This window comes from Dendrobates tinctorius, unplaced genomic scaffold (assembly GCF_039654945.1).
Source record: "Dendrobates tinctorius isolate UK_male_01 unplaced genomic scaffold, ASM3965494v1 ptg000093l, whole genome shotgun sequence".
NCBI lineage: Eukaryota > Metazoa > Chordata > Amphibia > Anura > Dendrobatidae > Dendrobates > Dendrobates tinctorius.
In genome coordinates, this window is record NW_027361761.1 from 21,869,212 (window position 1) to 22,157,569 (window position 288,358).

The following is a 288,358-nucleotide window of genomic DNA, read 5'->3' on the forward strand; positions in this document are numbered from 1 at the left end:
CAAAGAACTGTCTGAGGACTTGAGAAACCAAATTGTGAGGCAGCATGAGCAATCTCAAGGCTTCAAGTCCATCTCCAAAGACCTGAATGTTCCTGTGTCTACCGTGCGCAGTGTCATCAAGAAGTTTAAAGCCCATGGCACTGTGGCTAACCTCCCTAGATGTGGACGGAAAAGAAAAATTGACAAGAGATTTCAACGCAAGATTGTGCGGATGTTGGATAAAGAACCTCGACTAACATCCAAACAAGTTCAAGCTGCCCTGCAGTCCGAGGGTACAACAGTGTCAACCCGTACTATCCGTCGGCGACTGAATGAAAAGGGACTGTATGGTAGGAGACCCAGGAAGACCCCACTTCTTACCCCGAGACATAAAAAAGCCAGGCTGGAGTTTGCCAAAACTTACCTGAAAAAGCCTAAAACGTTTTGGAAGAATGTTCTCTGGTCAGATGAGACAAAAGTAGAGCTTTTTGGGCAAAGGCATCAACATAGAGTTTACAGGAGAAAAAAAGAGGCAAAGAAAAGAGCACGGTCCCTACAGCCAAACATGGCGGAGGTTCCCTGATGTTTTGGGGTTGCTTTGCTGCCTCTGGCACTGGACTGCTTGACCGTGTGCATGGCATTATGAAGTCTGAAGACTACCAACAAATTTTGCAGCATAATGTAGGGCCCAGTGTGAGAAGGCTGGGTCTCCCTCAGAGGTCATGGGTCTTCCAGCAGGACAATGACACAAAACACACTTCAAAAAGCACTAGAAAATGGTTTGAGAGAAAGCACTGGAGACTTCTAAGGTGGCCAGCAATGAGTCCAGACCTGAATCCCATAGAACACCTGTGGAGAGATCTAAAAATGGCAGTTTGGAGAAGGCACCCTTCAAATATCAGGGACCTGCAGCAGTTTGCCAAAGAAGAATGGTCTAAATTTCCAGCAGAGCATTGTAAGAAACTCATTGATGGTTACCGGAAGCGGTTGGTCGCAGTTATTTTGGCTAAAGGTTGTGCATCCAAGTATTAGGCTGAGGGTGCCAATACTTTTGTCTGGCCCATTTTTTGAGTTTTGTGTGAAATGATCAATGTTTTGCTTTTTGCTTCATTCTCTTTTGTGTTTTTTTCATTTAAGACAAATTAAATGAAGATAATAATACCAAAGAATTTGTGTTTGCAATAATTTTCAGGAAGAAACTGAGTACTATCTGACATAATTGCAGGGGTGTTAATACTTTTGGCCACAACTGTATGTGTATATATATATTCATCTTTTACATTTTAAAAATTGCAAAAAGAAAAATGGGCCAATGCAAAAGTTTGGGCACCCTGCATGGTTCATACCTATAAATTACGGTAATGCACTGAGTCATAAATATGTACAAAACACCTCCAAGGTACTAATGAAAGAGCACGACCAGAGATACAGAGTCCCTGTACATGAATGCACAAAAACTAAAATTATTAAAATATGGTTACCAAAATTTCAACATAGGGGCAGATGAAGGATAATGAAATTCTGTAGATAAGTAAAGTGCATAGTGCTATAATAACTGCTATTTTAACTTAGCAATGTCAGTGTTGTAATAACCGCTGAATAGTGATAGAACACTATAAATAAGGTGCAAAGTGTTATAAATGTCGCAGAGAATAAAGCCTATTTTGTATGTTGACACATAGAATGTAAAAGTTGGAAGAGACCTCCAGAGCCATCATCTCCAACACCCTGCTCAATGCAGGATTCACTAAACATCTCATGTCTGTCCAGCCTCTGTTTGAAGACTTCCATTGAAGGAGAACTCACCACCCCTCATGGCAGCCTGTTTCACTCATTGATTACCCTATGCTATGTCACAGTAGAGTCATGATAGGGCTTTGTGCATCAGTGTATAAGGTGCTTGTTTTTTATTTTTTTTATATACCGTATATACTCGAGTATAAGACGACCCGTGTATAAGCCGACCCCCCCTAATTTTGCCACAAAAAACTGGGAAAACTTATTGACTGAAGTATAAGCCTAGGGTGGAAAATGCAGCAGCTACTGGTAAATTTAAAAAATAAAAATAGATACCAATAAAAGTAAAATTAATTGAGACATCAGTAGGTTAAATGTTTTTGAATATCCATATTGAATCAGGAGCCCCACATAATGCTCGATACAGTTCATGATAGCCCCATAAGATGATCCATAGAATAGTATTCCCCATATGCTGCTCCATAAAGGTTATGGCCCCATAAGATATTCCATAGATTATGCCCCATAAGATGCTCCATAGAATAGGCCCCATATGCTGCCCCCATAAGATGCTCCATAGATTATGCCCCCATATGCTGCCCCCATAAGATGCTCCATAGATTATGCCCCCATATCCTGCCCCCATAAGATGCTCCATACATTATGCCCCTATATGCTGCCCCTATAAGATGCTCCATAGATTATGCCCCAATATGCTGCCCCCATAAGATGCTCCATAGATTATGCCCCCATAAGATGCTCCATAGATTATGCCCCTATATGATGCTCCATTGATAATGCCCCCATATGTTGCCCCTATAAGATGCTCCATAGATTATGCCCCCATATGCTGCCCCCCATAAGATGCTCCATAGATTATGCCCCCATATGCTGCCCCCATAAGATGCTTCATAGATTATTCCCCATATGCTGCCCCTATAAGATGCTCCATAGATTACACCACTATATGCTGCCCCTATAAGATGCTCCATAGATTATGCCCCTATATGCTGCCCCCATAAGATGCTCCATAGATTATGCCCCTATATGATGCTCCATTGATAATGCCCCCATATGTTGCCCCTATAAGATGCTCCATAGATTATGCCCCCATATGCTGCCCCCATAAGATGCTCCATAGATTATGCCCCCAAATGCTGCCCCCATAAGATTCTCCATAGATTATTCCCCATATGCTGCCCCTATAAGATGCTCCATAGATTACACCCCTATATGCTGCCCCCATATGATGCTCCATAGATTATGCCCCCATGTGCTGCCGCTGCTGCATTTAAAAATAAAAAAATGACACTCACCTCTCCGTTGCTGGGGCCAGGTGCCGGTGTCCCTGCTGGCACCTGAGATACTCACCTGTCCGGGGTCCATCGCTGCTTGCTGCTGTCTGGCACATCATCTTTCAGTGATGTTCAGATTGCAGGGGGCGCGGTGCGCACTAATCACGTCACGGTGCCCTCTGCTGTCTGAACGTCACTGACAGATGACGTGCCAGACAGCAGCAAGCAGCAATGGACCCCGGACAGGTGAGTATCGCTATACTTTGCCGTCCTGGCACTGTCTCTGCAGCCCCCAGCTTCTCCGCGATCTCCCTTCCTGCCTTCAGCGGTCACGTGGTACCGCTCATTACACTCATGAATATGCGCATATTCATGAGTGTAATGAGCGGTACCATTTGACAGCTGAAGGAAGGAAGGGAGATCGCGGAGAAGCTGGGGGTTGCAGAGACCGTGCCAGGACGGGTCAGTATGACCTGACACCCCCCCCCCCTCCGACCCCCTGGTGTATATGACTCGAATATAAAAAAGTGGGCTGAAAATCTTGGATTATATTCGAGTATATACGGTATATTGGAAACATTAATAAAGGTTGAATTATTTTAAGAATTTTAGTTTTTGTACCTCCATGTACAGGGACTAAGTATTTCTGGTATTGTTCTTTCATGGTTAGTACCTAGTAGCACCCCCTTTTGCAAGTATCACAGCTTGTAAACGCTTTTTGTAGCCAGTCAAGAGCCTTAATTCTTGTTTGAGGGATTTTCATCCATTCTTCCTTGGAGAATTCCTCCAGTTCTGTGAGATGCCTGGGTCGTTTTGCATCCTCTGCTATTTTGAGGTCTAGCCACAGATTTTCAATGATCTTGGGACTGTGAGGGCCGTTGTAAAACCTTCAGCTTGAGCCTTCTGAGGTCATCCACTGTGGATTTTGTCGTGTGTGTAGGAGCATTATCCATTTGTAGAGGCCATCCTCTTTTCAATTTCAGCTTTTGTACAATGGTGCATCAAGAGTTTGGTGAAATTTTGACAGTCCCCTGATCTGAACATCATTGAAAACCTGTGGCTATACCTCAAAATATATATATTTATACATATACACATCTACTTTATTTTTTTATTTGTATAAATGACATTAGGTTGCAAAACTATGGTAAGTAATATATCGTATATTTTTATATTCCTGTACGATTCCTGTATGCTTGTTCATTAGATCGATTAATTGGAACCGGCTTCTGCCACTCTTGTGGACAAGGAATGAAGAGATACTTAGGGGGGTGCATTTCCATCCTATATGGAACTCCTATTTCTGTCACTGGGGGTCTTAGCCATTGGACGGCTAGCAATCATACATTTGTCCTACATCTTGAGGAGGGATAAACAAAACTACGATGAAAACCTAGAATTTCACTGTATTGTATAGAGGCTAAGTAGAGAGGAGCGAATTGATTCCCTAGGACCTTGGTCCTGCAGGTAGGTCAGTATTTCATGACCAATGGATGGGAACCCTGAGAACCGCCTGCTACCTGATGCCATATGTGGCTCCTTTTTTGATCCTGGCACAGCATCATTGATGTGGTGTGATGCACACATCAGGCCAGCTAATCAAAAGAGGATGCGCGGATGCCATCAAGTAGGAGGCGGTTCCCAAGGCTCCCGTCAAGCAGTCACGGATTACTGACCTGATCCCTGATCCAGGGTCTTGTGAGCCATCAGTCGTCAACCACCAGCCCACCAAAATTAAACATATGAAAAAAACCATAGACTAAAATGAGTACATGTTGTATCCACACAAAAATATGGATAGAACACGTACATGAAAGTCTTACGTGTGAATCAGGCCTAATACAGAGGCAGGATTTGGAATGACTGACGTGACAGACGGACCACTGGACCCCCCAAAACCGTCAGGGTCTGGTTACAACAATTTTCTCTGCACCTCTTATAGCTACACCACTGAGGGGCCAGGTTGTAAAGAAGTTTCCAATATTTAGGTTAGATCCTCTTTCCGATCATAAAAAAATGTTAAAAAAAAAAATCAAAAAAAAACATTTTGAAATTAAATTTATTAGTATCAATATACTGCAATTTAACCAAGAAGGCACAAACCTTAAAACAATATATATATATATATATATATATATAAACATATTCCTACAAACAGATTCCACAAGCCTTATTATCTATGCCAGAAGGTCTTTAGTTTCTCACAAAGTCTTGAAAAAAAAAATTCCAAAAAGAAGCAATAAAACAAAATATAGACCACTCTGATGGAATCGCAGATTATGCTAGAATCCCTACTCTAGCTATAGATGTAGACAGTAGCACTAAATCACATATATATATAAATTATACAACTATCTATGATATAATACAATTTATAAATCACCTTGAAAGGAGTGCGCTTACATTACAAAAATACTTTATATAGGACAGCAGATATTGCCTTCAGTCTAGGATGGAAATTAACGGTTTGGGAATCATTGTCTTTCAAATTTATACGATTGATGCAATTTGCTCGAGGATTTTCCTTGATGACGGTCATGCTTGTAGATAGGCGTCACGGCGGTGTACCAGGAAGCTGAGATAAAGATATGATGGTCACACAGGAAGAGGTCCATCCTAAGGCAATAGTAGTCTTTGTAGAAGAGAATACTATACTTGGTGGCATTTTCTTGGTTGTTAGGACTTGGAGAGCCTCTTTGCTACATCGGCATAGGCCAGTTCTGTCTCTTTGTCAGCCGCGCACGTATTGGTAAATTCGTCTCTGGCATAGGCGTTCTTCAGGTATCTCCACACTCCTGTCATCTCTGCTGGGATTTCATAGTTGCGATACTTCTTGGCCACAATCTAGAAAAATACAGTATGAGCATGATGCATATATAATCTACCAGCAATCCTCATAACACTACAATATCCCCTTAAAGGGAATCTGTCACCCCATTTTTGGTCTATGAGCTGCAGCCAGTCATCAGGTGCTTATCTACAGCATTCTGTAATGCTGTAGATAAGCCCCCCAATGTAACCTGAAAGAGAAGAAAAACAAGTTAGATTATACTCACCGTGGGGCAGGGGTGGGTGTCGCGGTCCGGCGCCTCCCATCTTCTATCGATGACGTCCTCCTTCTTACTTCCACAGTGGCTCCTGCGCAGGCGTACTATATCTGACCTGTTGAGGGCAGAGTAAAGTACTGCAGTGCGCAGGAGCTGGACCTCTCTGACCTTTCCCGGCGCCTGCGCACTGCAGTACTCTGCTCTGCCCTCAACAGGACAGATAAAAGTGCGCCTGTGCAGGAGCCGCGGCAGAAGTAAGAAGGAGGACGTCATCGCTAGAAGATGGGAGGTGCCGGACCGCACTGCGACACCCATTGGACCAGACCGGACCAGACCCCTGGGTGAGTATAATATAACTCGTTTTTCTTATCTTTCAGGTTACATCGGGGGGCTTATCTACAGCATTACAGAATGCTGTAGATAAGCCCCTGATGGCGGTGACCGCATCTTATAGGCCAAAAATGAGGTGACAGATTCCCTTTAAGGATGTAGCCATTTTTCTCTCTTGTACTTTTGTTCTTTCTCATCTCCCTTCTTGCAAGAGCCTTGTTTTTTTAATTTTTCAATCATTATTGTCATATAAAAAATTGTTTGTTTTGTTTTGCAGGATAACATTCATTTAAAAAAAAAAAAATCCCATTGCGATGAAATGGTTAAAAAAAAAAAAAAAAAAAAAGAATTCCATGGTGGTCATTTGAGTTATAGCATTCCTTTTTCAGCAAATATGACTGACCAACATGATTTTCCAGGTCAGTACGATTACTTGCATTGTTTTATTTTAGATTTTAGTGGTTAAAAAACTTCATAGCTCCTTAACCCCTTCATGACCCAGCCTATTTTGACCTTAACGACCTGGCCATTTTTTGCAATTCTGACCAATGTCCCTTTATGAGGTAATAACTCAGGAACGCTTCAACGCATCCTAGCGATTCCGAGATTGTTTTTTCGTGACATTTTGGGCTTCGTGTTAGTGGTAAATTTAGGTCGATAATTTTTGCGTTTATTTGTGAAAAAAATGGAAATTTGGTGAAAATTTTGAAAATTTTGCAACTTTCAAATTTTGAATTTTTATTCTGTTAAACCAGAGAGTTATGTGACACAAAATAGTTAATAAATAACATTTCCCACATGTCTACTTTACATCAGCACAATTTTGGAAACAACATTTTTTTTCGTTAGGAAGTTAAAAGTTGACCAGCAATTTTTCATTTTTACAACAAAATTTACAAAACCATTTTTTTAGGGACCACCTCACATTTAAAGTCACTTTGAGGGGTCTATATAGCAGAAAATAGCCAAAAGTGACACCATTCTAAAAACTGCACCCCTCAAGCTACTCAAAACTACATTCAAGAAGATTATTAACCCTTCAGGTGCTTCACAGGAACTAAAGCAACATGGAATGAAAAAATGGACATTTTAATTTTTCCAACCAAAATTTTCTTTTAGCATCAGTTTTTTCATTTCCACATGGGTAACAGGATAAAATGTATCCTAAAATTTGTTGGGCAATTTCTCGTGAGTCCCCCGATACCTCATATGTGGTCATAAACCACTGTTTGGGCGCACGGCAGGGCTCAGAAGGCAAGGAGCGCCATTTTACTTTTTGAATGGAAAATATGCTTGAATATTTAGCGGTTGCCATGTCGCGTTTGGAGAGCCCCTGTGTGCCTAAACATTGGAGCTCCCCCACAAGTGACCCCATTTTGGAAACTAGACCCTCCAAGGAACTTATCAAGATGCATAGTGAGCACTTTGAACCCCCAGGTGCTTCACAAATTGATCCGTAAAAAAAAAGTACTTTTTTTTTCACAAAAATTTTATTTAGCCTCAGTTTTTTCATTTTCACATGGGCAACAGGATAAAATGGATCCTAAAATTTGTTGGGCAATTTCTCCTGAGTACATTGATACCTCATATGTGGTCATAAACCACTGTTTGGGCGCACGGCAGGGCCCGGAAGGGAAGGAGCGCCATGTGACTTTTTGATTGGAAAATTAGCTCCAATCGTTAGCAGACACCATGTCGCATTTGGAGAGCCCCTGTGTGCCTAAACATTGGAGCTCCCCCATAAGTGACCCCATTTTGGAAACTAGACCCTCGAAGGAACTTATCTAGATGTGTGGTGAGCACTTTGAACCCCCAAGTGCTTCATAGAAGTTTATAACGCAGAGCAGTGAAAATAAAAAATCATTTTTTTTTGCTCAAAAATGATTTTTTAGCCCGCTATTTTTTATTTTCACAAGGCTAACAGGAGAAATTGAACCACAAAAGTTGTTGTGCAATTTGTCCTGAGTACACCGATACCCCATATGTGGGGGGAACCACTGTTTGGGAGCACGGGAGAGCTCAGAAGGGAAGGAGCGCCATTTTGGAATGCAGACTTTGATGGAATGTTCTTTTGCGGGCATCATGTTGCGTTTGCAGAGCCCCTGATGTGCCTAAACAGTAGAAACCCCCACAAGTGACCCCATTTTGGAAACTAGAACCCCCAAGGAGCTTATCTAGATGTGTAGTGAGCACTCTGAATCCCCAAGTGCTTCTAAGAAGTTTATAAATGCAGAGCCATGAAAATAAAAAAATATTTTTTTTCCTCAAAAATGATTTTTTAGCCCGCTATTTTTTATTTTCCCAAGGGTAACAGGATAAATTGGACCCCAAAAGTTGTTGTCCAGTTTGTCCTGAGTACACTGGTACCCCATATGTGGGGGGAAACCACTGTTTGAGCGCACGGCATGGCTCAGAAGGGAAGGAGCGTCATTTGACTTTTTGAATGGAAAATTAGCTCCAATCATTAGCGGACACCATGTCGTGTTTGCAGAGTCCCTGTGTGCGTAAACTTTGGAGCTCCCCCACAAATGACCCCATTTTGGAAACTAGACCCCCTAAGGAACTTATCTAGATGCATAGTGAGCATTTTGAACCCCCAGGTGCTACACAGAAGTTTATAACGCAGAGCCGTTAAAATAAAAATATTTTTTTTTCCTCAAAAAATACATTTTTAGCCTGCTATTTTTTATTTTCACAAGGGTAACAGGATAAATTGGACACCAAAAGTTGTTGTCCAGTGTGTCCTGAGTACGCTGGTACCCCATAAGTGGGGGGGGGACCACTGTTTGGGCACACGTTGGGGCTCGGAAGGGAAGTAGTGACGCTTTGAAATGAAGACTTGATGGAATGGTCTGTGGGCGTCATGTTACGTTTGCAGAGCCCCTGATGTACATAAACAGTGCAAACCCCCCCACAAATGACCCCATTTTGGAAACTAGATCACCCAAGGAACTAATCTAGATGTGAGGTGTGCACTTTGAACCCCCAAGTGCTTCACAGAAGTTTATAACGCAGAGCTGTGAAAATAAAAAATTATTTTTTTTTCCTCAAAAAATTATTTTTAGCCCACTATTTTTTATTTTCACAAGGGTAACAGGATAAATTGGACCCCAGAACTTGTTGGCCAGTTTGTCCTGAGTACACTGGTACCCCATATGTGGGGGGGGCACTGTTCAGGGACACGCTGGGGCTCGGAATGGAAGTAGTGACATTCTGAAATGCCGACTTGATGGAATGGTCTGTGGGCGTCATGTTACATTTGCAGAGCCCCTGATGTACGTAAACAGTGGAAACCCCCCACAAGTGACCCCATTTTGGAAACTAGACCCCCAAAGGAACTTATCTAGATGTGTGGTGAGCACGTTGAACCCCCAAGTGCTTCACAGAAGTTTATAGCGCAGAACCGTGAAAATAAAAAATCATTTTTTTTCCACAAAAATTATTATTTTAGCCCCCATGTTTTTATTTTCCCAAGGGTAACAGGAGAAATTAGACCCCCAAAGTTGTTGTGCAATTTTTCCTGAGTACCCTGATACCCCATAAGTGGGGGTACACCACTGTTTGGGCACATGTCAGGGCTCGAAATGGAGGGAGCACCGTTTGACTTTTTGAACGCAAAATTGGCTGGAATAAATGGTGGCTCCATGTCGCGTTTGGAGACCCCGTGATGTGCCTAAACAGTGGAAACCCCTCAATTCTATCTCCAACCCTAACCCCAACACACCCCTAACCCTAATCCCAACCCTAATCATAACCCTAACCACAACACTAATCCCAACACACCCCTAACGAAATCCCAACTCTAACCCTAACCACAAGCCTAACCGTAATCCCAACCCCAACCCATCCCTAATCCCAATTACAACCCTAACCCTAATTCCAACCCTTAGTCCAACCCTAACCCTTAGTCCAACCCTAACCCTATTTCTATCCCTAACCCTAGCCCTAACCCTAGCCCTAATGGAAAAATAAAAAAAAAATATTTTGTTTTTTTTATTATTTGTCCCTACCTATGGGGGTGATAAGGGGGGCGGTGATTTACTTTTTTTTATTTTGATCACTATGAAAGTTTGTTATAGTGATCAAAATAAATGAATGAATCTGCAGCGTTGCAGATTCGATTCGGTGCACTGCGCATGCGCCCGCCATCTTCCAAGATGGCGGCGCCCATGACGCTGGACGGCGGGACACCGGGACGGATAGCGGGAGATCTGAGGCACAAAGGAGGGTGAGAGGGGGTGATCGGAGGGTGAGGGGATGATCGGAGGGCTGGGGGGGCGGAGGGAAGGCGGGGGGGCAGATTATGACGGCGGCTGCCGATTGGTGCCGTCAGACGGTGGCGGCAGCCGATCGGTGCCGTCAGTCGGTGTGAAGGGGGGGGTCGGGTCTCGGTGTCCAGCCATGTCCGATGCTATTTCAGCATCGGCCATGGCTGGATTGTAATATTTCACCAATTTTCATTGGTGAAATATTACAATCGCTCTGATTGGCAGTTTCACTTTTAACAGCCAATCAGAGCGATCGTAGGCACGTGGGGGCTAAGCCACACCCCCAGGTGTTAACTCTGAAGGGTCCTTTGTGTGCGGGTCGGGTGACCTTTCAGTGACCCCGGTCACCCGACCCGCAGGGGGGGCAATCAATTCATGACACCACATAGGCGTCATGGGTCGTATTGTCACGACTTTTCATGTCACCTACGTGGCGTCAAAGGGGTTAAATAAAGAAAAAAAAATTGGTTTATGTCGCATTTTCTGAAACCTTAGCTTTTCATTAATTTAGCTATACAAAGACTTGTTTTTTTTGCGTTTTGAGCGGTCGTTTTTATTTATACCAATTTGGGGTATATAGAACATTTTGATCGACTTTTATTGCATTTTTTGGGAAATTGTGGAAACCGAAAAACAGCAATTCTGGAATTTCGATTTATTTTCTCTTTACTATGTTTATCGTATAGGACAAACAATTTTATATGGTTATAGATCGGACTTTTCCGAACACGACATTATGAAATATGAGGTTTTAAATATTTTTGCCTTTTTTTATTTTCAGAGAGGAAAAAAACGGCCTTGATTTTAACTACTTTGTTTTTTTTATTCTGTAATGTTTTTTAAAATATTTTGCATTACTTTTCACTTATTTTTTTACCCCTTTTTGAGGAATTGAACCTGAGATTGCTTGTATTTTTGATTGCAGTATTTCAGTATGTAGTCAAAATCATGGTCTCCTATGGATCCCTCTCGCTGAGCTTAATAGGTGTGTGATACAGCAGCAACAGGGGCTAGCTCCAGTCACTGCAGTTATAGGTCAGTGACAACTTGGCACCTGCTGTGAAGGACTGGGCTCCTGAGCCCCCACTATATATATACACATGAACCCGACCTGTGATGACATTCTCTTATTGGACTACAAAGCGCTCTACTATGCTAATCCATCATTGCCTTTGGGACTTCTCTCATGCTGCACCTACTGGAGCAAACTATCTAACACCAGTAAACTCAGTCCTAATGTGGCTAGATTTAGACCTCATTCCTGAAAGGAGCCCTAGCACATAACTTGTGTTGATTATGTAGATAGCCTATCTTCTTCTCCCATTAGTTTACTTTTTGACCTGAAGAGTTTGGTTGGACAAGAAACAATTTCAAGATGTAAAAGGGTGTTCCAGTTTGGAGTCCGCTCAAAACTAGATTAGTTAAGACTTTGTCGCTTAGAACAAAGGTTCAGTTTGCTAGCCCCTTTATCTCAATAAGGCAAAGTTTGCTGCTCCACACATTGACACCCATCAACTGGGGTCCACCCTTAGCTACACTCCAGATATAAAAAAAGTCATTTGGCAAATGTATAACACTATTATTTAGGACATAATACTGTATGGTGCTGATAGAGATTTTCTCCTCTGTTCCACAGGTGCAGGGGAAAAAAAAACCTGAGCATTACTTACGCTCTCCAAGTCCAAAATTGAGTCTCCACTGCTGCTCCCGATGTCTATTGTGTGCAGCGCTTAGGTCCCACTGACAGCGCAGCTGCCAGTAAATGAGATCAGTGGTTCTGCCTGAGTAGAAGGCACGAGCCGCTCAGCTAAGAGATTGGCTGCAGCGTCCTCAGTACTGTAGACAAAAACAGACAGCAGGGGCAGAGACTAAGCGCTGGACTTGAAAGGTTTACCACAACAGAGAAGAGCCAGAAGACCGCGTCGTCTGATTTCTCCTACTCCTGCACTGATTAGAAGCACTTCACCTTCATATTAAATGGTGTAAGTTTCTTTTGGCAGTGCAGGGGTTAATCTGCTCTGTTGAGAGCTCACGGAAGCTTTCCTGCATTAAGGCTCTCAGCTGTTCACTGTTACCCACTCCCATCTCCTATATAATCTGGGTCCTGGCTAGCACTCGTTGTCAGAGGATAGCTTATGCTGCATGACTAGAGGTTGTTGGTGGTTGTTGATGGAGACGGCATTTGGTGGATTTATCTGTCACTGTTGCTAGGTTTTGAGTGCGTAATAATTCCCTTTCTTATACTTTGATTTAAACCATCTTCCCCTCCCCAGTGTTTACCTCTGTTGTTTATGTGTGCATATATGTATGACTGATATTTTCTTTTATCCCTGTTCGTATTACCTTGTTAGTCTGGTTTGTGTATTATGGTACACTGCTACTCCCCTCTTCCCTGGGTGGGTAAAGGGTACAGACTGAGACAGATTCAGGAGCTAAGGCAAGGTAAGTGGCCCCAGCGTCTTCACCATCAGAAGTAATCTGGGGAACAGGGCGAGCTAGGGAAAACCTACCGTTGGGGACAGGGAATTATCCCCTGGTCGCGGGACACCCAACAACAGAGTTGTGACAGGTGGTTTCCAAGACTGGAAAACCCTTTCAAGTTTAGGAACTGGTGATATTATACACATCACCATGTGGTGAGCCGACAAGAAAAGGGTACTCTTATCTCAAAGTTTCTAGGATACACCATCACTTTATGAATGGTGGGTGTTCTGTCTCCGACATTCAATTTATAATCTCTGATTATTTGCTTGCTGTAATTTACATAGACTGTATAGTTTTCAGTGCTTTTGGCTCCCTCTAGTGTCCAGAGTCGTAACCGCAGTCTTATTGTGTTGTTTTACTTTCACTTTGATGCCTGAATCTTTCCCTCCCTTTGCAGTGCATTATGGTAAGCTTTGCAGTGCATTCTGGTAGCTTTTGCAAAGGATTATGGTAGTTTCCCTCCAGTTTCTCCATTTTCCTTCAGCCTGCATTCAGGAAGCATCTCATATCTCTTCTCCCCTTGTGATTGCATCGCTGGTATGTACTCATGCTTTCTACAGCTAATTTCTATCTTATTTAGCCTGGTTTAATCAGTCCTGCACGCTGGTCAGCATTAGTGTGCAAATGTTTATTCATAATGTATGATATGTAATGATATGTATTCTACCACCCCTGTACTGATTGTATATATACATATATATATATATATATGTTTGTATTATAGTTTCACCGCTCCAATATATCACGTTCAATAAAAGCACAGATTCTACCTACAGTCTCCTTATTGGACCCTGGTATAGAGGTTTAGCTAAACTGTATAACTGCAATAAAGTCTGCCTTATTCTGCACAGAACAGTGGGAGTCCAACCCTTGGGACCCTCAATGATCCTAATGATGCTCCTTCACAGTCATTTCGACAGAGCTCCCGGCCTTCAGTTGTGCTGGGGATCGATAGAAGAGCTCCAGTTTTTTGCATGCCCGAGTGGCCAAGAGGGAAAAATATGTGAACCAGGGCTGTGGGATCTTTTTTCTCAAGGTAGGCGTGTTTCAGTGATTGGACCCTCATAGATCATATTGCAGAAATACGCCATCACTTTATGTGGCAAGAATTCCCCCTTTTAACTTTACAAAGTGGCAGACCACCCAAGTGTGACGGTAGGAGGCATGGAATGTGTTCTCCTGGGGAAAGGGAATCGCACAGAGAAATTTACCAATGTCTTTTTGACAGTTTTTATGCACAGTTTTCTTTTCATTCCATGTCCCTCAAAGGACAAGTTAACATATTGGGGAGAATCACACTGCAATCCTGAGATTTGGTGACATCAATAGGAAGCCACTGACTTGAATGAATAGCGATAGTGGTCCCTGGCTAAGTATCGGACCAGACATAGAGTTTCTCTCACACTATATGTGCACTTGTTTTTTTCTATTTCTACACACATTGTGGAAACCTCCAGGGAATTGCATTTCCCAAATATATCCAGGTCAAATATATATATATATATATATATATATATATATAATCGGGGGTTATGAACATAGGGCAGGCGTGGGTGGTCCAGAATAAACACTTAAACATGCTGCAAATCATATTTATTATTTGGCTAAGAAAATAGAAATGCTGGAGTAAATGAAGTGTTTAATAATCCTCCCCGTACTGCGGGAGAAAGCAAACATAGTTAACGCTTTAAGGTGAAGAGCCTGGAACCTGAGTATATTTTCAACCCTCGTTAATTTGTCTAAAGTCTCTCCAATCTCCACTCTCTCAACCAGAGGCTGTACTATTATAACCCTGAACTTGACAAATCTACATCTCTATGTTCCCCACTCACGGCAATGTGACTCCCCCAGAATCTCTCTAAAGTAAAAACTAAGGCCAACAGCTCCTTAGGACACCAAATAGTATGGTCAACTCTAGTCCTAATACACTTCAACACCCTACCTACCATGATACTCTATGGCCTGCGAGGGTATTGTTTCTCTTTTTGGTGACTTAAATCCAGGTAATGCTCTCTGAGAAAAAGATACTGTATGTAAACTAGAGTTGATCAAGAAGGCCGAAAACTACTTTCTAGTGCCACCTATCGAAGGTAGCTCAACTATAAGTCAACATGTAAGGCTTTGATATGCCTTGCAACATGACTCAAAGTTTCTCCTAAAAGTAAAAGACAACATCTACATGCGGCAATTTCAGGATTCTCATCAGTGCACAGCAGGATACTGGTTGGCTGGATGTAAGGTCATAGAGGTAGGTCTAGGAGGGTATTGTTTCTTCAGTGAAGACCACCAACCGGTGTAGGAAGAATTAAAGATCCATTCAGTTCCTCTCTGTACGTTTGAGGGGCAAAAAAACTGAAACAGCTGTCTGCAAATGGGTGTCTTTGTCTTTTGAAAGAGACTGGTTTGGCTGAAAATCCTTAGACTTATTTTTTAATCCTTACAAAATCTTTAAAAGGCTTGTTAAAGGATCGGACATTGACTTGTAGGGTAGTAAATGTCAGTAGGAGGCACTAAAGACCTTGCTTTCTGTAAATATGAGGCTGATCACCCAAAACGCTTGTTTGACCACTGAAATAATCTTTTGTCTTGCTTAAAAGATCATTGTTCTCGGCAGCACATCAACCTGTGTAAACCGGACATATTCTGCCGAGAATAATGACAGTCTATGTGCATAGAACAATCAATTTTTGATCATTCTGTGCGCATCAGAAGCATGGTCTACCTGTTTAAACAGTCAACTAAGGGAACACCACTCTGCAAACATGTTGCCGATCCTCATTCATTGAACACCGCCATTTGGCTGCTGTAAATCCTGGCCTTATTCCTGGAGGACAGCTAAATTGCACAATTCTCTTTAATTACAAATGTGACCTCGGAGGCCCCAGATGCTACAATTTGTTGTGAGATGCCTTCTTGCGTAGGTCTGGGTGTTGTATTTTTCAATACGCTCTCCAAGGTTTTCCAACTATACTAAGACTAGCTTCCATCTCACCCCAGCGATGAGACCAATCTTGGCATAATACTACCTTGACCACATGAAGCTTGGGTAGAAGATTGCAGTCAGCCAGTGTCAATTCATCTCCATCCAAAAATTTCCTTCTAGAAACTTTCTCTTCCTCTCGGCTGTTTGCGTCAATCTCCTCGGTGAGTGGCGTGTTGAGATAAACATCCAGTTTCTTCAAGGCTTTCGACAAACCTTTTTCGAGAACTGTTAGAACACAAGTAAAACCAAAATGTCACTACATGGAAAGAAAATATAGAAATAAATATGTAATTTACATAATGTACATTTACGGTACTTAAAAGGGGACCTGTCATATTAAAAACGCAAAAAATAATCATACTGCACAGCATGAAGCGCCAAACAGATTGATCTACAGCTTTGTAGGATTCGGCATAACTTTTCACATACTGACATTCATCCCACTGGGCTCCTAAACCCCAAATGAGCAGAGATTTATAGCAATAAATGATAAGTTATACTGAATCTTTTCACACAATTCTGTATATCAATCTGAAAAGCTCACCCTGCTGAACATATTCAACATGATATGTTTATGGTGGAGTAATATGGCATTTAGATAACAAGGCACCCACGGTTTTCTCCCCCAAATCTTAATATTAGTTGTATTTATTACAGTATTATTTAGAAACTACATAGCACTATTTTTACACTTGTCACTTGTGAGACCACCAGTAACGTAGTAACCATAAACCACGTTTTGCGTAACTGCTTTCTCAAAAGGCACATCCCCTTGATAAAGTAGCTACACAAAACGCTCGTTAGGGTGGCCAGGAGAACACATTTTCCTTTGTTACTATGAATAAGCATATTTACTAGTATTTATATGTACATTGATCTATGCAACATGGATTTACAAGGGGGTCCTGACATACACTATAGGATTTCCATAGACTTTTGGCACTTGCTTTCTATATTCGTATAACTTCTTTTTGTGTATGTAGGGACCTTTGGAGAATACTCCCCACTTAATTCATAGAGGTTCACTTAATCCGACTGAAGGACATTTCAGAATGGCTCTATGTCAAATTTTTACCATTTTTGGACTGTATTGTATTTGGATTAAATGCCATATACAGATTCAGATTTTCATGTCAATTTCCTGCTTTTACCTTGGTGGGACCCATACTTTTTGCTAAGGGACCATGATTTTTGTTCAGCTTCAAGCACACTAAGCTAAGTTTTCATGAAGTATTGCAGCTTAATTGTAAACCTGATGTGATGACAAGTGTTATGAATGGGTCACCGAGGACAACAAAAAGCCAAGTCCCAGAAAACCAGAGAGGTTGGTAACTATGCAGACTGCAGATCCCTGATCCTATCCACACAACTAGCAGTAGCAGTGGAGCGTTCCTACGATGATCTAGACGCCTCGTCACCGCCGGAGGACTACATAAGCCTAAAGCAAGAAAAGGGGAAAACTAACTGCCCCAGAGCAGATCCCAAAGGAACAGACAGCCCCCACACATGTATTGACGGTGAAACAAGATGAAAACACAAACACAGGCAGGAAAATAGGCTGAGCAAACGATGGGGCCCAAACTAACTATATAGGATAGGAAAGGAAAGACACTGTCTGCAATCTGCCAAAAACCCTACAAAAATAATGTCCAACACTCCTGATAACAAAATTAACCCTGAAGTCACTAGACTTCTCCCACTATATCAGCACTCTGAAATATTCTGAGACAGAGCAAAAAAGAGGCCAATCTAATAAGGGACTAAAAAGCAAATTGGCAAATACAGATAAATAAGAGTGGAAATTCAGCACAGCCCCAGCCGGGGCTGGCTGAACACACAAAAAACTGAATAGACCAACAAAATCAAGTGTGAACATTAGCAAAAACACTTAGCTTTGAGAGGGCTGGAACAGAGCTGAAAACCAAGACCTGAGAAGCCAGAAGCAATCACCAGCACTGACTTAGGGCATCGGCTGTCTTAAATCCAGTCTAAGATTCCTGAGGTCCAATCGTCATCCTCATTATCAGGTCTACTGATTAAATCAGCCTCACTACCTCCTGTTAGCACCAGAGGGAGTCTGGAAGGAGAACTCACTACTGGTGGACCAGAGAATGAACTCACAACAGACAAGCATTTAATCTTAATTATTCAGTCATCTATTTTCAATAGGTCAAGAGACATAGGATATTATCTTTATATTGACTTTTGAATTTATGTGTTTTTGTTTGGTTGGTCAAGAAACACAGACTATTGTTCGCATGAGCTTTGATGTTGACTTTTGAGTTGATGTTTGCTGTAGCTTATTGTCTGCTATCTTACAGGGACAGGGACATAGGGTAATTGAACAATTGATGTTTGCTAATATCTTGATTACACATTGTGCCAGGCCAGCTAGTTTTTTGACCTACAAAACAGAGAAGTATGAACTATGGAGATTGATTAAATACTTAAGCATTGATAGTTAAACTCATCCTACCTCCCCCTTGACCTGTGGCTGATGACCCGAACCACAGATGTGGGTGTAAAGAGGGATTGTCTATCCTTCTGGGAAGACAGAAACTTTACAAAACCCCAGTCCGTAAACTATGGTTCTATAAAGAGAGAGACTTTACAAAAACCACAGCCAGGACAACATGGGGATACCGATTTGACTTTCTACGGTGTGCCAGCTTAAAGGACCAAGGCCCTGACTATGAATACAGATGTGCTCCACTGACTATCACTGAACCCCTAAAAATGTTTGGAGAATCTAGGTTGGGATAGTCAGGTTACCTGGCCACGTGCCTCAATGGACTATCAGATTCCTAAGCTTGTTGTTACCACCTCTTTGTGGTTAGCCACCAAAAGTGGGGTGTCACTGGTTGGGGTATTTGGCCCTGGAAGCCCTGAAGTCGCAGCTGCTCTAATCTTGGCAAGTCAGCGGAAGGGCGAGATTCTGCAATTTGTACCATCTTGTGTATTTGCTGGGATTGCTTTATATGTTATTATCTGCTTTGTGGTTGAATAAAGTATTGCCACACTGTTATCTTCAACCAAAAACACACTCAAAAATGCAAAAAAAATATGTAAGTTGCCTAATTTATCTAATAGGTGTAGAAAATCTACAATTTCATAAACACCCAATATACCGACATTCGCATACTATAAAACAGGTCAGAAAACCAGGAGCCCATACAAGAGTTCATTTAAGGGAGTGATTGCAATGCACAGTGTAAACCGGGGTCGTGGGCGATATTGAATATTGTTTACCCGCAGGAAAATGATCTCCAGGAAGCTCAGTTTATACCTAGAATTAAACAAATTTGCATACATTATGTGTGAAGTGCGGTTTGTTCTGTCTGTATTCGATAATAAGAACGTCATCCCGCTACACTAACCAGATCCCTTCTATTATACGGCTCCGGTACTTCTCCGCTCCACATAATCATACACTACATTACAGCTGCGCTAATAAAGTTTCATACTAACTCAAAGTAAAGTAAATGTACTCTACGTGAAATGTGACCACTAAAGTAAAGATTTCCAAAGAAGAGAGACCCCGGACCACATCGACCATGGACCACATGCAACCAACAGATTTGTTCGGCTTGGGGTAATTATAGAGACTTTGCAATTCTTACTGGGCAGCAGCTAAATTAAGTCCTTCCCAACTGGCTGCCATTGTGCGTAGGATGGTGGCTTTTCCCCATGGTTAGTTGGATCTCCATTTAAAGGGAGCATGTCAGTACATTATTACATATAGAAGCAGAGATCTGGCTGTGTAGGTGCTTTTCCCCTTATAACAATGATACCTTTTTTGTAGAGATCCGATGTGCCAATCATGAGAAATCTAGAGTAGAAACCATATGCAAATCAGGATAGGGGAGTGTCAAGAATTTTTCTAAAAGTTATGACACGCCCACAGAGCACTTCCTGTTCGATTTGCACATGACTTCTACACTAGATTTCTCATGACGGGCACATCGGATCTCTTTAAAAAATGTATCATTATTATTTGGTGGGAAAATCACTATACAGTCATACCACTACATCCATATGTAAACACCTTTAAAAGGTAACCTTTAAGAGAATATTCCCAAAGCCAAAAGTTATTAACCATCCACACTCATAACTTTCTGATCACAGGGACCCCTGCTAATCCCAAGAACAGGGTTCTGAAATGGTGGCAGAGCACAGCAGTGATGTCTCACATGCAACATGTCACCACTGCCGCCGATCACTGGGATCATCTGTGATGCAGAGGACGACGGCAAGAGATCTTTAAAGCCAATGTCTGATTGAAGCGGTTACATGTTGCCAATAGTTATGTCACAGATGCATCCCTATAAATGTCAGAGAGCAGCAAAGAGTTGACGCTGGAGTTGCGGTGGCCTCAATAATGTCTATATAACCTGCATTTGCCCTGATTTTACCCAACATCTGACATCTTTCTATGGAGTCTGGCATTAATAGTAAGATAGTTAGAAATTAAAGGCAACTCTAGCACCTAGGTTCTCAAGCTGGAGAGTTCTTACTATGTGATTGCTTCTAATAGATCCAGAAGTATACTACTGTAATTTATTAGGGGCCAGTTGGCTTAGAAACATTGATAAACAGTGGCCTAGAACACGTGGTAATTTGGGGAGTAAAGACAAGCTGACCATGCCATTCAGTTGTCCAACAACTACTCTTATCAGCACCGCCCGCCTCCTAAAAATAATCTAATGTTTATGGCTATCAAAGGTGACCGCTCATTTTTTACTACGTTAATGGATATATTAGGATTACGTTTCTTGATTGGTGAGATATTTGTAGACGCTTTTCATGGATAGCACCCATGCCTTTGATAGCCTATGAATTTTCATGGATGGAGTGGTCTACAGAAAATAGTGGAAACATGACTGATTTGGATCAGAGAGTCGTCAATGCAAGTCAATGGGTCCATCAGAAAAAAATATGACCGCATTCAGATGACAGGCAAGTGCAATCCAATTTTCACGGACTGTCAGAAAGGACAAGATGTAGAAACTTTTTTTTATCTTTCTCTTCGTACTAGAAAAATGGATGACACTTGGATCACACTATTATCAAACTCTGATCAATAATCGGTCATATGTGGAAAAATCATCGGTTGTGTGAATGAGCCCTGAGATACTGGGGGCCATGGACACTCAATTATGCCTGGCAATCTATAAGCAAGGAGCTGGTGCCAATTGTTGTTGGAGGAATCTGCACATTGTTCGATATGGTGTCATTATTGAGGATTTTGACAAAGCATCTAAGAATTTTGCAAATAAAAATTACCAACGTTTCTAGCATTTGGTTGGACTTTGAAGGACATCCGAAAAGCAGTCATGGATAAAATCCACTAGTTCATACCTTGTTTTTGACACCAGTTGTCCACAACTATCTACTCCTTACTGCGTAAGCAAGGAGCTGGTACCAAATAGCGTTGGAGGGATCTGCATACAGTTTGGAATAGTGTGCTTGTTGAGGTCTTGAAACTAAAAATTTTCAAAAAATAAAAAATTACCAGTGTTTCTAGTATTTTATTTGGTTGGACTGTGAAGGACATTCGAAAATGAGTCATGGATGACATCCACTAGGTCATACCATGGTTTTGGCACCAGTTGTCCACAACCATCATATTTCTTTGTGGTGTCTCTGGCTTTAGCTGCAGTATCAGCCCCCATAATAGTCCCGTCGACCTCCCCCACAGAGTATTATCTGGAGACCGTCCGCCATGAAATGTGCAAACATAACATGAAAACCCCATTTATCTTAACCTTATCCATGAACCGTTTCAGATAGACCGGGGATAAGGGGGGTTCAAGCGACGCGTCATTGCTCACCAGACGTTTATCTAGTAATATTAATACATTCAGATGAACAAGAGGGCGGCTTGTATACAATTGTTTAATTTACAGCCTCCCAAAACATGTTGATTAAAGAGACAGTTATTGATGCCAATAATTGCACGGCGCGAACAATGTGTGCACTGTGATTTCACACGTGCGCTCACAGGGGTTACCTGTAATTATCTATAATTAGGTGGAGCGCAGAATTTTTAGAGTTGCACACACATTTTTTTTTCGTCTCTTGGCACAGGCTTGCAATCATCTATATGCTAAGGGATAGATACGCTTACCAATAAAAGCAGACAGGCCGTAAAGCAAACAAAACAGCGCGGGCCACCTCCCAGGCGCACACGACTAAAACAACATGTAATTCACGTTAGGAAGGGGATACATTTCCTCCCCCTTTAAAAGGCTGTAAGATCTCTGGTTATTTGTATGAAAATTTTAAGGAACACTTGCAAAATATTTTTACAGTGGTTTTTTTTTTTACTATTATTTTTCCCTCTTCGCTTCAATAATAATTGATGATTATTAATAAAATTAAGATAAAAATGAGAACTGAAAAAAAGTTTTTGTTTCAGACTCGTACCAATTTTTTTGCAATAGTGGACAATTTTTTGAACTTTTACTCAAAGTTGCTATATCGTATAGTGAGCATTTTTAGGAGCTAATTCAATCATATATAATTCAGAGGCATCTAGATAGAGGCAGCAACTAACAGAATGGTTTTTAACAGGGAAAAATGCAAAGTGCTACATTTGGGCAATAAAAATGAAAAAAGTATATACAGAATGGGAGGAATAGGGCTAAGCAACAGCACATGTGAAAAAGACTTGGGTATACTAATAGATCACAGACTGAACATGAGTCAACAGTGTGATGCAGCAGCAAAAAAGGCAAATGTAATTCTAGGATGTATTAACAGAAGCATACAGTCTAGATCACGTGAAGTCATTATTTCCCTCTACTCCTCTTTGGTCAGACCTCATCTGGAACACTGTGTCCAGTTTTGGGCACCACATTTTAAAAAGACATCAACAAACTGGAGCAAGTTCAGAAAAGAGCGACCAGAATGGCGACCGTTCTGCAAACCATGTCCTATGAGGAACGGTTACAGGATTTGGGAATGTTTAGCTTGCAAAAAAAAGACTGAGAGGAGACTTAATAGCTGTCTACAAATATCTCAAGGGCTGTCACATTGTAGAAGGATCATCTTTATTCTCATTTCCACAAGAAAAGACTAGAAGCAATGGGATGAAACTGAATGGGAGGAGACACAGATTAGATATTAGAAAAAACTTTTTGATGGTGAGGGTGATCAATGAGTGGAACAGTCTGCCACGAGAGGTGGTGAGTTCTCCTTCAAAGGAAGTCTTCAAACAGAGGCCGGACAGACAACTGTCTAGGATGATTTAGTGAATCCTGCATTGAGCAGGGGGTTGGACCAGATGACCCAGGAGGTCCCTTCCAACTCTACCATTCTATGATTCTGAGATATCTACAATCAGAGGCATATGATGTTGTCAGACAAGCCTGATGAACCTCTATGTAATATACTAATTAAACCTCTAGACACTGGGTATATCAAATTTTACCAGCTACAATTGTGGGAAAAAGTGTTTGCCCCCTTCCTGATTTCCTATTCTTTTTCATGTTTGTTTCAAATCACCAAGCAAATGTTAATATTACACAAAGATAACACAAGTAAACTCAAAATGCAGTTTATAAATGAAGATCTTTATTATTAAGGCAAAAAGAAATCCAAACCTACAGGGCCCTGTGTGAAAAAGTGATTGCCCCCTAAACCTAATAACTGGTTGTGCAGCAACAACTGCGATCAAGCGTTTGTGATAACTGGCAATGAGTCTTTTACAACGGTCTGGAGGAATTTTGGTCACTCATCTTTGCAGAATTGTTGTAATTCAGCCACATTGGAGGGTTTCTGAGCATTAAACACCTTTTTAAGGTCTTGCCACTGCATCTCAGTCAGATTATGGTCAGGACTTTGACTAGGCCACTCCAAAGTCTTAATTTTGCTTTTCTTAAGCCAATCAGAGGTGAACTTGCTGGTGTGTTTTGGATCACTGTCATGCTGCATAACCCAAGTGCGCATTAGCTTGACGTCATGAACAGATGGCTGGACATTCTTCTTCAGGATTTTTTTGGTAGACAGCAGAATTCATGGTTCCATTTACCACAGCAAGTATTCCAAGTCCTGAAGCAGCAAAACAGCCCCAGACCATCACACTACTACCACCATATTTTACTGTTGGTATGATATGAGGGACATGCACATTCCAAAAAGTTTAACTTTTGTCTCGTCAGGCCACAGAGCATTCTCCCAAAAGTCTTGGGAAATATCATGATGTTTTATAGCAAAACGGAGACAAGCCTTTATGTTCTTATTGCTCAGCAGTGGTTTTCGTCTTGGAACTCTGCCACGCAGACCATTATTGCCCAGTCTCTTTCCTATGGTGAAGTCATGAACACTGACCTTAACTGAGACAAGTGAGGCCTGCAGTTCTTTGAATGTTGTTGTGAGGACTAGACACCAGGAACACCTGAACTGAATGACTAGACACCAGGGATATCTGTACTGAATGACTAGACACCAGGGATATCTGTACTGGATCACTAGACACCAGGGACATCTGTACTGAATGACTATACACCAGGGATATCTGTACTGTACAACTAGACACCAGGGATATCTATACTGAATCACTACAGACCAAGGATATCTGTACTGAATCACTAGATACCAAGGATATTTATACTGAATCACTAGACACCAGGGATATCTGTATTGGATCACTAGACACCAGGGACATCTGTACTGAATGACTATACACCAGGGATATCTGTACTGTACAACTAGACACCAGGGATATCTATACTGAATCACTAGACACCAGGGATATCTGTACTGAATGAATAGACACCAGGGATATCTGTACTGAATGAATAGACACCAGGGATATCTGTACTGAATGACTAGACACCAAGGATATCTGTACTGAATCACTAGACACCAGGGATATCTGTAGTGAACCACTAAACACCCGGGATATCTGTACTGAATTACTAGACACCAGGGATATCTGTCGTGAACCACTAGACACCAGGGATATCTGTACTGAATCACTAGACACCAGGGATATCTGTACGGAACCACTAAACACCAGGGATATCTGTACTGAATCACTATAGACATCAGGAATATCTTTACTGAATCACTAGACACCAGGGATATCTGTATTGAATCACTTGACACCAGCGATATCTGTGCTGAATCATTAGACACCAGGGATATCTGTACTGAATCACTAGACACCAGGGGTATCTGTACTAAATCACTAGACACCAGGGATATCTGTACTGAATCACTAGACACCAGGGATATTTGTACTGAATCACTAGACACCAGGGATATCTGTAGTGAGCCACTAGACACCAGGGATATCTGTACTAAATCACTAGACAACAGAGATATCTGTACTGACTCACTAGACACCAGGGATATCTGTACTGAACCACTATACACCAGGGATATCTGTACTGAACCACTATACACCAGGGATATCTGTACTGAACCACTATACACCAGGGATATCTGTACTGAATGAATAGACACCCGAGACACTTGTACTGAATGACTAAACACAAGGGATATCTGTACTGAATCACTAGACACCAGAGATATCTGTAGTGAACCACTAGACACCAGGGATATCTGTATGGAACCACTACACACCAGGGATATCAGTACTGAATCACTAGACACCAGGGATATCTGTATGGAACCACTAAACACCAGGGATATCTGTACTGAATCACTATAGACATCAGGAATATCTTTACTGAATCACTAGACACCAGGGATATCTGTATTGAATCATTAGACACCAGGGATATCTGTACTGAATCATTAGACACCAGGAATATCTGTACTGAATCACTAGACACAGTGTGGGGTGCAGCACGCAAGCATCCCATGAGCAAAGCATCACAGAAGCTAAGCATCAAGAAAACGGCAGTTATACATGGCATGGAATTAACATTCATCTTCTCTCTTCACACAGGTAATCAACTGAGCACCCTGTATGTATTTACTCCATTCACTGCTAGCAAGCAGCCTGAATGGTACAACTTCCCACCTCTGCTGCCTCTATTTTCTGCTGCAATATATCCAAATGGTACAACTCCATACTTCTGCTTGTTGTCTGTCTTCTGCTGTTTTACCATTTTGCTGCATATTTCAATGTGCTTGCTAAAGCTTTGGTATAATTCATTTGTTGCACTGTATGTAATACTTACTGCATTAGATCCGTGACTGGGGCCTCTCTAGATCTTATCAGGTGGAAGGTGCTATAGCATATCCACACAACCTGGTCTAGTGCCTTTGATCATCTAACCACCCACTGGTGTGCTGGCCCCAGCTGCCAAATTATACCCAACCAGCTCACATAATCCCTCTCTCCTGACCCTGTAGTGTGGCCTATATATGTAGTAGTTCCTAAGGGGAAGCACGCAGTGTGGGGTGCAGCACGCAAGCATCCCATAAGCAAAGCATCACAGAAGCTAAGCATCAAGAAAACGGCAGTTATACATGGCAATTAATCAGGGCAGGAGTCAGGTAACCCACACTTTGCTCTCTCTTTTATCCATGTGCTTTATTTCCTCCTGTGTTCCCTTGCCATCCACATTCACCACCCCATCCCCCCTCCATCACGACTAATACACATCAGCCCCTTTATACTTCCCTCTCCCATGTACAGCTCCCATGCACTCCTCACCTTCCTGAGAAACCTCAGCCCATCTTGCCCAAACACATCACAGAAAAAAACTACCTACAATTCCAACAACTATTTGCTCTTTATCTTCCTACTCCTACTGATTTCAGAGGACATCTCCCCCAACCCTGGTCCACAATCCCCCAACCTCAACCCCTACCCTACCTCTTATCGAAACCATAATAATCTAATTAATATTACTTGCACTCCCTCATCTCCATCTTTTAATTGTGCCCTCTGGAATCCACGGTCTGTTTGTAACAAGCTTCCTTATCTACACAACTACTTTCTGAACAACTGTCAATCTGTTGGCCCTCACTGAAACTTGGATTCAGGATTCTGACACTGTCTCTCCTGCTGCCATTTCCTATGGTGGCTTACAATTCTCTCATTCCCAGAGACCCACAAACAGACATGGTGGTGGAGTTGGCATACTCCTGTCCCCACAATGCACTTTCCAGGTCATCCCCCCAGTTCCATCACTCATATTTCCTTCTTTTGAGGTCCACACCATCAGGCTCTTCTGTCCTCTCTCCCTCAGAGTAGCGGTCATATACCGGCCCCCAGGCTCACCCACCCACTTCCTTGACCACTTTTCAGCCTGGCTGCCGCACTTCATGTCCTCAGAACTACCAACTCTTATCCTGGGAGACTTCAACATCCCCATTAACAGCTTTACTTCCACATCTGCATCCCAGCTTCTATCACTAACCACCTCTATAGGCCTCTCGCAGCTTTCAACCTCTGAGACACACAAGGACGGTAACATCCTTGATCTGGTCTTCGTCCGGCTCTGTTCAATCTCCCACCTAAATAACTCACCGCTTCCACTCTCTGACCATAACATTCTCTCCTTCACGCTCACAAATCCTCGCCCACCCCAGCTCACTCCTACCTACCAAACATTAAGAAATCTACAAGCCATTAACGCTCAGACACTTTCAGATTCCCTACACTCATCACTGTCCCCAATCTCCTCTTTTTCCTGTCCTAATCTGGCTGTTCATCACTACAACGACACGCTTAGAAGCACCCTTGACCAGGTAGCTCCCCTCACCCTCAGATCCTCTAAGCACAGAGTAAAACAGCCCTGGCTCACATCGCAAACTCAACTTCTCCAGCAATGCTCTAGGAGTGCTGAACGCCTATGGAGAAAAACCTGCACACCAGAAGACTTCATCCACTTCAAATTTATGTTAAGAACCTATAACGCTGCCCTTCACCTCGCCAAACAGACCTACTTCACCACCCTGATGTCCTCACTAGCCAACAACCCCAAGAAACTTTTTGACACTTTTCACTCCCTCCTCAGGCCAAAAGCACAAGCCCCTATCACAGACATTTGTGCTGATGACCTGGCCTCCCACTTTACAGACAAAATAGACAATATCCGTCAGGAAATCTGCTCTCAACCACCAAGTGCTGTGACTCCCATCGCTTACTGCATCTCCCCTGGCTCACTTTCCACATTTGATCCCATCACAGAAGAAGTCTCCAGACTCCTCTCTTCTTCTCATCCGACTACATGCACTACCGACCCCATTCCCTCACATCTCCTCCAGTCTCTCTCTCCAGTCGTCACAACCCACCTAACTACAATGTTTAATCTCTCCCTCTCCTCGGGCATTTTCCCATCCTCCTTCAAACACGCCATCGTTACTCCATTACTAAAGAAACCCACTCTCGACCCTGCCTGCACAAACAACTACAGACCAGTCTCCAATCTCCCCTTCATCTCTAAACTTTTGGAGCACCTAGTTTACTCCCGCCTTACCCGTTACCTCTCCACTCACTCCCTTCTAGACCCTTCACAGTCCGGCTTCCGCCCCCTACATTCGACTGAAACTGCACTCAAAGTGACCAATGACCTTCTGACAGCAAAATGTAATGGTGACCACTCTCTGCTCATTCTTCTTCATCTATCTACAGCTTTCGATACTGTTGACCACCATATCCTACTCTCTATGCTCCAGTCAATAGGCATTAAGGACACTGCTCTATCCTGGTTCTCGTCCTATCTTTCTGACTGCTCCTTCAGTGTTTTGTTCGCTGGCTCCACGTCATCTCCTCTTCCTCTTGCAGCCGGGGTACCTTAGGGTTCAGTCCTTGGCCCCCATCTTTTCTCTCTCTACATGGCCCCAATTGGACAGACCATCAGCAGATTTGGCTTTCAGTACCATCTTTATGCTGATGACACACAACTATATACGTCTTCCCCCAACCTTACCCCCGCTGTACTACAGAACGCCAGTGACTGTCTGTCCGCAGTCTCAAACATCATGTCCGCTCTCTATCTGAAACTCAACCTCTCCAAAACTGAACTTCTTCTGCTCCCGCTACCTACTAACCTCCCTAAATCTGACATCTCCCTCTCCGTGGGTGGTACCACAATAACACCCCGGCAGTAGGCGCGCTGTCTGGGTGTTATGCTTGACACCAATCTCTCCTTCACATCCCATATACAATCTCTTGCCCGCTCTTGCCGCTTACACCTAAAGAACATCTCTAGAATCCGCCCTTTTCTCACCATGGAAACAACAAAAACTCTCACTGTAGCATTGATCCACTCCCGCCTGGATTACTGCAATGCTCTATTAATTGGCCTCCCCGTCACTCGACTATCCCCTCTCCAGTCCATACTTAATGCAGCAGCCAGGGTCATCTATCTGACTAATCGGTACTCGGACGCATCCGCTCTTCGCCAATCCTTACATTGGCTGCCCATTCATTATAGGATCCAATTCAAAGTACTTGTTCTCACCCACAAAGCTCTCCACAGTGCAGCAACCCCCTACATCTTCTCCCTCCTTTCTGTCCATCGGCCTAACCGACCGCTGCGCCCTGCAAACGACTTTCGACTAACCTCTGCACTAATCCGTACCTCCCACTCCCGACTCCAAGACTTCTCCCGTGCTGCTCCTATCCCCTGGAATGCTCTACCCCAAGACATCAGGACTATCCACAATTTGCATAGTTTCAGGCGCTCCCTCAAAACACATTTGTTCAGAGCGGCCTATCACGTTCACTAATCAAAGTCATTCTATGTGTAAGTGTGCCTGTGTAGCCCATTCACTATCTCCATCCATCCCTCACTCCCTCAAGATGGCTGGACCATCATTGTAAGTACACCATTGTAAATACACACCTGTACTCTGTATCTCCCCCACCTCATTGTAGATTGTAAGCTCTCACGAGCAGGGTCGTCTTATTTTGCTTTAATTATTGTATTGTTAACGTTGTTACTTATGACTTGTGTTTTGAAACTGTTAAACTGTAAAGCGCTGCGGAATATGTTGGCGCTATATAAATAAAGATTATTATTATTATTATTAGACACCAGGGATATCTGTATTGACTCACTTGACACCAGGGATATCTGTAGTGAACCACTAGACACCAGGGATATCTGTACTGAATCACTAGACCCCAGTGATATCTGTACTGAATCACTAAACACCAGGGATATCAGTACTGAATCACTAAACACCAGGAATATCTGTGCTGAATCACTAGACACCAGGGACATCTGTACTGGATCACTAGACACCAGGGATAACTCTATTGGGCCAGTAGACACGTGTAAGGGAACACTGTTAGTGGAAGGCTGTCAACACTTAAAATGCTTTACACAGACAGGCACTAACTACTCCCTCTCATAGATCCCAGGAGAACCTTGGCCTTCACCCTTACGCAGGGGATCCTAGGTTAAGCCCACAGAGTAGCTTCTGGCCAGTGGAGCGGGCTGGAACAATGGTTAGAAAGCCGGTTAGTACCAAATGGTCAGGATAAGGAACAAAACCGCTAGGCAGTAGAATTGTAAAAACACGAGCTGAGGTCAGAAAAAAGAATCAAACTAGCTAAGTAGGAGCAAATAAACATGAGTGAACCAGTTTAAGTAAAACTTATAACTGGCAACTGCAAACATGGAGCTAGGGGTTTATATAGTGCAATTTTGTTTCCTTTTAATATTCTAATATGGAAATTATCAGGGTGAATCTTGGATGCACTGAAATAGCACAGAAAGAGGACTTAAAAATCCTCCAATAATAGAAAACCGCAAAAAAGCAGAAAGGTTTACCCGTCCAGGCCTCCAGACAAATGCAGGATGCAGTGGACCCATATAATTAAGATGGCCACACAGGTGCAAGAATACCGATGAAACAACCGCTCACAGCCTACCAATACATGGAGGGGGCGGCTGCCTGGTATGTTAATGCACAATAAAAAACTTGTATGCGGCGCTGTTCACACTATGGCCATGCACAGCATCCAGGCCAGCCTAGTAGTGACACCCTGACACAGAAAGAGGACTTAAAAATCCTCCAATAATAGAAAACAGCGGAAAAAAAGCAGAAAGGTTTACCCATCCAGGCCTCCAGACAAATGCACTATCAGGATGCAGTGGACCCATCTTTCTGTGCAATTTCAGTGTTAGGGTTTAGTGTTAGGTACCCGTAAACGTGGAGACCTTTGGCGCAGGTTACGGGCTCACGTATTTTGGCCAAAATATCAGCTAATACTCCACATTTTTTTAATGTGTTTTTTGCACTTTTTATTCAGGGTGCAGTTGGGCCCATTTGGTCTTGTAAACTGCGGTGTCTGTTCACATGGCATGCATTTTGATAGCGCTGGGCCAGCCCGCCTGAGCTAATAGAAGGGTGTCATTACTAGGCTGGCCTGGATGCTGTGCATTGCCATAGTGTGAGCAGCGCCGCATACAAGTTTTAATTGTGCATTAACATACCAGGTAACCGCCCCCTCCATGTATTGGCAGGCTGCGAGCAGTTGTTTCATCGGTATTCTTGCACCTGTTTTTAGAGCAGAAAACGCGCAAAAAACGAGCGGAAATAAAACGCACGTTTTCTGGGAAGGAGTCCGTTTCTGAAGCAGAAATTTTCGGCATACGTGGGCACATAGCCTAAGAGCAGAAACGCGTCGATCCTCTACATTTTCACTACGGTAATTATATGTCATTGTGTTTCTGGACCACTTGTGTAACACATATGCTTTCTTGCTCTGATTTTTATCATTCACAAGCCCTTTATATATTTATTAATCATATATAAATGTATAAATATAATTATATTTTTTGTAATGCATATCTCATAAACTTATATTTTCTAAGCTTTTTATTGTCTAGTGGCCTCGTAGAATTATTTTTTTTTTGGTGTTTTTAACTGCAGGAGCAAATCTACAAACATCATAAAGTTTGTATACGGCTGAGAACCCATATTTTCGTCCCCTTGCACTGTAAGAACATGATGTGTAAGTTACATACACGGTATATTTGTAAGACAAGTCCTCACATTTGCTATTCATTCATTGTTACACTTTCCAAAAGTGGGAAAAAAAAAAAAACCTGACATCCCCCGACTTAGAGAAACAGAACAGAAACTACATTTGTATATAAACTTGTGCAAGTAATTATATTCCTATTGATATATGTATATACAGAGAATTATAGGTGGCATGTACAATAAATCTATGGAACATGGCAGACGTGTATGACACGGGGGTGATTAATCCCATATGTCCTCTCTTCCTCGGTTATGGGACTGACGAGATGCAAGGGTTTAGGCTGCAGCTTACACGGGATTGTGTCTGTTCACACCGTTCCGTCTCTCCGCGCAGGTGTCACACACGGTAATGTTACGGGTTCACATCTGGACAGCAGACGGTATTCTGAGAATCATTTGGGAGTGTATCTAGATATATCTAGGGAGGGGAGGGAGTCTGAGGGTCTTTGGCAGGGGCTCGGCAGCCTGTGGCTATTTTGCACCAGGGTGCCGCACTGCCGACACGATTCTGAGAATTTTGCATTTGCACGGATTCGACAGGTTGATGTGTCTACAGTCTGAGCGCGGAAATAAATCTACTATTATTAAAAGTTCGGCAACTTTTTAAACGTACTTTTATTTTTTCAATATCTCTGTTTGCTTTCAGTAAGTGGAAACAATTTTGCTAAAAAAAAAAAAATTAGTTGAAACTTTTACGTGACGCGTTTTTGGGTCGTGATTTCCCCCAATGTTTCCATTAACTGACGGCAGAGATCTTTAAACTGAAGAAGAATGAAAAGCATATCGTAAAGTTGCAGAACGTTTCATCATGTGATGAAATCCCAGCCGGTAACAAGTCCGTTCATGACACTTTTTCCCTTGCTAAATCTTCCCCCATCGCCTGTGAGTGTTATTATTGAGAAGCGGAAGGAACCGCAGCAACGCAGCCATGGAGACCCCGTAACGTTACAGAGCGGGGCCAGCGAGTGCTGAGAAGCAGAGGGCAGGAAAGTCACCACCGATCTGATGACTCCATAACTGCAGAGTCCAGACCTCCATTGGTACAACATCAGCACAAACACTGCGCCCCCGCCAGGAGATCCATGGCCGAGCAGCTGCAGGCAGCCGTATATCACCAAGCACAATGCTGAACATCGGATGGAGTGGTGTAAAGACGCCACCACTGGACTCTGGAGGAGACGTGTTGTCCTCCAATCTCGATATATGTTTGCAGTTTTTTTTTGTTAGTGCAGACTGGAGTTGTCTGGTAATGGATAACCCCTTTATTGCCTTTGGATCGAATAGAGAGATCATCAGAGGTGTAATACTTTTGCCTATATGTCTCTCCAGGGTGACAGACTTTAAAAATAACCTGTGTAGTCTGATTCCGTAGTCACGCTTCCCTTTGAGGAATCTTTATGGTTACAACGGTCCTTTGATGTTAAAGGGGTGGTCCGACACACAAAGTAATTTTCACCCTAAATCGCGTCGCCGTCTATATTGTGCTATGATGTAAACTATTTTCTAATCTACTTGAATTAAAAATCCCATATCGCTCACTACAGTAATTGTTTTGTTTTTTTAAAAAACTTATTTTTTGATGACGCTTTGTTTGAGTATCCCAGTGCATGAATAGTCAGTGACGCATCATCAGAGGCCAGAGGCTGTGGTCACTGTGCATAACCTCCCCAAAACAAATAGTCATCAGTGACAATTATATCAGGGTCTGGGATAGTGAACTGTGCACAATGACAGTTCACTCTCTAGCTTATCAGCAATAACCAGCTGGAACCAGTGCGCACTGTTGGAGTGTTGTAAGACGAATCCCCGACTTCTAGAGACCAGTGATGGGTCACTTAAGGGGGCAGCACTGGCAACTGCAAGCCGGATATTCGTCTTACAGTATGCACTAACAGTGCGCTCTCATGCCGGCTTGTTACTACTGATCCGAACCAGAGACAGAGTGCACTGTCATTGTGCACATTGCTTTGTTTCATGGAGGTGCCAGATGCTGAGGCAGTGACCTGGGTTTCTCATACGAAGTGTCATCAAAAAAGAAGGCGATGGGGAAAAAAAGAAAAGTAGTTGGTAAAGGATAGGGAATTTTCAATTCAAGTATATTTGAAAATCTTTTAGATTATGGCACTAAATAGATAGGGATTTAGAATTAAAATTAAGCTTTGTTTCAGACCACCCCTTCTAGCAGATCACAAAGCTTTTCCCTGCTGGGATTCATCCCCCCCAGGATCAGGTGTAATCTGTTGTTACGAAACTTGACAGGAGCTGTTCAGTTTCCCTGCAGCGCCTCCGCAGGTAAAGTGAGGTATTTCACAGTTACCAATTAATTTAATGCAATGTAGGTCCTCCACTGTTAGATAAAAATAGATAAACCCTTTAAGCTTTATTTTACTGCATCCAAAAATATATATACACATCTTTCTCCACCATTTCAATGATGATAAAGTACGTAGTGTTATCCAATAACTCATACTATAAAAGTGCTCTAAGCATCCTGCAGATGACGGCGTGGTGCAGACAGAAGCACAGCGAGGGTCCGGGCAGAGCGGTGTTTTTCGCCCTTCCCCGAGGTCCCCCGAGGTCAGTGGTATTTCTATGTACTATTTTCCACATGTTCTTCTGGGCAGATTAGGGTACCAGACCCAGCGTCAGGAACGTGAATTTCTTGCTGGGGAATAGGATTAACTGTCTGAGCTCTATAAACATTGACAAAACGCCTATCAGAATGTAACGCTGCCGCCAGAAAAATGTCAGTTTGCGCGATGCTTTCTTTCCAGAGCCAGAAGAGACACATTCAATCCAAGGCAAGAAATCAAGTCAAAGCCACTGACCGGCGGCCAAGTGAGTGCTAGTGTCCATCCATACAGAACTACTGGGATAGCATGTGACAGCTGCCCCCCAATATAGCAGGGCCTGCAAGGGGACGACCATAGAACTGCGACCCCACCGAGCCTCAGATCTACAGTCACATAGTCACATCGCTCCCCTGCTCTGACAACTTCTCACTGACAGCCTCTCGTCAAATAAATCTACATCTGACAACGTCTTATCACTTGTCTCTAAATCCCCTTGTATCGTCAGATGTAAGTCTGGTAACCTCGAATCTGACAACTTCTATTTTAACGTCATCCTTTCTTTTAATGCCCGTGTATCTGACAACCCCTCTTTTGATGAACTTGCATCTGACAACCTTTCTACTAATGGTTTGGAATCTCTTAGGATATCTTTGTGTCTGACAATCATTTGCAGTTGGCACACTCTATACAGTTCTGACAACTTCTCAATGAATACTGTTGTTACTGACAACTCTTTTCAGAAGCCCTTGTTTCTGACAACCTGATTTCATATAAACTTACATCCGACAACCCCCTTTCAGATGCCACTGCATACGACAGGCTTTCATCAAAGAATTTGTGTCTGACAACCACTTCCAGCGGCTGTAGAATCTGACAACCTATCATACTATGACCCTACTCATAAAATTCGGATCCGACGGGTCACTGTACAGACAGAGATTAAACACCCAGGCCACAAGGTAACTAGCCTAATAAGGGAGAGAATAGAATTTTATAAGTACAGACTGACACCCATGAGACGGTGGACTGCAAATATAATCAAAAAGGAAAACCATCTATGGAGATCAAAGCCAGTGAATCCTCATATGACTCAATACATTTCACAGTGAGATGAGATCTCTACTAAAAAAGTCTAGCGCAAGAGGGAATAGAATTCTAGCAGTACATACTGACACCCAATACACGGTAGAAGGAAAACTGAGGGCAGACCAGGCTGAAAGTATTAATCAAAAACCACCCACCACATGACCTAGGTAAATATTTCAGTATTGGTCTTAATACAGTCAACATCATTGGACAATCATATATAGCAAAGATCGCAAAACAGACAAAATTACTGTCCTGAGCGGCCTACTAGAAGTAACATACTGCTATTTAATAATAAATGTCCAGTAAATACTTGTGTATAAGGAAATATAAAGATGCACAGCAGCGTCCCCATACCCCGACGCACGTTTCACCTCAAGCTTCAAGGAGTGGGTCACTGTACAGACAGGTAAGATAAGAAGCTGACGGGTCACTGTACAGACAGGTAAGATACGGAGCTGATGGGTCACTGTACAGACAGGTATGATACGGAGTTAATGGGTCACTGTACAGACAGGTATGATACGGAGTTAATGGGTCACTGTAGAAAGGTAAGGTACAGAGCTGACGGGTCACTGTACAGACAGGTAAGGTACAGAGCTGATGGGTCACTGTACAGACAGGTAAGGTACAGAGCTGACGGGTCACTGTACAGACAGGTAAGGTACAGAGCTGACGGGTCACTGTACAGACAGGTAAGGTACGGAGCTGACGGGTCACTGTACAGACAGGTAAGGTACGGAGCTGACGGGTCACTGTACAGACAGGTAAGGTACGGAGCTGACGGGTCACTGTACAGACAGGTAAGGTACAGAGCTGACGGGTCACTGTACAGACAGGTAAGGTACGGAGCTGACGGGTCGCTGTACAGACAGGTAAGGTACGGAGCTGACGGGTCACTGTACAGACAGGTAAGGTATGGAGCTGACCGGTCACTGTACAGACAGGTAAGGTACGGAGCTGACCGGTCACTGTACAGACAGGTAAGGTACGGAGCTGACCGGTCACTGTACAGACAGGTAAGGTACGGAGCTGACGGGTCACTGTACAGACAGGTAAGGTACGGAGCTGACGGGTCACTGTACAGACAGGTAAGGTACGGAGCTGACGGGTCACTGTACAGACAGGTAAGGTACGGAGCTGACCGGTCACTGTACAGACAGGTAAGGTACGGAGCTGACGGGTCACTGTACAGACAGGTAAGGTACGGAGCTGACGGGTCACTGTACAGACAGGTAAGGTACGGAGCTGACGGGTCACTGTACAGACAGGTAAGGTACGGAGCTGACGGGTCACTGTACAGACAGGTAAGGTACGGAGCTGACGGGTCACTGTACAGACAGGTAAGGTACAGAGCTGACGGGTCACTGTACAGACAGGTAAGGTACGGAGCTGACGGGTCACTGTACAGACAGGTAAGGTACAGAGCTGACGGGTCACTGTACAGACAGGTAAGGTACGGAGCTGACGGGTCACTGTACAGACAGGTAAGGTACGGAGCTGACGGGTCACTGTACAGACAGGTAAGGTACAGAGCTGACGGGTCACTGTACAGACAGGTAAGGTACGGAGCTGACGGGTCACTGTACAGACAGGTAAGGTACGGAGCTGACGGGTCACTGTACAGACAGGTAAGGTACGGAGCTGACGGGTCACTGTACAGACAGGTAAGGTACGGAGCTGACCGGTCACTGTACAGACAGGTAAGGTACGGAGCTGACCGGTCACTGTACAGACAGGTAAGGTACGGAGCTGACGGGTCACTGTACAGACAGGTAAGGTACGGAGCTGACGGGTCACTGTACAGACAGGTAAGGTACGGAGCTGACGAGTCATTGTGCAGTCAAGTCCACTGTTTTGCAGAACATCTCTGGGTATAAGCTGCTGTCACTGGTGGAACTCTCCTGCCCTCCAGTGTTCACAGTCAAGTATGCAGCTACACGCCAGTGTTGGATTTTGAGAAAAAAAAAAAAAAAACAGAACTCTAGTCAGCTCACCCTTCTGTAAAGTCTTCATTAAGCAGCTGGCACTCAGCACGGTTCCATAGAGAAAACGTACTTAGGAAGGAAAAAAAAGGGGAAAAAAACAGCGCGTAGATCGCAGACTAAAATATAACCTTTCATCCATTAGGTTAAAACATGAATGGCACGGGATTGCCGGGCATATGAAAAAACACTTCAGAAACAGATGACGCGTTTCGACATAACAGTCTTCATCAGGATCTATTCTAACAGCATTCTGGATGTAGTGGCTCCCAGAAATAATGGTTGGGGCCTCATTCTGCATTTTACAAACAGACATGAGGGGTAGAGTCATAAAGTGACGTTGCAGGCCCCAATATGAAGTCTGTATCAACAGCCTGGTGTATTCATAAGTGGTAGGGGGACGGACTACCACTATATTCACATAGTACAGTTTTGACAGCTCCAGCTTTCTAGTAAGTGTTTTATCTTATTCCACTGCTGGATTCACAGGTAACAGCTGGTACTGCTGTGTAGAGGCCTCCATTGTGCAGCTTCTTAGTAATTGTTTTATTTCACCTCTGTGCTGGATTTAAAGCTACACAGTTAAATGCTGCTGCATAATGGCCTCCATGAGGAAGCTTTTTAGTAATTGGTTTATATCACCTAAGTGCTGGATTCACAGCTACACCGTTCAGTACTGCTGTGTAATGCCCTCCTTGCTGCACTTTTCTAGTAATTGTTTATCCTACCCCAGTGCTTGCTTCACAGTTACAGAGCTCATTACTGTCATATAATGTCCTCAGTGCTGTGGCTTAAGAGCATGGGCATCAAAGAGATGGGGACGGGAATCCCTCATGGCTGTGTGTGCTGTGTAATAGACACATAATAGTAGCTAGTCTACACTCACAGTGATACTATATTGATTTCACATGCAACACAGGTATACATAAACTTTGCATAAATCAATATAGTACAATGGAATATAAGAAACTTTGTAATATATCACATCAAAGCGATAATAATAATTTCTTTATTTTTATATAGCGCCAACATATTCTGCAGTGCTTTACAGTTTGCACACATTATCATTGCTGTCCCCGATGATGCTCGCAATCTAAATTCCCTATCAGTATGTCTTTGGAATGTGGGAGGAAGCTGGAGAATCCGGAGGAGAACATACAAACTCCTTGCAGATGTTTTCCTTGGTGGGATTTGAACCCAGGACTCCAGCGCTGCAAGGCTGCAGTGCTATCCACTGCTGCCCTGCTTCTTTCTTCACTTATGAGCCACTTCTTCAACTCCTCTACCTGTCTCCTCAATTCATTACTCACTCTAAAAAATAGCTAAAATCCATTTTGGCCAAAACAAGCTTCACTACAAGCTCCCTTAAGGATCAGATTGCATCTGCATTCTGAAGTTTATGGAGAGGAGGAAAGAAAAAGGCAAAATGACGGATGCTGGTGCTACTTTCTAGTAAGTGTTTATGAAACTCCAGTGCTGTATAAACATTTACACTGCTCAGTACTGCAGTATAATGTGATCTATACTGCAGTTTTCTAGTAAGTTTCATATCTTACCCCAGAGCTGGATTCACAGCTACACTACCTAGTACTACTGTACTGCTGCTGCTAATTCTGGATATGTGCTACATAGAGACAGGACATATAATGACCAGAAATAGTGTTATTCTTCATGTACATGCATGTCATGTCATCTTATTCCCAGAATTCTGAGAAGCCCCATCTCTAGCTCTATATAGATAGGTGAATAATAGACCAAGGGAGACACGTCACTCCGAAATTAACGTTAGATGGGTGCACAGAAAGGGGTACCAATCCCGATAATATATATAATGGAATAGAATGGGAGTCCGGATTTTTCTTCTATAGATAGGTGATTAAGGCTCCAGTCAGACGTCTATTTTTGTCGTACGCGTTTTATCCATGTTTTATATGGGTAGAACGCATACCCATTCAATTCTAGGGGCCTTTTTACCTAAGTTTCTTTTTTCCTTACCATTGGTCTGCAAATAAAAACGGTGACAAGTGCAACTGTGATCTGATTTGTGAGTCAAAATCCCCATTGAAGTCAATGGACCCTTGTTAAAAAAAAGAGACAGCCCACAGATCCCATCCATGTTGAACTTCTAGTACTGTCCATTTTTCACTGTCTTAAAATTCATGCAGACGTCCGATCGTTGCGTACAAGTGGTACGCGTAATAATCAGTGAGGGCGCTCATACCTGTGATATAAGTGGTACGCGTAATAATCAGTGAGGGCGCTCATACCTGTGATATTCTATTCCACATGTCCGATTTTCACTTTGGACTCGTACGTTGAAAAATGGGACATCTGAATTTTTTTTAATTTTTACACCCTTTGTGGTGCCACATTCGCTGGTCTCATCCTTTATTTGGGGGCTGAGACATGGCCACTGAATTCCAGCTATTACAAAGATTACATATAAAATAAATTGGACCTTTTGGGATTTTTTTTATAATAATGTAAAAAGACATGTTACACAGGAATACAAAAAAACCTGATGAATGAAAACAAAAAAAAAAACTTGTTCGCCCACTTTGGGCAAAAAAAACTACCGTAATGATTTTCCAGGCGCTTGTGTGAACGCAGTCTAAATGGGTTTTAGTAGAAGCTTGGGATTTTTTTTTGCTTTTCTGCATAGTAAAAAATGGATTACATACAGATGCTAAAAATGAGATGACAATCGGATCCAGCGCCAGGAGAACAATCACTGATGTGTGATCGAGGCCCAAGAAGTGATTGTATCTAATGGATAAGCTCATTTGGTCAAAACGATGCTTGGTAGTCAGGAGCGTCGACTTGATGTGAATCCAATTTGTGAGAACTGTTTAGGACTGCGCTGAACCCGGTGAGTTTGAAAAATTTGCGATTCGATTTGCCCAAAATGTTTTACACCTAGCAGAAAGTTACATTAGCCAAAGTAGGATCACATGAACCTGGGCATGGCCAGGCTGGCTTTTCTATAGTGACTTGCAGTTATCACATGGTTTAACACAGCCAATTAGGACGATCTATCACAGCCTGTATAAAAGCAGAGGCAGGGAATGCAGCAGCCACTTTGTGGTGAATCTTGATAGTGAGAGGAGGATACGGAGAGAAAGGCCTAAAACCCTGTGAAAACTGTACAGCTAGTGTGTGACAATAAAGCAGTGAAGTACAGCTACCATCCGTTTACACATAGCCATATATGTTAAGGTCACTTAGATATTACTAAGGACGAGCGGACGTGCTGGGATAAGGTGTTTTCCAAGCATGCTCGGGTGCTAACCGAGTGTCTTCCGCATGCTTGAAAAATGTTAGAGTTCCCGCGACTGCATGTCTCGCGGCTAACAAACAAGTAATCCCTGCATGCGTTGCTGCTGTTGAACAACCGCAAGACATGCAGCTACGGGGAAGGCATTCGGTTAGCACACGAGCATGCTCAGATAACGCCTTATTCAAGCAAGTTCGCTCATCACAATTTGCTAGGAAATTGTAAGCGACCTCCACACTTCTTTACTCTCCCAGATAGTCCAGAGATCAGGAAAAGTTTTCTGCAAACACTGCCGGTAGCTGCCACTAGGGGGAGGCAGCTGCAAATAGATTTATATTTCTGCCATTGAGTTATGACTTTCGGCATATAAAGGGGGGATATATAATAAGGGGGGATATATAAGTCTTTTATTTTTTTTTGTCTCAGAGCTTGAAACACAAAGGCACAATCGCTGTATTTTGGTCAGGTCGCCTCCACTATAAAAAAACGAAAAGATCAGAAAATGGTTCCTTCCATAGGACCTTCTGACCCCCTTTCATTGCTTTTTTTGGGGGGAAGGGGGTAAACAAAGTGACTAATATACAGTGATTATGGACAGATGGGACAGTTATACATGTGGAGATACCAAATATGGTAATATGGTAATAATATTGGGGTTTTTTAGACATTAAGTTTTGGGAATATTGGGCGATAAATACCGTGCCAGTAATTGCTATATATATGTGTGTGTGTATGTAAGGTTATACGTATATGTATGATCTTATCAGAGTGGGGTTGGCAGAGCTGACCAGATCCTCTTGGATGGGGGTAATACACTGCTGTGATCCTGGCTGTATATGACATGTATGGGGCCGGCTCAGTGTTTGACCCCACTACATGATGCAGAGCAAACATGTGGCCGATGTAAATCTAGGCCGAATGTCTGTCCCCCAAGCACAGTGGGCCCCAGCATTGACCCAGGGTCACGGGTGCAGATGCCAGCCCTGCACCATTGTACTGGCTTGTGTCTCCCATAGGCACTCATTGTAAAATCTATCTATAAAGTAGAAAAAAATGACATGTCGATGCCTACCGGCCCAGCCAAGGCCTAAAGGGCAAACACCGAGCTTCTGTCACCAAAACGCCACCCTATGCGCAACGCTTAGTATAATGAAATGTGAACATAGCCTAATATATCATTTTTGTGTGTGAAATTAAGTTATTTTATGCCTTTTATATTATATTATTATAGCGATAGGTTGCCAATAGCAACCTATCACTGTTCAGCTTTCAGTCCTCAGTCATGCAGTGGAAAATTGAAACTCACGCTTTGATTGGTTGCTATGAGAATTGAGACATCTCCAATTGGGTGAATGGAAGAGAAAGTGAAACAGTTGTCCGTAGCAACCAATCGGATCACTGCTTTCATTTTCCATTGGAAAAACTGATATCTAGACTCCTGTTGCCGCTCTCATATGTGGCGCCCCCAGGAGTACGGCCGCCACAGTGGCTTTGCCTTCCTCCAGGGAGGGTAATGCCAGGCTTGGAAGCAGTGAAGGGTCTCTCTCGCAGTTAACCTATACATGCAACACAGTTCCACTCCAGGCCAGCAGGGGGGACTCTGAACCGGAATTGAAGGGAGGAGTGCTCTCTGAGGGCCAAGAGGAAGGAGTGGTCAGTTAGTGTGAGGAGGTCCACGAGTGCAGACGTGTGGAGAGAAACCGGAGGTTGAGCTGAGGAAAGAGAGCTCCCTCACAGTGAGAGCGTATGAACTGGAGCCTGGTCTCCACGGTTGTATGGATACTAATGGTCCTGCAACAGACACCAGAGGAGTAGGAGGCTGTAAATGCCCTACTCCCATCTAAGACTCGGAGACACAACAGCACGGAGTGAGCCAAGAGAGGAATAGCGGCTACAGCTGTCTGCCATACGAGCAGTGCTAGTAGAAGAGAATTAGGAGGAACTTCAGTGTAACTCAGTACTAGGAGTACTTCACTCAAATAAGCGCTAAGAAGGAGACTGCACAGCCCATCTGCTGAGAGAGAATCCCTGAGCTGCTTCCAGGCTAGCCTGCTCCAGTACCATCTGTAATCAGGACCCTGGATGGCATTTATCAAGTAAAGGTACAGAAATTGCACCCCGCTGTGTCTTTGTCTGCTTCTTACCCTTCCGGCACTGCTACATCCCTGTGCCAACCACATCTACACTGCCCTGGGACTACAGCTTCGCCTGTGGGGAGCTTTTACATCTTTGCTGCACCATACCATCAGTCCCAGTGGATCTGCATGCAGCCTCGGCTTAACATCTCACTTGCCGAACATCACAGGTGGCGTCACGAACTATTCCATTAACTACATTCCACCATTTCAATTCCCCCGTTACTTGGGCGCCCAGGGCCACGGATCGGGTCACCGCTGCTGTGACGCATCCCGCAGACACCGGCCCGGTACCGAGTACCCCACAGCCCTGGGAGGGCGACCCACATATATTGAATTCTATATATTATACATTATATAATATTCACGTGCGTTATAAACTCTGACCTTCCTTTCAACAGTATTTCCTAAAAGGCTCGTCCTAAATAATCGAGGCCATCGTGTCGGCTGCCAATGCGACTGGAAAGAAAGAGACTGTTCCTGAGGAAAGGGTGGGACATGACACTGGGAAAATCAGATTCCCCTGAAGGTTTATTTTCCAGTGTGATAAGTTCCTTCCACAAAAAATAAAGCGTCCCTTATAAAAAAAAAAAAAAAAAAGAGCCATGTGCACCTCCACCTTCAGCACGCCCTCGTCCGGATTCACTTTTGCCTTTGACATGAAAATCTGACGGAAAAAAGAAATACAGTAGCCCCCGGGTTGTTATTTTTGTCTTTTTTTTCTGTCCCTGTAGCTTTTTTTTTTCTTGCGAGACAAGTTGTACTTTTGAATATCACCATTCATTTTACCATAAAATGTACTGAAAAAAAAAACAAGAAAAAAAATTCCCCATTCAATGAAATAGTATAAAGAATAACCACAATTCCGCCATTGTTTTTGTTTTTCTGCCATTTATTGTGCAGTGCGATTCTCCGGGTCTGTCCAATTCCGGCGATAGCAAACTTATCATTTTTTATATATATTTTACTGGTTATCGAAAAAATTGGGAACTTTGTAAATAAAAGTTGGGTTGTGTCGTCATTTTCTGAGACCTGTAACTTTTTTAAAACTTTTCCACTGGTGGACCTGTGTGGGGACTCTTTTCTGCACGCTGCAAAAGTGTTTGATGCTAATATTTGGGGTACAAACAATGTTTTCATCGCTTTGTATTATATTTTATTACAAAATTGACGATACCAAATATTTTCTAAATTATCTTTTTTTTTTTTTTAAGTGTTTAAGAGGGAAAGGAGGGGTGATTTAAAGTTTTTTTAATTTTATTATTTTACTTATTTTTTCTCTTAGCCCCCCATAGGGGACTTGAACCTACAATTTCATGGTCTGTACTATATGCTATATTGCAGTATATAGTATATCAGACAAGGTGGGTTTTATGAGAGCACCAAGATGTTCGATTAGCCCCTCTGCCACTTGACTGTTCACAAATTCATCACTGGGTGTGGAGAAGCGACGGCGGCCAGAAAGATTGCGCCACGCACCTTTTAGGGTGTGTGCACACTCTGCGGAATTCTCTGCGGATTTTTCCGTGCGGATTTATTAAGGAAGACCTGCAGTTTATCTGCGGGTTTGCCCTGCAGTTTATCATCTCTACAATGGAGCTCTTCACATCCTCCTCAAATACTAAAAACTACATTTGGATTTAATTAAAAATGTTGCACCCTTTGGCTTTTCCAGGGTCTTTATTTACCTGCACATTCAACATTGATGTGATCTGATCAGTGGTCATAAATCAGCTGAGAGGAGCTAATAGAAGCGAGTTATAAACTCTCTGTAAGTACAACATAGCGGACTGACTGACAGATTCTCAGTCAACTCCTTCTGCAGCCAGCAATAGCCGGTGTAACACAGAGGTTACAGAAGGAAATGGTGCAAAATTAATTAATGATGCCCATTTGAAAAAATGTAGTTTTTTTTTTAACCCCAATTAACTGCATTTGAGTAGGAAAATAAGGCCCCAAAAGTAGACAACCCCTTTAATATTTTGCAAAAAACAATATATAGCAACATAGGAGTACTCCTTAGGGCTTGTTCAAATCTGCATAAAAAAATAATTACTCGGATGTTGATCAGGAAAAGTAAGACAAGAGTCATGCGAGTGTCATGCGAGTACAATGCAATTTTTTTCAACTAGCCTCCGTATGACATCGGTATGCAATTTGTTTTTAACATCAGAGTTAGTAATGGAGGTGTCTGATAGGCATCTCTCTATTACTAACCCCTGGATTTAGTGTCAGCGGACATTACACAATTGACATTAATGACAAAACCATTACCCCGATTGCCACCGTACCAGGGCAACCGGGAAAAGCCTAGGCAAAGCGCCAGAATTGATTTTGACATATAGAATGTGTACCTGGTATAATCTTTGGAGCTGTAAAAATCAAAGAGAAATGTCTGCTTTTTACCGGCATCATGGCTGAAAAGTTTCAATACCAGTATATGGGTCTGTGAAAATCAATGGCAGCACACAGATGGTATCCATGTGCGGTCCGTGTGTTGTTCTTTTGCTGTCGATGTGCTATTTGTGTGCTGTCCTTTTGCTGTCCGTGTGCTATCTGTGTGCTGTCCTTTTGCTGTTGATGTGTGCTGTCCTTTTGCTGTCGATGTGTGCTGTGTGCTGTCCTTTTGCTGTCAATGTGTGCTATCTGTGTGCTGTCCTTTTGCTGTCGATGTGTGCTGTGTGCTGTCCTTTTGCTGTCGATATGTGCTGTCCTTGTGCTGTCCATGTTCTGTCCATGACTAAGTTAATAGGAAAAGCTTTTTAATGTCTTTCTTTATCCATACATGAAAATCACTGAAGAAACACTGACACATGGAACAAACACTGATGAAACTCGGATCCAAAACACTGATGACACTGATATCCACCCATAGTATATTTTTATTGAAACCATAAAACCAAAGAAACTAAAGCTACGGTATTTTAGAAACTCTTTCTTGTAATGTAGGTTAAAATAATACCGCCATATAGAGTCAAAATAATACAGCTGCACTTAGTTCATAAAATACGACCACACAATGCTAAAATAATATTCAACCTCCAAATGAAGTCTGTCTCACAAATCCGACGTTCGTGGTCCTATTTTGGACTACAATGTGTGGACTGGTCGTGGGTCCACTGATCTAGACGCCTTCTCTATACCTAAGAGATTGTAGAGTTCAGGTCTGGAGATCCAAGGCTGGTTCCTAGATTGCAGTCTGCACTCGGACTGTGACTTTTAAACCTGCCTCTGTGACTTCCCTATCTCATGGATGAATAAACTGCGATAACTGTCGCACCATAGACTCATCTAGCCTCTGCTTCATAGTGAGGTTGCTGCAGTTTGACCCCCATTGATCAGTGATTTAAGGCACATTATAGCGATATGTCATCATGATCATCAATGACAGTGGAGAGCACAATAAAATTCATGTCCCACAATGGAAAATGTGCAAAGATTTTACATTTTAGGAACATAAAACTGCCACCCTTAAAATCCGAGCTTTACAAAATTTATAACGCCCTATATTACACAGAAATAAATGTTATACTCACCTGCATTATCTTGCTGCTTGGTATTTTTGATAAATGCTGAGAATTTTGAGAAGATGTCGATACCAGCTGTATTTGACTCGCGATGCCTTGCAGCAAGTTTGGGGTACCTGGAGGGATCAAAAGAGTTCACTGTCACAGCAAAGAACGCTAATGAAAATGGTGCTGACTGTTAGGAACGGCGGAAAGCACTAAATAAATAAATAAATAATAAAGTGCTTTCGCCGCTCGGGGTCCACAGTGCAGTAGGTGTTAAAACCTCTGCTAGACAATGGCAGACGCACTATATGGCGGTATAATGCACACGGGATCAACGTCACCCGATGTGCACAGAGCGGACTCTTAACTCATAGAGGCGCTGTAACATAAACATAAACACCGAGCCTGTTAGACTCACAGGTCTCAGTGAAATTGCACGCATGCAATCAGGTCACAGGACAGGGTCCAAGACAGAGGACGGTGTCCGTCTAGACCTATCATGCGTGCGGCGTCGCGACTGCGGACGCCGGTAAATGCTGCTGAATGCAGCGCGGCGGCAGACACAGCCGCTATGCGATAGTGCCGTGAGAGACGTGACACCACCGGACGCTAGTGTAGAGGTGCGGTGTGCACAGTGGTCTATGGCTTGCCACTGACTGGCGCTGACTCTTTCTATAGTTCCCTATCCACATGCGTAATATCAGAGGGAGGGGAATCTTAATAAGTCAGCCACCAGAGTCATACATCCATCACCATTCACACATCTAGCAAGAAGAGTCTATACTAGCGCATGGCCAAGCGGCCATGCGGGCCTTTTATAGCCGTGTGCTGCCGGGACCTTCCAGATCTCTGAGATGGACCAATCAGATCTGGAGAAGGACCTGAGCACGTGACTCCCGACCTCCAATGGGAGATCGTCTCGTGAGCATGCTCAGTGGAGCGGCAGAGGAACTTAGCCTCAGGAATGACTTGCTGCAGAGCAGCATGTGAGGCTCTGGATTCCTGTTGTGTAGCTGCAGGAATCCGACGCCTAACATTACCCCCCCTAGGGCCCCCTCCCTCCTGAGCCTTCCAACCCACCAAGCAAAGTTTTTTGCCACGTACCACCTTGTGTCCCGCAGAGGTGTAGGCCTCAGGCTCGTCCGAAGACCATCCTGATGTCCCGGCAGATGACTTGAAAAACCGGGACATGTGAATCGGTTTGAGAAGGGACACGTGGAAGGCGTCAGGGATGGCTAAGTTGCCAGGAGCCGAAGTTGGAGCGGGGCGCCGAAGTGTGTCGGCGGGCGTCTTCATTCTCATTTTAGAGATTTGAGTGACATGCGGGGTGCGACCCAGACTGTCGCGAACTCTTATTGCCCGGTCTGCCGCCGGTAAGGAAAACAGTAACCCAGCCGGCCTCTGTTTAGAGGAGCTACTCCGAGCACAAGAGGCGCATGCCTGAATATATTTTTTAGTGTCCCGAGCCCTGTGCGGCCACCAATAAGAGCTAGCCAGGAGTTTTGTGGTCTGCTTGTAACCAAAGTGACCACCCACCCTGGACGCGTGCGCCCACGTGAGAACCTTGGACCACAGGTGAGGAGGGACAAAGGTCTTGCTCAGCGGCACTGGCTCAGGGACGACTGGAACCATGGACTCCAGATTCCCAGTGAGGGGCGTGGAATGATCCACGGGCACCTCTGCAGAGGCTACTTGGACACTGCCCCCCATGCACCTTCCCACACAGTCCTTGCTCCAGCCCAGTATATTCCCCGAGGACCACTCTATATGAGGGGAATGGCAACGGAGCCAGTGGAGTCCGAGAAGCACCTGGTCGATGCCCTTAGGCATAATGAGCAGGGACAACGTCTCGCGATGAGACGGGGAGATTGAGAACCCCAGGGGTGCTGTCTGGTGGGTAACCCGAGATGGTAAGGTAGATCCGTTGACCACTCTAACGGTCACGGGGTGAGGAAGTGGCACCAGTGGAATGGCGTGTTTTTGGGTGAAGGCTGAAGACATAAAGTTTCCTTCTGCCCCAGAGTCCACTGTGACCTCTACTTCCCAGGTGGAAGCACCGCTATCTAACGTCCCTCAGAATACCAGTTTGGAGGAGAAAGTTTTCATATTAGGTAGATCTCCACCAACTGCCACTGGAGGTGATCGTTTTTTCGACCGCTGCGGACACCTGTTAGCCGGGTGGCCCGACTGTCCACACAGGTAGCAGCAAGTGATGCCCTGTGTCGGACGCGGTTTCGGACCGGTACGAGACACATCCATGGGCTCAGGAGGTAAAATTTCCAGATCAGGAGGTTCCAGAAATTCAGAGAAGTCGGGAGCCGACCTAAGCTTCTGTCTGGATTGAGTACGCTCCAGCCCTCACTCCGTAAAACGGAAGTCAATACGGATGGAGATCGCGATCAACTCTTCCAGGCTTGTAGGGACCTCCCTGGTAGATAAAGCATCTTTGACATGCTCAGCCAACCCTCTCCAGAACACAGGGATGAGTGCTTTATCAGGCCACTCGAGCTCGGAAGCCAGTGTCTGGAAACGGACGGCGTACTGACTGACCGACAGGGATCCCTGCGTTAACACAAGTAACTGGAGAGAGGTATCGTGACTGACCCGGGCAGGGCCGGCGTCAGCACCCGGCAGCCGGGGCCCTGGCGAGATGGGAGGGCCCACTCACGCTGTCTGGGATACTCGCTGGCCGCCGCCACGCCCCCCATGTACTGACCTCATCCTGCGCCCTCCACGAGGGACCCACGCAGTAACGCAGCCCCTTACAGCCAGCAATGATCATCGCTTCCTTCGGCTGTAATCTTGTGTGCGGCGCCGACACAGGACCTGTGATGAGGTCACAGGAGGGGAGGAGTCAGGGGTCACATGATCAGGGTGGCAGCAGGACTCTGCTGTGCTGGTCGCTCCTCATTATGGTGCTGGTCTGGATGAGGTAAAGTTTATGTGTGTGGGACAGTGGGGTCAGGAGGGGTTTTACAAGGTGGATGTAGCAGAGCCGTGTGTGTACTTGTGTGGGGTCAGGAGGGGTTTTACAAGGTGGATGTAGCAGAGCCGTGTGTGTACTTGTGTGGGGTCAGGAGGGGTTTTACAAGGTGGATGTAGCAGAGCCGTGTGTGTACTTGTGTGGGGTCAGGAGGGGTTTTACAAGGTGGATGTAGCAGAGCCGTGTGTGTACTTGTGTGGGGTGAGGAGGGGTTTTACAAGGTGGATGTAGCAGAGCCGTGTGTGTACTTGTGTGGGGTCAGGAGGGGTTTTACAAGGTGGATGTAGCAGAGCCGTGTGTGTACTTGTGTGGGGTCAGGAGGGGTTTACAAGGTGTATGTAGCAGAGCCGTGTGTGTACTTGTGTGGGGTCAGGAGGGGTTTTACAAGGTGTATGTAGCAGAGCCGTGTGTGTACTTGTGTGGGGTCAGGAGGAGGGGTTTTACAAGGTGGAAGTAGCAGTGCCGTGTGTGTACTTGTTTGGGGTCAGGAGGGGTTTTACAAGGTAGATGTAGCAGGGACGTGTGTGTACCTGTGTGGGGTTAGGAGGGGTTTACAAGGTGGATGTAGCAGAGCCATGTGTGTACTTGTGTGGGGTCAGGAGGGGTTTTACAAGGTGGATGTAGCAGAGCCATGTGTGTACTTGTGTGGGGTCAGGAGGGGTTTACAAGGCGGATGTAGCAGAGCCGTGTGTGTACTTTTGTGGAGTCAGGAGGGGTTTATAAGGTGGATGTAGCAGAGCCGTGTGTGTACTTTTGTGGGGTCAGGAGGGGTTTTACAAGGTGGATGTAGCAGAGCCGCATGTGTACTTTTTGTGGCGTCAGGAGGAGGGGTTTTACAAGGTGGATGTAGCAGAGCCGTGTGTGTACTTGTGTGGGGTCAGGAGGGGTTTACAAGGTGGATGTAGCAGAGCCGTGTGTGTACTTGTGTGGGGTCAGGAGGGTTTTACAAGGTGGATGTAGCAGAGCTGTGTGTGTACTTATGCGTGGGGTCTGGAGGGGCTTACAAGGTGGATGTAGCAGAGCAGTGTGTGTACTTATGTGTGGGGTCAGGAGCGGTTTACAAGGTGTATGGAGCAGAGCCGTGTGTGTACAAGGTGTATGGAGCAGAGCCGTGTGTGTACGAGGTGTACGGAGCGAAGCCGTGTGTGTACGAGGTGTATGGAGACGAGCCGTGTGTGTATGAGGTGTACAGAACGGAGCCCTGTGTGTACGGAGCTGAGCCTTGAGTATGGAGCGGAGCAGAGCCGGGGGTGAACGGAGTGAAGCCGCGTGTACAAGGTATACGGAGTGGAGCCATGTGTGTATGAGGCATACAAAGCGGAGCCGTGCGTGTACGAGGTGTATGCTGGGGAGCATTTAAACCTCCCGAGTCCCAACCATCCCGGATCCAGTGAGACAGTCCCGATTTTGAGAGAGAGACTGCCCCAGCCGGGAGCTTACTTTCCCCGCGGGACACAGGAGTACACAGCGGAGCCCCAAGGAGCAATTTAAAACTCGCACGTAACATTCTACCGGAAGTGACGTGCTGGAAGCTGACCAGAAATGAGGTAATTTCAGGAGGAGATTGCGACGGAACCATGGAGGCACTTCAGGGAATGCTTCAGATCCATCACCGTGTCCTCCTCTGACAGAGCGGACAGCGGGATCGCCTTGGAATCGGGGATGTCGGCCATGTGAGCGGATCATGATATGTCCTGCACCAGGATGCTCAGGTGGGCACTACAATGGGAGCTGGGCTGCTATGGTATCTTTATAGAATTTTTCTTTCACTGTTTCTTTCGCTCTCTGTTCTTTCTCTCTAATCTTTTTTTCTCTCTCTCTGTTCTTTCTCTCTCTCTGTTCTCTTTCTTTCTGTCTCTGTTCTCTCTCTCTCCGTCGGTTCTCTTTCCTCTCTTTCTGTTCTTTCTTTCTCTCTGTTCTTTCCCCTCTTTCTTTTTCTCTCTACCGCTCTGTTCTTTCTTTCTTTCCCCGCCTTCTTTTTCTCTCTCACTGTTCTTTTTTTCTGTCCACTCTTTTTCTCTCTCTGTTATTTCTTTCTCTGTTCTTTCTTTCCCCTCTTTTTTCCCCTCTTTCTTTCTCTGTTCTTTTTTTTCTGTCCACTCTTTCTTTCTATCTGTTCTTTTTTCTTTCTCTCTGTTCTTTCTTTCATCTGTTTTCTTTCTTTCCCCTCTATTTCTCTTTCTCTGTTATTTTCTCTTTCTCTCTCTCTTCTTCCTTTCTCTCTTTTCTTTCTTTCTCTCTCTGTTCTTTTTTTTCTCTCTCTCCTTTCTTTTTCTGTTCTTTATTTCCCCTCTTTCTTTCTTTCTCTCTGTTCTTTCTCTCTCTCTCTCTCTCTCTCTTCTTTCTTTCATGCGTACACTACTAATCAGCAGCCTCCTTCACATGAACATGTTTTGCCACCTTCTTTGCCTTTATGTGACTATTGTTCTTAAAGATTAAACAAACAATGGACGGGAACCATTGTCTCCATGTCTTTGTTATTGTCGTCTCTCTGATGACACCATCCAGGTACACTATCACCGATTCTATTCACACAGTTGAGCAGGCATACAGCACTGCAGAATATGGATACATTAATATTAATTACAATGTTTTTAATTTCTTCTCTCATTTTTTGAACAAGGTACATACACATGCCTGTATTGATTCAATGTGACACTTTGTCAAAAATTCGGAAGCAAACTATTACAAACGGAACAGAAAAATGGGAAATTAAATGTTGTATATATTTGATATACACTGTGTATATGCAGATTTGTTGGGTTTACTGTCTGTATTCTTAGTGTAGGGGCCTCACAGGGTTATCCGTCCGTACTGCTAATTGTAGTCAGAAGGGAAGAACAATCGTGTCTGGGTCTGTCGGCTGCAGGTGCGAGCGAGTAGGCGGGTGTGAGGGCTCTGCTCAATGGTAGTGAAAAGAAGAAAGATACAGAGCAAACACATAATAATACAATGTGATCAGGAGGAAAAGACAAGTGACAAGCTGGGAAAGCACACAAAGAGGAGGTGACAGAGAGATAGATATATAGAGAGATACATAGATAGATAATAGATGGATAGATAATAGATACGGTAGACAGATACTGTAGATGATAGATAGATAGATAGATAGATAGATAGATAGATAATAGATACGGTAGATGGATAGATGACATTTACCTTGGTGGTGCCAGCGACTCCTCCAGGAATTCCTCTATCTTGTTGACGTCCGTCTTCACCTCCCCATTATAGGTCAGGAAGGGCGGGTGTGTGCCCGGGGCGAGGTTGTGTAGGTCCGCTGGCTTTCTACAATATGGAAGAGATATGACATAATGGTCTGTTGATGACTTTCAGCTCATTCTATATTTACCCAGAGGCGGGGAGGCCATAAAGAAGACATCCCATAACTTTTCATACTATGGGCCAAACCCTCCCGCTCAGCCGTAGTTGCGGCCACATCCATTGCTCAGTTCCTACCTCTTCAGGTCGACTGTGGTGACATTGAAAACGACTCCTTTAAGCCAAAGGATCATGAAGAGGCGCTGAGAGAAAGGACAATTCCCGATACTTTCTCCATCACTTCCAGCCTGGAAAACACCGTGCAGGAATCATCAATACAAGTCTCATAGTATGCATCATGGGTCATTGAGGATATACCGCTATTATAATATTAGTTATAGAGGATGCAGTGTGACCATAATATATAGGATGTTCTGTTATTCTAATATATGGTATATAGGATGTATGTTATATAGTAGGGGTGCCCATAGTGTAGGTCGCTGGTGTCGGCTGGTACTTTGCTCCCTCTGACCCGTGGACCATTAGCTCTCCGTGTCCCTACAATTAGTCCAGCATTTAGCATTAAATCCTTATCCTCCAAGCAAATTTATTGCAATTCTAATTGTCATTTGCCCTTTGACCCTCGAGATAATTTCTTTTTTTGCTGAAATCTTATACAAAATTTAAAAAAAAAAGTTTCACATGTTTATATTACCTTTTTTTGGAATTTTTGTGGGTATTTTAGTTAGTGATTTTATTAATCTAGCACTAAACCTAACCCTAGCACTATCCCTAACCTTGCTAGGGTTATAAAAAGAATCTAAATTCTTAAAGTTTATTCTAACTTTAGTGGAGTTTTTTTTTTTTGTTTTTTTTTTTACATGGGACACCTTTTTTTTTCACCTTTTTTTTTTATTTGGGCCAGCTTCCCCAGCAGGTCTCTGCCTTTCCTCTAACACAATCACAAGTGAGAGATACATGAAAGTTGTGGAAAAGCACGGCACAGACTTTGCCATCTCAGTTTCTGCCTATGCAGAGCATGGCAGCCGCGATACTATACTCTGCATGGGCAAGTGACAGGATGTCGAAGCTTGTGTCACAGGGATACTGCGATAGAGAGAGGCCAGACAACCGCGGTGTCTGGTTTCACGCACTCCTGCACTGGTTAGAAGTATTTCACTATGCGTATTAAACAGTGCAGGCTTTTTCTTGCTGGCAGTGCAAGGGATAATCTGTTCAGTTGAAGCTCCTGGAGCTTTCATGCTTGGATTGTCTCATCTGTTCAGTGTTGGCCACTCCCCTCTTACTGCGTGGTTCTGGAGTTGGAGGTGCAGTTTTTGGTTGGAGTTTGAAGATTTGTTCAGGAGATTATTGCTTGGAGTTTTGTTTGTGTCCTCATCCTCTCCGATTTGGTCTCTCCTTTATTTTAATCTCCTGTGTCCCACTCTGTTGTTTGGTGAGATTATTTTTTAAGGTTGGCATTTTCTTTTATCCCTGTTTGTCTTCCCTTGTTTGTCTGGCTAGTGTGTTCCAATATATTTCAGCTTCCACTACCATAGGTAGGACACATCAGGGTAGACATAGGAGCATAGCGAGGCACGAGAACCCTGACGTCTCCACCTTCAGTAGTAATCCAGAGAACAGGGATAGACCAGGACGCCCCTAGTCGTAGGGACCTGGTTAGTGCCCAAAATCCCAACACCTTCATGACAACTTGCTTCATCATGGTGAGCTTTGTCATGTTGGTTGCTGCCTTTGCAAAGCACAGGACCAATGACAATAGTGAAAATGACACAGGATAGCTGCCGTTCACTTGGGACTTCCTAGCAGCTCATACAACAATTAGTGTGCCAATTTGCCTATTTGTATTTTCTTGAGTGGAAAATTGACAATTCTGAGCACATTTCTCAAGGCACCACTTTCTCGCACTACAGTTATCGCTACTTTACCATCTCACAGCCACAACTGAAAATAATTCTATGTAAGTTAATGCATATCTACATCTAGGGAAGAATAATAACTTCATGTTATATATCTGTCCTCAGGTCTCAGTCCATTTCCATTCAAAACATTCCTGAAATTCGAATGATAAGACTGTCTCCGGTGAGAGGTCTACAAGGTGTAGTCCCTAAAGGTGGAGAAGAGCCAATGTGACACTTGTTTTTCATGATTATCGAAGGCTAGCCAACACACATTTTCATTCCCACCTTTTCCTTCATGAAAAAGTAGCAATGAAGGAAGGGAGTGAGTACAACGTGACCAGATGGACTGTTGAGGGACTGTCATCCTCTAAGGCCAAGTTGTCCGCCAATAGATTTTTACACCCACTAAACTTACAGTGCACAATGATAATCATTTGTAAGGTTATAATTGTGGATAGAATTAGATTTTTCCACTAGTACAGTATGTCCATGGGTGACCCTACCTGCTCCTCAGGGTTTGGGTGGGTGGGAACGAACAGATTAAGAGGAATGTTTAGAAGAATGTGGATGAAGACTAAAGGGTCGAGTGGAGGTGGTGTACTGGATGTATTGGCATTGACACTGGTGTGAAAATCACACCGTCTCCTCCTTTCAGCTGGACTCACATTTCACATCCAAGTAGTCAACTTTAGGCCAGATTGCTAAGCTTTCACTCTAGACCCCTCTAGTGCTGAACTACTTCATGCACTCTCTCGGGTGGAAACTCTTTATCTTATTGTTGGACGCAAACATAGGTCTTCATGCTCCTCTTACAAGTGACACCTCATAATCTCCCACAGCCTCAATGCTTGCCTCCCCAATTGTAGGATTGGTATTTCAGAATCCTTACTACCCATCTGTGACCCTCTCTACACCTGGGATGGTGAACCTCTTGGATAATAATACCCACCCCTCATCATTCTGCTTTCTGGCTGACTACGATGCAGCTTCTCTGTCCCATGCATCTAACCTCTACTGGGGGGAGACAGAAAAATACAGCAAGGTTGGACTTCTTATGCCTTGCTTGACACCGTTTCAGTATCCTCGAAGTTGTGATCCTATCCACTGTGACGTAGCAACATCTAGCGAACTTTGGGCCTATGCGTCTAAACTCTACTGGTGGGGAGACACAAATATCTGGCAAGGTTGGACTTCCTGTGCTTGCTTGTCACAGTTTCACTACCCTCGAGGTTGCGATCCTATTTGCGACATCTAGCGAACATTGGTCGCGTAACAGGTGCCAAGGCATGTGGTCAACGTAGAAGGGTTTCAGCAGCTCAGAGTGGAGAGATGCTGCAAACAAGCCCCTTCTGATCAGGCAATAGGGTAATAGGGTAAATGAGCCAATATAAACCTCCAATTGACAAGCAACTGATCACCAAGATCACGTTATTTTAAGAAGGAGTAGTCCATGTGAGAGACATGCATCATACTAGAAAATGTCTCATTCTACTGTACACAGCCACTTCCCATCAGATTAGTGAAACACTGCCGCCTTGTTTTTCAAAGACAGCGCCACCACTATCCACAGGCTGTGGCTAGAATTGCAGCTAGGTTCCATTTAAATTAACGGGAATGAACTGTAATACTTCACAGTACCTGTTGAGAGGTGTGGTGCTGTTTAGACCTTTGGTGACACATGCTGTTATGCCGATTTCTGCTCCAACAGGCAGTTGGGAACCCTGCTCCCATAAAAAGCAGCTCTCTATACTGGGAGAGCTGGTAATAATCCTTGTGTTAGCCGTATACTGCAGCAATATGGCGGTGGTATAAAACAGATGTAGGAAACAGTATTTTTACAACCTGATCGCACTGTACGCCTCCATGCAGAGGACACCTATGTGACCAGCGAGATGCAGCCGCACAGAAAAGGATGGTAGTCAGGGGTTGAAAGTTAACCTCGCAGTGAAACACAAACCTCAGCTAAATTATTCATTGAAATTCCAATACTCAGACTTATAAGAAGAAAAGCTGCCGCGCGTGCAGTGTGTTACGGCGCAGCCTCCGTGCCGGCACCGCACGGCCCACATACATTTCATGTCGGGCCTAATTCATCTGCGTTGGAGGCGTTAAAGCCATTCGATTTTGCTCCTTCATCATTTTTAAGATCTCTGTTTCAGCAAGTCAGACTATTGCTTAAGGTTAAGTCTACATGGCAACATGAGTTGTGCGGCACTGAAATCAGGGCTACGCATCAGATGTAATCATTTCCTAAGGTGTCACGTTCCAACCTGCGATATAGCGGCCCAAATGTTGCCCAAATTATGGGATTTTCTGTTGCTGCTTGCAAGTCGCTCGACAGCAGGGTCTCCTACCGTCAGCTGATCTAGTCTGCACATCCAGATTCATTCTGAACCTTTTTTTCAATCCTTTATTCCATTCTCAAATGCGTTTTCAATTTTTAGCCCCAAGTGCAGGGGGCGTGGTCGTGCACTTGCAGCTCGTCCTTCTTTCTCACTTTTAGCACTGAATGACCGGTCAATCTTATCTGAGTAACCTGCTTCCTCCACCGGACATTTTGCCCAGGCGCCATCATTCTTCACACCAAAGAGTGCAGCAGACACTGTGCGCACTAACACAAAGGAAACACTGAATATATGTCATGTAAACTGCATTACTGCCAAACAGACTATACTTGTAAAAATCAGACACTCAGCGCACAAATGGCCAAATTCTTGTGCGGCCACCAGACACTATTTTCTTTTGATGGGACCTGAACCATTTCGCAAGGGCCAAACGCCTATAACTTTAATGATCTGGCACTAATTAAAGAAAACGGCCCTAGGGCTTGTTGAGACGAGAACGCATCATACAGAACTGTCCGTGTAATTCAATAGAGCTGCTAAAATTATGGCTTTTTCACATGCACCAAAGGTGTGCATGACAAAAATGGCAGCATGAACTTTCTCTAAAGGTTTTCAAAAAAATGTACGGGTTTGCAAAAAAAAAAAAAAAAAGAAGTCCCAAACAGGTCATCTGTGTAGCACCCAATTTTTACAGATACATTACCATTATTAACACAAGAAACTGTATTTGATCATCTTCATTTTAAAGTGTTGATGTATAAAAATGGACGTCACGTGGACATAAAATACGGACGTGCTGATGATAACATGGATGAAAATTGTCTCAATTTTTCATACGCTCGTCTGAACCTCGATTTTAGACTGATGGAAGATGCGCGGCTTTGGAGCCTTCTTCTTTGGCTGAACGCTCCTCCCATCAGTTTAGGGCTGCGTTCACATGGCCATAATAAACCTAGGGTCAGTCACGTCAGCAAATTGTCATGTGCAGGAGCTGCCTGCTATTTTCATGCACCCGTCTTTGTCCATAAATCAGAAAAGACTGTAGCACGTTGTGACTTTTATTGCAGGCTCCGAGGTCTATGTAAAAAATAGTGGATGTGAACTAGCAAATAGGCTGTGCATGTGTCCAAGTCCATTTTCCACCCGGATCAAAAATACATTTATTTGAATGTACCGTAGTGCTGATTGTAATGAGTCCTGGATCCTGACTGGCCATTAAGGGCTCATGCCCACTTGCGAGAGACTCGTACGGCTTGAAAACCTGGCATTGCCACCGACACTCAGACCGGAGCGTGCAGCTAAATAGAAATACATGTAGCTGCACGCTCCAGGGTCCGAGTGCCGGCGGCAGTAAAAGCCTCTCGCAAGTGAGTATGAGCCCTAATATTGTAGGTGATGGCCCAGGAGAGTAATTTCTGATAAATATAAATAAATAAAATGTCCTTGTCTTGAGGCATTGCCACTGAAGTTGGATCAGCCTGTAATTTGATTTTCCACTTCGATCTTGAGTATCATTCCAGATCCAGACCTCTATGGGATATTAATTTTGATTTACATTGATCATTTTTGTTTTAAAACAGTCCAAGAATTGGCCAGAATACCTCAATTCTGATTTTCCATCAGCCTAAGGGTAGGGTCACATGACCGATGTCGCCATACACATGAAAAACGGACCAAATATTCTGGTCAAACCCTGATCAGAGCGAGATCAGTTTTTCCTCATACATGGAGAGAAAAAAAAAAAGTTTCTCCACCTTCTCCTTTATGTCAGTCTGTGAAAATCAGACCACACTTACATCCAAGTGCTGTCTGGATTTTTTCATGCGCCATTGAATTGCATTACTGGTTTTGAATCAACCCCTCAAATCAAAATTGGACATGTCTCCAATTTTTCCATGGACCGATTGGTCCAAAGAAAAAAAATCAGATGTGCGCAGCCTCATGGAATATCATAGGCATGAGTGCTAGCCGTGAAAACCGCAGATAGCACTTGTACAAGAAAATCGGTCGTGTGCACGAGGCTGTTTTCAATTAGTGCTGGATCCTACCTACCTTTTATATGTGTTACTTTTAGCCCAGGAGAGGCATTTCTGATAAATATTAGGTTTATGGTCCCATCACAAAAAAAAAGGTCACCTTGTCGTGGCTGGTGGGCTCTCCAGAATTGGTCAATTTGTGAGCTATGTACCTTCATTTTATCATCTATACAGCAGTAATGCATCCAAATGTCACATATTCAATGGTGACACATTTTAGAGTGTACAGAGGCTGCTGTATTGCTTTTTTTTACAAATAGATAGAAATCTAGTGCATTTGTTAATCAGAGAAGCTTCATAATTACTTTGTTTCTGGATTTATAAGATTCCAGATAAGTTTGGCATTCTTTGATACAAAGTGCTGGATGAACAGACTCTCTGGATTATTCTATGCTGGATTAAAGGAATTTTAATATTTTAAAAGTAAGTTCTGCAAAGGCAGGATATGAAGTGCGGCAAGTCACCCCCCCCCCACTACGATCCTCCACTAGACGCAGCGCACACTGTAATTTCCTTCCCTGATATTCAATCTCATGTGTCTGAATTAAGCTTCCCCATTCAGCCAGAAAAAGCAAAATGAAAGGAGTAACACAATACGCAACTGGGTAAACAAAGAGGATTACGCATCCAGAATATACACAGGCACAATGGAAATCATGTGGCTGCGGCTTTGCTACGCCCGGACTTTTATCTGCTCCATTGTGTGCAGACAATATACAGGTACAGTCACAAGTGGCCGCGGTATTATCAGACACAACGTTACTCGAACACCGGCCACGAGTGTGATTCGCAGACAGATGGCTCACAACGTGATCACTACCACCGATACATTATCACCAGGCACTACATCTAGAAGACAACCTCCGGGGCGCCCATGCTAAATCTGTTGCCCTATTATGTGGTTGAGGAGCTTTTGGACTAAGCCAAGGATTGGACATGTTGAAATTGAACATGTCCGATCCTTCTTTCCCCAACATTTAGCTGTCAGAATTAAGGCAAGACAAGTGCATTCAACCTCCATAGAGCCAAGCAGAAAACCCACATCTGAAAGCACCATTACAGTAGATTACTTTTTGTTGACGTTCACCTGATTTGTCAGATGAGCATCTAATATTTAGTGATGTCATAATGCTGACATCATAAACCTCATTTTTATTCTCTACGAGGTCCTCTGTCTCCTGGCTTCCTACTTAAGAGTGACAGTGCTCTCCTGATGATTGACAGCTAGGACCAAGGGCATCATCAACACTTGCTCAAACTCTGTGCTCCTTGACAATACAAACAAACTTAAGGGCAATGAAGCTGGGTAGATTCAGTAATTCATAGCAGTGCCTACAAGCTCTATTGAAAAGAGTTTGTAAACACTGGTCTACATGCCCAGGAGGTCAGACACTATTGAGAACATTTCTTGAGGATGAAGATTTTTAATAACAAGTAATTTGCAAAAGTTGCTTGTTTTCACAAACTTTATGCAATTTTAACCATTTATCATGTTGAGAATAACCCTTTATTGGTCAGGAAATTAGACATATCCTCCTATGCCATATGGAGTCAATGACGCAACCGTGGACCCAAGGTCAAGGTTTTGTTGGAATGGATTACTCTTGATGCTCTTGTTACTCTGCTCATCATCTTTGACGGTTAACTGTCTATCATCCATATCCTCCTCATTAAACTTCCTAAAACTCAATGTGGACAAAACTGAACTCACCATCTTTTCTCCAATTCATCTAACCCCCCCCCTCCCACACACACACACACACCAGATCTAGCTATCACAATTCCATCACACTTTCCCCTGTACCAGAAGTCCGCCGCCTTGGTGTAAGCTTCGACTCAGTCCTGTCCTTCAAACCGCACCTTCTGCGTCTTTCCTTAATCCTGAATCTAGTAAAATGCTAGTGCATACCCTCATCATCTCCCACCTTGACTATTGCAACATCCTTCTGAGTGGTCTTCCTGCTAACACCGCTCTCCTCACTACTCCTCCGCTTCTCACCTCCACAAATCCCTTCATTGGCTTCCAATTCCTCAATGAATCCAGTTCAAGCTACTACATTGAGCTACAATGCTGTCCATACTCTGTCTCCTCCAAATATCTTCGAACTAATCTTCCGACATCTTCTCACGCGTAATCTCTGATCCTCCCAAGGCCTTCTTCTCTTCTCCACACCTTTTATATTTCTCACCCAATCGCCTCCAAAATGTCTCCCAAGTATCCCCCCATCATCTGGAATTCTGTGCTCCATCCACGACATTCAGAAGTTTCAGACGGAACTTGAAAACGCGTCTTATCTAGAAAGCTTACAGCCTACAATAACCCACCTCACCACCACAACCCCCTAACCTACTATCGCCTTTCCCATTGCCCTGTAGACAGTAAGCCCGCAAGGGCAGGGAGAGCCCTTTCCCCTCTGTGTCTGTCTGTTATTCAATGTAATTTATATTTGTATTTTGCATATTACCATTTCTCATGTACAGCACCATGGAATCAATGGTGTCTTAAAAAATAAATAATATTTAGCTGAGCATCTAGTCTTATGGGATGTCACCATGTTGGATGCAGTGACATCACATATCCTGGCCCAAGTGTCCAGTGTACTCCAACATTGGAAGACAGAGCAACAGGCCTATAGAAAGCCCATGAAATCATACTAATTTCGTTGCAATCTCCAATAAAAACCAAGTAGAGTCGACCATATGGCAATGTTAAGGGGTTCTTTTTGGGAATATTATTTGGACACCATGTGGCAAATTAAAACAAGTAGTGAAAAGAAGGCGTTGCGCAGAGCACCTTCCATCCATTTCCCTTTCTATTCTGACAGCATGGCGTGGAGATCATCTGTGAAGAATCATAACACCCTGAAGATAATACTGAAATTCCCTAATATAAGGTTCTAACTGGCTCCCAAGTCCTCAATGTTTTCCATCCTGGAAAGGGATGACTCGGGTTGTTTTACTCACCAGCTTGAAATACATCACTGTTTAATCTGACCTTCTGCCTGACACATTAATGAAGGAGCCATCACAAGACTTCCCAGCTCTGTGATACAATTTCATATGGGGCTGTGGGAGGTATTATCTTTTGTACGCAAAATTCTCTGGTCTTCGGCAGTTGACGTTAGCATTTTATCAGATCATTTCTCCTAGTCCTTACCTTTACTTTTACCTCATATTGATAAAACATGACATAAAGGTCTGATAGATGGTGATCCACCACTGGGACCCTTGCCTATCAGGGGAACCAAGTAGACCCAGGGGGAACAACAGTGGCAGCATTCAAAAACAAACTCATTAAATGGAATCAATCAATAAGATCAAACCCTTCCAAAACAGTCTATATGGGCTGCAGAGCTGACCACCACTTTTTATTTATAAGGGCTCATACAGACGTCCATAGATTTTGGTTCGATTTCGAACCACAATGCACGGACCGGCCACAGGTCTCCAGACCCAAGCATGACAACCACATAAAACTTCATGAATCTGTCTCGCTTAGATCAGGATCACCATAATCAATCCATGCTTTAGTGGTCCATGCTCTGACCGATTGGTACGGATGTCTGAGTAAACCTGACATCAGCACTTTAGTAATGAGCAGCAAGGTCACCAATTGCTGCCTCCATCACCAGAACAGGGGTCCCCTATTGCTCTTCACCACCACGTTTGGTAGGTTGATGGTCAAGTCTTATTGAGACATCTGTGTTGCATGTACTGTTGGCGGCTCTCCTCACCCAAATTTTACCTTATATAGTTCTACGAGGCTGTGACGTTCAGGTCAGTAGACCCACAGCCACTCATTGGATCATGATCCGTACACGGGTCTTGTTATGTGGACGTCTAAGTGAGACTAAATGAGCTCTCATTAATGATGTCAGGGAGTTCTGATGTCACCACTTTCTGAAATTACCGATTCATTTTGTCATCACGTTTAGTTCGTGAGCTCTGATGTCATCATTTTCTCTTATGACCAGTGACTAATGATGTCATCACTTTTAATTGGTGATCTCCGATGTCACCACTTTCTCCTATCCGCACTTAATGTTGTCTTCACGTCTAGGTAACGAGCTCCAACATCAACATTTTCTCTTATGACTATTGATTAATGATGTCATCAGTTTTAATCAGTGAGCTCTGATGTCACCACTTTCCTTTTTGATTAGTAAATAATGATGTCATCTCTCACACAATATGGCACTTCTGCATCCACACAGTGGCTCTCTACACGAGGACACATTTCATCTCTGATGTCACCACTTTTTATTACTAGTGATTAATGATGTCATGGCTTTTAAGCTCTGACGTCACTCACTCTTGGGATTAGTAATTAATGATGTCACGACTTTTAAGCTCTGATGTCACCATTTACTCTTGGGATTAGTAATTAATGATGTCATGGGTATTAATCAGTGAGCTCTTATGTCTCCATTTTCACTTCTCATTACTTTTCTGATGATGTCATCGCTTAGAGCTTGTGAGCTATGACATCATCAATCCCCTATAACCGGCTTAGCAAACTTCTTATTGACTTGTGTAGTGCAGCGCTTACCGCATGTGTTGGGGGACACTCACTTGGCACGGGATTAATGTAGACAGGCACGGTTTTGCTCAAATAAACTGTCTATGAGGTTTATTTTACACAGCATAAATCACACGGTAGGCCCTGTTGCACGTCACAGGCCTACCACCATCCATAATATTTCAACATATAGCTTTACCTTGCAGTCCCTAAACACACTGGGCCTCTCTGTACAGTGACCGTGGGCAACTGCACGCCAAACAGTTCCTTAACGTTCATAGAACAATACAAGCACCAACAGTCTGTGGAGGTACCCTACAGGAGCTCCTGCTCCAGACGCCGACTCCTTGTCAGTTCTCTCTCTCTCGGGGAAGCGGCCTTGCTGGGATCACCGTCCTTGTGACCAGGTCACTCCTGACAGTCCAGACCCTCAGAAGGACGATAGCTCCCCCAACGCAGAGCAGTCACAGACTCTGCTCACACATGGCCTCCCAGGGTCCAACACACCAGCCTCACTGGGTGCTATTCATGGATCCGATCCTAAGGCCAGGACCTTCCAACACACCGGCCTTAAGGTACAAGGCCTCACCATGTGCACTTTAGGAAGTTAGCAACTCCCAACACACAGGCCTTCCAGGACCTTGCACTCTGACCACTCAGGTTCAAAACACACGACCATGTGACCAGACCTCAGTCACGTTATATATCTCAAACCATCCCCATATGTGGGCGGTGTATGTGTGGCAAGCCGATCCCGCCCAGCTCTCCGACTAGCCCTGTAAGCACCCCTTATGGGGAAATAAACTCATGGAACTACAAGTCCCAGCACAACATCATTTTTGGGCTTACAGCGCAGAGGACCTCTGCGACACATACCAGCCATTTACAATCTTGCCAGTCACTGTTTCACCATCACAATCCAGGAAACGCCCACATGCATATCCTGAGGAGCACATACAGTGCCCCCTAGCTGTAACAGGGGTCACTGCATCACACTTGTAATGGGACTATCATTTATAGTCGAGGCGTACATTGAACTTTTTTTCAAAAAAATAGATTGAATACAGTAAATGGAGACGACTTTTTGGGATATAATTTGAGCGTTGGGCATAATATGGCGGGTCACACAGGGCAAGGTAGGAATATTCTCCCCGTGTGGCCGCGGCAGCTGTCCCTACCTGTCCTTCTATCCTCTATTTGCGGAGCAGTATCTGGTATCAGAGATATGTGATGACACATTGTAACGGCATGGCCTATTCCTCAGGGAACATTTAAGGTGCTTAAAGACTTGTCCCTTCAGACATTGTGACACCAAAATAGCTCATGTATCATCTAACAGGGAAGCTTAAAATAGGCCCTCGGTGCAGCGTCAGCACTGTGCACCGGCAGCCAGGGATATATGGCACCAGGTCACGGCTGCACCGGTGCGTTATTTCTGCTGCTCCCATGACACTCCTGTGTAATAGTGCTATAAAGTCCTGGCAGCCATACGTCAAACTTCACACCATGTAGTCACCAGCCATAAACCGAGGTCAATAATACATTTATGTTCTGTAATAAACTCTGCACAGTTCCACAAACATCTAGAAATGTATTTTCGTCATTTCGTCAACTAAACAATGGTTAATTGCTTTTCGGGCCGCTTTTAACTAGATTTAAAGGGGCCGTCCAGTAGTTTCAACCCAGCAACAAACTAATTTTTAATGTATATGGTAATCATAAGGTGGAATACCCCACTCAAATGACAGCCGCTGCTAACACTGTCTCCTCCTCTGGGGGACTCAGTGTGACCATACATTACACAGCAGCTAGGACACAATGTAATGCCACGTTTTACCAGCAGTGGACGCTGCAGGAGAAACAGGGTGTCCTTCAGCAATAACATTTGATCCTGAGAATGACCCCAGGACAAACTGCTAATGACCCCTATATTCTGATCTTTTGTAGATGTCCTGGAGTCCGGCCTGAGGATAAATAGTTAATGTTTGAGGGCTGAAAAAGCCCTTTAAAAAGAACCTGTCACTTTCTCAAAAAAATTAATTAAATACCTTGTAAAAATCCCTGAGCTCCTCTGATTCAGCCGCTGTTTTCCGTTTTACGCTGCGTCGCTCCATTGCAGAGATATTTATTTTTGTTGCTTTTGGAGCACAGTATGTGAAATCTCTGCTCTGCATTCCAACTGGGTGTTTCTTCACAGTCTTCTCTGGCAGCGTGCACTTCCATCCCTCCCTCTCAGGCAATACCAATCACAGGTCTGGAGGCAGCATGTGAAACGGACGTCAAACTGAGCTGTCAAGCTGTGACTGACAGTGTCTGGGAGTGAAATGAAAGTGAATGCCTCAGAGAATACTCTGAAGAAATGCCCAGATGGACTGCAGAGCAGAGATTTCACATACAGCGCTCCAAAAGCAAAAAAGTGACTCTACAAAAGGAGCGACTCAGCACAAAACAGAAGGAAGAACCAGATTGAGAGGAACTCCTGGATTTTTGTAAAGCATCTAGTTCAGGTTTTTTGCAAGTGACAGCTCCTCTTTAACATTATTTTTTGGGGAAAGAATAATCAGTGTATTTGGTAAAAAAAACAAAAAAAAAAAAAAACACTATATATGTTTCTACAGTTCTTGATAGATGAACTATCATGCCAAAGTTGAAAAAAAGAACACCAAATAAAAGAGAATGTGAGAGCCATTCTGACTGTAGTATGTCTTTTTTCTACTCCTAGCTGTTATCTGCAGGGATGTTAACACCAAAATCTGTGCCAAAATCCGAGTAATTGGATTTGCCGCTGCTGTTTTCTCCAAAGAGTCTTACATACAGTATTTACTTGAGAAACTTTCTGCTACAACTTTGAACATAACTGAGGGTATTTAGCATATTGGGGGGCCTACAGCCACCACTAGGGGGACATAACTTCACTTCTATTTATACAGTTCCCCCATGTAGCAGCTGCTAATAGATGGGGAAAAATTCAAAGGGGTTGTCCAGGACACAGATATTGATGACCTAGCTATAAGATGGGCGGAGGCTCCTCCATCTATCAGCTAGTTGCAGTTTCCGCTGTTGCCGGATGCACAGTGTGCAAAACTGGAACCGCAGACCGCCATGTACTGGTGGTTCACAGGTACTGCAGCTTAGACCACATTCACTTCAATAGGAGCTGAGCAGCAGCACCGATCATTCGATTTGCAATCCTACATGACGGTGTCAGCCGTGGGTGAGCTTCCTCTGTTCCCGGGCTCATACGCCTCTCCTCACTTCCTCCGATAATCCTTACTCTGTTCTGCAGATGATTCTTGCTTTACTCATTTCCTTTTAATCTCAACCGAAAATAAAAACAAATCCTATTGTCGCTGACTCTGGTTATTGCAGAACTCGTAGAACGTTTCATCACTATGTTAGGTGAAGAAGGACGTGGCCCTGATTAGGTGCGTTGCCAGGAGCTGGGCATCAGACCATCAATTATCTATGTATATGTTCTACATAGTTTCTTATACATTGCTTGTATTAGAATGTTCTGCCCAGCTGCATTCATAATTCTGCTAGCTTCTAAGACCCCTGCTTATTCAGGGTCTGTACATGCCATGAACTCATGTTTATTGATAACTGCCTATTTGGAGTGCCCCCTTTTACTCCGTCGCCTTGTGGCCCACCTTCTGAATGCGCCATAGGACCCTGGAGCTCTATCTTCACTGCTTTCCAGGAGGCTTATGTGTCCCAGAGAACATGCGGCCATCAAATAGTGGGTATGTTGCTTGGGAGCCATCATAAATGGTAAGAGCAGCAGCTGTTTTAGTGGACACTGTGAAAAAACATTCTGAGGTGCAGCTTCTGTTACCAACTCATGACAAGAGCGGCAGACATCACCACTGACTGCCCCTTACAGTTAAAACTAAATAACTTTATACTACCTCCTGATTCTCTAGGAGAGATAGGACAAACTTATAATTTTCAACTGATCCAGCAAAACATTCCTGGATTTGGCACCGTATCCCGCTGTCCCAGGAGGTCGGAAGCATGTCCTGGTGTCAGCTGTATCTGTGCCATCAATGGTTGAGGAGGGAGATGTCGGCCTCCTGCTCCACCATCCATCCTGTGCGTCTGAGTCTCAGAGCAGCAGGAACATGTAAGGGGGTGAAGAAGAAGAAGAGCCCAAAGGAGGTTACCTTCCCTGCTCCTTACCCGAAACCACTTAGCCAGACAGCAGGGGGGGGGGGGGCGGGGGAGACTTTCTGCCCTGCACCAACTGGACCATGTGACTGCAAGGGACAGAGAGGAAGGGAAAGGGGCAGAGGACGCGAAAGGAGAGCGCACCAGACACAGAGGAGAGCATGCCAGAGACAGGAGGGAGCGCGCCAGAGAGAAAGCAGGCTGCAGCACCGCGCTCCCAGAGAGAGAGGACTCCCCGTCAGAGCACTGAGACTGAGATGCGAGCCATAGTGAGAGCTGCGAGTACGTGGACTTGGGAGCCTCCATGACCAGAGGAGACTTCCCTCCAGACAGTGCAGAGACAGTGACCCAAGCGCGCAGCCCCAGTGACCGCAGTGACAAGCCGAGGCCCCTGAGTGTGGCAAGTAGACTGCCCAGTGTGTGCAGCATCATTCCTGCGGAGGGACTGTCTGTTTAACATACAGAGACAGAGCAGGGGAGACTCAGGTTCACAGCGTCTCCCCGCTTCCTGCTTTAACCCCTGAGGTCCCTGCCTCACCCTGAGAAGAGACTACAGAGACTTAACCCTTGAGGTTCCAGCTACATCCAGAGGAGACTACAGAGACTGAGAGGGCTGCTGTTGACGGCACCAAAGTGGGAGAAAGAGGTCCTGCGATCAAGCTTTCCCCAGACTGATAAGTCATATTAATTCCAGTCGACCCGTCTCAACTCTGCATAACTGTTTAGTAGTTTTCTTAGTCTTTTTGCCGTTTATATTGTTGCACTTACTCATTTAACCATTTGTTGCTCCTCCCTGCGTGGAGAATCTATCCCCTGCAAATAAACCCTTTAACTCTTGGCCTGTCTCTGTTCTGTGGCAACATCCTTAGTACCTGCAGGTTTATTACACACAATCACAGATGTTTGGGGGCACTGCAGGGGAGTCATACTGTGTGGGGGCACTGAGGGGGCATCATAATTTATACAGTACACTGTGTGGGGCACTATAATGTTGTGGGGGGGATCGAACTGTGGGGGAGTCATACTATGTGGGGCGCTAAACTGTTGTGGGGGGCATCATACTGTGTGGCGGACACTGTGGGGGAATCACAATTTATAAAGGACACTGTGTGGGGCGTTATAATGTTGTGATGGCATCTTGCTGTGTGTGGGACACTGTGACTGGAATTTTAATTATAATGTGTGGTCGGCACTATGGGGGGCATTATAATGTGTGGGAGCACTGTGGTGGCACGGTGGGGGCATCATAATGTCTCAAGGCATCACAATGTGGGAGAATTATAATGTAGGGGGGCATTGCAACGTGTGGAGGGCACTGTAGGAGCATTATAATGTGTAGGGGGCACTTTTGGTATATTTTACTGTTTGGGGTCACTATGGGGACATCATAATGTATAGAGGACACTGTGTGAAGCATTTTAATTTAGTGGGGGCATCTTACTGTGTGGGGGACCTGGACACTAAGGGGGCTTTATAATGTGTGGGAGCACTGTGGTGCCATAATGTGTAAGGGCATCACACTGTGTGGGGGGCCTCATAATGTGTGTGGGGGGTATCTTTTCAACATCACACTGTGTGCGGGGTCGTTATACTATGTGGGGAGCCATCATGCATTGGGGGCCATGAAAGGGGTATTGCAGTGAATGGTAACACTAAGGCTGGTTTCACATTAGCGCTTTTGTGCGCAGCGCATCGTGCGCACCCGTGCGCATGCGCACTGCGCAACTATGCTTAACATGACGTGCGCATGGTCTTGCGCACACGTGCGTTTTCGTGCGCATGCGTTTTTTTGTCTTTTGCGCCAGGCGCGCCAGACGCAACATGTTGCATTTTTTGGTGCGCCCTGTCTCGGCAAAAAAATGCATGCGCACGCTTGCACACGGAATGCGCAAAAACAACACATTGAAGTCTATGGGAACGCATGCGTGCGCATGGTCTTGCGCACGCTTGCGTTTTTTTGCACATGCGTTTTTGAGTTAAACAAGTCTAGAATGTTCTCTAGACAATGGAAAAAATGTCACACCTAAAAACGCATGTGCATAAAAAATGCAAACGCATGCAAAAACGCATGTTAAACGCAAGCAACGCTGCGTTTTTTTGACACATCAGCGTGCGCATGACGTTAAAAAAACGCGCGTTTGTTTTGCATTTTTCTTTGCGTTTTTTATGCGCCCGATGCGCTGCGCAAAAAAACGCCAATGTGAAACTAGCCTTAGGGGCTTCACAAGAGGCGCTATTTATGTGTGGGCGCACAAAAAGGACCGGGCGGGGGTTAGGGATGGGTTCTTCTTTACAAGGCAATGAAAAGCTCACTGCATCCGCCATTTACACTCTAAGGAAACACAAGGTGCAAAAAGACAAATCCTGAGAATTAGGAGCCACAACCTGAAGCAGAATGACTGAAGGCCGGCGGCAGAGCATGTCGCCCTTAACCCCCGAGAGCCCAGACTGCTGCATTCTCTTCCCTTTCATCATGTCAGCCTTTTCTATGTTGTTGTTGTCGTCAGGGATGGGGTTACTAGGGAGGAAGCCAGATAAGACACCACAGAAGGTATTGGCTGATAAGAAGGCCCGGCCTGTGTCACTATGTAGATTTATGAGCCGTGTTCCATGTTATTACACATGGCTGACCCTGTATACTTGTCTGCTTCTCCCAGATTACAGCCCTGCCTGCAGATCCGCCATTATCTCTTCCAGTATATACAGTATGTACCCCCCTCCGCAGTCACCTGTAGGTGTGTATACGGGTCCGGGCACAAATCTCAGCAATGGTCGGGCAACTTTCCCTAATATTAAAGATTGTTATAAAACATGCACGAGCTCCCGGGCCGACCAATCGTACACCATGACCGCACACGTGTATGGCAACAGGTTGGCCATATTACAAATTATAGGCCACATGTAGGGTTGTCGTCGCAGCTTCTGAAATGTGTTACAGTGCAGAGTTCTCGTAAAAACAAGCAACGGTGCAATTTATCTTGTGTTAGAAATCCTTTCAGTTCTCAAGAACAGAGGAATTCTTAATTCTATAGTTTACAGCTCGTTGCATAGGTTACCGGCCACCTCTGTAGTCTATTTAAGGTGGCCGGGTTCCTAGGCAATGCGTGCCGCTGCATTGAAGCTAGTCAGATCTCTGGACCCGGCCAGCTTCATTGATCCTGTGCTCCTTCACTACTAACAGCATGGGAGAGTGGTCAGTTCCGACCATGCCATGACCACTGTCAATCTTCAAGAGCACGGTGCCCCCGTGCAAATAGTGAAGTACATCGGATGACAAAACCCCTTTAAAGTCTCATTTCCCTCACCCTTGAGCTGCCCAAGAACCCCCACTTTTGGGTGGGATAATGTAAGAAATCGGGTGTTCATATAATGCTGCATAAACCAGTTACCAACCAGAATATGTAACAGTACAGACACAGAGGGCTATTACATGCATAAAGTGTGTGAGAACATGATGCGAGGATCCGGGTTATGGTGAAAATTTTGAATGGGCAACACCAGGATCGTTAAATCAATGTGTTGAGGCGGTAGGCCAGTCTGAAGAAATGCGTTTTTAGGGCATGCTTAAAACAGTGGGTATTGGGGATTAATCGAATTGTCTTGGGTAGTGCATTCCAGAGAATTGGCGCAACACGTGAAAAGTCTTGGAGACGGGGAGTGGGAGGTTCTGATTATTGAGGATGTTAACCTCAGGTCATTATCAGAAAGGAGGGCACACATAGGGTGGTAGACAGACGAGGGAGGAGATTGTAGGGTGGTGCTGAACCGTGGAGTGCTTTGTGGGTGAGGGTAACAAGTTTATACTGAATTCTGGAGTGGATGGGTAACCAGTGTAATGACTGGCACAAGGTAGAGGCATCGGTGTAACCATTGATGAGGAATACGATACTAGCTGCAGCATTCAAGACAGATTGGAGAGGGGAGAGGTTAGTAAGAGGGAGACAGATTAGTAGAGAGTTACAATAGTCCAGATGAGAATGAATAAGAGAAACAGTAAGAGTTTTTGCAGAGTCACAAGTAAGAAAAGGTCGAATTCTATAAATGTTTTTGAGGTGCAGATAACAAGAGCGAGCCAGTGATCGGAATAGAGGGGGGGCATGATGTTAGAGACAGCGGTAAGACAATCACTGGTGTAAATAAACCCTGCACCCTTTGAATTCAAGTTTACCTTAAATTTGACACAACTGTATTTGAAAAATCAGGACGGTTGGCAGCGATGTGTGCGACAAGCAGAAGACCATAATCTCCTGCAGGACTGAGAACATGAATATAACATAAGGGCCCAGAATGGGATTGGTAAAACTAGTGTTCATAACCCATCTTTTTCCAAGGCAAGTGTAATTAATATGATGGATGTATCTCTAAATTCTGTCTGCCTCACCTTAGATATTGATGGCATATCCACGACATATGCTACAGAGGAGGAGGAGCTGTGCAGGTTAATATGTAGATTTGTGTAGAAAGATTCAACAGAACTTGTAATTTATATAGCTAAACCTCTGCTCTTACTATGCTGCGGACTCCAGTGGGCGATCCTAAACAGTGACTGACAGACAAGGAGTCTAGTGGGTGGTCCTAACCAGTGACTGACAGACAAGGAGTCTAGTGGGTGGTCCTAACCAGTGACTGACAGAAAAGGAGGCCAGTGGGTGGTTCTAACCAGTGACTGACAGACAAGGAGTCTAGTGGATGGTCCTAACCAGTGACTGACAGACAAGGAGGCCAGTGGATGGTCCTAACCAGAGACTGACAGACAAGGAGGCCAGTGGGTGGTTCTAACCAGTGACTGACAGACAAGGAGTCTAGTGGATGGTCCTAACCAGTGACTGACAGACAAGGAGTCTAGTGGATGGTCCTAACCAGTGACTGACAGACAAGGAGTCTAGTGGATGGTCCTAACCAGTAACTGACAGACAAGGATTCTAGTGGATGGTTCTAACCAGTGACTGACAGACAAGGAGGCCAGTGGATGGTCCTAACCAGAGACTGACAGACAAGGAGGCCAGTGGATGGTCCTAACCAATGACTGACAGACAAGGAGTCTAGTGGGTGGTTCTAACCAGAAACTGACAGACAAGGAGTCTAGTGGGTGGTTCTAACCAGTAACTAACAGACAAGGAGTCTAGTGGGTGGTTCTAACCAGTGACAGACAGACAAGAGTCTAGTGGGTGGTTCTAACCAGTAACTGACAGACAAGGAGTCTAGTGGGTGGTTCTAACCAGTAACTGACAGACAAGGAGTCTAGTGGGTGGTTCTAACCAGTGACTGACAGACAAGGAGTCCAGTGGGCGATCCTAACCAATAACTGATAGACCAGTGGATGACACTAATCAGTGATTGACAATAATCTCTATATTCACTTATACATTGAAGGCTGTCAATCACTAAACAGGACATCCCCCTGAACTACTAAGCTGAATATTGCTGAGAAGGCCTGCCCACTGGACTCCTAAGCAATCAATGATTATGGATGACCACCCACTTGACTCCTAAGCAATCACAAAAAAAGCACCACCCACTGGACTCTTAAGCAATCTGTCAGAGACACCGCACTCACTACACTTGCTCATAGAGCCAGTGCGCGTGTCCTGAGTACAGAAGCAGTGCTAAGAGTTACCTGGGGAGCAGGGCAGCAGAGGTGACCAGGCGTGCTTCAAGCTAATAGTGTCAGGGTCCAGTCAGCGCTGGAAAGTAAAGAGGCACAAGACCTGCGGACACCGAAAATGAGCAAGCTTGCACAGGACCTATGGTCATGTGACTGCAAAGGGGCGTGGCTTAGCGTCCTGCTTTCAGATATGACAGGACACCATACAACAACTCAGAGTCAGGCAAAACGGAGGTCACAACAGTACGGGCAAATGAGGTACAGGAGGGACAAACAGACGGGTAGTCAGACAAAGCCAAAGGTCATACACAAGAGGGCGACGTGGTACCAAGGGGACGAGCAGAGAGAAGTCGGGTCACAAGCAGAGAGTCATACACGAGAGGTAGCACAGTACAAGAGGGGCAGGCAGAACTCGTAACAGGGACAGAACCAGATCACAACCGAACAAGCAAGCAAGATATCAGGCACAAGGCACACGTATACAAGAGGTCACTTAACTCAGCCGAGGGCAGGAGTATAACTGACACCGGACCCAGGTCCAGTGAGCACTAAATAGCCTCCTTCTGACAGAGAGAGGCAGCACAATTAACCCATAGTCTAACCAGGACGGGTCAAAGCGAAATCCCGTCCTGGATCATGACAGTACCCGCCTCTCAATGGGGGCCACCGGACCCCCAGGCCTCTCAGGGTACTTGAAAGGCTCGGATCAACCGATCCGCATGAACTGATCGAGCAGGAACCCACGAGCGTTCCTCAGGACCGTAGCCCTTCCAATGTATCAGATACTGAAGGGCACGACGGACCAACCTGGAGTCGACAATTCGTTCCGCCTCGTACTCAGCCTGCCCGTCTACCAAAACCGGTGGCGGGGAAGATGATGATCGCTCCCCACCAGACCTCACAGGTTTCAAAAGGGCCTTATGGAAAACATTAGGGATCCGTAAAGATGGCGGGAGACTCAACCGAAAAGCCACCGGGTTAACTGCTTCAGTAATTTCATAGGGACCAATAAACTTGGGTCCAAGCTTCGCAGAGGGGACCTTGAGCCTTATATTTTTGGTGGATAACCATACCTTATCCCCGACATGAAACACTGGACCCACAGATCGTTTTTTGTTCCCAAAAAATTTAACTTTGTCCTGGGCCTTCGTAATGTTATTCTGGACCTCCCGCCATACCTCCCCCAACCGCTGGATCGTCTCATCCGCCCCAGGACACCCAGAATTCAAACGGGAAAATTCTCCAAAATGAGGATGAAACCCATAATTGCAAAAAATGGAGATGTACCCGTAGACTGGTTAATACGGTTGTTAAATGCAAACTCAGCCAATGGTAACACAGAACACCAATCATCCTGTCGGGCTGAGATCAAACAACGCAGAATTTGCTCCAGAGACTGATTGGTCCGCTCAGTCTGCCCATTAGTCTCTGGATGGTAGGCGGATGAAAAGGACAGACCAATACCCAACCTCCTACAAAAAGCTCTCCAAAATCTGGACACAAATTGCACTCCCCTATCAGACACCACATTCAGGGGTACCCCATGCAACCGCACCACATGCTCCACAAACAATCTGGACAATGTTTCCGCATTAGGTAGAGCTGTCAAAGGTACAAAATGTGCCTGCTTACTAAACCTGTCCACTACAACCCAGACCATGGTATTACCCTTGGAGGGGGGAAGGTTGCTGATGAAATCCATGGACAGATGAGTCCATGGCCTCTCAGGAATTGGCAGTGGTACCAATTCCCCGGCCGGCTGGTTATGGGGAGTTTTCGCACGGGCACAAACCTCACACGCAGACACATACTCCCCAACATCAGAGGCTAAAGAAGACCACCAGAATATTCTAGCAATGGCCTTCCGGGTGGCTGAGATCCCTGGATGTCCACCCAGAAGTGAGTCATGGAACTCCTGGAGGACCTTTAGACGAAACTGAGCTGGCACAAAAAGTTTATCCCCCAGCTTAGCTGGAGGTGCAAGAGACTGGGCTTCTCGAATCTCCCGCTCCAACACATTAGAAACATCTGCCACCACCACCCCAGGCTGAAGAATGGAGGATGGAGGTTCCGGGGGGGGGACACCGGATCTAGACTGCGTGACAACGCATCCGCTCTGATATTCTTGGATCCTGGCCGAAAAGTGATCGAGAAGTTGAATCGGGAAAAAAAAAGTGGCCATCCAGCCTGTCTGGGAGTCAACCTTTTAGCTGACTCAATGTAAGCTAGGTTTTTGTGGTCCGTGATTACCGTTATAGGATGGACAGCCCCCTCCAAAAAAAAAACCTCCATTCTTCAAAGGCCAATTTTACGGCCAGAAGTTCCCGATTCCCCACATCATAGTTTCTCTCCGCAGGGGAGAACTTCTTTGAGAAAAAGGCGCAAGGTCTTAAATTGGTCAAAGTGGCGAGTCCCTGGGACAATACCGCCCCCACCCCCATCTCTGAGGCGTCTACCTCAACAATAAATGGTTCAGACGGGTCCGGTTGAATAAGAACCGGGGCAGACATGAAACATTTTTTCAAAAACTGAAATGCCGCTACCGCTGCGGTTGACCAAATCTTGATATCGGCCCCCTTTTGAGTCATGTCTGTGAGGGGTTTAACCACCTGTGAGAACCCCCTTATAAATTTACGATAATAATTAGCAAACCCTAGGAAACGCTGCAGAGCCTTCAAATCACAAGGTTGAACCCACTCGACAATGGCCTGCACCTTATTAGGATCCATGCGATACCTTTCAGCAGACACGATGAACCCCAGAAAGGACAGTTCCTGAACAAAAAATAAACATTTTTCAAGTTTAGCAAAAAGACAGTTCTCCCTGAGCCTTTGGAGAACTGCCCGAACATGACCAATGTGAGCCTGTTTATCAGGAGAGTAGATTAAAATGTCATCCAAATACATCACCATAAAACGTCCAATCAGATCAGAGAACACATGATTTATGAAATTTTGGAAGACCGCTGGAGCATTGGTCAGGCTGAAAGGCATGACCAAATTTTCACACAACCCTTCAGTAGTGAGAAAAGCGGTTTTCCACTCATTACCGTCCCGGACTCGGATAAGGTTATACGCTCCCCGTAGATCTAATTTCGAAAACCACTTAGCTCCGGACAACTGATTGTATAAATCAGGAATAAGTGGAAGGGGATACGTATTCCTCACAGTTATTTTATTTAACTCACGGAAATCGAGGCATGGGCGCAAACCACCGTCTTTTTTCTTTACAAAAAAGAACCCCGCCGCCACAGGAGAAACAGAAGGACGAATATGTCCCTTACGGAGACTCTCGGAAATATATTCCTTCATCGCAGCCCGTTCCGGACCCGAGAGGTTATACAAGCGGGCTTTGGGCAATTTAGCACCTGGAACCAGGTCAATGGCACAATCAAATGGGCAGTGTGGTGGTAAAACCTCAGCCTCTTTTTCGGAGAAAACGTCCGTATAATCTATCAGGCACTCCGGAATTCCTTCTAGACCCACGGACGACACAGACACAGAAACAAGACATTTCTCAGAGCAATAGGGACCCCATTTAACAATGTCCCGAGATTCCCAATTAATCACAGGATTATGCAGATGTAACCAGGGGAACCCCAACACCAGTCCCGCAGGCAGGTTGTTCATTACAAAACATGAAATACGTTCCTGGTGCAAGGAACTCACTTTAAGGAGAAACTCTTCAGTACGAAACATAATGTCATTCTTAGCCAGTGGTGTTTTGTCAATAGCAAAAATGTGAATCGGAGTCTCCAACCTAACTGTCCCTAACTTACACCTGGCCACCAAGTCAGAGTCAATTAAGTTCAATGATGAACCGCAATCCACGAAGGCAGAAGTGGATGTGGAGACACTCCCACAACAAAGTTCCACTTGAAACAACATTTTAGAGAAGGCAGAAAAGGGTACCTGAGAGCCTGGGTGACCTCCACGATAATCACCCGGGCTCAGTCGCTTGTTGGTTAGTGGCCGGGAGGGTCAATCCTTTTTCCAATGTCCAGACTCGCCATTGTGAAAACAGCATTTTCTCACGCGCCGTTGTCTCCTTTCTTCCTCCTTAAGGTCGATGGTTCCCATCTCTGTGATTTTCAATGTAGAACTGGCTCCCCTTCCTTGGGAGAATAATGATGTCTCGGTTTGTATCACTCCCCTTGCCCGTAACCTGCGATCCATTCGGACGGCCTGTGTCATAGCTTCCTCCAGGGCATCAGGTGGGGGGTGGAGAGCCAAGGCGTCTTTCAGATGCTCAGACAGGCCTCTGCGGAACAAGCCCTGGAGTGCGGCATCATTCCAGCAGACCTCAGCAGCCCAGCGTCTGATCTCTGAGCAAAACCACTCGGCTGAGTGCTTCCCCTGGCACACACTCATCACCATGTCCTCAGCCATACGCATCCGATCAGGCTCATCATAAATATGCCCCAGGGCCTCAAAAATTGCATCCACAGTCATACGCTCTGGGGCCGTGGTAGGAAGGGAGAAAGCCCAGGCTTGGGGGGCTCCCCTTAACAGAGACATAATGACCCCCACTCTCTGACTTTCATCCCCAGAAGAGTGTGGTCGTAAGGAAAAAAAAAAGCTTACAGCCCTCCTTGAAATCTCTGAATTTCCTTTCATCTCCAGAAAAGGTATCCGGTAACTTAACCGGAGATTCCGGGGAAATTAATGTAACATCCCGAGCCCCCAATGATAAAACCCCCTGCACAGTGTCAGCGATCAGCTGCTGAGACCGAGCCAGGGCGAGTTGTTCCCCCAGGAGTCTCTGAGACATCTGAGTCAGGTGCTTTACCTGTTCAGAAAGAGTGTGCATAGGATCCATCACACACACAGGTGAATGGGAGCAGAGAAAAAAAATGGTATGGGTCAGCTATAATGTCAGAGACACCGCACTACACTCGCTAATAGAGCCAGTGCGCGTGTCCTGAGTACAGAAGCAGTGCTAAGAGTTACCTGGGGAGCAGGGCAGCAGAGGTGACCAGGCGTGCTTCAAGCTAATAGCGTCAGGGTCCAGTCAGTGCTGGAAAGTAAAGAGGCACGGGACCTGCGGACACAGAAAAAGAACAAGCTTGCACAGGACCTATGGTCATGTGACTGCAAGGGGGCGTGGCTTAGCGTCCTGCTTTCAGATATGACAGGACACCATACAACAACTCAGAGTCAGGCAAAACGGAGGTCACAACAGTACGGGCAAAAGAGGCACAGGAGGGACAAACAGACGGGTAGTCAGACAAAGCCAAAGGTCATACACAAGAGGGCGACGTGGTACCAAGGGGACGAGCAGAGAGAAGTCGGGTCACAAGCAGAGAGTCATACACGAGAGGTAGCGCAGTACAAGAGGGACAGGCAGAACTCGTAACAGGGACAGAACCGGATCACAACCAAACAAGCAAGCAAGATATCAGGCACAAGGCACACGTATACAAGAGGTCACTTAACTCAGCCGAGGGCAGGAGTATAACTGACACCGGACCCAGGTCCAGTGAGCACTAAATAGCCGCCCTCTGCCAGAGAGAGGCAGAAACAATTAACCCATAGTCTAACCAGGACGGGTCAAAGCGAAATCCCGTCCTGGATCATGACACAATCACTGGGAAGGACAGCCCATTGGACTCCTAAGGCTGTGTGCACACGCTGCGGATTAGGTGCGGATTCATCCGCGCGGATTTTGTAAAATCCGCAGGTGAAACCGCAGGTCAAAATACCTGAGGTTTTACCTGCGGATTGCTCTGCGGTTTGGCCCTGCGGTTTTTCATCTCCTCAATGGAGGAGATGGCAAACTGCAGGGGAATCCGCAGAAAGAATTGACATGTCAATTCTTTCTGCGGATTGAAAACCGCAGATAATCCGCGCGGAAAATTCTGCACCGTCTGCACTGCAGAACCGCAGCAAAATCCGCAGCGTGTGCACACAGCCTAAGCATTCAATGATTAAGGATGACCACCCACTGGACTCTTAAGCAGCCTCAATCACTGAATAGGACCACCCAGTGGACTCCTAAGGAGTCGATCACTAAGAAGAACCTTCCACTGGACTCCTAAGCCCAGTATGAGCATGGATATAAATTAATATAATATAAGTTATACTGACTCTTTTGTTGCAATCCTACATATCATTCAGCTCAGCTCCTCCTGCTCTGGACCATGCGTCCCACAGAACAGACACAAATTTTAACCTGAGACTGAGCTTAAGTTCCCTTTAAGCTCAGTCTCACATCTCGCTACCTTTTTCTCATACCCATCACCTCTCTGACTTCCTTATGGTCACGGCATTATCTCATCCTGAAACCCTAATTGAGAAGTTTCTTTTCATTATGTAACCAGGGGGGATTTTTTTTTATATTTTAGCACTTTTTGGACACTGTTTATACCCAACTCAACAGTATATGCCATCACTCCTGGTACATGCAGATGTGTGGCCAATCCCTCTTTTCATACTAACCCTGGCATGCCAGGTGGTGCCGCTATTACCTAGGACCCCTAGGCTCGCACTACCCATTTCTGCCACCTATATGGTCAATTTATCATCCGATTGGAATCATAAACCCCCTAAGACGCCCATGGGGTAGATTGGCTGGCCTGGTAGACCACAGTCAGTCATCACCGCATTTCCCTATCTCCTTGGTCACAGACTGCCCGCACCAGTCAGATGGGTGTAACCAAAACCTGACATGTCTGACATGGAATAGAAAGTTACAGGAAGGATTCCAGCACATTGTTCACTTCTCCATTGTAACATCAGCTCAGTAATGATTAATGACTGTTTGTGCAGGAGGTGGAGCAGGGCTGTGAATGCTGCACCCAGCTCCTACTGAAAGTCAGGACAGAGCTGCAACGGTGCTGCTGCTTAAAGGGGTATTCCAACAATATAAGATCACATCTCCCAGCACCAGCTGACCCAGCGCTTCTTCTGCTCCGACAAAACTGTGACTGATACATTCGTTTGGCTGCAGCGTTCACTTAATATTGTTTATGTATCAAACAGATACAGTATAGTAAGCACTTTTTTTTGCTTCATCAAATACCTCAGGCCATTTATAAGGGATATTCCCCTTTAATAATATAGTTCATGGCCAGATTTCTATTAATCTCACACACATATATATAATGCCTTGCGAAAGTATTCGGCCCCCTGGAACTTTTCAACCTTTGCCCACATATCATGCTTCAAAGATACTAAATGTAAATTTTTGGTGAAGAATCAACAACAAGTGGAACAAAATTGTGAAATTGAACAAAATTTATTGGTTATTTTAAATTGTTGTGGAATTTCAAAAACTGAAAAGAGGGCGTGCAATATTATTCGGCCCCTTTAACTTTCTTTGCTACGCCACCTTTTGCTGCGATTACAGCTGCAAGTCGCTTGGGGTATGTCTCTACCTGTTTTGTACATCAAGAGACTGAAATTCTTGCCCATTCTTCCTTGGTAAACAGCTCGAGCTCAGTGAGGTTTGATGGAGATCGTTTGTGAACAGCAGTTTTCAGCTCTTTTCACAGATTCTCGATTGGATTCAGGTCTGGACTTTGACTTGGCCATTCTAACACCAGGATACGTTTATTTGTGAACCATTCCATTGTAGATTTTGCTTTATGTTTGTGATCAATGTCTTGTTGGAAGACAAATCTCCGTCACAGTCTCAGGTCTTTTGCAGACTCCAACAGGTTTTCTTCAAGAATGGTCCTGCATTTGGCTCCATCCATCTTCCCATCAATTTTAACCATTTTCCCTGTCCCTGCTGAAGAAAAGCAGGCCCAAACCATGATGCTGCCACCACCATGTTTGACAGTGGGGATGGTGTGTTCAGGGTGATGAGCTGTGTTGTCTTTAGGCCAAACATATCATTTGGCATTGTTGCCAAAAAGTTTGATTTTGGTTTCATCAGAACAGAGCACCTTCTTCCACATGTTTGGTGTGTCTCCCAGGTGGCTTGTTGCAAACTTTAAATGAAACATTTATGTATATGGGTCGCCCTCCCAAGGCTGTGGGGTACTCGGTACCGGGTCGGTGTCGGCGGGATGTGTCACAGCAGCGGTGACCCGGTCCGTGGCCCTGGGCGCCCAATTAATGGGGGAAATTGAATGGTAGAATGTAGTGAATGGAATAGTTCGTGACGGAACCTGTGGTGTTCGGCAAGTGAGATGTTAGGCCGACGCTGCATGCAGATCCTCTGGGGCTGGTGGTGTGTTGCAGCCAAGATGGTAAAGCTCCCCACAGGTGGAGCTGTAGCCCCAGGGCAGTGTAGATGTAGGGGAAGAGGAGAGGCACAAGCAGTGTAGAAGCTGGTACCCAGATGTAGCGGTGCTGGGTGCGTTCGCGCAAGAATGAATGGAGGACACCAGAGCTTGTAGTTCCAAAGCTTTACTCACAGTCTGTAGTGCACACAGGTGCCTGCCTCCGTGCCGTGTCCTCCGGGTCAGGGACTCAGTTAATCTCCAGGCAAGACGGAATGCTCCCTTCCAACGCTCCGCCAACATGTACCTTTCTGAACGTCTCCTCTTATAGCGCCTTTAAGTGTGAAGATCTCCTGGTACTGAGTTACACTGGAGTTCCTCCTGACAGATGTTCCCAAGAACTCTACTTGTACGGCAGACAGCTGTAGCCTGCTTCGGGGACTCCTCACTCCTGAGTCCCGGCTCACTATCCAAGTTGCTGTTGTGCCCCAAGTCTCTAGATGGAAGTAGTGCATTTATAGCCCACTACTCCACCGGTGTCTGCTGCAGGCCCATTAGCATCCATACAACCTCGGGGACCGGGCCCCGGCCTTGCGCTTAGAACTTCTACGCAGGGTTCTCTCCTAACCCACGTCCTCTGTTCCCTTTTACTCCTTCGTTCCATACTAATCTCTCTCTCTTATGGAAGATCAGGTTTCAGTTCAATGTCTTTCTCCTTCTTTCCTTTCCGTGCCAGCAGACCCAGGTCACTGAGGTCTGCTGCAGCACCTCCTTCCTCCATCCCTCTCTCAGGGATCTTCTTTCCTCACTCCTCTGAGTGGCTTCCCCTCCCAGACTGACCTACTGACTGACTGACCGAAATTCTAAACCTTCCCGCTCTTTTATGTATTCTCAACTCCACCCGCCTCCCAGCACATTTAGTGTTCCAAGCAGGGAACCACCAAAGGTGCACTGCTACTCTCCAAGCAAGGAGACACAATGTGGCTTTGCTGAACTACTCTGTTGTGTGGAGTGCGAGTGTTGGAGCGTGGTCAGGAGCCTCCAACTTACCTGGATGGTGGGGCACCACACCTCAGGAGGAGGTGCAGTACCTCTGTGGTGACAGAGCCTCAGGGGCGCCACATATATCTTTAAGAAATGGCTTTCTTCTTGCAACTCTTCCATAAAGGCCAGATTTGTGCAGTGTACGACTGATTGTTGTCCTATGGACAGACTGTCCCACCTCAGCTGTAGATCTCTGCAGTTCATCCACAGTGATCATGGGCCCCTTGGCTGCATTTCTGATCAGTCTTCTCCTTGTTTGAGATGAAAGTTTAGAGGGACGGCTGGGTCTTGGTAGATTTGCAGTGGTATGATACTCCTTCCATTTTAATATGATCGCTTGCACATTGCTCCTTGGGATGTTCAAAGTTTTGGAAATCATTTTGAATCCAAATCCAGCTTTAAACTTCTCCACAACAGTATCACGGTCCTGCCTGTTGTGTTCCTTGGTCTTCAGGATGCTCTCTGTGCTTCAAACAGAACCCTGAAACTATCACAGAGCAGGTGCATTTATACGGAGACTTGATCACACACAGGTGGATTATATTTATCATCATTAGTCATTTAGGACACCATTGGATCATTCAGAGATCCACAATGAACTTCTGGAGTGAGTTTGCTGCACTGAAAGTAAAGGGGCCGAATAATATTGCACGCCCCACTTTTCAGTTTTTGAATTTCCACAAAAATTTAAAATAACCAGTAAATTTCGTTCAACTTCACAATTGTACTCCACTTGTTGTTGATTCTTCACCAAAAATTTACATTTGGTATCTTTATGGTTGAAGCATGATATGAGGCAAAAGGTGGAAAAGTTCCAGGAGGCCGAATACTTTCGCAAGGCACTGTACAGTATATGATAGGAAACCCAGGTGTTGGGGCTGTGGTGTAACAAGGGTTCAACCATTCCTGGGTCATTGTTTCCCTGCCCCATCACTTACTCTGGTCAATCACAGGCTGCATAAAGGGAATCTGTCAGCAGATTTTTTCTATTTAATCTGATAGCAGCATGATGTAGGGACAGAAATCCTAATTCCAATGATGTATCAGCTGCGCAGTTTCAAAACAATCAGTGTTTTAACAGCAGGAGATTAATCACTGCAGGCCTAGGTGTCAAATGCACAGCAGTCCGGCTGATCTGCATAAGGGGCCATTACTAATACAGCGAGGCACAGAAGGGGGCCATTATTAATATATGGACGCAGAGAATGGGGGCCTTATTAATACTGTATATGGAGGCAGAGAAGGGGTCAATGTTAATATATGGAGGCATGCAGGGGAGGGGACATTATTAACATAATTCGGCACATAAGGAGCATTATTAATATATGCAGACACAGAAGGGTGACTTATTAATAAATGGAGGCATAGAAAGGATCTTATTGATACATGGAGGTACAAAAGGGGGCACTAGTAATATATGTGGAAGAGAAGGGGGCCTTATTAATAAATGGACGTATACAAAGTATCTTATTAATACAGTTAGGTCCATATATATTTGGACAGAGACATCATTTTTCTGATTTTGGTTCTAGACATTACCACAATGAATTTTAAACAAAACAATTCAGATGCAGTTGAGGTTCAGACTTTCAGCTTTCATTTGAGGGTATCCACATTAAAATTGGATGAAGGGTTTAGGAGTTTCAGCTCCTTAACATGTGCCACCCTGTTTATAAAGGGACCAAAAGTAATTGGACAGATTAAATAATTGTAAATAAAATGTTCATTTCTAGTACTTGGTTGAAAACTCTTTGTTGGCAATGACTGCCTGAAGTCTTGAACTCATGGACACCACCAGACGCTGTGTTTCCTCTTTTTTGATGCTCTGCCAGGCCTTCACTGTGGTGGTTTTCAGTTGCTGTTTGTTTGTGGGCCTTTCTGTCTGAAGTTTAGTCTTTAACAAGTGAAATGCATGCTCAATTGGGTTGAGATCAGGTGACTGACTTGGCCATTCAAGAATATTCCACTTCTTTGCTTTAATAAACTCCTGGGTTGCTTTGGCTTTATGTTTTGGGTCATTGTCCATCTGTAGTATGAAATGACGACCAATCAGTTTGGCTGCATTTGGCCGGATCTGAGCACACAGTATGGCTCTGAATACCTCAGGATTCATTCGGCTGCTTCTGTCCTGTGTCACATCATCAATAAACACTAATGACCCAGTGCCACTGGCAGCCATGCATGCCCAAGCCATCACACTGCCTCCGCCGTGTCTTACAGATGATGTGGTATGCTTTGGATCATGAGCTGTACCACGCCTTCACCATACTTTTCTAGTTCCATCATTCTGGTAGAGGTTGATCTTGGTTTCATCTGTCCAAAGAATGTTCTTCCAGAACTGTGCTGGCTTTTTTAGATGTTATTTTAGCAAAGTCCAGTCTAGCCTTTTTATTCTTGATGCTTATGAGTGGCTTGCACCGTGCAGTGAACCCTCTGTATTTACTTTCATGCAGTCTTCTTTTTATGGTAGATTTGGATATTGATACGCCTACCGCCTGGAGAGTGTTGGTCACTTGGTTGGCTGTTGTGAAGGGCTTTCTCTTCACCATGGAGATTATTCTGCGATCATCCACCACTGTTGTCTTCCGTGGACGCCCAGGTCTTTTTGCATTGATGAGTTCACCAGTGCTTGCTTTCTTTCTCAGGATGTACCAAACTGTACATTTTGCCACTCCTAATGTTGTAGCAATTTCTCGGATGGGTTTTTTCTGTTTTTGCAGCTTAAGGATGGCTTGTTTCACCTGCATGGAGAGCTCCTTTGACCGAATGTTTCCTTCACAGCAAAACCTTCCAAATGCAAGCATCACACCTCAAATCAACTCCAGGCTTTTCATCTGTTTAATTGAGAATGACATAACGAAGGGATTGCCCACACTTGTCCATGAAATAGCCTTGGAGTCAATTGTCCAATTACTTTTGGTCCCTTTATAAACAGGGTGGCACATGTTAAGGAGCTGAAACTCCTAAACCCTTCATCCAATTTTAATGTGGATACCCTCAAATGAAAGCTGAAAGTCTGAACTTCACCTGCATCTGAATTGTTTTGTTTAAAATTCATTGTGGTAATGTCTAGAACCAAAATTAGAAAAATGTTGTCTCTGTCCAAACATATATGGACCTAACTGTATATGAGGGCGCAGAAGTGTCCATTATTAATTAATAGAGGCTCATAGGGGGCCAACACTGATATACGGCGGCACATAAGGAGCATTATTAATACACTGGGGCATTATTATTATATGGAGGCACACAGGGATCATTATTAATGCAGTGGAGAAAATAAGTATTTGATACACTGCTTGTTCTGCAAGTTTTCCCTCCTACAGAGAATGGAGCAGTCTGTAATTTTTATCGTAGGTACACTTCACCTGTGAGAGACAGATTCTTTAAAAAAAAATTCTAGAAAATCACATTGTATGATTTTTACACAGTTAAATTGCATTTTATTGCATTAAATAAGTATTTAATCACCGACCAACTAGCGAGAATTCTGGCTCTCACAGACCTGTTAGTTTTTCTGTAAGAAGCCTCCTATTCTGCACTCATTACCTGTATTAATTGCACCTGTTAGATCTCATTACCTGTATAAAAGACACCTGTCCACACAATCAATCACACTCCAACCTCTCCACCATGGCCAAGACCAAAGAGCTGTCTAAAGGATACCAGGGGCAAAATTGTAGACCTGCACAAGGCTGGGATGGGCTACAGGACAATAGGCAAGAAGCTTGGTGAGAAGGCAACAATTATTAGAAAATGGAACAGTGTCCCATCCATGAAGCATGGTGGGGAAACATCGTACTTTGGGGGGTGTTTTTCTGCAAAGGGGACAGACAACTGCACAATACCAAAGGAAGGATGGATGGGGTCTTGTATCGTGAGATTTTGGCCAACAACTTCCTTCCCTCACTTCTTAGACGGGTTGTGGCTGGGTCTTCCAGCATGATACTGACCCGAAACACACAGCCAAGGCAACTAAGGAGTGGCTCCATAAGAAGCATTTCAAGGTCCTGGAGTGACCTAGCCAGTCTCCAGACCTGAACCCAATTAAAAATCTTTGGAGGGAGCTGAAACTCAATGTTGCCCAGCGACAGCCCCGAAACCTGAATGATCTGGATAAGATCTGTATGGAGGAGGGGGCCAAAATCCCTGCTGCAGTGTCTGCAAACTTGGTCAAGAACTACAGGACACGTCTGACCTCTGTAATTGCAAATAAAGGTTTCTGTACCAAATATTAAGTTCTGTTTTCCTATTGTATCAAATATTTCATGCAATAAAATGAAAATTAACAATGTAAGAATCATACAATGTGATTTTCTGGATTTTATTTTTAGATTCTGGTATCTCACAGGTGAGGTGTACCTACGATAAAAATTACAGACCTCTCCATTCTTTGTATGTGTGAAAATTTGCAAACTTGGCAGTGTGTCAAATACTTATTTTCCCCACTGTATATGGAGGCACATAAGGACCATTATTAATATATGGAGGCACATAGGCGGCAGTGTCACTGGGACATTTGAACAATACGGTGGGCCCGTAGTACTCTAGTTACGACCCTGTGTGGGGTCTCATTACAAGTGACACCTATAACTATGTCAACAAGGATATGAAATATCTCTCCATGATCCATGCAAATACAGAGATTTGGCTGCAGACACGGTCAGGTTCCCCTGCCGGTCTGGAGCTGATCTCTGCACCTGCATAACATGTGGAGGTGCAGTATTTCCTGTTGTTGGTTCAGACATAGTGCACAAGGTACAGGACCGTGAATAATGAGCGTGAGCTGGAAAAGTCACCGGATGTTATTAGCCTCAGTATGGAGAGGATACAAGTGTCTAAATCGATTCTCCTGCCCATTATTTTGCAGTCACAATGGTCAATAGGGAAGGTTTATAGGAGGTGCAGAGGATACAGTCGGTTCAGGGCCCTGGAGCCTGAGGGAGTGCAAAAGATCCCACCGTCCAGGGAACATGGTGGAGGAGAACCAGTGATACACACATATTTTTGCCATTAAATCACATCCAACAATTTAAAAACAAGTCATGTGTTATTATTACTCTGTTGTTCTGAATTCCTGTATCTAATGTGGACGGAGATCATTCTGCAGCCTCAGCGGAGAACACCGGCAAACAGGCAAACTGGGCAGCTGCAAAGGGCACCAGAAAAAGCAACGGCTCTTTATGGTAAACCGCGCATCATGTGACTTCCGAATCACACCAATAGTTCCAGAACTTCTCATTATAATATTATAAAATGTGGGGAAAATACTTTTGAAGGAGTTATTAAGTTTAAGAGAAACACTTTAATAAAGGGGGTTAATAAAACAAAGGGAGAGAAGTGGAATCAGGACCCTCATCTACTACCCATAAATGTATCCCGATACAAAGAGCACCTGACGTGCATTACACAAACAGACTATTGATTTTATGTCAATTGTTTAATGTTTTTTTCCACCTTTGGGTGGCGCTCAATTACAATTGAGCACGATAAATCCTGTTCAGGACTCTCATCTATTATCGAGACACATAAAGTGCATCACTTGATCAGGAGGACCCAACTCATCCATCCATTACATAGCCAGTTAATGAGAATTTGAACAGTGTAATAAATCATTTCCCCTGTGTCGGTACCGATGGGAAACCCTTACTGCCGGAAATCCCCACCGATCACTACAGATCACTAAGATTCCCAGCAGTGGAAAATCCCATCATTACTGGAGTATGAACTCCTACAAAGCCAAAAAATAAGGCCAAATGCATCCAAGCTGGGAATCCAATGCCACAGTGGAAACCACTAGACTCACTTGGACTCTAACAGGAGGAATGTTACGCACAGTAGGTGGTTGAAGAACCTTTGGTGCAGTACTAAAATAACACATAGCGTACTGTGGCTTTTTTTTTTAGATATGATACTGCCCATGTGGAGGGTTCACTTCTGTTTTTTCTCCGTCTTCAGCCACAATGGGATACAAACGGTGGTATTATGTAAAGCAATTCACATGAAGGAGATAGGAAAACAACCTCAGGGGTTTAGCTACCAATCATGTAAATAACTCAGTCCCCTCCCCCAAAAAATGTAATTAGCCAGTGTACAATGGCGCCATTACAGGCATATCTGGACCATTCAAGAATGAACCCAAATAGTATGTGCGGACTTGGAAGCCGAGAGGAGTAACTGTAGGGGACGCTGGGTCGCATCGGGGCCGTGGAGACTGTGTATGTCACCAGTTTACGACAGAGAGGAGCCAGAAGACTGCAGTGTCTGATTTCTCCAACTCCTGCACTGATTAGAATCACTTCAAATTAAACAGTGTAAGTTTATTTTAGCAGTGCAGGGGTTAATCTGCTCATTTGAGAGCTCCTGGTAGCTTTCCTGCCTTAAGACTCTCACCTGTGCACTGTTAGCCACTCCTATATAGACTAGGTCCTGGAAAGCACTCATTGTCAGAGTTAGCTTATGCTGCATGGCTGGAAGTTGTTGGTGGCTGATAGAGAAGGCATTTGGTGGATTTATCAGTGACTGTTGCTAGGTTTTGAGTGTGTTTTAATTCCCCTTCTTCTACTTTGGTTTTACCCCATTCTCCACTACTCGGTGCATTCCTCTATTGTTTGTGTGAGTATATTTGTATATTAGGTATTTTTCATTACCCCTGTTCGTATTACCTGGTTAGTCTGGTTGGTGTATTATGGTACACTACTACTCTCCTCTTCCCTGTGTGGGGGAAGGGTACAGACTGAGGGCGTATTTAGGAGCTAAGGCAAGGTACGTGACCCCGGCATCTTCACCATTAGAAGTAATCCGGGGAACAGGGCGAGCTAGGGCACCCCTAGCATTAGGGACAGAGAAGGTGCCCCAGGTCCCAAGACAACAGAATCGTGACAGTGGGACCCAAAATGTTCCTCTGCCCTTAGACATAACTTAACCTCTCTGCACCTGAAGCTCTTATATCTGTCCAAAAAGCAACCCGGCCGACCTCACCTGCGGCAAAAGTCACGCAGAATTCATAATTTGCAGTAATTTTGTGAGCTTTTGAAATTGCCCACCAAGATGGGTGACCATGGACCAAAGAAAATGCAAGTGCCACATTTCTACCAAAGTAGTAAGCTAAGCAGGGCGATTCAACAGGACAGTCACATGATGTGATTCGCTCTACATGACTCGTGTCTGGCTGGGGTAACCTGACCGCACACGTTTCATAGGAGACGTTTCATCACTGCCCTCCGAACAGCAGGGGCAGACAGCACCGATACGGTCACCAGACGATTCTGACCACATAATTAGGGTTGTCCCACAGGGTAGGTGATAAGCTGCTGATTGCTGGATGTCCTCTTGGTTGGACCTCCACAGATCACAAAGATGGCAGTGTGCATGTTCGGCTGCCATTCCTAATAGTTGGCATAGTTCTCAAAATCATAGGGGTCAGAGCAACAGAGTACCGAACTATCAGACTTTCTGGATTATTGGATGCCGGACTATAAGAATTTAAGTCTTAATTAATTGTTTATCATATAGATGGATAAGTGATAAATTAACAGTGGGAATAACCCTCCTTTATATAGGAATGTTGCTATTTCGGCTTCTATCAAAATCCTATTGGCGTCAGTATAAAGGAACTTTACAGTAAGAATAATAATATTAATAATAATGTAATCACTGATATAAACTATAAGATTGTTTTTTTTGTAATAATAGTGATTGTACCAGTAGATGTAGCAGCACATTATTGAGTTATTTGTGAATCATTTTTATTAGTATTATTACATTATCATATTGTGATATATATTTTTATTATAATTATTTTTAGTATCATTGCATTAATTTGTGTCAATAACAACAATAATTATTATTATTATAAATTTTTAATGATAACACAAAATATTAATGCAATAATAAAATTAAAAATAATTACAATGAAAAGCACGACTAATATGATAATCCAATAATATTAATGATATTGATAATAATAAAATTGATAATAAAAATAATAGCACAAATACTTGGTATTCTTGTTATTTTTTTTATTATTATTATTATATTTATTTCTAACAAATTATATAAATTGTAATTTTTGTCATTACTATTTTATTACATACTATTTTACATTATATTATTTTGTGATGATATTAGATGTAAAATAATAATAATAATAATAATAATAATAAATTGCATCAAAATAAAATGCAAATTGAGTAGCCAAATTAAAAAGGTGTAAAAAAAAAAAAAAAAAAAAAAAGCAAAGTATGCAAACACACATCCAGTATATGCAGGCCACCTGAAAACAATAGCTGCCCCCCCATCTCCCATTGTCTCAGCCTAGACTCTTAGGTCTTACTTATAATTAAAATTCCTAACAAGTCTAGAAACAAAGCAGAACTCGGCACATACGAAAGGACGACAAAACTAAACACAACACAAAAATAGCTAAAATAAAATAAAAAGTGCCTAGGCCACTAAAATAAGGGGAATCTTGTACTTTTTCCCAGTGGGTATGATACAACCTACGGAGCCAGTAAGGACTTACCTTTACAAAGAGTTCAATTTCTGGGTCCTTCTCTCCATTAGGAGTGCTATTGGACATTTTGGTCAAATTTATGGTCTTTTTTAGAATTTTTTTTCGCAGTAAAGTAAAAATAAAAAATAAATTAAAAAAAAAAAAAAGAGAAATTAATAAAAAAAAAAAATAAAAATAAAATAAAACCACTAAAGCCTTAGCAATAAGTTAGCCCCTAACTAGGTGAGACTTAGGAGGCATCTTCTGGTTTGGAGGTCAGTAGAATTGTTTGCAGGAGAATGAGCAGTCATGATCAGAGAGCAACAAGTCCCCAGCTGGATACTGTATCCTCATGTGTCAGTGATCAGTTCACACTGACAGCCCAAAATAGCCCAGAGCAGAGGAGAGGAGTGGCCCAGGCTTCCTCCCTGCACAGGGTGCACAGCAGCTCCTCCTCCCTGACACTCCCAGGCTCACTCTGGGCTGCAAGTACAAACTGTTGCCCAATTACTAATTATTTACATATCTTGCACATAAATATTTACAATGATTAAAATCATTAACAAAAAATTGCAGAGCATGAAGTCAAAAAGTTTTATTACAATTTTTGGCAAAGTTGTAAAAAAAATTCTGATAAAGTATTTTCAGACTGATGGGATGTCTTTGCATCATGAAAACTATGGCAAGGTCCAGCAAAACGCAGAGATGAGCAATATTTATGGCAACATAATTAGTTATAAATTGATTTTTTTTAAAATTAATACCGCTACAATACATTAATTGTAGACGTGCGCCATAGGGGGATTATGCTGCAAATGAAGAGATATCTGCAAAATGGAAATGATATAGGGTGGATTCTGCCCCTACTGCGAACCATACAAAATGAGCGGGCACTGATGAGTGCAGCAGCTCAGGTGTTTATTATGAGGTTCTGCAGCAGCTGAAGTGAAGTGTGTATTATGTTGTTCTGCAGCAGCTGAGGTATATTGTGAGGTTCTGCAACAGCTGAGGTGTATACTGAGGTTCTGCAGCAGGTGAGGTGTATTATGATGTTTTGCAGCAGCTGAGGTATATTATGAGGTTCTGCAGCAGCTGAGATGTATTATGAGGTTCTGCAGCTGAGGTGTATAATGAGGTTTTGTAGCAGCTGTGGTGTATTTTGAGGTTCTGCAGCAGCTGAGGTGTATTATGAGGTTTTGTAGCAGCTGTGGTGTATTTTGAGGTTCTGCAGCAGCTGTGGTGTATTTTGAGGTTCTGCAGCAGCTGAGGTGTATTATGAGGTCCTGCAGAAGCTGAGGTGTATTATGAGGTTCTGCAGCTGAGGTGTATTATGAGGTTCTGCAGCAGCTGAGGTGTATTATGAGGTCCTGCAGAAGCTGAGGTGTATTATGAGGTTCTGCAGCAGCTGAGGTGTATAATGAGGATCTGCAGCAGCTGAGGTGCATTATGAGGTTCTGCAGCAGCTGTGGTGTATTTTGAGGTTCTGCAGCAGCTGAGGTGTATTATGAAGTTTTGCAGAAGGTGAGGTGTATTTTGAGGTTCTGCAGCAGCTGAGGTGTATAATGAGGATCTGCAGCAGCTGAGGTGTATAATGAGGATCTGCAGCAGATGAGGTGTATTATGAGGTTCTGCAGCTGAGGTGTATCATGAGGCTCTGCAGCAGCTGTGGTGTATTTTGAGGTTCTGCAGCAGCTGAGGTGTATAATGAGGATCTGCAGCAGCTGAGGTGTATTATGAGGTTCTGCAGCTGAGGTGTATTATGAGGTTCTGCAGCAGCTGAGGTGTATAATGAGGATCTGCAGCAGCTGAGGTGATTTATGAGGTTCTGCAGCAGCTGTGGTGTATTTTGAGGTTCTGCAGCAGCTGAGGTGCATCATGAGGTTCTGCAGCAGCTGAGGTGTATCATGAGGTTCTGCAGCAGCTGAGGTGTATAATACGGTTCTGCAGCAGCTGAGGTGTATTTTGAGGTTCTGCAGCAGCTGAGGTGTATAATGCGGTTCTACAGCAGCTGAGGTATATTATGAGGTTCTGCAGCAGCTGAGGTGTATAATGCGGTTCTGCAGCAGCTGAGGTATATTATGAGGTTGTGCAGTAACTGAGGTGGTTTATGAGGTTCTGCAGCAGCTGAGGTGTATTTTGAGGTTCTGCAGCAGCTGAGGTGTATAATGAGGATCTGCAGCAGCTGAGGTGTATTATGAGGTTCTGCAGCTGAGGTGCATCATGAGGTTCTGCATCAGCTGAGGTGTATCATGAGGTTCTGCAGCAGCTGAGGTGTATAATACGGTTCTGCAGCAGCTGAGGTGTATTTTGAGGTTCTGCAGCAGCTGAGGTGTATAATGCGGTGTCTACAGCAGCTGAGGTATATTATGAGGTTCTGCAGCAGCTGAGGTGTATAATGTGGTTCTGCAGCAGCTGAGGTATATTATGAGGTTGTGCAGTAACTGAGGTGGTTTATGAGGTTCTGCAGCAGCTGAGGTGTATTTTGAGGTTCTGCAGCAGCTGAGGTGTATAATGAGGATCTGCAGCAGCTGAGGTGATTTATGAGGTTCTGCAGCAGCTGTGGTGTATTTTGAAGTTCTGCAGCAGCGGAGGTGTATCATGAGGTTCTGCAGCAGCTGAGGTGTATCATGAGGTTCTGCAGCAGCTGAGGTGTATTATGAGGTTCTGCAGCTGAGGTGTATTTTGAGGTTCTGCAGCAGCTGAGGTGTATAATGAGGATCTGCAGCAGCTGAGGTGATTTATGAGGTTCTGCAGCAGCTGTGGTGTATTTTGAGGTTCTGCAGCAGCTGAGGTGCATCATGAGGTTCTGCAGCAGCTGAGGTGTATCATGAGGTTCTGCAGCAGCTGAGGTGTATAATACGGTTCTGCAGCAGCTGAGGTGTATTTTGAGGTTCTGCAGCAGCTGAGGTGTATAATGCGGTTCTACAGCAGCTGAGGTATATTATGAGGTTCTGCAGCAGCTGAGGTGTATAATGCGGTTCTGCAGCAGCTGAGGTATATTATGAGGTTGTGCAGTAACTGAGGTGGTTTATGAGGTTCTGCAGCAGCTGAGGTGTATTTTGAGGTTCTGCAGCAGCTGAGGTGTATAATGAGGATCTGCAGCAGCTGAGGTGATTTATGAGGTTCTGCAGCAGCTGTGGTGTATTTTGAAGTTCTGCAGCAGCGGAGGTGTATCATGAGGTTCTGCAGCAGCTGAGGTGTATCATGAGGTTCTGCAGCAGCTGAGGTGTATAAGGCGGTTCTTCAGCAGTTGAGGTGTATTATGAGGTTCTGCAGCAGCTGAGGTGTATCATGAGGTTCTGCAGCAGCTGTGGTGTATAATACGGTTCTTCAGCAGTTGAGGTGTATTATGAGGTTCTGCAGCAGCTGAGGTATATTATGAGGTTCTGCAGCAGCTGAGGTGTATAATGCGGTTCTGCAGCAGCTGAGGTATATTATGAGGTTGTGCAGTAACTGAGGTGGTTTATGAGGTTCTGCAGCAGCTGAGGTGTATTTTGAGATTCTGCAGCAGCTGAGGTGTATAATGAGGATCTGCAGCAGCTGAGGTGTATCATGAGGTTGTGCATTAACTGAGGTGATTTATGAGGTTCTGCAGCAGCTGTGGTGTATTTTGAGGTTCTGCAGCAGCTGAGGTGTATCATGAGGTTCTGCAGCAGCTGAGGTGTATAATACGGTTCTTCAGCAGTTGAGGTGTATTATGAGGTTCTGCAGCAGCTGAGGTGTATCATGAGGTTCTGCAGCAGCTGAGGTGTATCATGAGGTTCTGCAGCAGCTGAGGTGTATAATACGGTTCTTCAGCAGTTGAGGTGTATTATGAGGTTCTGCAGCAGCTGAGGTGTATCATGAGGTTCTGCAGCAGCTGAGGTGTATCATGAGGTTCTGCAGCAGCTGAGGTGTATAATACGGTTCTTCAGCAGTTGAGGTGTATCATGAGGTTCTGCAGCAGCTGAGGTGTATAATACGGTTCTTCAGCAGCTGAGGTGTATTATGAGGTTCTGCAGCAGCTGAGGTGTATTTTGTGTAGTACAGCACCTCGCGGTCATAGGACTGACACATTGAGATTTTAGGAAGAACACGTTGCGGCTTTTGCAGGGGAACCATGAAATTCTCCCCGGCTGCGGCTCATTCCTGCAGTGGCAGAATGCTGAGCACAGTTGTCAGGAATCTTTAGGCCGGGGTCACACTAACCAGCGCAAAATACGGTCAGTAGTTTACATGCGTAATACGGATGAATGGCCCCTAAACAGTGCTCCGTATGTCATCCGTAAGCAAGGTGTGGTCGCGTATTTTGCGCATGTCAGCATCCGTATGTAATCCGTATGACGAGATTTTCTCGCAGGCTTGCAAAATGGACATATAATGGAGCCCTATGACAGGGTTTCTAACAGAAACCAAAGAATAGATATAGACACATAGAATACATATATATATATGTATTCTATGTGTACAGTATATATCTATTCTTTCATTTCTTTATTAAACCTGTCAGTGTGAGTTTACTGTATCGCGCACTGAATTGCCGGCTTTGCTAAAAGACACCGGGTGCGTATTTCTCGCAAGTCACATGTGTGGTCCGTGTGTAATCCGTATTTTTTGCGCACCCATAGACTTGCATTGGCGTATTACGGGCGTAGTACGCTGACAATCGCAGCATGCTGCCATTGGCACGGAGCGTAGAATACGGAGGAGAAATATACGGCTGGTGCGAGGGACCACATAGAGAATCATTGGTCCGTGTGTAATGCGGGCTTTTAGTGCCTCTCACTCTCCCGTACTCCTCGCCAGTGTGACCCCGGCCTACTGACCTGTCCGTTTCTTATGAGGAGACTTTAGTGACAGCCAGTCATTTCCTGACCGTTCACCATGTGGAGTGTTCTGTGGATTAATGATTGTCTATAAGGCGTACGGCTGTATAACGAGGTGTGCGTCTACGTGTACCGGACACTTCCTCTAATCCGCAGCACTGGGTACAGAACAGAGTGTGACGACTCTGGATGACTGAACCGCCCAGGAAAAGTGTAGATGCTTCAACAGGGGCGAGGACGGCCCACATGCTGACAGCTGGCACCGCTGTCCTGGCCATGTATCGGGCGGTATACAGATGGCATCAGGGCCAGTTTTAAGCAAAGTGGGGCCCTGAGCAAAAGTTTAAAATGCTCACATATTGCACCATCACACAGAAACATTTCAGATGTATTTAAATTTGCTGATCTCAGGCCGTTAATCGACAATATTGAAGTCTTTTGATCCTTATTTCCCGGCCTCTTTACATCAACTGAGGAAAAATGTTGGGGACAGAACAATCACTAGCAGATAAATATGTCCACATACAGTATCATGTTATCAGCAGCATGTCTGCCTCATAGTCCTCCAAATAGTATAATGTACTCCCCATATAGTATATATCATATCATGCACTCCCCATATAGTATAATGCACTCCCCATATAGTATATATAGTATAATGCACTCCCCATATAGTACATATAGTATAATGCACTCCCCATATAGTACATATAGTATAATGCACTCCTCATATAGTATATATAGTATAATGCACTCCCCATATAGTACATATAGTATAATGCACTCCCCATATAGTACATATAGTATAATGCACTCCTCATATAGTACATATAGTATAATGCACTCATATAGTACATATAGTATAATGCACTCCCCATATAGTATATATCATATAATGCACTCCCCATATAGTATATATAGTACAATACACTCCCCATATAGTATATATAGTATAATGCACTCCCCATATAGTATATATCATATAATGCACTCCCCATATAGTATATATAGTATAATGTACTCCCCATATAGTATAATGCACTCCCCATATAGTATATATCATATAATGCACTCCCCATATAGTATATATAGTACAATACACTCCCCATATAGTATATATAGTACAATGCACTCCCCATATAGTACAATACACTCCCCATATAGTATATGTAGTATAATGCACTCCCCATATAGTATATATCGTATAATGCACTCCCCATATAGTACATAGAGTATAATGCACTCCCCATATAGTACATATCATATAATGCACTCCCCATATAGTACATATAGTATAATGAACTCCCCATATAGTACAATACACTCCCCATATAGTATATATCGTATAATGCACTCCCCATATAGTACATATAGTAGAATGCACTCCCCATATAGTACATATAGTATAATGCACTCCCCATATAGTATATATAGTATAATGCACTCCCCATATAGTACATATAGTATAATGCACTCCTCATATAGTATATATAGTATAATGCACTCCCCATATAGTATATGTCATATAATGCACTCCCCATATAGTATATATAGTATAATGCACTCCCCATATAGTATAATGCACTCCCCATATAGTATATATCATATAATGCACTCCCCATATAGTATATATAGTACAATACACTCCCCATATAGTATATATAGTACAATGCACTCCCCATATAGTACAATACACTCCCCATATAGTATATGTAGTATAATGCACTCCCCATATAGTATATATCATATAATGCACTCCCCATATAGTACATAGAGTATGATGCACTCCCCATATAGTACATATCATATAATGCACTCCCCATATAGTACATATAGTATAATGAACTCCCCATATAGTACAATACACTCCCCATATAGTATATATCGTATAATGCACTCCCCATATAGTACATATAGTATAATGCACTCCCCATATAGTACATATAGTATAATGCACTCCCCATATAGTATATATAGTATAATGCACTCCCCATATAGTACATATAGTATAATGCACTCCTCATATAGTATATATAGTATAATGCACTCCCCATATAGTACATATAGTATAATGCACTCCCCATATAGTATATATAGTATAATATACTCCCCATATAGTATATATAGTATAATGCACTCCCCATAGAGTAAATTATAGTATAATTTACTCCTCATATAGTACATATAGTATAATGCACTCATATAGTACATATAGTATAATGCACTCCCCATATAGTATATATCATATAATGCACTCCCCATATAGTATATATAGTACAATACACTCCCCATATAGTATAATGCACTCCCCATATAGTATATATCATATAATGCACTCCCCATATAGTATATATAGTATAATGTACTCCCCATATAGTATAATGCACTCCCCATATAGTATATATCATATAATGCACTCCCCATATAGTATATATAGTACAATACACTCCCCATATAGTATATATAGTACAATGCACTCCCCATATAGTACAATACACTCCCCATATAGTATATGTAGTATAATGCACTCCCCATATAGTATATATCGTATAATGCACTCCCCATATAGTACATAGAGTATGATGCACTCCCCATATAGTACATATCATATAATGCACTCCCCATATAGTACATATAGTATAATGAACTCCCCATATAGTACAATACACTCCCCATATAGTATATATCGTATAATGCACTCCCCATATAGTACATATAGTAGAATGCACTCCCCATATAGTACATATAGTATAATGCACTCCCCATATAGTATATATAGTATAATGCACTCCCCATATAGTACATATAGTATAATGCACTCCTCATATAGTATATATAGTATAATGCACTCCCCATATAGTACATATAGTATAATGCACTCCTCATATAGTATATATAGTATAATGCACTCCCCATATAGTACATATAGTATAATGCACTCCCCATATAGTATATATAGTATAATATACTCCCCATATAGTATATATAGTATAATGCACTCCCCATATAGTACATATAGTATAATGCACTCCTCATATAGTACATAGAGTATAATGCACTCCCCATATAGTATATATCGTATAATGCACTCCCCATATAGTACATAGAGTATAATGCACTCCCTATAAAGTACATATAGTATAATGCACTTCTCATATAGTACATAGAGTATAATGCACTCCCCATATAGTATAATGTACGCCCATATAGTACAATGCACTCCCCATATAGTACAATGCACTCATCATATAGTCCATAGAGTATAATGCACTCCCCATATAGTATAATGCACTCCCCCATATAGTACATAGAGTAGAATGCACTCCCCATATAGTACATATAGTATAATGCACTCCCCACATATGACATAATAATAATAATCTTTATTTTTATATAGCGCTAACATATTCCGCAGCGCTTTACATTTTGCACACATTATCATCACTGTCCCCGATGAGGCTCACAATCTAAATTCCCTATCAGTATATGTCTTGTACACTTGGAGAACCCGGAGGAAACCCATGCAGACAGGGGGAGAACATACAAACTCTTTGCAGATGTTGTCCTTGGTGGGATTCGAACCCAGGACTCCAGCGCTGCAAGGCTGCAATGCTAACCACTGAGCCACCGCGCCGCCCATTGTACATATAGTACAATGCACTCCCCATATAGTATATATAGTATAATGCACTCCTCATATAGTACATAGAGTATAATGCACTCCCCATATAGTACATAGAGTATAATGCACTACTCATATAGTACATAGAGTACAATACACTCCCCATATAGTATATATAGATTCAATTCAATTCAAATAAGCTTTATTGGCAGGACTAAATACACATTAGTTTTGCCAAAGCAAGTGTACAAAGGGAATAGAGATAGGGACTGTAGGGATGTTGGGTAGGGACTGTAGGAAAGGTGGGTGGGGGCAGATCCAGGATGGGGGCTATAGAAGTGCATGGCATAAGGAAAGGTGGATGGGGGCATGGGGCAGATCCAGGATGGGGGCTATAGAAATCCATGGCATTGGGAAGTGGATGGGGGGATGGGGAAGATCCAGGGTGGGGGCTATAGAAGTCCATGGCATAGGGAAAGTGGATGGAGGGATGGGGCAGATCCAGGACGGGGCTATAGAAGTCCATGGCATAGGGAAGGTGGATGGGGGGATGGGGGCAGATCCAGGATGGGGCTATAGAAGTCCATGGCATAGGGAAGGTGGATGGGGGGCATGGGGCAGATCCAGGGTGGGGCTATATAAGTCCATGGCATAGGGAAGGTGGATGGGGGGCATGGGGCAGATCCAGGGTGTGGGCTATAGAAGTCCATGGCATATCATAGTTCTCTTTCTCGCAGTCTATGACATTCACTCACATAGTGCGCTGCTATCTCCACTGCTCTCTCTTCTTCCCCCAGCAGGATATATGTTTTCTCTTCCTCCTTCATGGTGGTGAAATCTGGGAAGAGATGTGAGAGTCTCATGAAGTGAGTGTCCCTCACTGCTGAGTATTTGGAGCAGTGTAGCAGGAAGTGGGTCTCATCCTCCAGGGCCTCCTGGTCACAGTGTTGGCACAGTCTTTCCTCCCTGGACTTGTAGCTCTGCCTGTGTCGGCCGGATTCGATGGCCAGACTGTGGGCACTGAGTCTATACCGGCTCAGGATCTCGCAGTCTCTGGGGTCCGGGAGTTTCTCTAGGTACGGGGCCAGTCTGTAGTCTCTCTGTAGACTCCGGTACATGGTCAGTTTCTGTGAGCTGATGATGTAGTTCTTCCAGTCACTTACGTACATCTCCTGGCCTTCGTCTACCATCTTCCTGATTCCGGCTTTTGTCAGGTTGCTGTGATTGGTGCTCTGGTCATGTTGGGTTTGGGTGGGCTGTTCCGAGGATCCTGGTTTTTCTGTTTCACCTACATGTGTCAGGGCTTTATGGTGATGGGAGCTTGGATTGCTCCTACGTAGGTGAGCCCGGAATGACATTGCGCTCTTTAGAACCATTAGGTGTAGAGGGAATCTGCCCAGCTCGGCCCGGCAAGCACTGTTGGAGGTACTCCGATGGACTTGGAGAAGGTGCTTGCAGAATTCCAGGTGGAATATTTCTGTTGGGCTGGAATCCCACCTTGACCAGTCTGGGTAGGTGTGAGGACCCCAGACTTCGTTGCCATACAGGAGGATTGGGGCGATGATAGAGTCGAAGATTTTTAACCAGACCCTCACTGGTGGCTTCAGATGGTAGAGTTTCCTTCGGATGGCATAAAAGGTTTTGCAGGCCCTTATATACTATATGGGGAGTGTATTGTACTATATATACTATATGGGGAGTACATTATACTATATGTACTATATGGGGAGTGCATTATACTATATACAGTTGTGGACAAAAGTATTGACACCCCTGCAATTCTGTCAGATAATACTCAGTTTCTTCCTGAAAATGATTGCAAACACAAATTCTTTGGTATTATTATCTTCATTTAATTTGTCTTAAATGAAAAAACACAAAAAGAATTGTCCTAAAGCCAAATTGGATATAATTCCACACCAAACACAAAAAAGAGGGTGGACAAAAGTATTGGCACTGTTCGAAAAATCATGTGATGCGTCTCTAATTTGTGTAATTAACAGCACCTGTAACTTACCTGTGGCACCTAACAGCTTCTTTGAATTTGAATTTGTATAATACACTCCCCATATAGTACATAGAGTATAATGCACTCCTCATATAGTATATATAGTATAATGCACTTCCCATATAGTACATATACTATGAAGCACTCTCCATATGGTATATATGCTGAAGATCATTTTTAATAACATTGGCTGGATGTTTGGGGTTGTTGTCCTGCTGCAATATTATTTTCGAGTCAGACGCCTGCCTGATGGTATTACATGATGGATAAGTATCTTCCTCTATTTCTCAGCATTGAGGACACCATTAATCCTGACCAAATCCCTAACTCTATTTGATGAAATGCAGCCTCAAATTTTCCGGACCCTTCGCTGGGCCTCACTATTCCTGCAGACCCTCATTTTTGTGTGGCTCTCCAGTTCTTTGACAACAAATTGCCTTCTTTTACAACCAAATATTTCACATTTGGCTCATCTGTACAGAACACCTGCTGCCATTTTTCTGCACCCCAGTTCCTACGTTTTTGCACATACTTGAGTAATTTTGCCTTGTTTCCATGTTGTAGGCCTGTTTTTCCCCTGTATTCTTTCATGAAGACCACTTCTGGCAAGACCACTCCAAACAGTAGATTGATGTAGTTGGATCCCACTGGTTGCTGTCAGTTCTGAGCTGATGGCACTGCTGGACATCTTCCAATTTTGAAGGGAAGGAAGTGTGATGCGTCTTTCATCTGCTGTACTGTTTCCTTGATCAAACTCTGCGTCTGTGGTCCTCATTGTTGTCCATTCCCACACTTGCCTAAAATGTTTGCATGGTGTTGTATATTTTCTGCGGCACTATCACTTTTTTTTTAGTAGATACAGGGGACATTATTATTATTTGTGAGGGACTCCAGGGGGCATTATTAGTTTTGGTGGCACATTGAGGGGGCATTTTTACTCTTTGGGGGCACTTGAGGCATTATTCATTGTTAAGGGAGACATTACTAATTTTTAGGGACAGTCATGGGAAAATATTAATTGCTAAGCGGGCACTTAAGGGGCATAATTACCCTATATGGGGCACAGAGAGTATTATAGTCGTCAAAGGGACACTCAGGGGGCACTAATATTTTTGGGACAGAGATGTGTGTGATTATTGCAAGGTTACTTTCTAGGACATAGACGGATACAAAATAATAATAATAATAATAATTTTTAAGATAATTTAAACAGTGACATTAGGAGTGAGGTCCCTGCTCGCACGCTTACAATTTTCAAGGAAATGCGGGGACACAGTAGGTGAAAAGTGCTTGTTATTTCAGGACTGGCAATTATAATAAATAGCGATTTTCATATAAAGCTGCATGATCCGGTCATCAGCCCGTGTGTTTAAGTGCAATAGTCAAGTATCAAGTGCAGTTATCCTGTGTATGGAGGGTGTGGAGACAGATGAATAGTAGGGTGCAGATTCAGAATTATATTTGGAAGGAGGGAACAGGGCAAAGTTAGTTTACTGATTAGTTTACTGATTAGTTTACTGATTTACTGTGGTAGGCTTGTTTGAAGAGATGGGTTTTCAAAGCGCGCTTGAATCGGTCGGGGCTAGGTATCAGTCTGATTGTCTGGGGAAGTGCATTCCAGAGAGCTGGCGCAGCATGAGAGAACTCTTGGAGATGGAGGTGCGAGGTTCGGATTACGGGGGATGTTAGTCTTAGGTCATTTGTAGAACAGACGGCACGTGTAGGGCGATAGACAGAGATAAGAGAGGAGATATAAGCGGTGCAGAACTGTGTGGAGAGCTTTGTGGGTGAGAGAGATGAGTTTATACTGGACCCTGTACCCAATAGGTAGCCAGTGTAATGACTGGCACAAGATGGAGGCATTGGTGAAGCGGCTGGACAGAAATATGACCCTGGCTGCTGCATTCAAGATGGATTGGAGAGGAGAAAGATTGGTAAGAGGGAGACCGATCAGAAGAGAGTTGCAGTAGTCCAGACGAGAATGAATAAGAGCGACAGTAAGAGTCTTAGCAGTTTCAAAGGTGAGAAAAGGTCGGATTCTGGAGATGTTTTTAAGATGCAGGTGACAAGAGCGAGTGAGTGATCGGATATAGGGAGTAAAGGAAAGTTCGGTGTCGAATATGACCCCAAGACAGCGGGCATGCTGCTTGGGAGTTATGGTTGAACCCTCTGGGGTTATTTCGATGTTATTTCAATAATACCCGGTTGTAATTTTCTAGGGAGTAATTTTACCATCTAGAGGGCACAAATGCGGTATTATTAATATGCAGGAGACGCAAAGCTGGCAACTATTACTTTGTAATGGAACGTTGGGCGTTAGAGCGCTGTTATCCTTCAATACTGCAGGTGCCGTACTAGGGACTTCAGAAGGATGCAGAGTTTGTACAGGTTAGTAATTGGTAGCAATGGAGCTGGAAATGTGAGAAGTGAAATGTGTATTTGTGGCTGGAGAAGTCATCAATGCGGTCTGGGCCAAATGGGAAACGTGAGAAAAGTGTAAAACTTCCATCAAAAAGAATGTCAGTGGTGAGTTACTATATACAGTATAACTGTGCTGTAATAACTTCTACAGTCTGCTGAACTGGTATCTTACATTATAAGTGCGCCTATGGAACATATAGTACCATAAGCACCAAAGAAAAAGGCTGATCACTATGAAGCGTCATTTAGTACCAGGTGTGTTGTCATGCCCACAGGTGGCACACGTGTTTCACAGATGCACTGTGCCTCAGGGCTGGGCCTGCATAGGATCACTGAACATGGGAGCAGGATCAGGCACTGGCCGCACATGGACCAGGGGAGCAGGTCAAGGCACTGGTCGCAAACAGATCAGGGGTTCGAGTTCAGGGCAATGGCCACACAAGGACCAAGGATTCGGTTTCAGGACACTGGCCACATCGAAACCAGGGGACCTCACATTTACTAGTAGTAAAACTACACACTAATGAATATTGTTGCTTCGGCGACTCCCTAAGGCCGGTTTCACATTTGAGTTAAAGGCCGCAGCGTCGGCCTGCGCACGGCCGCTGCTAAGCCCTGCCCCCTGCCGCGCCTCGACGGTGCGCCGAGCGCAACCAAATTGCAACAGGGTGCGTTTGGCGCTGGTCGGCACACCGTCAAACGGACGCAGGCGCCGCCAAAACGCATACTGCGCACGGCCTGCGTCCTCAGTGATAAAGATAGGGGACGCATGACACATGCAGCGTCATGCGCCCGGAGGTGGAGCTACCGGTGGAGGCTCGGCAGGGGGCGGGGCTTAGTGGCGGCCGTGCGCAGGCCGACGCTGCGGCCTTTAACGCAAATGTGAAACCGGCCTAAGAGGGAAAGTGTCTTTCATACAAGATGCCTCCCGGCTATTGACTGGGAGCCATCTTGCAGGTTTACACTAATACTACAGTAAATGTTTTCCAGCTATTCTCTGTGGGCATTTTATTATGTGTGCGCACTGCCCTTCAAGAACAGGGGAGCGTACGCACACACTAGGTGTGCTGCCAGGAAGTGCGGTGTGCACAAAGAGGAGATATGCCAGCAGAAGGGGACCACGCTGAGGGGCCGGACCAGTGAGTATGACAGCGTCCCTGTATGGAGGGGGAAGGAGGAACCATGCAGGGACACTGGCAGTAGCGTTACATGTGTAATGTGTGAGCATAGCATGTGTGTTGTATATATTTCAACAGTATTAGTAGGATATAGAACACGGTTGGCTTTAGGGTATGAATTTGGCAATGATCTGAAACCTCCATTTTATAGCTGTCCTCCAAGGACTGGACCTGCAGTGAAACATTACAACATTCGCCGTTGTATCCATGAGGTGATTAATGGTTATCTGAGGAATGTTCAGGGGCGCGGAATGCACTTGGGCTAATCATCAAGATCCACTGCTGGCAGCTCCCATTACAACTGTTAACAATGATGTCCAAAATGTGCTCGATGGGAGACATGTGCTGAAGCCGCCGCAGGGCACGGCAGGATGTTTAGTGCAGGGGCATACATAAAATTCATGGGGCCACATAGCAAAGGTTTTAATTGTTCGCCCCTCCCAAAAAATAAAAATATTCGTCGGAGTAGATGAGGTCATATCTCCCAACTTTTATAAACAGGTAGAGAAACATGTACTGTGGCCCGTACACAGTAATTATGCATCTATTGAATCCCCACGATACCCCTATCATAGCCATTATACAGTTTGATGATCTTAAAAATGCCACCACACACAGAGTATAATACCCCTACACCTGTCAGTATGATGGCTCCATAGCTAGCTCCGCACTCAGCATGGTACCTCCCACAGCCAGTCCCCTGCTCAGTATGATATCCCCACAACCTATCCCCAGTCAGTATGATGTCCTCACAACCCATCCCCACTCAGTATGATGAGCCAACAGCCAGCTCATAATCATTATGGTGTCCCCACAGACCACCCCCCTCTCAGCAAGATGTCCCTCACAGCCTCCCACTCAGTATGATGTCACCACAGCCCATCCCGACTCAGATTGATATCACCACAGCCCATCCCCACTCAGTATGATATCACCACAGCCCATCCCCACTCAGTATGATGTCACCACAGCTCATCCCCACCCCAGCCCGGTTTCTCTTCTTACAGCACACAAAGACATGAGAGATTCCTGCTCCTCAGTCTCTGTGTAGTACACAATCAGCAACACTATAGCAGGATGGAGGTCATTATGCATCAGTACTGAGCAGTGTAGGTGTGAATCCAGCTCTGGAACAGTATAAGCTAAAATACTTGCTTGAAACTGTACTACGATCAGTTTTTCATTGCTGACTCTCTGCTTTTGATTTCAGCTGGATTTCAACTTGTACCATTGATTTATGCAGTTTGTTGTAAGCACAGCGACCATTTAATGTCTTCAGTACACCACCCTTTTCCTGCATTATAATTCTGATTCCTGATCTATATGCTTCCTCTTTTTTCTCGATCCCAACATTTCATATCTTGCATCTCATTGTTCTTGCAGCATTTCTTCCTTCTGCACTTCTTCTGGTCCAGCAGGCAGCTTACTTCTGGCTCCTCTACTGAAATTTTTGCTGGTTTCTGCACTTTTACGTACTTATCCCGCAGTTTAATAATAATAATAATAATAATAATAATCTTTATTTATATAGTGCCAACATATTCCGCAGCGCTTTACAGTTGAACAGTTTCAAACACAACAGTCATAAGTAATAACGTTAACAATACAATAATTAAAGCGAAATAAGGCGACCCTGCTCGTGGGAACTTACAATCTACAATGAGGTGGGGGCGATACAAAGCACAGGTTTGTATTTACAATGATGTATTTACAATGATGGTCCAGCCATCTTCAGGGGGTGGGGGATAGATGGAGATAGTGAATGGGCAACACACACACAAGCATAAAATGACTTTGATTACTGAATGTGATAGGCCGCTCTGAACAAATGTGTTTTGAGCGAGCTCCTAAAACTATGCAAATTGTGGATAGTCCTAATATCTTGGGGTAGAGCATTCCAGAGGATTGGCACAGCACGGGAGAAGTCTTGGAGTCGGGAGTGGGAGGTACGGATTAGGGCAGAGGTTAGTCGAAATTCATTTGCAGAGCGCAGTGGTCGGTTAGGCCGATAGACAGAAATGAGGGAGGAGAAGTAAGGGGGTGCCGCACTGTGGATAGCTTTGTGGGTGAGAACAAGTATTTTGAATTGTATCCTGTAATGAATGGGCAGCCAGTGTAACGACTGGCGAAGAGCGGACGCGTCCGAGAAACGATTAGCCAGATGGACAACCCTGGCTGCTGCATTAAGGATGGACTCGAGAGGGGAGAGTCGAGTGAGGGGGAAGCCAATTAATAGAGCGTTACAGTAGTCCAGGCGGGAGTGGATCAGGGCGACAGTGAGGGTTTTTGTTGTTTCCATGGTGAGAAAAGGGCGGATTCTAGAGATGTTCTTTAGGTGTAAGCCGCACGAGTGGGCAAGAGATTGTATATGGGAGGTGAAGGAGAGATCGGAGTCAAACATAACGCCCAGACAGCGCGCCTGCTGTCGGGGTGTTATTATGGTGCCACCCACGGAGAGGGAAATGTCAGATTTAGGGAGGTTAGTAGATGGTGGGAGCAGAAGAACTTCAGTTTTGGAGAGGTTGAGTTTCAGATAGAGAGCAGACATGATGTTGGAGACTGCAGACAGACAGTCACTGGCGTTCTGTAGTACAGCGGGGGTAAGGTCAGGGGATGATGTGTATAGTTGTGTGTCATCAGCATAAAGATGGTACTGAAAGCTAAATCTGCTGATGATCTGTCCAATTGGGGCTGTGTAGAGAGAGAAGGGGGTCAAGAACTGAGCCCTGAGGTACCCCGACAGTGAGAGGAAGAGGAGATGAAGTGGAGCCAGAGAACAGGACACTGAAGGAGCGGTCAGAAAGATAGGAGGAGAACCAGGAGACAGCAGTGTCCCTAATGCCTAGTGACTGGAGCCTAGAGAGTAGGAGAGGGTGGTCAACAGTGTCGAAAGCTGCAGAAAGGTCGAGAAGAATGAGCAGAGAGTGGTCACCATTACGTTTTGCTGTCAGAAGGTCATTGGTCACTTTGATGAGTGCAGTTTCTGTCGAATGTAGGGGGCGGAAACCGGACTGTGAAGGGTCTAGGAGGGAGTGAGTGGAGAGGTAACGGGTAAGGCAGGAGTATATCAGGCGCTCCAAGAGTTTAGAGATGAAGGGGAGGTTGGAGACTGGTCTGTAGTTGTTTGTGCAGGATGGGTCGAGGGTGGGTTTCTTTAGTAATGGAGTAATGATAGAGTGTTTGAAGGAGGAGGGGAAAATGCCAGAGGAGAGGGAGAGATTAAAGATTGTAGTTAGGTGAGTTGTGACGACTGGAGAGAGAGACTGGAGGAGATGTGAGGGTATGGGGTCGGTTGTGCATGTAGTCGGACAAGAAGAGGAGAGGAGCCTGGAGACTTTACATCTAGTTCCTGCACTTCTGGTTCCTGCACTGTGCTTCTACTGGTTTGTTACACTTCTGTTGATTCCTGTTCTTCACCTCACGCAGTTCCTACAATCAGGTTTCCCTCACTCATTGTTGCCAACCGTCCAGATATTCCAAGATAGTCCATAAAAACAAGTCACTTTTTTTTGCCCTATCCCTAAAAAAAAGTAAGGCGTCCGTGATTTTTTGGAAGCTGAAGAAACTTACACAGATTTTTTTTTTACGGTAATTATCATAATTTTAGAGTTTACAGTGAATGCAGCTGATGACTTAAAATCAGAATTATGGGCTGTAGAAATGGGTTACTTAACATCATAATAATTTATTATCATTTTCCAATGTGTCTGTAATAAATATTGTCTGTCCTTGATTTTTTGATAAGCTGTCCCCAAAAAATTAAAAGACAAGTTGACAACCCTCCCCGCGCTACATTTCTCCAGGTTCTTGCGCCTCCTCTGGTCTTTGGACTACTCTTTTGTAGTTTCTACAGCTCTGCACTACCTTTCTCCTGTTCCTGCTGTTCTCCTTGTACCTGAACATCATTTGGTTTCTATATTTCTGCTGGTTCTTGTGTAAGAGGGTGAAGAGGAATAAAAGCCCAAAGGAGGTTACCTCCCCTGCTCAGTGTCCGGAACCACCTAGTAGGGCAGCAGGGTTGCCGGAGGGAAGACTTTGTGCCCCGGACTGACTGCACCATGTGACTGTAAGGGGCAGTGAGGGAAGAGAAGGGACGGTGGACCAGAAGCTGTGCAGGCAGAGGGTGCGAAAGCTCAGTTCAGTTCGGGTACCAGAACTTTAGCCAGAACCCGAATCCCTTGAAAACAATGAGGATCCAAACTATTGATCTGGAAAATTCTCTCTCTCTCCTCTCAGACTTCACCGGAACTCAGACCAATGCAACAGACTACCAGGAGAAGTCTTTGTTCGGCCTTTAGCACCAGACGCTAACTGTCCGGTATGAACCCCTAACTGTTAAGTTTGGATTTGCTCATCCCTATTCAGAAGTAGGGATGAGCGGACCTGAATTTAAAAGCTTGGGATTTGTACCGGACACTCCAGTTAGCATCCGGTGGTAAATGCCGAACACGGGCGTCTCCCGGTAGTCTGTTGCAATGGTGGAGTTCTGGGGGAAATCTGGGAGGAGAGAAAGAGAGAGAGAGATACAGAACCTGATACCTGAGCCGATCTTTGAAATAAAGTTTGGGTCACCTACTAGAAATCGAACTTCCAAGGGTCCGCTCATCCCTATTACATGCATCAGGACATGGGGCGTAAAGGAGGTCACTCTACTCTTGAAAACAATGCACATGTGCATGATTTCATGCGTGACTACAGGGATCCATACGCAAAAATAAAATGTCAATTCACAAGTGCTAGATGGCATTCCGGCATACTTGGGGAGACAGGAATTTTCCAAAAGTCACATGTTTTGGTTCTGCTTTGGTTTTTTAAAACTGAGCAGGTTTTGCCACAGCAACAACGAGGCTGCAATGTGTGAATGCAGCCAAAAAACTTGGCAAAAACTCCCAAGATTTCTTGTGCTCTGCTGCCTCCGAAACGGTAGAGGCCAAGGTGTAGTGGGGACTGAAAATCAACATGGAAGTTTGTGAACAGATTTCCTCACTCCTGGCACGGGGAGAAGAAAAAAAATCTGCACTGTAATGTCATTTCCCTTCTCTGGATCTATCCAAGCTTTCCAAGTGGAAAACATGCAGACTAGTGAATGTGATATTCTGCAGGACTCATTTCACGGCACTGTCACGTCCTTCATAATGTAATGACATGACAGTACCAGCACTTGAGAGCTGCAGAATGTGAGTGTTACATGCACTGCTCTGCCTCCATTACAAGTATCATGACTTTATTCCTCGATACCTGGGATAGATCCAGAACATTGGATGTAAAGGCAATACAGAGCAGCTCTCCTTCTCTCCCAGTGCTGTCATTTCAGTAAGTACAGGCAGTGAGATCTGAGTGTGATAAAGTTAGACACATCAGTCTTACCAGATCACTGTTAAAAAGCTGATCTAGGGGCGTTTTTTTTTTTTGCTCCCTGTATGCCACTGCCTTCTTGTGATTGGGCAATGTCATACAACTGAAAAAGTAAATACCACCAGAGAAGAATCTCTGCTTAAGCCTACCCCTAATTGAAAGGGAGTGTAGCATAATAGGCACCCTAAACTTTAGTAACCTAAATCTCTACAAAGGAGAGAAAAAAATAAAAAAGTGTAAATTATGTTACAATTTCCTTTAGCCGAAAAATAAGCTCTGTCGCCTATGAACATATATCAAGAAAAATATAGAGTTTTGAATGCAGTCTAGTAAGAATAAAAAAAAGGGTCTTAAAAGACCGATGTTCACATGCAGCAAGAAATAAAACCTCTTATCTACAAGCACAGTGTGAGGTGATGATAAGCAGTCTCGAGCTTTTAATGACAATATGTATTTTAGAACATGTTACATGCTTAAGTTATCGAAGGGTATAGACACAATATTAAGATTTTATTCTGAGATAAGAATATTGAAATAAAGTTAAAAAAAAACTATGATTAAAATTTAGTGTGTTTCTAATGATGACCACTAGAGGGTAGTGCTGTCTACGGAACTGAAAGGAACAACAAAACAAAATGTAGAGGATAAGCACCTTATAAGGGACACTGTCAGCAGGTACACTGTCAGCACAGAATGACTGTTCAAACCAAGTAGAGGAGCTCGGTACATCATGGCGGGCTCAATCTTTTACATACACCTTCCCACCTGCTTGTTTTTCAACTTTCTCCATCCTTCTCCGGCTCTATGAATCTAGAGCTGTCAATCAAGGAAGAGGGAGTGGAGTGATAGAGGAAAAAGAAGAGGGTGGTAAGGCGTAATGATATGAGTTGCGCCGCCGTGAAGCACCGAGTGGCGGGACTTAGTTTGAACAGTCATTCTGCCCCTTTAAACAGCAGGAAAGTGGGTTAAAGGGGGTTTGAAAAAAAATTGTGCAATCCATCGGTGAGCCTCAGTCGCTGCAATGGTGTCTCTGGAATTGGCTGCGGAACGGACGCCCTGTCGACAGTAGACGGATTGCCCCCTTCAGATCCGCTGAACTCAGTGACTGGCTGTCGACATGATGTCAGCCCCGCAGCCAATGCCAGACACTGAGAGCGGCAGAGACTCGTGGGTGGAGACGGGGAAGGTGAGCGAAAGGCGATTTGTTATTTCTTAACAAACTGCCACCAACCCAAACATTGTTTGAGAAAGGACAACCCCTTTAACCCCTTCACTACCAAGGGTGGTTTGCACGTTAACTCCCGAGCCAATTTTTACAATTCTGGCCACTGTTCCTTTATGAGGTAATAATTCTGGAGCTTCCATGGATCCCGGTGATACTGACACTGTTTTCTCGTGACATATTGTACTTCATGTTAGTGGTAAAATTTCATTCAAATAACTTTCGTTTATTTGTGAAAAAAACCAGAAATTTGGGGAAAATTTTGAAAATTTCGCAATTTTCCAACTTTGAATTTTTATGCTCTTAAATCACAGAGATACGGCAAACAAAATACTTAATAAGTAACATTTCCCACATGTTTACTTTACATCAGCACAATTTTGGTACCAATATTTTTTTCTGTTAGGAAGTTATAAGGGTTAAAAGTTGACCAGCGATTTCTCATTTTTGCAATACCATTTTATTTTTAGGGACCACATCACATTTGAAGCCACTTTGAGGGGTCTATACGATAGAAAATACCCAAAAGTGACACCATTCTAAAAACTTCACCCCTCAAGGTGCTCAAAACCACATTCAAGAAATTTATTAACCCTTCAGGTGCTTCACGGGAATTTTTTGAATATTTAAAAAAAAATGAACATTTAACTTTTTTTCACAAAAAAAATACTTCAGGTTCAATTTTTTTCATTTTATCAAGGGTAACAGGAGAAATCTGACTGCAAACGTTATTGTGCAATTTGTCCTGAGTGCGCTGATACCTGATATGTGGGGGGAAATCACTGTTTCGGCGCATGGCAGAGCTCAGAAGGGAAGGAGCGCCGTTTGACTTTGTCAATGCAAAATTGGCTGGAATTCTGATTGGACGCCATGTCACGTTTGGAGAGCCCCTGATGTACCTAAACAGTGGAAACCCCCCACAAGTGACCCCATTTTGGAAACTAGACCCCCCAAAGGAACATATCTAGATGTGTGGTAAGAACTTTGAACCCCCAAGGGCTTCACAGAAGTTTATAACGTACAGCCGTACAATTAAAAAATCGTATTTTTTCCACAAAAATGATCTTTTCACCCTCAATTTTTATTTTCCCAAGGGTAACAGGACACTAAAAGTTGTTGTGCAATTTGTCCTGAGTACGCTGATACCCCATATGTGGGGGTAAACGACTATTTGGGCGCATGGCAGAGCTCGGAAAGGAAGCAGCGCCATTTGACGTTTTTGGCTGGAATTGAGATTGGACACCATGTCGCGATTGGAAAACCCCTGATGTACCAAAACAGCGGAAACCACCTACACGTCACACCATTTTGGAAACTAGACCCCCCAAGGAACTTATCTAGATGTGTGGTGAGCACTTTGAAACCCCCAGTGCTTCACAGAAGTTTATAATGCCCGGGCGTGAAAATAAAATAATTGTATTTTTTCCACAAACATGATCATTTAGTCCCCAATTTTTTTATTTTCCCAAGGGTACCAGGAGAAATTGGACCCCAAAAGTTGTTGTCCAATTTGTCCTGAGTACACTGATACCTCATATCCTCATATGTGGGAGAAAACTACTGTATGGGCACACGTCGGGGCTCGGAAGGGAAGTAGTGACGTTTTGGAATGCTGACTTTGATGGAATGCCCTGCGGGTGTCATGTTGCCTTTGGAGAGCCTCTGATGTGCCTAAACTATTCAAACTCCCCACAAGTGACACCTTTTTGGACACTAGACCCCCCACGGAACTTATCTAGATGTGTGGTGAGCACTTTGAACCCCCAAGTGCTTCACAGAAGTTTATAACGCCCGGGCGTGAAAATAAAAAAATCATATTTTTTTCCACAAAAATGATATTTTTGTCCCCAATTTTTTATTTTCCTAAGGGCAACAGGAGAAATTGGACCCCAAAAGCTGTTTTGCAATTTGTCCTGAGTAGGCTGATATCCTACATGCTGGGGTAAAACACTGTTTGGGCACATGGCAGAGCTTGGAAGGGAAGGAGCACCATTTGACTTTTTCAACGCAGAATTGGCTGAAATTGAGATCAGATGCCATGTTGCGCTTGGAGAGCCCCTGATGTGCCCAAACAGTGGAAACCCCCAATTATAACTCCAACCCTAACGCCAACACACCCCTAACCCTAATCTCAGCCCTAACCCTAACCCTAGCCCTAACCCTAGCCCTAATGGGAAAATGGAAATAAATACATTTTTTTAATTTTATTATTTTTCCCTAACTAAGGGGGTGATATCGGGGGGTTTGATTTACTATTTATGGCGGTTTTTATGTTTGGCAGCTGTCACACGCTAAAAGACGCTTTTTATTGTAAAAATAGTTCTTGCATCACCACATATTGAGAGCTATAATTTTTCCATATTTTGACCCACCGAGTCTTGTGAGGTCTTATTTTTTGCGGGACGAGTTGATGTTTTTATCGGTACCATTTTCGGGAGCATGACATTTTTTGATCGCTTTTTATTCCGATTTTTGGGATACAGAATGAACAAAAACCAGCGTTTCATGAATTTCTTTTGGGGGGGTGCGTTTACACCGTTCTGCGTGCGGTAATATTGATAAAGCGGTTTTATTCTTCGGGTCAGTACGGTTACAGCGATACCTCATTTAGGTCGTTTTTTATGTTTTGGCGGTTTTATGCTATGAAAACAATTTTATATAAAAAATAATTATTTTTGCATCGCTTTATTCTGTGAGCTATAACTTTTTTATTTTTTTGCTGATGATGCTGTGTGGCAGCTCGTTTTTTGCGGGACAAGATGACGTTTTCATCGGTACCTTGGATATTTATATGTGTCTTTTTGATCATGCGTTGTTGCACTTTTTGTTCGGCAGTATGATAATAAATCATTATTTTTTTTATTTTTATTTTTTAAGGGGTTTGCTAAAGGGGTTAGCTAATGGGACAGTTTTATAGGGCGGGTCGTTACGGACGCGGCGATACCAAATATGTGTACTCTTATTGTATTTTTTTATTACTTCCAAAAAATGAATTTATTAAGGAATATTTTTTTTATTTATTTAGCGATTTTTTTTTTAAAAAAATATATTTTTACACTTTTTTTTAACTTTATTAGGTTGTCCTAGGGGGGACATCACTGTCCTGTGACAGATCGCTGATCTGTCACATCACAGATCACTGTGACACATCAGCGATCTGTCACAGGCATAGACGCAGACTTCCTCATGCCTGCGCTTTTCAGGCACTGAGGAGGCCAGCTCCCTGCAGGCCCCCGAGGGTCCCCGTCGCCATCTTGGATCCGGGGGCCTGTAGGGAAAGAGACCCCCGCAGTAGCGCTGCACATTGCGCTGCTGTGGGGGGCTTAGGGAAGCACGGAGGGAGCCCCCTCCCTTCCGATGCTTCCCTTTAACTCCCGGTACACCGCGATCGTGTTTGATCGCGGTGTGCAAGGGGTTAACGTGTCGGGGGCGGTCCGTGACCGCCCCTGACACATTGTGCCGGGTGTCAGCTGTGATAATCAGCTGACACCCGGCCGCGATCAGTGGCGCTCACCACGAGGGCGCCGCTGATCGCTATGACGTAATATTCCGTCCATGGGACTTAGGTCCCAGGTCACATGGACGGAATATTACGTCCATTGTAGGAAAGGGGTTAAGGAGGACCTATCAGGCCCCTTGTAATGACAGACATGCTGATTTAGGCATCTGTCCCTCAGATAATGCTAAGTAGTTTTGCCTTTTGTGGGTTTATTCATGATTGCTAAGAAATTTCAAGCAACATTTAAATGGAATCTATCAGCAGATTTTTGGTATCCCATCTGAGAGCAGCATGCTGTAGAGACAGAGACCCTGATTCCAGTGGTGTTTCACTTGCTGGGCTGCTTGCTGCAGTTGTGATTAAAAAAATACAGGTGCTTCTCACAAAATTAGAATATCATCAAAAAGTTAATTTATTTCAGTTCTTCAATACAAAAAGTGAAACTCCTATATTATGTAGAGTCATTACACACAGAGTGATCTATTTCACGGGTTTATTTCTGTTAATGTTGATGATTATGGCTTACAGCCAATGAAAACCCAAAAGTCATTATCTCAGGAAATTAGAATATTTGAAAAATGATTTTAAAATCTGAAATGTTGGCCTACTGAAATGTATGTTCAGTAAATGCACTCAATACTTGGTCGGGGCTCCCTTGGCATCAATTACTGCATCAATGCGGCGTGGCATGGAGGCGATCAGCCTGTGGCACTGCTGAGGTGTTATGGAAGTGGGTCGCCCTCCCAGGGCTGTGGGGTACTCGGTACCGGGCCAGTCCTTCAGAGGGGAATGTCACAGCAGCGGTGACCCGGTCCGTGGCCCTGGGCGCCCATGTGAAGGGGTTGAGTGGTTGGAATAAAGTTCATGGTGTTCGGCAAGGGAGGTGTTACGCCGACGCTGCGGTGCAGATCCTCTGGGACAGATGGTGTAGTGCAGCAATGATGTTGTAGCTCTCCACAGGTAGGGCTGTAGTCCCAGGGCAGTGTAGCGGAATGTTTAGGAAGAGGGTGCAGTGTTTGGCACAGAGATGTAGCAGTGCTGAGGATGTTGCAGGAAGGAGGCAAGGACACAACAGGGTGCAGTTTCTTTACCTTTACTTTGCAAACACAGTCCAGGGTCCTGATTACAGATGGCACAGGAGCAGGCTAGCCTGGAAGCAACTCAGGGATCTCTCTATCAGATGGGTTGTGTAGTCTCCTTCCTATCGCTGGCTTGAGGTACATCCAGTACTGTGTTACACTGAAGTTCCTCCTTCTTATCTTCTCTTAGAACTACCTCGTATGGCAGACAGGTCTAGCCTTCTATCTCTCTTAGCTCACCCGTCGCTGTTGTGCCTCCGAGTCTTAATTGGGAATAGAGCATTTACAGCTTCCTATTCCTCTGGTTTCTGTTGCAGGACCTTCAGTATCCATACAACCGTGGAGACCAGGCTCCAGATCATGCGCTCTCTGTCCTCAGCTCAACCTCCAGCTTCTCTCCACACGTCTACACTCGTTGCCCTCCTCACACTAACTCCTCATTTCCCCTCCTGGCCCCCAGAGCGCGCTCCTCCCCCAATCCTGGTTCAGAGCCCCCTCTGCTGGCCTGGAATGGGAACTGTGTTGCATGACATGGTTAACTGCTAGAGAGACCCTTCATTGCTTCCAAACATGACATCACCCTCCCTGGAGGAAGGCAATGCCATTGTGGCGACCATACTCCTGGGGGCGCCACAGAAGCCCAGGTTGCTTTCATAGCAGCCTTCAGCTCATCTACATTGTATTTAAAAACTGAAAAAAAATAACTTTTTGATGATATTCTAATTTTGTGAGAAGCACCTGTAATTATTTGCTCCAGATCTAGCAGTTCTCTGAATGCTGAGCACTGTGCATTGGCAGAAAGCTGTCAACAGTGAAGAGACGGGGTTGTACAGAGCTCATGAATATGGAGGACTACCTGCCAGCTTTACTAGTCCTGTAGTGATAATCTCCTGTTGATAAAATAGCGATTGTATCAAAATTATACTAAGCAGTCTAGTAAGTGATACTGAGTCTCTGTCTCTACATTATGCTGCTGTCAGATTAGGTGGCAAAAATCCTTGTGATAAATCCCTTTAAGTCCTGCCCCCCAAAACGTCCTTTCCCCTCCCAGTAACCCACACATGCTCCTCCCTGAGACGCCAACAGCCCCTATCAGGAGTTTCTAAAAACCTTCCCCCCTTTGGTCGCTGCCTCTTGTTGTTGGCTGCACAACACTACTCTCAGTCTCTTTAATCTTCCCTGATCACCTGTGAATGACATTATTGAGTAGAAGGAACTGAAGCCAGTGGCGTAGCGTGGGGGGGGGAGGGCCGCCCCAGGAGGCACGTGTGTGGGGGCGGCGCGGCAGCAGCAGCAATTCCTCTCCTCTGTGGGAGAAGCGCGGAGGCACAGTGCAGCAGCAGCAGCCAGCAGGACCTGTCTGTGTGAGCACACAAGTCTCACTGAGCCGCCGCGACAACACTTCGCCTGCTGCCTCCCCCTGCTCTAACTCTGTGGAGCGGTCCAGGTGCCCGAGCAGGAGTTCATGTCAGTCTCCGCTGGCGGCCGGGCACACGCAGGAGCCACCATGGTACAGCGGAGGTGTACACGGTGAGGTCTGCAGTGCCTCCCCCAGAGCTGCCACCTCGGGAATGTTACTACTTTAGGAGCAGGGGCACTGTCACGTCCTGAAGCATCGCTGGCTGCACCACAACGGACGGGGAACAGGCAGAAACCAGCAGTACGGAGCCTCAGGCTGAGGGCATCATGTCTGACTCCTCCGACCTCTGGACAGAGGTGATGGGAATGCTGGTGAGTGGGGGAGACGCTAGGAGAAGGACCCCCAGGAGGTTGCCATCCCAGGAAATACTAATCGATAGGAGTAGATTTGGAGCAGCTGATTGACTGGTTCTTCCTGCTCTACCTGCGATCATTTATTGCTCAAACCTTATCGGAGTCAATTACGGACATATCAGACGCACGTAATAAGACTTTATCAGTTATTGTACCAGTTTTAATGACTCAGGTCATATATGAACCACGTAGATGACCAATTCCTGATGATACCGTGTTCATTTCTCTGCATTATAAACTAAGCAAAAGGATTTTTAACATGGAAATTTGACACTATATCCTCAGTGCACAACAACCGGACTATTGATTCTTGTTTTCTCTGCTTTTTTTATGGCTCCATCATGGCAATGTCAAACAGATCATCAATGAGATCTTACAGAATTTTTGTGAATTATCCCATAAGGGGAAGAAGGTGGATCCAGGCAACTATAGGCCGGTGAGTCTGACTTCTATACCAGGAAAGATCTTTGAACAAATTATTAAACAACATGTATGTCAATACCTGGATAAGAATGAAGTGATTAAACAGAGTCAGCATGGGTTTGTAACTAATAAGTCATGTCAGACTAACTTAATTTCCTTCTATGACGGTATCACTGATTGGGTGGATCAAGGAAATGCTGTAGATATAGTATATCTTGACTTCAGCAAAGCATTTGACAAAGTCTCTCATACAATTCTTATTGAAAAAATGACTAAGTATGGAATGGACAAGGCAACTGTTAGGTGGATTCATAACTGGTTTAGTGATCGGACCCAAAGAGTGGTCGTAAATGGCTGCACATCCAGTTGGAAGAATGTCTCAAGTGGGGTACCACAGGGCTCTGTCCTGGGCCCTGTATTGTTCAACATCTTTATCAATGATTTAGATGAAGGAATTGAGGGTAAACTGATTAAATTTGCTGATGACACAAAGCTAGGAGGGATAGCTAATACTAGAGAAGAGAGAGAGAGGATTCAAAAAGATTTAAATAAACTGGAGAAGTGGGCAGCAACTAACAGAATGGTTTTTAACAGGGAGAAATGCAAAGTACTACATCTGGGCAATAAAAATGAAAAAAGCATATATAGAATGGGAGGAATAGGGCTAAGTGACAGCACATGTGAAAAAGACTTGGGTATACTAATAGATCACAGACTGAATATGAGTCAACAGTGTGATGCAGCAGCAAAAAAGGCAAATGCAATTCTAGGATGTATTAACAGAAGCATACAGTCTAGATCACGTGAAGTCATTATTTCCCTCTACTCCTCTTTGGTCAGACCTCATCTGGAATATTGTGTCCAGTTTTGGGCACCACATTTTAAAAAAGACATCAACAAACTGGAGCAAGTTCAGAAAAGAGCGACCAGAATGGTGACCGGTCTGCAAACCCTGTCTTATGAGGAAAGGTTGCAGGATTTGGGAATGTTTAGTTTGCAAAAGAGAAGACTGAGAGGAGACTTAATAGCTGTCTACAAATATCTAAAGGGCTGTCACATTGTAGAAGGATCAACTTTATTCTCATTTGCACAAGGAAAGACTAGAAGCAATGGGATGAAACTGAATGGGAGGAGACACAGATTAGATATTAGAAAAAACTTTTTGACAGTTAGAGTGATCAATGAGTGGAACAGGCTGCCACGAGAAGTGGTGAGTTCTCCTTCAATGGAAGTCTTCAAACAGAGGCTGGACAGACATCTGACTGGGATGATTTAGCGAATCCTGCTTTGAGCAGGGAGTTGGACCAGATGGCCCAGGAGGTCCCTTCCAACTCTACGATTCTATGATTCTATGATTCTATGAAATCCTAGTGTCTAGCGATTTCACTACCCTCCACATGGTGTTACCTTCTCTTGGATGTTTGTGGCTCCTTATTGTACTTAAGCCTGGAAACACGGCAGAATCTTCTGTGAGGATTTGCCGATGCTGGGAGTGGTGGCCAAGTGACCGAAAGTATGTGATTTGCATACATGCCATCACATGCCGACTAGACATGCAGGGTCGGATAAGTCTAGTCGGAATATGGCTGGAAGTATGAAAATTGCATACTTGCGATTTCATGCCGTACCGTCACCTGAAACTCCTCACAGCACTATGAGGATTCACAAGCCTGCAATCATATAGAGTAGAGTGGCTTATATTTTAATTTATTGATCAGTCTTTGCAAAGTTATGAATATTTGTAATACACTCCATTACCTTATTTTTATTCCCTTTCTTCCAAGTGCCATGTTGAAAGGGCTGTTGCGTGGAAACACAAAGGGATGAGGGGAAGGAAGCCCAGACACTAGGGAAAGAGTGGGGACCCCTAGTCAGACCTGATAACACCCTACCTGTCCTACTGTCCCTAAATTTATTCCTCACCAATCGCTGAGCAGGAACCTAAGCCCTGTATATCGCTAGAGCTAGGCCCTGGATAGGGAGGGGATAATCCCCACTGAAAACTAAAAACAAAAATGTAGACAGACAAGTGGAATGAACATAGCTTAAGCAGACTCCAGAGAGGTAACCCCAAACTGTTATGAACGGGTAGCCGAGGAGAAAATAAAAACAACACAAGCTAAGTCTCAGAAAACCAAAGAGGTTGGTAACTATGCAGACTGCAGATCCCTGATTCTAACCACACAACTAGTAGCAGTCTTGGAGCGTTCCTGCGTTAGTCCTAGACGCCTCGTCACAACCAGAGAGCTATATAAACCTAAAGCAGGAAAAGAGGAAAACTAACTGCCCCAGAGCAGACCCCAAAGGAAAGACAGCCCCCCACATGTATTGACGGTGAAACAAGATGAAAACACACACAAAGGCAGGAAAATAGGCTGAGCAAACGATGGGGTCCGACTAGCTAGAAAGGACAGGAAAGGAAAGACACTGTCTGCAGTCTGCCAAAAACCATACCAAAATGTCCAACACAACTGATAGCAAAATTAACCCTGAAGTCACTAGACTTCTCCCACTATATCAGCACTCTGAAATATTCTGAGACAGAGCAAAAAGAGGCCAATCTAACAGGGGACAAAAAAAAGGCAATTTGGCAAATAAGAGTGGAAATTCAGCACAGCCCAGCCGGGCTGGCTGACCCACACAAAAAACTGAAAAGACCAACAAGAGCAAGTGTGAACATTAGCAAAAAAGCAAACTTATCTTGAAAGACTGGAACAGAGCTGAGTCCTAGACCTGAGAAGCAGACTGAATCACCAGCAACAGGATAGGGTGTCGGCTGTCTTATATCCAGTCTGATACTCCAGAGATCCAATCATTATCTTCCTCACCAGGTGGCAGATCACTACCACTTAAACCAACCTCACTACCTCCCGTCACCACCAGGGGGAGAACGGAAGGGGAACTCTCAACTGGTGGAGCAGAAAATGAGCTCATAACAGTACCCCCCCTTGAGGTGGGGTCACCGAACCCTCATCCATGCCACCAGGCCGATCAGGATGGGCCCGGTGAAAAGCACGAACCAATTTATTGGCATGAATATCAGAGGCAGAGGCCCAAGAATTATCCTCCTGGCCATAACCCTTCCATTTGACCAAATACTGGAGTCTCCGTCTAACCAAACGAGAATCCAATATTTTCTCTACCTCATATTCCATATTGCCTTTAACCAACACAGGGTCAGGAGGTGCCACCACAGGAACTACTGGCTCAGCAAACCTCTTCAACAGTGATTTGTGAAATACGTTATGGATTTTGAACGTAACTGGAAGAGCCAATCGAAAAGAAACAGGATTAAGAATCTCCAACATCCTATAAGGTCCAATAAATCTTGGCTTAAATTTTGGAGATGCAACCTTCATAGGAATATTCTTAGACGACTACCAAACCATATCACCCACTTTAAACCGGGGACCAATGGTCCTATGCCGGTTGGAAAAACGCTGGGCCTTTTCCTGAGAGAGACAGTTTATCCACCACTTGTTCCCATATCTGCTGCATTCTCACAACCACAGTGTCCACACCTGGGCAGGACGAAGATTCTACTTGCCCTGAAGAGAATCGAGGGCACTGATTGGGTGGATCAAGGAAATGCTGCAGATATAGTATATCTTGACTTCAGCAAAGCATTTGACAAAGTATCTCATACAATCCTTATTGAAAAAATGACTAAGTATGGAATGGACAAGGCAACTGTTAGGTGGATTCATAACTGGCTTAGTGATCGGACCCAAAAAGTGGTCGTAAATGGCTGCACATCCAGTTGGAAGGATGTCTCAAGTGGGGTACCCCAGGGCTCTGTCCTGGGCCCTGTATTGTTCAACATCTTTATCAATGATTTAGATGAAGGAATTGAGGGTAAACTGATTAAATTTGCTGATGACACAAAGCTAGGAGGGATAGCTAATACTAGAGAAGAGAGAGAGGATTCAAAAAAGATATAAATAAACTGGAGAAGTGGGCAGCAACTAACAGAATGGTTTTTAACAGGGAAAAATGCAAAGTACTACATCTGGGCAATAAAAATGAAAAAAGCATATACAGAATAGGAGGAATAGGGCTAAGCAACAGCACATGTGAAAAAGATTTGGGTATACTAATAGATCACAGACTGAATATGAGTCAACACTGTGATGCAGCAGCAAAAAAGGCAAATGCAATTCTAGGATGTATTAACAGAAGCATACAGTCTAGATCACGTGAAGTCATTATTTCCCTCTACTCTTCTTTGGTCAGACCTCATCTGGAATATTGTGTCCAGTTTTGGGCACCACATTTTAAAAAAGACATCAACAAACTGGAGCAAGTTCAGAAAAGAGCAACCAGAATGGTGATGGGTCTGCAAACCCTGTCTTATGAGGAAACGTTGCAGGATTTGGGATTGTTTAGTTTACAAAAGTGAAGACTGAGAGGAGACTTAATAGCTGTCTACAACTATCTAAAGGGCTGTCACATTGTAGAAGGATCAACTTTATTCTCATTTGCACAAGGAAAGACTAGAAGCAATGGGATGAAACTGAATGGGAGGAGACACAGATTAGATATTAGAAAAAAATTTTGACAGTTAGAGTGATCAATGAGTGGAACAAGCTGCCACGAGAAGTGGTGAGTTCTCCTTCAATGGAAGTCTTCAAACAGAGGCTGGACAGACATCTGACTGGGATGATTTAGCGAATCCTGCTTTGAGCAAGGGGTTGAACCAGATGGCCCAGGAGGTCCCTTCCAACTCTACGATTCTATGATTCTACCAGGTACTCAAAATGTCCCTCCGGAGTATTAAACGCCGTCTTCCATTCATCCCCGTGCTTGATGCGAATAAGATTATACGCCCCCCTGAGGTCAAGCTTAGTAAACCAGCAGGCACTCTTAACTCTGGAGAATAAATCAGACATCAGAGGTAACAGGTACTGATATTTAACCGTCATCTTGTTAAGGGAACGATAAGCAATACACGGTCTTAATGAACCATCTATCTTTCTTGGCCACAAAAAAAAAACCCAGCACCTAAAGGTGACGAGGATGGTCTAATATGACCCTTCTCCAACGACTCCTTAATACAGGATCGCATAGCATCATGTTCGGGTACAGATAAGTTAAAAAGCCGACTCTTGGGAAATTTACACCCAGGCATCAACTCAATTGCACAGTCATAACTCCTGTGAGGGGGCAAAGACGCAGACTTACTCTCACTAAATACATCAGAGAATTCAGCCAGATAATCAGGAATATCATGAGACTGAGGAGAGGTGGAGAAAACAGGAGCGTCCCTAAGAACACACTGACAACCCCAACTCACCACAGACACAGATTTCCATTCCAAAACTGGGTTATGAGTTTGCAACCAGGGGAACCTCAGAACAATAGTATCATGCAAATTACGCAGCACCAAAAATTTACAATTTTCCTGGTGGTCAGGGGCAACTCGCATTATCACCTGGGTCCAAAACAGGTTTATTCTCCGCCAACGGAGGGCATCAATATCCCTCAAAGGAATAGGTGTCTGCAGAGGCGTCATGGACAAACCACAACGTTTAGCAAAGTCCAAATCCATCAGATTCAGAGCTGCTCCTGAATCCACAAAAGCCTTAGTGGAAAATGTGGACAAGGAGCAGATCAGAGTAATTGCCAAAAGGAGCTTAAGTTGTATACTGCCCACAGCAAATGTGTGTGCAAAACGTTTCTCTCGTTTAGGGCAGACAGAAATAGCATGAGAGCCGTCTCCACAGAAAAAACACAGCTTATTACGCCTTCTAAACTCCCGACGTTGCGCCCTAGACAAAACCGCATCACATTGCATAGGTTCAGACATTTGTTCAAAAGGTGGCAGTGCCTCCCGTGTATTTTTACGTTCACGTAAACCCCGATCAACTTGAATGGCTAATGCCATAGAGCCATCCAGACCAGAGGGAACAGGAAATCCCACCATAACATCTTTTACGGTCTCTGATAAACCTTTCCGAAAGAGGGCTGCCAATGCACTATCATTCCATGTAGTAAGGACCGCCCACTTACGGAATCTTTGACAATATAACTGTGCAGGATCCTGACCCTGGTTTAATGCCAACAGGGTTCTCTCAGCTTGATCAACGAAATTAGGTTCATCATACAACAACCCCAAGGCCTGAAAAAATGCATCCACATTAGTCAGAATAGGATTTTCAGGTGTCAGAGAAAACGCCCAATCCTGGGGATCGCCGCGCAGCAAGGAGATAACAATTTTAACCTGCTGCGCAGAGCTTCCCGATGAGTTAGGCTTCAAGGCAAGAAATAATTTATAATTATTCTTAAAATTCAAAAATTTAGACTGATCCCAGAAAACACATCAGGAGTGGGGATTTTGGGTTCAACAGCATGTGATTGAGCGAGATAGGCAGAAATTCCCTGCACTTCAGCAGCGAGCTGCTCCACACGATCAGACAATTGCTTAATCTCCATTAAGGAAAAAATCCTCCTACAGCCCCAGAGAAAAAGAGGAAAAAATGCATATATATAAAAAAAAAAATTCTGACACTTTTTTTTTCCTGCTTTTGAGTACCCTAGAATCTGCGGTATGGCTGGTGATTCTGTTATGAACGGGTAGCCGAGGAGAAAATAAAAACAACACAAGCTAAGTCTCAGAAAACCAAAGAGGTTGGTAACTATGCAGACTGCAGATCCCTGATTCTAACCACACAACTAGTAGCAGTCGTGGAGCGTTCCTACGTTGGTCCTAGACACCTCGTCACAACCGGAGAGCTACATAAGCCTAAAGCAGGAAAAGAGGAAAACTAACTGCCCCAGAGCAGACCCCAAAGGAAAGACAGCCCCGCACATGTATGGACGGTGAAACAAGATGAAAACACACACAAAGGCAGGAAAATAGGCTGAGCAAACGATGAGGCCCGACTAACTAGAAAGGACAGGAAAGGAAAGACACTGCAGTCTGCCAAAAAACCCTACAAAATGTCCAACACAACTGATAGCAAAATTAACCCTGAAGTCACTAGACTTCTCCCACTATATCAGCACTCTGAAATATTCTGAGACAGAGCAAAAAGAGGCCAATCTAACAAGGGACAAAAAAAGGCAATTTGGCAAATAAGAGTGGTAATTCAGCACAGCCCAGCCGGGCTGGCTGACCACACAAAAAACTGAAAAGACCAATAAGAGCAAGTGTGAACATTAGCAAAAAAACAAACTTATCTTGAAAGACTGGAACAGAGCTGAGTCCTAGACCTGAGAAGCAGACTGAATCACCAGCAACAGGATAGGGCGTCGGCTGTCTTATATCCAGTCTGATACTCCAGAGATCCAATCATTATCTTCCTCACCAGGTGGCAGATCATTACCACTTAAACCAACCTCACTACCTCCCGTCACCACCAGAGGGAGAACGGAAGGGGAACTCTCAACTGGTGGAGCAGAAAATGAGCTCATAACACCAAACGTCCTCAAACAGCTCCAGAGCGTAAGTTAGCCGACTGCTATAGCTCCAAGCATTCACAAGGGAAAATGTGAATATCACCAGCGACTCTCTGCATCAGACTGGGGATTTATAAACACCCAGGTCCAGGTGTGTCAGCTAGAGCCGGAGGGAGGTTGCCACTGGGTCCAAGAGTCAGAAGGATTAAGGAGGCATCTGTAATGCCAAATGCAGAAACCTTCTGCAGCCAGATGCAGAGCGAAAGTCTGTTGCATCTCACACATCCATGACAGCTGTTTTCAACTGCCTTGCTGTTTTGACCACCAGTTCTAGCAAATCTCTGTACTCTTGTGTCAGCTTCTCCGGTCCCCTCCTCAATGCTCAGACACTGTTTACAGACACTGTTCCTGTTTGACCATGGAGAAGGGGACACTGGTGTATGGATGATTACTAGACCTGCAGTTCAAAACAGCTTCTCTAAGTGCAAGAACAAGACAGGTGAAACAGCCCATTCAGCATGGAGTTTGTGGAGTAAAGGAAGCAAGATAAGATAACGGTGTATATTACAAAGACTCATAACTTTGCAAAGATTGATCAATAAGAAAAAAAAAGTTTTATTACTCTTTAAATAACCTTCATGCGAGGTGCACAGGATTCTGTGACTGATTAATATTCATAAGAATGTAATCTACCAATGAACCAGACACAAAGGATACTGCATTAGTTCCAATAAATTGAAGGGGTCATCTAGCCAAGATACTCTGTTATTTCAGTTTTGATACTGTTTAAGTCTCTACTCCATGCTTTTGCAATGATGTGACACGTACACAGTGTCGGACTGGGGTGGTGACCCATTGTTGCACAGGGGCCCACCGGAGGCTTCTCCTGTTCCCCTATGGGCCAGTCCAAGCCTGCATGAACACTTGACTTCTGTACACCCCCCAATGGTCGCATGTTCTTATCAAAGTGGAACAGGGTCTAGAGAGTGGGGTGGAAGCCGGGAAGCGTTAGAGCTAAAGTTGCAAGGAGTGAGTAAGGTGAGTATTATTTCTGCGTTTTGTAATATTTTAAGCAGTTTTGTAAATTATTTTTCCTGGCAGGACAATCTCATTTAAACATGGACATAACTTCAGCCCAGTGGTGGCATCAACATCAGCCGTCCCTGAGATGATATGAAAGTATAACTAAAGTTTTTTATATTTTCTTTGTGTTCAGTAGTGTTGATTGGTGGGGGAGTAGTTCTGAGACTTCAACCGATCGATCAAATGAGAAAAGTTTAGCCTCGGGCGTGAGAAGAACAGTATTTAGACCCACAGGCTCGTATGGAGCTTGTACATCGTACTGCTCATACTCTATAAAAAAAAAGGCTTCTTCTAGGTTTGGATGATTGGTGGCAACCTGACCATCGCCGATCAACACTAAGAAAAAGGGATATAGCAAATCAAAGAAAATTTATAAGTTTAGTTACTTTTTTAGGTATACCTGCTTTACACGTCAAGTCAAGTGTGAAATATACCTGGCACCAGAGGTGGACAGAGAAAGGAGAGGGCCCCTGTGTAGGAACAGTTTATGGGCCTTCATTATCTTGGGCCCCTGGGCGGCTGCATAGGTTGAATCGATTGTATGACCACCCCTACAAGGGATGTTATATGATTTTTCTCAGTGGGCCAAAAAAAATCCTTTACAACCCACAGGGTTATGGGTGAAGTTCTATGATGGAAACCAAAATATCTTTTACTGACTTTTTATAGTTTGATTGAATTACATTGTAAAATATACCAGCATTGTAAAAGACATCCTAAATATGAAAAATGAAAAAATGCTATAAAATACTAGCAGGGTGCAGTACTACAATACATAAAAAAATATGGTCACTTTCATTTTTTTTGTTCATATTACGACTGTGAAAATCAACAGCATAGGGATCTATAATGATTGCTTTTTCTGAAACCAGTCATGTTCCTTATCGTATGTATTTATTCAGCCAAAATTCTGGATTTCCGCTAACATCTATGTGGTCCCAAGGCTGGAATCTCAGAGAACAGTGCCCCATCTCACACTCACATGCCTGGGGTGAGGACCCCAGTATATGTTAGTGAGGTCTGTCCGGGACTTCTGACCTCCGTTGTGAGACGGACCTGTCACTTGGTTATCTATTGGACACCATGACCCATTGTAGCCGTACAACATAAGAACTTCAACAAACAGCCCCTCAGCTCTCAACTTCTTAGACTTTTGTGAGAGAGGAGTGAAGCATTGGAATTTTATCTTTAATGTTATGTCCTCAAAGTGCCTAAATGAAAATTCTGGTTCTTTTTAGAAATCTTATCTACTATGATAAGGCAATGAACAAAGAGCCTTGGATATGTCCCAGACACAAAACTTTACAACATTTCATATTGACTCATCACAAGAAAATGATAGCGTCTAATAAAGTGTAGATTGGGGCTCTCGACCTCCTGCTTCAGTTCTGTTACGCATCGCCTAGATCCTGTAAGTGCTCCAGTAGAAGAGGCCCTGTTACAAAAGCTAAATCAGCACCTCCTATAGCTCTGCCACCTCAGAACCTCCTATAATTCTACCTCCTCAGCATCTCTTATAGCTCTGCTACCTCTACACCTCCTATGGGTCTGCTACCTTCTAATCTCCCATAGCTCTACACCTCCTAGGGCTCTGCTACCTCGGCACCTCCTATGACTCTGCTATCTGGTAACCTCCAGAGCTCTGCTACCTCAGAATTTCCCATAGCTCTGCTACCTCTATGTGAGGGGGTGGCGTTGCTATGGACCATAGAGACAAGCTGCCACTTTAAGAGACAGCACCCCCTTGGTTAGAGCAGTGGGACATTCTGCGCTTCCCTGCTGTAAAGACTGTTTTGGTCTCTTCTGCCAGCACTGGAGAGGGGAGGAGCTGCTTTTCTGTGTGTGAAGAGAGAGTCGAGATTTCTGCAGGAACGACACATGCCTGAGCTGTGAAGGAAAGACTTTGTAAACTATTATGGGGATAACAAGGTGGCTTTCCTATGTTGCAGTGAGGAGTCACAATGAAAAGACAAGAAAGGAACCCAGAGGAGGGAATCCACCATTTCTAGGAGCATCAGTGTACCTGCACACAAGGAAAAGACCACGTTGCACAGAGCCTCAAGGAAGAAATGCGCACCATCTTGCAAAGCTGCAAGGCCCCGGGAATGGACTGAGATACTAACGCTACTGTGAGTGTTAACCTCTTCTGTGCACATGCTAGGGTTTAAGAGAGGCTGCAATAGATAGAGCACAGCAGCCGTGTGGCCAGGTTAGCAAAGGCCAGATAGATTTTAGTTCCATCAGCGGCGGCACCCGCCGCAGCCTCCTCTTACCTGCGCTCCTCCACCCGCGCGCTCTCCCGTCCTGTCTCCCGCTCTGCTGTGGTCCCGTGTGTCTCCCTTAGGCCGCGGGCGTGCGCCCGACCACTCTCTTTACCTGGCGGTGGGCGTCGCTGAGGGGCAGGGCTTGGTGACCTGCTTTCTGGCATGAGGCATTTCAGGCATCTTCTATAAGGGGAAGACGCCTGGTGATTGTGTGGTATTCCCTGAACTGTTCTGGCCACCTATAGTTCAGCTATAGTTCTCTTGTCTCGTGTTTTCCTCTGTTCCTGCCTGCTTCGTCTCTGTCACTGGTTCTGCTGCCATCCTCTCTGTCTTCCTCTGCCTCGTCCTCTCCGTGCATTCCACTCTGCGTCTCCCCTGTCTATCGTCTGGTGTACTTGCCCCTGTGCTTGTCTCCTTCTTTTCCTAGGGTTCCAGTCCGCTGCTTGTCCGTTGCTATTTCAGCCCTTGGGGCTTCCACGTCTGCCTTCCCTCGCCTTCTGTACCCCTCTCCTGCTGCCCCCTGCGGGTATTTTCTGCCTGGTTCCCTTCTCCTTCCTTCCCCAGTACCTCCTGCTCAGGTACCCTAACCTCCGTCCAGCATCCCGGTCCCGCCTGTAGCCTTGTTTGTCCTTCGAGCCGTCCCTCTTGGTTCCGGCTGTCGCGGTTCCGACCCCTGTGGTCCTGCCCCTAATGATCCCTGTATAGGGGTCGGTCATCACCTGGTGGGCTCCAGATCCGCGATCCAGAGGGTCCACTCTCGGACATTGTCTGTTCCTGAGCGTCACAGTATCACCAGGCCATGGACCCCGCCGGTACCGCGACCACTACGCAGAAGGGATTGCTCTTCTTGCGAGAAAATCAGACCTGGATAATGTCCTTCATGAAATCCATGGACACCCGGCTTTCCGCCCTGCAATCCACTGATCCAGGGCATGCTCCCCTCTTAGCCAGTCTCCAGCAGGAGCTCGTGCAGCAGCGCGATGCTCAGTCTCACATCTTGGGTTATATGGCATCCGTTGACGATCGACTGCTTGCTTTGCAGTCCTCAGCGGCCGCTTCAACCCTACTCCGGGACGCAGTTTCGTCTCCGCCTCCTCATCTGGGAAAGCTTCCCAGGTATAGCGGGGATCCTAAGTTATGTAAGGGTTTTTTAAATCAGTGCAAACTGCACTTTGAGCTTCTGCCCCAGCAATACCCCACAGATCGCGCCAAGGTTTCGTTTATAGTGTCCCATCTCGAGGGGGAGGCTCTTGCTGTGAATCTTCTGTGGGAGGGATGATCCCGTGGTTTCCAGTATCCAGAGTTTTCTGGAGATATTCCACAAGATATTTGACGAACCCGGACGCTTAGCTTCTACCACGGAGGCCCTTTTTAACCTCCGCCAGGATTCCCTTACTGTAGGACAGTACGCCATCCGCTTTCGAACATTGTCCTCGGAGCTGGGATGGATAATGAGGCACTGGTGGGTGCCTTCTGGAGAGGTCTCTCAGGCAAAATCAAGGACGAGCTTGCCGGGCGGGACACTCCCACCACCCTGGAGGATCTCATATCTCTGGCTACTCGTATAGATCTTCGCTTTTTGGAACGCGCTCGAGAGTCGGCTAGGGAGAAAAGGCCCTTTAGGCCGTATCAAGCTCCTATTCCACGCTCCTCTGCACCCTCTGCTAGCGCCACTCCCGAGCCCATGCAGATAGATCATATCAAGTTATCCAAGCAGCGGCACAGGGAGAGGATGACGAATGGTCTCTGTCTGTACTGCGGTGGAGCCAACCACTTTGTGCGCACCTGTCCTGAGAGACCGGGAAGCGCCTCCACCTAGGCCAGGTAAGAGAGACTTCCCTAGGGCACCATAATTCCTCTCTGCCCCTTACCCTTTCAGCTTTAATTATTGCAGGTCGGGAGCGTAGATCTGTGGAGACGTATGTGGACTCAGGTGCGGCTGGTAATTTCATTCGTCATGAAGAGGTTGATAAACTCCAGATCCCGGTGGTCATCCTGAAAAACCTGCGTGCGATCACCTCCGTCGATGGCAAACCACTACCTGTGCTCATCACTATGGTTACTGCCGAAGTAGATCTACAAATTGGAGCACTCCATCTCGAGAAAATTATCCCATGCTGTTCTCCTTGGATTACCCTGGCTCAGACTGCACGAGCCAGTCGTCGACTGGCGCTCAGGGGAGATTCTGCGTTGGGGTCACTCCTGCCATGAACGCTGTGTGCGGGCCATCTTCCTTCCTTGTTCCCTGCCAAGGCCAGTCGATCTCCCGGGCCTTCCCGCGCCGTATCATGCATACGCCGATGTTTTCAGCAAAAAGGAAGCTGATTCTCTGCCACTGCATCGGGCCTATGACTGCCCCATCGACCTGATCCCCGGAGCTACCCCTCCCAGAGGGAGAACGTATCCACTATCCCCAGCAGAGACCTCGGCCATGACGGAATACATACAGGAAAACTTGGCCAAGGGTTTCATTCGGAAATCTTCGTCCCCTGCTGGTGCGGGTTTTTTCTTTGTTCGGAAGAAAGACGGATCACTTCGGCCATGTATTGACTACCGGGGCCTGAACAATATCACCGTTAAGAATCGGTATCCTCTTCCGCTAATCCCTGAACTCTTTGACCGGCTGAGTGGGGCTCGGATCTTCACGAAATTGGATCTGCGGGGAGCTTACAATTTAATCCGGATCTGCGCAAGGGACGAGTGGAAGACTGCCTTTAATACCCTCGACGGTCATTATGAATATTTAGTCATGCCGTTTGGTCTCTGCAATGCTCCAGCTGTGTTTCAGGAATTCGTTAACGAGGTGTTTCTACTGTATTCCTGCGTGGTGGTGTACTTAGATGATATTCTCATCTTCTCGCCCGATCTATCCTCTCATCGGAGAAGTGTACGCGTGGTCCTGCGTCGTCTTCGGGAGAATCAACTCTATGCTAAAATTGAAAAGTGCCTCTTTGCGCAAACTTCGGTACCCTTCTTGGGATATATAATCACAGATTCTGGTCTGAAGATGGATCCAGAGAAGCTCTTTGCGGTACTCAAGTGGCCTCGCCCTGTTGGTATAAAAGCCATCCAGCGCTTCCTAGGATTCCGATAGTTTGTTCCTCATTTTTCCACAGTGACCAAGCCCATCACGGATTCCTAGGATTCCGACAGTTTGTTCCTCATTTTTCCACAGTGACCAAGCCCATCACGGCCCTGACCCGTAAAGGAACTAAGTCTAACAGCTGGTTTCCTGAAGCCGAGGAAGCCTTCCTTGCTTTGAAGCGCTCCTTTACATCTGCACCAATCCTACATCGCCCAGTGGCCAGTAGGCCCTTCGTCCTAGAGGTGGATGCCTCCTCCACCGGAGCGGGGGCGGTTCTTTCCCAGCAGGCACCATCTGGGCGTCTGGTTCCCTGCGGGGTTTTTTCTAAATCCTTTTCGCCTGCAGAGTGCAATTACTCCATTGGAGACCGGGAGTTGCTGGCCATCAAGATGGCTCTGGAAGAATGGCGGTACCTGCTCGAAGGGGCAGTGCACCCCTTTACTATCTTCACAGATCACAAGAATTTGGCCTATCTGCAGTCCGCTCAAAGGATCAATTCCAGACAAGCCAGATGGGCCCTGTATTTTTCTCGTTTTGATTTCAGGCTTCATTTCCGACCAGGGACTAGGAACATCAAAGCGGATGCACTCTCCAGGTCTTTGCAGTCGCCTGAGGGGGATGAGGGCCCATCAAATATTATCGAGCCTGCCAAAGTTATCACCGTGCCTCCAGTGAATTTCTCTACTCTTCCACCTGGCAAAACCTTCGGCCCTCAGAACAAACGCTCGGAGGTGCTGCGCTGGGGGCATTCCTCCAAGGTAGCTCTGCACGTTGGGACCAAGAAGACCCTCTTGCTTCTCTCCCGTTACTATTGGTGGCCCTCCCTTCGCCAAGACGTGATGTACTATGTAGCCTCTTGCACGATCTGTGCTCAGAACAAGGTGCCGAGGAGCCTGCCTTCCGGTCTTCTTCACCCGTTACCAGTTCCGGAGGCCCCTTGGCAGCAAATCGCAATGGATTTCGTGACATATCTGCCTCGCTCAGCTGGATGCACTACCAACCTAGTCGTGGCAGATCGCTTCTCCAAGATGGCCCATTTTATCCCCTTGCCCGGATTGCAGTCAGCTCCGAGGTTGGCTGAGATCTTCATCCACCAGATCTTCAGGCTGCATGGTCTTCTTCAACGGATTGTGTCTGATCGTGGAGTCCAGTTTACCTCTCGATTCTGGAGGGCTCTCTGTCGGCTTATGGGCACATCTCTCGACTTTTCCTCCACTTATCATCCACAGACCAACGGGTAAGTGGAACGGATTAATCAAGTTCTGACGACCTACATACGTCACTTTTCCAACGCCCATCAGGACAATTGGGTCTCACTTCTACCTTGGGCTGAATTTGTCCATAATAATCATCCCAGTGAATCAACCGCCAAGTCGCGGTTTCTTGTGGTCACAGGTCAGACCCCTGGTGTTCCGCTGCCCTTTTCCACGTCGTCAGGAGTTCCCGCAGCAGATGCTCTTGCCATGAATTTTTCGCAAGTCTGGAAGGAGACCAGGGAGGCACTCGTGAAGGTCAGTGCCCGGATTAAGAAGCATGGGGGCAAAAGACGGAAGTCTGGCTTTCAACCCAGCATATCCGCCTGAAAGTCCCTTCTTACAAGTTGAATCCCCGATACATCGGGCCTGTCGAAGTGCTTGGATGCATCAACGAGGTGGCTTATAAACTGAGGTTGTCGGCTTCACTCCGGGTCCCTAACGCCTTAAGAACCTCCTGAATCCTGTGGTTCTTAATCGGTTTCAACCAGCCCCCATTGCTTCTCCTTCCCCAATTGGGTCGGATGACATCTTTGAAGTAAAGGACATTTTGGCCATAAAAAGAGTCAGGGGAAAGACTCTTTTCCTTATCGATTGGAAGGGATTTGGTCCCGAAGAAAGGTCCTGGGAGCCTCAAGAGAATATTAATGCCCCTCTTATCCTGAAAAAGTTTTTGGCCAATCTCAGAAGGGGGGGACGTAAGGAGAGGGGTACTGTGACATCGGCGGTCGTGCCCGCCGCAGTCCCATCAGCGGCGGCACCCACCGCAGCCTCCTCTTACCAGTGCTCCTCCACCCGCGCGCTTTCCCATCCTGTCTCCCGCTCTGCTGTGGTCCCGTGTGTCTCCCTTAGGCCGCGTTCACGCGCCCAACCGCTGTCTTTACCTGGCGGTGGACATCACTGAGGGGCAGGGATTGGTGACCTACTTCCTGGCATGAGGCATTTCAGGCGTCTTCCATAAGGGGAAGACGCCTGGTGATTGTGTGGTATTCCCTGCACTGTTCTGGCCGCCTATAGTTCAGCTTTAGATCTCATGTCTCGTGTTTTCCTCTGTACCTGCCTGCTTCGTCTCTGTCACTGGTTCTGCTGCCGTCCTCCCTGTCTGCCTCCGCCTCGTCCTCTCCATGCATTCCACTCTGTGTCTCCCCTGTCTATCGTCTGGTGTACTTGCCCCTGTGCTTGTCTCCTTCCTTTCCTAGGGTTCCAGTCCGCTGCTCGTCCGTTGCTATTTCAGCCCTTGGGGCTTCCACGTCTGCCTTCCCTCGCCTTCTGTGCCCCTCTCCTGCTGCCCCCTGCGGGTATTTGCTGCCTGGTTCCCTTGTCTTTCCTTCCCCGGTACCCCCTGCTCAGGTACCCTAAACTCCGTCCAGCATCCCGGTCTCGCCTGTAGCCTTTTTTGTCCTTCGAGCCGTCCCTCTTGCTTCTGGCTGTCACGGTTCCGACCCCTGTGGTCCTGCCCCTAACAATCCCTGTATAGGGGTTGGTCATCACCTGGCGCGCTCGGCCCGGGGCTACAGATCCATGATCCAGAGGGTCCACTCTCGGACGTTGTCTGTTCCTGAGCGTCACAGTTAGTGTAGCATCATACCTTCCTTTACTGTGTTTTCTTGCCAGTTGGATAAATACACTAAGCTGTGATGTGATAGTTGATGCTCCATGCTGTTTGACGGCCCAGCTAGAGAATATTATCCTTGTAAATTGTCTGTTTCCATAGCATACCCCTGTTTCTGCATTTTCCTTGCCTGTAAATAAATTAACCCTTTGTTGTTTGCACATCCATCTTGTGTACCGTAGTCTCCCTGCATTGTGGTGGTCCCCCGGCCATCGCTTCAGCCGTACAACATAAGAACTTCAACAAACAGCCCCTCAGCTCTCAACTTCTTGGACTTTTGTGAGAGAGGAGTGAAGTATTGGAATTTTATCTTTAATGTTATGTCCTCAAGTGCCTAAAAGAAAATTCTGGTTCTTTTTAGAAATCTTATCTACTATGATAAGGTAATGAACAAAGAGCATTGGATATGTCTCAGACACTAAACCTTACAACATTTCATATTGACTCATCACAAGAAAATGATAGCATCTAATAAAGTGTGGATGGGGCTATCGACCTCCTGCTTCATTTCTGTTACATATCGCCTAGATCCTGGAAGTGCCCCAGTAGAAGAGGCCCTGTTACAACTGCTAAATCAGCACCTCCTATAGCTCTGCCACCTCAGAACCTCCTACAGCTCTGCCTCCTCAGCATCTCTTATAGCCCTGCTACCTCTACACCTCCTATGGGTCTGCTACCTTCTAACCTCCCATAGCTCTACACCTCCTAGGGCTCCTCCTATGACTCTGCTATCTGGTAACCTCCAGAGCTCTGCTACCTCAGAATTTCCCATAGCTCTGCTACCTCATCACTTCATATAGCTCTGCTACCTCTATACCTCCTATGGGTCTACTACCTTCTAACCTCCCATAGCTCTCCCACCTTGGCAACTCCCATAGCTGTGCTACCTCAGCACCTCCTATAGCTCTGCTACCTCGGCACCTCCCATAGTTCTGCTAGCTCAGCAATTCCTATAGCTCTGCTACATTAGCACTTCCAAAAGATAGGCCAAAAGAAAATTATAACCTTATCTGAACCCTCCTCATTTTCCAAACTGAAGTTAAGATCCATTTTTGCACATTAATTGGCACCTCCTATAGTTCTGCTACCTCAGCACCTCCTATAGCTCTGCTACCTCATCACGTCCTACAGCTCTGCTATCTAGACTCCTCCCATAGTTCTGCTACCTCAGCACCTTCTATAGCTCTGCTATCTCATCACATCCTACACCTCTGCTACCTCAGCACCTCCGGTAACTCTGCTACCTCAGCACATCCTATAGCTCTATTACCTTGGCACCTCCCACAGCTCTGCTACCTTGGCACTTCTCATTTATAAGGCAAAGGAAAATACCAGCCCTATCTGAATCCTTCTCATTTTCCTTCCTGAAGTTAAGATCCCTTTTTGCACAATAATAAGTTGATACATACAGTGGCATGTAAAAGTTTGGGCACCTATGGCGACATCGCATTTAATCTGAATTATCCATACATATTATTTTAGTATACCCAGGGACATGAGCTAGAGTTCATGTGAGAATGACTGTTGGCCCTTATTTTCAGTGAATTATTGTTCACTGGCTGCCATTTGTTTTCTGGCTGCTGATTAGCTATTGTATCTGTACTTGTATTGCAGTCCTTGTATTGTTCTACTATCTTTGGGAAACAAAGGCGCAATGGTTGTTTGTTAAGGTATTGATGACCCATTAGTGCTCTGCAATATGAAGAACAATCTATGCATGTTTGCACACTCCTGCAGTGAGGGATGGCCTCCTTCCACCTTTCCCCAAGCTTTTGGTGGAATGTGGTGGAATGACTGAATGAGAAGTTGTGACTAGAGTTGAGCGACTTTTGGTTTTTTAGGGTCGCGTTTCGTTTCGTGAAACCCGACTTTTCCAAAAGTCGGGTCGAGCAAGATCGTCCGATTATAGGGAAAAGTCGGGGTCGTCCCGAAACACGAAACCAAATGTAAGTCAATGGGGAATAAAAGTCGGCAGTGAGAGGAGGACAGGAAACACACCTACAGTGCCCATTTGAATGCCAAAAGCATCAATTCTTCTTACTTAAGCTTGTCAACCTTAATTAACTTCATAATACAAGTTACGCACTGAAAAATGGGGGTTATTTGGCTAAAGTTGTGGGGGGGGAAGGCTGGCTGCAGGTTTTCATGTGCCCTGGGCGAAAGAGCGCCCCTTTAACACATACCACAACTCATCATGCTCCGATACGGCAGATAAATAGCGGTATAGTACAATGAAAAATACCTCACTTTTTACATCTCATGACGAGGCCCATCTATTTCTCCATACAGAATCATTGGTCCCATATAATGTTTGAAACAGTATATGATGAGCTCCACATAATGCTACAGTATATGTTGGTCCCCATGGATGAAGCTCCACTGTCTTATGGGCCCAAATAATGCTCCAAACATAATGGGCCCCATTTCTAATGCTCTAGTGTATAATGGGCCCTGTAAATGCTGCTCCAGTGTCTGATGTCCACCTTTGGAATGTTCCAGTGTATGGTGGGCCCCATCTATCATTCTCCAGAGTATAGTGCTCCCCAAAAATTGCTGTCCCAACATTGAAAACAATCAAATAAGTCTCCTCGCTAGGGAATCCCTGTACTTGTCTGGACAGGTGCTGTAGCTTGCTTAACAGCTCGTCAGCCGTTCTCACGCCCAGTATGGATTGCACGTGATTGCACAAAGGTTAGAAAGGGTACCGTATCCCTGGATAACATGTATGGATAGCGTACACATTCAAAATATGTCTCAGGAGGCAGGCTCAGACGGTGTCAGGCCCAGTATGGATTGCACGTGATTGCACAAAGGTTAGAAAGGGTACCGTATCCCTGGATAACATGTATGGATAGCGTACACATTCAAAATATATGTCTCAGGAGGCAGGCTCAGACGGTGTCAGGCACAGTATGGATTGCACGTGATTGCACAAAGGTTAGAAAGAGTACCGTATCCCTGGATAACATGTATGGATAGCGTACACATTCAAAATATATGTCTCAGGAGGCAGGCTCAGACGGTGTTAGGCCCAGTATGGATTGCACGTGATTGCACAAAGGTTAGAAAGGGTACCGTATCCCTGGATAACATGTATGGATAGCGTACACATTCAAAATATATGTCTCAGGAGGCAGGCTCAGACGGTGTCAGGCCCAGTATGGATTGCACGTGATTGCACAAAGGTTAGAAAGGGTACCGTATCCCTGGATAACATGTATGGATAGCGTACACATTCAAAATATATGTCTCAGGAGGCAGGCTCAGACGGTGTCAGGCCCAGTATGGATTGCACGTGATTGCACAAAGGTTAGAAAGGGTACCGTATCCCTGGATAACATGTATGGATAGCGTACACATTCAAAATATATGTCTCAGGAGGCAGGCTCAGACGGTGTCAGGCACAGTATGGATTGCACGTGATTGCACAAAGGTTAGAAAGGGTACCGCATCCCCGGATAACATGTATGGATAGCGTACACATTCAAAATATATGTCTCAGGAGGCAGGCTCAGACGGTGTTAGGCCCAGTATGGATTGCACGTGATTGCACAAAGGTTAGAAAGGGTACCGTATCCCTGGATAACATGTATGGATAGCGTACACATTCAAAATATATGTCTCAGGAGGCAGGCTCAGACGGTGTTAGGCCCAGTATGGATTGCACGTGATTGCACAAAGGTTAGAAAGGGTACCGTATCCCCGGATAACATGTATGGATAGCGTACACATTCAAAATATATGTCTCAGGAGGCAGGCTCAGACGGTGTTAGGCCCAGTATGGATTGCACGTGATTGCACAAAGGTTAGAAAGGGTACCGTATCCCCGGATAACATGTATGGATAGCGTACACATTCAAAATATATGTCTCAGGAGGCAGGCTCAGACGGTGTTAGGCCCAGTATGGATTGCACGTGATTGCACAAAGGTTAGAAAGGGTACCGTATCCCTGGATAACATGTATGGATAGCGTACACATTCAAAATATATGTCTCAGGAGGCAGGCTCAGACGGTGTCAGGCACAGTATGGATTGCACGTGATTGCACAAAGGTTAGAAAGGGTACCGTATCCCTGGATAACATGTATGGATAGCGTACACATTCAAAATATATGTCTCAGGAGGCAGGCTCAGACGGTGTCAGGCACAGTATGGATTGCACGTGATTGCACAAAGGTTAGAAAGGGTACCGTATCCCCGGATAACATGTATGGATAGCGTACACATTCAAAATATATGTCTCAGGAGGCAGGCTCAGACGGTGTTAGGCCCAGTATGGATTGCACGTGATTGCACAAAGGTTAGAAAGGGTACCGTATCCCCGGATAACATGTATGGATAGCGTACACATTCAAAATATATGTCTCAGGAGGCAGGCTCAGACGGTGTCAGGCACAGTATGGATTTGACGGCCCAGATTACACAGCGGAGGAGCAGGGAGAGGTAAAGATTGCAAATGCTGGGGCCCTGCCCAAGCAAGGGGGGCCCACTCGTGGGCGTCGGTACTGGCACTGGGCCCCTCATAGTACAGCGGTGTGTCTGACGGCGGGTGTGCACCACCGCCGTCAGAGACACTTGATTGCACTATGAGGGACCCTGTGCCAGTGCCCGCGCCCAAGAGTCGGCCTACCCACCTGTCCAGGGCAACGGCACTCGCACGGTGTCGTGTGGTAGGTGGTGACCCCGGCCATGGGGGGGGAGGCAGCACAGTTAGGGAGTTTTAGAAAGTGGCATATGTTGATGTTGGACATTCAGCTGATGCAAAAGGCGAAATAGGTGAAGTACCAGGAAGAGGTGGACCAAAGCAAGCCATTTTTCTGTCACCCTATGTGTCATCAGGGGAAGGTGGGACAAAATCCTTGGAAACCCATGCGTGGTTCATTTTAATGAAGGTTAGATCATCCACATTTTGGGTTGACAGACGGGTCCTTTTTTCTGTCAGGATTGATCCAGCTGCACTGAAGACTCTTTCCGATAGCACACTTGCAGCTGGGCAAGCGAGCTCCTGTAAGGCATATTGGGCCAATTCAGGCCAGGTGTCCAGTTTAGCGGCCCAATAGTCAAAGGGGAATGACCTGTGTGGGAGAACATCGATATGGGAGGAAAAGTAGTTTGTAACCATAGTTGACAACTGCTGTCTCCTGTCACTTTCCATCGATGCAGTATTACCAGTTGTGTGAGCGGTATTTGAAAAATCAGTCCACAACATTGTCATGAAACCCCTGTCTCCAACGCCACTTCTGCTGTGTGCACCACGAACACCTCTGCCAAGCTGCCCCCGGCCCGTACGGCTCGTGTGAGAACCATCACCGCTGCTGTGTGCTGGGAATGCCTCAAGCAACCGATTTACCAGAGTTGCTTGTTTATTAGCCAATATTAGGTCAAGGTTCTCCTGTGGCATGATGTTTTGTAATTTGCCTTTATAGCGTGGATCCAGGATGCTGGCCAACCAGTAGTCGTCATCGTTCATCATTTTGGCAATGCGGGGGTCCCTTTTTAGGATCCGCAAGGCATAATCTGACATGTGGGCCAATGTTCCCGGTGTCAATGATGCACTGCGAGTGCTGGGTGGAGGAGCACTTTCTGGCAAATCCACATCCCTCCAGTCACGCACAAACCCTGTACCAGACCTTGCCACGCCAACATTTTCACTTGCCCCACGAGATGCATCCTCCTCCCCTAAGTAATCATCCCCATCATCCTCCTCCTCCTCCTCCTCTTCTTCCTCCACCTCATCCAGGAGAGGTCCCTGAGCAGACAATGGCTGAATGTCATCAAGGATTCCCTCCTCCTCTTCCTCCTCATCAACATTGGCTGCAGACGCCTGCTCCTTAAGGTGCGTCAAAGTTTGCATGAGCAGACGCATAAGTGGGATGCTCATGCTTAGGATGGCGTCGTCTGCGCTTACCAGCCGTGTGCATTCCTCAAAACACTGAAGGACTTTACAAAGGTCTTTCAGCTTCGACCACTGCATGCCTGTCAACTCCATGTCTGCTCTCAAAGTGCCTGGCCGTGTATCCTCCCACAAATGCATTATGGCCTGCCTCTGCTCGCACAGCCGCTCCACCATGTGCAGGGTGGAGTTCCACCTTGTTGCAATGTCGATAATGAGGCGGTGGTTGGGAAGGTGGAGCAATCGCTGCAGCTTCTGCATACGAACGGAGTGTACAGGTGACCGGCGGATGTGCGCGCACAGTCTTCGCACCTTCTGGAGCAGGGCTGTTAACTCCGGATAATTTTTGAGGAAGCACTGCACCACCAGGTTCAAGGTGTGAGCCAAGCAAGGTATGTGGCTGAGTTTTGAAAGGGCTATGGCTGCCACAAAATTACGGCCGTTATCACTAACTACCTTGCCTGCCTCAAGATGTACACTGCCCAACCATGACTCAGTTTGTCGCTTCAAGTACTCGGCCAGCACCTCGGCGGTGTGTCTGTCGCCCAAGCACATCATCTGCAACACAGCCTGCTGACGCTTTCCACTAGCTGCTCGATAGGGGGACACATCGTGTGCAACAGTGGCAGCTGCAGATGGAGTGCTCGTACGACTGCGCTCTGTGGACGAGCTTTCGCTTCTGGAGGAGGAGGAGGGTCGAACGCCTACAGCCAACTGTTTCCTATACCGTGGGCTAGGCAGCACTGTCCCACCACCGCTGTCCCCTGTGGACCCTGCATCCACCACATTAACCCAGTGTGCAGTGATGGACACGTAATGGCCCTGGCCATGCCGACTGGACCATGCATCAGTTGTGAGGTGCACCTTTCCTCTCACTGACTGCTTGAGTGCATGGACAATGCGGTCTTTCACATGATGGTGGAGGGCTGGGATGGCTTTGCGAGAGAAGAAGTGGCGACTGGGTAGGTCATAGCGTGGTACTGCATAGGCCATGAGTTCGCGGAAAGCTGTGCTTTCCACCAACCGAAAGGGCATCATCTCAAACGAGATTAGTTTGGCAATGTGGGCGTTCAAACCCAGTGTACGCGGATGAGAGACTGAGTACTTTCTTGACCTACTCATAGTGTCTGGGAGGGTGAGCTGGACTTGAGAGCTGCATATGGTGGAAGTAGCGGTGGACAGGGCGGACTGAGAGAGGGTTGATGATGGTGATGGAGTTGGTGTTCTTTCTGATGGCCTAGAATCAGTCTTTCGTTGATATAACAGTGGGATTCCCTGAGTGCTGTGGTCTTGCAACGACACCTCAACATTTGCTGCTGTGCTAACCGGTGGGCTTACAGTGGGGGAAACAATGTAGCGTTGCTGACTACCTTCGTTGTGATCAGTTGCACATGTGGCACTTGAGGTTTGGTGTTGTGTCCACGCTTGCAAGTGCATGCTGGTTAAATGTCTAAGCATGCAACTGGTATTCAAATTTTTCAGATTTTTCCCTCGGCTAAAGGTCTTTGCGCACTTCTTACAGATAACCTTGGCCTGATCATGAGGATTTTGTTCAAAAAAGTGCCACACTGCACTCTTCCTACTTTGGCAGACATTTTGCGGCCTAGCACGCTGTGATCTTTTGACCCTCTGGACAAGCTGTCCAGCAACTCTTTTGATGTTTGGAACCTGTCTTTGGAGGGCTCCGGGCCTGCCAGATAACAGCTGTTGCGATGTCGATGTCTGCTGTGGATGCTCCTCATCTGAGCTATTGGAAGCAGCACCCTCTTCCCCCAATGGATGCCAATCTGGGTCAACAACTCGGTCATCCATCACCTCCTCTTCTATGTCATGTGCACCTTTCTCTGTGTCACCGTGTATGGTGGTATAGTGTGCGGGAAGGGGCACCTGAGTCTCATCAGGGTCAAAATTTGGCTCTGTACACTGCGAGGACAATGTAGTGCTCTGAGTGAATGTACCAGCAGAATCATCCATCAGCGGCTGTGCATCAGTGCACTCCATGTCAGATTCATCTTGGCCTGGGTAATTCACCATTTCACTTGATAATCCAGGCATGGTATGTGAAAACAGCTCCATGGAGTAATCAGTAGTATGGCCTGCGTCATCCTTCAATCTTGGTTGGGGTGAAGGACACAAGGAAAGGTGTGGTTCATGAACATGAGCCTCCAATGACGACTCAGTGCTTTTACTTTTTACAACTGAAGAAGAGGAGGCGATAGAGCTGGAGGCTGAGTCAGCAATGTAAGACAAAACTTTTTCCTGATGCCCTGCCTTTAAAAGCGGTTTGCCAACTCCTAGAAAACTAAGCGTTCGAGGCCTTATGTAGCCAGACGATGACGCAGGGTCAGCACCTCCTGCATTCGGTCCTATTTTGCTCTTGCCACTACCATCAGATCCACCACCAACACCATCATTACCAGCTGCCAACCCCCGCCCAATTCCACGGCCTCTTCCACCAGCCTTCCTCATTTTTGGTAGAAATGTAGACAAAATCCAACAAACTATATAGTAATGTAAAACAAGGTACAAGGTGTCTATAGGACAGGGGAGATTTAGAATTTCTGCACACTCTTGTGGACAGTGGACACTTGTGGATTGTGTGAGGCCCACTGATATCTGAGCGCTATGTGACAGGCTCGATGGCACAGCTGCCTATGACCAAAGTGACGAGAGGATAATGGAGATTTTGAATCTCTGCGCACACTTTTGGACACTGGACACTTGTGGATTGTGTGAGGCCCACTGATATCTGAGCGCTATGTGACAGGCTCGATGGCACAGCTGCCTGTGACCAAAGTGACGAGAGGATAATGGAGATTTTGAATCTCTGCGCACACTTTTGGACACTGGACACTTGTGGATTGTGTGAGGCCCACTGATATCTGAGCGCTATGTGACACGCTCGATGGCACAGCTGCCTGTGACCAAAGTGACGAGAGGATAATGGAGATTTTGAATCTCTGCGCACACTTTTGGACACTGGACACTTGTGGATTGTGTGAGGCCCACTGATATCTGAGCGCTATGTGACAGGCTCGATGGCACAGCTGCCTGTGACCAAAGTGACGAGAGGATAATGGAGATTTTGAATCTCTGCGCACACTTTTGGACACTGGACACTTGTGGATTGTGTGAGGCCCACTGATATCTGAGCGCTATGTGACACGCTCGATGGCACAGCTGCCTGTGACCAAAGTGACGAGAGGATAATGGAGATTTTGAATCTCTGCGCACACTTTTGGACACTGGACACTTGTGGATTGTGTGAGGCCCACTGATATCTGAGCGCTATGTGACATGCTCGATGGCACAGCTGCCTGTGACCAAAGTGACGAGAGGATAATGGAGATTTTGAATCTCTGCGCGCACTTTTGGACACTGGACACTTGTGGATTGTGTGAGGCCCACTGATATCTGAGCGCTATGTGACAGGCTCGATGGCACAGCTGTGACAAAAGTGACTAGAGGATAAGAGAGATTGGATTGCTTTTAAAAAAGCAGTTTGCGGAGCAGTGGGTAAACAGCAATGCCAGCGTGTCAGGAAGCCTTAAAAGGCAGCCCAACAACCAACACCACTGATACACCACAATATAGCCTCCCCTTGCACTGCACACACAGTGACTTGTGTGTTGTGCAGGCCAAATCGCTAGCAGCAGAAGCAGTTTTTTTGTCTTCTTCCCTGCCTAACGCTCTCCCTACAGAATCAGCAGCAACCTCTCCCTATACTAAGATCGGCAGAAGTAAGATGGCGGTCGGCGTGCACGCCCTTTTATACCCCCTGTGACGCCCACCAAAGCAAGCCAATCACTTGCATGCCCTTCTGAAAGATGGTGGTGACCCGTGCCTAGGTCATCACGTTGCCCACAGTGTCCGTGGATCCTGATTGGCTGAAAAAGAGCGCAAAACAAACTTTTGAAACGCGACTTTGGCGCGTAAGTCGCCGACCTCGTGGCCGACCTCATCCTAGGGTCGGGTTTCGTTTCATGAAACCCGACTTTGCCAAAAGTCGGTGACTTTTGAATTTTTTCGACCCGTTTCGCTCTACTCTAGTTGTGACCTATAAAGAGAGGTTCTGCCTGTGTTTGGAGAGTCTACATTACAGAAGTTCATGGCATCATCACTCCAACTGAAGAAATACAGAGCGGCCGCATTTGACCATCGCCTGGTTCCATGGAGACGTTTAGAGAAGCCAAGTTGTGATTCTCGGATCAACTGGCCTTACACCTTGTAAGGACTCTGTGGACTGTCATCTCCCTACGCTTGTCGTTACCTCCTCTCTGCGTGCGTATCACAGGTGGAGTAGCGACCCTGGGAGCTGGGATATAACATCTACCATTATCCCGGCGAGTCAGCGGAAGGGTGAGACCCTGTAAGGTGCACCATCTTGGGGTAATTGCTGGGATTGTTCTGTTTGCTATTGGGTGTTGTGGTTCAATAAAGTATTGCCACACTGTTTTACCCTAACCCTGTAATGTCTGTGTAGTGTATAGCCCACAGTGAGATAGTGCGGGTGTTCAGTGGTATGAGCCCTGGTCCACGCAGTCTTGCTAAAGACAGCCGAGCCAGCAGACGAGAGCACCCACTGATCCCGTCTCTCCAGAGCACCCCTGGTCAAAATTACCTAAAGTAACAAATGACACATTTCCTTTGTATTTTAGGCAAATAAAAACAAATGTTTTACATGCCACTATATATAAATGGTACATAACTCGTCCATCCTGCAGCACCAGCGCCACTTGTCCGAGCTGCATAAGAACTGCTCATCTGGATCCGAGACATCAAGAGTGGTCTGTGTTAAATTCACGGGGGGGCGTCGGAAGGTGAGTATGTCCCGGTTTATTATTTTTAATCAATCTGTGGCTTATAGAAAAGAGGGTGGGGCTTCTGTCTGGAGTGGGCGTGGCCACAAGGATGCGCTAACTTCATTAGAAGTCACATGTCTCTAAGTTAATTTGGTGTATCTTACTCTGGCGTGGTTTTCTTCAAGATTGGTGTATAAAACTTGAGTATTGGGGGTGCAAATAACCCTCGTGATTCACAATATTCATGTTCATCGCCACGAATTAAGCAGAAGAAGAAGAAAAGGCTTGTTTGAAGTTTTTTTGCAAGTTAATTGGTTACTATGGAAGCCGGGCCTAGTGATTTCACTTTGATGATAAGCCTTTGATGAGGCCTACTTTCTCTCTGATGCCTCTGGGCCGGTGATCTCTGCCCATCATTGCCGCTATGGCGATATACATCAAAGTGAACGCAAAATGAAGTCATTTCCATGTCGTTTGTCCCTGAGGCAACTTTGTTAACATAATTGTGGCCCAGAGTAAAATGCATTTTAGTTGCTACCTATATATGAAAATATCTCCAATTTCGGATGCAGCAGAGTTTTATTTTTTTCATAGTCCTATCAAAAGAAAGGTAAAAGATCGAAATGGCCTCCATTATGTTGCAAAATTGCCACCGATGATTGATGGGTCTGATGTATATATTTTTTTTTTTCTAGCGATAAATCCATCACAAATTTCATGAAAAATTCAGATTCACCCCCATAAAATTATTTTTACTGATCCAATTAGCAAAAAAAATGCAACAAAATGGCAGCCGACCAACTCCATTTTACTGGCTTCGCTTGTGGGTAAGGAAAGGGTTAAAAAAATAGTAAACGATCATATTCCCCTGTCCTAGACCCGCTCCTCACCTGACCAACCTCCACGGCTCCATGTCTAGTCCTACGGTCCTTCCTACTGTTCTTCTGGCCTCCAGGTTTACTGGTCCAGATTAGGCCTCAAGTGGTCAGATTGAGCGCAACGCATGGTAATAACATGACCACGTGAGGCCTAGTCAGTGCCCAGAGGATCGGCGGTGGGCGAAGGTGGCAGGACAGGTGATGTGTCGGCATAGGGCAGCTGAGTATGATCTTTTATTGTTTTCTTAACCCCTTCTCTCACCTCTGTTTAGGGGTCTGGAAAGCCCTCAGGGCATAAAAAATGTCGTGTCAAAATTGAATTTTCTATCCAATTTGGACTATAATTAAAACCAAAACAAATTAATGAAAATTAATTTACATAACCATGACCTCCGTATATCATGTGCTTTACTTCCCGTACCCATTAATTCTGCACATTCTCTTGCCTATGTGAAGGTGTCGCCAGTTTGGACATCGGGACTGAGTTTCACAATGCAGGAACCGAGCTGAAAACATTCAGGGAATGCTACCATGTCTGTGGTTTATGTGGGCGCCACAGATTGGCAACTTTTTCGAGAGTTTTTTCCTGGAACCTCCTGGATGTTTCAGGAGAGTTTGTAAATTGTCCTCTAGAGCTTTCATTTGAATTTCCTGTGCCTCAATAGTAAATGTTTAACAAGGGTCTCATGACTACCAACACGGGGATCGATGGCGGTGAGAAATTGGGGAGACAAGATTACGGGAACTGATGCGTTGCTATAAAAGTCCCCTACTGCCAACTCAGTACTCCCATGAAGTCCTGCCAGTGGCTGGGCTTTCCAGGAAATCAGTAATTGTACTATATAATGCAATAATATCCTATATTAAAAAAATAATCACATTCCTTTTCCCAATTAGAAAATAAAGAAATAAAAAAATTAAACATCTTTGGAAATGTCAAGACCATAGAATTCAATCTGTCAAATTATAAATACGTTAAAGACTAAAAAAAAGGGTGTGGAAACACCAGACTTCAAGTTTTTAGGACATCGCACTTCTCCCCCCCAAAAAAATAAAATGAATGCGATAAAAACGTATGTTGTATGTTGACCAACAAAAACGTTCATCGATGGAAGAATAAATAAGTTACAGGTCTCAGAAAATGGGGACAGAAACCAAATTTTTATTTTACAAAGTTCAGAAATTAAAAATAAATTTCTAAAATTTAAGGCTATGTGCACATGTGGAAATTACCAATAAAACTATCATAAAATAATCAAAAGAGTGAACATATGTATCTCTCTGTAAGAACTACTTGTTGTGCATATCCTCGGGCCTTTTAACATCTGTCAAACGCCAAGCGTTTGACATATGTGACGTCCATTCTTCTGGCGCCTTTCGCTCCGAACACAACCTGTACTTTATAATATAAGCCAACGGGAAAGCTCAAACGATGCCTGGATATCTTTTGATCCCACTTTCCTATTGTTTTTGTTTAAAAAAAGCTAAAACTGCTTGTGATTTCTTTGTCATACAATGGAATGAAAACTACAACTGGAAAATAATGTAGAAAAAATTTGGCACTCGAGTAGTGAAAAAAGAAAGTTCCATTTATTATGCATCCCCAGAGAGTATGTAGTTATTGAACGTTTTCGGTCCACCATAGGACCTTCATCAGAATTGTCTGGTTCAGTAATGTAGTTATAATAGAGATGCTTCTAGAATGTCAAAAAAGGCTGCGCAGCGCTCTGAAAAAAGGGTGCACGAATAGGATACTACTCCAAAACTCCAAAATAGTCCAGAAATAAATTCGGCACTCCACTATTAGTTGCAGAGAATCATCAATAATGTTTCATTAACTGATGTACATCCACTATGTATAAATGTTCATGTTCTGGTTCAAGTTTGGGTACAGTTCTGGTACCGAACTGAACTTTAGTACAAACCCGACGAACAGGAACTTCCACGGATCTGCTCATCCCTAGTTATCAGCTCACTTTTACTGCTGCTAAAAAAAAATGGCAAATTGCAGAGGTCTTTTCACCCTTTGACCCCACTTCTATTTTCTTCTTGTTTTTCAGTATATTATATAGTAATGTGCACGGTGTCATTCAAAATTAAAACTACAAAAAAAAAGTTAGAATGGTTCTTGGAAGAAGGAGAGGAAAAAACTTAACTGCAAAAAGAAAAAAGTGCCCACTGGGGAAGGAACTGAGCAGTTTTCTATGGCTGCGTCCACTTCTGTACATGTTCATACAACGACTCCGATAGTCACCCAGACTGGAAGTTAATAGGGTTGTAGGTATCATAAAGCACTAATTAAAAGATTATACTAAAAAAGAAAAATAATAAACATGCCGACAGCTGGTAATGAAGGGAGGCGACAGCGATACATATTTCTAGGGACGGATTTATCTTGCTGTGTCCCAGGCGTTTTGGTACAGAAGTCCATGTCCTGTATGATTTACCAGGAAAGTACAGCAGCCGCCTGACATTAGTGCAACACATTAGGAATAAACTGTTTTGTGACCAACACGCCTGATCTGCTAATCCCCAAGGGGTCGTCCTCACTGAGCAATATAGTAGTATAATTTATAATTTGGGGCCATACAGAACAAGTGGACACGGGCTCCGAAATCCAATGTGAAACACTTCTCATACTTATTTAAGGGCCTAACCCATCTTATAATTTTATCACATAAATGCAATTCGTTATTACTTAATTCATCTCAACAACAGATTACATTATATTCCAGAGCTGCAATCACAATTCTGCTGGTTGCTATTATCAAGCATAAGCTTGTTTTCAGATTTTCCCATAGATTATCTGATCTCTTATGACGCAGGGTTCTGTTTCCTACTTCAGATTACTGCACACAGTGCCAGGATGTAAAAGGGACATATTCCAGTGTGCAAGCCACAGATACCAAACAAGCAGGCAATGCTGGGAGATTTCAGCACTTCAATTTGTAGAATTGCAATACTGTTTTAAAGTATAATACAGACTGTATCAGCACAAGATCAGTGATATCATGTACAGGTGCTTCACACTAAATTGCCGTATTTTTCGGATTATAAGGCGCAATTTTCCCTCCAAATTTGGGGGGAAAATGGGGATGCGTCTTATAATGCGGATATACCTTACCCGCCATGTTGGAGAAAGGTCCCACTGCTACAGGCAGTAGGCTGGAATGTGGAGGTGTTCCGATGTGCGCCGCTGTGGGTGAAAATGGCTGAGGTGCGGAGGGCTCCGCCGGCATTTTGTGAAAGCCCGGAGACCCCCATATCCATTACTGCGATGCGGTGGCCTCCGAGAAAATGGCCGCCGGGGGAGGTGCATGCTCAGATTGAGATCTCTGGCGGTTATTTTGCTGAAGGCCACCGCATCACAGTAATGGATATGCGAGGGGGCTCTGGGCTTTCACAAAATGTCAGCTGAGCCCCCCGTACCACAGAGCAATGCAGCCATTTTCACCCACAGCGGCGCACATTGGAACACCCCCTCATCCCAGCCTGCGGTCTGCAGCAACGCGCCACTCTTTCCTCCTCCATCAGCGACCCTAAAAGAACAGAGAAAAAGAAAGAAAGAGAAAGAAATAAGGAAAGAACACAGAGGGAAAGAAAGAGGGGACAGAAAAAAAGAACAGAGAAAGAGTGGAAATAAAGAAAGAACAGAGAGAGAGAAAGGGGAAAGCAAGAACAGAGAAAGAAAGACGGTAAAGAAAAAAAACAGAGAGAAAGAAAGAGGGGACAGAAAAAAGGACATAGGGAGAGCAAAAGAAAGAAAGAGGGGAAAGAAAGAACAGTGAGAGAAAGAAAGAGGGGAAAGAATAAAAGGAGAGACAGAAAGAAGAAGGAAGTAAAGAAAGAAAGAGAAAGAACAGAGAGAAAGAAAGAGAGAAAGAAAGAAAGAAAGAAAGAAAGAAAGAGGGGAAAGAAAGAACAGAGAGCGAAAGTAAGAACAGAGAAAAAGAAAGAGAAATAAAGAAAGAACACAGATAGAAAGAAAGAGGGGACAGAAAAAAGAACAGAGAGAGAAAGAGGGGAAAGAAAGAACAAAGAGAGAAAGAGAAAGGAAGAACAGAGAGAGAAAGAGGGGAAAGAAAGAAAGAAAGAAAGAAAGAAAGAACAGAGAGAGAAAGAAAGTGGAGAAAGAAGTAAAGAAAGAAAAAGAACAGAGAGAAAGAAATAAAGAGGGGAAAGAAAAAGAAATAAAGAGGGGAAAGAAATAGAAAGAAAGAGGGGAAAGAAAGAACAGAGAGAAAGAAAGAACAGATTGAGAGGAGGAAAAGAAAGAACAGAGAGAAAGAAAGAGGGAAAAGAAAGAAAGAACAGAGAAAAAGAAATAAAGAGAAAGAAAGAACAGAGAGAGAAAGAAAGAGGGGACAAAAAAAGAACAGAGAGAGATAAAGAAAGAAGGGAAAGAAAGAAAGAAAGAAAGAAAGAAGGAAAGAAAGAAAGAGGGGAAAGAAAGAACAGAGAGAGAGAAAGAACAGAGAAAGAAAGAGGGGACAGAAAAAAAGAACAGAGGGAGAGTGAAAGAAAGAAAGAGGGGAAAGAAAGAACAGAGAGAGAAAGAAAGGGGAAAGAAAGAATAGAGGGAAAGAGAAAAAAAAGAAAGAACGAAAGAGGGGAAAGAAATAACAGAGCGATAGAGAGAAAGAATGAGAGAAAGAAAGAGAAAAAAAGAAAGAACAGAGAGAGAAAGAAAGAAAGAGGGGAAAGAAAGAAAGAAAGAACAGAGAGATAGAGGGAAAAGAAAAAAGAACAGAGAGAGACAGAGAAAGAACAGAGAGAGAGAAAGAAAGGAGGAAAGAAAGAAAGGGGGAAGAAAAAGAAAGAAAGAAAGAAAGAGGGGAAAGAAAGAACAGAGAGAGAAAGAACACAGAGAGAGAGAAAGAAAAAAGAAAGATTAGAGAGAGAAAGAAAAAGAGAGGGAAAGAGAGAAAGAAACAGAGAGAGAAAGAAAGATTCTATAAAGATGCTATAGCAGCCCGGCTCCCATTGTAATGCCCACCAGGACATATCATGAACCACTCACATAATTGGCATCCCCGATTCCAAGGTGATCCCGCTGTCCGAGGAGGACACAGTGATGGATCTGAAGCATTCCCTGCAGTGCCTCCATGGTTCCGTCACAATCTCCTCATGAAATTACCTAATTTCCGGTCAGCTTCCAGCACGTCACTTCCGGTGGAACGTCATGTGCAAGTTTTAAAGTGCTCCTCAGGGCTCCGCCGTGTACTCCTGTGTCCGCGGAAAAAGCCCGCTTTGTATGCCTCATTCACACTTGGCTCTGCTCCGAACATCCCGTACACACATGGCTCCACTCCGTACACCCCATACACACGGCTCTGCTCCGCATACCCCATACACACACGGCTCCACTCCGTACACCAAGTACACACACTCCGCTCCACACACCTCGTACACACACGGCTCCACTCCGTACACCTCGCACACGCTCGGCTCCGCTCCGTACACGCGCGGCTCCACTCCGTACACCTCGTACACGCGTGGCTTTGCTCCGTACACCTCGTACACGCGCGGCTCCACTCCGTACACCTCGTACACGCGCGGCTCCACTCCGTACACCTCATACACGCGCGGCTCCACTCCGTACACCTCATACACACACAGCTCCACTCACCTCGTACACACAGCTCCACTCCGTACATTTCGTGCACACACGGCTGCGCTCTGTACACCTCGTACACACTCGGCTCCACTCCATACACCTCGTACACACGTGGCTCTGTACACCTTGTACACACGTGGCTCCGCTCCGTACACCTCGTACACACACGGGGCTCCACTCCATACACCTCGTACACATGCGGCTCCGCTTCGTACACCTCGTACACACACGGCTCCGCTCCGTACACCTCATACACACACGGCTCCACTCACCTTGTACACACAGCTCCACTCCGTACACCTCGTACACACACAGCTGCACTCCATACACCTCATACACATGCGGAACCGCTCTGTACACCTCGTACACACTCGGCTCCACTCCGTACACCTCGTACACACGCGGCTCCTCCGCTCTGTACACCTCGTACACACTCGGCTCCACTCCGTACACCTCGTACAGTAAACATGTGGCTCCGCTCCGTACACCTCGTACACACACGGTGCTCCGCTCCGTACACCTTCTACACAGACGGCTCCACTCCGTACACCTCGTACACACACGGCTGCGCTCCATACACCTCGTACACACGCGACTCCGTTCTGTACACCCTCGGCTCCACTCCGTACACCTCGTACACACGTGGCTCTGTACACCTTGTACACACGTGGCTCCGCTCCTTACACCTCCTACACACGCGGATCCGCTCCGTACTCCTTCTACACACGCGGCTCAGCTCCGTACACCTCCTACACACACGGCTCCACTCACCTCGTACACACGGCCCCACTCCATACACCTAATACACACACGGCTGCGCTCCATACACCTCGTACACACGTGGCACCGCAAATGAGTAGGGTCCAAAACGGGATTGTCCCGCGAGAATCGGGACGATTGGGAGCTATGGATGGGATATAACTCAGGATCAGTACAGGATCAGTAATGTAATGTATGTACACAGTGACTGCATCAGCAGAATAGCGAGTGCAGCTCTGGGGTATAATCCAGGATGTAACTCAGGACCAGTAATGCAATGTATGTCCACAGTGACTGCACCAGCAGAATAGCGAGTGCAGCTCTGGAGTATAATACAGGATGCAACTCAGGATCAGTGCAGGATCAGTAATGTAATGTATGTACACAGTGACTGCACCAGCGGAATAGTGAGTGCAGCTCTGGAGTATAATACAGGATGTAACTCAGGATCAGTGCAGGATCAGTAATGTAATGTATGTACACAGTGACTGCACCAGCGGAATAGTGAGTGCAGCTCTGGAGTATAATACAGGATGTAACTCAGGATCAGTAATGTAATGTATGTACACAGTGACTGCACCAGCGGAATAGTGAGTGCAGCTCTGGAGTATAATACAGGATGTAACTCAGGATCAGTAATGTAATGTATGTACACAGTGACTGCACCAGCAGAATAGTGAGTGCAGCTCTGGAGTATAATGCAGGATGTAACTCAGGATCAGTAATGTAATGTATGTGCACAGTGACTGCACCTGCAGAATAGTGAGTGCAGCTCTGGAGTATAATACAGGATGTAACTCAGGATCAGTGCAGGATCAGTAATGTAATGTATGTACACAGTGACTGCACCTGCAGAATAGTGAATGCAGCTCTGGAGTGTAATACAGGATGTAACTCAGGATCAGTAATGTAATGTATGTACACAGTGACTCCACCAGCAGAATAGTGAGTGCAGCTCTGGAGTATAATACAGGATGTAACTCAGGATCAGTAATGTAATGTATGTACACAGTGACTGCACCAGCAGAATAGTGAGTGCAGCTCTGGGGTATAATACAGGATGTAACTCAGGATCAGTAATGTAATGTATGTACACAGTGATTGCCCCAGCAGAATAGTGAGTGCAGCTCTGGGGTATAATACAGGATGTAACTCAGGATCAGTAATGTAATGTATGTACACAGTGATTGCCCCAGTAGAATAGTGAGTGCAGCTCTGGAGTATAATACAGGATGTAACTCAGGATCAGTAATGTAATGTATGTACACAGTGACTGCACCAGCAGAATAGTGAGTGCAGCTCTGGGGTATAATACAGGGTGTAACTCAGGATCAGTAATGTAATGTATGTACACAGTGATTGCCCCAGCAGAATAGTGAGTGCAGCTCTGGAGTATAATACAGGATGTAACTCAGGATCAGTAATGTAATGTATGTACACAGTGACTGCACCAGCAGAATAGTGAGTGCAGCTCTGGAGTATAATGCAGGATGTAACTCAGGATCAGTAATGTAATGTATGTGCATAGTGACTGCACCAGCAGAATAGTGAGTGCAGCTCTGGGGTATAATACAGGGTGTAACTCAGGATCAGTAATGTAATGTATGTACACAGTGACTGCCCCAGCAGAATAGTGAGTGCAGCTCTGGAGTATAATGCAGGATGTAACTCAGGATCAGTAATGTAATGTATGTACACAGTGACTGCACCAGCAGAATAGTGAGTGCAGTTCTGGAGTATAATGCAGGATGTAACTCAGGATCAGTAATGTAATGTATGTACACAGTGACTGCACCAGCAGAATAGTGAGTGCAGCTCTGGAGTATAATGCAGGATGTAACTCAGGATCAGTAATGTAATGTATGTGCATAGTGACTGCACCAGCAGAATAGTGAGTGCAGCTCTGGGGTATAATACAGGGTGTAACTCAGGATCAGTAATGTAATGTATGTACACAGTGACTGCCCCAGCAGAATAGTGAGTGCAGCTCTGGAGTATAATGCAGGATGTAACTCAGGATCAGTAATGTAATGTATGTACACAGTGACTGCACCAGCAGAATAGTGAGTGCAGTTCTGGAGTATAATGCAGGATGTAACTCAGGATCAGTAATGTAATGTATGTACACAGTGACTGCACCAGCAGAATAGTGAGTGCAGCTCTGGAGTATAATACAGGATGTAACTCAGGATCAGAAATGTAATGTATGCACACAGTGACTGCACCAGCAGAATAGCGAGTGCAGCTCTGGAGTATAATACAGGATGTAACTCAGGATCAGTAATGTAATGTATGTACACAGTGACTGCACCAGCAGAATAGTGAGTGCAGCTCTGGAGTATAATACAGGATGTAACTCAGGATCAGTACAGGATAAGCGATATAATGTATTTAGAAAGTGACTGCACCTTTTTCTGTATTTTATCTCTATATACACACTGTAAAATCTGACACATTCTTTGTGACCAAAGCTTATACAAGGAAGGAATGGTGGAGAGGTGTAATGTAGCACTTGTCACAATATATGCTGTCCCACCCGTGGCCGCAGCAATCATCTTTAAAGCCAATACATATATTCCTGTGTAATTCCAGGGTTGTTGACGATGAGGCTTTGGTATATTTGCGATGACTACAAGGCGCAGGTGAAGCACTGCGGGGGATGACGGTGCATGCTCCGACATGTTTGAGTTATGGTATTGCCAGCTCTTGCCAATTGTGTCCACAGTCCCTGATCACACAATGTGATGTGATACAATCAGGGCCGGGGCTGGTACATAAGCCGCGCGCTCCGGAGCCGTCCATGCTGTCGCGATCACATGTTTATCGTACAAATTCTCATTTACATGCCTCACAACTTGGAAGAACCGAAAGAGGGACAATGTGTGCGGCGCGAATTGCCGTAAACTTTGGCCACACCCTAATTCACCCTCATTTACCATTTCTTTCTCAGGAGGAGATGTCAGAGGGGCGGTGGTAGTGGGGCACATTCAGAAGACACCCAAGACTGCAGGGCGTAGACCCAAATCCTGGACTGTCCTCTGTATCCGGGACAGTCGGGACTAGAGATGAACGGATCGATTCACGGGACTCTGGTCCAGTGTCCAGGTCAGTGGTACCTGTCGGCTGGACAGGAGCCCGCGAACATCTGACTATCCTGCGCCCCTGACTTGGCTTCTGGTCACCCAGAGCCGACGGGAGATCATCTGTGCGTCCTGCTCATCTCTAGTTGGGACCTGTGGATTATTTCTTGTTCCGTCATGCACAGTGGAGCCGCAAGAACTTTCCTATCTTTATGTAGCGTCACTATATGAGAGCCAGCTTTGCTTCACTGTAAGACCGTGTTCACACGTTGCAGAAATACTGCGATTCTTGTTTTCTGCAGGAACCGCACCAAACTACACAATAACAATCCACTCTCGTTATTGTATTTTTGCTGCATTTTTTTTGGCCTTCCCCCCTTATTTGATGTGGTTTTGGTGCAGCTGCAAAGCCGCATTTTTAATGTCTTTTTAACTGCAGTTTTTTACATGCTTTTTTTAAAGTTCCACATAAAAGCCTCTAGAGGAAAAAAAAAAGCCCCAAAACCCGCACAGTTCAGCAGCATCTTTAGATCACAGCGGGCGCAGTTTTCATGAAATCACGTTCAATTTGGTTGGACAGTTAAACAGCAGAGTTTCTGTGCAAAAAAAAAAAATGCAGAAAATATGCAGCATTTACGCTACATGTGACCAAGGTCTAAAAGTCCAAGCAAAGTGACGAGATTCCATGAACTCTCCACCTCTAAACACATTGCTGTACTCTGTGGATTTGATGCTTTTTTTTCTTTATAGGCTTCTATGTGGAGCCTGAAAAAAATGCTAGGCAAAAAAAGAAAAGACGCATTTTCGAGTCTATCCTTTTTTGCAGTATTAAAAAAGAATTAAAACCATGGCTTCAAATCTGCACCAAAAAGGCATCAAATATGGGGGAAACGCATAAAAGAAACATGCAATAACTAGAGAAGATTGCTACTGAGGTTTGGAGAAAAAAAGCAGAAAAAAACGCAGCATTTATGCTACATGTGAACAAGGTCTCAGCATTACATTTTTTATGGGTTTAGTAGAGATATATCAACGACGCCATTTTTTTACGCCACTTAATGATCCCTTTAAATGAAGTGATTGCTGTGTTGTGCGAGTCATTCTAATTACAGAGACACCAAATATGTCCGTGTTATTTGCTGATTTGTAATGTTTATTATTTTTTAAAAATGACATTATTGTAATTGTTTTTCAATTTAATTTGATCGTAATAAAAAAAAATCTCTTATTCTCCCCTGTAGAATACAAAGATATAGAAATACAGTTCACTGCTGTGTACAAAGTACCTCTATGTATGAGTATAATCGGCCTGTGGAGTCACAGCCGACAATAGAGATCAAGTACACAAAATTCTCCCAGTGATATCACCAGAGCCTGTGGCACAATATATTTACCACCTGTAATGTTGAAGTTTGTGGATACGAGTTCCAGGGAGTTTCACAAAAAGTTTAAAAAAATACATTTTTGTAATTGCTTTATTTTTAGTAGTTTTATAGGGACAGAAAAATCTCAAGTTTTCTTCACCTCTATTATACAAGGATCATAGAAATACACTACTAGGTGCCATATATCTCTATGTACATGTACAGTATAATCGACTTCTAGGTTCACTGCCTGCAATACAGCTCAAGATTAGCAAATTCTCCTATGTATGTCATTATGGGCTGTGGCTTATAGCTAGAGCTGCTACCTGTGAACATAGTGATGTGAGTTGGAGTTCCAAAGCGGAATGAATATTATAATTTAATCTATTTTAGTGCAGAGAGATGCAGCTCCGCCCCTGGAGAAGGAGGAGCTACAGAGCGACATAATAGAGAAGTGAGTATTAGACGGCGGGACGGTTGGAAGCTATGCATTTCTATAAAGACAGAGGAGAATGAATGATATTATACAGGACAACGTTACATTCTAAAGTAATAAATCCTAAAATTTTAACTCCTCTTAAAGGGAATATGTCATCAGGTTTTGAGCAGCATAACATAGGGCAAGAGAGCCTGATTCCAGGGATGTGTGACTTACTAGGCTGTTTGGTGTGGTTTTGATAGAATCCATATTTCGTGTGATGTAGATGTAGCAGAGCTAAGACTTCTTAGGCCGGGGTCACACTGGCGAGGAATACGGCCGAGAGAGAGGCGCTAAAAGCACGCATTAGACACGGACCAATGATTCTCTATGGGGTCCCTCGCACCAGCCGTATATTTCTCCTCCGTATCCTACGCTCCGTGCCAATGACAGCATGCTGCGATTGTCAGCGTACTACGGCCGTAATACGCCAATGCAAGTCTATGGGTGCGCAAAAAATACGGATTACACACGGACCACACATGTGACTTGCGAGAAATACGCACCCGGTGTCTTTTAGCAAAGCCGGCAATTCAGTGCGCTATACAGTAAACTCACACTGACAGGTTTAATAAAGAAAGAAAGAATAGATATAGACACATAGAATATATATATGCATTCTATGTGTCTATATCTATTCTTTCATTTCTTTATTAAAACTGTCATAGGGCTCCATTATATGTCCATTTTGCAAGCCTGCGAGAAAACCTCACCATACGGATTACATACGGATGCTGACATGCGCAAAATACGCGACCACACCTTGATTACGGATGACATACGGAGCACTATTTAGGGGTCTGTCATCCGTATTACGCATGTAAAATACTGACCGTATTTTGCGCAGGTTAGTGTGACTCCAGCCTTAGCGTCTAAAACCCCAACCACATCCCTAATTGGAAGCTTCCTGTGTACACTACATTGTCAGCAAGCTGCCAATCAGTGGTGGAGGTGGGCGTTACACAGATTAGCCTGACTGCCATGCACGTGATACCTAGTCTTGCAGTGATAATCTTCTGCTGATAAAATACTGATTCTTTTGAAATTACAATACACAGCCTAATAAGAGACTCATCCCTGGAATCAGGTTTTCTTGTCCTATATTATGCTGCTCTCAGATTAAATAGCAAAAACCTGCTGATGGATTCCCTTTAAGGGCAGAGTCAGACGGCCATATAACTCCTGCGAGAATCACATCGTAAACCTCGTTCTGGCTGTCTGCTCTCCTGACCTGAACTTGACAGCTGCATAGTAATCCATTACGCTGTCTTGCTCAGGTCATGAGAGATGCCGGCCAGTCCATGCAGTGCAATGCAATTCTCGCACGAGTTATACGGCCTCTGACTCTGGCCTTAGGCCCTCATACACACTAGGCTGACATTGGCTTAACCTGTTCACATCTGCAGGCTCCGCTAAGACTATACGTGTGGTGGGGCCTCCAACGTTCCCCTGACGGATGACGTAGAAGAAGTGACAGATCCTGTATGATTTCGGACTGACGGTCCTTTAGTTTTTGGTGAGATACGCTGTCACTAGAGGTATCTGGCAGCTGATCTGTAGGGCTGCCGGAGATCAGACTGCCACCGATCAAATATTTATGAGCTATCCAGAGGAAAGTGATAGGTCCTTTTTAAGTTTGGGCTACCACTGGACTATGACCATCCCATAACCTGAAAGTTTTCAAAGTAGGGAAGAAATCTGCCATGTGGCTAATTCTTGATAGTTAGTATTTGCCCTATAGGAAACATGACTGTGTCTGGCATTTCAAAGAACCAAAGCTATGTCCCATTAAAGTCCATAGGATGAGGATTGAGCTGTAATACCAAGCACAGCCACTATCAAATGTGTGGCGCTATGCCTGGTAAACAGTTTAGGGGATGCAAAGTTCCAGTGTTGCAGTCCCTTTATCCAGGTGAATTCTGGCGGGGACCATTACCAATCTGATATTGATGGCATGTCCTAAAAATAAGTCAAAAATTTTGTTCTAACCCTTTAAATAAAAAGGAAAAAAACAAACAAACATTGCTCCACAATACTACAATACTGCCCGTTCCCAGATCTAATCTTCCACAGAACTTTGCCCTCCTGACGTTTACAAGGTATTTCTAAGGTCATAAATAGCTATATAATGTCATGTATTAGTTCTCATTTATGGGAGCAGTGAGAAAAGCCATTACCGATCACACGCATGTGTCCAACACTCTCAGAGCATTAATCCCAAATGTAATGTGGGACAGGACAGGTCCTCCGGAGCAAGCCACGCTCTTTACAGTTTCTCTCCACTCGGCCCAAAAAATGAGGAACCTGAACAAAGGGCCTCTACTTGGCCACTACTTCTTTAGTGATGGCCTATCCTTCTTGATTTCCATAAAAACTCTAGTGGCCGCGGCTCGGTGCTCCAGATCTACCACCTGTAACTTAAAGGGGTTGTCCAGGCTTGGATTCAAATCTACAGTCCTAGTATGTGATTTCCGACTTGTTAATCCTCACAGCGCGCACAGTCAGGATTGCAGATTTCCGGCCACATTCCAACTAGACGTGTCTTGCCTCACTCAATTCACTTGTATTAAGTGAGGCAGGACTTGTCTAGTTGGCATGTATACTTGTGATCACGCACACGCCACCAGATTCAAGCATTTAGAAGACTGCAGTGAATAGCAGTTAGTTTGTTAAAGCATTGTTTTTTTTCTCCCCGTTTCTGTTGTCTGCAGTGCTGACGTCACATCGATAATGCTGCAGCCAATCAGTGAGCTCAATGGCTTTGTGCGCGTTGGCAGCACAAGCAACTTAGAGATGCTAAACTCACTGATTGGCTGCAGCGCTATCGACCTGATGCCAACACTGAAGGCAATAACGGACTATTGATGCAGTGGTGGATACTCCGCTCTGGACCTGGGGAGGGTGAGTAAATCAAAGTTGTTTGTTTTTTTTTCTTAAGAAAAACAATTCTTTTTCAGAAATTGGAAAACCCCTTTAATGTTCCAAATTTCTAAAATGGCACTTCCCTTTATAGGGCTGCCCACTACTAGCTGTACCAGCAATAAACATCATCCAGCAAACAGATCCAGACAGATTCAGTGGTCTGATAAGACTCCACCTCTGCCCCAACCAAAGGGGATATTTAAAGGGAACCAGCTCTATGATCTAGTTATTCCTCTATAGATATATCAGATTAGATTTAGGATTGACCCTAAATCTTAACGTCAAATACTCAAGTAGACATATCGGACTAACATCATATCCGTGGTACTAAAGTGTAAACGACGCTTTAATTTGTATTAAATAAATGAAAAGTACTAACGAAAATAAGAAAATTTGTAATATGTCTTATCAGAGAAATCTGCTTCTTTCTCCTCCAGGACTGATCATTCATTCTCAACATTCTCAATTCTTGGGTAAAATCTGTATTCAGGGAAGACAGATTGTTACATTACTGAGATAGGAGATGGCAGCTGTTTTTTTTTTTGGAGGAGGAGAGAGCAGTTCTGTCTCCAGTTCTCCCCTCCACTTCCTCTCTTCCCTCTGTAAAGATTCTTATCAGTAGTAATTGTCATCTCCTATCTCCATAATGTAAAAATCTGTCTTCAGATTTTACCCAAGAATTGAAAATTTTGAGAATGAATGGAGAAAGAAGCAGATTTCACTGATAAGATGTATTACAAAGTTTTTTTTATTTTCATTTGTATGATTGATTAAAGGGAATCTGTCACCCTATTTTTCGCCTATCAGCTGCCGGCACCGGCGTCAGGGGCTTATCTACAGAATTCTGTAATGCTGTAGATAATCCCCCGATGTAACCTGAAAGATAAGAAAAATGTGTTATTCTATACTCACCTAGGGGCGGTCCGGGTCCAGTTTTGGTCCGATGGGTGTCACGGTCCGGCGCCTCCCATCTTCTAATGGTGACGTCCTCTTCTTTGCTGCCTGTCGTGGCTCCTGCGTAGGCGCACTGCTCTGCCATGTTGAGGGCAGAGCAGAATACTGCAGTGCGCAGGCGCCAGACCTCTCCCAACGCCTGTGCACTGCAGGACTCTGTTCTGCCCTCAACAGGGCAGAGCAGTGCGCCTACGCAGGAGCTGTGATGGGAAGGAAAGAAGAGGACGTCACCGTTAGAAGATGGGAGGCAACAGACCGGACCGTGACCAAAACCGGACCCGGACCGCCCCTGGGTGAGTATAATATAACTCATTTTTCTTATCTTTCAGGTTACATCAGGGGCTTATTACAACAGAATGCTGTAGATAAGCCCCTGATGCCGGTGCCGGCAGCTGATAGGCAAAAAATAGGGTGACAGATTCCCTTTAATGAGATAAAAATGAAAGCGTTCGGTTACACTTTAAATTGACATTGTTGAAATTGTAAAAATTCACGTTGACACTAATCACTGAGCAGTGAGCCTTGTGCTATACAGCCATTCCCTGTCCATATCCTTTATAATACGACCCCATTATTTTACATGGTGAGGAGGATATTGTCCCATTGTTGGAGATTTTCCAGTGGATAAATCGCCAAAACTCACGACTTTAATTATGGATAATTAATGCCTTCTTCTTCCAGGGGTGTTTTTTCAATATACTGTACAAGCCCTTGACATTTGTTCTAAATAGTTATGTTGACATAGCAAAAGTGTAGATTCCTTCTGTCTATCTTCTATAAGCTCCGTCCACCATGGTTCTCAAAACGAAAGAACAATTGGATTTGCGTTAAAATGGATTCCATGATTACCCATCATCTGGAGCTCTGTTGTGGGCACTTAGATACATAATGGTTGCCCCATATATCTTTATTTTGGCAAGCACGCAACGGTTAAAGGCGTAAAATATACATTTTTTGTAGCCAAGCTAGACGATACATCAAAGACATCTAAGATTTTCTAAAGGTCTTCTAATACCATATTAGATTCATTATCTACCTTGACGTAGAGAGAGATGTCAGCCTCAGGCTCTTCGTAGTCCGCTTCATCCACACTTTGAATGTTGTTGTTCGTTTGTCCGGCGGGGTCGAGAACCCAAGTGTTCAGACCATAAGGCGCAACATACTCCCGTGGAGAGGTCGGAGATGTTGGGTATGATGAAAACTTAACATTCGTAGGCGAAAGTGTTGATTTATATGGAGATGTCGGAGTGGTAGACTTTGGAGAAAGAGATGAACTGTGGCTCAGAGGATTCTTCCCAATGACCAACTGCAAATTAGGTTTGTTTAGCGAGTCCTTCTCAACCCCATACACATCATCTCCACTATGCTGAGAAGACCGGTTGGTTGATGCTCGGCTCAAAGGGCGATCAGGACTCAGATCCATACTGTCTGGACTACTGGGGATGGAGTAGATTCTCTCATCATCCGTCCACTTTTGGGACATGGTCGTTTCATACAGATGTTCAGAAGCCTGCATGATGGAGTCTTTCAGTAGATCCCAGTCTTCGAGAAAATTTGCAGACTAGGACAACAGATCTTAATCCTTCCTATTACCTGAGCATCCAAGGTAAAAGCTGAATCTTTAGAATCGTCTAGTTATATCAAGTAATCATTGACCCTTCTCCTCCCTCCTCTGGAACTACGGATCAATGTGCAAAGAAAGGGCTGACTATAAACTGTGCCCTAGGGAGGGGTGAGCCTGCACTGCTAACCTAGGAGCTGGAAACAATAGTGTACACAGAAACACTCGCTCAACAGAGCAAGGCGAAGACTCCCGGGTGCAACAGTTGCTATGTGTATGTGAATATATTAATTACAAGGGCCCTGATTGCAATTATGTGCCAGCGAGGGAGCAAGGAAGGAAGTAAATACTGAGCAAGCGAGTAATGAGGACTTTCTGATAAATATGGAACAAATAGACTATTTGCTCACTTGCCTTGAGACAACCATTTCTGAAATGGTCGTCAAATGGTCCTTATATCATGTGTGGTGGGTGACGAATAGGTGCATTCCACATATATGCAGTTGTTACCTGTCCCAGTCTCTCTGTCTTCCTCTTGCTTTGGCTCTCTCTCTGCTTTACCATACATTGGGTTATCATGGTAAATAGCACTCAAATGTGAGGTCAAGCTCTCAGTCATTAAAGGCCAACTCATGCCGCGACATGCCACCTGAGTATTCAGGTTGTTGCAATCCTCGCAGCTAATAGGGACTTCTTCACTGACTTTGTGGCAAATGTAGCTCAGTTCCATTGCTGGATAACTCTTCATTACCATTGCATTGGACTCTGTGACAAATCCAGCTTTGCTATATCACTGAGGCCACCCTGCTCTGCTCCACTGGTCCTCATCACTGAGTCTCCTCTATTACCTTTTGGACTACAAGTCTTTTATACCTGTTACTGTTATTCTAAACCTTGACTCGTTGGACTCCATGGTTCCCGCTTGCACCCCCTGTTGTTGTTCTTCGACAACTGCTTACTTTGTTTCATCTGGATCTTGTTGCTGTACCAATATATACTCTCCATGCTGAATAACAAATTATCATCCAGATCCAGGGCCTCAAGGGTCCTCCTCACCAGGTGGGACATCTCAGCAGTTTTTAGTCATAAAGAAGCAGTCTTACCACAGATGTAGGGCACACAGCTGCTATGGAGGGAGGGTGTTTAACACTCTGCTTACCCCATTTGCAGTGACACAATTTTAATGCTTTTGCAGATGCCACTAGAGGGAGCTCACTGCACGTAGATTGATGACGCTGAATTCAATACCAGTTCTACAAATCTGCTGTATATGTCGTCAGCTCCCCATGGTGGTAGCTTTATACACCCAAAATAAAAATATTTATGAAATTAAGACAACAGAACTCCCATTATTATAAAATTAATCAGTTTGCAGCTTTCATTTTGCAAATTTCTTTTAAAAAATAAGAATTACGGAAATATCTGTAGCCATGTGATAATGCATATTTTTTTTTTTTTTTATAACACAAGTACCTGTAAAACGTGTATGCTTGCCAGTCCTCGGGCGAGGGTTTTGTAGACTCGGGCTCGTCTTTCGGGACGCCAATCCTTGTCGCCATACGAACTTGTCCTGTTCGTAACGTTCAGGGGGTTTGCCAGCTGTTGACCGCTCGGAGCGTCGAAGCTCGGGTATCGTGGAGTCTTCTGGGGTGGTGGAGGGTGGTCGCATAGTGGGTTCTGGTGAGATGTCCGGGTCTACTGGAGTGCCACTGCTGGGGCGACCCGCAGATGTGACGGGGGAGTCCTCTTCGTCATCCAGGTCCCAGACTGTGGGTAAGGGGGTCGGGGACCTGAAGGGTCGGTTCGAGCCACGGGGGATCGGTAGATGTACAAGGTCGTAACATGTTGCGGTGCACAACTCGAGTGAGAGGCGCGTTGTCTCCTTCTGATTGTATTTCGTACACAGGCCCATCGGGGCTTATTCGGCGCAACACTCGGTATGGATTCACCTCCCACCGTGGCTCTAACTTGTTTTGGGGACGTTGATCAAGTACGAGGACCCGATCCCCAGTCTGAAAGTCAATGGGTGGGGGCAGTGCTCCCCCCTGGTGTTCTAGATCCTGAAGTTTCGTGTGGACGATACGGTGAAGGGTCTGCAGCCGGTGCCGGTGGTTTCAGACCCACGAGGATACCCCGGTCCTTTGCCTTCCCGTCCGAACAACAATGAGTAGAGGGTATAACCAGTCACTCGATGCACCCGATTGTTGTATACCCACACCAGCTCAAGGACATATTCAGGCCAGCGGGCCTTGCGGTCGCTCTCTAGAGTACGCAGCATTTGGATTAGCGTGCGACTGAATCGTTCGCAGGCTCCGTTTCCCTGCGGGTGGTATTGCGTAGTCCGCGACTTATCAATGCCGTAAAAATGGTGTAGCTCTTCCATGACTTTTCCTAGGAAGCATGCTCCTTGGTCCAAATGTATCCGTTGTGGACAGCCGTACACTTCAATAAAGTTCCTACAAATCACATAGGCAGCCGACTCCGCTGTTCGGTCTCGAGTGGGGGTGACCACGGCGAATTTGGTGAAATGGTCCACCATAACGAGACAATGTTCATACCCCTGATAGGCCGGACCTATAGTCAGTCCACCGTAAGAAGCTCTAGAGGGACTGATGTTATGATAGTTTGCATCGCGGCTCGTTGCGTGGGGGGTTTAGCGAGCTCGCACGGGCGGCAGGTTCAACAAACTTCTTCTACAGCAGCGTGCAAGCGTGGGTGGTATGCTATCTGCTGCAACCATTGTAAAGTCTTTTGAGCCCCAAAATGAGCCCCCTTCTCATGGGCTTCCCGGGCCAGTTGGTTGAGATGGGCTTCCGGCACGTGGTTCGTGACATGGCTTTTCGATATAAAAGTCCCTTTTTGATGATTAGTCTTTCCCACTGGTGCAACATTAGCAACATATCTGGGGTTAAAGCCTGTCTCTGTGAGCCCATGGGCAATTTACCGGTGGCCACCCATCGGCGCAGGAGTCCAACTTCTGTATCTTCCTGTTGCTGCTGAATCCATTTGTCACAGGGATGATCCAGCATCCCTCCTAGGAGCTCAGGATGAGGCACTTCCTGCGTTTTGACTGTAGGCGCGGCGGTGGTGAGGGAGAACGGTGTCTCGTCTGCTTCTAATTCATCGTCTCGACTTCTTCCAGGGGTGGTGTGTCGGATTCTGGAGAGCGCGTCGGCATGCACATTTTCAGCACCCCGTTTGTAGATGATCTTATATTTGAATTTGGCCATCTGAGCCACCCACCGCTGCTCCAGGGCCCCCAGTTTGGCATTCTCTAAATGGGCTAACGGGTTGTTATCGGTCCGCACTACTACTTCGGAGCCCACCAGGTACTCTGCGAATCGCTCCATCATTGCCCACACTACCGCGAGGAGCTCGAGCTTAAAGGAGCTGTAATTGTCCGGGTTACGTTCTGAGTCGTGCAGCGACCGGCTACCGTAGGCGATCACTTTCTCCCGGCCGTCCTGCACCTGTGACAACACAGCTCCTAGTCCCTGGAGGCTCCCGTCGGTATGCAGGATGAACGGTTGCGAGAAATCCGCATACGCCAATACCGGGGCATGCGAGAGAGCAGCTTTGAGATCTTGAAACGCATTCTCTTGCGGTTGCTGCCACTGGATCTTCTGTCCATTCGCCCACCCCGGCGGGAGGCCCCTTCAGCAGGTCTTGCAGGGCTCGGGCTCGGCGTGCAAAATTCTTCACGAATCGACGGTAGCAGCCGGCCAACCCCAAGAAGGCCCGAACGTCCTGTACCGTTTCGGGGGTAGGCCACCCCTGGACGGCAGCGACCTTTTCCAGGGATGGTCAGACGCCCTCTGCCGAGACAGTGTGCCCCAGGTATTCGATCTGGGTGCGGAACAGGTGGCATTTCTGGGGCTTTACCTTTAACCCGTATTTCTGCAGCCGGGCAAGCACCTGCCCCAACCGCCTCAGGTGGTCCTCGAACGTGGTGGAATAGATGATAATATCGTCCAGGTATATCAACGTGGCTTCAAAGTTGAGGTCTCCTAGACACCGCTCCATCAACCGCTGAAAAGTTCCTGGGGCATTGGCCAGCCCAAACAGCATCCGATTGAACTCGAACAGTCCCATGGGAAGGATGAATGCCGTCTTGGCTCTGTCTTCCTCTGACATTGGCACCTGCCAGTACCCACTGGCCAGGTCTAGGGTTGAGAAGTACGTTGCGTTCCCCAGGGCGGACAGAGACTCTTCTATGCAGGGCAATGGATACGAATCCTTGATGATGCAGGCATTCAACTTCCGATAATCCACGCAAAAACGCAGAGTGCCATCTTTTTTCCGAACCAGGACAATAGGGGCCGCCCAAGGGCACTGGCTTTCTCTTATGACCCCCTTCCGGAGCATTTGGGTTAATAGAGTCTTCACTTCCTGGTATAGCTGCGGTGGTATTTGCCGATATCGCTCCCGGATGGGGGCAGCTCCTGCCGTGGGGATCCCATGCGTGATGGCCGTGGTACATCCAAAGTCGTCCTCGTGGCTGGCGAAGACACTGCAAAATTGTCCGAGAAGTGTCTCTACCTGGAGAAGTTGGGCTGAAGCTAGGCCGGAAAGTTTGGCCTGCATTCTCTCCAGGATGGCTCGACCTTTCTCCTGGGTCGAGGATACGGCAGTCTGTTGGGTTCGTACCGTTACTGCCCAAGGATTTTCAAGCTGCATCTTCAGCTGGACCGCGGGGTCTGGCAGCATCTCCTCCAATGGTCTTACTAGTTTGGCCATTTCGGCCCGGGGCTTCAGGGCGATGACCTGATCTTCCAGGTTGACACAACATACCAAGACAGTCCCCTCCCGCACTGTGGCCAGGGAGCGGGCTACCAGGATGCCAGGGTGCAGGCGCTCCGTGTAGCATAGTTCCTCCTGCACCTCCACGCCCTCCAGTGGTATCGGAGCGCGGATCAGCAGAGCTACCACCGTCTGCCCCAGAGGACGCACGAGCGGGGGGCCCACCGGCACGATGACCTTGCCCAGCGCCTCACCCTCCTGACACTCCTGGGGCACTCGCGCATCCCGCACCAACCGCTGGAAGACCTACCCCTGGGCCGTGCGGGAACCCCAGTGGCTCAGAGTCTCTTGTGTGGGTTCATTGAGGAGGAGGTTGCCGAACTCTCGTAGTATGTTCATACCCAGAATAACCGGACGTTGGCTGTTTATGTCTCCCTGGGTCAGGACCACTCCCCGGCGGCCAAGTGATTTGCCGCTTATTGAAATCTGCATCCAGGCTACTCCGACGACAGAAACTGGTAGCTGGTTGGCAGCTACCAACTTTATCACTGTCCCCCACTGAGGTCTCACTGCTTCAGGAAAATGCTGCCGAAAATAAGTCTCTGACATGGTCGTAACTTGTGATCCCGTATCTACTAGGCATCGCATGGCACGGCCTTCGATCTCTGCCCATACCACTGGGCGCCGCGCGACCAGGTTTTCGTGAATTCCACCACCCCATGTGATGGGCTCCAGCTCCGGGTGGCATCTCCACGGCTCAGGGTCCTCTGCTCTTCTTGACCAGTGGGGCGAGTTTCCCCTGGAACGTGGGCACTCTCGGGCGGAGCGTCCCAATTCTCCACAATCGTAACCGGCGAATGGTCATGGGGACCGACTTGGGTGGGGGCTGCGATGGTTCATGCCCCCTTTACCCGGCCCTGGCCGACTCCTTGTGGCCGCTTTTTTGGCTTCGGCCAGTTTACCTTTAATACTCTGTATCTCTCGCTTCACTTCTTGTAACTAGTGGGGTTTGCTCAGGGCGCTTACGGATGCCTCGATACTCCGAGCCATACCCACGGGGGCCGTCATCTCTTGCTCCCGAACCCGTGCCTCCTTCCCTATCTCTGAAAAGGTCAGATGTGGATCCACTCGCACCCGCTCTCGCAAAGCCTGTCTTGTCAGGGTGTCTCGTAACCCGGTCACTAACAGGTCACGTAATGTTACGTCCACGTTCCCCACGCCGACTCCATCCTTCCTTTCAATGGCTAAAAACAGTTCCTGCAAAGCATTCATATACTGGGTCACTGTTTCCCCCTCTTTCTGCGTGCGTCTAAACATCTGTGTTCTCAGTTCCCCCACATCGGTTGGGTCCCCATAGGCCTCTTCTAAGATCTGTAACACCCTGACGAAGGTGTTTCGCTGCCCCCGGGGCCTCAACATTCCGGTATCCCGGGCTTCCCTGTCTAACGCCATCAGGGCCACTTCTGCTTCTAGGTCAGGGGTAAGCGGATGCATCCTGAATAACCCACGCATTTGCTCTGTCCAGTTCCACAGCATAGTATTGCTGCCGGAGAACCTGGGTAGATTGCTTAGCATGGCCCCCAAAGAAATGCTGGGCCGGGGGCCCTCGTTGTCCGCGCTGGAGACTGCATCCTGCCGACTACGCCAAATGTGGTACTCGCAGGTGAGCAGGATGCAGTGACGAGTCGCGAGACAAGTAGGTGCTTTCTGTATTAACGTTTATAGGGCCAGAGGGAACTTTCCTCAGGCCCGACATGATCACCAAAAACAGGGGTAACAAGGGTTGCCCTCGCAGGGGCTCTATACAGGCACACACAAAACGGTAGAACACGACTACTTCCGGCAACAGCCGGTCACGATAGGGCCGCGGTATGGCCGACTACGGGTCCTTAATTATAAAGTCAACTTAGCCGTCCAGATGTCCCTCGCCATTCGGGTTGGTGGTCTTTCAGCATAGTAGTTGCTGGGCCCAGTTGTTGAGACGATGACGAAGTCGTCGCGCACTCCGGCGCGCTGATGACACTGGAGCCCCACAGGCTCCGGCAGGGTCTTTGGACGGTTGGGCCACAGCCCCTGGCCTGAGGCAAGCGGCAGCGATGTGTGGTGGTGAAGGGCAGGCCATCTGCGCAGCTAACGACTGCGAAGGGGGGTCCGCGGTCAGCGGAGGCCCGGCCTCTGCTGCGGACCGGAGCGGGACAGTGATGGCCGCCGGCGGTGCTGCACTTGCCGCAGCCACTCGTGAGAACAGGACGGCTGCTGGCGGCGGAGAACAGGCTGCAACTGCGGGCTCGGGCGGGACAGCAGCGGCCGCGGGTGACCGCAAGCAGGCCGCAGCCGTGGGCTGAGGGGAAGCGGCAGTGGCCGCGGGTTGAACTGGGGTCGCGGTGGCCGTGGGCTGGAGCGAGGCAACAAGTCCTGCATAGTCACCTCGGTACCGTTCTTCTGGAGTCCTCGGTGAGCGTCCTTCCTGGAACTGGTGAGTCGCTCTCCCTTGCAGCAGCTCCCACTGTCTCCTGCTCTCTCTGTGTCGGTCTGCTGACTCATCACCCCGGGAATTCCCCACCTTCTTTATATTGGTCCATCCCCCAGCCCATCTGTCTGTCACAGTGGTCCGTCCCTGAATCCTGTCCCCTGGAGACAGTTTCCCCCGGAACCTAGATGACGGCTCCCATGGTTCCGGCCCGGGCACTCGATGGGGGCCGTTCCTCCCACAGTAAAACAAAAGGTAACGTTTAACAGAGTCCTTGCCCTGCAGGCTTCACTGCAGACTAAATACACAGCGTCCTTAGCTCCCCCGCGAGCTACGTGGGAGTTCCACCTCTCCCAACACACCACACCCACAGACTCTCATAGCCAGGTATTTAACACCCCATGTGATGACTTTGACATCACACAGGTCCTGTCAGGACTCTGCAGGTGGCGATATGGTGGACCTCCTCCCACCAGCTCTATGAAGGTTCACTAAAACCAGCCCATAACATAACTTAACCCTCTCAGTACATAGCGTGCTGGAGGAAAACCATTCTGGTTTTGCATCACTGAAGCTAATAAGCTTAGTGACACATATCTTCCTTCATGCCAGTGACCCTGTCACATATTCCCCCCCCTCTTCCCAAAGCCAGGGGTTTTGGCACTTTCAGACACTAAACAAGGAATTCGGGAGAGAGCATCCGCATTGCCATGTAACTTCCCTAGCCTATGCTCTACGTGGAACATGAAGTCTTGAAGGGCTAAGAACCACCTAGTCACCCTGGCATTCTTAACCTTCTCTCTCAACCATCTCAAAGGGGCACGGTCCAACAATAACTTAAACCTACGGCCTAGCAGGTGTTGATGGCCCACTTTATGGCTAAGCGGTCTTTCTCAATTATTGCGCAGTTCTTGTAAGATAAGAGTTTCCGGCTCAGATACAGGATGGGATGCACTTTGCCATTGATTTCCTGTGGCAGCACAGCTACCAACCCAACTTCTGAAGCATCAATCTGGACCACAAATTCTTTACTACACGGTGTTCCAAATTATTATGCAAATTGGATTTAAGTGTCATAAAGATGTAATTTTTTGTTTTTCAAATAAACTCATAGATGGTATTGTGTATCAGGGCTCTTTGGATCACTGAAATCAATCTCAAACGCCTGTGATAATTAATTTACCAGGTGAGCCCAATTAAAGGAAAACTACTTATGAATGATGTTCCACATTATTAAGCAGGGCACAGGTTTCAAGGAATTTAGGAAAGAAAAAGGATCTCCCTGCTGCTGAAAAGCATCAAATAGTAAAATGCCTTGGTCAAGAGATGAAAACATTAGATATTTCCCAAAAATTTAAACGTGACCATCGTACTGTTAAGAGATTTGTGGCTGATTCTGAGCACAGACATGTTTGTGCTGATAAAGGCAGAATGAGGAAGGTTTCTGCCAGGCAAGTTCATCGGATTAAGAGAGCGGCTGCTAAAAAGCCATTACAAACCAGCAAACAGATATTTAAAGCTGCTGGTGCCTCTGGAGTCCCTTGAACCTCAAGGTGTAGGATCCTTCAAAGGCTTGCTGTGGTGCATAAACCTACTATTCAGCCACCCCTAAACAGTGTTCACAAGCAGAAATGGTAGCAGTGGGCCCAGACATACATGAAGACTAATTTTCATACAGTCTTGTTTACTGATGAGTGTCGAGCAACCCTGGATGGTCCAGATGGATGGAGTAGTGGATGGTTGGTGGATGGCCACCATGTCCCAACAAGGCTGCGATATCAGCAAGGAGGTGGGGGAGTCATGTTTTGGGCCGGAATCATGGGGAAACAGAAGGGAGAGCTCTTTAAGGTTCCTGAAGGTGTGAAAATGACCTCTGCAAAGTATATCGAGTTTCTGACTGACAGCTGTCTTCCATGGTATAAAAGGCAGAAACGTGCCTTCAGGAGCAAAATCCTCTTCATGCATGACAATGCACCATCTCATGCTGCAAAGAATACCTCTGAGTCATTGACTGCTATAGGCATAAAAGGAGATAAACTCATGGTGTGGCCACCATCTTCCCCTGACCTCAACCCTATAGAGAACCTTTGGAGTATCATGAAGCAAAAGATCTATGAGGGTGGGAGGCCGTTCACATCAAAACAGCAGCTCTTGGAGGCTATTCTGACTTCATGCAAAGAAATACAAGCAGAAACTCTCCAAAAACTCACAAGTTCAATGGATGCAAGAATTGTGAAGGTGATATCAAAGAAGGGTTCCTATGTTAAAATATAACTTGGCCTGTTAGGATGTTTTGGAGTTATATAGCTTTTTTGTTCAGTGAATGTGACCTCCTAATGCTGCAAATTCCACAAATGAATATTTTCAGTTCTTTAAAACATATCAAAATGTTTAGAAATTCTACTGTGCCTAATAATTTGGAACAGTGCATTTTGAGTTTTTATTCATTTTGGAGATTATACTGTTATCATTGGGAGGTTTCTTCAATAAAATTTGATGTATGCTCTAACGGGTGATGACTTTTATTAGACTGACTGTCATTTGTACTGACTATTTAGGAAAATCATAGAAAAAAATCATTTGCATAATAATTTGGAACACAGTGTAAAGTCAGGTGCGACCAGAACCGGATGCTTGCACAGAGCCCCCTTCAGCTCTTGAAACGCCATCTCTGTGTCAGGAGTCCATTTTACCATTGTCGACTTGGTGCCCACAAGGAGAACTGTTAACGGTGTGGCAATTATGGCGAAGTTCAGGATAAAACGCCGGTAATACCTCACAATCCCAAGAAACGCCCTCACTTGCTTCTTGGAGAGCGGTAGCGGCTACTCCTAAATTGCCTCGATCTTATTTAACTGGAGCTTGATTTTGCCTCTCCTGACGATGTAGTCTAAGTACCTGGCCTCTTGGCACACTTCTTAGAGATTTATGGTGAATCCCACTTTCCTCAATGCATCGAGGATCGCCCGTACCTTTGGCAGGTGCTAACTCAAGTCAGGGCTGAAAATGACAATGTCATCCAAGTAGGCTGCGGCATATTTCTTGTGTGAAGCCAGGATTTGATCCATCTCCCTCTGGAAAGTTGCTGGGGCTCCCTGCAGTCCGAAGGGCATTCTGGTGTACTGAAAACACCCATCCGGCGTCGAGAAGGCAGTCTTCTCCTTAGCACTCTGGCACATGGAGATCTACCAATACCCCTTCGTCAGGTCAAGGGTTGTGATGTACCTTGCGGGTCCCCTTCGCTCAATTAGTTCATCCACGTGGGGCATCAGGTACGCAACAAAATGGGACACCTCATTGAGCTTGTGGTGGTCGTTACAAAACCTCCACTCGCCATTGGGCTTCTGTACGAGGACGATGGGACTTGACCAGCCACTTCTTGATTCCTGCATCACCCCAAGGTCCAGCATTCTATTTACCTCCCTGGAGATTATCTCCTGGTGTGCTTTGGGGATTGTGTAGGGTTTGAAGTTTACCCTTACATGTGGCTCTGTTAGGTTAAAAATATATATAAAGTGCTCTCAGTGAGAGAAACAAAATAGAAATCTTGTGGGTATGATACCTTTTAATGGCTAACAAATAGTAGTAAATGATGTTACAAGGCAAGCTTTCGAGGAAGAGTCTTGAGGAGATCATTTGCATATTCCCAGTGCCTTCTGGGATAAGTGAAGAGTCTCCGCGAGCTCAACGATCACTGGGTTTTGGCCGTTGCAGCTGAAAAGAGGAAATCGGAAAACCAGGGGAAGAGTCTTGAGGAGATCATTTGCATATTCCCAGTGCCTTCTGGGATAAGTGAAGAGTCTCCGCGAGCTCAACGATCACTGGGTTTTGGCCGTTGCAGCTGAAAAGAGGAAATCGGAAAACCAGGGGAAGAGTCTTGAGGAGATCATTTGCATATTCCCAGTGCCTTCTGGGATAAGTGAAGAGTCTCCGCGAGCTCAACGATCACTGGGTTTTGGCCGTTGCAGCTGAAAAGAGGAAATCGGAAAACCAGGGGAAGAGTCTTGAGGAGATCATTTGCATATTCCCAGTGCCTTCTGGGATAAGTGAAGAGTCTCCGCGAGCTCAATGATCACAGGGTTTTGGCCGTTGCAGCTGAAAAGAGGAAATCGGAATTTTGGCTCATCTTTCATCTTTTTTAAGAAATTTCAATATGGAAGAGGCCAGGAGCCATTTGGTAAGCTGCATTTCTTGCTACATGTTCACAGACTTACCAGTGGAAAAGCCAAACTTCACATGCCACAAATGCAAGCTTGTGTCCCTGTTGGAGGAAAAGTTGCAAAATCTCGAAGAGAGGTTAGCTACGTTGAAGATCATTATGCTGTGAAGAAGAAACGGAGAGTGGTGGTCATGGGGGATTCCCTGTTGAGAGGAACAGAGGCCGCTATCTGCAGACCGGATATAACTTCAAGAGAAATGTGCTGTCTTCCAGGTGCAAAAATTAAAGATGTGTCTGACAGGATATCAGGACTCTTCAGACCTACAGATGACTACCCATTCCTGCTACTACATGTGGGGACAAATGACACCGCAAGAAATGACCTGGAAACCATCTGCAGAGACTTTGAGACTTAGGCAAGATAAGTGAAAGAACTGGGAGCGCAGGTGGTCTTCTCTTCCATCCTCCCATTGGATGGCCATGGAACAAGGAGGTGGAATAAGATTCTGCAGGTGAACAACTGGCTACGTCAATGGTGCCGTCAGCAAAGATTTGGATTTCTGGATCATGGAGTGAATTACCTTTACGATGGACTACTTGCTAGAGATGGGGGTGCACCTTACGAAGACTGGAAAGCATGTATTTGGAAGTCGCCTTGCTGTACTTGTAAGGAGAGCTTTAAACTAGAGCAACATGGGAAGGGAAGTAAAAGACCAGAAAATGCCATACACCTGACAAATGCTATTGAGAACTCTGCTATTAGAAGTGGAAAGGAAGAACAAAGACAAAAGAATCTAATTAATAAAAATATTGGAGAAAGAGAAACCAATCACAAACTAAAATGTTTCTATACTAATGCACAAAGCATGGGCAACAAACAAGGAGAACTGGAACTACTAACACAGGAAAAGAAATATGATGTCATTGGAATCACTGAAACTTGGTGGGACAATACACATGATTGGAATACAAGGCTAGAAGGATACAACTTATTTGCAAGAAACAGACTTGATAAACGAGGAGGGGGTGTCGCATTGTATGTTCGAAACACGTATATCTGCACAGAGATTGAAGCTTCAGAGACTGGGAGTTCTGTGGAAACTGTTTGGGTAAGAATACAAGGACAGAACAATGGAAAGGACACCATTGTAGGCATTTACTACAGGCCGCCTGTGCAAGCTGAAGACATGGATGAACTCTTTATGCATCAAATGGCCAAGTTCTCCAAAAAATATGACATAGTTGTCATGGGAGATTTCAACTATCCAGACATTTGTTGGGAATCTCTCTCAGGCAAAACTAACAGGTCAAGGAAATTCTTATCCTCTCTTGCTGACAACTTTATCTTCCAAAAGGTAGGGGAGAAAACAAGGGGAACTGCTACCTTGGATCTAATCCTTATAAACAGGGAGGAAATGGTTGAGGAGGTAAAAATGGCTGGGACCCTAGGAGGTAGCGACCATGCTATTTTAGAATTTTGGATAACTAGAGGCGGAAGACCTGTGAAGACTCAGAAATCAAGGTTAGATTTCAGAAAGGCAGATTTTAAGGGATTCAGAAAGAGAATTGGAGGGATCCAATGGCTGGATATCCTTAAAGACAAAAATGTCCAGGAAGGATGGGAAATCTTGAAAAATGAAATTCTCAAAGCACAGTTGTTAACAATTCCGAAAAGAGGGAAGAATAGGAAGCATTTAAGGAAACCAGGATGGATGAACACAGAACTTAAGCACATGCTAAAAAGGAAGAAAAAAATGTTTATAAAATGGAAAGAGGGAGGCATATCAAAAGAAGAATATAATGCTGTCTGCAGAACCTGCAGGGCACAAATCAGATTAACTAAAGCTGAAAATGAATTGAGGCTTGCAAGAGATGTCAAAAGCAATAATAAAGGAATTTGGAGATATGTCAAAAGTAAAAGAAAAGTCAAAGATGCTATAGGATTTTTACAGGATGAAAATGATGAAATGGTAAGACAGGATGTTGAGAAGGCTGAACTTTTAAATTCCTATTTTGCATCTGTGTTCTCTCAGAAAAGAAATGTAACATCAACTGTTCTTCACTGTCCTATTAAGGGAATAGAAGAATCCAGGATATCTATAAACAGAAAGATAGTGAGGAAACACTTAGCTAACCTAAATGAATTCAAGACTCCAGGTCCAGATGAATTACACCCCAGAGTACTGAAGGAGATAGCAGAAGAAATTCTTGAACCCCTCTCCATAATCTTTGAAAATTCCTGGAGAACAGGAGAAGTGCCAGAAGACTGGAGAAGAGCAAATGTTGTTCCTATCTTCAAAAAGGGGAAGAAGGTGGACCCAGGCAACTATAGGCCGGTGAGTCTGACTTCTATACCAGGAAAGATCTTTGAACAAATTATTAAACAACATGTATGTCAGTACCTGGATAAGAATGAAGTGATTAAACAGAGTCAGCATGGGTTTGTAACTAATAAGTCATGTCAGACTAACTTAATTTCCTTCTATGACGGAATCACTGATTGGGTGGATCAAGGAAATGCTGTAGATATAGTATATCTTGACTTCAGCAAAGCATTTGACAAAGTATCTCATACAATCCTTATTGAAAAAATGACTAAGTATGGAATGGACAAGGCAACTGTTAAGTGGATTCTTAACTGGCTTAGTGATCGGACCCAAAGAGTGGTCGTTAATGGCTGCACATCCAGTTGGAAGAATGTCTCAAGTGGGGTATCACAGGGCTCTGTCCTGGGCCCTGTATTGTTCAACATCTTTATCAATGATTTAGGCTAGTTTCACACTTGCTTTTTTTTGCAGCGCGTTTTTCCCGCAAAAAAACGCATTGAAAAAACGCATACAAAAGCATACAACTGCTGCGTTTTTTTCAAGCATTTTTATGAGCATGCATGAAAAAAACGCAGCGTTTTTAAGCGTTTGTATGCGTTTTTAGTGCGTTTTTACCGCGTTTGCGTTTTTTTCCAACATTTTTAGGTGGCCCCTCACACTACCCAAAACATGACTTTACTAACCCTAACCCTGACCCTAACCCTAACCCTGACCCTAACCCTAACCCTAACCCTGACCCTAACCCTTAACCAAATCATACTTAACCCTAACCCAAACCCTAAACCCTAACTAACCCTAACCCTAACCCTTACCCTAACCCTAACCCTAACCCTGACCCTAACCCTAACCCTAACCCTAACCCTGACCCTAACCCTAACCCTGACCCTAACCCTTAACAAAACCATACTTAACCCTAACCCTGACCCTAACCCTAACCCTAACCCTAACCCTGACCCTAACCCTTAACCAAACCATACTTAACCCTAATCCTGACCCTAACCCTGACCCTAACCCTAACCCTAACCCTGACCCTAACCCTTAACAAAACCATACTTAACCCTAATCCTGACCCTAACCCTGACCCTAACCCTTAACAAAACCATACTTAACCCTAACCCTGACCCTAACCCTAACCCTGACCCTAACCCTAACCCTGACCCTAACCCTAACCCTGACCCTAACCCTTAACCAAACCATACTTAACCCTAATCCTGACCCTAACCCTGACCCTAATCCTTAACAAAACCATACTTAACCCTAACCCTGACCCTAACCCTAACCCTGACCCTAACCCTAACCCTAACCCTGACCCTAACCCTAACCCTAACCCTGACCCTAACCCTTAACAAAACCATACTTAACCCTAATCCTGACCCTAACCCTGACCCTAACCCTTAACCAAACCATACTTAACCCTAACCCTGACCCAAAACCCAACCCTAACCCTGACCCTGACCCTAACCCTAACCCTAAACCCCCTTAACTAACCCTAACTCTAACCCAAACCCCTAAATTCCATGGTTAAAAAAAAAAACGCATATGCAAAAAAACGCATACATGAGCATGCCAGTGCGCACATATGCGCATCCATAGGCTATAATGGCCATTTTTAGCGCAAAACGTGCGCATATGTGCGCATGCGCTTTTTTGCAGGGCCAAAAAATGCAACATGCTGCGTCTGGAAAATACCAACGCATACCCCAAAAAAACACAGCGCATGAAAATCGCATACATGCGCATGGCAGCGCGCAGGTATGCGCACCCATGTTAAATATAGGGGAAAAAACGCATGCGCACATGTGCGTTTTTTTCCAGCGCTAAAAAATGCAAATGTGAAACCAGCCTAAGATAAAGGAATTGAGGGTAAACTGATTAAATTTGCTGATGACACAAAGCTAGGAGGGATAGCTAATACTAGAGAAGAGAGAGAGAGGATTCAAAAAGATATAAATAAACTGGAGAAGTGGGCAGCAACTAACAGAATGGTTTTTAACAGGGAAAAATGCAAAGTACTACATCTGGGCAATAAAAATGAAAAAAGCATATACAGAATGGGAGGAATAGGGCTAAGCAACAGCACATGTGAAAAAGACTTGGGTATACTAATAGATCACAGACTGAAAATGAGTCAACAGTGTGATGCAGCAGCAAAAAAGGCAAATGCAATTCTAGGATGTACTAACAGAAGCATACAGTCTAGATCACGTGAAGTCATAATTTCCCTCTACTCCTCTTTGGTCAGACCTCATCTGGAATATTGTGTCCAGTTTTGGGCACCACATTATAAAAAAGACATCAACAAACTGGAGCAAGTTCAGAAAAGAGCGACCAGAATGGTGACCGGTCTGCAAACCCTGTCTTATGAGGAAAGGTTGCAGGATTTGGGAATGTTTAGTTTGCAAAAGAGAAGACTGAGAGGAGACTTAATAGCTGTCTACAAATATCTAAAGGGCTGTCACATTGTAGAAGGATCAACTTTATTCTCATTTGCACAAGGAAAGACTAGAAGCAATGGGATGAAACTGAATGGGAGGAGACACAGATTAGATATTAGAAAAAACTTTTTGACAGTTAGAGTGATCAATGAGTGGAACAAGCTGCCACGAGAAGTAGTGAGTTCTCCTTCAATGGAAGTCTTCAAATAGAGGCTGGACAGACATCTGACTGGGATGATTTAGCGAATCCTGCTTTGAGCAGGGGGTTGGACCAGATGGCCCAGGAGGTCCCTTCTATGAATAGTGAGTGCAGCTCTGGAGTATAATACAGGATGTAACTCAGGATCAGTAATGTATGTACACAGTGACTGCACCAGCAGAATAGTGAGTGCAGCTCTGGAGTATAATACAGGATGAGAAACTGGGTCTGAGCAGAAAAAGTAAATTAATGTGAATGCAAAATGTAATTGCATATGAACACATGACCTTTACACAGAGAAAAACAAAACACAAAACAAATATCCTGGAATAAAAAAGTTAAAAAAATATTGCAAAAATTGCATGAAGGTAGTAATAATAGTAATAATAAGGGTATTTAATTAACATAATTTTGATCAAAATAATGTATAAGCCATCCCGCCACGTCAAGGCAACCCCCGTGGGACAGTCCTAACTCATGTATTTAAAGCCTTTCCACTTGTCAAGTGACATAAATGTGAACAAAGACAGAGGGACTGAACCACCAGTAATAGTATAGGCCAGACAGGATGGATTTTCCAACTCAGAAACAGGGCAGTCACACCCTTATATGCACAGAATGCACAATGAAACAAATGAGAAACTGGGTCTGAGCAGAAAAAGTAAATTAATGTGCATGCAAAATGTAATTGCATATGAACACATGACCTTTACACAGAGAAAACCAATAACAAAACACAAAACAAATATCCTGGAGTGCAGCTCTAGGGTATAATACAGGATGTAGCTCAGGATCAGTTATGTAATGTATGTACACAGTGGCTGCACCAGCAGAATAGTGAGTGCAGCTCTGGAGTATAATACAGGATGTAGCTCAGGATCAGTAATGTAATGTATGTACACAGTGACTGCACCAGCAGAATAGTGAGTGTAGCTCTGGAGTATAATACAGGATGTAGCTCAGGATCAGTAATGTAATGTATGTACACAGTGGCTGCACCAGCAGAATAGTGAGTGCAGCTCTGGAGTATAATACAGGATGTAGCTCAGGATCAGTAATGTAATGTATGTACACAGTGACTGCACCAGCAGAATAGTGAGTGCAGCTCTGGAGTATAATACAGGATGTAGCTCAGGATCAGTAATGTAATGTATGTACACAGTGACTGCACCAGCAGAATAGTGAGTGTAGCTCTGGGCTCTGGGATATAACGCAGGATGTAACTCAGGAAAGGTTGTACCATCATTATAAAAAAAAAGTGTTAACTTTTTTTTACAGATGACATATGTATACAAACTATACGATGATGTCATGATCCAGGTTGGATATGACAGAGAAAATGCACAAGTAACCTTTTTTTTCCTTTAGCTGTGTGCTAAAGTTTGGTTGTTGCCCCTGGTGGCCATTAGGGTCATTGCACTGTGGTGGCTTCAGTTCTAGTTTCCCCCCCGGTGGCCATTAGGGTCATTGCACTTTGGTTACTTTAGTTTTGTGCACGTAATTATAAAACAGGTGTGATTGCTCTGTAAAAGAGTGTCAGGTGTGGTAATCACTGTTGGTGATAGTCCTCAGTTACAAGCAAGCCTGGGTGAAGGATGGAGCTGAAGGAGAGTCCCGGGCAGCTCAGTGAGAGTCCTGGAGTGCCAGCTATGGTGTCAGCAAGGAGGGTTGGCAAGGCTTGGTGGAGTTGCAGCTATGGTGTCAGCAAGGAGTTCTTGCATGGCTTGGTGGAGTGGCAGCTATGGTGTAGAGCTGCACTCATGATGCTGGACTCATATGCTGGACTCTGTGTCTGGACAGCTGCACGCAGGTGGTGGACTCTGTTTGCTCCAAGGCTGCACTATGGTGTTAGATCCGTTCGGAGGAAAAGATGCACGCAGGTGGTGGGCTCTGTTGCTGGGAGCGTAAGCAAAAGAGCAAAGCTAGGTGGTGTTTCCCTGTTTTGTCTCTTTTCCTTATGTGTGTTTTAGTGCAGTGGTGGGATTAGTTTCCGCACCGTCCACTTCACTAGTGAGGGTTTAGGTGCAGGGTGAGTCAGGGTTTTTAGGTTCCTGATTGGCGCCTGCTGCGGAACCGGCCTAGGGAATGTTAGGAGTGTAGAGACACTGACTCAGGGGAGTGCAGGAGGTCTCCACGTCCCCGTTCACTATTGCAGGGCCACCATTGTTATTGTTACCCGGGTTTTCCCTTTTGTTTAAATTCGCCTTACTGGAGGCGGGGTTTCCAGACATACGTGTATTTCCGAAATTCGCCTGTTGGAGGCGGTGTATCCAGCTGCACGTTTTATTATTTAAATTCACCCAACTGGAGGCGGTGTATCCAGGGTCACACGTGTCATCTAAATCCACCCTGCTGGAGGCACTGTGTCCAGCCACGCGTGACCATGACAGATGATGTGAAATAGAGCACATAACATTCAGGACACTATGAGATGAAAAGCCGCATGTATTAATGTTTGCTATATAATCTTTGCCAAGGTGGGGGAGGTGGTGGTTGTGTCTGGAAGAGGTGGCAAGAGCAAGGTTACCATGTTCTCGTTTTGTCACAGTATTGTCTCTACTCTTCTGATTCTCCTCCATCCGCACACGTGTTACATTGTTACATAACTATTCTGAGTCAGGAACAGCCTTAAATGAGGATGAACCAGGAATTGGCATCATAGACAATGAGTCTAGATGCTTCATGGATACATGATGAGATACATATATGAGAACGTTTCCAATGGAAAGATTTAGCTTTTTGTATATCTGGCTTTTCTTAAAGGGAATCCATCAACAGGTTTTCGCTATATAGTCTGAGAGCAGCATAATGTAGGGGCAGAGAGCCTGATTCCAGGGATGTGTCACTTATTAAGCTGTGTTCCGTAGTGTCAAAACTTTGAGAAAGAGATTATCACTGACTAGGTGTCATGAGCAAACTAGTCCATCTAATCTGTGTAACCCCGCCCCATCACTGATTGGCTACTTGCTGAAGTAAGGAGATAGACCGGACCGTGGGTACCTGCATGCCTGGTCTGGAACTGAGATGGCTGCATCCTCTGTTTCCGGGGGAAGCCTGAGAGAGGTGGACCTTCCCCTGCTGCAGAAGGGAAGGAAAAGACTGAGTGTTCCTGCTGACAAGAGGGGGTGGGGAGAGCCCAGAGAGAGCACGCTGACTTAGGGGGAGAGGAAGAAAAAGCGCGCCCTGCAGGAGAGGTTGGCACCAAGTTAGTGCAGCGTGCAGAGCAAAGAAGAGGGCGCTCTTCTTCACCGACCCGAGTGTGCTCATCCTGTGACAGCTCGTGCTGCTGCTGTCCAGAATAGAAGCTGTGGTGCTGGGGGAATTAGCCATGTTAGCAGAGCGGAGTGAGCGGAGCTGTGCCAGCAGAGCAGAGTGTGCAAAGCTGCGCCTGCAGAGCGGAGCGTGCAGAGCTAAACCAGGTGCCATACACTAGGAGACAGTGAGTACCGCACCCGCTCTGCCCAAGAGTGACTGCATACTCCTCCCTCCTGCTGAGAACTGAGACAGACTGACAGTACGCGGTGAGCACCCTCTCTGTAAACGTGGACCCGCCAGCCTCTGTGACCGGAGTAGACTCCCTTGACAAGCCTGAGACAGACACTAGTGCGTGCAGGCCCGGCGTGCACAGTGACAGACCTGAGCCTGAGAGTAGTAGCTGGACTGACCGAGGAGCGCGGCACTGTCTCTGTGGTGACACGATCTGAGTGTGGACTTGTGACTAAGCGTGGTGAGAGCAGGACCCCCGCTCACCGCCCAGCATCCCGTTGTTTTCCCTGGAGGCCGTTTCTTCATCGTGGACAGAGACTTGAGAGACTGCATGTGCCGCTGTTGTCGGTGCCACCGTTGGATTTCCACCTGTCAGAGACTGCATTGAGACGACTTGCGCCGCTGCTGTCGGTGCCACTGTTGAAACCCTGTACTTCCTCACAACAGAAGACTACAGTCCGATAAGTTTAACCTCTTTATTACTGAACTCTCGTTCGCCCCTCACCTACCCTGCCAACCATGCAGTTCTGCCCCATTCCTCGCCATCACCCTACAATCCCTCACTCCCTGCGTGGAGTACATCCCCCTGTAAATAAGCCTGTTTAACCCTTGCTCTGCCTCCACATGCGTGAATGCATAGCGCGTTCCTGCAGGTTATTACACTGACAGTGTACACAGGAAGTTGCCAATCACTGGTGTGGGCGGGGTTATACACAGCTCAGCATTCTGAGCACTGCTACATCTACAGCAGATAAAGCATGGATTCTATCAAAACTGCACCAAGCATTCCAGTGGTGACGCATCCCTGGAATCAGAGTTTCTGCCCCTACATTATGCTGCTTTTAGATAACATTGCAAAACCTGCTGACAAATTCCCTTTACAAGTCCCAATGCACGAGTGGGTACAAATGAGTACATATGACCATTCTCAGCATGTGAGTTGATTGAAAATAGGTCCACTGCCCTGTGATATATATTGAGGACTTATGCCTCCTGATGTTCTGTTATATCCTTTATGTGGGTGCTGCGATGAGTATGGGAATGCCTCATGAGTGATGTGAGTGAGTGATTAGCATGTGAGCGATACGCCGCAGTTAAATAATGCCCGTGCTTGGAGTCACTGATAGCGGTGAGGAGGTCTGAGGTGCCGGTCATTAATTGTTTTTATTTTATTGGTTAATGCACTAAGTTACTGATGAAATGGTTTCAGTGGGCAGCATAGGATTCATTGACAGCACTGATATACTGCTGAACCGGTTGTCAGTCAGTGCCAGGGGCACAGTTACACCTACCACTCATCATGTACTGAGTGCAGACTGAAGCCGGACCGGCCACGGCTCTATGATGGAAAATTGGAGGCTGCAGGGAGAAATAACATTCATTTCCTCCCAGTAGCCAGGCTTTCAGTGCTGCGGCAGCGCAGCTGCAGGGGAATAGTGTTTGGGGACCTGACAGGTTCCCTTTAATGTAGCTCAGTATGACTGACACCATCAGTCAAAGAAGGCCAAGAGGAGACTTAATAGCTGTCTACAAATATCTCAAGGGCTGTCACATTGTAGAAGGATCATCTTTATTCTCATTTGCACAATGAAAGACTAGAAGCAATGGGATGAAACTGAATGGGAGGAGACACAGATTAGATATTAGAGAAACCTTTTTAACAGTGAGGGTGATCAATGAGTGGAACAGGCTGCCACGAGAAGTGGTGAGTTCTCCTTCAATGGAAGTCTTCAAACACAGGCTGGACAGACATCTGTCTGGGATGGTTTAGTGAATCCCGCACTGAGCAGGGAGTTAGAGAACCCAGGAGGTCCCTTCCAATTCTAACATTCTAGGATTCATCACTAGTAAGGAATTGAACTAATCGTCATGGAAAGGGCATATGTCCTGGGTGGCATATGTACCAGGTTTAATCTGTAACATTCTTACATTTTGGTCAAGTGATGGAATATTGGACTAGCAGAACACTGAGAATGAAGTGAATATTCCTATATTCGAGCATTGTAGAAACCCTGGCTGCTTATTATCTAATTCCCGTCTGACCTTTGATTTGCTGTTTATGGAGCTTAATTATTACAATTGTCACGGAGCGGAGGTAGATATTAACAGCCCGGACAAGGAAAATCCTGACCTTGGACACGGTCATATCGCCAGGCCATAGATACAAAAGCAAAAATGGAAGCGATACTAGTCAGGATTAGGATTTCATGATTGCCCAGTTTTGTCCTGGAGGGCTAAATCGGGAGGAGGAGTTTGACAATCATTTTGGAAAATTTCCGCTGCAAAATTGTTTGTAGAAAGAATTTACATGTGTCACTTGCGGATTTCGTTGCAGATTTGGAAAGGATTTCGCTCTTTCCCGTTAACTAAGCATTGAATAAGGTGAACACCAGTCGGAAACCGGCGGAAACACGGGGAGAAGATACCAGCTCCTTGCAGATGTTATCCTCGGTGGGATTTGAACCCAGGACCCCAGAGCTGCAAAACAATAGAGGTTTTCCATTGTGTATCCATTTTTTTTTTTAGTTATAATTCCACTACTTTAATTTTAACCAGTATGCAGATAATAAAAAATAATTGTACAATGAAAAGTTCCACAACGTTCTCCTATATTTTGTGTTTTCAGTTTCTCATCAATCTCAAATTCTCTGCTTGCTGTAAATTGTTTACATTGACTCGCTGGAATCTTTCTGAAGGTTGTGAAATTCACGACAGCCTAGGAAGGCGGTAATAAGAGTTACAGATGATTGGGTGGGCCCCGCCAGGGTGTTTAGTGCCCAGCAGTTGTATCATGAAAAATATTCAGAATTGAGAGTCCTCAGTGGTTGATACCTTTTAATGGCTAACTGAAAAGATGGTAACACATTGCAAGCTTTCGAGACTACTCGGGTCTCTTCATCAGGCATTGACTAATACAAAATCTGAAGAGTCACATATTTATGCACAATACAGCACCGAAAAAATGCAATAGATGAGACAAGTGACGTGAAGCAGAACTATCATTATGGGAGAGGGAGAAACATAAATATTGGACCAGTTCATAGATAAGGAGTCCGGATGTTTTATTGTCCTCTGATTGGGGTCTCCTAATGTGTTGTGATGCCCCCACAAGGTCTTAGGAGCAAATTCCTTAATTGATGTAAAAAGACATAAATCCATGCAACACATTCATTCCAGCATTGAGAGTGTCAAAGGTCTCATAAATTTATACTCACAGACTCTTCTCTCTCTCTGAGATGTGAAGTTACCTTTCAATACCAGTAATTGTATCATGAGGCATCATCATGTATGTACATTTATGGTACAATAGTCGCACCCTGGCACTTACTATGGGAGGTATTTATTGCTCCGTTGATGGCTGTAGACTATATAGAGACCTTAGTACTTGGCTTAGAATGGCACAAACAGATCTTTAATACGTTTTACCAGAGTCCGCAGCGAAGAAACTGATCCACTAACATCTATGGGTGATGTATTACGCAGAAGTATAATCCTATATCTTCTGCTATGTACACAGCGACTTATAGAAGGGGATTACTAGTATTCAGAAACTGTGCCCCCAAAATATTGCCCTAATAATGCGAATAATCCAAGTGTTTTTATGAATGAATATAGTATATATGGAATGTACTAAGTAGGGGAAATAACCTGATCATAGGCCAACTCCATAGTATTATCCTCCTTCACCAACTGTACAGGGGGCACACGGCAGTCAGGGGGTAACATTCTCCTGGAATCACCAAACCCAAACTCCTCCACATCAGATGCCAGATAGAGAAGTGCAATCCGTCACCGCACAGAACACGTCTCCTCCAGAGACCAGTGGCGGCAGCTTTACAGAACTGAATCCGATGCTCAGCATTGTGTTTGGTGATGTACAGCTGCATGCAGCTGCTCGACCATGAAGCTACGGCGGGGCGCATTGTTTGTGCTCATGTTACTATTAGAGGAGGTTTGGAGTTCCTGCAGTTCATTACACTTACCAGTAATACCACTGAAATATTTCAATGACCCGCAACGTCCAGATGTTACAGCATAGAGGATGGAATTTCAAGAAATCCCATGTCCACTATGCGTGCACAAACGCCTCCGGCTTCCCTGCGTAGACGCTCATGCGGCGCATCTTTCCAGACCATAGCAGGTCTATTTATCTAGCGGAGATGCGAGTCTCCGCAAGATAAATATCACTAGTGCAATGTGTAGGATGTGTTGATTCCGCAAGGTTCAATGAACACATGCGGAATCACCTGGGTTCAAAAGCCGGCAGCGCTTTGGCAGGAGTGGACAAGTGCTGTGTCCAAAGTGCTGCCGGTTACAGACCGTGGGAACAGAGTCTAACATGTTTTCCTCTAGGATCACACTGTATTTAAACCTATCCATTTTGCTGCCGGTTACAAAACGTGGGAACAGATTCTAACATGTTTTCCTCTAGGATCACACTGTATATAAACCCATCCATTTTCTCATCAACTCTGTCCAGCTTCCTTGTCCCTGCTGAAGAAAAACCTCCCCACAGCATGATGCTGCCACCACCATGTTTGATGGTGGGAATGATGTTTTCTGTCACATTGCGTTTTGCATTTAGGCCAACAAAATTTCTATCTTGGTGTCATCTGACCAGAGCCTCTTCTTCCACTGACTAGCTATGTCCCCCTTGTGTTTACTTGTGAAAAAAATGTAAATTTGGCAAAAATTTTGAAAATTTCACAAGTTTCAAACTTTTAATTTTTATGCCTTTAAATCAGAGCATTATGTCACACAAAATAGTTAATACATAACAATTACCACATGTCTACTTTACATCAGCACAATTTTGGAAGCAATTTTTTTGTTAGGAAGTTATAAGGGTTAAAATTTGACCAGAGATTTCTCATTTTTACAACAAAACTTACAAAACCATTTTTTTAGGAACCACCTCACATTTGAAGTCACTTTGAGGAGTCAATATGACAGAAAATACCCAAAAGTGACACCATTCTAAAAACTGCACCCCTCAAGGTGTTCAAAACCACATTCAAAAAGCGTATTAACCGTTCAGGTACTTCACAAGAATTGAAGCAATGAGGAAGGAAAAAATGAACATTTAACTGTTTTTCTCAAAAATTTTACTTCAAACACAATTTTTTTTATTTTGTCAAGGGTATCAGGAGAAAACGAACCACAACATTTGTTGTGCAACTTCTCCTGAGTACACTGAAACCCCATGTGTGGAGGAAGACCACTCTTTAGGCGCACGGCAGCGCTCAGAAGGGAAGAAGCACCATTTGATCTTTTGAACGTAAAATTGGATGGAATAGAGAGCGGACGCCATGTCGTGTTTGGAGAGCCCCTGATGTACCTAAACAGTGGAAACCCCCCATAAGTGACCCCATTTTGGAAACTAGACCCCCCCGAGGAACTTATCTAGATCTGCGGTGAGCACTTTGAACCCCCAAGGGCTTCACAGACGTTAACGTAGAACTGACAAAATAAATAAATTATGTTTTTTTCACAAAAATTTTTGCCTCCAATTTTTATTTTCCCAAGGGTAACAGGAAAAATTGGACCCCAAAAGTTGTTGTGCAATTTGTCCTGAGTATGCCAATACCCCATATGTGGGAGAAAACTACTGTTTATGAGCATGGCAGAGCTCGGAAGGGAAGGAGCGCTGTTGTGAGTTCATTTTTCCCTTCACTATTGAGGTCTGATGAACTCCCTCCTCTGGTGAAGGAAGGTAGTGAGGCTGATTATCAGACACCTGGGCAGCTAGATGATGACTGGGTGGCTGGAATTGAGGACTGGATATAAGGCTGCCGACGCCCTTCTTCCTGGCTGGTGATTTTCCTGCTGGATTCTTGGAGACCAGTCTGATTCCTGCATCTCAAAGCTAAGTTTTTCTGCTCTGCTTTGTACTCTTCTGTTTTGTTTTTTGTTTTGCCTTGTTTTTTGGGAGTTCTGCCATCCCCGGCCGGGGGTGAGCTGAATTCCATTTTTGTCTCTGATCTGTTGATCTTTTGCTCTGTCTTCAGAATATACCTAAGTGCTGATATAGTCTTTTGAAGCCTAGCGACTTCAGGGCCTGTTTTTCCTTTCAGTCGGTTGGCTCATTTTGATAGGGTTTTTGCGGATGGCAGACAGCAGCTTTCCTATCCTGTCCTATGTAGTTAGCTTGGGCCCCATCATTTGCTCAACCTGTCTTTCTATCTGTGTTAGTGTTTTCATCTTGCTTCACCGTCATTATATGTTGGGTGCTGCCTATTGCTTTGGGGTCTGCTCTGGGGCAGTTTAGTTTTTCCCCTTTCTGTCTTTAGGCTATCTAGTTCTCCGGCTGTGATCGAGGGGTCTAGGGCACCGTAGGAACCCTCCACGGCTACTGCTAGTTGTTGTGGATAGGTCCAGGGGTCTGCAATCCGATAGCTGCCAACCTCTCTGGTTTTTCTGGACTTAGCTGGTATTTTGTTTTTTCCTCCTTCGGTGACTCATCATAACAGAGCGCCGTTTGACTATTTCAACGCAAAATTGGCTGGAATTGAGATCGGACGCCATGAAACACCCCACATGTGACACCATTTTGGAAACTAGACCCCCGAGGAATGCTAAATGTGTGGTCAGCACTTTGAACTCCCAAGTGCTTTACAGAAGTTTATAACGTAGAGCCATGAAAATAAAAAATCATATTTTTTTCCACAAAAATTATCTTTTTGCCCCCAGTTTATTATTTTCCCAAGGGTAACAGGAGAAATTGGACCCCAAAAGTTGTTGTGCAATTTGTCCTGAGCACGCTGATACCCCATATGTGGGGGTAAACCACTGTAATCGCCATACTTCGATCTTTGGGAGGCTGAATGAACAAATCCACAAAAGGTGAAGAATCGGTTTTATTTTTTACGCCGTTCCTCGTGCAGTATTAGTGATTAGGCGACTTTATTTTTCGGTTCGGTGCGATTACACCGATACAAGATTTATATCCTTTTATTATGTTTAGCTTCTGTCACAGACTAAAAAACGCTTTTTTTTGTCAGAAGTTTCGCATTGTCATATTTTAAGAGCTATAATTTTTCCATATTTCGGCCTACAGAGTCATGTGAGGGCTTGTTTTTTGCAGGATGAGTTGACTTTTTTATTGGTACTATTTTTTGGACACATGACTTTTTTGATCGCGTTCTATTCCGATTTTTGTGGAAGCAGAATCAACAAAAAACAGCAATTCAGGAACTTTTATTTATTTATTTTTTTCTTTATATCGTTTCTTTATGTTTTGGCATTTTTACACAATTAGGGTTCTTTTACACTTGCCGTGTTTTTGCGGGCAGTTTTTGCGGCCCCATAGAAAAAATTAATCGGAGCGCCGTATGGCTGTGAGGGCCATGTATACGGCTATGAAAAAATATCGAACTTTCTTGATATTTTTCACGGCTCATGGACACGGCCGCAATACATTTCAATGTTACCGCAAAAACAGCAGTAGCTTCTTTTTGCGGTACAACGTACTTGTGGATGCAAGAAGGTATTTTGCTGCCCGTTTTTGCGGGAGACCACAAAAATAAGTGTAATACGACCCGCAAAAGCGGCCCACAAAAAAAACCAGTAAGTGTAAAGGAAGCCTAAAAACTTTTATAGAAAAAATAATTATTTTAGCAGCGCTTTATTCCGAGACCTATAACTTTTTTATTTTTCCGCTGATGGAGATGTTGTATGGCGGCTTGTTTTTTGCAAGACAAGATAGCATTCTCAGTTACACTATTTTTATTTACATTCATCTTTTTGATCTCGCTTTATTCCACTTTTTCCAATCGGTATGATGATAAAGCATAATTTGCCACTCTGTGCTTTTTTACGGTGTTCACTGAAGCAGTTAACTAGTGTGACACTTTTATAGATCTGATTTTTATGGACGTGGCGATACCAAACATGTGTACTTTGTTTAATTTTTTTTGCATAAAAATATGTATTTATTAGTGGATTTTTTTTTATTATTTAATTTTTTAACATTTTTTTTTTTAAGTTCTCTTTTTTTACCTAGCCCCTTTATGGGACTTTCACTTTTTTCACATTGATAGAACGTATAATATATTGCAATGCTCCAGCATAGCAGTGCATTATACCTATACTCAAAGCTTCTGACACCATGCAGTGAGCATGGTCTCAGTGGCCTTCCATAGCTTCATGGCCCGGGGGGTCGTTATGACAACCCCGGGTCATCACGGTAACAATCGGGCCCCGCGATGATGTCGCGGGGACGCCGATCTGCAGGCAGAGGGAGCTCCCGTCCCTCTGCCTTCCTCCTGAACGCTGTGATCTCGCACAATCGCCGCAATTAGGGGGTTAACAGACAGGGGCAGTACGGACACCACTCGTGGCTGTCAGTGCAGGAGCTCAGCTACTGGCAGCGCTGAGCTCCTCCACTGATCGGGCGATAAGTGCTGATATTTCAGCATCTCCTGCGCAGTCATGCTGTGATCGGTCAGTCAGATGGACTGCCCGATCACAGCGATCTGGGTGCGTCGATCTGACCGACGGCATGGATCCCCGCACATCTTCTCGTGCCTCTCAGCTGTCAGTGACAGCAGTCGGCACTGAACTACCACTGTGTATTTAAATGCATGACGGACACAGTCCGTCAGGGTGCGGGAACTTACACCCGGCCATGACCGTCTGTGTCCGTCAATGGACGTTAAGGGGTTAAGTCACCACCAATACAACATAACATTGACCTGTGATACGTGACTAGCATCTGGGTGGGTGACAATCCAGCAGCTGTCAGCCATACACTATAGCTGACACCCTGCTGCAGAAGTCATCACCGGTGTTGGCACCAACCATGGCCTCTAGATGGTTAACGGAGTGTGTGGGGTTCCGCTTTAACCTCTGAGATCATGTTCGTGTGGTCCTGATGTTTCACAAATTTTCTGCATACGTGGGCACATAGCCTAATAAACTACCTGATAGCAGTTTTGAATACCTTGAGGGGGGCGCTGTTTTTCAAAGAGTATCACTTTTGGGGGTTTTCTAACATATGGGTCCCCCAAAGTCACTTCAAAACTGAAAAGGTACCTAAAAAAAATATGTTTTGTAAATTTTCTTGAAAAAAAATAAAAAATTACTGCTACATTTTTAAAGCTTCTAACAAAATAAAAGGCCATTTTACAGATGGCCCTGATTCATTAAAAAAAAAAAAAAGTTAAAAAGTTTAAACAAAAAGTCGCATGTTTTTCAAAATGTCTTAAATAATAGAACTTTTTCTTGACATGTATAAAATCATTCCAAGAGGGTACTAAAGCAGAGTTGTGCCAAATTTTGGCAACTTTTAAAAACTTTTAAAAAAAAGAAAAAATCGTCTGGAAACATTTAGAGTGCTGCGCACAAAGCAGTAAGCAAAAAAAAAAAAAACACAGGTGAGCGCATATAAGATAGACTTAAAAAAACACGTGCAAAAAAAAAATTAAAACACAACAGTAGACGAACACCCAACAGCTGCAAAGGTAATGTTGACATTTTTGTTTTGGGTTTGTAACAAAATTCAGAATTTTTTTAACCATCAAAATAATAAAAAACAAAGTTTGGTACTGTCGTAATCACACCAACATGGAGAATCATATTTCCAGGACATTTTTACATAAAACAAACATCGTTAAAAAAAAAAGCTAAAAAGATGTTAGTGGAAGCGTAGAATTTCTCACCAATTCTCCTCACTTGCAGTTTTTTGTTTTTTTTTTGCAGTTTGCAGCATGAGTATGACTGACAATCTTACAAAAACATGGCCTCCACTTTAAAGCACATTTCCTCTGAAGATGCTTCAACAGGTCACCCTGAAAGGGCGTCATCTTAAATTTATTCCCTACCCCATTTAAACTGATTGCGCCAAATCTTGTTAGTAAGAAAGTGCATAAAAGGCAATCATCCTTTCATGGATCTCTTTATGCTTTTCTTCCTTCGTAAGGCTGTGTGCCCGCGATGTGATTTTTAAGAGTTTTTGCCGCGATTTGCCGCTATAGGCAGCTGTAGAGCCCCCGTCCCGGTCTCTGAGGGGGCACTGAGCGGAGTCTGGTAACGGTTATGTTTTTGAACTGCGTAATGACCAGGCTGAGGGACGAGAGCCTCTAAAAGGATGCCTGGGAGATCCACCGTCCCAGTTTCTTCTGGGCCTGTTGCACCCCACCGTCCCAGTGTCTTCAGGGCCCATTGTGCCCCACCGTCCCAGTTTCTTCAGGGCCTGTTGCGCCCCACCGTCCCAGTTTCTACAGGGCCTGTTGCGCCCCACCGTCCCAGTTTCTTCAGGGCCTGTTGCGCCCCACCGTCCCAGTTTCTTCAGGGCCTGTTGCGCCCCACCATTCCAGTTTCTTCAGGGCCTGTTGCGCCCCACCGTCCCAGTGCCTTCAGGGCCTGTTGCGCCCCACCGTCCCAGTTTCTTCAGGGCCTGTTGCGCCCCACCGTTCCAGTTTCTTCAGGGTCTGCTGCGCCCCACCATTCCAGTTTCTTCAGGGTCTGTTGCGCCCCACCGTCCCAGTTTCTTCAGGGCCTGTTGCGCCCCACCGTCCCAGTTTCTTCAGGGCCTGTTGCGCCCCACCGTCACAGTTTCTTCAGGGCCTGTTGCGCCCCACCGTCCCAGTTTCTTCAGGGCCTGTTGCGCCCCACCGTCACAGTTCTTCAGGGCCTGTTGTTCCCCACCTGCACCAATTCTTCAGGGCCGGACGAGCCCAAATCCACCCGGGAAATCGAGGATTACAAGGCAGCCACATCAGCGATCCCTGAGCGGTCGCATCTGCGAACCCGAGCGACGCCTGGAAGGTTAAGTGCGCTATAGAAAATAAGAAGTATCATTTCTCCTTGCGGAGAATGACATGCTAAGCATGTCGAGGTGAGGAGACTTAAAGCCGCAATGCTCCTCTGGGAAATATGCTAATTATGCAAATTATCTCTTCAGAGAGGAAGAGGACTAGAACTCTAGTGCCACCTATTGGAGGTAGCAATCCTAAAAGTCAATGTTGACCCTTTAACGAGCCTAGTTACATGACTTAGGATAAAAGCCAAGCCAGAATCTCCATTTGCAGACACTGTGTTTCGGGGTACTGCCCCTCATCAGTGCAAAGTGGGAGATCTGGTTTGGCTGTGAGAGAGGCGTCTGACCGATATCCAAGAAGTATCATTTCTCCTTGCGGAGAATGACATGCTAAGCAAGGAGAAATGATACTTCTTGGATATCGGTCAGACGCCTCTCTCACAGCCAAACCAGATCTCCCACTTTGCACTGATGAGGGGCAGTACCCCGAAACACAGTGTCTGCAAATGGAGATTCTGGCTTGGCTTTTATCCTAAGTCATGTAACTAGGCTCGTTAAAGGGTCAACATTGACTTTTAGGATTGCTACCTCCAATAGGTGGCACTAGAGTTCTAGTCCTCTTCCTCTCTGAAGAGACAATTTGCATAATTAGCATAGAAAATAAGGACTCCTATTTTGTTCAATCGTGGTCTCTGACACCCGGACTAGCCGGGTTGTTTCCAGTTAAGATAAGAGTATTATTTTATTGTAACATTGTTTTTGAGTCCCTGCGAGGACAAATAGTTGATACCCCTTTTGTTGATTCAGCTTAGCCTCAGCGGCTTGAAATTTATAAAAGCTTATTTTACACACCACATTCAGTCTCGTGTCTCGTCACGGCATCCTGCGAGCCTGCTCGCACCCTACACTTGGCATAGTCGGCAGGATGCAGTCTCCAAGCGCGGACAGTGGTGGTCCAGATCAGGGGGGAGATGTAAGCTCTGTAAGTAATGAGGGTCCCCGCACCAGCATTTCATTGGTGGCCATGCTGAACAACCTGCCTAGATTCTCCGGCTCCAATACTATGCTATGGAGCTGGACAGAGCGAATGCGGGGGCTCTTTCGGATACACCCAATGACCCCTGACCTGGAAGCCGAAGTGTCACTCATGGCCCTAGACGGGGAGGTGCGGAGGTCAGTGATGTTGAAACCTCCGGGGCACCGCAACACTTTTGAAAAGGTATTACAGATAGTGGAACAGACCCATGGGGATCCCACTAATGTGGGAGAGTTAAGGACCCGTCTGTTTAGTCGGATGCAGGCAGAGGGGGAGACGATTACTCAGTATATGAATGTCCTCCAAGAATTGCATACGGCTATTGAAAGAAAAGACTGGGTAGGGGTAGGACCTGTTGACGTTACCCTACGTGACCTACTGGTGACTGGACTGCAAGATCCACTAATAAAGCAGGCATTACGGGAGCAGATCAGAATGAATCCCCAAATAGACTTTTCAGAAGTGGGAAGTCAGGCACGGGTTCGAGAGCAAGAGCAGGGGTTGGCGGTCCCCGTGGGGAAGGTTCAAGGTGTGGAGGCCTCCTCGAACGCAGTTGAGGAGCCTCAGTGGGTGGAGGAGATGAAGCAAGAATTGAAAAATATTAAGAGCGAGTTGGCTGAAGTAAAGAGAAGAACCGAACCTGGGACTGGACGACCTAGCGTTAATCCCGGTCCCTGGGGGTCATGCTCTCTGCGGGGTGGTCAGTCTATACCGGCCCGGTGTTATGAGTGTGGAGAACCAGGCCACTTCGCCCGAGAGTGTCCGCGGTGTGGGAGATATCCACCTCGGCGGCCATTAAACTAAAGGGCTCCGGGCTGGGGGGATGCCGCTCGGAGCCGAAAACCACAACTAGGGGTGGTGGAAGTCCCGAAGATTTGGTAGCAAAGTGTCCGGTAGTTTGGGCAGAAGTAGAGGGCCGGGCCGTCTGGTGTCTGGTGGACACGGGGTCACAAGTAACCACTATGTCCGCAACGTACTTTCAACAAAACTTTCCGGAGGCAGCAAGGACTCAGTGGGGGCCCATGATCAGACTAGTAGCCGCCAACCAACTGCCGGTCCCGGTTGCCGGGGTAGTGTGGGTGCAGGTGACGTTGTGTGATTAACCCCTTGGCCGCAGAGGGGTGGTGCTGACTCAAGGAGAAGCTGATCAGCGACACCCCGTCACACTAGGCATGAATATTTTAAAAGAGTTTGGTAACCTGTTGCTTAATGATCCCACACAAAAGATACTGAAGCAGTGGGGTTCTCGCACAGCTCAGGGACAGGTTTTCCAGCAGCTGGTGCGAGGTGCGCGGGTGCATCAGGACTGCCGGGAGGGTGAGGCTCTAGGCAAGGTCATCGCGTCAGCGGCTCCTCTGCTTGTGCTGCCTCCTGGACAGACAGTGGTGGCCCTGCCAATTCGGGCCCTGATACCTTTGGAGGGCGTGGAGGTGCAGGTGGAGCCGTGTCACTCGGAGCACTTACCTCCTGGCATACTGGTGGCCCGTTCCCTCGCTACGGTGCAAAAAGGAACCGTCCTGGTACGCTGCGTTAACCTTGAAGACCGAGAAACCGTTCTGAAAGCACGGACTGTACTGGCCAAACTAGTAAGGCCTTTAGAAGAAGTGCTGCCAGCTCCTGCGGTTCAATTACAAGTACACCCTTGGGAAGTAACAATACGAACCTTACAGGCCCACGAAGTTTCGGCACAAGAGAAGGGCCGAAATATTTTAGAGCAGATGCGGGCCGAGCTTTCTGGATTAACTGCTCTCACAGATAAAAATATTGCTTGGACAGTACCATGAAGTATTTGCTAGCCATGAGGACGACTTTGGGTGTACCACCACCATCACTCATGAGTTCCCCACGGCAGGAGCGGCCCCTATCCGAGAACTATATCGACAGATTCCGCCACAACTCTATCAAGAGGTGAAAACTTTGCTGGCCCAAATGCTGTGAAAAGGGGTGATACGAGAAAGTCAAAGCCCCTGGGCGGCCCCAATCGTGTTGGTCCGGAAAAAAGATGGTACACTGCGATTCTGTGTGGATTATCGTAAACTGAATGCTTGCACTATTAAAGATTCATACCCACTGCCCCGCATAGAAGAATCCCTGTCCGCGTTGGGGAAGGCAACATATTTTTCGATCCTGGACTTGGCCAGTGGGTACTGGCAGGTGCCCATGTCAGAAGAAGATAGAGCTAAGACGGCGTTCATATTGCCCATGGGACTGTTTGAGTTTAATCGGATGCCATTCGGGCTGGCCAACGCCCCTGGGACCTTTCAGCGATTGATGGAGCGATGTCTGGGGGATCTCAATTTTGAGGCCACGTTGATCTACCTGGACGACATCATTGTCTATGCCGCCTCCTTCGAGGACCACCCGAATCGGTTGGGACAGGTACTCAGCCGGTTGCAAAAGTACGGGTTGAAGGTGCAGCCTCAGAAATGCCACCTATTTCGCTCTCAGATTGAGTATCTGGGTCATGTCGTTTCGGCAGAGGGTGTGAGGCCATCCCGGGGGAAGGTTGCTGCTATCCAGGAATGGCCTACCCCCGAGACGGTGAAAGATGTGCGGGCTTTTCTGGGGTTAGCTGGATATTACCGTCGCTTAGTAAAGAATTTTGCATGTCGAGCTCGAGCCCTGCATGACCTGCTGAAGGGGGCTCCCGCTGGGGCCAATGGGCGAAAAATCCAGTGGCAACACCCTCAGGAAGAGGCCTTCCGAGACCTCAAGGCTGCACTTTCGGATGCCCCAGTGTTGGCTTATGCGGATTTCTCTCAGCCATTCATCCTGCACACTGACGGGAGTCTTCACGGGCTGGGAGCTGTGTTGTCACAGGTTCCGGATGGCCGGGAGAGGGTGATCGCATATGGAAGTCGCTCACTCCATGACTCAGAGTGTAACCCTGACAATTACAGCTCTTTTAAGCTCGAGCTCCTCGCAGTGGTGTGGGCTATGACGGAGAGATTCGCAGAGTACCTAGCGGGCTCCGAGGTGGCAGTGCGAACTGACAACAACCCCCTAGCTCATTTGGAAAACGCCAAGTTGGGGGCTTTGGAGCAGCGATGGGTGGCCCGGATGGCGAAGTACAATTCTAAGATTATCTACAAAAGACGGGCCGAGAATGTCCATGCAGATGCCCTCTCCAGGATTCGACATACAACTCCCGGACAGAATCGAGACAAAGAATTAGAAGGAGAGGAAATACCGTTCGCTCTTACCGCTGCCGTGCTCACCAAGGTTGATTCAAAAGTATCTTCCCCAGAGGCCCACAGGGGCATCCTGGAACAATCTCGGGATAAGTGGATACAACAACAACAAGAAGATGAAGAAGTTGGACTTCTCCAGACATGGGTCGCCGCTGGTCAATTACCCACTGGTACTCAACGGCAAACTTTGACCCAAGACCTGTCGCTGATGCTGCGACCATGGGAGAGGCTGATTATCCAAAAGGGACTACTGTACCGTAAAGTAACATCGCAAACAACCTCAATGACTGTTTGGCAGGTGGTTACGCCCGGAGCTCAACTACACGAACTGGCTCGAGAGGCTCACGAAAAAGGGGCCCACTTTGGAGTTAAAAAGACTTTGCAATGGTTACAACAGAAAGTTTATCACCCACGCTTGCCGGCTGTTGTGGACGAAGTTTGCCGCACCTGCCGCTTATGTGAATTGGCCAAACCTCCCGCTCAGAGAGCCGCAACACAGACTATTGTGACTTCAGCACCCCTTGAGCTCCTGACGGTGGATTACCAGACCATTGGTCCCGCATTCCATGGATACGAACACTGCCTCGTCATGGTAGATCATTTCACCAAGTTCGCTGTGGTCACCCCTACTCGAGACCAGACCACGGAGTCGACAGCCTGAGCAATTTGCAGAAACTTTATACAAGTGTACGGCTGTCCTCAACGTATACATTCCGACCAGGGAGCATGTTTTTTGGGGAAAGTTATGGAGGAACTACATCATCTCTATGGGATTGACAAATCCTGGTCCACACCGTATCACCCGCAAGGAAATGGGGCTTGTGAACAATTTAATCGGACATTGATTCAAATGTTGCGTACTCTGGAGAGTGACAAGAAAGCTCGTTGGCCTGAATATGTTTCTGAACTAGTATTGGTCTATAGTAACCGGGTACATCGAGTTGCGGGCTATACTCCTTATTCCCTGCTGTTTGGACGAGAGGGTAAAGGGATCTCGGAGGTAGAGTTGGACCCCGAAGAGCCTCAGCCCTGGACCAGAGTGTCGTCCTGGGTCCGAAATCATCGCCACAGGCTGCAAACTCTTCACCAAATTGTACATACCAAACTCCAAGACTGGGAACATCCAGGGAAGAATACAACTTCCCCATCTCATCTCCAAAGCGGGGACCGTGTGCTTGTACTGGTTCAACGCCCCCAGAACAAACTGGAGTCGTGTTGGGAAGAGAGTCCTTATCGGGTACTACGCCGTATCCATCCAGAAGGACCGGTGTATGAAATACGGCCCAAGCAGGATGAAACACTGCCCACCCGCATTGTGCATCGTAATATGTTACGCCCGTGTATTTTCACCGACCCGAAACAACTGGAACCCGTCCCGTTGACATCCGAACCGGAGTCCATATGCTGGGACTCGGACGACGAGGATTTCCCTCCAGACCCCAAAGGCCCTCCACTCAATAATGAGCCAATTGACACAATTAACCCGCCTGCACCATGCAGCCCACCAATGTCCACCACCCCGGAAGATTCCACCCCAGTCGAACTTAGACGCTCCAAGCGGTCAACAGCCGGCAAACCCCTCCGAACGGTATGAACAAGACCAGTTCGTATGGCAACGAATATTGACACCCTTACAGGCCAATCTCAATAGACTAACGCCCTCGCCCGAGGACTGGCGAGCTTACAGGGTGGGGGAGTGTGGGGAGGAGGACCCCCATATAGTGATTGGGCCGGAACCAAGGAGACCGCCATCAGGGTTATTGAAGGAACCACACCAGGGGGATTACAAAGGGAGACATGCGACTGAAGTTGTCAGGGCAACAGGGGGCGGGGCTAGGACAAAAGGAGCAGGGGGCGCGCTCAGGTGGCAGTTGGCAGAGAGCCTGCAGGAGAGAGGAAGCCGTGTGACAGAGAGAGGACTGAGGTAACTGACAGTGTGTTGAAGAGAGACAGGCAGGAGACTGTGAATGGAAAACTTCAGACTCACCGACAAGCGACACGTAAGAGACTCTCTCCGGTAGTCCCTCCCCGCATACGTTCAGATAAGGTGACGCCCGCTTATTCTCTCCGTGGTGTGACAGGACCGGGACCTCAGGCGACTGCTGCGACGAGACTTCAATTCGGTACAGCGGCCAGGACACTGCCCCCGGCCTTCGCCCACAGCTGCGGCCCTGTCATCACCGGCTACAGGGGGCGCCACCTCGCTATAGGCAGCCGTAGAGCCCCCATCCCGGTCACTGAGGGGGCACTAAGTGGAGTCTGGTAACGGTTATGCTTTTGAACGGCGTCATGACCAGGCTGAGGGACGAGAGCCTCTAAAAGGACGCCTGGGAGATCCACCGTACCAGTTTCTTCAGGGCCTGTTGCGCCCCACCATCCCAGTTTCTTCAGGGCCTGTTGCGCCCCACCGTCCCAGTTACTACAGGGCCTGTTACGCCCCACCGTCCCAGTTTCTTCAGGGCCTGCTGCACCCCACCGTCCCAGTTTCTTCAGGGCCTGTTGCGCCCCACCGTCCCAGTTTCTTCAGGGCCTGTTGCACCCCACCGTCCCAGTTTCTTCAGGGCCTGTTGCGCCCCACCGTCCCAGTTTCTTCAGGGCCTGTTGCGCCCCACCGTCCCAGTTTCTTCAGGGCCTGTTGCGCCCCACCGTCCCAGTTTCTTCAGGACCTGTTGCGCCCCACCGTCCCAGTTTCTTCAGGGCCTGTTGCGCCCCACCGTTCCAGTTTCCTCAGGGTCTGTTGCGCCCCACCGTCCCAGTTTCTTCAGGGCCTGTTGCGCCCCACTGTCCCAGTTTCTTCAGGGCCTGTTGCGCCCCACCGTCACAGTTCTCCAGGGCCTGTTGTTCCCCACCTGCACCGATTCTTCAGGGCCGGACGAGCCCAAATCCACCTGGGAAATCGAGGATTACAAGTCAGCCACATCAGCGATCCCTGAGCGGTCGCATCTGCGAACCCAAGCGACGCCTGGAAGGTTAAGTGCGCTATAGAGAATAAGGACTCCTATTTTGTTCAATCGTGGTCTCTGACACCCGGACTAGCCGGGTTGTTTCCAGTTAAGATAAGAGTATTATTTTATTGTAACATTGCTTTTGAGTCCCTGCGAGGACAAATAGTTGATACCCCTTTTGTTGATTCAGCTTAGCCTCAGCGGCTTGAAATTTATAAGAGTTTATTTCACACACCACATTCAGTCTCGTGTCTCGTCACTGCATCCTGCGAGCCTGCTTGACCCCTACACCTGTGCCAGTAGAATATCCGAAAGCAGCATCAGTAGGAGATTTGTAAGCAGTGCCAGTGTAACGCTGGTGTGTTTGTCTCGTTTCCCTGGCATTACTCTGCATGTCTGTGCTCTCACCCTTTGCGCCTTTCCCCCTAATCAGCTGGGATACTGTTGACTGCTACCTGTATGGATGCTGCTCAGTTGCCTGCTCTTCTGCGTAGCCGTACATGGTTGTCTTTGCTCCGCTGCACGACCCTCCGCGTGTGGGGTCCCTGGCTGCCGCTATGGAAGATATCCGTGGGTTGCGATGTCCTCTGCAGCTGGTGCATGACTTTCCATGTGTGTCCAGGCTTGCAGCCACTGCCAGGTGTCTTAAGCCTTAGTTCACGTGCTGGCTATGCTGTACTGGTTTCTGTCTGTGCTTAGGGTGTGCGCAAACGCACCTTAACCACTTTTATTAGGGGCAGTGTGTGCGCGCGCTTGAATTGTTGTCCCCAGCCTATTGCTGAAGGGCACCTCCTATTTAAAGTTCCTCTTCTCTGTTGGGCGTTGCCAGAGCGTCTCATTAGGTTGCAGAACCTTACCATATGTGTTTGGGCCTCCATGTTGCTCCTGGTCTGCAGCTCCTGTTCTGCTTGCTATCAGTTCTAGGAAAGCTGATGTCTTTGTTCCTGGACCTGTCCAGTCTGTGTTGGTACCAAAGTCCTTGCCCTTGAATATGGATTCCTGCTGTGTGATATTCTTGAAGTCCTTCTGCACCTTGTACAATGTAACCAGTGACTGAGTTTCTAGAGACCTTTGTCTTGAAGATTAACCTCTGTTTGTCTTTTGAAAATGGAGTCCGGTGTTCCTGCTGAGCATATACTATGCTGTGCTCAGCTTATTATGTGGTGCTAGCTCCAGTCTAATCCTGCGGTGCTTGCACCATGCCGCTTGAGTTCCTTTCTAGGTCGTGTCTGGTGCATGGAACCTGACGACCTCTGCTCATTGTCCTGCCAGTGTCCCTGAAGATCTGCCGGTGTTTCTGATGTCCTGCCTGGATCCTGATGTTCTCTGCCTGGAGCCGTGTCTGTTGTCCGGAGTCCAGACATCCTGCCTTTGTCCTAGATGTCCAGCCTGTGTCCAGATATCCAGTCTGTGGTCCTGGTGGTCCAGTCCATGTTTCAGTCAGTCCTGCTTGTGTTCCTGGATGGGCTCCTCCTCCATGATTCTGGGGAGTCTCCAGTCTTGTTTCTCGGTGACGGCTCTGCCTGTGTGTCCTGGATGTGACTAGCCAATGTCTTGGGCTTCCATATCGGTGTTCCTGGATCCTTGCTGTCCATATTTTGCCTGTGTCCCAATGTCCTGCCTGTCCCCTGGGGTCCATCCTATGATGACGTCTGTCCAAGGGCGGTGTCTTATGTTCTCCTGCTGTGCCTGCACTATGACTGAGGCCTGAGAGAGAGAGGTTCTTCTGATATGCCCGTGTCAGATGACCCTGGACTGCATCAACCTGTGATAATCTCCTGCCATCTTCTGACTTCTGGAGACCTGTGATGTTCACCCTTCATTGATGTGCGGAATCGAGAGCCTAGAATTGTAATGTCTTGTGTCCTGTATGATGACTTTATGTAGTAAACTTTATATTTCTTCTTACCTGAAGTTGTGCGGTGTGATCTAGTATTGCATGTCACCACCTTGCCCACATGCTCAGCTGCCACAGACCCCGGTCGCTGCCCTTCCCTAGTCCGGGTAGGCCAGAGACCCCCTCTGTAGTCCAGTGGGTCCACATTCCATTACCACCTGGGACGTACGGCCTACGTCGTTGTGGCCTGGCGGCGTGGTAGCGTAAGCTAACTAAGCTAAGCTGCGTCCATCCGTTCGTTACAGCCAGTAGAAGATTCATAAGCAGCACCAGTAGAACATCCATAAGCAGCGCCAGTAGGAGATTTGTAAGCAGTGCCAGTAGGAGACTTGTAAGCAAGGCCAATAGAAGATTTGTAAGCAGCACCAGTAGATGATCCATAAGAAGTGCCAGCAGAAGTCCATAAGCAGCTCCAGTAGGATATCCATAAGCAGTGCCTGAAGGAGACAGCAACCAGATCCGAACCAGGCTCGGGAGACAATCAGGCTGGAGCGGAGGACCATTCCTGTGGAACAATGCTTCCAGCGCAGATGTATGGTACAGGGTGGGGGCTGGGGCCATGCTTCAGGGAATGGAGATGGCCAGTGCTATGAGCACACTGTATACCCAGTGACTCAAATATCATGGACTTACGGCTTAGCAAGAAATACCGGTGACCCCAGCAAAGGCCAGTGTAACGATCAAAACTGTTCATAGAAAATACGATGGGATGAAGCTCAAAATCGCTTACTTTCTTTGTAGAGCCGCTGTGATGAACGGCAAGCAGGAGGCACGTCGCTGCCACCAAATTGTGACGAACGGGCGGACCGCTGCCGCCAAATTGTGACGGACAGCAGACCCTGTGCCACCAAAACGTCACGATCCCACCACCGACACGGGTTTGTCAGCGGACGGAGGGACGCGACGCACTGCCGGCACACGGCTATCACAGGCACAGTGGGGGCTTATCTTAGTTATCCCACCACCGGCACCACGTGACAAAAATACAGCAAGCTAATCTTGCTCTAACAATTTACCACAGGGGGTATTTTGGATGCCCTACCACCGCTAACAACCTTCCAAGAACTGCGGGGATTTATGTATATCCCACTTTCTCAGTTCCACTTTGGAACTCGCAGCTCTCCGGCACCCCCCTTACCCTCAGGTCAGTCAGGGGAACTGCACCTAGGATAATTAGTCACCGGACGGGCTTCTTGTTGTGCACGGGCCATTAGACTACCGCAGTAAGGGAATTATCAGTGCTGTGGCTGCAGCCCCACTTATTCAGCATGTAAGACCCGTCTGTACTGCCAGCTAGCCTAGCCCGCCGCGCACACCACGCTGCCACCAGCCACACTTTACTTAATCAAGAGTTAATTAAGAGAGTCCACGGCAAACCCCTGAAATTAGTAGCGATTATCTCAAAAAGGCGCATAGTTTGTTTCTTAGAGCATGGAGTCAAACTGATAATTTTACGATTTATTCCCCAAAGTCGGGACACATGTCCCAGAAGACAAAGGACTTCCTTTAGCTGTGCAGGGAGGGTGTCATGGCCCCCGGCCTTGCCATCACGGCCCCCGTTCCCCCTGTCACGCTCCCAGCCCGGCGTCCCAGTGCGCGCGGCTATACTTACCTCGCCCGGCAGCCGCACTCCCTCCAGCCCCGGCGTCGGCGTCTCTCTCCGTCCGGCCCGTGGCTGGTGACGTCACCGCAGGCCTCGCGCATGCGCCGTAGGCCGCGGCCAGCTCTCCACAGCTGAGCTGGTCTCCGACGGTGCCCTGCCCCGATTGCACCGCCGGACCAATGAGGGCACAGCGGCAGCTATATCAGGCCGCCCTCCCCTAGTGGAGGCACCTGACCGTGGTTGTTTCTTGCAGCACCTTAGGCCCTGTGTTCTCGCCTGGCATCAGGCTCCCTGCCTAATCTCTGTGTTTCCTTCCAGCTCTGCTCCTTGTGTCCGTGCCTGCTCCGGCCCCTGTGTCCGTGCCTGCTCCGGCCCCTGTGTCCGTGCCTGCTCCGGCCCCTGTGTCCGTGCCTGCTCCGGTCCCTGTGTCCGTGCCTGCTCCAGTCCCTGTGTCCGTGCCTGCTCCAGTCCCTGTGTCCGTACCTGTTCCAGTCCTGCCTACCGGTGTCCGTACCTGCTCCAAGTCCTGTGTCCGTACCTGCTCCAAGTCCTGTGTCCGTACCTGCTCCAAGTCTTGTGTCCGTACCTGCTCCAAGTCCTGTGTCCGTGCCTGCTCCAGTTCTGTGTCCGTACCTGTTCCAGTCCTGCCTACCGGTGTCCGTACCTGCTCCAAGTCCTGTGTCTGTGCCTGCTCCAGTCCTGTGTCCGTACCTGTTCCAGTCCTGCCTACCGGTGTCCGTACCTGCTCCAAGTCCTGTGTCCGTACCTGCTCCAAGTCCTGTATCCGTACCTGCTCCAGTCATGTGTCCGAGCCTGTTCCAGTCCTGTCTCCGTATCTGCTCCAGCTCTGCCTACCCGAGTCCGTACCTGCTGTCAGCCTCAAGCCTTGCCTACACGGGCCTCAACCTGCTGTCCTATTCTAGTCTAGGCTACCGGTGTCTGTTCCAGCCGTCCTTACGCAGTCCTTCTTCCCGTCTGCAGCTCTGTGATCCATTCCGAGCCGCCCCTCTTGGTTCCGGCTGCCGTGGCATTCGAGTCTCTGGACTTGCGCCAAAGGGTCCCTGTATAGGGTCAGCCACACCTGGTTGCTCGTCCGGGGCACCCTCGGTGCCACGGCCCAGAGGGTCCACTCCAGGGAATTCCGCCTTGCCGTGTGAGGTGCTAACAGTACGGTCAGGCCATGGATCCCGCCGGTGTTTCAGCTCCCGGTCAAAAGGAGTTCCTCTTTTTATGGGAGAACCAGGGGCGCATGATGTCGGTCATGGAGTCCCGCCTGTCCGCTCTTCAGGCGGCCGATCCGGGGAATGCCGCTCAGCTGGCCGGCCTCCAGCAGGAGTTGAGCCAGCAGCGGGATGCTCAGACCCATATTTTGTCTTATATGGCCTCGGTAGACAGCCGTCTGGGAGATCTCCAGTGCGCCGCCGCGGTCTCGGCCGCCATCCCCAGTCCCGCTCCGTTTCCCTCTCCTCGCCTTGCCAAACCACCCCGATACGGTGGGGACCCCAAACAGTGTAGAGGGTTCCTAAACCAGTGTGGCTTGCATTTCGAGCTTCAGCCTCACCAGTATCCCTCCGATAGGGCCAAGGTGGCCTTTATCATGTCCCATCTGGAGGGAGAGGCCTTATCCTGATTAAATCCGCTCTGGGAGAGGGACGATCCCATAGTCTCTAACATCCCGGTTTTCCTGGACACCTTTCGGAAGGTGTTCGATGAGCCCGGACGGGTAGCCTCGCTTACTGAATCACTTTTCAACCTCCACCAGGGCACCCTGACAGTTGGTCAATACGCCATTCGGTTCCGCACCATGTCCTCCGAATTGGGTTGGAATAATGCGGCATTGGTCGGGGCCTTTTGGCGTGGGTTGTCGGGCAGAATTAAGGATGAGTTGGCGGGGCGGGATACTCCCACCACCCTCGAGGACCTCATCTCCCTGGCCACTCGAATAGACCTCCGGTTCCAGGAGCGCGCCCGAGAATCGGCGAGGGACAGGAGGCCCATTAGGCCTGCCCCGACCGCTAGTCGGTCCTTTAATCCACGCTCGCCTGGTCCTGTACATACTCCACCTTCTGAGCCCATGCAGGTGGATCGGGTCCGGATGGCTGAGAGACGTCAGAGGGAGAGACGGGAGCAAGGTCTTTGTCTTTATTGCGGGGGAGCATCCCACTTCATCCGCTCTTGTCCTGAGAGACCGGGAAACTCTTCCACCTAGGCCAGGTAAGAGAGGCCTTCCTAGGTGATTATGATTCCTCTCAGGCCCTCACACTTTCTGTTCTTCTACTTTCAGGGGAGAGGCGTGGGTCCGAGGTGGCCTATGTGGATTCGGGCTCAGCAGGCAACTTCATCCGGCGTGAAGTTGTGGACAAATATCGTATTCCCGTGGTCACCCTGAAGAACCCCCGGATTATCGCTTCCGTTGACGGCCGACCGCTACTGGAATCCATTACCGCGGTCACAGAGGAGGTTGTCTTGCAAGTCGGCGCTCTCCACCGTGAAAAAGTGGCCTTCTATGTGTTGCCCGACTTGTCTCATGCCATTCTACTTGGTCTCCCGAAGTTACGGACACACCAGCCGGTACTCAACTGGTCGACCGGGGAGGTCTTGCGCTGGGGAGATCCGTGTCATGGTCGCTGTCTGAACCCCATTCATCCAGTGTTTCCCGTCCGCCCACCTCAGGAGCTCTCTGGGCTTCCCTCAGCCTATTGGGCTTATGCAGACGTTTTCGACAAGAAGGAGTCGGAGGTCCTTCCACCACATCGGCCCTTCGACTGCCCGATCGAGCTAATCCCAGGTTCTACTCCTCCCAGGGGCAGGATCTACCCGCTGTCCCCTGCAGAATCCGCAGCCATGTCTGAATACGTCACAGAGAATCTCGCCAAGGGATTCATTCGGAAGTCTTCATCTCCTGCAGGCGCTGGGTTCTTCTTTGTTAAAAAGAAGGATGGTTCGCTGCGCCCATGTATCGATTATAGAGGATTGAACAACATCACTATCAAAAACCGGTACCCACTCCCTCTTATCCCGGAGTTGTTTGACCGTCTCAGAGGGGCATGCATCTTCTCCAAATTGGACCTCAGGGGGGCGTACAACCTCATCCGCATCCGTGCCGGCGATGAATGGAAGACTGCCTTTAACACCCGTGACGGTCATTATGAGTACTTAGTGATGCCATTCGGTCTGTGCAATGCCCCGGCGGTGTTCCAGGAGTTCGTCAATGAAATCTTTCGGGATCTCCTGTACTCCTGTGTCGTAGTATACCTGGATGACATCCTGGTCTTCTCCTCAGATCTTCCATCCCACAGGAGGACTGTCCGCCTTGTTCTTCGGCGTCTTCGAGAGAATCGTTTATATGCCAAGATGGAGAAGTGCCTGTTCGAGCAGACCTCACTGCCTTTTCTGGGCTACATCGTCTCCGATGCCGGGCTGCAGATGGATCCCGAGAAAGTGTCCGCCATTCTCAAGTGGCCTCGCCCCGTTGGCTTAAGAGCCATTCAACGTTTTTTGGGGTTCGCGAACTACTATCGGCAGTTCATTCCGCATTTTTCCTCACTCTCCAAGCCGATCTCGGCCCTTACCCGAAAGGGGATCTCTGCTAACTCTTGGACACCCGAAGCCAAAGAGGCCTTCCAGTCGCTAAAACAGGCTTTTTCCACGGCTCCCGTGTTGATCCGTCCTGAGTGCAGCAAGCCTTTCGTGCTGGAGGTGGACGCTTCCTCGACTGGCGCCGGGGCAGTCTTATCCCAGAGGACCGGTTCGGGCCACCTACGCCCCGGTGGATTCTTCTCCAGAGCCTTCTCCCCTGCTGAGTGTAACTATTCGATTGGCGACCGCGAGCTTTTGGCCATCAAATTGGCATTGGAGGAGTGGCGTCACCTTCTGGAAGGAGCAGTTCACCCATTTGTTGTTTACTCTGACCACAAAAATATAGCCTACCTCCAGACCGCCCAGAGACTCAATCCTCGACAGGCTAGATGGTCCCTGTTTTTTGCTCGCTTTGATTTCGAGCTGCACTTCCGCCCTGGAGACAGGAACGCTAAAGCCGATGCTCTATCCAGAGTCTTTCAACCAACTGAGTCTGGGGAGGAACCTTCCCATGTTATCGAGCCTACGAGGATAATCACAGCGGCCCCGTTGTCTCTGCTTTCTCCACCTCCGGGCAAGACTCTCGTGCCAGAGAACGTCAAGAGGAGAGTTCTTCTGTGGGGGCATTCCTCCAAAGTGGCTGGTCATGCTGGAATTGGGAAGACCCTGGCTCTCATAACGCGGTATTACTGGTGGTCCACTCTTCGTCAAGATGTGGCAGACTTCGTCGCCTCCTGTTCCTCCTGTGCTAGGAATAAGACACCTTGTCGTCCTCCATTTGGCCTGCTGCTTCCCTTGCCGGTACCGAAGTCACCTTGGGAGAATATCGCCATGGACTTTATCACGGATCTGCCCCGCTCGTCTGGCTGTACGGTGATTCTTGTGGTGGTGGACCGCTTTTCTAAAATGGCGCATTTCATTCCGTTAAGCGGCCTTCCTTCCGCACCCGGATTAGCCAAGATCTTCGTCCATCAGATTTTCAGACTACACGGTCTACCTCAACGAATTGTCTCTGATCGTGGAGTACAGTTTACGGCTAAATTTTGGAGAGCGCTTTGCAAACTTCTGGATATTTCCTTGGATTTTTCATCTGCCTATCATCCGCAGACCAATGGGCAAGTGGAACGAACTAACCAGACCCTGACTGCATACCTTCGGCATTTTTCCAACGCCCACCAGGATAACTGGGTTGATCTGCTTCCTTGGGCGGAGTTCGCCTATAACAATCATGCCGGCGAACCCTCTACTAAATCGCCTTTTTTTGTGGTATTCGGCAAACATCCTAACATACCTCTTCCTGTCACCCCAACCTCCGAAGTACCGGCAGCCAACTCCCTGTTCCAGGAATTCTCTGAAATCTGGTCCGAGACCAACTCCGCCCTCAAAAGGGCCAGCGAGCGAATGAAGAACCACGCAGACAAGAGAAGGCTGGATCCTCCACCGTTTCACATTGGGGATAAGGTCTGGCTTTCATCCAAGTACATCCGACTAAAACTACCCTCTTACAAGCTGGGCCCCCGGTACATAGGTCCTTTTGAGATCCTGGAACGAGTCAACGAAGTCGCCTACAAGTTGAGGTTGCCTGCTTCGCTCCGTATCCCGAACACCTTCCACGTCTCTCTCCTGAAACCTGTAGTCCTGAATCAGTTCCATCCTTCACCTACTCCAGCCCCTCAGCCGGTGGGCTCGGATGACACTTTCGAGGTAAGGGATATTCTCGACATGAGGAGAGTTAGAGGGAAGACCTTTTCCCTTGTTGACTGGGAGGGTTTTGGTCCTGAGGAGAGATCCTGGGAGCCCCGGGAGAACATCAACGCCCCCCACATTCTCAGGAAGTTTTTTGCCAACCGCAGCAGGGGGCGGCTTAAGGGGGAGGGTACTGTCACGGCCCCCGGCCTTGCCATCACGGCCCCCGGTCCCCCTGTCACGCTCCCAGCCCGGCGTCCCAGTGCGCGTGGCTATACTTAACTCGCCCGGCAGCCACGCTCCCTCCAGCATCGGCGTCGGCGTCTCTCTCCGTCCGGCCCGCGGTTGGTGACGTCACCGCAGGCCTCGCGCATGCGCCGTAGGCCGCGGCCGGCTCTCCACAGCTGAGCTGGTCTCCGGCGGTGCCCTGCCCCGATGGCACCGCCGGACCAATGAGGGCACAGCGGCAGCTATATCAGGCCGCCCTCCCCTAGTGGAGGCGCCTGACAGTGGTTGTTTCTTGCAGCACCTTAGGCCCTGTGTTCTCGCCTGACATCAGGCTCCCTGCCTAATCTCTGTGTTTCCTTCCAGCTCTGCTCCTTGTGTCCGTGCCTGCTCCAGTCCTTGTGTCCGTACCTGCTCCAAGTCCTGTGTCCGTACCTGCTCCAGTCCTGTGTCTGTACCTGTTCCAGTCCTGCCTACCGGTGTCCGTACCTGCTCCAGGTCCTGTGTCCGTACCTGCTCCAAGTCCTGTGTCGGTACCTGCTCCAAGTCCTGTGTCCGTACCTGCTCCAAGTCCTGTGTCCGAGCCTGTTCCAGTCCTGTCTCCGTACCTGCTCCAGCTCTGTCTACCCGAGTCCGTACCTGCTGTCAGCCTCAAGCCTTGCCTACACGGGCCTCAACCTGCTGTCCTGTTCTAGTCTAGGCTACCGGTGTCTGTTCCAGCCGTCCTTACGCAGTCCTTCTTCCCGTGTGCAGCTCTGTGATCCATTCCGAGCCGCCCCTCTTGGTTCCGGCTGCTCGAGTCTCTGGACTTGCGCCAAACGGTCCCTGTATAGGGGTCGGCCACACCTGGTTGCTCGTCCGGGGCCCCTCGGTCCCACGGCCCAGAGGGTCCACCCCAGGGAATTTCGCCTTGCCGTGTGCGGTGCTAACAGAGGGGGGAGGAGAAGAATTCTACACTGAGACTTCAGGTTTCACAGAGCTGCACGCAGGAAGACGCTGGTGTGTGTGTTGTGGGGGAAGAGGGGGGGGTTGCAGCTACATGACAGAGGGATTTTCTAGAATGTTCCAGAAACATATCTACAGTACATTACAGCCGCATTGTACTACAGTTGCCATCCTGTCACTTCCAGTGGTTTCACCAGTCTGAACGTCTACTGTGTTCATTGCGTCTCCAGTAGAGTTGAGCGAAACGGGTCGAAAAATTTCAAAAGTCGCCGACTTTTGGCAAAGTCGGGTTTCATGAAACGAAACCCGACCCTAGGATGAGGTCGGCCACGAGGTCTGCGACTTACGCGCCAAAGTCGCGTTTCAAAAGTTTGTTTTGCGCTCTTTTTCAGCCAATCAGGATCCACGGACACTGTGGGCAACGTGATGACATAGGCAGGGGTCACCACCATCTTTCAGAAGGGCATGCAAGTGATTGGCTTGCTTAGGTGGGCGTCACAGGGGTTATAAAAGGGCGTGCACGCCGACCGCCATCTTACTTCTGCCGATCTTAGCATAGGGAGAGGTTGCTGCTGCTGATTCTGTAGGGAGAGCGTTAGGCAGGGAAGAAAAAAAAAAAAACTGCTTCTGCTGCTAGCGATTTTGCCTGTACAACACACCAGTCACTGTGTGTGCAGTGCAAGGGGAGGCTATATTGTGGTGGATCAGCGGTGTTGGTTGTTAGGCTGCCTTCTAAGGCTTCCTGACAGCTGCATTGCTGTTTATCCACTGCTCTGCAAACTGCTTTTTTAAAAGCAATCCCAATTTTTTTTTTTGTCCTGCTGAGGTACTGAGCGTGCATTTTTTCACACCATACAGCGGTGTACGCTCCTCACACAGTACCGTGTAACGGCTGTTATCACAGCCACAGTGAAGCTATCTGTGTGTCACTCTGTGAGAATAAGTCGAGGACATGTTCCGTTCTTACAGACCTGCACCTACTAGTTTTGTCTAGCTTTCAAAAAGTTAAATATATTTGCTGTTTGATCACATTCAAAACTATAGAGAGACAGCGTGTGTCAGTCCGTATACTTAAAAAACACGGAGCTTGACAATTTTACGTACACTGGACAGCCGTGTACGTGCACGCTCCTCTCAGTACCGTGTAACGGCTGTTATCACGGCCACAGTGAAGCTGTGTGTCACTGTGGAAGGATAAGTGGAGGACTTGTTCCGTTCTTACAGACCTACACTCTACGGAGATTCCTATTCTGCCCAATTCTACATACACCTTGTAGTTTGTGATACACTAGCCAATTTCTGCCTGTGACATAGCGCTCTGATATTCAGTGGGCCTCACACAATCCAAAAGTGTCCAGTGTCCACTAGTGTGTGCAGAAATTCAAAATCTCCCTTATCCTGTAGTCACTTTTTTCACACCTGTGCCATCGAGCCTGTGACATAGCGCTCTGATATTCAGTGGGCCTCACACAATCCATAAGTATCCAGTGTCCACAAGTGTGTGCAGAAATTCAAAATCTCTGTGATCCTGTAGTCACTTTTTTCACACCTGTGCCATCGAGCCTGTGACATAGCGCTCTGATATTCAGTGGGCCTCACACAATCCAAAAGTGTCCAGTGTCCACTAGTGTGTGCAGAAATTTAAAATCTCTGTGATCCTGTAGTCACTTTTTTCACACCTGTGCCATCGAGCCTGTGACATAGCGCTGTGATATTCAGTGGGCCTCACACAATCCATAAGTGTCCAGTGTCCACAAGTGTGTGTAGAAATTCAAAATCTCTGTGATCCTGTAGTCACTTTTTTCACACCTGTGCCATCGAGCCTGTGACATAGCGCTCTGATATTCAGTGGGCCTCACACAATCCAAAAGTGTCCAGTGTCCACTAGTGTGTGCAGAAATTCAAAATCTCCCTTATCCTGTAGTCACTTTTTTCACACCTGTGCCATCGAGCCTGTGACATAGCACTCTGATATTCAGTGGGCCTCACACAATCCAAAAGTGTCCAGTGTCCACTAATGTGTGCAGAAATTCAAAATCTCCCTTATCCTGTAGTCACTTTTTTCACACCTGTGCCATCGAGCCTGTGACATAGCGCTCTGATATTCAGTGGGCCTCACACAATCCATAAGTATCCAGTGTCCACAAGTGTGTGCAGAAATTTAAAATCTCTGTGATCCTGTAGTCACTTTTTTCACACCTGTGCCATCGAGCCTGTGACATAGCGCTGTGATATTCAGTGGGCCTCACACAATCCATAAGTGTCCAGTGTCCACAAGTGTGTGTAGAAATTCAAAATCTCTGTGATCCTGTAGTCACTTTTTTCACACCTGTGCCATCGAGCCTGTGACATAGCGCTCTGATATTCAGTGGGCCTCACACAATCCAAAAGTGTCCAGTGTCCACTAGTGTGTGCAGAAATTCAAAATCTCCCTTATCCTGTAGTCACTTTTTTCACACCTGTGCCATCGAGCCTGTGACATAGCGCTGTGATATTCAGTGGGCCTCACACAATCCATAAGTGTCCAGTGTCCACAAGTGTGTGCAGAAATTCAAAATCTCCCCTGTCCTATAAACACCTTGTACCCTGTTTTACATTACTATATAGTTTGTTGGATTTTGTCTACATTTCTACAAAAAATGAGGAAGGCTGGTGGAAGAGGCCGTGGAATTGGGCGGGGGTTGGCAGCTGGTAATGATGGTGTTGGTGGTGGATCTGATGGTAGTGGCAAGAGCGAAATAGGACCGAATGCAGGTGTTGAGCCTGCGTCATCGTCTGGCTCCATAAGGCTTCGAAGGCTTAGTTTTCTAGGAGTTGGCAAACCGCTTTTAAAGCCAGAGCATCAGGAAAAAGTTTTGTCTTACATTGCTGACTCAGCCTCCAGCTCTATCGCCTCCTCTTCTTCAGTTGTAAAAAGTAAAAGCACTGAGTCGTCATTGGAGGCTCATGTTCATGAACCACACCTTTCCTTGTGTCCTTCACCCCAACCAAGATTGAAGGATGACGCAGGCCATACTACTGATTACTCCATGGAGCTGTTTTCACATACCATGCCTGGATTATCAAGTGAAATGGTGAATTACCCAGGCCAAGATGAATCTGACATGGAGTGCACTGATGCACAGCCGCTGATAGATGATTCTGCTGGTACATTCACTCAGAGCACTACATTGTCCTCGCAGTGTACAGAGCCAGATTCTGACCCTGATGAGACTCAGGTGCCCCTTCCCGCACACTATACCACCATACACGGTGACACAGAGGAAGGTGCACATGACATTGAAGAGGAGGTGATGGATGACCCAGTTGTTGACCCAGATTGGCATCCATTGGGGGAAGAGGGTGCTGCTTCCAATAGCTCAGATGAGGAGCATCCACAGCAGACATCGACATCGCAACAGCTGTTATCTGGCAGGCCCGGAGCACTCCAAAGACAGGTTCCAAACATCAAAAGAGTTGCTGGACAGCTTGTCCAGAGGGTCAAAAGATCACAGCCTGCTAGGCCGCAAAATGTCTGCCAAAGTAGGAAGAGTGCAGTGTGGCACTTTTTTGACCAAAATCCTCATGATCAGGCCAAGGTTATCTGTAAGAAGTGCGCAAAGACCTTTAGCCGAGGGAAAAATCTGAAAAATTTGAATACCAGTTGCATGCTTAGACATTTAACCACCATGCACTTGCAAGCATGGACACAACACCAAACCTCAAGTGCCACATGTGCAACTGATCACAAAGAAGGTAGTCAGCAACGCTACATTGTTTCCCCCACTGTAAGCCCACCGGTTAGCACAGCAGCAAATGTTGAGGTGTCGTTGCAAGGCCACAGCAGTCAGGGAATCCCACTGTTATATCAACGAAATACTGAATCTAGGCCATCAGAAAGAACACCAACTCCATCACCATCATCAACCCTCTCTCAGTCCGCCCTGTCCACTGCTACTTCCACCATATGCAGCTCTTAAGTCCAGCTCACCCTCCCAGACACTATGAGTAGGTCAAGAAAGTACTCAGTCTCTCATCCGCGTACACTGGGTTTGAACACCCACATTGCCAAACTAATCTCGTTTGAGATGATGCCCTATCGGTTGGTGGAAAGCGCAGCTTTCCGCAAACTCATGGCCTATGCAGTACCACGCTATGACCTACCCAGTTGCCACTTCTCTCGCAAAGCCATCCCAGCCCTCCACCATCATGTAAAAGACCGCATTGTCCATGCACTCAAGCAGTCAGTGAGTGGAAAGGTGCACCTCACAACTGATGCATGGTCCAGTCGGCATGGCCAGGGCCGTTACGTGTCCATCACTGCGCACTGGGTTAATGTGGTGGATGCAGGGTCCACAGGGGACAGCGGTGGTGGGACAGTGCTGCCTAGCCCACGGTATAGGAAACAGTTGGCTGTAGGCGTTCGACCCTCCTCCTCCTCCTCCTCCAGAAGCGAAAGCTCGTCCACAGAGCGCAGTCGTACGAGCACTCCATCTGCAGCTGCCACTGTTGCACACGAGGTGTCCCCCTATCGAGCAGCTAGTGGAAAGCGTCAGCAGGCTGTGTTGCAGATGATGTGTTTGGGCGACAGACACACCGCCGAGGTGCTGGCCGAGTACTTGAAGCGACAAACTGAGTCATGGCTGGGCAGTGTACATCTTGAGGCAGGCAAGGTAGTTAGTGATAATGGCCGTAATTTTGTGGCAGCCATAGCCCTTTCAAAACTCAGCCACATACCTTGCTTGGCTCACACCTTGAACCTGGTGGTGCAGTGCTTCCTCAAAAATTATCCGGAGTTAACAGCCCTGCTCCAGAAGGTGCGAAGACTGTGCGCGCACATCCGCCGGTTGCCTGTACACTCCGTTCGTATGCAGAAGCTGCAGCGATTGCTCCACCTTCCCAACCACCGCCTCATTATCGACATTGCAACAAGGTGGAACTCCACCCTGCACATGGTGGAGCGGCTGTGCGAGCAGAGGCAGGCCATAATGCATTTGTGGGAGGATACACGGCCAGGCACTTTGAGAGCAGACATGGAGTTGACAGGTGTGCAGTGGTCGAAGCTGAAAGACCTCTGTAAAGTCCTTCAGTGTTTTGAGGAATGCACACGGCTGGTAAGCGCAGACGACGCCATCCTAAGCATGAGCATCCCACTTATGCGTCTGCTCATGCAAACTTTGACGCACCTTAAGGAGCAGGCGTCTGCAGCCAATGTTGATGAGGAGGAAGAGGAGGAGGGAATCCTTGATGATATTCAGCCATTGTCTGCTCAGGGACCTCTCCTGGACAAGGTGGAGGAAGAAGAGGAGGATGATGATGGGGATGATTACTTAGGGGAGGAGGATGCATCTCGTGGGGCAAGTGAAAATGTTGGCGTGGCAAGGTCTGGTACAGGGTTTGTGCGTGACTGGAGGGATGTGGATTTGCCAGAAAGTGCTCCTCCAACCAGCACTCGCAGTGCATCATTGACACCGGGAACATTGGTCCACATGTCAGATTATGCCTTGCAGATCCTAAAAAGGGACCCCCACATTGCCAAAATGATGAACGATGACGACTACTGGTTGGCCAGCATCCTGGATCCACGCTATAAAGGCAAATTACAAAACATCATGCCACAGGAGAACCTTGACCTAATATTGGCTAATAAACAAGCAACTCTGGTAAATCGGTTGCTTGAGGCATTCCCAGCACACAGCAGTGGTGATGGTTCTCACACGAGCCGTACGGGCCGGGGGCAGCTTGGCAGAGGTGTTCATGGTGCACACAGCAGAAGTGGCGTTGGAGACAGGGGTTTCATGACAATGTTGTGGACTGATTTTTCAAGGACCGCTCACACAACTGGTAATACTGCATCGATGGAAAGTGACAGGAGACAGCAGTTGTCAACTATGGTTACAAACTACTTTTCCTCCCTTTGACTATTGGGCCGCTAAACTGGACACCTGGCCTGAATTGGCACAATATGCCTTACAGGAGCTCACTTGCCCAGCTGCAAGTGTGCTATCGGAAAGAGTCTTCGGTGCAGCTGGATCAATCCTGACAGAAAAAAGGACCCGTCTGTCAACCCAAAATGTGGATGATCTAACCTTCATTAAAATGAACCATGCATGGGTTTCCAAGGATTTTGTCCCACCCTCCCCTGATGACACATAGGGTGACAGAAAAATGGCTTGCTTTGGTCCACCTCTTTCTGGGACTTGACCTATTTCGCCTTTTGCATCAGCTGAATGTCCAACATCAACATATGCCACTTTCTAAAACTCCCTAACTGTGCTGCCTCCCCCCCCATGGCCGGGGTCACCACCTAGTGCACGACACCGTGCGAGTGCCGTTGCCCTGGACAGGTGGGTAGGCCGACTCTTGGGCGCGGGCACTGGCACAGGGTCCCTCATAGTGCAATCAAGTGTCTCTGACGGTGGTGGTGCACACCCGCCGTCAGACACACCGCCGTACTATGAGGGGCCCAGTGCCAGTACCGACGCCCACGAGTGGGCCCCCCTTGCTTGGGCAGGGCCCCAGCATTTGCAATCTTTACCTCTCCCTGCTCCTCCGCTGTGTAGTCTGGGCCGTCAAATCCATACTGTGCCTGACACCGTCTGAGCCTGCCTCCTGATGTATAGACATATATTTTGAATGTGTACGCTATCCATACATGTTATCCGGGGATACGGTACCCTTTCTCACCTTTGTGCAATCACGTGCAATCCATACTGGGCCTAACACCGTCTGAGCCTGCCTCCAGATGTATAGACATATATTTTGAATGTGTACGCTATCCATACATGTTATCCGGGGATACGGTACCCTTTCTCACCTTTGTGCAATCACGTGCAAGCCATACTGGGCCTAACACCATCTGAGCCTGCCTCCTGATGTATAGACATATATTTTGAATGTGTACGCTATCCATACATGTTATCCGGGGATACGGTACCCTTTCTCACCTTTGTGCAATCACGTGCAAGCCATACTGGGCCTAACACCGTCTGAGCCTGCCTCCTGATGTATTGACATATATTTTGAATGTGTACGCTATCCCTACATGTTATCCGGGGATACGGTACCCTTTCTCACCTTTGTGCAATCACGTGTAATGCATACTGGGCGTGAGAACGGCTGGCGAGCTGTTAAGCAAGCTACAGCACCTGTGGTTTGCACACGTAAGTTTTTCATTTTTTTCAGTAATGACGGTTAGGCCTAATTCCGGAACTGCGGTTGACCTGCACTTACTGGGAAATCATCGTTCGCGGGTAATAATTGTAATCAGTGATCCCCATCACTAATGTTGTTCAGCGGGTTATCTGCACCTGTAAGCGACAAACGCTGGCCTTTTCAGTGTAGCGCACATGCAGCCACGGACATGTAAGGGCATGACACACCAGTTATTGGCCAATCTCATGTGCCAGAGCCTCACGTGTCCCTCTAGTAAGCCGGACTCGGGCCGCGGGGCATGACGGAGTCTCGTTCGTTAACGGAATTAAGCTTGCAATGTGTGCATCTTTTCTGTAGCTGGCATGGTTGAAGTTTCCCAGGTGGAGTCGAATTTAACCGTAGGCTCCACTCCTGGTGGTGCCCTTCTGGACATTCCTTTAAGGTTCAGCTTTGCAACCTTACTGCCCACGTAAAACAAACACTTTGCCTTCATGAACGCTGTTTGGAGGGTCATGACTCGTGGGAATAACGCCGCCCAATCAGTTAACCTGCTAGAGAGATCCTTCGTTGCTCCCAAGCATGATATCACACTCCCTAGGAGGAAGGTAATGCCACTGTGGCGACCGTACTCCTGGGCGCGACACAAGTGCACTGATGCCCAGCCACTGTTCGATGAATCTGCTGGTACATTGACCCAGACCACTACATTCCCCTCGCACGCTACACGGCCTGAATCTGACCCTGATGAAACTCAGGTTACCCTTCCCATATACAGTTCCATCTTACACGGTGACAAAGAGGAAGCTGCAGATGAAAGTGCAGGTTCGGCCCACCCGCCATCAGACACACCACCGTACTATCAGGGGACCTGTGCCAGTGCCGTCGTCAACGAGTGGGCCCCCCCTGCTTGCTCAGGATCACAGCACTTGCAAGGTTGAAATACTGTGCAGTGAGATGGAAGATGGGGACGACGAGGAGTCCAGACTAGTACAGGGATTCCCTAGCGAGGAGACTTATTTGATTGTTTTCAATGTTGGGACAGCAATTTTTGGGGAGCACTATACTCTGGAGAATGATAGATGGGGCCCACCATACACTGGAACATTCCAAAGGTGGACATCAGACACTGGAGCAGCATTTACAGGGCCCATTATACACTAGAGCATTAGAAATGGGGCCCATTATGTTTGGAGCATTATTTGGGCCCATAAGACAGTGGAGCTTCATCCATGGGGTCCAACATATACTGTAGCATTATGTGGAGCTCATCATATACTGTTTCAAACATCATATGGGACCAATCATTCTGTATGGAGAAATAGATGGGCCTCGTCATGAGATGTAAAAAGTGAAGTATTTTTCATTGTACTATACCGCTATTTCTTTGCCGTATCGGAGCATGATGAGTTGTGGTATGTGTTAAAGGGGCGCTCTTTCGCCCAGGGCACATGAATACCTGGAGCCAGCCCTACCCCCCCACAACTTTAGCCAAATAACCCCCATTTTTCAGTGCGTAACTTGTATTATGAAGTTAATTAAGGTTGACAAGCTTAAGTAAGAAGAATTGATGCTTTTGGCATTCAAATGGGCACTGTAGGTGTGTTTCCTGTCCTCCTCTCACTGCCGACTTTTATTCCCCATTGACTTACATTGGGTTTCGTGTTTCGGGATGACCCCGACTTTTCCCTATAATCGGCCGATCTTGCTCGACCCGACTTTTGGAAAAGTCGGGTTTCACGAAACGAAACTCGACCCTAAAAAACCAAAAGTCGCTCAACTCTAGTCTCCAGACATGTCTCACCGTGCACAGAAAAGATCAACTCTCTTAGGCTAGTTTCACACTAGCGTTTAAACGACGCGCGCACGGCGCCGCTAAGCCACGCCCCCTGCCGGCTCCCTGCCCGCCCCTTCCTGTCAGCGCCTCCTCCGAGCGCACAGGGCTGCATGCGTTATGCGCACCCTATCTTTAGCATAGGGTGCGCAGGCCGTGCGCAACTATGAATGTAGCGTGCGCTGTGCATTTTTGGAGGTGCGCCGTGCGCGCCGAACGCAGCATGTTGCATTTTGGCGCACACGGCGCACATTCAAAAATGCGCAGCGCACGCTACATTCATAGTTGCGCACGGCCTGCGCACCCTATGCTAAAGATAGGGTGCGCATAACGCATGCAGCCCTGTGCGCTCGGAGGAGGTGCTGACAGGAAGGGGCGGGCAGGGAGCCGGCAGGGGGCGTGGCTTAGCGGCGCCGTGCGCGCGTCGTTTAAACGCTAGTGTGAAACTAGCCTTACACATGTAATGGGGCTCAGGGTGGTAGCCAATAGCGAGGTACTCCTCTTGCGTGCCCCGGCCCACTGAAGGAAAACGGGGTCTTGCTTTGGTGTGTATGTGTGGCCATGTTATTATAAAGGACTCCTCCCAGCCCTGATTTGCCAAGCGTTGCACGGCCCTGGTTCCCATTGACCCAATGATAAGGAGACCACACTCGTCGATAAAAACAAAATCCTTTTTACTATCAGTTTGTCTTGCATAGATTGAATTGTAGGAGATACAGATGTCACTTTCTTTGTTACAATATAGTGGCACGTTTCCAATAAACATTTTCAGCAGTCCAGTTGGTACATTGTGTTCTGTCCCCACATGAGGCGAATGGAGGTGTAGTTGATTGGGGCTGGGAGAGATTCCTACCTTCCGTTTCCTCAATGCAGGGCAGCAGGGCCGCCATCAGGGCATGATAGCCCTTACAGGTGTATGGGGCCTGATGACTGAGGGGGTCCCGGGGCCCACCCGGCACCCCGGTACACTGACAGCCCGGTCCGGGCCCCCTCCCTACATTTTGTTCAGGCTTCTCCACTTTTTCAGGCAGCGCTGCTGGGCCCCTCCCCCCTGTGCACCATGGTCCAGCGCCTGAGCGCCGCCCTCACGTGGCGTCACACGCCACTCTGCTCCACTTCCTCATTCAGCAGAGCAGTGTGCGCGTGCCACGTGGGGACTGGGAGCAGTGAGTCGCAGAAGACAGCAGGCAGGTGCACAACACAACTATACATAGCAGCTCAGCTATCTCAGAGCCGAGCTCACCCCAGGACTACCAGACTTACCTCTGGTTCCAGCCACAAAGAGCAGTAGGCAGCAGCACAAGGTCAGGCAGCCTCATCATGGTGTCAGGGAAAGTGGTCACACACTGCTTTCAGGTAGGACCCCCAGAAGTCACGTGTCCCGCACTGCTGCAGGCTGCAGCACTAACACTGAGGCACCAGGAATGAGCTGCAGGAAAGTTTCCACCCAAACAGCTCCAAATCCCCTGAAGTTATCAGCCCGCTCCTAGACAGTGGTGACTGGCAGCACAGGACTAGAGGCCCCTCACTGCTGTGTGACTGTGCGCTATATGGCGGTACAGGTCCCTAATAGCTCTGTGACTGCACTATATGGTGGTACAGGCCACTCATAGCTCTGTGACTGTGCACTATATGGTAGTACAGGCCCATCAGAGCTGTGTGACTGTACACTATATGGCAGTACAGGCCCCTCATAGCTGTCTTGACTGTGCACTATATGGCGGTACAGGCCCCTTATAGCTCTGTGACTGTGCACTATATGGCGCTACAGGCCCCTCATAGCTGTGTGACTGTGCACTATTTGGCGGTACAGGCCCCTCATAGCAGTATGACTGTGCACTATATGGCGGTACAGGCACCATAGGTTGAGGGGTGGAGCCTGGGCGGAGTCTCAAGGGGGCCCCGAGAATTTTGCCAGTATGAGGCCCCGAAATTCCTAGTGGCAGCTCTGCAGGGTAGACAGGACCATGTTGCTCCAGCGTCCGGAGAGATGATACACACCAGGGATTGTGAAATCCAGACTTGTTTATTTGGAAATCTGGACATACAGCATATGATTGGTAATGCAGTACTTCTCCAGAAATGCAGGTGTAACAACCAAGGTGGTACAGCAACGAAGTATGAGCAAAGTGTGCAGCAAATTGAGCAACAAATGTAAGCAAATGTGTGCAGTAAAGTGAGCAACGAATGTGAGCAAGGTGAGCAACGAATGTGGTCGAAAAACTGATGCCTTTCACAGCTCGGTACAAGCGTGTCTCTCCCGGGTGAAAATGAAACTAAGAATGGCTGCAAGCAGGAAGAGAAGGCGTGACCTTACCCGGAAGTGGAAGGCATGTACTAGAATTAATTAGCTGCAGGCTGCTATACAGAAAAAGGACAGCAGGTGGCAGCAGACCAAATGCAAGACTTATACAAAGAATGGTAAATATAATACAATCTATTAAACCATATAATCATAACTTAGACTGAACAGCACACATTGCAGAACAAGTCTGAGACCTTCATCCTTCCTATGTATAGTGCCAATTTAAGCTGTGGCTTTCCCAGTGATCACTGTCCTTTATCCCACATCATGTGAATCACATAATGATGCGCCTTTGACTGTCACCTTACTGAGCTTGTCCTAGCCTTGCTGTCTCTGCCTCTCTTGGACCCTTATATTCCAAGGCAAAGCAGACACTTGTCCGTTCCCCAGAGACCCTCAGGGACTAGAATACATTTCCTGGATTTACTTTTCAATGTCTTGCTTGCTAAACAGAATTCCGCTGCCACCAATAGGATTTTTCTTTATCAATTTCTATCTGCTTTCTACGGTCTTCACCACACCGCACACATCTGGTGATGATCACTTATTTTCTGAGGGTGTCCTTCCTTCTCTCCTCATATTCCTTAATTAACTTAATCCATCACCAACTAACCCACAGATCCCTAATCCTCTTCCTCAACTATGGGCAGACCCTACAGTTAACCCTGTCACTTCTGACTACCAGGAACTACAGCCACAGGTTAATAACAATAAAACACAATGCATATAAACTGTCAAGGGTATTAATAGAGGTGGAACACCATCCTCTCCACCCTCACACAATATGCTGGGAATCTGTCACCACATTTGGCCTAACTATTAATATGGGAATACAGGTTATAGAATTCTGAAAACAGTCCTACCTGTGTGTCTCAGATGTCTCGTTGTTGAGAAGTCTTTTGTCACTTTAAATAAATGACCTCTTTCCAGGCTCCAGGACGGATGCTGCCTGCAAGATAACTCTGCCTCCAGAGCTTGTTGTACATGAAGGAGTTACCAGACAAGTAACTAACACAGAACAGGAGAAATGAAATTTGTCTTCTTTCAAACATATTTTTTGCAGCTCTCTGAGCTCTGCTGTACAGTATGATAACACTATTGCAGCCCTGTCTGCCTGTGAGATGGAAGCTGAGAGTAACCTGCAGATGTGTCAGGTATAATCACACACAGGTCTGCAGGGCATCTGATATAAGACACATTGGGATGACTTTTTCAGCAGTCTATAACCTGTGCCCCCATATTAAAAGTTTAGCTAGGTCAAATGTGGTGATAGATTCCCTCTAATGAACACCCCTCGTATATTATATGGCAAAGTGAGTTCTGTTAAACAAAACTACAACTTGTAGTAGTCAGGTCTTAGGCTGGGTTCACACGTAGCGGAACTCTTGCGGAAATTACCGTGCGAATTCCGGAATTCCATTCTGCGGGAAAATCGCATTTTAAATTCGCGTGATTTTCCCGCAGAAAAACTAGCATTTTGCAAGCGTAATTAGCTTGCAGAATTGCTAGCGTTCTCCAAGCGATCTGTAGCATCGCTTGGGGAACTGATTGACAGGTTGGTCACACTCGTCAAACATAGTGTTTGACGAGTGTGACCAACTTTTTACTATTGAGGCCGCCTATGCGGCATCAATAGTAAAAGTTAGAATGTAAAAAATAATAAAATAAAAAAATATTGTTATTCTTACCTTCCGACATCCCGCGCAGCCTTCCTGCCTCTCTCCACGCTCCCGGTCCCAGTAATTCTTTGCGACAATTACCGCGATGACGTCCGTTCTCGTGGGACCGCGACGTCGCGCGAATGACTGCAAGACTTCGCGATCCCGCGAGAACGGACGTCATCGCTCGCAAAGGCTTACTGGGACCGGGAGCGTGGAGAGAGGCGGGAAGGCTGCGCGGGACGTCAGAAGGTGAGAATAACAATATTTTTTATTTTAAATTCTATTTTTTACAGGGATATGGTGCCCAAAGCCCGGAGGACAGTCTCCTCTCCTCCGGACCATGGGTACCATCCGCAATTGTTCTGCTTACTTTTCACATGGTGTGCAAAGCCACATGCGGAAAGTAAGCAGAACAATGCATTCCTATGGGTGCGGGATCGCCGCGATTCCGCTAAATTAATGAGCATGCTGCATTTTTTACCGTGAAGCGATTTCGCCGCGGTAAAAACCGCAGCATTAGCACAGCATTGCGGAATCCCATAGGAATGCATGGGATGTTTATTTTTCGCGGCAAAATCGCGCGGTTAAAACCGCCGCGGAAACGCGAAAAAAAGCCACGTGTGAACTCAGCCTTAAAAAGAGACATTTGTTCACTGCCCTATGCTGCTATAGATGCAGACATATACTCATATTAGTACAGGAAAACAGAAGGTTTTCACCATTTCACCACAATAAATTCATTGTGATACCTTGAACTATGGCTCAGATTCAGTAAGACATGACATTTTGTACGCCTGTCTTAAAGAAAACAACCACCTTAATGATGTTGAAAAATACTGGAAATCCAGCAGCGGTGTGTTGTAAAAAGATCACCAGAAAATTCAGAATATGTTATTGCGTCATCTAGTGGCTAAAAGAAAGTAATGCAAAATATACACAGAAAATACTAACCTCTAAGGGTGCAGAATACAAACACATCAGAAAATTCCACAACTGTGGAGGCTTTTATTTTTTATTTTTTGGCAAGCACAGAAAATTCCTTTGAGATCAAGTGGATTGACTTTGACTATTTGCACAACTGTATTATTACTATTGATGAGCGAACGTGCATGGATAAGGTGTTATCTGAGCATGCTCGTGTGCTAACCGAGTGTCTTCGGTGTGCTCATATACCATGTTCGAGTTTCCGCGGTTGCACTTCTCGCAGCTGTTTGACAGCCACAACACATGCAGGGATTATCTCTTTGTTAGGCAAAGCCTGCATATCGAACAGCCACGAGACATGCAGCCGCGGGGACTTGAAAATAATATATGAACACACCAAAGTCACTCAGCACCCGAGCATGCTCAGATAACACCTTATCCCAGCACGTTCACTCATCCCATGAATCTGATGCAACCTGAATTTCTCAGCCAAATCCAAGAGTACTGCCGGATTCGAATTTCGGATGCGTCTTAGGGAACATTCAGACATCAGTTTTCCATGGATCAAATATGCTTCTATTATAGTCTATCGGGTCATCAGATGCCGTGGTTACAGGAGGACCCAAAGGTCTGCTCCGCAACATGGAGACATGTCTGGATTTGATTGCTTTGGCTCAGTGAAAAACATGACTAGCACTTAGATGCCATCAATGTGTTGGGCAATTTTCAGGTTTGTTTACTAAAAGTTTGAGAAAACTTCTCGTACACATATGGGAAAAATCACCAACGTCTAAGGCTGTGTGCACATGCTGCGGATTAGGTGCGGATTCATCCGCGCGGAATTTGTAAAATCCGCAGGTGAAACCGCAGGTCAAAAGACCTGCGGTTTTACCTGCGGATTGCTCTGCGGTTTGGCCCTGCGGTTTTTCATCTCCTCAATGGAGGAGATGGCAAACCGCAGGGGAATCCGCAGAAAGAATTGACATGTCAATTCTTTCTGCGGATTGAAAACCGCAGATAATCCGCGCGGAAAATTCCGCACCGTCTGCACTGCGGTTTTTGATTCCCATAGGGAATCATTGTACTGTACACCGCAGCAGAAACTGCTGCGGGTCCGCAGCGGCCAAAACCGCTGCGGAACCGCAGCAAAATCCGCAGCGTGTGCACACAGCCTGAATGGGGTCTTCTTATGCTTTAGTGTCTCTCCTGACCCCAGAGTTTAATAAACAAAGGGTTCAAATCAGGTGACAGGGTCAGAGCTGGGAATAGGGGAATATTATTTTTTTAAAAGTTTGTAACCTTTTTCCAGACCTTTTCTGGTGAATCCAAATTTTTGGTGAATTTTGGTGATGTCTACCCCTTACCAATGACGGCGTGGGGTCTCCGGTTGTAGAGTAATTGAGCTTCTCCCTTATATTTTGGTGACTGTCTCTAATGTGGATGCCGCATTGTCCACAGCCTGGATGGCGATGGTGAGCTGGTGATGCACAAGATCCCAATTATGTTTGAGGTCGCGTTCAATGGCCGTCTGATAGGCATCTGCCAGACCTGGGAAGGTGGCCACGGTGGAACTACGGGTGGCCCAGAGAACATGGCTACACAGGAAAGGAAAGAAAAGAAACTCTGTAACTATCAGGGAAAGTGAGGATTGGTGGTGATAATGACACATAGATCGTATCAAAGGGCATCAACAACATGTGCCATCTGTCCACAGGATCGGTGACAAACATATGATCCTTGGGGCCCCAATGGCTAGGGCCCTCACCAATTCCAAGACAGATGGCCCCATGTCCCCCTTTCTGAATAGAGGAGTACTGCATATGTTCCATTCACTGCCTATGGGAGCAGTGGTCACAGATGCACAGTATCCCAACCCGCAGAAGTGAATGGAGGGGTATGAATTTCATACGAATCTCCCCAAAAAATTTCAGCTGAATTCTTTATAGGGCTGGGAATGGTTTAGAAAAAAAGAATAAAATATACTCACCTGCCTCAAGTCTGCCCATCACCTGTCGCAGGTCACTATGGATCGGCCTTCACTCTTTGGATCAGTCTAAGGTCCAAATTTTCCGGTGCCGACTAGGCCCCACATGGTCACAAGGGGTTCAATGAATATCAAGCAAATGTGCTTTTCCCACGCTGTTACATGGGACGTGGCAGACATCACTGAAATGCGTCGCTCCCTTCGAGACCATTTGAGACCTAATCAGTGCTGGGAGATCCGAGCCAATGACTAAAAGTGAAGAATGATCAAAGACCAATCTGAAGCAGCAGAGAACTGGTTGCAGAACTGCTGCAGAAGGTAAGGTGAAGGGGTGGGCCTCGGACAGAAGAGGGGTGATCCTGGGACAGGTGAGGGGTGGGCCTAGGACAGGTGAAGGGTGGGCCTAGGACAGGTGAAGGGTGGGCCTAGGACAGGTGAAGGGTGGGCCTAGGACAGGTGAAGGGTGGGCCTAGGACAGGTGAAGGGTGGGCCTAGGACAGGTGAAGGGTGGGCCTAGGACAGGTGAAGGGTGGGCCTAGGACAGGTGAAGGGTGGGCCTAGGACAGGTGAAGGGTGGGCCTAGGACAGGTGAAGGGTGGGCCTAGGACAGGTGAAGGGTGGGCCTAGGACAGGTGAAGGGTGGGCCTAGGACAGGTGAAGGGTGGGCCTAGGACAGGTGAAGGGTGAGCCTGGGACAGGTGAGGGGTGGGCCTGGGACAGGTGAGGGGTGAGCCTAGGACAGGTGAGGGGTGGGCCTAGGACAGGTGAGGGGTGGGCCTAGGACAGGTGAGAGGTGGGGCCTTGGACAGATGAGGGGTGATCCTGGGACAGGTGAAGGGGTGGGCCTAGGACAGGTGAGGGGTGGGGCCTTGGACCGTTGAGGGGTGGGGCTAGGACAGATGAGGGGTGAGCCTGGGACAGGTGAGGGGTGGGCCTAGGAAAGATGAATTAAATGCTGTTTCTTTTATTTCGAACCCCTCCATTTGGTATGCTCTGAGGTCTCTCATGACCCCAAACTATAATTAACACCTTTTTGAGGTAGATTTGAATCAAAACTAAATTTATTCAGCCCAAATTAAATCTGCCTGAAACAAATTTTGGGAGAGTCATTCATCTCTAGTGATCACACATACAATACAAGGAATGGGCAGGAACTGGTGGTCACAGCCGATCTTTGCTTCCTATGCTGCAGCGATCACAAGCAGCACAGCCACGTGACCCCCCTACAACCAGTCACTGGCCTCAGCAGCTATGCCTTCATGTAAGGCCATTGATTGGCTGCATCGGCCATGTGACTTTGCAGCTTGTGATCACTGCAGCATAGTAACAGGGAGCGCAGGACATAATTGGAGCGCCACCAATTTAACAGTACGTTTTTTTCTTATTTCTTAATCCCGTGAAATCCATTTGTACCTGAAATACAGTCTGTCTGGAAAAGCAAAATTGTTTATGAAGGATCTATCCAAGAGCATCAGCTGGTCATTTATCATCCGTATCTTCAAAGGTCTGGAAATACATATACAGAAAGCAATGAGCTGGGCCAAATGTATAAAAATGTTCATGTTATGGCTCCAAAGGTATCAAGATTCCAGCCCAAAAGTCATCCTTAAAGGACATGGATAGGCGATCGGTGTCTGACCCCGGGGACCACTCCGCCTAACAGCAGGCAGCTTCCGCATGGGCTCAGCAGCTCCTCCGTACCCACAGCTGTGCCTGGTACCGCAGCCTATTCAAGTAGATGTGACGGAACTGCAGTACCCGGCACAGCCACAGTGTATGTGCAGCGCTGTTCTTGTGGGTGGTGGAATCTGAGCCTTTAGTAAGCGGCCTCTTAAGTAGAGAAGTAGGTTCACACAATACTTACGTCTTCTCCAAGTCCGATAGTTTCTTAATGACATCTTCCAAAGAGTCAGCTGCCGCCTTGTATCGATTAATCGCCCATTTTAATGGCTCTGTAAAGACAGACATTTAGTAATATAGACAGCCATTCTGAATCCTTCAATGAGGTCATGTGATACAAATAGTGGTGGCCATCATGGATATATGCAGTAATTGGTAATTTTTGACCCACTGTTTAGCCAATCAATACAGACTCATGGTATGGACGGAACGCTCATCAATAAGACATTCATTGTCAACATCATTGATTTTACGTACCACGTTACCAATCATTAACCTCTTGAAGATGGAGACAAAGTTACAAGGTGTGTATATATATATATATATATATATATATATATATATATATATATATATATATATATATATATATATATATATATATATATATATATATATATATATATATATATACACACACACACACACACTCACTGGCCACTTTATTAGGTACACCATGCTAGTAAGGGGTTGGACCCCCTTTTGCCTTCAGAACTGCCTCAATTCTTCGTGGCAGAGATTCAACAAGGTGCTGGAAGCATTCCTCAGAGATTTTGGACCATATTGACATGATGGCATCACACAGTTGGCGCAGATTTGTCGGCTGCACATCCCTGATGCGAATCTCCCGTTCCACCACATCCCAAAGATGCTCTATTGGATTGAGATCTGGTGACTGAGGAGGCCATTTGAGTACAGTAAACTCATTGTCATGTTCAAGAAACCAATCTGAGATGATTCGAGCTTTATGACATGGCGCATTATCCTGCTGAAAGTAGCCATCAGATGTTGGGTACATTGTGGTCATAAAGGGATGGACATGGTCAGCAACAATACTCAGGTAGGCTGTGGCGTTGCAACGATGCTCAATTGGTACCAAGGGGCCCAAAGAGTGCCCAGAAAAAATTCCCCACACCATGACACCATCACCACCAGCCTGAACCGTTGATACAAGGCAGGATGGATCCATGCTTTCATGTTGTTTACGCCAAATTCTGACCCTACCATCCGAATGTCGCAGCAGAAATCGAGACTCATCAGACCAGGCAACGTTTTTCCAATCTTCTACTGTCCAATTTCGATGAGCTTGTGCAAATTGTAGCCTCAGTTTCCTGTTCTTAGCTGAGAGGAGTGGTACCCAGTGTGGTCTTCTGCTGCTGTAGCCCATCTGCCTCAAAGTTCGACGCACTGTGCGTTCAGAGATGCTCTTCTGCCTACCTTGGTTGTAACGGGTGGCAATTTGAGTCACTGTTGCCTTTCTATCAGCTCGAACCAGTCTGCCCATTCTCCTCTGACCTCTGGCATCAACATGGCATTTCCGGCCACAGAACTGCCGCTCACTGGATTTTTTTTCTTTTTCGGACCATTCTCTGTAAACCCTAGAGATGGTTGTGCGTGAAAATCCCAGTAGATCAGCAGTTTCTGAAATTCTCAGACCAGCCCTTCTGGCACCAACAATCATGCCACGTTCAAAGGCACTCAAATCACCTTTCTTCCCCATACTAATGCTCGGTTTGAACTGCAGGAGATTGTCTTGACCATGTCTACATGCCTAAATGCACTGAGTTGCCGCCATGTGATTGGCTGATTAGAAATTAAGTCTTAACACACAGTTGGACAGGTGTACCTAATAAAGTGGCCAGTGAGTATATATATATATATATATATATATATATATATATATTATACCACACAAGATAAGACCCAAGGTGCAGACAATGCAAAGAAACCTCAGAAACCGTCCAACACATAGTGGCAGGATGCAAAATGCAAGCAGAAACAGCGTATACCTAACGCCACAACCAAGTAGTGGGAATTGTATACAGGAACATCTGCACAGCATATGGACTAAGTCCTCCTAAGTCCAGGTGGGAGACCCCAGAGAAAGTGGTGGAGAATGAAAGGACTAAAATCCTGTGGGACTTCAAGATCCAGCCGGATAAGCAGGTGTTGGCTAACCAACCAGACATTGTGATAGTAGACAAGGATCAGAAGACAGCGATGATAATAGATGTGGCAGTGCCAAGTGACAGCAACATCAGAAAGAAGGAATATGAGAAGCTGGAGAAATACCAGGACCTCAAAGGAGAACTGTAGAAGATGTGGAAGGTGAAGGCAACAGTGATTCTAGTGGTGATAGGAGCACTTGAAGCAGTGACCTCTAAGTTGGAAGAATTGCTACAACAGATCCCAGGAGCAACATCTGAGCTCTCTGTCCAGAAAAGCGCAACACTGGGAACAACTAAGATCCTGCGCAGAAACCTCATACTCCCAGGCCTCTGGTAGAGGACCCGAGAATGAGGAAGGACAACAAAGACCACCCCAGTGGGGTGAGATTGAAGTTATTTTTACAGAATATACTGGTATATACCTATTAATACCACAAAGAACAACCAAGTATAATCCAAAAAATATAAATGTTTATTCAAAATATTATTTTAAAATGTTTTTTTAATACATCACATCAAATAACAGAGGCCACTGAACCACATATAATATGACATAACCACTGGTATATAAAATAAACCATGTATCAAATAATTGCACAATTCCCTTATTAGTCCATGTGTGCAAAATCCGCAATAAAATAAGGTATATGTGCAAGAAAAAAAGTCTACAAAATACCATGGAAGATGGAAATAAAAAATGTAAAATAAAGCACAAATGTACAATGAGAAAACTCCCTTAGGACAAACTAGATGACTGGTGCATACTGAGAAAAAAATGCATGTATCATAAAAGTGTGTAGTTTCAATATATATGCAAAAAAATCCTGCCAAATGTGTCCAGTTAATAATGGGTGCATAAATATAAAGACAAATTTCAATGCATGTGCAAAAAAGTGTATCGCCTAAATAAATATGCAGGAAACTAAGTAACTGTGCCCAGGAAAATAATGTGCCCTACACGGGGAACCGGGCATTATGGGCCATAATTAATCTCATGTATAAAGACATTTATTTGTGAACTAAAACTTACATCAGACCAGTGGCTGCCAAATTCACCCCAACGCACGTTTCATGTCTCACTTCATCAGGAGATGTGTGGACAGGGAGGGACAGGCTGGATATATATAGGAACGTGTGTCCAATCAATATGTATGGCCATATTAAAACACATATATATTAAAATTTTAATATATTGCACTTATATTGTATTGCATTTATGTTTTAATATTCTATGGCACAACAGCGTTTCACGTTCACGTTCTCCACGGTTATTCATGCCATCTGTGCGTCATTCCGGTGCGCATGCGCCCCGAGTCTCACCCTTGCCTCTGGTGACGTGGACATGGGAGCCTTGTACGCACGCGCCGTCTCTATGATGACGCGACTTGCTTGTTCTCCGCGTCCTCTTTGTTTCATTGCAGCCATTTGGTAAATTCAAAAAAGTTCTTTTTTTTCTCATTAATGTACACTCTGCACCCCATCTTCACTGAAAAAAAAAAAAAAAAGGAAGAAATTTTTGCAAATTTATTAAAAAAAAGAAAAACTGAAATCACATGGTCATAAGTATTCAGACCCTTTGCTCAGACACTCATATTTAAGTCACATGTGGTCCATTCCTTGTGATCCTCCTTGAGATGGTTCTACTCCTTCATTGGAGTCCAGCTGTGTTTAATTAAACTGATAGGACTTGATTTGTAAAGGCGCACACCTGTCTATATAAGACCTCACAGCTCACAGTGCATGTCAGACCAAATGAGAATCATGAGGTCAAAGGAACTGGCCAAGGAGCTCAGAGACAGAATTGTCGCAAGGTACAGATCTGACCAAGGTTACAAAAGAATTTCCGCAGTACTGAAGGTTCCTAAGAGCATAGTGGCCTCCATAATCCTTAAATGGAATAAGTTTGGGACCACCAGAAGTCTTCATAGACCTGGCCGTCCAGCCAAACTGAGCAATCGTGGGAGAAGAGCCTTGGTGAGAGAGGTAAAGAAAAACCCCAAGATCACTGTGGCTGAGCTCCATAGATGAGGTAGGGAGATAGGAGAAAGTTCCACAAAGTCAACTATCACTGCAGCCCTCCACCAGTCGGGCGTTTATGGCAGAGTGGCCGGTCAGAAGCGTCTCCTCAGTGCAAGACATATGAAAGCCTGCATAGCGTTTGCTAAAAAACACATGAAGGACTCCCAGACTATGAGAAATAAGATTCTCCAGTCTGATGAGACGAAGGTAAACCTTTTTGGTGATAATTCTAAGCAGTATGTGTGGAGAAAACCAGGCACTTCTCATCACCTGCCCAATACAATCCCAACAGTGAAACATGGTGGTGGCAGCATCATGCTGTGGGGGTGTTTTTCAGCTGCAGGGACAGGACGACTGGTTGCAATTGAAGGAAACATGAATGCGGCCAAGTACAAAGATACCCTGGATGAAAACCTCTTCCAGAGTGCTCTGGACCTCAGACTTGGCCAAAGGTTCACTTCCAACAAGGCAATGACCATAAGCACACAGCTAAAATAACAAAGGAGTGGCTTCAGAACAACTCTGTGACCATTCTTGACTGGCCCAGCCAGAGCCCTGACCTAAACCCAATTGAGCATCTCTGGAGAGACCTGAAAATGGCTGTCCCCCAACGTTCACCATCCAACCTGACAGAACTGGAGAGGATCTGCAAGAAGAATGGCAGAGGATCCCCAAATCTAGGGGTGAAAAACTTGTTGCATCATTCCCGAGAAGACTCATGGCTGTACTAGCTCAAAAGGTGCTTCTACTCAATACTGAGCCAAGGGTCTGAATACTTAAGACCATGTGATATTTCAGTTTTTCTTTTTTAATAAATTTGCAAAAATTTCTACAGTTCTGTTTTTTTCAGTCAAGATGGGGTGCAGAGTGTACAGTAATGAGAAAAAAAAACTTTTTGGAATTTACAAAATGGCTGCAATGAAACAAAGAGTGAAAAATTTAAAGGGGTCTGAATACTTTCCATACTCACTGTATATACCAGGATGGGGTGCAGGATAACAGACATATATACCAGGATGAGGGGGCGGTCCGAATCTTGCATCAGGGCCCATTGGACTCTAGTTACGCCACTACTTAGAGGTCCACTCTGCCCAGGTTTGAATTTGAAACATCTTTCATTCCTATACGGCAGATGTGCACTTTGATGTATGAAGCGTGCCGACAACTGAGTAATTGCAGCGATCAGAGCTGGCTCAGATCACAGCATTTCAGCCACAATTGTAACAGCAGCATTTTAAAGGTGGGACATTTGGGGAAAGTGTTCCTTCTGACCCTCATCACCCCTTTTTTCATTATGAATGCAGGCAATGGATGGCATTATCATGGCAGCTGGGTGGCCCACTGAAGTGTCTTTCCTGCTTGGATACCTATGAAGCCTCTTAGGAGATTAGTAAATTTGCGATACGCTGCAATTTTACAGTTCACATAGTTGGTATACAATATCAGAATTTCTTTCTGTAAACATCGGAACGAAAAATTAATTAAAAAAGCAGAATCTCTGTTTCTTTCTATTAAACTTGGTTCTCAAAAATGTGAAATATGGTAATAGGAGATCAGAAAGTCATGACAAAAGAAAAAGTTTTAACTCTTGGGCCCACGTGTAAACCTGGAGCCAGCCCTGGCTTTTATCAGACCAAAGATATGTAGAAATCCAAAAACTTGTCTTAGATGGCCTCTATGGGATTATATTCGTCCTGCCAAAAATTGCAGTATTATATTTATGCTGTTACCTAGAGAGATGTTATGTTTGCTGAGATTGGTCTGGAAAGCTTCCGCTTGCTTATAAAACCCGTCCAATGTTTCGCCATAATCTCTCGCCCCCAGTGGCAGGATGAGACTGTCTGCTAAGCGCAGCAGTACATTTCCGGCCGTGCGTGCTACCGTCTGATGGCTGGTAAATCCTACAGGTATAACAAAAAGGAAAAACCCATACATGGTAACTAAATCACTTATGGAGTCGTGATCACACATATAGAGTCCATTCTATATATGACACTAATTTAATGGACCCCTTTTGCTCTCGGTCACATCCACTGCTCGAGTCTCTTTGCCGGTCTCAGTTTTCTTCCGGTATATGGTGACACTTGATTACTGCAGCCAATCAGTAGCCAACTGCTTCTTCAAGGCTGCAGCCAATCAGTGGGAAATCAAAAGCAATCGTGTGATGTCACCCACCTACAAGAAGAGAAAGTGAGGAGAACGGCGGGAGACACAAGGGGCGATGCACAACATCCTTTTTTTTTTGAAGGGGTGGAGGGAGAGTACCTCACCTATATAAAATTAGTAGAAGAGAACTCACGCACACTCGAAATATGAATGGCCATAGTAATCCATCAGGACACTTATTTATTAAAGGAGATCGTAGATATCTACGGCGTATCTATAAGATGTCACCACTTAGCAACACAATCCCTGGAGGGACCCTATTGTTATTACATAGGTAGGCCATAAATGTTTATAGCGATAATACTTCTTTATAAAGGAGATATTCTGAGACATTATAAGGGGGCAGCTTCAATAATAACCTTTATCTCTTGACCAGAACAGAGAATAATGAAACGTGGCATTCCTCTTTCTGGAGTACCGGCAGTCCTGACTGTATACTATAGGTAATAATTGCAATTTTATTTTGTATAAAGTCGTAACAGGGCTGACCTAAAGAAGCAAGAGCCCACTACTGTAGCTATGTATACCTCCATGTGTACAGCCACTTTACCTGGGTCTATATATTTAGAAGCATAATCAAAAGTGTCAAACGCTGTGTGGTAGGCAGGATATATGCGAGCCGATGTCACCCTCTGTAAGGTTCAAAAGAAGAAACAAAAAATAAGAGAGCTTGCAAAATTATCTCCAACAATTGACAGTATTATAATAGTTACATTCTTGTACATAGGGGGCAGTATTATAGTAGTTATATTCTTGTATATAGGAGCAGTATTATAGTAGTTATATTCTTGTACATAGGGACAGTATTATAGTAGTTATATTCTTGTACATAGGGGCAGTATTATAGTAGTTATATTCTTGTACATAGGGGACAGTATTATAATAGTTATATTCTTCTACATAGGGTCAGCATTATAGTAGTTATATTCTTGTACATAGGGACAGTATTATAGTAGTTATATTCTTGTACATAGGAGCAGTATTATAATAGTTATATTCTTCTACATAGGAGGCATTATAGTAGTTATATTATTGTACATAGGGGCAGTATTCTAGCAGTTATATTCTTGTACATAGGAGCAGTATTATAGTAGTTATATTCTTGTACATAGGAGCAGTATTATAGTAGTTATATTCTTGTACATAGGGGCAGTATTATAGTAGTTATATTCTTGTACATAGGAGCAGTATTATAGTAGTTATATTCTTGTACATAGGAGCAGTATTATAGCAGTTATATTCTTGTATATAGGAGCAGTATTATAGTAGTTATATTCTTGTATATAGGAGCAGTATTATAGTAGTTATATTCTTGTACATAGGAGCAGTATTATAGTAGTTATATTCTTTTACATAGGAGCAGTATTATAGTAGTTATATTCTTGCACATAGGGGACAGTATTATAGTAGTTATATTCTTGTACATAGGGGGCAGTATTATAGTAGTTATATTCTTGTACATAGAGGCAGTATTATAGCAGTTATATTCTTGTACATAGGAGGCAGTATTATAGCAGTTATATTCTTGTACATAGGAGGCAGTATTATAGTAGTTACATTCTTGTACATAGGAGCAGTATTATAGTAGTTATATTCTTTTATATAGGAGCAGTATTATAGTGGTTATATTCTTGTACATAGGAGCAGTATTATAGTAGTTATATTCTTGTACATAGGAGCAGTATTATAGTAGTTATATTCTTGTACATAGGAGCAGTATTATAGTAGTTATATTCTTGTACATAGGAGCAGTATTATAGTAGTTATATTCTTGCACATAGGGGACAGTATTATAGTAGTTATATTCTTGTACATAGAGGCAGTATTATAGCAGTTATATTCTTGTACATAGGAGGCAGTATTATAGCAGTTATATTCTTGTACATAGGAGGCAGTATTATAGTAGTTACATTCTTGTACATAGGAGCAGTATTATAGTAGTTATATTCTTGTATATAGGGGAAGTATTATAGTAGTTATATTCTTGTACATAGGAGCAGTATTATAGTAGTTATATTCTTGTACATAGGAGCAGTATTATAGTAGTTATATTCTTGTACATAGGAGCAGTATTATAGTAGTTATATTCTTGCACATAGGGGACAGTATTATAGTAGTTATATTCTTGTACATAGATGCAGTATTATAGTAGTTACATTCTTGTACATAGGAGGCAGTATTATAGTAGTTACATTCTTGTACATAGGAGCAGTATTATAGTAGTTATATTCTTGTATATAGGGGAAGTATTATAGTAGTTACATTCTTGTACATAGGAGCAGTATTATAGTAGTTATATTCTTGTATATAGGGGAAGTATTATAGTAGTTATATTCTAGTACATAGGAGCAGTATTATAGTAGTTATTGTCTAGTACAGGGTTCCCCAACTCCAGTCATCAAGGCCCACCAACAGGTCATGTTTTCAGGATTTCCTTAATATTGCCCAGGTGATAATTGCATCACCTGTACAATGCAAGGGAAATCCTGAAAACATGACCTGTTGGTGGGCCTTGATGACTGGAGTTGGGGAACCCTGTTCTAGTACATAGAAGACAGTATTATAATAGTTATATATGTGTACGTAGGGACCATATAATAGTTGTTATAATGTTCACTGGTGGCATTATTTAATTTTTATATAATTATTCTAATTATAAAATTATACCTGGGTGAAGCAAAGCATTTTGGTACTTGCCGTGATATCTGCGGCGGCTGTAGCCTGAGTCACGTGATGCCAAGTGAGTGGTCATCGACAGCGCCGCTCACAGGCAGAGAGGACAACAAGATGTATTTACAAAAATACTTCTATACAAGGGTTATATCGGTGGGGGAATTATAGGATGTAGTGGACCACCTCTTGAAATATTTGATCATGGGCAGCATTATAATAGATGTTATTGGTGCAGTAAATAATATTTGATTTGGATTGGGTTGTGAAATAAGTTCCCATATTATTCCAAGCTTAAAATGTGCTCATATAAGTTGCCACCTTCCTTCTGTCACCCTTCTTGCTAGCTCATACATCACTTAGCAGAAGACAATATTATTTCCAACTCTATCAGTCCCTGGTTTCCACACTTGTCTTTCGCCTACCATCAGTACTTACTGTATCGTAGGTGTATGCAATGTCCATGCATGTTATACCCAAGTAATGTAAAAATGGGGCGTAGTCACTGCCGATACCCAGGGTCCCAATCCTACAGGGGAAGAAATGTAAACGTCAGAACGATCACCATCCCTATATACTGAAAGTGATCAACATTCTAGAAAACGAGGAAAACTCATTACCGATGAAAGCCACATTACATACAGGAAGGTAGTGTACCCGCGACAAACCATTGCGATATTCTGGAGGAAATGGTGCCAAGGGCTCACCAGTGACATTGACTTTGGGGGCGCACTTTTCACCTACATACAAATAGTACACTACCCTCATTCACAAATTTACCTCTATCGCTGTATAATAATAAACTGGGTAGTTTGGTTAATGAGTGATGAGATGCTGCTTTTTTTTGTACAGAGTGAATCAAGTGAATTATGCCAAGTACTGCCCATACAGTGGGATTGGGGGCCTAGATCTGCACAAGGCCCCACCTGGGGATTCCCCTCCTACCCTGTGGGCCAGTCCAAGCCTGTACTCAAGTATAAGGGACAATTTCCTCCAGAATCCGCAAAAGGAGCAGCGGCGCTTGCCGATATCATTAACGTTTCATCAGTGATATACAGAAATGCAGAACTCACTGGGGAATGACGCCATGCTGCGAGCTGTTGCGGTTGGAGTGATTTTTCCAGTTATCGTACACGGTTAGGCCATTTTGGGGGGTCTTCACCTGGGGCAAAGAAAAATATGAGCAAGATAAGAGATTACTCTGGAATTAAAAACCTAGCTTCCTTAGTAGATTCGTATACAGGAGTTCATGGTTTGTCTGCTATATGGAGGCATGCTATATGGAGGCATGGTAATCAACATGGACGCTACAGATAGTTTATTGGCAATGTTGTGCGGCACTCCTATATTATTAATATACAGCATTATTACTGGATAGAAACTAGCCTTCCTTAAGTGATCAGCTCATCCCAATCATTCGCTCATGTAAACCTGCCACTAATCTGCTGCAAAACGTTTTGATGGGTCATTAAATCATCACTGTCCACAGGGCACAGCCTCATGTAGACAGGGGATGTGATGCTGACAATACGCACGCTATGTGGGGACAGAAGGATTGTATTCCCGATCATCAGAGTGAACAGATCACAAGCCAGTACGGATCGACTTGCGTATAGTTGCCTCATGGAGTACAAATCTGATTATCTAAAGCATCTTAACTTTGTGAGGTTTTTAATGAAAAGGAGTCGGCCAGCTAGAAAATATATTCATAAAAAAAAAGTAAGAATGCTATAAAATAGCTAAAAATAAAATACATCTAAAAACATCAAAGAAAGTCATCATATTAAAAAAAAGTCTGAAAATATTAAGACTATAAAGTAAAAAATAAATAAATCTCAAAATAAGATATCAAAAGGAAATAAATATGAAATTGACTAAGAAACTTATAAAATAACAAAATAAATCTGAAAATATCCACTATAGTTCTAAAATTGAAAAAAAAAAAAATGAAAATCTGACATCTACAAAAAGTTGTAATATAAAAGAAAAGAAATCTAAAAACATCAAAAAAGTTACATAATGAAAAGAAATGAAAATAATTCTGAAAACAAATAAGAAAGTATTAAACTAAAATATAGAAAATTACTCTGAAAATGTCAAAAAAAATGTATGAAAAAAATCTAAGAGTTATAAAATAATATACTGTAGTCAATCTGGAAGCATCTAAAAAATTCTGAAATTAAAAAAGAAAAACAACTAAAATTTATAAAAATAAAAAAAAATAAGTTAAATCTTGTAAATGTTATATAATTACAAGAGGAGTTCTCCTCGTTGGAGCCAACAAGGGGTTAAACAGGTTTTTAAGCTAAATAACACAAAGAACAGTATAACTCAGGGCCACAGTCTATGCATTTATCTGCTTCACTTATCATGAGTCTGTTGATGTTCACTCTTCCAGAAACGGAAGTTGAGAGCAGACCGATGCCGGTACTGAGACCTTCAGGATTCCCTGCCCAACAGATCTGTGCGCACTCCTCTGTCGTCAACGGGCGGTCACCGGTCCCTGCTCTCTCTTCTCTACGGCGGGAACTCTCTGCTGCTTCACGCGCTAAACCTTCTCTCTTCCACCCGCTTACCACGCCCCTTCTCTCTGGATCATGGGTTCTTTCCGTCTCCCATTTCCTTCCCCCCTTCAACACTGGACGCGGCCTCGGCAGTTCCGGACCCGGTGTCTCATTTGTACCCACAACCTGGTCTTCTTCCTTACATTTTCCGGATTTCCATAGTATTGTACAGATGAGAAAATTCCTGATACCTTGATGATACTTCCATCACCTGTGCAATACTAAGGCAATCCTGAAAACATGACCTGTTGGGGGTCGTGAGGACTGGAATTTGGGAAACATTGCTATAGACCTAAATAGATACTGATAGGTCCATCAACATTTATTAGTAGCATTCAGAACGGAGGTTTCGATGAAGTGATGGAGTCTTTTTAGCGTTTGGGTTGAGCTTTTTCAGGCGTATTTCAGGCAGTTGCGAGTGGTCAATCGCTCTTACTTTCTCACATCAGACAATGGAGTTACCTGTTTGGATGCAGCAAAGACCACACCTTGTGCTGGAGGAGTCCCCTGAACCCTCAATGTTGCATTCGCTGAAAGAGGAAAATTATTTATGTTGCGGTGTAATAAAATCACATCACCTGCAATAAGCCTGTGAGGAATGACAAAAGCTTAAGATTTCTTTATACAGTCATGGCCAAAAGTATTGGCACCCATTAAATTATTCCATACAATGAAGTAATTTTCCAAAAAAAATTATTGCAATTACACATGTTTTGGTAAACACATGTTTATTTCCTTTGTGTGTATTGGAACAATACAAAAGAACTGATAGGAAAAAAAAGCAATTTGGACATAATTTCACACAAAATCCCCAAAACATGGATTTTTGTGAGTACTCACCGTAAAATATTTTTCTCCGAAACGCTCATTGGGGGACACAGGTACTGTGGGTGTATGTTACTGCCATCTGGAGGCTGACACTAGGCAAACAACACAAGGTTAGCTCCTCCCCCGCCGTATACACCCTCGCCCTGAATGCGGGCGGCAGTTTAGTGCAAAAGCAGTAGGAGAACAATAACAATCAGCCTTAATGCAGAAAAACAATATGTCTGGTAAAGGACCACCCTGACATTCACAAAAGAACATACATCAATTAAATAAACAAGAGCCAACTTGGCTAACAGGGTGGGTGCTGTGTCCCCAATGAGCGTCTCGGAGAAAAGGATTTTACGGTGAGTACTCACAAAAATCCATGTTTCTCCGCCTCATTGGGGAAACAGGTACTGTGGGACATCCCAAAGCAGTCCCTGGGTGGGAGATTGACTCACCGATCCAAGCTACATGCACCTCCTGTTTAAAGGTGCGCCACCGCTGCTTGGAAAATCCTTCTACCCAGGCTCGCATCCGCCGAAGCATGAGTATGGATACTATAATGTTTAGTAAACGTGTGCAGGCTGGACCAGGTCGCTGCCTTGCATACCTGTTCTGCCGAAGCCTGGTGCCGAAGCGCCGAAGAGGCGCCCATTGCTCGAGTAGAGTACGCTTTGATCCCTGATGGAACTGACGCACCTCTGATGCGATAGGCCTCCTGAATAGTTAAACGGATCCATCTGGCTATGGTCATTTTTGAGGCCACGAGTACCCTCCTGCGCCCCTCAGGGAGCACGAACAGCGTATCTGTCTGGCGAAAAGGTGCCGCCCGCAACACGTACCTCCTGAGTGCTCTCACCAGGTCTAAGGTGTGAAGAGCTTTCTCCACGCGATGCACCAGTGGCGGACAGAACGAGGGCAAGACAATATCCTCGTTGATGTGGAAAGAGGACGCCACCTTGATAAGAAAGGGGGGAGCCGGTCTAAGCACCACCTTATCCTTGTGGAAAGCGATAAAAGGTGCTCGGCAAGACAGAGCCGCCAACTCTGACACTCGCCTCACGGAGGTAATGGCCACCAAAAACACCACCTTCCAAGAGAGGAATGATAAAGATATATCCTGTAGCGGCTCAAAAGGAGCATCTTGCAGGACACTCAGGACCAGGTTAAGGTCCCAGGTGTCCACTGGCGCCTTATAGGGAAGTACTAAATGAGAGACTCCCTGGATGAAAGTCTTCACCTGCATATTAGTAGCAATCTTCCGCTGGAAAAGAATGGACAATGCCGAAATCTGTCTCCTAAGGGAGCTCGGGGCCAGTCCCGCGTCTAGGCCTGATTGGAGAAAGGCCAAGATGTTGGGAATAGAGAATGTTAGGGGCGAAAACCCCCGCTCTCGGCACCAAGAGAAGAAAATTTTCCAGGTGTGATGGTAGATTCTTGCCGAGGTAGACTTCCTGGCGCTAACCATTGTAGCGACCATTCCTGTCAGAGACACTGCACTGAACTTGCTCACTGAGCCAGTGCACGTGCCCTGAGTATAGCGAAAGCGTACTCAAAGCTACCTGTGGAGCGGGCAGCAACCGAATAGATGCGTACTTCAGAGCCGCAGGACCTGAAGCACGTGACTGCTAGAGGCGTGGCCTAAACTCCACAGAGCTAGGAGCTGCAAGACAATTCCTAGCAGAGTAACTGCGAGACAAAGTTACCAAGGGGCATAGACAGGGAGAATAGTCAGGACGTAGCCAATGAGTCACACACAGAGATAGCTGCAAGGTACCAGAGGGGCGAGCAGAGAGTAGTCTGGTCACAGGCAATGAGTCATACACAGATAGCTGCAAGGTACAAGAGGGGCGAGCAGAGAGTAGTCAGGTCACAGGCAATGAGTCATACACAGATAATAACGCAGTACAAAAACAACAGGCAAACTCACAACGGGAAACAGAATCGGGTCAGAACCATATAAACAAGCTATAGCAACAAACAGGCACACGGGGGTCAGCACACTAGGCCAAAGGCAAAAGTATAACTGGCAGGGATTGAAGCTACCCAGAGGTTTATGAAGCTCTCCCAGAACCAGAAAGAGGCCACAATCATTAACCCCAAGTGTGCAGGTCAAAACCTGCACAGAGCTCCAGACATTAACCCCCGGTGTGCAGCTCAAAAACCTGCACTGGGATCATGACAATTCCATGCTCGAACCCAGCCTGGGTCAGAATCCAAGATTCAACGGCCATGCCGTCAAACACAGGACCCCTGAGTTCGGGTGGAAGATCGGGCCCTGGGACAGTAGATCTGGATGCACTGGCAGTCGCCATGGGACGTCGGTGAGCAGCTGCACCAGATCTGCGTACCACGCATGCCAGGGCCAGTCTGGTGCTAGCAGAATCGCTGGAACCCCTTCTGTTTTGATCTTCCTGATGACCCTCGGAAGCAATGGCAATGGGGGAAACAAGTATGGAAGGCGAAACTGGTTCCATGGTAGAACCAACACATCCACCCCAAACGCTCGCAGGTCCCGTGACCAAGCGATGTACACGGGTACCTTGGCGTTCATTCTGGATACCATCAGATCCATATCCGGAGTTCCCCATCATTGGCAAATCTGCTGGAAGACCTCGGGGTGCAGGGCCCATTCCCCAGCCACGACCTCCTGCCGGCTGAGGAAGTCTGCTGCTCAATTTTCTACTCCTGGGATGTGGACTGCCGAAAATACCGACTGGTTCATCTCGGCCCACTGAAGGACGAATCCTATCTCGCGCATGGTTGCCCTGCTGCGCATGCCCCCTTGATGACTTACATAAGCCACCGCCGAGGCGTTGTCTGACTGAATCCGAATGGGCCATCCTGATAGAAGGTGCTGAAAATGCTGCAGCGCCCGCTGGATCTCTCGTATTTCCAACAGGTTGATCGGGAGGCGTGCCTCCTGTTGGGACCATTGGCCATGAGCCGTGTGATGGTGAAAAACTGCTCCCCAGCCCAGGAGGCTGGCATCGGTCGTGACCACTAGCCAGTGCTCTGGGGGAAATGGTTTCCCTTGAAGAAGGGAGGATCTAATCGGCAACCACTCCAGTGACTGCCTGACCTGAAGGGACAGCCGGCAATGCTGCCCGAGCGTAAACGGGTTCCTGTCCCAAGCTGCCAAGAGGGCGTGCTGTAGTGTGTGAATATGAAACTGGGCAAACTGAATTGCTTCCATTGCTGCCACCATCTTCCCCAGTATCCTCATTCCAAAACGAATGGTGTGAGGGATAGGCTGCCGGAGCTTCTGGACTCCTTGCTGGAGCGCTAGGGCTTAGTCTTGCGGGAGAATCACCGACCCTCGGGAGGTATCGAAGATCATTTCTAGAAAGGAGATCCTCTGGGCTGGCACAAGGGATGACTTTCCTGTTGACCAACCACCCTAAGCGGGAGAGCGTATCCAGCGTAATGCCGACATTCTCCTGGCATGCCCGAAATGAGGGGCCCTTCACCAAGAGGTTGTCTAAGTGGGGCAAGATGACTATGCCCCGAGAGTGTAAGACGGCCATCACGACTGCCATTACCTTCGTGAACACTCTGGGGGCGGTGGCTAGCCCGAAGGGCAGCGCTGCAAACTGGAAGTGACAGCCATTGATGACGAATCGAAGGAACCTTTGATGCGGTGGAAAAATAGGGACGTGCAGGTAGGCGTCCTGGATGTCGACAGAGGCTAAGTACTCTCCCTGTACCATGGCCGAAATAACTGAACAGAGAGATTCCATCCTGAAATGTTTGACCCTGATGAATTTGTTCAGGAGCTTCAGGTCCAAAACAGGCCTGACCGTCCTGTCCTTTTTGGGGACTGCGAACAGATTGGAATAAAAACCCTGAGCTCTCGTGTGCTCTGGTACGGGAACTATGACCCCGTTGTACTGGAGTGAATCGATGGCCCTCAGCAATGCCTTCGCCTGGGACTTCACCCTGGGAAGTTGGGACAGAAAAAACCGTCTTGGGGGTACCCAATAAACTCTATCTTGTACCCCGAAGACACCAGTTCCGCCACCCATGAGTCATGTGCTACGTCGACCCAGACATGGCGAACGAAAAGCAGGCGGCCGCCTACCCTGCTGATGTCGCCTACAACGTGCTGAGAGTCATTTGGCTGAGGACTTCTGCGGCCTGGTCCCTCTCGACATGGGCTGGCGTGCGCATCCTCCCCAATGGATTGGGTCTATATGAGACGTGTCGCTCCCTATCCTGGTTGGAGCGATTCGGACTGGCCCAACTGGTGGCCGTCATCCACCCAGTATTGCGAAAGGCCCGAAACCTTGCCGGGACCTTACGAAAAGGCTGCTTAACTTTCTGCTGCGGGAGGAAGCTGCTTTTTCCCCCTGTCGCGTCAGAGATGAGCTGATCCAACTTCTCCCCGAACAGGCGGCCTCCCTGATAGGGCAAGGAAATCAAAGACTTCTTGGAGACAGAATCAGCTCGCCAAGTTATTAACCAAAGGGCTCTCCTAATGGCTACCGCGTTAGCGGCTGCAGATGCCGCACAATTGGCCGCATCTAAGGAAGCATTGATCAAGTAGTCTCCAGCCATCGCAATCTGACTTGTGACCTCTGATACCTCCACAGGCAGTCTCTATCCTGCAAGGCCCTATTCAATGATTCTGACCATGACATCATGGCCTTGGCTACCCACGTTGCCGCAAACGAGGGAGCAAGCGCTGACCCTGATGCCTCAAAAACTGATCGAGCCAGGCTATCAGTGGGATCCTTAATGGATGAGCCACTCGGTACTGACAACAGAGATTTCGAGGCCAGGCGTGACACTGGCGGATCCACCACTGGTGATTCCGACCATCCTTTACGGAGTTCCGGGTGATAGGAACTGAAGGAGTTAAATTGAGTTCTGTCTATGTTGCATTCTCTTGTTTAAAACCTTATCTGTTCTTCGAGGAGATGTCTCAGACATCCCCCTTGTGAACCAAGGTCAAATACCTCTGCTTTTTCGCCTAAATGACTTTCTTTGTCGAAAACAAGTTGTAAAATCATTTGTACTGCGCATGTCTGTAAATGTCTAAATTCTTTACTATAAAAGACGGAAGCCTAACTGATAAGCCAGAGGCGTCTTGGAGGCATCCTGAGTTGTACCATACAGCTGGTGTCTGTGTAGTTCTTCTCCACGGAGCTGATTTAATTAGAGACATATGATGCTTCACACCCAAGAACATCGGTCCTTCAGATGAAAGAGTAATCTGAGGGATCCCGACAGTTTCCTGGCGCCTGAACAGGGACCTGATATAGGCACCTCTCCAAGACTACCCGATCTACAGACCACACCAGTTACTGATGAAATTGTGAACAGCAGACCTAAACACCTGGCCAGGTAAGAGATCAATTTTTCTCTTCTCTGCTCTTCATAATCTATCATTATAACTAAGGTCCGTATAAAGGGGAATCTAGTAGAGGAGGGGGCCGTAAAATCAGGTCCATATAAGAACTCTGAGGAAATCGGGTGTGACACGCATATGTAATTTCTGCTCGAATGAGAGGTTACTGTAGGTTCTGTGTGTGCACAGCTATTTTTAGAAAAAGAGCTGATGCAAATCAAAATGGGAGAGGTCTGACATTACGGAATATAAGGCTGGGTGAACAGTTCATACTGCGCAGCCCGGACGGACAAGTTTTTCACAATAGACGGTTCCGCACTAGGAATAGAGGAGGTTGTTGAATGGCTACTTTGATTTGAAAGGTTGTGGAAAGTAGACAAATAAGCTGCACAGTAGGTATTCGTTCAAAGAGTGGTGATATTGCCTAACTGGGTCATGTGACAGCGTCCTTTCGGGGAGGTCACCGCCTAAGCTTAAATCAACACCCTTTACGAATAAACCTTGTGACAGATAAGAGTGTGACCGAATGAGCACAGGACCGTGAAATGAGCCTGTGACAGGATATGACTGAAGAACCCCAGTAGATGGACACTTTATTTACAATCCTGTGTGTTGTGGGAGTATTTCTGTTCGGATGCTACATAGCATATAAGTACACGAAACACGTAGTACACCGAGGAACAGACACTCCATTTAGCCTGTTAGCACCTTAGGAAGAAGGTAACGAGGTATAGTAGAGCCTAGTCTTGAGCTTACCCAATACACCACCTAAGGCAGGGGACTAACAGGAAGACAACAAGAGAGACAGGATAAGAATAAAAGATAAGATGGGGAACAGTCAGGGAAAGATACCTGAAGAAGGAAATCGGTTATGTGATATAATTGAGGATAGATATGGAAGTAGTGCAGCAAAGAACCTGGAAAAAGTATTAATCAAATCCAAAGTGCAAGATAGGCAGGCTGTGTGAATCCTTGTATATATGTCTATGAGAACCTCTGAATAAGATGAGAGATGAGTAATTGAGTATAAAAAAAAAAAAAAAAATCAGTGAATGAGCACGTATGAATGAATCATCACACATCATTTTTGTGTCAAGAGATTTGTGACCTTTCTAGTTGTGGTGGAATCCCGGACAGATGCGTTATAGATATTTCAAATCTACATCTGAGACTGAATGAATTGAGTAATGATATAGTTCGTGTTATATGTGGCATTACATTGTAAAGTTTCCTGAATGCATTTGGCCAGAAAAAGGGCAAGACATGGTTAATCTCATTATACAGTTATATGCCCTTACAGTGAAATCCCGTGATTTTGAGTTTCTTTGTAGAAATTGATTTTGATAAGTCTAAAGAACTACAGAATTCTGTGAAGGACGACGCTGCATTCTGATGGGAGGGGGGGAAGGATGGAGCTGCGTAGTTTTTCTTCTCCCTTCGCTCTTATCTCTGCTGAGTGTGAGTTGTGCTCAAAATTCTCTGTAATTCTATCCGTAAGGTACGCGCTGAAAGATTTGTGCATTTTAAAGCAACAGTACTTAATTGAAGATTGGAAGTTAAAAGTAAGATATGGTGCCTAATTTAGAAGGGAATTGTAAGTGATTGCTTGGTCATTAATGTGTTTGAACCTGCTTCTAGTTGTGTGATTGATTTGTATAGCAAATTGTGTCAAATTACAAGAGACAGAGAAGGAAGGAAGCAGTAAAACAAGTGGGACAAATATTGAAAAAGGCAAAAATACCAGAGTGTGAATGTTTGGATGTACAAAAAGGCACAGACAAGGGAAGAAAATAGCAAGTGAATAAATGATGCTTGAGAATGTGCAGCAGTATGGAAGGTGTATTATGAATGTTTGATTGACAAAGTGTAACCAGAGACCCAGACAAAACAGATGGACTTGTAAACACTGTGGTCAGACTCAGACAAATCCAGACTGAATAGCTACTAGTGTGACCTGTGCTACTGACCTAAGAGAATTGCACTAAATCCTATCCAGACAAGATCATAAGAAGCTGACATAATAGTGTGGATAGTGGGTAGTGGGGACATTGGCCCTTGAGGAGTAAGCTGACAGTAGACATCAGACGGCCAACCCCATCAGGACCTAGAAGTGTGACTAGAATAAGAAAGATACAGGTGTATTATCCCTGGAGCCCCTCTGACCAGCTAGCTTTGTTGAAGCAGCTGCCTGCCCCTGAAGACCAACCATTCCCGTTTTACAGACACATAAAGGAAGTACAGCAGACATATAAGTGTACCTGGGCAGACCTAGAGAGGTTGGTGAGTTTAAAGGCAGGTGACGCACTAGATCATATAATTAAGACACACACAGATGTGACAAAGAATCAGGCTTGGGGCATGGATGATAAATCTGCACAATCTGGGGAGACGTACTGTGAGTCACTAAGACAATGGGCTGCAGTGGAACAATCAGAGCAGTCTGTACTCCTGACTAATGTGACACAGCAAAGAGGAGAGAGTGTAGAGATGTACTTTGGACGGTTACAGCTGAAATTGGCAGACATGGGGTACATTTGCATAAACCCACTTGATGTTAGAATACTGGTGAATGCATTCATTGACGGTATGAACAAAGACTTACGAGACGCAGTACAGACAGCCAGACCTGAATGGAGATATGTAGATCCGAAAGACCTCCTTAAGGTAGCTAAAGAAATTGAGCAAACAAGGACAATAAAACGACCTGTCATGTATGCTGGAGCACAAGGAAAAAAGTGGAGACGTAATAGGAAAGGCATGTGAGATGACACTGACGATCCATGCCATACTCCTACAAGTTTAACCAAAACATCTGTCTATGGCCAGACAGCTCCGACTTGAGTGTGCTCTACTAATTCCTGAGTATGTCACTCCTCAAAAGATGTAACGTTCTGAATCCAGCCACCCTCCTGCCTGTGGATTCAGAAAAGGGGGAATTGGTGACCGTATTGGCGAGTGAGGAAGGATACTTTGACATGACGCATGAACATGTCTGCATAGAACTGATGAGTCAGGAGACAGTTGGGTTTGCACACATTCATGAAAAACCTGTTCCTAATGCAGACTTTGAGTTTCTTTTTTGTAGATGGCCCCAGATACCACCAGGATGGACGATTCTACACTGGATATGCAGTAGTATCCTCACATGAGGTAATCCGAGCGGAACCACTCTCTCCTCACATGTCGGCGCAGGAGGCAGAGTTGAAGGCACTCACTGAGGCGTGTAGAGCCGCTGCAGGTAAAGTCGCTAATATTTTCACAGATTCGAAGCCCATTAAAAATGCAGAGCTGGTGAAACAATTGATGGAGGCATTGATGTTACCAGTCCAGGTTGGCATTGTCAAGGTAAAAGCACACACAAAGGTGACTCCGTGGAGGTAGAGGGCAATAGAAGGGCGAACGAGGCTGCTAAAATAGCACAAGGCGGCCTAGAGAGAGCAGTGGACGGTGGCGGGGAGTCAGCGTATTCCAGCCACATTGGGTCTAGATGTCCTGAAATCCCTCCAGCAAAAGGCTGCCCAAACAGAGAAGGTACACCGGGGGAGACTGGGAGCTGAGCTGAACTCAAATGGAGTATGGGAGAATAAGGATAAAATGTGCCCACCAAAGTCCCTGTTCCCAATCATGGCGCAAGCAGCACATGGCCCCAATCACACCTCAAAAAGTCACATGTGTGCCATGGTAGATGCCTTCTGGATCGCTCCTGGCTTCAGTTGCGCAGCCGCGAAACTTATGCCTCATCTGTGCACAGCACAACCCAGGTAAAACAGTAAAAGTCCCTAAGAAAGCGACACCTAGGCCTCTCTACCCGTTTCAGAGACGGCAGATTGACGACATACAGCTACCAAGGTAGGAGTGTATGCAAATATCCTAGTATGTGTAGATCTCTTCTCTGGATGGCCAGAGGCCTACCCGGTGAAAACGGCTACAGCTCGAGCCACTGCAAAGAAACTGGTGATGGAACTAGTACCACGATTCGGTGTCCCTGAAACAATTGAATCAGACAGAGGTACACACTTTACTGCTGAGGTAATGCAAAATGTAATGCAAATGATAGGTGTAGAACAAGCATTTCATACACCCTACCACCCACAGAGTTCAGGGAAGGTAGAAAGAATGAACGGGACACTAAAATTGAAAATACAGAAAACCATGGAACAAACCCATAAACCATGGCCAGAGTGTCTCCCATTAGCATTATTCTCAGTAAGGTACACACCCACGGGGAAAACTAAACTGTCACCCTTCGAGATACTGTTTGGAAGACCACCGAACACAGGGTTGTACTACCCACAGGTCTTAACACTCAATGTGGATAATTTGACAAGTTATGTAATCCAGTTGCAAAAGCATTTAACTCAAATGCATTCTCTAGTTTTCTCTTCCATTCCAGATCCAGATAGTGTGGAAGGAACTCACTGTCTACAACCTGGTGATTACGTATATGTCAAGAAACACTCCAGAAAGACCCTTGAACCCCGATATCAAGGACCTTACCAAGTACTCCTAACAACGCCTACTTCTGTTAAGTTGGAAGGACGACCAACCTGGATCCACGCATCGCATTGCAAACTAGCCACAGGAGTTAACAAAGCATAAGAGTAATATACCTTGCAACGAGTCATCTGGATATGAGAAAGGAACTCCCACCTGTGGAAATCCCGATGTAGGGTAGTGTAGCCCTTTAGGACAACTTCCAAATTGGTGTATGCTTCAGAATGTATCTGCGTTCATAGATTTAGTTCATAGACTGGTATTACAACATTCAGCCCTATGGGACCTACCTAGTGACATGTTCTGGGTATGTGGAGACAATGCATATAAATGGTTGCCAGTAGGGGTAAAAGGTGCTTGTACTCTGGGTCGTTTGACTCCAGCTACCTTTGTTATTCCGAATGACCAGTTGAATACTCAGAGCATACCTAAACACACGTTGTACAAAAGAGCTGCTGACAATACACCTCGTCCCTCTGGGAGACCACATATAGTGCAGATGAGTGTGGCTAATAAAATTGTCAGCTCTATTTTTATTTATCCTATGATTACTCAAATGTGGGATAAATTAGTCAGGGCTACAGATTACTTAGATGACCAAATATGGGATATATTGGATATATTGAACACCACCGTTGCTGTCCAAAATCAGCTCATCATAGCCACTAATCAGCATACCATAGTATTAGATTATTTAACTGCAGCGCAAGGAGGTATGTGTCAAGTCATCGGACCAGCTTGCTGTCATTATATAGATCCCAACAGTAGTTTAAAGTTAAGATCAAAAATAGAGGATGTTCAAAAACTTAGAGATCAGTACAATAAAGACAATGATCGTACTAAGGATAGTTGGTGGTCAGATACATTCTCCTTTCTTAATCCAGCTAATTGGTTTAAGGGTATTGGAGGCTGGATAACTGGGATTATACTAAGTCTATTACGTATTGTTGTTTGTATCTTCGTAATATATGTGCTATTGAAACTTGTTTTTTGGTGTATCTCTGTATGCAAGAAAAGATGTAGAAATAGATAAGGAAGTTTGACTGTAAACAACAAGAATTTAACTATTATTCCTTTGAGTCCTAGATTGACATCTCATTTCTGGCATGAAGGAGCGTACTCTTGCAATGATGGACGTGGCTTCAGTATCTGGGGGATGGAGAAGGTAGAAGACCTGTCTCCCTTGGGCAACCCGTCGGCCTGGGATAGTACCTGGTGAACGAGCCACTATCCGCTGTTGTTGCAGGATCCAGTGTTCCAGATTGTGGAAAATGAAGATGTCAAAGGGGGGAATGATAGGAACTGAAGGAGTTAAATTGAGTTCTGTCTATGTTGCATTCTCTTGTTTAAAACCTTATCTGTTCTTCGAGGAGATGTCTCAGACATCCCCCTTGTGAACCAAGGTCAAATACCTCTGCTTTTTCGCCTAAATGACTTTCTTTGTCGAAAACAAGTTGTAAAATCATTTGTACTGCGCATGTCTGTAAATGTCTAAATTCTTTACTATAAAAGACGGAAGCCTAACTGATAAGCCAGAGGCGTCTTGGAGGCATCCTGAGTTGTACCATACAGCTGGTGTCTGTGTAGTTCTTCTCCACGGAGCTGATTTAATTAGAGACATATGATGCTTCACACCCAAGAACATCGGTCCTTCAGATGAAAGAGTAATCTGAGGGATCCCGACACGGGGCAAATGGATATCTTGCCTCTATGGTCTTGTCGCCCGACAAACGCCTATCTGGGCGTTCTCTGTGCAGCTGCACTATATCCGGGGCCTCAATTTATCCGGCGCCAGCCTAGGTTCCAGGGGGCGGGCCCCGGAAGTGACGCTGCGTAGCCGGGGGCGGAACTTCCGCCCCGGCCTAGCTCCGGCCGAAGCTGCGGGCTAGATTTTTAACACCCGCAGGGCGGCGGCCGGCGGCGCCGCAACTGCGCTCTGCGGCGGTAGAGGTGGTGGCGATGCTCCTACTAATCCTACCCAGCGTCACAGAAGGAGAGGAACGGGGAAGGAGAGCCTACTCTTGCCTGCAGCGCCACATCTCCCCTGCTGCCCAGGAGCCCCACGCACGGCCTAGCTGGACCCAAGCCCACCCACACCCTGTACCTTCATCGCCAACAGGTATGCAAACCATCGGGGAGGCGGGGGTGGTGGGGGGATCCCGGACGGTGCAGGCACCCTCAATCCATCCAGCTTCCGAGGCCGAGGAGAAGTACCGTCCGCCGCCTTGCAGCACCTCCGTCTAGCGTTGGTGGAGCAGTGGGGGCCGCTCGGCCCGTCTTGTGCCTCTGTACAGCCACATGGTTTCCATACCTAGGGGTGGTCAGGGCCAAGTCCAGCATCATGTCCCACGTCGCGGGAGAGGATACGTGGAGGGATACTCGCATGTGCTCGCCCGTTGATGGTTTGGGGAAATCAGACCCTTTCAATAGGATCCGTTGCCCCTGTCTAATCTTCTTAGAAAAAATAAAGGAAAGAAAAAACAAACAAATAAAAAATTCTGGGGAAACTGCCCAGATTTGTCCCATCATAAGTTGAGGATCCAAGAAAAGCACTTCTGAGCATCCGCGCTGCTTTAGTGATAAGAATTCTTCAGAAATCCATATAAATCTTTCAAGTTCTTTATTATATGTACTACAGAAACTACGCATTTCGAGGTGACAAACCGCACCTCTTCTTCAGGTTTCAGTACAGAGTTGTGATTGGTCTATACAAATGACAGCTTTATATGCTGTGTGGGCGTAACCCCCCGTTGTGAGAAAAGGGCGTCAACCTGCACATGCTGCACATAAAGATATTTGAAAAAGACAAGCAAAGTGACATATATATATAGAAAAACATATATTCCGGATAGTGATAGTATTGTGTATCCTATTCAGACAATCAATACAATAACATGGACTTTTATAATTAAATAAAAAGAAATATATGAAATATGTAGAACACAAAAAAAAGGGAACAAGAGAGGATAAGAACCAGTTTCATTGTGGTGAGTTTGAGACAAATGTCTGGCGGTTTCACCACTGAGCTATCATGAGTGATGAGCTACCAGTGGTGAGGAGCAGTGGAGAGTAATTACTCATTTAATATAACTAGTGAAGATAGAGAGTGCAAAAAGTTTCCTTTCACCAATAGTAGTGATAAATGGGAGTGTATAAAAGGAGCTATATTTGGAGAAATTATGTATTTTAAACCGATGTATTTTTTTTTTTTTATGTTGCCATTCACATGGCAGATCTATGAAAGAACTAGAAGCATATTGCCACAATTCCCAGTGTGCAAATATGCGAGTGAAAAATATAAAACCAAAGTGTTTAATTAAAAATGTGTTTTAAAATTGTTTAAAAAATTATTTAAAAATAATTTTGTGGGGAAGTTTTTAAATCCCAAAAACCAACTGAATGAAAGACTGATACAAATTAAAAACAAATGTATTTAAAAATGAGAATTAGCGATGAACCCAACTGTAATATAATTATGTCCACCAGAGGGAGTAGTGCTGAGTGAACTAGAATGACCCAAGGGATCCCTGAGGTATATCCCGGCCAAGAGCGTAGTGGGGGAAAAAGACAAAAAAACAAACCATTAAGAAATGTATATCACGTAACATATATTATTTTCTCATAAAACTTCTTCTCAATTCACCAGATAAAATGTGAGGATAATTTAGTACACTTTAAAAATTTTTTACAAATAAATTAATATATTAAATATACAGAAAAATATGAAAAACATTCCTCAAGGTAAGACTTATATAAAAATATCGCAGATTTCATTTAAACCTTTTGAATTAATAGTATCGAGTCGATAAATCCAATAAATTTCTTTTCTACTAAGTTGTAGAAATCTATTCGGAGCATTTTCAGGTATATGGTCAATGGGAGAAAATGTTAGAGAAGAAAAATCATTTTTATGATGTAGGGCACAATGTCTAGATAGTCCATGCTTCATATAGCCAATCCTCACGTTGTACCTGTGGGAGTTCATCCTTTTTCGAAAACACTGAGTAGTTCGTCCCACGTATTGTTTTCCACAAATACATTGTATTAAATATATAATAAAACTTGATTCACAAGTGAGATTGGCTTTAATAGTAAAAGTTTCACCCTTTGATGTTGAATTAAAAAGGGTTTTTTTATGACCAATACCCCTACAACACAAACATTTCTTTTTCCCACATTTATAAATTCCTGGTGGTACTGCAGTTTTCTTTTTAGTTGTCACAGAGATTTTTTTGTCCTCTCAATCTACTCGGAGCCACAAGGTTTCTAATATTGGGCGGTCTCCTGAAGGTAACACCTGGGGTTTTCGGTAAAATGGTTTTTAAGATGGGGTCATTTAAAAGAATGTGCCAATTATCCTTTAAAATTTCACGCATTTCCTTATGGTATTTATTAAAAGTGGTAGTATTAGTTTTAATCTTTTTAGCTAAAAGTGATTTTTGATCATAATTACTTTGCACATGACCCAGGGATTCCTTTATTAGTTTCTTAGGTTATTTTTTTTCCTCAAATCTTTCTTCTAGTATTTTAGCTTGGTTTAAAAAATCAATTTCAGTAGTACAATTTCCCCTAATTCGTTTAAACTGGTTCACAGGTATGTTTACCAGCCATTTGTTATAATGGCCACTGTGGTAATGCAAGAAGCTATTCGCATCCACTTTCTTAAAGTATGTTCTTGTATTAATTTGAAGGTTTTCAATATAAATATTAAGATCTAAAAAGTTAATGTCTTTCTCATTGTGGCATGGAGAAAAGGACATTCCCCAATCATTATTATTCAGATCTATGACAAAATCCTCAATATTCATTCCCTTTACTACATGTTTTCTCTTATACAGATTTGTCCCATGGTGCGGGAAAAAAAGTCTGGAGAAAAAGACCATACGTGTGCCTCCATAGACACTAAGCAAAAAACTGGTTTCCGCCCGCATTCAGGGCGAGGGTGTATACGGCGGGGAGGAGCTAACCTTGTGTTGTTTGCCTAGTGTCAGCCTCCAGATGGAGGTAGCATACACCCACAGTACCTGTGTCCCCCAATGAGGCGAAGGAGAAATGGGCTGGACAAAATTGTTGAAACTTCAACTTAATGATTGTTTGCACGCCCTTTGGAATAAATAGCTGTAATCAATGGCTTCCTGTAACCATCCACAAGCTTCTTACACCTCTCAGCTGGAATTTCGGACCACTCTTCTTTTGCAAACTGCTCCAGGTCTCTCATATTTGAAGGCGTCTTTCCTAACAGCAATTTTAAGATGTCTCCACAAGTGGTCAATGGGATTTAGATCTGGACTCATTGCTGGCTACTTCAGAACTCTCCAGCACTTTGTTTCCATCCATTGCTGGATGCTTCTTGAAGTATGTTTGGGGTCATTGTCCTGCTGGAAGACATATGACCTAGGACGCAAACCAAGCATTCTAACACAGGGCACTACATTGCCACCCAAAGTCCTTTGGTAATCTTCAGACTTCAAGATGCCATGAACACAGTCAAGGCACTCAGTGACAGATGCAGCAAAACAACCCCAAAATATGTTTGAACCCCTACCATATTTGAATGTAGGTATGGTGTTCTTTTCTTTGTAGGCCTCATTCAGTTTTAGGTAACCAGTAGAATGATGTGCTTTCTTGGTCTCATCTGTCCACAAGACGCTTTCCCAGAAGGATCTTGGCTTGCTCACATACATTTTGACCAACTGCAGTCTAGTTTTTTTTATGTCTGTGTCAGCAGAGGGTTCCTCCTGGGTCTCCTGCCATAGAGTTTATTTTCTTTCAAATGTTGATGGATAGTTCGCACTGACACTGATGCATCGATGCCGCAGAACAGCTTGAATTTCTTTGAAACTTTATTGGGCTGCTAATCTACCATTCGGACTATCCTCCGTTGCAACCTTTCATCAATTTTTCCCTCCGGTCCATGTCCAGGGAGATTGGCTACAGTGCCATGGGCTGTAAACTTCTTGATTATGTTGCGCACTGTGGACAAAGGAACATCAAGATCTCTGGCGATGGACTTGTAACCTTGAGAGTGTTGATAACTTTGAACAATTTTGGTTCTCAAGTCCTCAGACAGTTCTCTTCTCCTTTTTCTGTTCTCTATTCTTAGCGTGGCACACACATAATGCATAGATTGAGTCAACTTCTTTCATTTTTATCTGGTTTCAAGTGTGATTTTCATATTTCCCACGCCTGTTACTTGCCACAGGTGAATTTGAATGAGCATCACATGCTTGAAACAAAGGTGTTTACCCACAATTTTGGAAAGGCGCCAACAATTTTGTCCAGCTCATTTTTGGGGTTTTGTTTAAATTTATGTCCAATTAGCCTTTTTTTCTCTACTTTTTTTGCGTTGTTCCAATAAACACAAAGGAAATAAACATGTGTATAACAAAACGTGTAATTGCAATAATTTTCAGGGAGAAATACTTCATTTTCTGAAACAATCACAAGGGTCTCACAGTCCCCTGTGTGGATGGAGCAGTATTTTGTATGTGAGAACACCTCTCCATTCACTGCATAAAGGCTCATACACATTTGAAAGAAAAATGGAAGTTTCTCGCAAATGTGTATGAGCCCTTAGGCAGTGAATGAAGAAGTGTTTCTCACAAAATTAGAATGTCATCAAAAAGTTAATTTATCTCTGTTTCAGTAGCTCCACAATCACGGGGAAGACTGCTGACTTGACAGATGTCCAGAAGGCAGGCACTGACACACTCCACAAGGAGGGTAAGCCACAAAAGTTCATTGATAAAGAAACTGGCTGTGGTCTCAGAGTACTGTATCCAAGTATATTAATGTAAAGTTGAGTGAAAGGAAAAAGTGTGGTAGAAAAAGGCGCACAAGCAACCAGGATAACCGCAGCCTTGAAAGGATTGTTAAGAAAAGGCCATTCAAAAATTTGGGGGAGATTCACAAGGAGTGGACTGCTGCAGGAGTCATTGCTTCAAGAGCCACCACACACAGACGTATCCAGGACATGAGCTACAAGTGTCACATTCCTTGTGTCAGCCACTCATGACCAATAGCCAACACCAGAAGCATCTTACCTGGGCCGAGGAGAAAAAGAATTGGACTGTTGCTCAGTGGTCCAAGGTGTTGTTTTCAGATGAAAGTAAATTTTGCATGTCATTTGGAAATCAAGATCCCAGAGTCTGGAGGAAGAGTGGAGAGGCCACAATCCAAGCTCAAAGTCAGCGCAGCCATCTACCAGGAAATTTTAGAGCACTTCATGCTTCCCTCTGCCGACAAGCTTTTTGGAGATGGAAATTTCATTCTCCAGCAGGACTTAGCACCTGTCCACACTGCCAAAACTACCAATACCTGGTTTACAAACAGTATGACTATGCTTTATTGGCCAGCAAACTCGCCTGACCTATGGGGTATTGTCAAGAGGAAGATGAGAGACCAGACCCAACAATGCAGATAAGCTGAAGGCTGCTATCAAAGCAACCTGGGCCTCCATGCCACACCGCATTGATGCAGTAATTGATGTAAAATGAGCCCGGACCAAGTATTGAGTGCATTTACTGAACATACATTTCAGTAGGCCAACATTTCGGATTTTAAAATCATTTTTCAAGCTGGTGTTATAAAGTATTCTAATTTACGGAGATAATGACTTTTGGGTGTTCATTGGCTGTAAGCCATAATCATCAACATTAACAGAAATAAACACGTGAAATAGATCACTCTGTTCGTAATGACTCTACACAATATACGAGTTTCACTTTTTATATTGAAGAACTGAAATAAGTTAACTTTTTGATGATATTCTAATGTTGTGAGAAGCACCTGTATGCACACATAGAATACATAGATATAAAGAGGTCAGTGACATAATTCGTACAATGCGTGTGCAACTCACTGTACATGTATTTAATTAATAAATTAATACACTTCTGCAAAAAAACCGTGGGATCCCCTGAAATTGTATTAACCAGCAGAGGGCAAGCAGACAGCTGATGCAGATGTTTATAGCCTGGGAGGGGGTAATAAACATGGAGCATCCCAGGCTGTTAATATCAGCTCCCAGCTGTATACTTAGCCTTTACTGGCTATTAAAATGATTAAACCCCCAAATGAAAATGACGTAGGATCCCCCCTTGGACAAGTGAAGATTATGTTGGTTTATTATTCTTTTACAGGGTACATGGGTATCAGTGGATTGGGTGTAAAGGTCCCTGATTATATATCTCACTCGCATATTTCTATCTATTTATGTATATATATATTTGTGTATTGAAGAATATTTCCTTTGAAAACTATCTGTAAATGACAAAGAATTACTAACTAATTTTGTAAAAGCTAATGTTAAAATGGCACACGGATTACATATGCGTGTCATTCGGATGGTAGGTGGAAGGAAAAAAAATAAATAAATAAATAAAAAATCGCAGGAAACTCGTCCGACTTTTCAGGAACAATTTTTTTTTTTTTTACGTTAATGGGTATTAGCCCTAAAAGGAGCGGCCTTCGCACCTGCTGCCTATTGCTCCATTCCCACAGTAGCTCAGGTATTTAAAGCGAAAAAGCTAAAGAGTCTACTAAAGATCTTGATTCATACAGCTATTGTTTTCATGTTATCCACAAAGATATGGTTTTGACCAAATTTCTCTATGACACAACAGGTATCATAATAGAGCAATAGTTTTTTAGGACTGCTACCAGATGGAGACACATGAAAGAAGTCTGAGGTCTTTGCCTTAAAGGGTGTTGCCCACTACTCAGACCCCTTCTGAATCACTAGGTTTTCCCCCTGTAAAATAATAACACCTATACTCACCTGTGGTCCCATTCCAGTGGTGTCGGCAATGGCTCTCCCGGGGCTTGCGTGACGTTGTGTTACGCGGATCCCTGCAGCCAATCAGCGCCGGCTTCACTCTCCCCTGCTTCAGACAAATCAAAACATCTACAGGGCAGCAACAGCTTTCACTTTCTCCGGATATCAATTACGTCCAGAAGAGCCAGGAACGATACTGCCGAAATGCCACTAGAGGTGAGTATATATATTATTATTTTCCTATGGGAAACCTAGAGATTCAGAAGGGTTTGGAAAACCAGTTTAAGGATCATTGCAAGATTTATTAAGAAACACTATAACCTGTAATATATGGGACAACACCATATATTGAATTTTGCATAGCGGGGACACTTTTTTCAGCATTTCAACATTGTGGCTCATGTCTGTACTGCCCGGGAGTGCGCTAGAGAAGAAGAGGTTGCATATAGTTAGATTCAGCATGAAACTCACCAAAGACAGAGATGTCCACATTGATATAAGCCACAGTTCTCTCCTTTAATTTACTATAGTAATCCTAAAATGTAGAAAAAAAAAAGTCATAACTACAGTATATGAAAAAAAGATATAAAATGTGCAGGAGGAAGACTGATCGAAAGCTGGCCTACCACTACCTTGGTAGCAACTTCATTGTCGTAAGTTCAACTCCTACTGTAAATCTTAATTCTCTGCTCCATAACACACTCATATGGATAAGTCATTCTACCGGGGGGACAACCTGCATCAGAGAAAACTAATTCTGGCTGTTTTACTGCTTAGATGATTAGGTCAATAGTTACCAGTTTGACAGAGAAAACTAAAGGAACCCTTCATGGTGATTATCAGAGGCGTTATCTAATAGATTGTCTGCCAGCAGGGGCGTAACGATCACAGTCACAGAGGTCGCGACCCGGTCTGAGCAGGCGAGAGGCCATCGATGCCAGCGCTCACTTCAACTGGATGTGCGTCATCAGACACACATTCAGCTGAAGTGTATTGCAGCACAGAGACCTGCCGGGTCCGTGCACTGCAATACACACTGACGACCAATCAGAAGCCAGCAGCTGACTTCGGCGTGCATGTGCCTGGGGACGCATGGCAGTGACATCATGCGATCTCGTATGATGCCGACTTTCTATGCATCTCCTCTTTTACCTCCGCAAACTCGGTTGAGCCAATAAGACCAAACTCTTCTGCTCCCCAACTGCCAAAAATGATGGTTCTGCGAGGACGCCATTTACCTGAAATAAGTCACAGATTAACGGGGACCCATAGCGAAAGTTTACAAGAAGGTGACACTGAGCTAGAATTGGGAGGAAACGTACCACTTTTCAGCTTGGTGCCCAAAATTCTGGTTATCTCCAACATCACTGCAGTCCCACTGCTTGGATCGATGGCTCCATGCACCCAGCTATCCCTGTGGTTGCCATACAGAACGTACCTGTCTGAAAATGGAGAAGTTGCCGTAATAGCAGAGATAGGAATAACCAATATGTCATTGACAAAACATAACACTACTGCACTCAGCGCTTCATACATAAGCCCGGACCCTGTGTAATTTATGGGCCAATCTTATTATTGGCTTATTGTAAGTACACAGTCGTGTTTAAGAGCTTGCAAACCTTTAGAATTTTTCATACTTCTGCGTAATTTTAGCGTTCTTGAATTTTTTTTTGTTTTCTGTGTTAATTATTTTTAGATTTTGACAGATCGGACTTTTCTGAATGTGGCAATAGCACGTGTGTTTTTTTATATTTTTAATGTGGGATAAAGGGGGTGATTTGCACTTTAGGTGCCATCACTCCCGGTGGCAGCGCAAACACAGATCGGTAGTCCAGTGCTCTCAACATCATCAGAAACTTTCAGCGCAAGTGTTTCTCCGCCGGGAATGATGGTGCCTATGCGAGATCTCAACCAGGGTAGCAGGTGAGAAGAGTGACCAGTCAGTCACTGACAGTAGGCCCGGCAGGAGAAAGCGGGACGGAGGCCGGAGAACTGTAAGTGCTGGACAAACCCCCTGCACTTGTGAGCTCATATGCCAATGGATTTCTAGAAAATGGAGAAATGGACTTTATAATACAAAGGTCTGGACATAACCAACATTTCAGATGCTTTACCTACAGTAGATGATGTTGGTTTAGGGTCTAAATCTCTGCTGATAGACTTTTGTAAAAACGGGGATTTAATATTTTGGACTCGTTTGATTGGATTCTTTATCTACATTTAGGACTTGTGTGGAAATCTGATGTCGTTTAAAGTCAAATATACGTAGAAATGTGGAGAATTCACAAGGGTTCACAAATATTCAAGAACTGATGTAGAATGCATTCTCATAGATCCCACATTGTGATGATCTCACCCGGCTCTACGGCTCCTCTGATGAGCCCCATCACATTCGCTGAAGATCGTATGGTCCGAATGTTGTAAACATTAACTTGGACTTCACTGAAATACAAATTAAATTTATTGCGATGGCAGAATAATTCCGATATTATAACAAGTTTTTACCTAACTGGATGTACGTAACAGAGGTCACCCTCCATTTACCCTGCCTGGGAGGGCGGGGATTTTTTTTTTGCATTATTGCTGCAACTTTAAAAAATCAAAACAATTCTGGCGTTTCATTCTACTTCCTCTTTACCGATTAGAATAAATCATTTTAGATTTTGATATAATCAGACTTTTATGGATTCTTCAATACAAAATATGTATATTTTACATTTCTTTATTTGTATCTAGTAAAAATGGGGAAGCGGGGTGATTCAAATTTTTATGTTTTTCTATTTTTCTTTCTTATTTTTAAAAACTTTAACATTTTTCATTTATCTTTTTTAGTTTCCTTTAGGGGATTTGAGCCTGTGATCAATTGAATTATATAAAGCAACATAAATAATAAAAATCAATGTCTCTTATGACGCCCCCGAGCTAATGCATTACACTCCCCTTGTCACCTTGTCACTTTGGGGGCCATCTTTGAAGCAGATAAACACTTTGAAAAAAGTTAAAAGTTGGTACACGCTAAAGTTTGTTCATTTTTCAGGCTGATCATCCTGTGACATTCTCAGCTGTCCGCATACATCCCCCCTCAAAAAAAAATTTCACATTACTCATAGACCCGCATGTAAAGAACCTACTGAATGTTCCAGTTTTCTCTTCATAGCTCAGCGCTTTATACTGCAGTCTCCCCCCCCCCCCTATCAAATTCACTGTGATTGTTGTGTGCCATGTCCCCTGATAAAGCGGAGCTGCAGCATCAGGTCCTGATCACTACTACTAAAAGCCAGCTAGTTTACATCATACTCCATACAATGCTTGCTTGAATCCGTGCCCATGCTGCTGCAATCACAGGACTCTACAAACACACAGCACTTTGATTAAGGCATTGTAGATATTTGACCTGGACCAGTTGCTTTCTTACCATCTTCTCATGACTTATTATTAAACCAAAACAGGATATTTCCGACAAAGCCCAATATCGAAATTAATCAATCGATTAATAGCTATAATAATAGCTATAATGCCACACTGAGCAACCATTTTTTAACTCAGGGCTTGACGTGGAGGAAATAAAATGACAACTTTATTGCGGCCGTATTTTCTATTCCACAAAAATGGACAAAAGTGTTCCAGTTTGGGAATTCCCTCTTCGTTTAAAACGTTAGTATATGTTAGAGGGGTTGTCCTAACCCATCTACTCATGGGGATTGACATTCCAGTAATAAATTGTTCACACATATCAAGATTCTGCACTCTTTGTTACCAGGCATGGGTGAGAATTGATGTTTCTGCACACCTTAATTTATCATTGAGGAACCGTGTTTCGCGCAGGAGAGAAAGTCGACAATGCGCAATACCTGTGATTGAAATTACCTGGCCGGAAGCCAGGTCCTATGTTATAGGTACATCCGAGAGCTCCTTGCCAGGATTCTGGTGCAGCAGGTCCATCTAGTTCACTGTGGAAAGAATAGTAAAAACACAAATCAATCACAGACCGGTGGTAGACCAGGCAAGGAAAGTGGTACAAAAGGCGACTATAGTGGGTTTTAACTTACATGCTTTGTAGCAGTAAGATAAAAAGTCAGCACAATTTAGGGCATATTTGCAACATAATTTTAGTGCAACAAATCCACAATGTGTAGACATAAAACAATAATAAAAAATATCAAAAATATGGCTGCACTGACCAGCTCATAAACGCCAATGGAAGGTATTTTTTAGCTGGACTCCTACACCCCTAACACTAGTTCATGGAAATATAATGTCCTGACAATGGCCGATACACATTACATTCCCGTCCTGTAGCACTTTGATCACCTGCTATCGCTGATGTCTGCTGTACTCTCACAAAATAACTTGATCCCAAAGGCCACCAATACGGGCACCATACTTGCCTTGAAAAGCCAAAATCTACAACATCACCGACTTGCAAAAAATGGTTGAACACCAAACGCAGTAAAGAAATATCCGTTGCGCTCCCAGGCAACATGTTTCAGACCTGCATGGTCCTTTGTCAAGCATTGTCCTTTGGCTTGACAAAGGACCATGCAGGTCTGAGACATGTTGCCTGGGAGCGCAACGGATATTTCTTTCCTTCCTTTCTAATTTTTGGGCTGTGCTTTTCAGCTATTTTTTGTGCCTTTTACACTACTGGATCAAAAAAGCAATTTGTTTAAGAAGATGTGAGTGCCGGCTATGATTTGGACTATTGCTATTTTTGGAGTATTTTGCCGTGCACCTGGACAGGCGAGCCGAATGCTCTTTTTTCACATTTTCTAACATCACTCACTCGTTAGTGAATTAGCACAAAACAGAGTAGATGGCTTAATACCAAGGACTTTGGGCAAAAATAAGGAATAACTGGAAAGAAGATTTTATTTTTTATTTTACACACTTGTTATATATTACTGTATATATAATTTTTACATATATCTCTTCTGGTAAATAAAAACTGGTTATAAAATAAAATAACCACTAAAAAGTATAACCCATAAAAATATTTTTATTATAATCAATAAATATTAAAAACATTTTTTACAGTGCATGAATACTACTGGGCATTATACAAATAGGGGGACCAACATCATATATAATATTTAGTAGTGTTTTCAAGCCTTATCTAGCAAGTTTATGGCCAAAAGCTACATATCACTAATTTTTTGGTATCACACTTCCCATACATTAAAAAGACATAAATAGTTAAAAACAAGCAAGATGGCAACACTTACATGTATAAAGAGTGAAACAGGTCCCCACCGCCCCAACGCACGTTTCGTATTAAAAACTTCTTTACACGCGTCCTATATTTTTATGGGTTATACATCTTAGTGGTTATTTTATAACCAATTTTTGTTTATTAGTTCTTTGAGTTAAATACCCATTTTATTTCATTGGGCTTATTTTGTGTTTAATAGCATATAGCTCTTCAGGTTGGCTATTTTATATAATGTATCATACAAAGCTACACAATAAAGTCTTATGATATCATATTTTATGGTATTACCATATCAGAGTCCGGGCATTGTCAAAACCAATTGGCTGTGCTGGTATAGGGGAAAGGCCTCTTATCTCAGACTCTGGAATCCTATAAGTAAATTCTAAAAAAGGCATATAATAGAAAGAATAAGAAGGCAGGCATTATGGAGAAAAAAAAATGTATTCGTACAATATATTTGGGTGCTTAAAAGAGGAGCTGTCACCAGGTGACAAGTGTCCAGTTTGTGCTCTTATTTTATTCCCGCTGCTCCCCTGATAGTGGCCGATTTTGAATCTTTTTAATTCTGCCATAGGATTCCAGAGATATGGACATTTGTATTTAGTGCAAATCTTTGGGATCTTTATCAAGGGGGCAGTGTACACAGAGAAACAATGCGGAGCAGCCTAAAGACCCACCCACGAGGAGAATCCTGTGAGAATTGCCCCCATGTAAAGACCTTAAGAATTAGCACTAAAAAAAAAAAAAAAAAAAAAAAAAAAGAAGGTCCTTGTCTCTTGAACAGTATAATAAAATAAAAATTTTGGGATCTTTACAAGGGGGAGGTGTACTCAGAGTAAGAATGCAGAGCCAGCTGAAAAACCCACCCACGAGGAGAATCCTGTGAGCCCCAACGCCTTAAAAAGACCTTAAGAATTAGCACTAAAAAAGGTCCATATCTCTTCAACTGTAACCTACAATAAAAATGTTGGGATCTTTACAAGGGAGAGGTGCACTCAGTAATAAGGCAGAGTAACCTAAAGATCCACCCACGAGGAGAATTCTCTGAGCACCATCCCCTGTAAAGACCTTAAGAATTAGCACTGAAAAAAAAGTCCATGTCTCTTGCACAGTAACATAAAGACTGAAATATTCAGGGGGGGGGCAGTATAAATGAAATAAGAGCAAAAACTGGAGACTTAACTTGATGACAGGTTTTCTTTAAGAAGAAAATACTGTCATGGGTGTCCTTGGGAAACCTAGAATCATAGAGTCATAGAATTGTAGAGTTGGAAGGGACCTCCTGGGCCATCTGGTCCAACCCCCTGCTCAAAGCAGGATTCTCTAAATCATCCCAGACAGATTTCTGTCCAGCCTCTGTTTGAAGACTTCTATTGAAGGAGAGCTCACCACTTCTCGTGGCAGCCTGTTCCACTCATTGATCACTCTGTTAAAAAGTTTTTTCTAATATCTAATCTGTGTCTCCTCCCATTCAGTTTCATCCCATTGCTTCTAGTCTTTCCTTGTGCAAATGAGAAGAAAGATGGTCCTTCTACAATGTGACAGCCCTTGAGATATTTGTAGACAGCAATTAAGTCTCCTCTCAGTCTTCTCTTCTGCAAGCTAAGCATTCCCAAATCCTGCAACCTTTCCTCATAAGACAGGGTTTGCAGACCGGTCACCATTCTGGTCGGTCTTTTCTGAACTTGCTCCAGTTTGTTGATGTCTTTTTTTAAAATGTGGCGCCCAAAACTGGACACAGTATTCCAGATGAGGTCTGACCAAAGAGGAGTAGAGGGAAATAATGACTTCACGTGATCTAGACTGCATGCTTCTGTTAATACATCCTAGAATTGCTATTGCCTTTTTTGCTGCTGCATCACACTGTTGACTCATATTCAGTCTGTGATGTATTAGTATACCCAAGTCTTTTTCACATGTGCTGTTGCTTAGTCCTATTCCTCCCACTCTGTATATACTTCTTTCATTTTTATTGCCCAGATATAGTACTTTGCATTTTTCCCTGTTAAAAACCATTCTGTTAGTTGCTGCCCACTTCTCCAGTTTATTTATATCTTTTTGAATCCTCTCTCTCTCTTCTCTAGTATTAGCTATCCCTCCTAGCTTTGTGTCATCAGCAAATTTAATCAGTTTACCCTCAATTCCTTCATCTAAATCATTGATAAAGATGTTGAACAATACAGGGCCCAGGACAGAGCCCTGTGGTACCCCACTTGAGACATTCTTCCATCTGGATGTGCAGCCATTTACGACCACTCTTTGGGTCCGATCACTAAGCCAGTTATGAATCCACCTAACAGTTGCCTTGTCCATTCCATACTTAGCCATTTTCTCAATAAGGATTGTGTGAGATACTTTGTCAAATGCTTTGCTGAAGTCAAGACATACTATATCTTCAGCATTTCCCGGATCCACCCAATCAGTGATTCCGTCACAGAAGGAAATTAAGTTAGTCTGACATGACTTATTAGTTACAAACCCATGCTGACTCTGTTTAATCACTTCATTCTTATCCAGGTACTGACATACATGTTGTTTAATAATTTGTTCAATACCTTTAGCTGGATAGTAGGGAGTGAGTTGGTCTCCAAAATTTTCCTTGAATGAACCCCGTTCTACACCAGATGGAGGCATATACCAGGAGTGGGGATAGGTTTCATTAGGATTGGACTTTCCATCATTTATATCTTTGGGATCAGTGTAAATGATCACTCCAACAACTCCATATTTGGCAGCATTTATTGCCTGAAAATCCATTAATAAAATAATTATTTAAGATTTATAGAATAGGATTCACATTCCCAACCCGATCCATACTAGTAAAAGAGAGCCTAGAGATTGTTTCCTATCACCCCATTCATTTCCCTGTGGACGGAATACTGACGGAGATAAAAATTCTGCTCGAACAGAGGCTGATGCTGCTGTAATCACAGGACTTTATCTTCTATAATTCCCATACAGACAGCTAGTCGTTCAATATTGTGGTTATTTTATCTCTCCCAATCTTTATTCATTTTTCTCCTCCGACAGAACTGAGTATCTATAATAACTCAAATCGCTTCTTACTATGTCCTATATGAGTAATAATGGAGTATATAGATGGCGAGAGAGTCAGAGTCATCTTTGTATATTCTTAGATTAAAGTTATATTCTACGTAAACTTTAGATATAGCTCACCTTATTAACTCTGCCTATCCCTCCGTATCGTACAATCGCAATGGTGCCGTTCAGATTTGTTATATTAGCGAGGTGCTGAAAATCACTTATCCTGCCAAAATTTGCAAATACGAGGTTTCCCTGAAGAATAAAAATTAAGACATAACTCAATGAAAAATGAAGAAATATTTGTACAGCTCTGTATCTCCATACAAATAAACCTTGTGTAGTCTGATCCTCTAACCATGCATTATTCTGCCACCTTTTATAATGCATGTAAGATGCCCAATAGGTGAACGCTAATTCTAAGCATACCTTAACGGTACCATTAGGTGCGTATGCAAGAAACGGCTGGAGGATGTTTGGGTCTTTTTGGTCGTCAGTGAGTTGAGCCTCAGTTTTGTTTGACTCAAACTTGATGTCACCTTCCGGACTCACTGTAAAAAAAAAATTAAAAAATAAGGGTAAAAGATACACCACAAACCTAACGAACACGTCTCTAACCCACATGATAAATATTTCATTAGGGTACCTCCATGTACTTTATCCCAAAAAACTACCCCCCCCCAAAAAAAAATCCAATACAAAAACCAATCCACCAAACAATTATCCCCTATCCAGCGCTGATCTAAAGCAAATGCTTACAATTATGCACAGAAATGTAGTATTATAGACACTAAAATATAAATAAATAAAAAATAAATATGTATAAAAAAATATATAGAAATATATAATAACAAAATATAAAATTATATAAGAGTAAATATATATAAAATTAAAATAAGTGGAAAAAAAAAAAACTATAAAAAGTTACGACCCTCGTCATGTGGAAAAAAAAAAAAACAGTAAAAAACCGTACTGTGTTTTGATGGCCAAAATTAGTCACGTTCATAAGAGACAATATCTATAGCAATCTTGAGTCTCCCTTTATGTGTCATACATATAAACGGTGTCACTTACACACTCTGACGTTGTTTGGATTATTTTCATCTGGAAACGATAAGAAGACATTATATCGTTCTTCCTTGGCTTCATCCAGACCAAAAGTTGGGTCCTTCCAGCGAGACAGCAGGAGCTGCACCAACACATCATCCACCTCACTCGTGGCCACGTGGGGCTTATTAGACAGGGTTCTGAAGAATAAGAGGAGAAAATTGTGATTGTAAGGGGAAATATAATATTAGGTTAAGTCTGACATTCATATGATTAACTCTGCACAAAGGGTCAAAGATCGATGAACTCTTACTTCAAGTCAGGACTCTAAGAGGAACTCAAAACCAAGGGCGATATCGCTGGGACTACCACAATGGTCATTCCCGATTCCTCGGTCCAGTGAGGTTGACCTTCAGAGGAAGGGCAGATGGTCCTATGAAGCCAAGCTCATTTACTATAAGGGGGGGGGGTGGATTGAAGAAAATGACCTAGTCAATATCCAATGTGCTCGCCTCCTTATTGGCCCACAGTTACAGACCTACAATTTTCCTATTAAAATTTAACACCGACCAGGAAACTTGGGGGTCAGCCAAGCCAAGCCATAAACCTTCCCTACGCCCAAGGAAACAAAAGACCAACTTTAGATAGAAACGTTTCGATTTTTGTATTATTTCTCCTATTTTATAACTGTTTACACATTGGTGTTGCCTTATTTTCTGCCGTTTAGTCATTTCTAACACTGTACTTTTATATTAAAGCTTAATCCGGGGTGTGTGGACGGGTTTAGGGTGTAATTTATACTCACTTTCCAGCCTATAACAGAAGTTGAGTGCATGACCCAGTGAAGGGAGATAAATTAACCCTTGTGGGGGCACCCAACGCCACGTCCTGAGAACTGTGTCTGTGACAACAGATTTATCCATATAACACAACTACATAGCGTCACGTTAACACTTCAAAAAGACTTTTACCATAACTGTCAAGACTACACAATAGGGAATGCAAAAAGGTATATCTTTATAAAAGGAAGAGCTGGATGAGCAGCTGATATACTCCTGTAGAGACACATATTTTGGGTGTAACAATAGGATCGATCAACTACTATAATACTGCCTCCTATGTACAAGAATATAACTACTATAATACTGCTCCCTATGTACAAGAATACAACTACTATAATACTGCCCCTATGTACAAGAATATAACTACTATAATACTGCCCCTATGTACAAGAATATAACTACTATAATACTGCCCCTATGTACAAGAATATAACTACTATAATACTACCACTATGTACAAGAATATAACTACTATAATACTGCTCCTATGTACAAGAATATACCTACTATAATACTGCTCCTATATGCAAGAATATAACTACTATAATACTGCTCCTATATACAAGAATATAACTACTATAATACTGCCCCTATGTACAGTAATATAGTTACTATAATACTGCCCCTATGTACAAGAAAATAACTACTATAATACTGCTCCTATGTACAAGAATATAGCTACAATAATACTGCTCCTATGAACAAGAATATAACTACTATAATATTGCTCCTATGTACAAGACTATATCTACTATAATACTGCCCTTATGTACAAGAATATAACTACTATGATACTGCCCCTATGTACAAGAATATAACTACTATAATACTGCCCCTATGTACAAGAATATAACGACTATAATACTGCTCCTATGTACAAGAATATAACTACTATAATACTGCCCCTATGTACAAGAATATAACTAATATAATATTGCCCCTATGTACAAGAATATAACTACTATAATACTGTACCTATGTAAAAGAACATAACTACTATAATACTGCCCCCTATGTACAAGAATATAACTACTATAATACTGCTCCCTATGTAGAATATAACTACTATAATACTGCCTCTATGTACAAGAATATAACTACTATAATACTGCCCCTATGTACAAGAATATAACTACTATAATACTGCTCCCTATGTAGAAGAATATAACTACTATAATACTGCCTCTATGTACAAGAATATAACTACTATAATACTGCTCCCTATGTAGAAGAATATAACTACTATAATACTGCCTCTATGTACAAGAATATAACTACTATAATACTGCCCCCTATGTACAAGAATATAACTACTATAATACTGCTCCCTATGTAGAAGAATATAACTACTATAATACTGCCTCTATGTACAAGAATATAACTACTATAATACTGCCCCTATGTACAAGAATATAACTACTATAAAACTGCTCCTATGTACAAGAATAAAACTACTATAATACTGCCCCTTATATACAAGAATATAACTACTATAATACTGCCACTATATACAAGAATATAACTACTATAATACTGCTCCTATGTACAAGAATATAACTATGATACTGCCCCTATATACAAGAATATAACTACTATAATATTGCCCCATATACAAGAATATGACTACTATAATACTGCCCCCTATGTACAAGAATATAACTACTATAATACTGCTCCCTATGTAGAAGAATATAACTACTATAATACTGCCTCTATGTACAAGAATATAACTACTATAATACTGCTCCTATGTACAAGAATATAACTACTATAATACTGCCCCTATATACAAGAATATAACTACTATAATACTGCCCCATATACAAGAAAATAACTACTATAATACTGCCCCTATGTACAAGATTATAACTACTATAATACTGCCCCTATGTACAAGAATATAACTACTAAAATACTGCTCCCATTTAAAAGAATATAACTACTATAATACTGCCCCCTATGTACAAGAATATAACTACTATAATACTGCTCCCTATGTAGAAGAATATAACTACTATACTATTGCCTCTACGTACAAGAATATAACTACTATAATACTGCCCCTATGTACAAGAATATAACTACTATAATACTGCTCCTATGTACAAGAATATAACTACCATAATACTGCCCCCTATATACAAGAATATAACTTAAAATATTGCTCCTATGTACAAGAATATAACTACTATAATACTGACTCTATGTAAAAGAATATAACTACTATAACACTGCTCCTATATACAAGAATATAACTACTATAATACTGTCTCTATGTACAAGAATATAATTACTATAATACTGCACCTATGTACAAGAATATAACTACTATAATACTGCTCCTATGTACAAGAATATAACTACTATAATACTGCTCCTATGTACAAGAATATAACTACTATAATACTGCCCCTATGTACAAGAATATAACTACTATAATACTGCACCTATGTACAAGAATATAACTACTATAATACTGCTCCTATGTACAAGAATAAAACTACTATAATACTGCCCCTTATAGACAAGAATATAACTACTATAATACTGCCCCTATGTACAAGAAAATAACTACTATAATACTGCCCCTATGTACAAGAATATAACTACTATAATACTGTTCCCAATGTAGAAGAATATAACTACTATAATACTGCCCCTATGTACAAGAATATAACTACTATAATACTGCTCCTATGTACAAGAATATAACTACTATAATACTGTCCCTTATATACAAGAATATAACTACTATAATACTGCTCCTATGTACAAGAATATAACTACTATGATACTGCCCCTATATACAAGAATATGACTACTATAATACTGCCCCATATACAAGAATATGACTACTATAATACTGCTCCTATGTACAAGAATATAACTACTATAATACTGCCCCTATATACAAGAATATAACTACTATAATACTGCCCCATATACAAGAATATAACTACTAAAATACTGCCCCCATTTAAAAGAATATAACTACTATAATACTGCCCCCTATGTACAAGAATATAACTACTATAATACTGCTCCCTATGTAGAAGAATATAACTACTATACTATTGCCTCTACGTACAAGAATATAACTACTATAATACTGCCCCTATGTACAAGAATATAACTACTATAATACTGCTCCTATGTACAAGAATATAACTACTATAATACTGCCCCCTATATACAAGAATATAACTATTAAAATATTGCTCCTATGTACAAGAATATAACTACTATAATACTGACTCTATGTACAAGAATATAACTACTATAACATTGCTCCTATATACAAGAATATAACTACTATAATACTGCTCCTATGTACAAGAATATAACTACTATAATACTGCCCCTATGTACAAGAATATAACTACTGTAATACTGCTCCTATGTACAAGAATATAACTACTATAATACTGCCCCTATGTACAAGAATATAACTACTATAATACTGCTCCCCATGTACAAGAATATAACTACTATAATACTGCTCCCCATGTACAAGAATATAACTACTATAATACTGCTCCTATGTACAAGAATATAACTACTATAATATTGTCCTCTATGTACAAAAATATAACTACTATAATACTGCTCCTATGTACAAGAATATAACTACTATAATACTGCCCCCTATGTACAAGAATATAACTACTATAATACTGCCCCTATGTACAAGAATATAACTACTATAATACTGCTCCCCATGTACAAGAATATAACTACTATAATACTGCTCCTATGTACAAGAATATAACTACTATAATATTGTCCTCTATGCACAAGAATATAACTACTATAATATTGTCCTCTATGCACAAGAATATAACTACTATAATACTGCCCCTATGTACAAGAATATAACTACTATAATACTGCTCCTATGTACAAGAATATAACTACTATAATACTGCCCCTATGTACAAGAATATAACTACTATAATACTGCTCCTATGTACAAGAATATAACTACTATAATACTGCTCCTATGTACAAGAATATAACTACTATAATACTGCTCCTATGTACAAGAATATAACTACTATAATACTGCTCCTATGTACAAGAATATAACTACTATAATACTGCCCCTATGTACAAGAATATAACTACTATAATACTGCACCTATGTACAAGAATATAACTACTATAATACTGCCCCTATGTACAAGAATATAACTACTATAATACTGCCTCTATGTACAAGAATATAACTACTATAATACTGCCTCTATGTACAAGAATATAACTACTATAATACTGCACCTATGTACAAGAATATAACTACTATAATGCTGCCCCCTGTGTACAAGAATATAACTACTCTAATGCTGCCCCCTATGTACAAGAATATAACTACTCTAATACTGAAAAACAATCTTGCTACTGTAGCAATGCTCCGGTTTTAATATAATATGTTTTGGGATTTACAGTATATAAGTTAAAGGAAATCTGTCAGCACAGAATTACTGTTTTACCCATGCTCAAGCGCTCAGTGCACCCTTGGTGTGTCAAACAGTTCAGAGCTCCTTCCCACCTACCCATTTTTTAACATAAAACAATAGTAATGACTAAAGCAACCTTGTAATATATCTTACTATTAATTCTCAATTCAAAGGTAAAATCTGTATTCAGTGAAGACAGCGTTTCCGAATACTGAGATTGGAGATGACAGTTGGTGATTATAATATTTTATGAAGAGGAAGGAGCTACAAGCAGAAACAGACATTCTGCTGCAAGTTCCATAGAACTTTATGAGAACCAACTGATATCTATCTCAATAATGGGAGAATCTCACTGAAAACAAATTTGACCCATGAATTAAGAATTTTGAGAATCAATGATCAGTCCAGGAGGAGAAAGAAGCAGATTTCTCTGATAATATTAGTTTCTTATTTTTTGTTTTCTATTGATTTATGCTATGAAAAAAAATAAATACATACAACGGTTAATTGTGAAAGCGGATTTATAGCATCTGTAGAATTAATGGCTACATATATGCTAAAAACATCTGAGAAGGATGGTCCGAATATGGACTGCAATGTCTGCACCGGTCGTAGGTCTACTGACCTAAACTCAAGAGCCTCATATATGCCCTATGAGGTCAAATTTGAGTCAGTTGGCCCATAGTCAGATAGGACATTGCAGTCCGTACTTGGACCATGAATGTCTGATGTGTGAAGTCAGCCTTAAGCTATTTGTTCACAGTCATTTCGCTGAATTTCCAGAGCAGAATTTCACAGTTTTTGAAACATTTTGAGATTTGGAGAGTTTCCGTTCCAAAATCTTCTACTTGCGTTTTATTGGATGGGGGGGGGGCTTTTTTGGTGCTGTGTTACAAAACAAAAGTAGACTGCTGTAATTTAGGCAAATCAATGCAAACCGTGGATAAACCACACGAGCACAACTGTCTACATTTAGGTTGTCGCCGTAAGGTGACGAGACTCGAAAGGACATATTCCAAAAAACAAATCACAAAAAGAAGGTACCTGTTTTACCAGCTCCAACGCTCAACGTCAAAGCTCAGCAAAATGCAATCGGCCCTCACGATAAATGCAGAGGCAGCACAGGTGCAAGATACAGATGAAACAACCACTCGCATGCCAATCATTCATCAGTGTTTCGCACCTTGGCTACCACCGCCTTTTTCATGGGGGCTGGCCACATATTGCTGTGCTTTGGTAAATATGGCTGCCTTCTCTTTGTTATGTTTTTTTTTTATATGACGTGTCCTTCAGGATAAGAAAATTAATATAATGGAATTAAATTATATTTTTAGCTGCTGAAAGTATAGAAGACACCACGTTTGGGTAGTCAACAGATGCCCTTTGGCTTTGGCATTGTGCTCTTTGTTGGCCAAATCACATCCAACTCAAGGCCAAAGATCCAGGAGGTTCCAACATCTGGCAACAGTTCCTTTGCGGTCACAATTCATTGCCGTGTATAGATGTATATTTTTCTGCCATTCTTTTCAGCTTGAATGTCTGCAGATCAGTGTCACAAGATGACCAGCTTCATATGGAAATTGTTTCGCCTAACTGCACATGACACTCTTTTCTTGACATCTCAAGCTAAGAATGGAGGTAATGAAGGAGACATCAGTTGGCAGTCTGCAACTGCAATCTTCGTTTCACGATCAAAGTCACCTTAGAAACAAATACTTATTGTACAGAATAGAAAAATATGGCTGATGTCTGCAAGATACAGTGCCACACTACAGTAAATGTATCACGCTTTTCGGTGGCACACGTGGTTTGTGGACCCACCGTGCCGGTTCTGCCTAGCAAGGGGCATATCTAAGCGGCTACCAGGTTTTCACTGGAGCCCCTGTTGGTTTAGACAGACTGGGCTGCAGGTATCTGCCAGGTACCACTCCCAGGGAGACCTGCAGCTACCAAACCCGAGTGGTCGGGTTCTCTGGACGGGAAGACATGGCCAGAGCCACAGCCAAGCCGGAATCAGAGACAGACCGTACAGACAACTGGGATCTTGACGACAGGTTCTTGTTCACACAAGCAGTTATTAGGAATTAGTTCAGGAGCTGGCTGCACTAGGACCAAAGGTTCGGGTACAGGTACCGGTACCAACCACTCGGATTCAGGATTAAGATACGGATACCGCCGATTCGGCCAGAGGATAAAGAACACACTATACTATACTAATGGAATGACACAGGAAAGCCTCCAAGCTGCTGTGTTCGGGCATTTTACTATGCGAGTGTGCTTTTAAAGGGGGGGAGATGCACCACCGGAACACAGTGCCGGCGTGCACAGGAGAAGTAGGACCAACATGAGAACGCCACTGTGGCCGGAGTGGTGAGTATGTCGGTATCTCCTCATGGCCACGGACGTTATAAAATGGAGCGTAGTTGCAACGCAAAACACAGGCTTTGGACAGGAGTGGCCCTGTTTTTAGAAGTAGTTAAGTTCTTCCAATCCTGGGCTATCCATTTAAGCTTAGATACTTGTACATTGAAGTTCTCAGAATTGGAGGAATCAACTTCACCCAATGTCAACCACACAGGACCAAGCATTTACATTGTTACTCTTGGCTAAAAATTACTGCTCAGGGTTTCTTAAAAAAAAAAAAAAAAAAAAGACAAAACTCTGCTTATTTGCTTGTCTGATGGAGCAAACAATATAAAGGGGAGGTTAAGGGAAGTAAAAATTACAGAACTATTTCCGTTCTATGCCAAGTGAGGCTAATGGGTCTCACCTCAGGTTCTCCTTGATCTTCTCGTTATCCACCTCCTTCATGAATTGTTGGATAAACTCTTCATCGAGATCTTGAGCGAGATTCTTCACCCATTCTGGATCGGCACCACTCGATATACCAAAATGACCAATCAGCAGTCCGATGGCCAATATGGCCAAAGCCCCAAAAGAAAATCCCAACACCTTCCACCAATTCATGGTCCCTCAGCACCCGAGATGCCTCAGAGATTGCGTTTCACTCAATGTGGTAACCGTTACCCTTTACACTTGCACTTCACTCTTTATGGTTACTCTTTACACTTTAGATAAGACGACACTAATAACATGGTTAACGATTATCAGAATTAAATCATGGGTCACAATCTAGCGGGATAATGGAAGAGATATTGAGCTAATTATTCCAAGAATCAAGTCCATAAAATAAGACTAAAAGAAATTAGAAAATAGAAAATGGCGCTGACAAAGTACAGCACTCGGCTATCTCTCTCCGTCAGTCTAATAGACATTCCGTCAGTCTAATAGACATTGAATGGAACGCCAATACACAGATGATTTGAGGGACCAGATTTTGGAAGTAAATTTAGCAAGAGAGAACAGGTAACAGTTATATTAGTGAAGTGATAGGCCAGGCTAAAGAGGTGTGTTTTTAGAGCATGTTTTAAACTCTACAGACTGTAATGCTGCTCTACCCCAGACAATTTGGTTAATTCCATGAAAACTGGCATGGCTCGAAAGAATTCTTGAAGATGGAGAAGTGAAAATCGGCTTACAGAGGAGGTTAGTCTTAGATAATAAGGGAAACTCAGAACACAACTAGGGTGGTGGACAGAGCTGAGGAAAGAGATGTAGAGTGGAGCACTTTGTGGGTGAAAGTGAAGAGATATTTTATTCTGTAGAATGGTAACCAGAGCAATGACTGGCACAGGATGGAGGCATCGGTGTAGAGGCTGGACAGAAATAGGACCATGGCTTCTGCACTGACAATAGATTGCAGAGGGGAGAGTTTAGTAAGAGGGAGACATTAGAAGAGAATTGCAGTAGTCCAGACAAGAATGAATCACAGCAACAGAAAAGTATTAAGTTACGTACCGGTAACGGTATTTTTCGGAAGCCCATGACAGCACCACGAGAGAGGGGATCCGCCCTTCGGGAACAGGAAACCTACAGATACAAAAAGGGCGGCACCTCTCCCATGCATCAGTTGGATTACAAAGCTTGAGAGGCTACCATGGTTAGTACACCGCATATACACAATATATACAACCTATCCTATTTACAATTTTTTAAAACCATCTCCCACATAAGGTGAACTCGCGAAAACAATCCTCTAAAGGGGTGCACCCTTATATGTGAACAAGGGAGGGAACTAAGGGTGCTGTCATGGGCTTCCAAAAAATACCGTTACCGGTACGTAACTTAATACTTTATTCGGACTCCCATGACAGCACCACGAGAGAATTACAGAGATGTAAACTAATTTAGGGAGGGACTACAGCCTGCAGCACCCTTAGCCCGAAGGTGAGATCTGAGGAGGCACCCATGTCTAACCGATAGTGGTTAAAAAAGGTGGAAGGAGATGACCAGGTGGCCGCCTTACATATGTGGTCAATTGATACTCCCGATCTCTCTGCCCAGGATGATGCCATGGCACGAGTGGAATGCGCCCTCAGGTTCTGTGGAGCCGGACCGCCACCTGCTGTGTAGGCAAGAGAGATAGCCTCCCTAATCCACCTTGCTAACGTGCGCTTTGATACTCTACACCCTTTCCTGGGACCTTGGAAGGATAAAAATAATGCGTTCTCCTTCCTGCAAGGATCCGTGGCTGCTAAATATTTAAGTAGGCATCTCTTAACATCTAGAGCCTGAAGTTTTTGTTCTTTAGGATTGGTTGGATTAGGGGGAAGGAAGGCAGAACTATTTCTTGTGTCTTATGAAAATGAGATGCTACCTTGGGAAGGTATGCCGGGTCTGGCCTTAGGATTACTCTATCCTGCAAGAATTCTGTGTAAGGGGGCAATCTGGAAAGTGCCTGTATGTCGCCTATTCTACGTGCAGATGTTATTGCTACCAAAAAGGCTGTCTTAAGTGATATCATTTTTAGTGAAGCAGAATCCAGAGGTTCAAACGTTTTTTCTGTCATGGCTGTCAGGACTAAATTTAAGTCCCAAGGTATACACCTATCTTTGAGTATGGGTCTCGATCTAGTAACTGCCTTAATGAATCTCGCCACCCAATGGTTACCGGCAATGTCGCATGCAAATAGGGCCCCTAAAGCTGAAACCTGTACTTTCAATGTACTAGTGGAAAGGCCCAACTCGAAACCCCTCTGGAGGAATTCTAGAATCTGTTTTACCGGTATTCCATCCCTGATATTAAACTCAAAGGTGCACAGGAATCGCCTCCAGGTTCTAGCATAGATACCTGTGGTGGTTTGTTTCCTACTTTTTAGGAGTGTATCGATTACATTTTTTGAGAAACTTCTATCCCTCAATAGTGTCCTCTCAAACACCATGCCAGTCCCGCTACTTGTGGGTGGTTGACTGGCCCCTGGTAGAGGAGATCTGGAAGGTTCGGCAGTACCCACGGATCTCTTACTGACATGGTCCTCAACCATGCAAACCAGGTCCTTCTGGGCCAGAAGGGGGCAATCAATATGACTCTTACCCCGTCTTCCCTGATCTTCCTCACTACCAGAGGTAGAAGGTTCAAAGGTGGTAAAGCATAAGCAAGCGAGAAGTCCCATTTTATTAGGAGGGCGTCCACGGCCAGTGGATTTTCCCTGGGATTTAGGGAACAGAAAGGTTTTTCCTTCCTGTTTTCTTTGGTGGAATTTGCGGACAATCTGGTTGTAGATGTCTGAGTTTAAAGCCCATTCTCCCTGCTTTAGGGCCCTGCGGCTTAGAAAGTCTGCCTTCATGTTGTCTTTTCCGCTGATGTGGAGCGCGGTTAAAGATAGAAAACTTTTCTCTGCTATGTGAAGGAGACGTTCCGTTATCCGCATCAGGGCGTTGGAGCAGGTTCCACATTGGTGGTTGACATAGGCTACCGCTACCTGGTTGTCTGAGAGTATCCTCACATGATGGCCCTGTAGATACATAATGAGTTTTTTAACGGCCAATTCAATCGCCAGCAGCTCCCTCTGGTTAGATGAGGTCTCAGCATCGGAGTCCCACTGTCCCTGTACCACTATGTCCCCCATATGGGCGCCCCAACCCCAAGGACTAGCGTCTGTGGTTATTACGCGGGTTATCTGCATCACCCAGGGCACCCCCGAGGCTAAATTTCCGACATCGAGCCACCACCTAAGAGATGTAATAGTTGAGGGGTTTAGCAATACTTGACCCTGCAAGAAGCCCTCTAAGGTTCTGCTATTAACCAGGACGTCTTTCTGAAGGGCCCTAGTGTGGAATTGTGCCCACTTGACCGCTGGGATACATGAGGATAGGGAACCTAACAGGGACATGGCCTGCCTCAGGGTCATGGAGGGTCTATCGATTGCCCGAAGAACCTGCTGCTGTATCTGCTGTAATTTATCTAATGGTAACAGACACTGCTGAGTTTCTGAATTTAACAGCAAGCCTAGAAACTTCTGGACCTTTAAGGGCTGAAATCGGGATTTCTCGTAATTTATTATCCATCCGAGGTTCTCTAATCTGGACTTAGCTTTTTCTATCTGAGACAATGGTCCACTGAATTTCCCACAATCAAAAAATCATCTAAGTATGGGATAATTAAGATGTCAACTTCCCGTAAATGAGCCATAACTTCGGCCACTATTTTTGTTAATACCCGGGGCGCTGCTGAGAGACCAAAGGGAAGGGCTCTATATTGATAATGACGGATTATACCGTCTATTGATACCGCCACTCTCAGGAACTGCTGGAAATCTGCGTGGATGGGCACATGATAGTATGCGTCTTTCAAGTCCACGACCGCCATAAAACACCCTTCAAACAGCATCTTTATTGCAGAATTAATGGACTGCATTTTAAAGGTGCGTTTAACCAAAAATTCATTAAGGAAACGTAAATTAATAATTGTTCTGAATGTTTTATCCGGTTTTTGGATTAGGAATAAGGGAGAGTAGAACCCTCTTCCTCTCTCAGATTCTGGAACCTCTATCAGAACGTTTTTCAGGCACAGGTTCAAGACCTCTGCTTCTAAAGCCGCTTGCTCGAGGGGTGAAGACCTTAAGGGTGTTGGTTTAAAGGTATCCCGTGGGACTTGAGTGAACTCCAACCTGAGTCCGGTGGATATCACATTCCGCACCCAGTCACTATTGGTGACCTGTAGCCATGCTGGGAGGAAGGATGACAGTCTACCCCCCACGGGAATTGCTAGTCATTGGTTCTTTTTCGCTCTCTCGACGAGCGTCTGAACATAAAGCCCGTACCTCTTCTCCTTCTATCCTCCCATCTGGGACGGTCTCTATTAGGTGAAGGGTTACGCCTTCTCCCTTGACCGAATCTTCTATTAAACGGACGTCGGTAAGATGCGGACCAAAGATTTGGGAATTTTTTCTTATCATCCCCGGTCTTCTCCAGCAGTTCGTCCAGGACTGCTCCGAATAAATATTCCCCCTCACACGGGATAGTACAGAGTTTCGCCCTGGACTGAATATCTCCCGGCCAGCACTTTAGCCACAGGGCTCTCCGAGCCGCATTAGAGAGTCCTGCTGCCCTGGTGGCCATTCTGACTGCATCAGCCGAGGCATCTGCTAGGAAGGCTGCGCCATCCTGGATTATTGGTAGGGCCCCAAGGATTGCCTGTCTAAATGTTCCTTGTTTTAACTGCGACTCTAACTGGTCCAACCAGACCATCATGGAACTGGCCGTGCGAGTTGATGCTACTGCTGGTCTTAAGGAACCGGCTGCCATCTCCCAGGTATTCTTAAGGAAAGTATCTGCCTTCCTGTCTAGAGGATCTTTAAGGGACCCCATGTCCTCAAAGGGTAGTGAGGATCTTTTCGATGCTTTCGCAATAGCTGCATCTAATTTGGGGGCCTTGTTCCAAGTACTCATTGCTGAATCGTCAAAGGGATATCTCCGCTTGAGGGCTGGTGGTAGCGACCCTCTTTTATCTGGCTTTTTCCACTCTCTGCGGATGAGATCCTGAATCTTTTCGTCTAGTGGGAAGACTCTACGCTTCCTCTGCTCCAGCCACCTCCATTGTCCCTCTGACTGCTTTTACTAACTTGTCTACTCAGTCAAGCGGCAGGCAAAACCGACCAGAGTCCTCTTCTTCTGAGGAGGACGAGGGAAATGAAATATGGGAGTCCTTACTTCTCCTCCACTCTGTCGAGGAATCCGACTCCACCGGGTCCTCACCCCTTAAACTTTCTGGTTGGGACAGGGATTTTTAGGGTTTCCTTCATCTCTGCCCTTACTATATCCCTTAAAAACGCCGCTACTGCGGGCAACTCCTCCGCCACTATCTGCTGGATACAGGGGGGACACAACTTTTTGGGGCATGAGTCTGGTAACGGGCATGCACAGAGTGCGCATTCCCTGTGCTAGGTTTTAGTCGTAGCTTTCTTCCTCTAGAATAAAACACAGAAGGAGGCCCTGTCACTGAGTGAACATTCACGAAGATCACTTACCAGTGCCACAATCAAGTACCGGAGAATGAGGGGGATTTTTCTCAGTCGATGCTCCTGTCCGCCTAGAGGAGCCTTTATGACTGGACTGGTCACTTCATCCCAGACGCTCCTTACTGTCACGGGCCTCTTTCTTCTTCTGTTTGACCTGCCTAAGGTCATCCAGGGGCGGCAGTGAAGATTCCCCGCGCCTGCGCAGTGGCGCCGCCGACCCGGAAAAGCCCCAGGCTCCGCCCCCTGACGTCACCGGGACTCCGACGTGACCGGAAGTCACGCGGGACGCTCAGGCGCTCAACTATGGAGCGCTCCCCGGCCCCAGCACCCTGCGCTGGGCCCCCCCAACCTCCGCAATCGCGCCGCCGGAGCTGGGAGCCCCCAGGGGGCATACTTACCGGCGGCGGCTTCCACTCCTGGAGACAGACCTCCTCCGGACGCCGCTCCCTGCTGTATCCACCACCGCCGTGCCACCCATCCTGGGCCACCGTGGCGTCCTCCAGGAGCTCCGCACCAGGCCGAGGTAGGAGACCCCCTCGCTACCTGTACCGGCCGGCCGGCCTGGGATCCGGTATATCATCTGTAGGATCCCGTCCCCTCAGGAACAGGAAACCAACTTGATGCGTGGGAGAGGTGCCGCCCTTTTTGTATCTGTAGGTTTCCTGTTCCCGAAGGGCGGATCCCCTCTCTCGTGGTGCAGTCATGGGAGTCCGAATAAACAGTTTTTGCAGAGTCAAAGGTAAGAAAAGGTTGTATTCTGGAGAGATGTTTGACGTGCAGGTGACATGAGCGGATGCAGAGAGTGAAGGAAAGATCTGTCAAATATAACTTAAAGACAGTGGGTGTGATGCTTTGGAGTTATGGTAGACCCACACACGGAAATAGCTGCAATCGGGTTTAGACTGATTAGTAGGCGGAAACACAAGGAGTTCAGTATTGGAAAGATTCAGTCTGATATAGAGGGAGAACATGATGTTACAGACAGCAATCACTTGTATTTTGCAGTAATTTTGTAATAATGCAGGTGTGATGTCAGGAGATGATGTGTATAATTGGATGTCATTAGCAAAGAGATAGTACTGAAAACTAAATCTACTGTGGGTTTGCCCAAGAGGGGCAGTGTATAAGAAGAGGAGGGGGACTAGGACTGAACCCTGAGGAACCCCAACAGTAAGGGGAAGAGGAGAGAAAGAGCCAGGAAAATATACAGTGAAGAAGAGGTCAGAGAGGTGGGAGGAGAACCAAGAACCAGGAAGGATCCTTGAGACCGATAGAGCAGAGCAAAGTGAGGAGGAGCTGGTGATCCACAATGTCGAATGCTGCAGAGAGATCTAGAATTTGCAGGGAGTAGTGGTCATTAGATTTTGCGGTTAGATCATGAGAGACTTCAGTGAGGGATCTTTCTGTAGAAAGAAGTGGAAACCCGATTGTAAAGGGTCAAGAAGAGAGTTATCTAAGAGATAGCTGATTAGAGAGTAAACCGAGCATTCAAGGAGTTTAGCGATAAAGGCGAGATTAGAGACAGGTCTGCAGTTAGTGGCGCAGTTCTGGATGTCTTATTTTAGTAAAGACAGTGGCATAGCTACCAGAGAGGCAGAGGGAGCAGTTGCCCCAGAGCCCCGAGCTCAGAGGGTAGCACACATAGTTAAGTTGTGAAATTCAATACAAAAGAAGCGACCGGGTGACCCCTGGGAATCCTCGGACCATGTACGTGTACTATATAAATTGATGAGTGTCTTTGAATAATATTTGGTTAGGCATATGCACTTTAATCGTGGTTAGTCTATTTAGACTGATAATTACGCTCACCCACAGCATTCAGAATAACAATGATTAAGTCATAAATTTAGCACATGCACTTTATTAGTTTGCAGCATTTCTCTTATTCTAGAGTGATGCGCACACCTTTTCTTTTTGCATAGACTTTTTTACAAGATTATATATTCTTACCGTCATTCTGGTGGCTTGCTCCACACCCAGCTTTTGATTCCCAGAGTGCTGATTAAGATTCCTCTTTCTATCTACCTTCTATACTTCTATTATTAAAGTATATTTTTTGTTTATATTATTGTGCAATACATTATCAATAAAACAATGCTTCTTTTTCACACTGATGAAGTCAGCACTCCATTTTTTCCTCAATTATATACTTAACTGGAGTTTCTTCTCTAATAGTATCCATGATAATTAGACTTAAGAGGATTATGATTCTCTCATTACTATTTATTCGCCTAATTATTTGTTTTGTTGTGATCAGCTTGGGGACTAATGCAGGGGCCATTATACAGTGTGGGAGCTAATGCGGGGGGCCATTATACAGCTTTGGGAGTAATGCAGGGGGCCATTATACAGTGTAAGACAGCGCTTACTGAGTGTGTTGGAGGACACTCACTTAGCAACGGAATGAAAGCACACAGGTACGCCGGACTTCTCACTGTCCAGTTGTCGTGGGTGACCACATGCCAAACAGTCCAGTAACCTCCATGGAATATAACACGCACCAACAGTCTATGGAGTTACCTTACAGGAGCTCCTGCTCCACACGCTTACTCCTTGGTCAGTCCTCACTCCTGGGAAAGTTGCCTCCCTGGGATCACTGTCTTTGCGACCAGGGCACTCCCGACAGTACAGACCCCCACAAGGGCGATAGCTTCCCCCACACAGTGCCTTCAGACTCTGCAACGGCCTTCAGGTTCAAGGCCTCTCCATGAGCTATTCATGAAGTTAGGACCTTCCAACAAACAGGCCTCATGGGACCTTACACACTGACCACTCAGGTCCATACACTCTCACCATGTGACCATACCTCAGTGGTGGGTGGTGTATGTGTGGTTAGTCTGTCCCGCCCAGCTCTCCGACTAACCCTATAAGCCCCCCTATTATAAACTAAGCGAAACTCATGGAACTACAAGTCCCAGCACAACATTATTTCGGGCTTACAGCGCAGAGGACCTCTGCAACACATACCGGCCATTTACAATCATGCTGGTCACTGTCTCACCATCATAATCACAGATACGCCTGTGACCTGTCACGATCCAGGTTGGATCTGACAGATTAAATGCACAAAGTAACCATTTTTTTTTTCATTTGACTGTGTGCCAAAGGTGGTTTTGCCCCCGGTGGCCATTAGGGTCATTGCACTGTGGTGATTTCAGTTGTAGCTTTCCCCCCAGTGGCCATTAGGGTCATTGCACTTTGGTTACCTTAGTTTGTGCACGTAATTATGTAACAGGTGTGGTAGCTCTATAAGAGAGTATCAGGTGTGTTAATCACTGTTGGTGATAAGGTCTTCATTTGCAAGCAAGCCTGGGTGAAGGATGGAGCTAAAGGAGAGTCACGGGCAGCTCAGTGAGATTCCTGGAGTAGCAGCTATAGTGTCTGCAAGGAGGGCTGGCATGACATGGTGGAGTCGCAGCTATGGTGTCAGCAAGGAGTTTGTGCATGGATTGGAGTGGCAGCTATGGTGTAGAGCTGCACTCAAAATGCTGGACGTTATTGCTGAGAGATGGACTCAAGCATACTATACTTTTTGGCAGAAAAGCTGGACTCATTTGCGGGACTGTTTGCTCCAAGGCTGCACTATGGTGCTGAGAAGAGTCCAGGACAACAGTCAGAGTCCTGGAGTGGCAGCTATGGTGTCAGCGAGGAGTTCGTGGAAAGCTTGGTGGAGTGGCAGCTATGGTGTAAAGCTGCACTCCGTTGCTGGACTCTTTTGCTGAAGCTGCACTCAGGTGCTGAACCCTTTTGCTGGACAGTGCACCCAGATGTTGGACACGGTGGAGGAAAAGATGCACGCAGGTGGTGGGCTCTGTTGCTGGGAGCGTAGGCAACAGAGCAAAGCTAAGTGGTGTTCCCCTGTTTTGTCATTTTTCCTTATGTGTGTTTAGTGCAGTGGTGGGATTAGTTTCCGCACCAACCAATTCCCTAGTGAGGGTTTAGGTGCAGGGCGAGCTAGGGATATCAGGTATCCAGATCGGCACCCGGTGCGGAACAGGCTTAGGGAACGGTAGGAGTGTAAAGACACTGACTCAGGGGAGTGCAGGAGGTCTCCACATCCCCGTTCCCTATCGCAGGGCCACCATTGTTATTGTTACCCAGGTTTTCCCTATTCCCTTATCTTATTGTATTAGTTACCGGCCTGCGGGCCGCGTCACATACAACAGGACGCGGCACGTGTAATTGTCCTATCAGTTACCGGCCTGCTGGTCGTGTCACTCAGGACGGGGCACGTGACATGACCGCCATGCCGTCCTATGGCCTCAATACGCCTTTGTGCATATTCTGAGGAGCACATACAGCGCCCACTAGCTGTAACAGGGGTCACTGCCTCACAACAGCTTGTGGATTAATGCAAGGGCCATTATACAGTTTGAGGACTAATGCAGGGGCCATTATACAGCTTGGGGACTACTGCAGGGGCCATTATACAGTGTGTGAGCTCCCTGCACTACTGCTCCACTTTCCTTAGACCACAAGTTGCGTACGCCTGTGATCTACAAAGCGGCAGGTGATGCACTGGCACACCAAAGACAGGACTCCAGAGTCCTAACGCGGTTACATCATCGTGCCATTGCAGGAACCTGCCGTCTTGTGTGTGCGTCGGTGCTATGACAGCACATTGCCTTTCCAGTGGACTCGTCAAAATCCAAGATTAAGTGAGTATCTGATTTTTTATTAAATCTTGTGTGATGTGGGGGCATCATAAGCAATTGGAGACCCTCATACTGTCTGGTGGTCCCTCATGCATTGGAAGGACTATTATGGGGGCCTGTATGCAGTGTGGGACTAATGCAGGGTTTTATACAGTGTTAGCGCTAATGTGGGTGCCACTATACAGTGTGGAGACTAATGCAAAGGCCATTATACAGCTAGGGGATTAATGCAGGGGCCATTATACAATGTGGGAGCTTGTGTGGGTGGTGCCATTATTGAGCTTAGGTGGCTAATATGGGGATCATTATACAACTTGGGGGATATTGTAAGGGTCATTATATAGCTAATGCTAAAAGTTATTATACAGCTTTGGAGTTAATTCAGGGGCCATTATACAGTGTTGAAGCTAATGTGGGGGCCATTATACTGTGTATAGGGGAGCTGTAGGCCCATCATACTCTTTATAGGTAGCTGTTGACCCATTATACTGTGTATAGGGGAGCCATGGGCCCATCATAATGTGTATAGGGGAGCAGTGGGCTCATCATACTGTATACAGTGGAGCTGTGGGCCCACCATGCTGTACATAGGGGAGCTGTACATTGTGTGACTCAGGAGACATTAGATGTTAAGTGGGCACTTAAGCATTATTGTTATAGGGGAACCTCTGTGACCATCAAAGGTCCACCGGCGGCATTACTTTCTAGGGGCAAAATGTGGACACTGTTTTCTAGGGCATTTGCACAGGGAATTAATATTTTTAGGGGGCAATTTTACCATGTAGAGGGCAGAGAGGAGGCATTATTACGATGTAAGGGGCACAGGGGTGGCTTTATTATGTGGGGCATTAAGAGGAGCCATTATAGTACCACACAGCAGGTGCAATAATAGGGACACATAAGGCAGCGGCTCAGTATTGGGGTATCAGCAGGATAAGGAGTTTGTGCAGGTTGGGAAAAGATTGGGACAGTGCTGGAAACATTG

The 288,358-nt window shown here is 45.2% G+C and overlaps 2 protein-coding genes across 4 annotated transcripts; both read right to left on the minus strand.

The window, feature by feature from the left end:
* Nucleotides 1–5,054: 5,054 nt before the first annotated feature.
* On the minus strand, nt 5,055–163,628 carry CLIC5 (chloride intracellular channel 5). 3 transcript variants are annotated; one of them, XM_073586537.1, is made up of 7 exons: nt 163,020–163,628; nt 53,055–53,164; nt 52,758–52,883; nt 46,640–46,746; nt 16,167–16,348; nt 5,667–5,855; nt 5,055–5,586 (listed from the first exon to the last, which is right to left on the minus strand). In XM_073586537.1, exons 1-6 carry the CDS (start codon nt 163,497–163,499, stop codon nt 5,688–5,690), a joined length of 1,173 nt encoding a protein of 390 aa, XP_073442638.1. In that variant the 5' UTR covers nt 163,500–163,628; the 3' UTR covers nt 5,055–5,586; nt 5,667–5,687. The 3 variants fall into 3 exon arrangements, with proteins under 3 accessions (XP_073442638.1, XP_073442637.1, XP_073442639.1); XM_073586536.1 differs by having other exon boundaries at nt 5,055–5,855; nt 163,020–163,627; XM_073586538.1 differs by lacking the exon at nt 163,020–163,628 and adding an exon at nt 91,186–91,525 and having other exon boundaries at nt 5,055–5,855.
* A 61,527-nt stretch (nt 163,629–225,155) lies between these two features.
* Nucleotides 225,156–277,398, minus strand: LOC141098601 (aminopeptidase NAALADL1-like). Its single transcript, XM_073586539.1, has 19 exons — nt 277,130–277,398; nt 269,088–269,260; nt 268,443–268,564; nt 268,149–268,268; nt 267,527–267,716; nt 265,260–265,353; nt 263,614–263,712; nt 262,119–262,204; nt 261,085–261,204; nt 260,915–261,000; nt 260,234–260,297; nt 240,795–240,862; nt 238,842–238,930; nt 238,207–238,297; nt 235,649–235,730; nt 234,663–234,833; nt 228,930–229,017; nt 228,479–228,571; nt 225,156–226,676 (listed from the first exon to the last, which is right to left on the minus strand). Exons 1-19 carry the CDS (start codon nt 277,324–277,326, stop codon nt 226,493–226,495), a joined length of 2,217 nt encoding a protein of 738 aa, XP_073442640.1. The 5' UTR covers nt 277,327–277,398; the 3' UTR covers nt 225,156–226,492.
* Nucleotides 277,399–288,358: the final 10,960 nt, after the last annotated feature.

What these genes read in the sequence shown, in the direction of transcription:
- CLIC5 (XM_073586537.1), bottom strand. Translation starts at nt 163,499, where the DNA reads ATGCAGGCTTCTGAACATCTGTATGAAACGACCATGTCCCAAAAGTGG. An exon ending in ACCACAGTCGACCTGAAGAG is followed by an intron (nt 52,884 to 53,054) that starts GTAGGAACTGAG and finishes TCCATATTGTAG; the next exon opens with AAAGCCAGCGGACCTACACA. An exon ending in CCAAGCTTCATGTGGTCAAG is followed by an intron (nt 5,856 to 16,166) that starts GTAGTATTATGC and finishes GTATTTTTCTAG; the next exon opens with ATTGTGGCCAAGAAGTATCG.
- LOC141098601 (XM_073586539.1), bottom strand. Translation starts at nt 277,326, where the DNA reads ATGAATTGGTGGAAGGTGTTGGGATTTTCTTTTGGGGCTTTGGCCATA. An exon ending in AAGATCAAGGAGAACCTGAG is followed by an intron (nt 269,261 to 277,129) that starts GTGAGACCCATT and finishes CTTATTCTTCAG; the next exon opens with AACCCTGTCTAATAAGCCCC. An exon ending in CCAGGTAATTTCAATCACAG is followed by an intron (nt 262,205 to 263,613) that starts GTATTGCGCATT and finishes TTTGTATTTCAG; the next exon opens with TGAAGTCCAAGTTAATGTTT.